At 40.5% G+C, this 212,509-nt stretch overlaps 8 protein-coding genes across 9 annotated transcripts; all 8 read left to right on the forward strand.

Annotated features, from left to right (window-relative positions):
- On the forward strand, positions 1 to 34,271 carry glis1a (GLIS family zinc finger 1a; the record flags this gene model as incomplete). Its single annotated transcript, XM_083888929.1, has 8 exons — positions 1 to 18; positions 7,982 to 8,143; positions 16,102 to 16,215; positions 21,096 to 21,222; positions 23,878 to 24,037; positions 31,860 to 31,993; positions 32,384 to 32,482; positions 33,970 to 34,271. Coding segments are annotated over 8 exons (957 nt in total), but the record flags the coding sequence as incomplete, so codon positions are not given.
- Positions 34,272 to 50,561: 16,290 nt separating this feature from the next.
- best4 (bestrophin 4) lies at positions 50,562 to 53,558 on the forward strand (the record flags this gene model as incomplete). The annotated part of the gene is made up of 9 exons (XM_083888930.1): positions 50,562 to 50,713; positions 50,811 to 50,911; positions 51,002 to 51,235; positions 51,410 to 51,564; positions 51,671 to 51,748; positions 52,649 to 52,801; positions 52,886 to 52,966; positions 53,042 to 53,196; positions 53,285 to 53,558. The coding sequence occupies 9 exons, from the start codon at positions 50,562 to 50,564 to the stop codon at positions 53,556 to 53,558; spliced, it is 1,383 nt and encodes a 460-aa protein (XP_083745056.1).
- A 1,054-nt stretch (positions 53,559 to 54,612) lies between these two features.
- On the forward strand, positions 54,613 to 62,440 carry hectd3 (HECT domain containing 3). 2 transcript variants are annotated; one of them, XM_083890203.1, is made up of 20 exons: positions 54,613 to 54,708; positions 55,026 to 55,475; positions 55,896 to 56,149; positions 56,420 to 56,555; positions 57,331 to 57,452; positions 57,566 to 57,679; positions 57,831 to 57,913; positions 58,039 to 58,204; positions 59,098 to 59,179; positions 59,470 to 59,652; positions 59,967 to 60,019; positions 60,128 to 60,296; positions 60,383 to 60,496; positions 60,612 to 60,701; positions 60,806 to 61,012; positions 61,176 to 61,305; positions 61,502 to 61,576; positions 61,676 to 61,757; positions 61,888 to 61,959; positions 62,255 to 62,440. In XM_083890203.1, the coding sequence occupies exons 2-20, from the start codon at positions 55,122 to 55,124 to the stop codon at positions 62,337 to 62,339; spliced, it is 2,571 nt and encodes an 856-aa protein (XP_083746329.1). In that variant the 5' UTR covers positions 54,613 to 54,708; positions 55,026 to 55,121; the 3' UTR covers positions 62,340 to 62,440. The 2 variants fall into 2 exon arrangements, with proteins under 2 accessions (XP_083746329.1, XP_083746330.1); XM_083890204.1 differs by having other exon boundaries at positions 54,632 to 54,690.
- An 808-nt stretch (positions 62,441 to 63,248) lies between these two features.
- On the forward strand, positions 63,249 to 66,241 carry LOC310926658 (small ribosomal subunit protein eS8). The gene is made up of 6 exons (XM_083888842.1): positions 63,249 to 63,303; positions 64,266 to 64,372; positions 64,624 to 64,723; positions 64,944 to 65,119; positions 65,526 to 65,655; positions 66,087 to 66,241. Exons 1-6 carry the CDS (start codon positions 63,300 to 63,302, stop codon positions 66,194 to 66,196), a joined length of 627 nt encoding a protein of 208 aa, XP_083744968.1. The 5' UTR covers positions 63,249 to 63,299; the 3' UTR covers positions 66,197 to 66,241.
- A 901-nt stretch (positions 66,242 to 67,142) lies between these two features.
- Positions 67,143 to 70,860, forward strand: LOC310926744 (small ribosomal subunit protein eS8-like; the record flags this gene model as incomplete). Its single annotated transcript, XM_083888931.1, has 7 exons — positions 67,143 to 67,148; positions 67,453 to 67,510; positions 68,974 to 69,080; positions 69,332 to 69,425; positions 69,646 to 69,821; positions 70,217 to 70,346; positions 70,724 to 70,860. The coding sequence occupies 7 exons, from the start codon at positions 67,143 to 67,145 to the stop codon at positions 70,858 to 70,860; spliced, it is 708 nt and encodes a 235-aa protein (XP_083745057.1).
- A 1,259-nt stretch (positions 70,861 to 72,119) lies between these two features.
- acadm (acyl-CoA dehydrogenase medium chain) lies at positions 72,120 to 78,973 on the forward strand. The gene is made up of 12 exons (XM_083889244.1): positions 72,120 to 72,188; positions 73,310 to 73,412; positions 73,714 to 73,811; positions 73,949 to 74,018; positions 74,527 to 74,627; positions 75,015 to 75,095; positions 75,377 to 75,507; positions 76,189 to 76,297; positions 77,062 to 77,202; positions 77,634 to 77,729; positions 77,809 to 78,057; positions 78,156 to 78,973. The coding sequence occupies exons 1-12, from the start codon at positions 72,174 to 72,176 to the stop codon at positions 78,225 to 78,227; spliced, it is 1,266 nt and encodes a 421-aa protein (XP_083745370.1). The 5' UTR covers positions 72,120 to 72,173; the 3' UTR covers positions 78,228 to 78,973.
- Positions 78,974 to 79,339: 366 nt separating this feature from the next.
- Positions 79,340 to 86,228, forward strand: rabggtb (Rab geranylgeranyltransferase subunit beta). Its single transcript, XM_083889398.1, has 9 exons — positions 79,340 to 79,385; positions 79,720 to 79,827; positions 81,126 to 81,323; positions 81,448 to 81,553; positions 81,780 to 81,832; positions 81,941 to 82,051; positions 82,178 to 82,303; positions 82,916 to 83,065; positions 83,474 to 86,228. The coding sequence occupies exons 1-9, from the start codon at positions 79,383 to 79,385 to the stop codon at positions 83,612 to 83,614; spliced, it is 996 nt and encodes a 331-aa protein (XP_083745524.1). The 5' UTR covers positions 79,340 to 79,382; the 3' UTR covers positions 83,615 to 86,228.
- Positions 86,229 to 96,799: 10,571 nt separating this feature from the next.
- On the forward strand, positions 96,800 to 183,144 carry st6galnac3 (ST6 (alpha-N-acetyl-neuraminyl-2,3-beta-galactosyl-1,3)-N-acetylgalactosaminide alpha-2,6-sialyltransferase 3; the record flags this gene model as incomplete). The annotated part of the gene is made up of 5 exons (XM_083889026.1): positions 96,800 to 96,817; positions 132,281 to 132,451; positions 142,613 to 143,022; positions 177,420 to 177,527; positions 182,955 to 183,144. The coding sequence occupies 5 exons, from the start codon at positions 96,800 to 96,802 to the stop codon at positions 183,142 to 183,144; spliced, it is 897 nt and encodes a 298-aa protein (XP_083745152.1).
- Positions 183,145 to 212,509: the final 29,365 nt, after the last annotated feature.

A 212,509-nucleotide genomic window follows, 5' to 3' on the forward strand; every position in this document is an offset into this window, starting at 1 on the left:
AAACCCAATAAATGCATGGTGAGTCAAGTTACTGCTGAATGGTCGATTGGGGGTCAGACAGTTTTCATTCTGAGTGTCTGAGTGTGAGCCGTGAATATCCACAAAGCCTTACCTGGATATTTATCCTAACCATAACCTCAGTCCTATCCTGGTCCCTAATCTTAACCTTAACCTCAATCTCTGGCTTTTATTTTACCCCTTCTCTGCTCTGAGCGTCTCCAGTGGGTTTGCATTGGAGTCAATTGAGAAGGATACCTTGTGCGTCTGATAGGCGACGCTAAGGGACGCAACAGAGCGCCGGTATATGACGCTCATCGGATGAAAACATCTTGTGGTAACTTAATTTTTGTACTACTAAACATTTACCAATTGGGCGTCACAAGGTCTACACGCCACTATTTAAAAGTTACGCACTACAGCTTTAAGCCTTCGTCTGCAGATGAGACGTAAAACACCAGACATTATCGACGACTCTCTTTTTTTTTTGCAAAGATGACTCAGCAGTAATGGTGGAAGGTGGAATCGTGCAGGAATCAAACCGACAAGCTCAGCAACTCTTGCTGCTATTTTGAGTCAAAACACATCTTGTGTCCAACTTTGTGTTTGCTTCTCTCGGGGTCATTTTGGGGATTAACTGGTTTGAAAAGGCATTAACTTGCTTACATTGTGTCTGGACTTCCCTCAGACTGCGCAGCCAGCGATCGACTGTCTGTCTTAGACAGAGATGATCAAACGGTTTCCGCAGCTCGCGACAGGTTTCCCTGACTCATGCGTGCTGGAGGAAAAAAATGTGGCAGCAGTGGGGAATGAATGGAAGATGTGTCTGTGTCTGTAACGCTGAGCCTGCGAGGATGAGCACATCACCCTGTGGTGATTCTGACAAATGCAATGAATTTATAGGCAGAAGATATTTTAGTCAGAAATAAACAGATTATTATAGATATATTCCTCTAAATAAAGACCTTTATCTGCAGGAATATAACAATGGTGGTTAATGACAAGACGGTCAGGGAACTACAGCAGCTCTCAGATTCCAGAAAATATGTTTTCTTTTTAACTTGTGAAGTGACGCTTACCCTTCGATGTCTGTTCAAGCTGCTGAAGAAACATGGCAGTGCAAGGTTTCCAGTATAGAATGGGTTAAATGCAGGAAAAGATTTCCCTATGGGATTAATAAAGTAAACGAGAACGAGAACAGCCCTTTCCCAAAATACAGGACATTTATGCTCCAGAATATTTGGGTCAGCAATTAAGACAGCTATTCTTGAAGCAGAAATGCTAAATATTCTATGTTTTAATATTCTAAAGTGCTATAATTTTATGTGACTCTAGATATAGGAATTTTTCTTTCATCGCGTTGGTCACAATGAGCAAAGTATCAATTTTTCTTTGGCCATAGTTCAATAATATAGTGTCATACTAAAATACCTAATACTCGTATAATCCTTATAGTGAAAGCTTCAAATTCTTGCCATATATACAGAAAAATATCATTGAAAACGATATTAAATCATCAAACATGTCGTAATGCAGATTTTATAGTGTTACAAGTGTACCTAATAAACTGGACACTGAGTGTACACACAAGCTGACTCCAAATTGTATTCGCACAGGGAAAAGTGAGCATTTCCTGTCGTGTGATTCAGGACAACTCATCTTGTCTTTGAAGGAGGATGAACCATAAAGTCAAAATGGTTACAAAAAAAAAACCAAGATGTGCATGAAAGATAAAGACAAAACCAGACCACATCAGACTGTAGTGCTTAGACAGACACTGTCCGACTGTTTCTGCATAAACAATCACAACTGTGGCCTATGAGTCCCAGCTCTGCCTCACCCTCCATCACTTGTCATGAGTCATTCTTTTGAAACACATCCCGTCCCTAAGCTGGAGCGACTCGGGGCCCTAATCCCCCAGCGGCTCTGCTGCTGTCAACCTGCGACTCCTATTAATAATTCATTCATAAATATCCACTCATGCGTCGTGAACATACGCTTCATATTTATGTGAATTACTTCATTAAAATGACATAATCTGTTGCCCTCCTGTAAACGCGTTCACATGGAGAGTTCACAGCAACAACAGATTAATAAGATTACATTTTAACCAACGCAAAATAAACAGTCATTAGTCACACTCGGGCTACGTGAATAACGTCATGTCATTTTCATAGAGCGCTCGGGCCAGCACATGTAAATGAGGTCATTGCTGGTGCTGCAATGGAAAATGAATATGTCACATGAATGTAGTCAGTGTTTGATAATTAATGTAACTCTACAGTATTTACCAGCTCGTCAAGTCAAGCCTTAGAATAGACAGGTGTTACTCAGGCTGTAAACACCAGTGTTTTTAAATCCTCATCATTCATAGATTATTATACTGAAATGACACTCATTTGCACATGCGTTTTCTTAAAGTAACACACTGCAGGATTTGCTCTCGGGGGCCCCCCACAGTTGGTAAATGGCATTGTCTTGGTACAACTATCGTAGAGAACGCTGAAGCAGGACAACCAGGTACAGTAGCTCACGTTATAGTATTTCATACAAATGTGATTACGTTGTTTTAGTTTACAATATATTGTGAGCAGCAGTTACACTACCGTTTGGGGGTCACCTATGCATATTTTTTTTAGTAATTACCATTAGAAGTCACACTTTATTCATCAAAAGAGTTGCAACATGAATAGAAAATATAGTCAAGACATTGACAAGATTAGAAATAATGATTTTTATTCGAAAATAATAATTTTGCCCTTTCGTCAAAGAACCAGCAAAACAGTTTTCAGCTGTGCTAACATCATTGCACAAGGGTTTTCAAGGGTTTTCTAATCATCCAATAGCCTTCTTACGCGATTAGCAAACACAATGTACCATTAGAGCACTGGAAATGGGCCTCTATACATCTACGAAACGACGAGGTGTCCATTCACCAATATGCAAGCACATATTTATTTTGTATTAGCATGCTACTACTTTGTGGCTAACTTGGCGAACCTGTTTCCAAAGGTAAGCTAGCGAGGCTGCGATTAGCATTAGCGTAGGCTAACATAATACAAACACTGTGCAACCTCATTAGGCACACAACGCAAATGGTTTCATTTTCGATTTGCATTAGCGTAGCTAGCTGTTGTGACTGTCAGCCACGCCAGTGCTGCAGTGTTTGTATTATGTTAGCCTTTACGTTATCATGCATTACCATAACTGAAACATCTTCTTCAGCTCCCACTATAGGAATACAAACTTATCCCAGCTTAAAAGGCCCAGTATTGTTTTTTTTAGTAAACTCTTCAGCGTTTTCCCACCGTTGAGATTTTTAAGTAAAAGATCTATTGTGTTATTGTTGTTATTGTTTGTTTTTTTCCCCCCTCTCTGACTCATTTTTATTTCTTAAGTGTTTTGGCGTCACATTTCATGCATGAATGACGTATGATGAAAAAAACAACACCACAGGACAGAGCAGCCACTGGCACTGGGAATGGTATTAATCATCTCTGGTACTAACCAGCTTATTTGAATGTGAAAGAGGCTTAAAATGACAGTTGGCAGCTGCTCCTGTGGCCCACTTTGTTTCACGAGAGTGAGAGTTGTGTCACAGCAAGATAACGCAAACTCATACAAACGTTCTTCATTTAAAAAACAAACAACTGAACTATTCCTTTATTGTCAATAAAGCGTTATGAGAAGCTTGAGCTGAGAGGCAAAGGCTGAGAAAAGTGCAGAGACACAGACGCAGAACACATTTTTGCACACGTATTAAAAAAATAGAGATTAACCCCAGCCTGATCCTTTAAATACGTGGAATGAAGAAACAACACCTAGAAATGAAATGATTGTCCATATGAGCACAGGGAAACGCTGCGGGGAAGACAATTGGAAGTGAAAATTTTCTAGAACAACAAACTGAATCTCGAGTTACAGGATGAACCATAGATTGGATCTTTGAATGTCAAATAGAGCAACGAGTAATGCACAGTTTCCTAGAGTTTATGACGATTAGTATTCATTTTCTCATGGTATATCACAGGAAAGGAAACATAAACAGTAACTGAATCCGTGCTGGAGTTTCTGCTCTGTCAGATAATTTAGAAATCTGTTTCTATTTAGGAACCATCTGCAAACGCTGGGGTATTTCCTTAGTTTGACTTATCCTGGTAACTGCTGCAGCGTTGTGGTGGATTGCATGACTGGATGTGCCTCTGTCTTTTTGTTAAACATGTCGTGACATTGACATAAAAGCTGCAAGATGTTGAAGTCAAATCTGAAATGCACATAAAAAGTCTTCATCCACAGTTTTCTTGTTCTTTTTTTTTTTAAAGTTTTGCCCTGAGCTTTTTTAGATTTTGCGCCACAACTTAATTAAACATCATGATGTAGTGTTGTTTTTTTTTAATGTGAAAAAAAAAGTAAATGAGGCGAATGACATTTACTGACATAATAAAACCCTGGGATGAATATGAGGATATTTTCCACATGTCCTTCCAGATGAGTTTAGAAGAGAATGAAAACAGACCAAAGACCTGTTTCTAAAACACCATTGTTCTTTTACGAAAGAAAAAATCAACTTTTAATAGATGTAAGGAGGAATAGTCCTGTCAATTCAATTTGTGTTCAAATCATGGATAAAAATAATGAAGTTACCGTTTACCTTTTACCTTTTTCCATCAGTCCTGCAGGAGAGCCAGAGCATGCATCGAGAAATATTTACATTTAAACTCTGACCTACGTGTCAGACTTGACAAAGCAGATAATTTGAAATCGTGGACATTTGAGATTGAAAGTGAAAGAGTATCTGAATATGAAGTTATAAAACATTGCTTTATGGTCTCTACAGTGCGTTTAGCCTGCTGACTCGTGCGTGGCTTCAGTCCAACAGAAACACTTTTAACGCACTGTGTGTGTGTGTGTGTGTGTGTGTGTTGCGGTTTGCTATGACCTGTTTATTGCTTGTAATTTATTCACATAAATTGTAAATTCTGATAAATGTCCTCCTTATAGACTAATTTCTTTTGCAGATGAAGATCTACCAAGCATGAACTGCAAAAAAAAAATGGCTATACAAAGCACACAGATACACATCATTTACATCCAGTGCATCGTTATTTGCATGTTGGAAGTGAGGTTTAGAGGTCACACAGCGTGCACAGTGTGGGGTCTGCACAAGTCCAGTTTGGCAAATTAAATCAGGATAACGCATGTTTCTGCACCAGGCTGTGTGTGGTTTGAAAGGATTGCACTCATGACCGGTCCCATACTGTTTAAGCCTTCATTTCAACTTGACTGCATGAACAGTACCATAACCTTAAGGGTGCTTTCACACCAGCCCTGCTTAATAGACCCCTTGTTCGTTTGTCATGAAAGTCCGGTTCGTTCGGGGAGGTGTGAACGTGCTTCAAGGGTTTTCTAATCATTCAATAGCCTTCTAACGCGATTAGAAAACACATATTCCATTAAAAACCAGACGTTTGCAGCTAGAATAGTCGTTTACCACATTAACAATGTATAGAGTGTATTTCTGATTAATTTAATGTTAAATATTCATTGAAAAAAAAGGGCTTTTCCTTCTAAAATAAGGCATTTCTAAGTGACCCCGAACCTTTGAAGTGTAGGTCTCGGCTCGCTTCAAGTGAACCGAATGCAGGAAGCGGACTACAGCACAGGGCATTGTGGGTAAACCCAACAAAAGGGAGGAGTTGCGCTCTGAAACTAGAGTCCAGGATTCGCAACCCAGCGAATTATGACTCCAAATGTCTGAAGAATCTTTATCAAATCTGGTTTGGAAACCCCCTGTAATATATTGTCAACCTATTAAATCAAATATTATGAATATATTAATAATAATATCAAAGCCTTGGTGGATTTCTATTATATTGTGGTCTTGCCAGTCTGTCAGGGAGATGCTTCCAACCCTTGAGCAAAGGTGAAACGGGTGCTTAAATATTATACTTATACATCATTATCATTTATTATGTACCCAATTCAAAGTGACAAAGTCATTTTAGTGCAGATCATCCCATAAAACATTTTCAAACAATAAAACCATTCAAGGTGAAATTAATTGTGGATTCTTCTTTTCGTCAACTTACTAATGTGACGTTCAGAGATTATCTTCCCCATAATAATGTAAGTTATAAGTATAAGTTAAAGTAAAATTACAAAGGATGCTGAAGACGAAGCTGCTGCCGTGCAGAAGTAAAAGAGGGTTGTTGTGAGGACAGCTGGTGTAACAGAGGACGAGAACGAGGCAGATGATCCACTGTGGCGACCCCTAAAGGGAGACGTTAAAGTAAAATTACACATTTTAAACACTATTTTTGCAAAAGCACGCACGAGAAACTACTCCATTACGGTAATGTGAGTAAATGTAAGCCTACATAAGCGCACATGACGGTCTTGATTATGCACACTTGAAAAACGTGTGAGCCACTGACTTTAGCTCGGGGTTTTGTTGGTCATACGCACAATCACTTTCCACTGCATTATGCCAACAATGCGCCTGACCACACCTCATTTAAAACCGACACATGCATATGTGTGTGTGTGTGTGTGTGTGAGGCTTTTTGACTTCAGAAAACACTCACTTAACTTGTCCAAGTGCTGAAGTCTCATTTTAGCTCTGTGTTTTCCACATTCTGTCTCCCATCACTTGGAAACAAACTGGGCAACACCAGCCTATATTCATGCGAGTCAGGATAGCTTGAAATGAAATGACCTTAGAATACATGGGACGACTCGTGTTTGTCTTTTGTCTTTTTTAATTTTGTCTCACTCGTTTGTCTCACACATCTTCTACCTGCTTTATCCTGAATCGCGCTCACATGTGGGGAGAACATGCAAACTTATTAGATCTATAGAAGCTAATATCAAAAATGAACACAGGAGGTTCAATTGAAATGCCAGTTTCTTGTCAAGAGTGCCGGTTGGACACCTTTGAAAAGCCATCACAATTTCTGAAATCCCAATAGGATGCACAATATTGGTTAAAGCCAAAATGTACAAGACCGTTCAAAAGTTTGGGCTCAACTATACAATTTTGTTGTGTTTTCTGTTAAAAATCGCACTTTTATTTATCTGGAGTTGCAAAATGAATAGAAAATATAGTCAACACATTGATAAGATTAGAAATAATGATTTTTATTAAAAATAATAACTTTGCTTTCGTCAAAGAACCAGCAAAACTGTTTTCAGCTGTGCTAACATCATTGCACAAGGGTTTTCAAGGGTTTTCTAATCATCCAATAGCCTTCTAACGCCATTTGTATACACAATGTACCATTAGAACACTGGAAATGGGCCTCTATAGACCTATGTACATATAATATACATAGTATACATATATATATATATTATATATTCATTGAAAAAAAGTGCTTTTCCTTCAAAAATAAGGACATTTCTAAGTGAGCCCAAACTTTTGAACGGTAGTGTATGTCAAAAATATAATTTTAGATTGTCTTGAGACTGTCAGTGAGAAATTGAAAATGATGATGATGCCTGGCTCATTACTTCCTGTTTAGGTCACGCAGGTAAAGGCAACTACAAATCAACGACATCTTTACCCGTATAAACGCTGCTCCTGACAGCAGCCCAAACTGTTTGACCTTATATTATATATATATAAGCATGTGAGAGTCATATAAAGTCATTTTAAAATGCATCATGCACATTTTTTCCATTTAGAACTGTTATTGAAGACAGTAGAGGAACATAGCCAATCTTTTATCATGCGAGTCTAAATTGAGTCTCTTATATTAGAGGCAGCTGTAGCTCAGGGGGCAGTTGAGGTAATTTTAGACAAGAGTGTGTGTGTGTGTGTGTGTGTGTGTGTGTGATAAATGATGGAAGTGCACCAAACGCTCGGAATCAGCATCCTGTGTGTTGTGGAAATACTAACGTGCTGTACAAGTCACCGGTCGATCTTCAGTATGAAGTTGTAGTGAACACTGTTTTATTTGTTTTTCTCTTTTTTTTTTTCCTTCAGTTCGAAGGCTGCTCTAAGGCATTCTCTCGTCTGGAAAACCTGAAAATCCACCTGAGGAGCCACACGGGAGAGAAACCGTACATCTGTCAGCATCCTGGCTGCCTCAAGGCCTTCAGCAACTCCAGCGACCGCGCCAAACACCAGCGTACGCACCTGGACACGGTCAGTGAACAACGTCGCACACGACAACTGCACCTCACAGGGTTCCTATACGGTCCTTACAGTCCTTGAAAGTTTGTGAAATCAGCAGGCACGAGTCATTTAAAGTGCTTGAAAGTGAAGATGATTTTTAGGTAAATGTCTCCCTTGTTTTTTACGACACCGCCGACTGTCTCCGACAGGATTTGGCAAGCACACTTCTCATTACCGTAACTCCTTGACCGTTTGTGATGATTCAAATTCAAATGGACTATCCGATCTGTCCAGGGGTTGTGACCCCACCTTTCGCCCTATTTCAGCTAAGCACCCCGCGTGACTTTCGTGTGGGGGATAAAGTGGTAGAAGATGGATGGATGAATACGGGAAAGCAGAGAAATAGAGCTTTGTACCCATATACACTACCGTTCAAAAGTTTGGGGTCCTTATTTTTGAAGGAAAAGCACTTTTTTCAGTGAATATAACATTAAATGAATCAGAAATACACTCTATACATTGTTAATGTGGTAAATGACTATTCTAGCTGCAAACGTCTGGTTTTTAATGGAATATGTACATAGGTGTATAGAGGCCCATTTCCAGTGTTCTAATGGTACATTGTGTTTGCTAATCTCGTTGGAAGGCTATTGGATGATTAGAAAACCCTTGAAAACCCTTGTGCAATGATGTTAGCACAGCTGAAAACAGTTTTGCTGGTTCTTTGACAAAAGGGCAAAATTATTATTTTGAATAAAAATCATTATTTCTAATCTTGTCAATGTCTTGACTTTACTTTCTATTCATTTTGCAACTCTTTTGATGAATAAAAGTGTGACTTTTAATGGAAAACACACAAACAAATTGTATCGGTGACCCCAAACTTTTCAACGGTAGTGTAATTGTCATTATGGTAGCCCCTCAGGACTTCTGTTGTGACGTCAGCTTCTCAGCACCGCGATTCCTAAACGGTTGAATAACTGCCAGATTGTGAAAGTGAAAGTTGGAAAAAGAAAGAAGTCAGAAGAGCTCACGCATTGGACATTTTTTGACAATTCTACAGCCATAAAATCAAAATAAATCCAGGCGGCCGTAAGAGGGTTAAATACATGACGGGAAAACTAGACAAAAGAGCAGGAACAGGAAGCAGGTAAAAGAGGAAAGTACCAAATAAAACAGGTACTGCCTCCACACATGATTAATCCTTCATACACGGTGAATCTCGACTGATCTTAATGTTCGTACAGGAGCACAAAATCCATCCCTCATACTATCATGGGAGTCCCAAGTAAATGTCTTTTTAAAAAATGAATAAGTAAATAAAATTGACGCGCAAATTTCAACATCTAATCACTGCAAATGACGAAAGTGGAATTCACCAGAGGATTCGGCGGAGCGGGGGCGAGCTTCCCGTTTCACTTTAGTCGTAAATTAAGGCTTTGACGGCACAATCAGTTATGCAATCCGACCACTGATGCAGCCTCTGAGAGAACAGAAATAAACTCTTAAACTCACCACTGCTCCCTCTTGTGCACCAGCTGTCAAATATCATGCCAGGACTTTGTGTGAAGCCACGTTCATGTCCCGTGATAGAAAGTAGATTTTATTTAAGTGCTGTTTTAACTACTTGTATTTCATGATATATCAAAGTACAATACTGCACATGTTCTCCTCCACATTCATTTTATATTCTTAATTACTAGAATAATAATTACTTATTATTAGAATTCAGACGTTTTTGTCTTCAGCCTGTCTTTATGATGTTCAAAGTGACTGCACTGTGTTCGAACTGCACCGTTTGTGCTTGCATTGATCCTATTTGACTTGATTTCCCTGCCAATGGGATGCAATTGTGTTATTATGTCCTGATTTATGGCCCAAAGGAAGGAACGGTGTTATTCTGTATCCAAAACAAGAAGCCAGTAGCTACACAGAAGAATGAGACAACAGCAACAAAATCCAAGTCAGTATTTGTTGGACTGACAAAGACACTGATGTTATCTCAGTCTAGATCATATGAAAGATCATGCATGGTGGGAAGATGAAGAAATAGAAAGATTACCTGCTTGTGCTCGTATACCGGGACACAGACAGTCGTCTTTGTTATGCACTCTACTTTAAAGTGTGTCGTCGGCAAGATTCACTTCAATAAACAGAAGAAAAAGTATGTTTTATTTGGTTATTATACTCGTTTTAAATGTAAAAGTAAAGTTGTCTTCAGTAAATCTCCTGGATTTGGGCTGACAACTTCCAGCGGGGCTACAATGAATGAATAAGATGCACACTTTCACTTTCATGTCATTGTTTTACAATAGTATATAACCTTCCATCAACCAAATATGAGTTTAAAAAGTGATGTAATAATGATAATTTATTTTTCCGCCCGTTCTACCTTTATATCTCACCACGTCTCTGTTGCTACACTCTTAGAAATAAAAGTGCTAAGTAGAACCAAAGAGTTCTTCGGCTTGTCCTCATAGGAGAACCCTTTTTGGCTTCAGGTAGAACATTTTCAAAAAGATTCCACCTGGAACCCTTTTGGAGGGTTCCACCAAGAACCCTTGAAAAACCCTTTATTCAGGATAGGGTTTTTCAGAAGCAAATGGTTCCAGGTAGAACCTCAGCCCTTGTAGAAGAACCCTTTTGGAACCCTTATTTCTAAGAGTGAATGATACGCAGGACTCCCAGTGAATCGGCCGACTTATTAAAAGTACCCATTTTCTTTTAATGAATGACTGCCAATAACACACAATCTGCACTAAAGTGGACTAATCTGTCATTTTTCAATAAATAATCAATCTTTTATCTTTTAAATACGGAAATCAAATCCTTAAACAAATGATTGAATGATTATTAACTAGATGTTGTTTAACATAAATCTTATTTTCTCAGTAATGTTCACTACCGTTCAAAAGTTTGGGCTCACTTAGAAATGTCCTTATTTTCTTTTTAAGGAAAATCACTTTTTTTCAATGAATATAACATTAAATGAATCATAAATACACTCTATACATTGTTAATGTGGTAAACGACTATTCTAGCTGCAAACGTCTGGTTTTAAATGGAATATTTACATAGGTGTATAGAGGTCCATTTCCAGTGTTAGAAGGCTATTGGATGATTAGAAAACCTTTTTTTCAAATTATTATTTGCAATAAAAATCATTGTTTCTAATCTTGTCAATGTCTTGACTATATTTTCTATTCATTTTGCAACTCTTTTGATGGATAAAAGTGTGACTTTTAATGGAAAACACAAATGTATAGGTGAGCCCAAACATTTGAACGGTAGTGTAACCGGATACTTTTCCTGCACATTAACAAACGTCTGCCTCTCCTCTAACTGTTAAACACACTGGACTGATCTCTATGGTGATGTAAAATATTTATTCCTGTTAATATTTGTTGTGTTGCGCTGCTCCTCTCCGTCTCGTTCACTCAAACGTTTCAGACGCTGAATAACGCATACCTGGATTTATTCTACCAGCCACAGTTATTTTTACTCCTGCTGACAAGTGATGAGGACTTAGCGGTAATCCCAAAAACCAGATCTCCTGTTACAGGGATGAGATGGAGAGCTGTGCATTGCACGGCCGTGTTATTACGACAAGAGAGGGGGAAAGTTATTTTCTCCTTTTTGTGGTTTCACGCTGGATAATGGCGGCTTTCGCAGTTGCGTCACAAATCGGGATTCAGACACATTTGGCGCCATCACGGAGGCCCGCGGAGGAGTCGTTTGAATGTAAATAATTCCTGAATATAGTGTATCAACCAGCCAGTTATATTGTGTTACTGAGGTTATGAAAAATTGCGCGTTGAAGGAGATTTGTTTTCTCGAATGAGGTCTGTCTTCTACTCGCAGCTCATTAAACTTGAAAACTGTGTTTTCTTTTTAGCATTTTAAACTACTGTTAACACCTACCTCACTGCAGTGTCGGCTACATATGTCATGCAGTTTGCATTTCACATGTGTGCACATGACAGCAGTGATTTGGTAGGAATGGCCAATTCAGCCAAAGTCAACAATGATAAGTACATGATGCTGAGTTATGAAACACACATTCTGTTTTCTTTTCTAGGCCTTTTACTGCTTTGTCACGCTTCTCTGAGCCCCCGGAGGATTCATGCGTTTCACTTTCTGTGCCATTCTGACACACAACGTCTCATTCTTACCGAGTGGAACGACCACTTCACCGTGGCATCGCTCTGAATTCAAGTCAAAGATAAGCAGGAGAGAGAGGGGCTCAGCGCTTCATTTAGAGATAATCTGTTTAGACTCGGGGAGCAGCCAGTTGGTCTCCCAGGGAATATTGTTCAGAAATTGTTTTTCGAAAGAACATGATATTTCACAACATTTGCCAGCATGTAAAGTTAGGCACTGTTGACGAGTGCTTGCTCTGATGCAAGAGCAGTGTCAGAGCAGCTTCAAGACTTTACTTTGAAATGTTTAAATTAAGACACACAGTAGAAGCAAAGGGGGAAAGGTGCAGGCAAAACACAATCTGACATTATTTTTAACGTCCGGGGACGTTTTTATTATTTATGGTTGCTTATGTAATGATTTTGTTTTAATAGTAGTACACAGGAGTACACATTCTGCAGTGTGAGGCAGCACTGATAAAGTTACTGATAATACAAACTGGACTATCTACCGATACTGTCATTTTAGGCCATTTTTGAACTACACTCTTAGAAATAAGGGTTCCAAAAGGGTCCTTCTACAAGGGCTGAGGTTCTACCATGGAACCATTTGCTTCATACACTCTTAGACATAAGCTAAGTAGAACCATATAAGGTTCTTCGGCTTGTCCTCATAGGAGAACCCTTTTTGGCTCCAGGTAGAACCTTTTTATAAAGGTTCCACCAAGAACCCTTTTAAAACCCTTTATTCAGGAAAGGGGTTTTAAAGGGTTCTCTGGATCAAAATGGTTCTTACTGGAACCATTAGTGTTACCAAGAACCCTTGAAAAACCCTTTCTTCGGGAAAGCCCTTGTAGAAGGACATTTTTGGAACCCTTATTTCTAAGAGTGTACATTCTGAGGGTCACATAAGGATCTGGAACCAACCCCAAGTGGCATTGGGGCAAGCAGCGTGTCACATTCAGGGTTTTTCCTCACTTGATGTGAGGATATAAGGGTTGAGCATTGACTTAGCTGAGACTACATTCACTTCCTGACTGATTCTTATCGGCAGCCACAAGTTGTTAGCGCTTAGCGTACTTAGAAAATCAGCTTTCGTTGTCATACTGACATGCAAATGTCCAGTGTTTGGGAACACATATTCACCATTAACTACACATATTCACCATTAACTAGGTGCTTACTAACATGCATATAAGTAGCATACTAGCCCTTTATTAGTAAATATTAAGCACGTATTAACACCTTATGCAGGAAAAATCTTAATTCATGTCGTAATAGAGGTAGAATAAGGTTATGTAGAATAAGGTGTTAATACGTGCTTAATGATTGCTAATAAAGGGCTAGTATGCAACTTATATGCATGTTAGTAAGCACCTAGTTAATGGTGAATATGTGTTCTTTAATCCAAAGTGTTATTGTTCTTCTGATACAGAGTTCAGACTCTCATTTGGAAACAGATCATTTTAATCTGAAAGACTACTATTACTACTAAATGTTCATTTTCAAATAGACATGTAGTAGTATGAGTTAAATATTGTGCACCAACTGTAGTATCCCTCAAATTTTTTCTTTTTGACCTATGACATGTTTAGTGCTGTTTTGAAACTCTTTGGATTCTGGAGCCAGCGACTTTAATGAGAAATTGATTAGTTGTTTCCAGATCATTAGTTTCAGAATTACTTTGGCAACACCTATTGAAACGTGCCTTGTTGCTACACGTTGGCTTTCCTTTTTGGTCATTCATGATGTTCAGATCCTGGTACGTAAACCTCCAAGATTTGAGTAAATACTGTACATGTGTTTTAATGAAAACTTTAATCCACTCCACCTGGCCGAATGCTTGGCAATGCAAAGGGGGGGAAATCTGTGAGGAATTATATTCATGGAAATGGCCTCGTTAACTCATCTAAACTCACAGCTTTGATAAAATTGTGAAATACAAGCAGCACAACCTCACTAACAGAAAACAGCTTTCCCTGTCACTGCTTCTTAAGTCTAATAGTTTTAAAGCATATACGCAGAATGTTTTTTTGCATGAAATATGTATTGCAAACATACGTCTCTTGCAGCGTCCCATGTTATGCAGCTTTTACTAGTCCTATTCTTGTTTTTATTATTTAAAATTTAAATAATTAAAATAATGCTGTTACTAATGAACGGGCTGATTTAAGGCTCTTAACTCTCCTCCCTCTCTCTCTCTCTTCCTCTCATTGAAGCCTGCAGACCAAAGGTAAATATACTTCACTCCTGGGTGAAGATCACGTTGACGTGATCCACATGTTCACATCTGTGCATCCTTTCACTGTTAGTGTTCTTGTCAGGCTAAACATCCACATTTACAACATTTACTGTAAATGTTTCTGCTTGTGATACACAGAGCTACTGCGGCGCGTATACACACTTGCACACCTGTAACACATCTGGTTGAGAATCACACAGTGTGTCTCCATTAACTTCATCACGTGTTCTACACTTAAGGGGTAGTTCAGGTTAGGTTTTTTGGAGTGGGGGACGTACATGGTGAGTTACAGCCCTTTAAAAGTGTTATAACCCCAATGAATATAACATTAAATGAATCAAAAATACACTCTATACATTGTTAATGTGGTAAACGACTATTCTAGCGGCAAACGTCTGGTTTTTAATGGAATATGTACATAGGCATTTACACTCTTAGAAATAAAAGTGCTAAGTAGAACCATATAAGGTTCTTCAGCTTGTCCTCATAGGAGAACCATTTTGGCTCCAGGTAGAACCTTTTTTATAAAGGTTATAGGTTATAAACCCTTTTGTAGGGTTCCACCAAGAACCCTTTATTCAGGAAAGGGGTTTTAAAGGGTTCTCTGGCTCAAAATGGTTCTTACTGGAACCATTAGTGTTACCAAGAACCCTTGAAAAACCCTTTCTTCAGGAAATGGTTCCAGGTAGAACCTCAGCCCTTGTAGAAGTACATTTTTGGAACCTCTTATTTCTAAGAGTGTAGAGGCCCATTTCCAGCAACCATCTCTCCAGTGTTCTAATGGTACATTGTGTTTGCTAATCTCGTTAGAAGGCTATTGGATGGTTAGAAAACCCTTAAAAACCCTTGTGCAATTATGTTAGCACAGCTGAAAACTCAAAAATCATTATTTCTAATCTTGTCAATGTCTTGACTTGCAACTCTTTTGATGAATAAAAGTGTGACTTTTCATGGAAAACACAAAACAATTGCATAGGCGACCCCAAACTTTTGAACGCTGGTGTACATTGAATTCTGGTTCTCCAAACTCCTCCAAACAGGATCCAGTTTGACATATTTACAATGCTTTAGAACCTCATGTTCTCCCCAGTCTAGAAAGCTTGAACTGTCCCTTTAACTCCCAAAAGTTGTGCAAATTCACATTTAAATTGAAACTAAAGCGACTGCACAGTATGAAGCATATGAAGGATTGGCGGTATTAGGTTGGTTTACACAAGAGTGTTCGACTTGAACCACTTTATAAACCGTAATTCTAAATCCTTTAAACAGATTATTGATGTCTTGTTTATTCCTGTGTTTATTTTTGTATTGATTTATGGCACATTTCCTCAAGCCCGTCGTTCTCCAGCAGCTGAGAATGTTTCTGGGAATGTCAGGGTTTTGGTTTCAGTCCCTCAGTATCGAGGGTGAAAAGGGAAACGCATTAAATCACAGACATAAGTAGTTAAAGGAGACGAGGCTGGTGGACGCTCTCAGGCGCCTCGCTGGTACCTGCAGCACAGCTGCTTCAAATACTGGACGGTAGATAGATAGACTGTGTAATAAGGGGGATAAGAAGCCAACACGGCTGTTTATTTTCATCTCCTCTCATTGTGCTCCATTCACAGAAGCCGTACGCCTGTCAGATCCCAGGCTGCACCAAGCGTTACACCGACCCCAGCTCGCTGCGGAAACACGTCAAAGCTCACTCTGCCAAAGGCCTTCAGGAGCGAGAGGTGAAGGTATGAGAGCACTTCATGTTTCTACACTACGTACTCGACATTGGGCACCAACAGCGTTCAAATTAGCAGCTATACTTACTACGAATACATCAAAATACGATGTTATGTGATAAACAACTGGAGGATGAAGAAAACAACAGCGAACAAGTAGTAAGATGAAATAAAAAAATATTGATCACTGTTCCAAGTTGTAAAAAGCAAGGTTTGTGACAAAATGACTGTGGCTTTGGCGAAATAAACATAATCCCACTGGTCAAAAAGCTGTTAAAATACTGGTTTAAACAGGGACTTAGAGTAATGGGGTATTAGAGCCACAAAAATCCTGTGTGTCTCTGAAACTAGATTAGCTCACAGTATATTAGATTACATGTGACGGACCAGCAGAAAGCAATAGAAGAAGAAAAGAAAAGAAATTGGTGTTTTAACTCAACTTTTTAAGCATTTGTAAGCTTTCACTAGACAGACGTACACTCTTAGAAATAAGGGTTCCAAAAGGGTCCTTCTACAAGGGCTGAGGTTCTACCTGGAACCATTTGCTTCTGAAAAAGCCTTTCCCGAAGAAAGGGTTTTTCAAGGGTTCATGGTAACACTAATGATCCCATTAAGAACCATTTTAATACAGAGAATCTTTAAAACCCCTTTCCTGAATAAAGGGTTTTAAAAGGGTTCTTGGTGGAAACCTCCAAAAGGGTTCTCCTATGAGGACAAGCTGATGAAAACCTTATATGGTTCTACTTAGCACTTTTATTTCTAAGAGTGTACACAGGTACACATCTTCATCTGAGTCAGGGATGTTGTGTTTTTAAGCTCCATAGGCAGCCAGGACACAATTATAAAAAGGTCAGAGCAAAATATGATCTTGAAGTCATTGTCCAAGCTACAACAGAGACATTAATGTTTGTTCTGATCCAAGTAATTTCTCTTCATACATCATATCACATGATAAGTGATGTTAAAAACATCGGTTCATCCTGTTTATAGATACAACCTACGGCTTATATAGATTAAAGAGTCATCGTTGTAGTTATTCCACAGCCACAGATATAGAACATCCTAAAACATTTCCATTAACATTAGATTTTGTGTGGAAATACAAAGATATTGTTAAAAAACACACAAAAAAACAACCCAAAACATGATATCTGTATTTTTTAAAAATGAATTGCAGAATATCCTGTGCTGATACCAAGACGACTCCCACTCCCAAAAATGTAATACATTAAAGAGTGAGAATAGGTACATATGAGAGCTGGTGAATTGTGTTAAAAAATGACATGTCAAAGTTGAAATAGACACTACTTGGCATAAACTTGTCATTAGGATGTGAGAATGTTGATAGAAAAATGGCACCATCCATATTTATATTGGTCCCCTAGAAAGCGTTGCTTTCCCGATGTTTTTCTCTTTCCCACTGGGATGGCGCTTTCATGGAAATATGACAACTCGATTTACGGCACAAAGGAACTGCGTTATTGCTCGTCCAAAACACTGAAGGGAATGACTTTCACTTGGTATTTGTAGTGATTTTCACAGCAGGTTTGCTTTTTATGACACAACACTGGCTCCGAAAGGAAAAGTCACTGTGTCCTTACTGATGCCTTGCTACTGCGGCGTTTTCACAACAGTGACCAGTCACTAGAGACACAAAAGTGATCTACTGTCTATTACATATGGTTCAGAATTTCCTGAAGAGGCAGCAATTAAAAAATAGTGTGGATCAATGTCAGATGAGACCATTTTTTCACTTTTAACCTTAACCCTTTAATTTACTTCCCTTTTAAGTCAGTTTTTGGAATGTCCACTTCCAAAAACTGCTTTAAAAACTTTCCAGTACACACAACGTCAGCCTTTTTCTTTTTACTGAGATAGACATATTATGCGAAATCAACATTTTAATCATTTTAATACTTATATTTGTGACTCTGGAAGCCCTATGAGTTGGCATGTGAAAGAAAAGATGACTCAGTCATGTTTTTGTGGTCTAAGTACAGGAGATAAATCATGCTGACTTCCGCACTCATTGCTACGTCACAATGAGACTTTCCTGGAATTGTTGTCTCGTGGAGCTCCGCTTTATCCCTAAAAAACGCAAGATTGCAGGCGAGGGCAATAGTATCCGTATCCACTGCACATTGCAGCACAGAGTTCTACACAAACTTCCAGCCTCAGAGGATTTACATTTTATATATGACTGCAATGTGCCGGCTAGAGTCTGCAAATGATGGCTTTTCCAAATGCTAACTGCTGTTATCAGCCGGTGCCTCAGTGACGCTGACGTAGTTTCCTGTGTCTCATTTGCATTTAAAGAGACAGGCACTCAAAAGCGAGCGTTCTGAACAGGGCTGTTTTGGGAAGGTGATTGATCCTTAAGGTATTTTGACCAAAGCATGTCACAGACATGTTCATTAGGACACCAGCGAACTAGGTTCACTTGGAGAAATAGGGTATAATATGTCTACTTTAATCTGTTAACATAGGGGCGGTTTTGAGAAACATGACAGACTACAGCAGCGACGCTCACACCGCACGTTCGCTGTGAAACAGTTTCTTAAGATTTTTATCGAAAAAGGGATTACACGCATAGACAAACATGCTTATGGTGTAGTATATTCAATGTCTGCCAATAAACCTTCCGAAATGTTACACACTGGACCTTTTCACAGAGGACGCAGCTCATGAAAAGATGGATGGAGCCATGTAGCAGCAGAGGGGGGGCGGGGGAGGAGGAGGAGGTGAAAGGATAGAGTAAGCATGTTTGTGATTCACTCAGATGAAATACTGTACAACAAAACAGGGCATTACACACGCTCCCTGGAAAATAGGGAGCCTATTGTTCAGCGTTATCTGGCCCTTGTTTGTTTTCTATGGACCATGAGTGATACTGGAGCATTGTGTGTACTCCCATGCCTTGTTTGGTTTAAACAGAACCACGTGTGCTTGTGAGTTGTGACACGGCTAACACGCCCTGCGCTGCTGCAGGGCCTGAATAGGACTTTTCAAATATTAAACATGCGCTTCATAAACTCCTTACGGTTATGCATTTCTTTGGGCTGATGTGTCACAGCTATTGAAGTTTGTATGCGCATAAACACTGGTTTGGATAAACATTTTTTGCTGATTATTCATAACTATTTTGTGGTTCTTGGGTGTCCTTCACAAGCTTCTTCTCAGTCCCGGAGCTTTTTTTCGATAAATTGTTTTGGAAAGTCCTGGGGGATGCTCTGTTAACGCCGGATAATAAAGTAAATTGTCTTTGTTTGAACATTTTGAAATAAGATTGCCTAACAAGATTTTGGGGTTTTGTACTTCAAGAAGCTGATTCACAGGACAAAACAAGAACCAGACATCTGGTGCAAGCGTCATCCCTCTTTTTTCCCCCTCTTTTTTTTTTTTAAAGGAACAGTAGAAAAACTCCCTGCAGGGAACTCGCTCTGTTTTCAATCGATCTACTGTATGCAATCAAAGCAGAGGGGAATACTCTAAAAATTAGCTCATGGAAGTTTGGCCAAGTGAAAAAAAAGACTGGAAAACATTGAGGCTTCAGCTTTAAAATAATTATTTTCAATTCAATTAAATTAAGAAAGCTTTATTTGTCCTCAGGGGGCAATTCAAGGGCACAGAGAGGAGTCATAAAAAAACAGTTAAGAAAAACAAAAGCATGAAGAATACAAGCAATTTAACATTTAAATACGCATATATACAATTTAAAGCTGCGGTGCCTGACTTCTAAAGGTTAACAAACGTCTGTTACGTTCAAACCATTGTCAAATGAAACACAAGGAAAACGCAAAACACAAAAATAGTCCATTCTCCTGTTCAGAAAACCCTGTCTTGAAGCAGCTGGAAACAACATTTCAGTACTGAACTTGCCCTGAATAGTACGTGTCACTACTTTGTTCAGAATCAGCTGTTTCCTCATGGATGACGGATCGTCTTACGTGATTTTCGTATTCCCGTAGCAGCCTCCGCATTAAAAACCGCTTTGTTCCTGACAGTGATTGGACAAATGTGGCACAAATGTCACTTCCACGGAGGCACAGCTTCTCTGGAAGTCAACGGAGCAGGGGGCGGGGCGCGGAGGCTGGGCTTCTGCATGACGATTGGACAAACTGTCTGAAAGGCGGAGCCAGTTTTTTATTGACAGCGTTGCAGAAGCGTACACAAAAGCGGAGACTTTTCTGCCTTGGTCCTGTGTGGATTTTGGGAGGGAAGTCTGCAGCTGGACAAATAGCTGGACGTTGTTGGACGTTGTGTGTTATTTGCTCGGCGATATAATTTATGTAATATATGTAATATATTACATAAATTCTGCAAACAGAATTTATGTAAGAATCTATGTATAAATAACTGAAATGAGCTTCACCTGTTTCAAAGACCAGTAACCAATATGAAACACTAGAATTACTCTTGTATTTGTAATGGTAAATTCAATTTATCTGGCTCAGAACTAGAACTGCCCATCTCCCTATACCTGCCCAGTACAGAATACCAGGTCCTTTGTGTATAGTGTATTGTATATTGTATACTGTGTCTAGCCTGAACTGACACCTTCCCTCAACATCCGCATGGAGTCGGCTCCCCGATACATCCAGTAGACAAAGAGGTGTGAACACACCGCCTTGAATGGCAGACTCTTTGTCTATTGGAGGAATGCAAAAGGGGAGTTGCTCGGGTATAAATGTGGAGGGCTCACTTTGCTCTGGGTCTTTCTCCAGCTAGGATCACTCCTGTGAAGATTGACCTTTTCCTTGCAACGAAAAAAAAAAAACTTGTCGGCCGACAGAAGTTCTCTATTCCATTCTTCACCAGCAGCAGAGAAATTTCCTCAACATATTCCACTGTATCTGTGACCTTGCATCTCTGTTCTGTATCTTTGACAGGTTCCAGTGCACACCATGCTAGAATCGGACGTTTTGAGTGACTGTCTGGCAAGGCAGCATCTGCACAACTCCGCCTCTTCCCACCGTGGAAGCAGCTCGACTTTACCAGGATTAGATGACTTCACAGGTACGCGTGGATGAAACGGTAGCAAAAAAAAGCAAGTCGCAATCTGCCCTTAGTCTCCGGCACCTCTGTGGAAAAGAGTGCTGAAATGAAAGCCAAAACACCTGGACGAGTTAAGCTGTTGCTTTAATTTTCTCCCATAGCCTCATTTTCTCCTTTTCCTTCTCCTCCCTCCTCTCCCATTCCTTCGATGATACCTCATCATGCCCATGTTTACCTTGTCCAATTACTGGGCACTGACTGCGGGCAAGCTGGCCCTCTCCCCGCTCGTCCTCCGGCTTCTCCAAACCCTTTTTCCAGCCAAGCTCTTTTTCTTCCCCTTTCAATGGCTGAACTGGTATCAAGAAACTGTCAGGTACATCGAGGCTCAGTTGGCAAACATCAGGAGAGAGTGTCCAAGAGAGCTGTCCGTGCCTATTACTTCAGACTACTTGCAGTTGCACCCAGTAGACTTTGAGGGAAAAGCCTCAAACGGCACACTGCGAGCTATGTTTATCCAGGGTGAAACAAGCATGTTAGTGTTTAATTTAGAAAATATCCCTGGAGGTCTTTGTCCTTATCAGAAATGACCGTCAGTTAAAACCTGAAACGATATGTGTGTACGTTACTTTATGTACGTTGGATGTAGGGTGACAATTGTCATCGTCAATTGCACTTAAACACTAAGTAAAAGCCAATAATTGTTGAAGGCCCTGCTGAGATGTTAAAACCTTAAAATAAATACAGCACAGTTGACTTAAGTCCCGAACACTCACCGCCGAAGGGTTTACTACACATAGTATATGGCGTAAAATTACTGAAATAAAAATACTTGTTTGTGGCACAGTTAGCCGTTAGTTCTGATGACTTTTTGAGTGAATCGTTGCTCAACAGCAAATATTGTAATATGTGCAATAATCATCTTAGTGTTCACAAACTCATCACTCAGCATTTGATTCTCAAATTCGTCGGTGAGAGAATTTGGCATGCGTACATCTCCACCCTGTGTCAGCTGAGATTGACACAGCAGCCCCCCACTCCCACAACCCTCATGTGGAAGATAAAGCAGTAGAAGATGGATGGACGGATGGATACTGGAAAGCAGAGAAATAGAGCTTTAGTGCCCATATACTTGTCATTATGGTAGCCCCTCAGGTCTTCCACGGGAACGTTATTGTGACGTCAGTTTCTCGGTACTGTGATTCCTAAACAGTTGAATAACTGCCAGATATTGAAAGTGATTCAGTTATCTTGGAAAAACTCTACAACAACTCTACAGCCATAAAATCTAAATAAATCCAGGTGGGTTAAACTAACAGTTTAAAGGTTAGCAGAAAAGTGCAGCAAATAAAAAGGAATAGAAATAAGAAAATAAAGGAAAACTGACTATATGGTGGCAAAAATATAAAGGAAAAAAATTAAGTTGGATTGGATTGGATCTATTATATAAAGGAAGGAAAAGTAGCACATTTATCCATTCTTATCATCTCCATCCTCCACATCAAGGGTCACTGTGGGCACTGGTGTCAATCCCAGCTGACAGGCGGGGGGTACACCCTGGACGCTCTCACCTGTGGTCAATTTAGAGCGTCCGATTTGCCTTATCCCCAAATCTGCATGTTTTTGGATAGTATAAAGAAGGACACTGTGATGTAAACTGACCTCTGAAAAAGCAGGTTTATGGTTACATTGAGACAGAAACCTTGAGAAAAATGTTATCAAAAAGTGTTGAGCGGCGAAGTATAAATCAGGATTTAAACCGTTTCCAAACATCATTCAAAACCCCACTGACATTTTGTACAATAGCAACTAAGATCCAAGATCCATACCCCCCGTGGTCTGGCACTGTCTCTGTCAGCGATATGTTCATAAATAAAAGTAGTACGGTGCTAAAGTACAGTACGTGAGCATAAATATAAGTCTTCGGAACAAACTGACATGTGCTGCAGTTGAAGGTCAGGTTGTGGTGGATGTATGTATTTTTCCCAAAAACCATCATGCATTTGACAATCTACAAGCCTTTGCATGTTATACAATATTGTTATTTTTTTTCCTGAGATAGACATATTATGCTAAATCAACTTTTTAATCATTTTAATACTTATATTTGGGATTCTGGAGGCCCTATGAGTAGGCGTAAGTGTGAAAAAAGATGACTCAGTCATGTTTTTGTGGTCCACCTCAGTCTAAGTACAGGAGATAAAACACGGCGATGTTGACTTTCGCACTCATTGCTACGTCACAATGAGACATTCCTGGAATTGTTGTCTCACGGAGCTCCACTTTGTGCCTAAAAAACGTGAGAGTGCAGGCGAGGGCAATAGTATCCGGATTAGTGGAATTCTGCGAAGTGTTCTATTCTTGGCTGCACAGTGCAGCACAGAGTTCTACACAAACTTCCAGCCTCAGAGGATTTACGTGTGCAGTGGATACATGTTATATATGATGGCAATGTGCCGTCTAGAGTCAACAAATGATGGCTTTTCCAAATGCTAACTGCTATTAGGAGCGTTCTGAACAGGGCTGTTTTGGCAGGGTGATTGAACTGCTATGGTGCTTCATCCTTAAGGTATTTTGACCAAAGCATGTCACAGACATGTTCATTAGGACACCAGGGAACTAGGTTCACTTGGATAAACAGGCTATAATATATCTCCTTTAAATATGTGTCTTTTTCAGGAGTTTACTCAAACAACAGCACGGTCCACAACAGCAGGGCCAACGCAGAGTTTCTTCCTCCATCCACGGACACCTGCTCCAGGTATCCAGGCCTCGAGGGAAACTTTGACGCCAACAGCCCGATATCTTCGTTAACAAGCCCAGGGAGCTTGAGAGAGGGGTGAGTACACTGAGGCCCAGTTTCATATTTCCCACATATGCATGTCCATGATGTAAATTTCATCATCCACGAGTTTCCGCGGAGGTCCACGCAGGTTTGCAATGTGATGAGGTGCACTGGCGCCGACACATGTACACCTCAGCACCAATGAATACAAGGAGAAATTCTACTAGAATAGAATGGGACATTGAATACGCATGTGTTTACTGAGGCCGTGTTCTCTCCGTGGACTTGGAACGCAAAAAAAAAGTATGACCCAGGCCAAAGCCCGGAGGAAGTTCTGCATCCAAAAAGTAAATTAAAAATGTATTATTCGTTCAAAGTTGATTAAGACTGGGAGAATCTTCATCTTTGAAGTGCAGCTATACACATTTTTTTTTCACTCCTGGCGACGTCTAAATTCCGTGCTCACGGGCAGCCCAACAGTAGTTTCTTTACAGAAGAGAGGTTTTCCGTGCGCACTTTCCCACATTTTAATTTATTTCCCACTGGTTTGGAGCTTCACAATGTGAAAAATTGCTTTTCAAATCACATGTTACAGCTGTTGAACAATAAATCTGGAAAACTAATTCAGATTTTTTCTTTTGTTTATTTTCTTAGTTTATATACGTATTGCTTTTTATTTCTTGGAAAGCAGATTCCTTTCATGATACTTAATGATCTGCCCAGAGGCAAACCCGTTTACCCCTTGTGGTATTTGGCAAGAATTTGACTTATCGGCTGCCGGGATTTCTGCTGCCAACCCAACACAAAGGAGCTGAATGGGATTTTGTTTGCCTTTGGCAGTTTTCATTGGGAGCTATTTTCTCCTAAAGATAAAAATAGTGGACAGTAACCACAGTTTTCTGCTCCTCTTGGCACATGAAATCTGTTTGTAAACCAATGCCTTTTTCAGGTGTTCACGTCAAAAACAAAAAGAACAGCACTGGTTAACACTCGTGTTTCAATTACCCAACGCTACACTTTAGTGAGCGAGTGAAGATTTCACTTTCACCTCTCCGTGTCTGGGAAATCACGCTGCCCGAAACGGGGCAGAGGGAAGGGAGATGTGAGCTTAAGCATTCTTGAATAAACCAGAGACATTATCACCAGAGATGGAGTTATGGCTTTGTGGTCGCGCTGATTGGGTAGTTGGAGGCCATAGAACTTATGTGTACTGTAAACTGAGACAAATTGTGTCTGCCAAGTATAAAAGTAGAAGTGAGACTAAAAAGATTGTGCAGAGAGCCTCCGGGGCAGCAGTTTGTGGACAATATGGCCTCAAATCATTGGTCGTTGAAGTCTTGCATATAAACAAAGTTTTTATAGACTCAACAGGAACAACAAAGGCAGCTCGTTTCTCCAATAAAGTCGAACTGATAAGGGCCAAAATCACATTTTTGTGGTCGAAAAATAAATCGTATAAAATCTTCACATATAATGCACATTATTTTCACATGTAATTCCACTGTTTCCAAAAGCCATTTTCAAAATGGGCTTTAGGTCCTGGCAGAGGGGATGAGACGTATGGGGTGTTTTTTTTCCCTCTAAGAACACAAACTAATGAAAGGATGAAGGTTCATCTAACCTCAGGAATAATTGCTGCAGAAACATTTGTTTTTGTGGTTTTCTCTGAAAATGCTGGGCAACATGGGCCCAAAATATTATCATTAAAGACATTTTCAATCAGTCGATATCAATAATTCATGAGATTATTTAAGCCAGGTTTTTGCACTCAAGTGAAGGTTGAAGAAATCCATATATATATATCAAACCCTTGTGATATTACTCTTAAAGAAAGTTAGATTACGCCATTATACTACCTTTATTTCAACCCTGACATATTTTATGTGCTCTGTCAGAAAATCACTTCAAGTTGTTTCGCTCTTTGGTTTGAATCTAGCATTTAAATATGTCATAGATATAAGTGATTTAAAATGTAATGTGTTTTAAAGAAATGCAAAGCAGACATCCATCTGCACTGAGATGATGAATGAAAATGTATAAATGAAAGTGTGCTGTGATGATGGGAAGATTTTTCTTCTTTTTAAAGAAATGTGTTATCTAAAAAGGCTTAAATCCAACAAGTCCATCCAAACATAATGTAGTTAGTGTCTTTAAGGACATTTATTGGACTAAAGCTAAGATACCGTGTCAGCAATAAAACTGGATTGTATTATAATCGTGTTGTGAAAAAAAAGTGGTATGGTTTTGAAAGTGTTGCACTTTTTATTTTGAAAAATAAATCATACAAATACTATTTTTTTTAATTAAAGGCAAAACCTTTACAAATGAAAATATGTAAACATATAATATATCAGTCAAAATGGGTCAAAGGTCACAAATGCTTTAACTATCTCACTTGCTCAGGGACCTTAATTAGCAACAATTCACCTGTCATCATTCATTCACCTGTCCTCACCTTTCACATGTCCTCATCATTTATTCACCTGTGTCCTCTTCATTCACATGTCCTCCTCATTCTTTCACCTGTCCTCATCATTTATTCACCTGTCCTCATCATTCATTCACCTGTCCTCATCATTCACCTGTGTCCTCGTCATTCATTCACCTGTATCCTCATTATTCACCTGTCCTCATCATTTATTTACCTGTCATCATTCATTTACCTGTCCTCATCATTCACCTGTCCTCTTCATTCATTCACCTGTCCTCATCATTCACCTGTCCTCTTCTTTCATTTACCTGTCCTCATCATTCATTCACCTGTCCTCTTCATTCATTCACCTGTCCTCATCTTTCACCTGTCCTCTTCATTCATTCACTTGTCCTCATCATTCACCTGTCCTCTTCATTCATTTACCTGTCCTCATCATTCATTCACCTGTCCTCATCATTCACCTGTCCTCATCATTCATTCACCTGTCCTCATCAGTCACCTGTCCTCTTCATTCATTCACCTGTCCTCATCATTCATTCACCTGTCCTCTTCATTCATTCACCTGTCCTCATCTTTCACCTGTCCTCTTCATTCATTCACTTGTCCTCATCATTCACCTGTCCTCTTCATTCATTTACCTGTCCTCATCATTCATTCACCTGTCCTCTTCATTCATTCACCTGTCCTCATCTTTCACCTGTCCTCTTCATTCATTCACTTGTCCTCATCATTCACCTGTCCTCTTCATTCATTTACCTGTCCTCATCATTCATTCACCTGTCCTCATCATTCACATGTCCTGTTCATTCATTCACCTGTCCTTATCATTCACCTGTCCTCTTTATTCATTTACCTGTCCTCATCATTCACCTGTCCTCTTCATTCATTCACCTGTCCTCATCATTCAGCTGTCCTCATCATTCATTCACCTGTCCTCATCAATTACTCACCTGTGTCCTCATCATTCACCTGTCCTCTTCACTCACCTGTTCTCATCATTCATTCACCTGTCAACCGGTGCATTCATTTATTTTTATTTTTTTAATTCAAGCCAACCTTTATTTTTTACTCAGTAACAGATGTGATTCAAAATGTAGCAAAGATCATCACTTCCAAAAAGAAAACATACTTAAGTAAAAGTAACATTCCCAATTTTAATGTGCACAAAAAAACCTCCTCAATTCCAGTAGCGTGAGTAAATGTAAATCATTACTTACCACCTCTGTTTAAAACCACGTTGAAGTACATGAAAAGAAGTGATAGAGTCTGTGTGTCTTTGTGAGACTCTTCCATCCCCTCAGAGCTTCCAGCCAGAGCCGCCACGGAATGATGCACAATCTGTCCATTGACGTCTCTTCACAGAGACTGAGGATGTCATCGAATCCCACTGGTGCCCACAGATCACCGCAGCCTGCCAAAGCCAATACCAGACGAGCACTTGTTTTTCCCTCAAACGACTTAGCGAGACGTTAAACATCTGAAAGTAAATTATCGTTGCTTCGCAGCGCAGTCGACTCCGAGCACTGACCTCATAGCCACACGCGTGTTTACTCTGGCTGCGATGAGCCATGTTGACTTCTTTTAATTATTTATTACTGGCGGGCTTCAGAGTCCCGTGCCGGCGCCTGTCCATCAGCGAGCGTTTTTTTGATGTGCGGTGTTTGTGTGTCTTGCGGTCCGCGAGCGAAGAGCTGGATCAGCTTCTCTGGAGGGACGTGTCCATCAGACACAGGCGCTCTAACCAGGATTACTCCCACAGAAACCCTATTATACAATTTAAAGGAAGGAGAAGTAATTAGGTTTTCTTTGCAGAAGCTCGGGCAGACACTGGATCCAAATAGCTGGTTTAACTGAAAGGTTTGACATTTTCTACACATTTTTGTTTTTACTGTAGCTCCGACATGAAATATAATGCACTCCAGCTTCTCGAAGAGCAATGAGAAAATAAGTGGTTTGAGGCCTAAGATGACGTTAACCCTTAGTGCTCACTAAAGGTTAACTCGTGGTAACTCTTTATATGCACATCCTGGGGGTGTGTGTTCTTCGGGCTTTAGAAAATGTGTTTTTTTCGTCGTCTTATGTGTTGTTGACTCAAAGTTATGATTAATTTTATATCGCATAATATGCAGGAGTAGCGATAATTGTGCAGGACTCACAAAATAAGAACAAGCCATACAAACTTTTTGAACTTGTTGGTCGTATAGTTGGTGAAGATTGCTGGAAGCTTGCCTAGGTTGTTTGGGAAAAAGACACTCTATATTGCACATTCTTATAGCCTCCTTAAAGCTCACATAGAGTGGTCCTGTTGCACATAAATGTTAGTTATGGAGGTCTACTTACATACATTAACTTGTTTTTATGGTCAAAAACCTCCTAGTTGCTGTAAACGAGCCGATAGAAATCCTCTTTTCTGACGGTGTTTCCCAGCTGTGAGATTTCTCAATTTCTCAACTCTCACACCCAGAAGACAGAGTGTGTTGTGATTGGCCAGTACCCGGAAGTGACATATTCAGCACACCCACTCTCAGAAGCGCAGCTCTGGAACAGTGGATGCACTGCTACTCATTATGAAAACATTGTTTTAACAATGTTTAAAAATAGCTTTTTCACGACTCCCCACCGCAGTCCCATTTATGACTTTGACCCGGAGTCCGACCCAGAGTCAGAAGACACTGTCGCTCGTGAAACACCTCCACAACGGACATTATTCTTCTTCTGCGGTTCAATGTACGCAACCGGATGTACCCGGACTAGTGCCCGGAGCAGGATGATCTGCTGTTCAGGAGAACCGCTGTTTACGTAACCGGACCGGGTTTTTTCAGAGATCTCGCTGAGCCCGAGATTACAATACAACACAGTGTTCTCAGCAGTGGCTGAACTGTTTGTTTAGAACTTTCAGGGCTTCTTAAACAAGGTAATGATGCAGATACACACTAAAAAACAGTGTTAATTGGAACTTCCAGTCTAGGTCCGCTTTAATGCTAAAATGCAGCCTAAATGCTCTGCGTTCTAAGGGTTAAATCCGTGTTACATACATTCAATCCTCTCAGATCCAGGACAGCTCTGGAACATGAATAGTCAGCAGCTGTTTTGCGTGCACAACCTGGCACTTCAGGTTAGCCTACTCATCCCTCTCATGTGATCCAGACCCGAGTATGTTGCTATTACAAAGCAGTTATGGATTAAGGCACTATAAAGTGCACATAAACACGAGATCTTAAATTCCCTATGCTGGATTCCTTTCATTCCTCCCTAGAAGGAGGGCAGCTGGATGTAGTTAGTCAGCAGGAGGAAGAAGAAAAAAAAACCCGAAGTGAGTGATGTGGGGCTTTAGCTGATAAAGTGTGATCACAGAGACAATTTCCTGAGGTTGTGCTGACAGCTGCTCGTGCGGGCACGGGCTCTTTGTGAAGCGTCTCACAATAGAAGTGACGGATCCAGACGCAGCAGGATCGCGCACACACCACGACTCAGACATCCCAACTATGTTGTTGCAGCATTGCAAGAATGTAAGCCGTATAACAGCTGGTTGTTTATATATAAGGTCAGCACTGCTGGTTCGGGGGGCCACCAGAGGGGGGGCAGTGGGGGGGGGGGATCCAGAGAAGTGTTGAATTCTCGGGCCTCGACGTCATCGCTGCACATTCATTTCAACAGTCGTACTATATCAAAGCCCACTTGTTTACATAATTCTATACAAAGCCTGGATTTTATTACAGTGGGAAGCCGCAGCCATCTGTAACTTATATCAGCTTGGGTTTCAAAAAAAAAAAAAGCCCTCTGATTAATTTAGGCTTTTATTGTATGTCTCCACTGAAAGCACAGAGTGTTAAATTAAACGTAATAGCATTTGACATGGGAAATGGGTAATAAAGAGACCCACAGATGACAAATGATAGATACGTAAAGAAATCTCCAATCGTTTTGCTTTTTTTGCTCGCTGGTCAGATGCATATGTAGAAAGATCTTGGGCCAGCAGCCATCAGTGTCTCTGACAAGGCTTGGCTTGTTTATGAAGCCCACTAAAAGTCTTCCAGCAGAAAAACCAAAGCCATTTGGCTCCCCGGGGACCAATATGCATCAGTACATCATCCAGGAGAACTCTCAGGCCATATGAAATGAGAGCGAGCTCTTTGATGAAGGAGGACAGAGGGGGCTTGAATACCATACTGGGGGTTTTTCAGCTGCATATCTCCTTGGAGAGAGATCTGACCGCCGTCCTTTCTTCTCGTCGACTTGGCTCCACTGACTCATTCATTTTCCATGTTGAGTCACAGTGTTTGTGCACAGTCAGCACATTCTTGCAGCGTAGCAATGGATACAGCCGCGCGCAGTCTGGCTTCATTAAACCACCCCACACACACTCCTCCACCTCCACCCCAAAGGTGGAAACGCTTACTCTACTCTATAAACTGCCCTGTTTGTACATGATCTGAAGTATTTACATCCTTGTGCGTGAGAACAGCTGCTGCCACACTAACGGCTAATAGTTATCTGCCTGAACTTAATGAGAAATAATCTGGGCAGGGGTGTTTCCACAGACTTTGGGGGTTCTGAAGCAAACCAATCCATTTGTACTGTATTAGTGTCTAGTTAGGTGGGGTTTCCAACCATGATGTCAATGCACTCTCATTGGCAATCATAAAAACATGTAATGGGTTCTAAAAATTGTTGCTGCTGTGTACTAATATAATTAGCCATGTTCCAAGACCCCCCTCTCAGCTCAGGGGCCCCAGGCGATTACGCGTCCTGTTGCAACGCCCCTGCGCTTGGGTTGGATTAGATCATAGGTTTGTGTAAAAGTTTAGTTTAGACCCTGCAGTCGTTTGATGAAATGAAACAATCTAATCTGTTCAAGCTTTGATTAAACCCAACGTTAAGACTGACTTACTGTAAAGCTACATTTTATTTATTTTTATAAGATTTTAAGATGTTTATAATCTGGTTTTTTTCTGTTGGCGAATAATCCCCATTTAAATAATAGTTTTGCCATTCACCCACTCATAAACCACATCTATATTCAGTGGTTATTCTACCACAGAGCTCCTGCAAAGTCAAGAGGACGAACTTGGCGCTAAGTGTCTTGCTCAGGGACACATCAGCATATAGATTAAGTTGAGCTTGTCCAACCTCCAACCTTCGGTTTGGAAGACGACCCGCACGACCGCTGAGCCACAGCTGCCCCTTTGACGAACCGATCTAATCCTAATCCACTAATCTAATGGAACCAATGGTGAACTACATTTCTTTGTGACAGAAACCTGAAACAATCCAGAAGAAGTTGACGCCAACTGGCTCAAAGTACAAAGCGAAGGCCGTCTTATAAAAATGCAGCTGGGCCGAGCCAGTCATTTGTCAGTCCTCGAGGAAATTTCATTTCATTTTCACAACTCAAGGACTCGAGTCGTGTTAATGTTTCTCCTGGTTTTGTGTCGCCAACAGGAACAGGCCGACATCGTCGTTCATGCCCGCTGACGTCAGCCCAGTGAGCTCTTCATCGGAGAGAGTAGACGTCCGGCTGCATGGTTACCAGAAAACCTACAGCCACCAACAGCAAGTGATGTCACAGCAACAAGGTACTGTCAGGATCAGTCTGTCTCACACAAATGACACTCCCACAAAACTTCACTCCGTGTGGAACGTATTTTGTCACAGAATACGTTTTATAACAAATATTAAGATGAGGAGGTTTGTGATGGTATGAGGTTTTTCCAGTGTCTTTTCACGAAGAGAACGCTGAGACACTTTGAGGGAAAACCACAATATTTTCCTCGCCTTAACCCCAGCCCTAAGTTGCTTACCACATTCATAACCAGGATTTTCTTTTCCTAATTTCTGCTTAAAGGAACATAAGAGGTTAAAACACTGTTACCTATGTTAGCACATGCAAAAAAAAGAAAGAACACAAGCAGGTTTTTGTGTTGTTCATGAGCACTCATCACATCTCTTATGTCCTCTTCTTTAAGGTTGTCTGTACGAAGAAGGGAAGGTGGTTCAACCAATCAGTGACGGAGGCTTTGAACCTGGCAGTTACTTTACAAACTTGTCCACCTCTCACTCCACAGGTACAAAAGCATCTGAAAAAACCCAAACTAAAACCTTTCTCTCATGTTATCGATGTTTTTTTTTCCTCCCCTGTACAACATCGTCCTTCCATCATCCCAGTGTACAAAGGTTGAAGAGTAAACAGGGTTTTACTGAAATTAGATGTTAGATTTTTAGAAAGGATGGATGGATTGGATGGATAACAAGTACATAGGTAGAGAGGGAAGTAATCAGATAGGTAGGTAAGTAGATAAGATATAATGAAGATAGGCAGCTAGTCAGGGAGGCGTGTAGGTCAGTTAGGTATGTAGGTTGGTAGTTATGGATCTTGGTAGTAAGGTTATCTGGTAGGTGGGTAGTCAGGTAAGTAAATGACTAACTAGGTATGTATCTAGATATGTTTATATATGTGTAGGTAGGACAGTAGGTATGTATGTTGGTAGGTAGGTGTGTAGGAAGGTCATCATGTAGGTAGGTAGGTCGGTCGGTAAATAGGTAGATGGGTACGTCAGTAGGTAGATATGTAGGTAAGTCATTAGGTAGGACAGTATAGATGTAGGTTGGTAGGTCAGTAGGTATGTATGTTGGTAGATAGGTGTATAGGTAGGTCATTATGTAGGTAGGTCAGTAAATATGAAGATAGATATGTCAGTAGGTCATTAGGTAGATATGTAGGTAAGTCATTTGGTAGGTCAGTATGTAGGTTGGTAGGTCAGTAGGTATGCATGTAGATAAAGAGGTTGGTAGTCAGGTATTTTGATCAGAAGGTAGTCAGGTAGATGGGTAGGTAGGTTGGGAGGCAGGTAAATAAGTGACTTTGGGATGTTTGCATTGTATCCACTGTATGTAAGGAGGTCAGGTGGGTAGATATATATGTAATCAGGAAGTTAGTTGGGTAAGTAGATATTGGAATATAGGCAGCTAGTCAGGGAGGCATTCAAGTCATTTAGGTATGTAGGTTGGCAGTTATGGATCTTGGTAGTAAGGTAGTCCAGTAGGTGGGTATGTAAGTAACTAACTAGGTAAGTATCAAGATATTGGTTTATTGGTAGGTCAGTAGGTATGTTTGTTGGTAGATAGATGTGTAGGTAGGTAAATATGTAGATAGATACGTCAGTAGGTACATAAGTAGGTAGGACAGTAGGTAGTTTAGTAGGTCAGTAGATATGCATGTAGGCAGAGAAGTTGGTCGTCAGGTAGGTGGGTAGGTAGGATGTGAGCCAGGTAAATAAGTAACTTTGGTATGTTTGTATTGCATCCACTGTCTGTAAGGAGATCAGGTAGGTAGGTATGTAATCAGGGAGGCAGTTATGGATCTTGGTAATAAGGTAGTCTGGGAGGTGGGTAGGCAGGTATGTAAGTAACTAACTAGGTATCTAAGTAGTAGATATGTGTAAGTATCTAGATATGTTTGTCGGTAGGTAGGTAGGTAGGTAGGTAACACTGCAGGCTCACTTTCCTTGACAGTAAAACAAAAACATCCAACTTTCTGTTTTCTTGTCCTCAGGGTTCGACATATTACAGGACCTGCAGGGCCAAGCGGGCGGAGGTTACTCCATGTCTCCCTGCCCTGACGATAGCTTTCTCTTCCAGGGAGGAGGCATCGACCGCTGCCTCAATCAGATCTACTCCATCTACCTGGACTCGTGATCACAGCACACAACCAGATGCAAAAAAAAACACAAATATTTTTGTTTTCCCCCAGAATCGTATTTGCTTTCCTGTTTTCCCAGAATGTTTTTTCTTGTTTTTCCAGGCACAGAGTGCAGCAAGTGTGACGGACAATCACATCTACAAAGTGCTGTGAACTCAAAGCTGTTGTTTATAACGGGAACTTTAATGGCACAAACAAACAAAAAAAGGACAAAAACATGAGACGCTGGGGGCAAAGTGGAAACCATAAATGGCCAAAGATGAAATCTGGTCAAATTATAGTTGTAAATAACTGGCTACAGAGATGACCGCAGCATTTGTGATCTGGGTAGAATGAGCAGTATGACTCATGTTTGATCTTTTTGGTGTTTTTTTTTTTTGTTTTTTTTTAAAAGAAGGTTCTCATTGATATTAAACTCAATAATTGAGTTTAATTTTGCCTCATTGTCAGCTGGGATTTTATAATACATTGGCTTCTATAATATTCTGGGCTCAACACACAGGGGTGTGAAGGTTGGTGGACAAAAAAAACCAAGTTTGATGTCATTCTGCTTCACACGTCCCTGTAATCTTTCTGACTTTTAGTCACATTTGTTCATATACAAATTGAAACCAAGAGAAAACTACTTTGTGCATCAGCTGCTAACAACTATGTGAAAGTGGTTTGCAGCGAGCCTCTTAACCCTAGAACACTATCGCTCTAAATCAAAACGCCATCACTAACGCCGGGTGATTTTTAACCGAGATAATAAATACACCCAATAAAAAGTACTTCAAAATATATCAAAACATGACAATACATGACAAATTTGAGTAGTTCTCTTTTATATTAAACTGTGTCATGTCTAACAAAATGAAAGAAAAGCATCATGAGGGGGACCGTATAAAAATGCTCCAGAATTACTGGAAAATTAGGAATTTGGGAACAAGAAATTTCTAAATATTTTTTTTACAATAATGAAGATGAAAACTTGATTTTCATGAAAATCACATAAATGTATTTGCTCGGGTGAAAACCACCCGGCAATGGTGTTCTAGAGTTAAATTGTCACAGGCTGAAAAGGTCAGGAACATTTCTGGCTGAACAATTCATCGAAATTTGATAAAAATGTGCCATATAGACGCAATGACCAAGACACATCATATTCTACAGACTGAAGAAAACCTCCTGGTCTCTCACAGATGTGCACAAATATCACATTTTAATGTCACTTAAATAAAAATGAGAATAATGATGGAAAAATGACCATTCCCTCTCGCAAATGCAGTCAAAAAATAGTCACAATTGGATGTTTATGTAATGCATGTTAGACAAGATGATTGATCCCACTATCAAATATCTGTCATTAAAGCTGCTTAAGACTGGACTTAAAGGGAAACTGTCCATAGGTCAGCAAATTACTATCAACTATAAAACTCAGTAAATGATAATCTTAACTGATACTTTTATTGCGGTCAGAAAATGACTGAGTTCCTCCGCTGCATTAAACCATCAATCAACTACTCCAGCTGCTGTTGGGTTTCCTTACAGCGACGTTGTTGAAGGTGGAAAGTGTCGCAGTGCTGCCCCCATGTGTCTACATGAATGTACATACTGCATATAGCACAATACAGGACACACACGGCCTGTGTAGTAGAGCGAGTCGGTGGATGAACTGCACTAAAAATGTACAGAGAGGTGCAGACAAACACACGTTATGGTCTGTAATGTAACAGCAATCAGCACAGAAGCATAATCCGTCTCCATGTTGCTGGTTTTTCCTTTTGTTATATTGCCTCTATGTTGCTTCTGCACATCTTTGCTGTGCGGCGTCTGTCAGTGTTAACACTTGTCGAGAGAGGTGTGCGTTGTTTACCACGAGTAAACAATAGTGCGTTGTTTACATTAGCTCCTCTGCACCCCCCCTCCCCCAGACTCTTAAGAAAAATGACCAAGCAGAAAATGTTTACACTGATTTTGTAGCATTTCAGAGACGTCTTATTATTGTCTTTGAACAGTGTATAGACTTTATAAAAAAAAAATGCACCTGTCTTTTATATCTAAATAAAAAAATGGTTTGTATTTGATTTTTGTTTGTTGGTTGCAGATGAGAAAAAAATGCCGCTTCATCTTTGTCTTATTATATGCTGTGTGTGTGACAAAGAAACCATTTAAACGTGTTTGGAATAATAATTAGGTTTGCATAAATCTACAATTTGTAAGGTAGGCACACATGTTAGGTATCTAGGTAGGTAGATAGGTTGGTATTAAGGTAGGTGGGTAGATATGTTTGCATATATGTATAGTAGGTAGATGGGTGATCATTAGGTAAATGGATAAGTAGTTATATTGTTTAGGCAGGTAGGTAAGTAGGTAGTCTGTTAGGAGGTTATTAGGGTAAATGAACCGCTTGTAAGGTCGGCACCTAGGTTGGTAGATAAGTATCTTGGTATTAAGGTAGTCGGGTAGGTAGATGGGTTGATAGTTAAGTATCTTGGTAGTTGGGTAGGTAGGTTGATAGTTAAGTATCTTGGTAGTTGGGTAGTCAGGTTGGTAGATAAGTATCTTGGTATTAAGGTAGTCGGGTAGGTAGTTTGGTAGATAAGTATCTTGGTATTAAGGTAGTCGGGTAGGTAGATAAGTATCTTGGTAGTAAGGTAGTCGGGTGGGTAGTTTGGTAGATACGTATCTTGGTAGTTGGGTAGGTAGATGGTTTGGTTGATAAGTATCTTGGTAGTAAGGTAGTTTGGTAGGTAGATAAGTTTCTCGGTAGTTTGGTAGGTAGATAAGTTTCTTGGTAGTAAGGTAGTCGGGTAGGTAGTTTGGTAGATAAGTATCTTGGTATTAAGGTAGTCGGGTAGGTAGTTTGTTAGATACGTATCTTGGTAGTTGGGTAGGTAGATGGTTTGGTAGATAAGTATCTTGGTAGTAAGGTAGTTTGGTAGATAAGTATCTTGGTAGATGGTTTGGTAGGTAAGTATTTTGGTATTAAGGTAGTCAGTAGGTAGGTAGTTTGGTAGTTAAGTATCGTGGTAGTGAGGTAGTTGAGAATTTGTTTGCATGTACGAACAGTTGTAGAAATGTCTTTCAAAAAAGGTGTGTGTGTATGTGTGTATTTCTTGGTGCTAGGCCTATTGCTACATAGTGCATATAAATATAGAAGCAATGAGTGGTTTTAGCCACCAGGGGGCCCTCTGTCATCACAACACAACAGCTCTATTTCAACTTTGGACTGAACTCAGGAAGCACAGTGTATGTGTGAGTGTGTGTGTGTGTGTGTGTGTGCGCACATGAGAGAGGTTTTCTGTCGCAGGTAAACTCACCTGAACGCCGTGAATGAACACACAGACACACTCTCTCTCTATCTCTTTCTCTCTCTCCACACACACACACACACACTTGCGCATACACACACTAAAACACTGAGTGGGGGCTGCATTTCCACATTCCGCTCAGAGGGAGACACTCCCACAGCTGCACAGATCCACAGGACGAGAGGTTGAATCGGTCCACTTTGATGGATGCAGAGGCAGAGGCAGAGGAGAGAGAGAGAGACGCAGTGTGTGACATCTGATCATCTGACCCTGAATCATCTGAACAATCATGGGTGAGAAAACACACTTTATTTTTTAACTTTACTCATTATCTGGACTCAGGTTAAGATCATGTTAATATCGCCCATAAAAATGCATGCATTTAATGATATGATATTTACTATAATGTCAAGAAATAATTGGTGAGTTGGAAACTTGTGCAGGTGTGTGGACAGATTTCAGGGTCATGGGTTCAAGACCCGACACACAAAATACACATTATCCCATTATTGGCAACAGCATCATTTTATTTAAGGCAATATGAATAAGACAAAAATAACTCATTATAGTACAAAGAAAATCATTGTTATAATGTTGTGGATGAATGTATTTCCCTGTTTGCATGACTCATTCTCATTACTTTAAACTGATAAACAAAGACTTTTATATTAAGCTGAAACAATAAATGAATAAATAATAGAATCACATTTTAATTTATTTTAAATTGCCAGAAACACACACTAAATGTCATGTCCTGTGTGTCGTCCGTGGTGGTGGTGGTGCCACAGCTGCTGTTCTGCCTCTGCATATTCACCTCATTTCTGATGGAAACATGTATGAACGGAGAATAGAGAGCCGTTATTTCAGAGGAAGCTCTGCAGTCAGGGAGGATGTAGCAACTCGCATTGCTCGCGAGTGAGATCATCCGTGTTCTCCAGATTTAAACCTTGCTCCTCTCTCTCAAACACACACACACAGAATGTACTCAATCCCAAATTTGGATTCAGGGCCTTCACACTCAAACTGTTTAGTTCTGAGCTTCTGTTTGAATTCCAAAATCCAAAGTTGAACTCATCGGTCAATATTTGACGTAAATGCTCGCTTGATAGAAATCTGCACACAAAAATCCTGATACAAGGCAGAACTCTGCAGCTGAGGGTGGACTCTAACCTTTACACTGTCTGTGTTATCAGACACACTTTCAGGTTAGTTTGACTCCTCTGGCTTTTACATGATCTTTAAACGCTGCTCATACAAACACAGTAAGTCATCTGCACTGAAGTCATACATGAAAAAGATGGACAGAGGACGTCACATCTGAGGACACACACACTAACAAAGTAATGCAGCAGTATCTTAAGGTATCATTGCAGCCCTGACTCTGATAGGCTGATTCATAGAGTTTCTCCAGAGGTTGACCTACTTATCTTTGAACAGATTTATTTAATCGATGAAGCAGTTTTGTGTTTAGAGACAGTGGACTAAATAAATTCTCTGTTTTGGAAAGTGAATGTGTATAGACAGACTGGGAATGTGGGGAAATAAGATGTTTGGATTTATAACAGAAACAAGCAAAACTGAGATTTAAAGCTACAATAATCTGAATTTTTCTATTACAATTTGATGTTGTCATTACTTATGTGTAAATTTGAGAAGCAAGGGCTCAGATTATGATATAAAAAGCTATTTTCTAAACTCATTAACAGCCTCAACACTCTTTACATTTTGTATATATCAGACTCTGTTGGGGTGGAGTATTTCTTTCCTTTGTCACACTTCCTGTGTTTGTTTGCTGCTGGTATTTAACGTCAAAACTGAACAACGTCAAACTACGACTAACAACTACGTTACCTGTGACTTTTACTTTTATAAATCGCTCTATTGACTCACAAAGACTGAGATTATGAACTGTTACCATAGACTCACTCACACAGGGTCCCTTGGTTGATTAGGATCAGACTGAATCTCGTTTACATTCTACAGCGACCAAATACACGATCAAAGCATTTCGCTTCTGTCTTGTGATGCCTGTGATTGTTGTGTGGTCAGTTATTATGTGTCCAGGTCAGATTATCTCCTCTCTCCTGTGTTTATCCTGTGTCTTGACCTCATGTGACCTGTGTGCGTACATTGTCTCCTCGTGTAATCTCATTTCGTTACTGTGTTACTGCCGTGTTATTTTATATTATGTTGTGTTGTGCCGTGCCATAAGCTGTGATGTTGCGCTGCGTTGTGTTATTTTGTGTTGTGTTGTGCTGGGTCGGCTCGGGTCGGGTTGTGCCGTGTGGTGTGGTGTGGTGTGGTGTGGTGTGTTATATTATGTTGTGTTGTGTTGTGCCGGGTCGGGTTGTGTTGTGTTGTGTTATATTATGTTGTATTATGTTGTGTTGTGTTGTGCTGGGTCGGGTTGTGTGGTGTTGTGTTGTGTTATGTTGTGTTGTGTTGTATTATGTTGTGTTGTGTTGCGTTGATTTGCGTTGTTTTGTGTTGGGTTGTACTATGTTGTGTTGTGTTGTGTTATTTTGTGTTGTGTTGGGTCGGCTCGGGTCGGGTTGTGTTGTGTTGTGTTGTGTGGTGTGTTATATTATGTTGTGTTGTGTTATTTTGTGTTGTGTTGTGTTATTTTGTGTTGTGTTGTGCCGGGTCGGGTTGTGTGGTGTTGTGTTGTGTTATGTTGTGTTGTGTTGTGTTATATTATGTTGTATTATGTTGTGTTTTTTTGTGTTGTGTTAGGCTGGGTCGGGTCGTGTCGGGTTGTGTGGTGTTGTGTTGTGTTATGTTGTGTTGCGTTATATTATATTGTATTATGTTGTGTTTTTTTGTGTTGTGTTAGGCCGGGTCGGGTCGGGTCAGGTCCGGTCGTGTCATGTCGGGTTGTGCCATGTTGTGTTGTGTTGTATTGTGTTGTGTTGTGTTATTTTGTGTCGTGTTGTGTTGTGTCTTTTCATGTCGTGCTGTGTCTAGTTGTAATGTTGCATATTGACATTTATATGTTCAATAATAAATAAATCTAAATGATATTATATTATATTATATTATATTATATTATATTATATTATATTATATTATTTTATATTATATTATATTATATCATATTATATTATATTATATTATATTATATTATATTGTGCAGCCCAGGTCAGTTTAGCTTCATCAGCAGGTGAAGTGAAGGTCCAGATGATCACATACAGACTGTGGTCCTCTTCACTGGTCCACTTAAGACCTGAGCCTGTTGTTGGGGAGTTGGTACATTCCTGTCTCCACACTGTGGAGCAGCTCTGCACTCTATTGTTGATGGTGATGGAGTCGACCAGTCACACACACTCTCTCTCTGTCTCTCAGCTCTTTACATAATGTCACTTGAAAAAGACAGGCCTTGTTTATGTCGACCACACGTGCGTTTAAGTTCAGGCAGCATCACCCAAGTACATAGCAGTTTACCAGCAGTGAGCAGTAATTTGGGCTTTTTATGTCTCCGAGAGAGGAGCTGAGCAAATGTCACGCTTTCTCAGCTACAGACACGCGTTAGAAATGAAACCCGACATTAAAGTAGTCACAGGGGGCTCATTTCTACTCTGTTAAATTATAGTGTGGAATTTATAAATTTCATATTATTTTGAAACCTCTTTTTTAGCCGCCGCACATGTGCTGTTTTTGTGTTTTGATGTTTTTCTGCCTTTTGCCTTTTGCCCTGTTTGTTCCTTTATTTACTTTTTTTCCCCACATTGAATTTGCCCTTTAACTCTGTGTTGTGATATATAAAATGAGGCCATGTTATTGTACTGTCAATTCATCCACTGTGTAGTAATACAAGTTACCAGTTACATTAAATACATATTACTTATTATAGTGTTTATGCTCATGTCTAATATAGAATGGCATCACTGCAGTGTTACAACAAATTAAAGTAATTAATTAGATTTTACTGATTGCAACAACTGTCTAATTACATGAGCGTCAGACATAATGTGTTTATTCCGAGTGCAGAAAAAGTGCTTAAATCTTTTGCCATATTATTTTAATCAATGTTAATGTTAATAGGTGCATTATGTAATAAATCTAAAGCAACTGGCCATAAAATCCTCCTAATATGTCACAGAGACTCAGGAATAATGTTCATATAACAAACTGAACTCACCAACAACAACAGTACAGACAAATTATTTGCATAAAAAAAATATATTTTGCAGACTGCAAATCATGTTTATGTTTTGAAATCATGTTTTGGCATGTGGCGCCACCTACCGCCGTCTACCAATCATTGCAGTCAGTAGAGTCTCAGCTGCCGAGCAACCACGGGTTGCCAGTTATGTCAGAAAACGAAACCTAAAAGACCTCGGTATTTTGAATTTGAATGTAGTAACAGTTTTTGGCCACATTCTTACATATGGCACCTTTAAATATCTCATACTTCATTTATCATATTTGTGTGCAGGTGTTTATTCATGACGTATACATTTACATTATTCTGGCGTGATTGCAGGTATGAATTGAGCTGTGGAGTCTAGTTTAATGCCAACAAATGCAACTTTTTGTGTCTTTGTGTGTCTATTCTTAAAGGGACAATGTTTTCTGGTCATTTTAACACACTGTATTAAGATGGACTTTAACTGGGACAGGTCCAGATGTGTAGTGTGTGTGGTTTAAGCAGACAAACCTGCTTGCTGAACTCCAGCTCTACCCTCCAGTGATGTTTGTGTAACTCCCCACCTGCCGCTTAACGGCTCAGCCTTCACTCGACAGTCACACAGCATCTGTTTTCTTCCCCCACACAGCCAAACATTGGACTCCTGATCCCCGGTGACCGAGTGTCACCATGCCAACTCCTGCTGTCCTCACGGCAACCGCGAGTCCTCGGAGAAGTCGTTAGGTTTACAGGCATATTTACATCTCTGTGACATAAAGCAGATCCCCTCTAGTGCTGAGGCTGAGCGACCGGGACGCAGGTGAGACCAAGCACGAGCGCAACACAAATAATAATCATGAACAGCACCTTCTAACTTTGTTTTCTTTCATAGAGATGATGGTTTTCCTAATTCTCACATTGCTACTGAAGACGGGACTGGTTTTTGGATGCGCGTGTCCCGCAGCCACCGTTTTGTCCCAGTTTCCCTCCGAGGTTCCTGTCGGCGTTTGCTGCCTGAACTTCTCTGGCTCTGCTCTCGGCCATGTGCGCTGGTCTGTGTTCAACAACGGGACAAACATAGAGACTCTGGATCTCTCATACTGCAACGTCAGTTCTGTTGACATGAGCGGGCAAAACAGGGCTTCTGCACTGAAGAGGGTTTACTTAGGTCATAATAGACTGTCGACACTGCCGAGGGACTTTCTGTCCGGCCAGCAAAGCCTGCTGGAGTTGGATCTGAGCAGGAACCAGCTTCAGGAGCTTCCTGAGGGTTTTCTCCAGGACTCTGATAGCATCCAGGAACTGTACCTTCAGGGAAACCAGCTGCGCTTCCTCCCTACATCCATTCTGCAGAAACCTAATCTGCACAGGCTGGAGGTGGAGGGGAACCCCTGGCACTGCTCATGTGCACTACTGCAAACCCTGGAGGAAGGCATGCATTCTAACAGGACCACAAAGCTGCAGGATCTGGTGGGGAACCTCACCTGCTTCTCCCCCAAGCAACTAGCCAGCAGGAATGTGTGGTCAGTGAGGCTCAGAGACGTCTGCCATCCCGCCGGCCTCACTGCGCTCTTCATCGTGCTCCCTCTCCTCATACTCGCTGCCTTGGTGCTGTGCTGGTGCTGCGGGAGGACCAGGAAGAAGAAAGACGCGCCCGTGTTCGGCCCCTCGAAGAAGAAGGCCCCCAGCTGCAACGGTCAGAAACATCACAGCAAGCATCCGCCCGGAGTTGCCGAGCCAAGCAAAGCAGGGAGCGGCGGCGGCGGCGAGGGCATCCTCAAAAACCAGCTGCTGTTACGGCCCGCGTCTGCCCTGCTGGGCAGCACCAGAGACATCTATGAAGAAGTGGAGATCAAGCTGGGCTCAGTGGATTCACTTCCGTGCTGTTCCAGCGCCGCAGACGGGAGGCCGGGCTCCCTGGAGCCTGACGGGGTCAACAAGACAGAGCTGGACACAGTGAGCGTGACAGAGGTGATGAAAGACTCGGCCGACAGGGAGAAGGCTTATCTGACCCAGTCCACAGAATACTACAGCCTGGTTCCAGGGATCGAGCTGGAAGACTCTGACCACGGAGAGTATGAGAATGTCAACCTGTCCTGACACTAAAGGAATAGTTGAACATTTTTGGAAGGATGCTCACTTTTTTTTTGTTTGTTTTTTTTTGCTGATGGTTTGATGTGAAGATCAGCACCACTCACTGTTTACATCCTTGTGCTAAAAGTCCTTGAAATCTACATTCTTAGAAATAAGGGTTCCAAAAGGGTTCTTCTACAAGGGCTGAGGTTCTACCTGGAACCATTTGCTTCTGAGAAACCCTTTCCCGAAGAAAGGGTTTTTCTAGGGTTCTAACACTAATGGTTCCAGTAAGAACCATTTTGATCCAGGGGACCCTTTAAAACCCCTTTCCTGAATAAAGGGTTCTTGGTGGAACCTTTATAAAAAGGTTTTATCTGAAGCCAAAAAGGGTTCTCCTATGAGGACAAGCTGAAGAACCTTATATGGTTCTACTTGGCACTTTTATTTCTAAGAGTGTAGAGAGGTCAATATTTTCTCAGGTGGAACTTGGTATTAAAAGTTTGAGAACCACTGCTGTGATACACTCTTAGCAATAAAAGTGCTAAGTAGAACTGGCTTGTCCTAATAGGAGAACCCTTTTTGGGTTCCACCAGGAACCCTTTTAAAACCCTTTATCCATGAAAGGGGTTTTAAAGGGTTCTCTGGATCAAAATGGTTCTTACTGGAACCATTACTGTTACCAAGAACCCTTGAAAATTTCAGAAGCAAATGGTTCCAGGTAGAACCTCAACCCTTGTAGAACGACCCTTTTGGAACCCTTATTTCTAAGAGTGTAGGTAACACCATTATCACCAACGTTTAAATACAGTGGTGTAAAATAGAGCAAAGTCAGCTACGGAGGCAGATTTATTCCAAAAAAACATAATTTGCTTTCTCCTCTTCCTCACGTACACTTCAAACACTGGTTTAGTGAAATTAGATTAAGATGGAGCGAGAGATAAGGCGACTTTAATTATTAGGATTATTATTTATATTTTATTTGTTATTTGTTGTTCTTATTTTCTACGCACTCAAAGTTCCGCAGCTCCACTCCTGGTGTGTACAGTTGAACAGTATTTCTGATTTTAGAACCACCAAAGGACGCTCATGTACCACTGATGGTACACGTACCACAGGTTAAGAACCATGGAATAGAGATCTTTAAAGTGGTGTTTCTCAAAAATGAAGATGCCGAGAGGCACTGAAGAGAAACAGTGTGTGTGTGTGTGTGTGTGTGTGTGTGTGTGTGTGTGTGTGTGTGTGTGTGTGTGTGTGTGTGTGTGTGTGTGTGTGTGTGTGTGTGTGTGTGTGTGTGTGTGTGTGTGTGTGTGTGTGTGTGTGTGTGTGTGTGGACACATCGTATCACAATGTAAGAGGAAGTGATTTAATCCACAGCTTTTCCTGTGGGACCTGAGGGACACAGCGACTTTTTGTTCCTCCCTGGAAAAACATAGCATATGTCATTTTAAATCAACACTGCACTCAGACTTAAATGTTTCTTCACCTCGTCCAAGTGTGCCTGTAATAATTCCTCTTTGACTTGTTTCCTTATTATTGCACTGCAACAGGAAGATCTGGATCAAACGCCACCTTTAAGCTGCACAACTAGAAATATCGGTGCCGTGACTAACGCTGTCACTATGGTGAGGCGTGAAATTCTAAGTGTAGGCGTGGAGTCTAAATGGATCTAATGCACAGTCTCAAACTGCTTGTGAATGTGTGCGCGGACAGAAAATAAATATAAATCATAAATCATCTGTGGCCCTGTGTGAGAAGAAGAGCAGGACGACGCAGACGTGTGATTGTTATCTTAGACAGAAGGTAAAGAGTCAGGCGTCTCACGGTCACACTCTTTTGCCTTTGAATGATAAATCGTCGGTGTTCGGTGAGACTGAGCAGCGAGGGTGCAGCGAGGGGCGGAGAGCTTCCTGGAATTTTTTTTAAAAAGACGGAGGTGTGTTTTCCAGATGGGTTTTCACATACTTTCCATTGAAGCTTGATATATATATATATATACAGTATATATCATTATCAAGTTTCACTGCGCATCAAATGTCAAAAGAGTTTTGGTCAATAAAAAATAAATAACTGGTGGGAATAATGGGAGAATTTTATCATTGTTGTTTTTTTTTTGTTTTTTTTTTCATTTTTAAACAATGCCTTGATACTGAGGTCATGTCTTGTCTGTGTTTTTGGGAGTTCAACTATCTCGGAGTTAGTGGTTTTTAACCCTTAGAACACAGAGAATTTAGGCCACATTACTATGTTAAAAACGTGTACAGAGGCTATAAGAATGTGCAATATAGTGTCTTATTTCCTATGATTTTTGTTTCCGTTTTCACCAACTACACTCTTAGAAATAAGGGTTCCAAAAGGGTCCTTCTACAAGGGCTGAGGTTCTACCTGGAACCATTTGCTTCTGAAAAACTCTTTCCCGAAGAAAGGGTTTTTCAAGGGTTCTTGGTAACACTAATGGTTCCATTAAGAACCATTTTGATCCAGAGAACCCTTTTAAACCCTTTTCCTGAATAAAGGATTTTAAAAGGGTTCTTGGTAGAACCTTAATGAAAAGGTTCTACCTGGAGCCAAAAGGGTTCTCCTATGAGGACAAGCTGAAGAACCTTATATGGTTCTACTTAGCACTTTTATTTCTAAGAGTGTACACACCTGAGCAAAAGGTACTCAAATTTAAAAAAAAAAAAAATCAGATTGAATTTGTGAAATTTGGAAAAAACGTCACATTTCAAATTTTGCTTGACTCGTTTTAATCAACAAAAATAGAAGAAAAACTGTTTGTTTTTTTAAAGAAAATATGTGATATAAAATGAATCTTGAATTTTGACTCAACAAACTGGAGTCAAAATTAGGAAACTGATAAAATGCCTTCTGTAAAGCCTAAAGATGTGACCTATAAACACACAACCCTAGTATGTCCATATAAGAGTTCTATGTTATTCCCACTGCAGTTTACCAAGAATTAACTTAAGGGTTAAACAAGCGTAAATGGACACTCTAAGTTGACCGTAGGCCTGAGTTTAATAGTGGATGGTTGTTTACTGGCGAACTGTCCAGGCTGTGACCCCCGCCTATATCGCCATATGTCAGTTGGCACACCCCGCCCCGTAACCCTCATGTGGAGGATAAAACGGTAGAAAATGGATGGATGAAAGAATGGATGAATATAGGAGAGCAGAGTTTGAAAAATAAAAACTTCAGATTTTTATATATATATCTATAAGGTAAAAGAAACACAACAATTCAGTTTGGGTGATATGTTTATGGATATTATTATTTAACTTCTGGCAATATTTTCCACTGTTCCACACTACTGTACACACTGGACCTGTAATATTTTGTGTTGAGGTGTAAACTTTGAGCGACAGTGTTTGACTACTGATTTGATTGTAAAAGTTAAATTAAGCATACTTGTATATTTCACACACTTTGTTCAAAGAAAACTGAGCGACTGTATGTCTCTATGTGCTGGCAGGTGAACTCGCTGATTTTCTTTTGTATGTATATTGTCGAAAAAACAAATAAAATCAAGATTTTGAGTTTCCAACGACCGACAGTCCTTGGTTCACTGCTCCAGGTCTTTCCATGTGATCTTCCTCAGTGGCCTCTCTGTTCTGTCTGCCCCGACAATGACCCAGGTCGGCCTCAGCCACCTGCAATCCTACTTTTCTTTTGAGCTCTGATTTCACTCACCGTGGGAAGTTGTAATTACTGCATTGGGTTACCGTAACGATCGGCTCACAAGAGCTGCTCTCACCGTCCTGTTCTCAGAGTGACTAACACACGCTTACCTGGAGCTGCAGGAAACGACTGGAATGAGCGGAGGCACTTGTTGGAGTTGCCATTTAGTTTAACCTGGGAGTGAATTTGATGGAGATCAAGATGACAGAGCTACCATTGTCCTAACGAGAAACAGAAGGTGGAATATTAGCGTTTGTGAAATATTGTATTAACGGTGCATTATGTAATAAATCTAAAGCAACTGGCCATAAAATCCTCCTAATATGTCACAGAGTCTCAGGAATAATGTTCATATAACAAACTGAACTCACCAACAACAACAGTACAGACAAAATATTTGCATTAGAAACAACATTTTGCAGACTGCAAATCATGTTTATGTTTTGAAATCATGTTTTGGCATGTGGCGCCACCTACCGCCGTCTACCAATCACTGCAGTCAGTAGAGTCTCAGCTGCCGAGCAACCACGGGTTGCCAGTTATGTCAGAAAACAAAACCTAAAAGACCTGAATTTGAATGTAGTAACCGTTTTTGGCCACATTCTTACATATGGCGCCTTTAAGTTATAAGAGGAAAAACATGTGTAGCACTAAAAGCTAATCTGCACCTTTATTATATCAGAAATGTACCACAGGGATCTATATTAGGCCCACTTTTATTTAATGTTTATATTAATAATCTAGGTTAGGATGTCTCGGATGTTGTATAAAGTTTATATGCTGATGACACTGTTATATTCTCTTGATTAATACCGCACTTACACGCTGGTCCAGCACCGATCTGATCTGCACCGTTATATAATGTTATATATACATATATTAATAAACCGGGTCAGGATGTGTACATTAATTATTGTTATATTCTGTTGATTAATCACATATCTTCAAAGACTTACATATATTGTTCTGAATGGGGGGGGGGGACTTATGTTCTTCTCAGCTTCTTCTGAGGTTTATTACAACATGTAAAGATCTGCTTCATCACTGTGACTTACTTTTATTTCTAAGAGTGTAATGCAAGGACGTTCTGATGACCCCTTTTGGAGGGTTCCACCAAGAACTCTTTTAAAACCCTTTATTTGGGAAAGGGGTTTAAAAGGGTTCTCTGGATCAAAATGGTTCTTACTGGAACCATTAGTGTTACCAAGAACCCTTGAAAAACCATTTCTTCAGGAAAAGGGTTTTTCAGATGCAAATGGTTCCAGGTAGAACCTCAGCCCTTGTAGAAGAACACTTTTGGAACCCTTATTTCTAAGAGTGTAGACTCAGATAGAAGGACGTAGAGGTTGAACTACACAACACTATGTTGTCTTTCACTGTATTTTTTTTAATTTCTAAAAACTATTACTACTACTTCTTTTGTTTCCTGTCAATAGAAGCACGCTTGGGCGTCTCTGTTTCAGCGATAAACTCAGACACTGAAGAATCCGGACTGAGGCTGAGAGCTATGCTGCACGTCGAAGCAGCACCATCTAGTGGCTGCAACGGTAAGCCGACATTTGCACGGTAACGCTGTTGCATAAATCTGTCATCAGTGATAAAAGGTAAAAGACGCATCAGCTGCGCTGAGAAGAGGGAAGTCCACCGTGATTGCTGATGATGCAGGACTGATGATAGCCTCGTAAATATGCAGTCGGGGCCGAGCAAACAGGGTTAAGACAATAAAACTGGGCCAGAAAAATCAGTCAGATTTACAGTGGACAGCTGTAACGATGTGAAAAACAAACACAGCAGCCAATGACAAAGGCAAAGAGACAGGTGTGAGGACGAGCCAATCTGACAATCTATACCTGCATCGCCGTGTGTGGACTCACGGTCAGTGATGGTCAGAAGAGCAAACACTGTAAATCCTCCGCTGAGAAATCAATCTGTGGTTTATTTGGCTTTCGAGACCGAAGTCCCATGTGATTGTTGGGGAGGTGGCTCTAATTTAGACTCTTCGATCCACTCCACAGAGGTAACATTGTGGAATTACACTACCGTTCAAAAGTTTGGGGTCACCTATACATTTTTGTGTGTGTTTTCCATTAAAAGTCACGCTTTTATTCATCAAAAGAGTTGCAAAATGAATAGAAAATATAGTCAAGACATTGACAAGATTAGAAATAATGATAATTTTGCCCTTCAAAACTGTTTTCAGCTGTGCTAACATACTCGCACAAGGGTTTTCTAATCATCCAAAAGCCTTCTAACGCGATTAGCAAACACAATGTACCATTAGAACACTGGAAATAGGCCTCTATACACCTATGTACATATTCCATTAAAAACCAGACGTTTGCAGCTAGAATAGTCGTTTACCACATTAACAATGTATAGAGTGTATTTATGATTCATTTAATGTTATATTCATTGAAAAAAAGTGTTTTTTCTTAAAAAATAAGGACATTTCTAAGTGAGCCTAAACCTTTGAATGGTAGTGTATGTATATATGTAGTACTTTGGGTCTTGCTAAGAGTCCATAGATCCATGGGGGAGTGCGGAGCTTCGTCTACTCTAAGGTTGTGAGGTTTTTTCGGTCCACCTTTAAATTTATTAAGCTATTTATTACCAACAGCTTTACCCGATCGTGTTCCTGTTGTCAGCATCTGTGCAACACATCGTAAAAAAGTACCAAAAACTCACCGATATCAAAAGAGAAAACAAGGCAATATCTCAAAGAGTTAAATTTTGATTTCATGGAAGCACGGGACAGATTTTAATCCATATACAACCTTTAAGTGCTGTTTATTATACAGAATATAGTAAATAATTACAAATGTTGGGGTTGGACATGAGCAAGAAGGGCTTAAAGGGACAAAAAGGTTGGGAACCACTGCAGTAGATTACAGAACAGATTTCTGTAAAGCAGTAAAACACACAGTACATGTTTTATACAGCAGTTGTTTCCACTCATTCCTCATTCCGTGACTGTAGGTGTGTGTCTCTTTAGGCTTCAGGTTCCCAGGTGATAAATTTGAAATGTTAAATTTATGGCAGCATGACAGGAAGATTTAAAATGAAAGCCAGAAGAAGAAGTTTTCTTCCCAGGACCGGACACTTCTAAAACACTGTACGACCAGGTGAGAGCACCTGCCTTCACAGGTAAGACACCTGAGTACATATATATATATATATATCATACTTTTTGAAACCTGAATGAAGCAAGATTTCAGTATTTGTTTTTGTTGTTTTGCAGGATTTTTCTTTTTTTGCTGTTACAAAGCAGAATAAACATGACAGTTTCTTACTCCCTGGAAGTGGCCAATGCGAGGTTCGGCGGCTTCTCCAAGCTCCTGTTCAGGTGGAAAGGAAGCATCTACAGGCTGCTCTATAAGGAGCTCCTTGTCTTCTGTGGGATTTATCTGTTTTTCAGCGTGTTCTACAGGCAAATACACTGCTTTCATCTTCCGCTTTTGTCGTCTGCTGCACTAAACGATCACATTCAGCTTCCACTGTGAAACATTTATATATGTGCTCTGCAGGTTCCTCCTGTCACCGAAGCAGCAGGATTTGTTTGAGCGAATCGCCCTTTACTGTGATCAGTTCACCAACAGCAACTTTATCCCGGTGACGTTTGTGCTGGGTAAGTCTGACAAATCAAAGGACACTGTGGGGTCATCTTATTTGAGTTTATTCATTCATTTATTTATTTGTTTGTTTTACTTGTTTTCAGGTTTCTACGTGAGCTTGGCCTTTAACCGTTGGTGGGGTCAGTACACCAGCTTCCCGCTGCCGGACAACCTGATGATGGTGGTGTCTGGAAACGTCCACGGAGCAGACGAGAGGGGTCGCCTGCTGCGACGAACCCTCATGAGATACGCCAACCTGTCGTCGGTTCTTATCCTGCGCTCCATCAGCACCAGAGTTCACAAGCGTTTTCCCACTTTGGAGCACATTGTGGAGGCCGGTGAGTCCAAGAGCGATGCTCGTTCACCTAATGTCTGATTTGATAAGTAAATTAAAGGCGCCATATGTAAGAATGTGGCCTAAAATGGTTTCTACATTCAAATTCAAAATACCGAGTTGAATAGCCTTGCTTTAGACTCTTGCTGATCTGACAGTGTGAACTGTTTTTCCGCAGGATTCATGACGACACATGAGCTGAAAACGTTTGAGTCGCTGCACTCGGATTTCAACAAGTACTGGATGCCTCTTACCTGGTTCTCCAACCTGGCGTCCAGAGCGAGACAGGAGGGACGAGTGAGGGACGATATTGCTCTGAGACTTCTGATGGACGTGAGTGACGGACAAACAGAACGAGCGCGCACTCAAGCGTCCTCTTGCAATAAACTGCAGGAATCATGTTTTATGTGCTGTCTGACTGTGTGAACTGTGTCTGCAGGAGCTTAATAATTACAGAGCCAAGTGCAGCCTCCTGTTCCACTATGACTGGATTAGCATTCCTCTGGTCTACACTCAGGTAGGAGTCAGCGGTACTGTACTTTGTATAGAGCTGCAGCAATGAATCAAATAGCCAGTAATTCCCTTTTTTGATTATTAATCAATTAATCTGAGATTACAGATCCTTGTAATGTCAATATTCTCAGGCTTATTTGCTCAGTAAATAAAATCTAGTTGAGATAATATTGTTTTATTGTTTTATTTTGGAGCTGTTATTTATAAATTGGGAATTCACATTACAAATTTTTTTGATGCAAGTCGTGAAATATTAAACAAAATGACACCAATCAAATTTTAAAAATTAACTTTTGTGGAGGTAAATGTACAAACCAGCCAACCAATCAATGAGTCAATTGCAACAGTCATCAGACTAATCCATACATTAAAGGTGCCATATGTAAGAATGTGGCCAAAAACAGTTACTACATTCAAATTCAAAATACCGAGGTCTTTTAAGGTTTCGTTTTCTGACGTAACTGGCAACCCGTGGTTGCTCGGCAGCTGAGACTCTACTGACTGCAATGATTGGTAGACGGCGGTAGGTGGCGCCACATGCCAAAACATGATTTCAAAACATAAACATGATTTGCAGTCTGCAAAATATTTTTTTTAATGCTAATATTTTGTCTGTACTGTTGTTGTTGGTGAGTTCAGTTTGTTATATGAACATTATTCCTGAGTCTCTGTGACATATTAGGAGGATTTTATGGCCAGTTGCTTTAGATTTATTACATAATGCACCTTTAAAATAATAATAATAATGATAATAATAATAATAATAATAATAATAATAATAATAATAAATGGTTCAAATTAGCTCATTCCACTTATTTATGGAGTTGTACTTTTTCCCTTTTCAATAAAATGAATACAGTAAAACTTCCTGAGGAAACTGACTGTCTCACTGTCTCATTTTCAGGTCGTCACTCTCGCCGTTTACTCGTTTTTCGGCTTCTGTGTGATCGGTCGACAGTTCCTGAACCCCGAGAAGGGCTACAAGGGTCAAAACCTGGACATGTATGTGCCTGTTTTCACCCTGCTGCAGTTCTTCTTCTACGCCGGCTGGCTCAAGGTAACACGAGCACATCCGCGCATCACAGAATTTTGATTCTGTAGTTACGACGTTGACTTCAATGTGCGTCTGATCGATGTGTAGGTGGGAGAACTGATCATCAACCCATTTGGAGAGGACGATGATGACTTTGAAACGAACCAGCTGATCGACCGAAACATTCAGGTTTGTTTGTTGTTGTTTTTCCCCTCAGTTAAGTGTTCACAGGCCTGGTTTTAATTCACCTTCTCTCTCCTGTAGGTGTCGATGCTGGCAGTGGACGACATGTACCAGAACCTGGCTCCAATTGTGAAAGACAAGCACTGGGCACAGAGATATTTCTCCATCCCTTACACTTTGTCGACAGCAGCAGAGACTCTCAAACCAGCATTTAAAGGCTCCACCTTTGACATGAGGTGAACTAATGAATAATAAAAAAAAAATAAGGAAAAGCGATATTACTGTAAATAAAAAAAGAGTTTACATTGTCTTCCGTATTCACAGGATGAGCGCTGAGGATCTTGAAGTCCACCAGCCCGTAGAGAGGCCTGTGAAGAAACAGTATTTATCTATTAATGGATCACAGGGTGAAGGTCTGGACGGTCTTCTGCAGAGGGGTAAAGGTGTGAGCCTCCCTTCACTGCTGGAGATCTCATCTTACCCAAATGAGAGAGAAGACGCCGATATTTCTCCTGAGGAAAACATCAGTGCCACCGACAACAAAGGACAAGAAATGACACTGATTCAAGTTCCAGTGGAAAATATCAAGGCACAATAAGCAGATTAAAAGTTGTTTGTTCTATTGTTTCCTTTCTTTCTTTCTTTCTTTCTTTCTTTCTTTCTTTCTTTCTTTCTTTCTTTCTTTTGCCATTCAGGAAATGAATCGCATTGTTGTTTTTTTCCATTTTTAGTTGACGGGAAAATTAAAAACAACCCTTTTCTTACAAAGACTCCTTTGTTTTTTATTATCAAATTAATGTGTGTGTGTGTGTGTGTGTGTGTGTGTGTGTGCGCGCGCGTGCGTGCGTGCGTGCGTGCGTGTGTGTGTAAATCTGTAACTTTGGTAGCAAGATATGCATGCACAAATTCCTAAATGTAGAAATGTAAGTAATGTTATGCAACATAATAAAAAGACTAAATGTAATTAAATAGAATATATTGGAGCTTTTATTATCATTATTATTATTGTTGTTATTATAATCATTATTATTATTGTTATTATTATCATTATTATTATTTCATGTTCACCAGGTGAATTGATTCTGCAAAAGCAATGCTCTGCCTGTTGGAAGCATGTTAATAACTTCTGCTGGTATGACTATTTCAACCATTGTTTTAGAAAGGGGACACAGCTGATTCTTACATATATATATGAAAAGGACCATTGTGTGGGATGTGGTGGCATCTTGGGGATTGAGGTTACATAGCACTACCATGTGAAAAACTCCTTCACCCACCCCATCCAAGTGTGCATAAGAAACTATGGTGGTCTGGTATAATATATATTTATACAGTAGAACTGATTTTCCTCCAAGTACCACCAGAGGATGCCAAAGAACTGTGGGTATAATCAATTTCTGACAGTAATTTCTGTAAAATGTTACAGACCAACTGTTAAGCTGCATGTTGAATTACAATTTCAATGTGGAAAAATATGTATGATGTAATATACCCAAATAAAAACAGGGATTCTAAAAGTCTGTCCTGTGCAACCCTGGTGTATGAGACAGGACGCCTGTTGTGTGTTTATATACAATAAGACATGATTCAATATGAGGCTTTTATTTTGAAAGACAAAAACGACGGAAGATCGAGAGGGTCAAACGTCATCTTCCGCGTTAGCAGATAGCCGCAGGGAAATCACACAGGGGAGAGTTTCATACTAAATAAAAAACCTGTCGAGACTAAAGGTCTGTAAACTCGAACTTGTGAGTATATATTTTTTACTCTTTCGCCTTTGACTAAATTAAACGTGTCTATTCGCTCATGTGTGTTTAAAACAGTTGGAACTGTTTTTATGGACCTAGTCATTTACATTCGCTACACTTAGCTTCCGCGCTAACGTTAGCTTACCTTGTTAATCATTTCACGCAGTGAACTTTGCTCGTTCATTTGAAGATTCGTCACCTTCTAGACTCGGGAACCCGAAGCCACCTATTGAATTAACTCGCATTGTTTGGTTGTTGTTTGTCGACGCCTCTGTTTACGTAGATATTTCGCTCTTGTCTGTGGTTTGTTTTGACAGGAGTGTCCAGGATAGTGGTATAATGTCAGCTGAGTGTACCTTCCTGCTGCTGAGCTGCTGACGGACATCATTATCATTATCATTATCATCATCATCATGTCCCCGTGTGACAACCCTCACCTGGTGCTCGGCAGGATCCGCTTCCTAAACAAATGCATCGAGAGTTTCAGGAAGAGCGAGCTGCTGCCAGAGTGCCTGTGCTACGTCCCCAAAGAGGTGTGCTACAAAATCTGCAAGGACTCCTCGTCCCCCGCATCTGCCTCATCCACAGCATCCGCTGGAGTATCCATCTCTGGGAAAACCCTCATTTCCATCTTTGAAAGCCCACACCAGGTCCCCCACAGCAAGAGGACATGCAAGTACAACATTGAACCAAAGAAAGGGACGTGCATCAGGACAACAGGGGAGGAGTACTGCAACAGCCAGGGCCTGTGGGTGAAAATCAGCAAGGTAAACCACTGCTTTGATACAACATCAGTTAAGGAAGTAGTCTCACTTTTCAGTACACGAAGGAACAGAAGCAATGTTAGGCTGTTATATCGTAATTAAGATCGACGCACTATAAAATAAGATAGGAAAGCATGAATCGGGACAATGTGATTTTTCTAAGGCAAGAAGAAACAGCTGAGCATGTTGTGATAGATTCTACATAGTAGTATAATAGAGAAATATTATTCATAATCTAAGGCTAATCAAAGTACAGACTTGTTTTATCCCCACAGGGGATTTTTTGAGTAAAAATTGAATACCTTAAATGCACTGTGTTCAAAGCAAAAGTGCAGGACTAGTATCTATTGTCAGATTTGGTGATTTTAACTGTGGTGGGGGAACACATCACATGTTGACATGTTCCTCCATGTTTGTTACCAGGAGCAGCTGGAGGAGTACCGTCCGGGTCAGGAGTTGGAGGAAGGCTGGATCCTGGTGTGTAAACACACGGAGGGTGGTGACAGGCTGGTGCCGGTCGAGTCGCCGAAGAACATCCTCATGCAGCAGCAGCTCCTTGGCTACGACCACAAACCCTGCAACCGCTGGGAGCAGGTGGTGGATGTGGAAAACTCGTTTTACATCGGTGCCAAACCTAAAATCGCTGAGTGTGATGACGCTGCCGTCCAGAAGCTAAGGTGAGCATGTTTTGTCTAAAGTCAAATTAGGCTGAATCCCAATTCCACCCGCTGCAACTGTGTTTGGGAACACGCCTCAATTGTTGATATAGCAGTGTCTCATTTCTTAGGGGAACGTTCTTACCCCTAGCACCCTCAACTCTGTATTGAGGGACAAGGAGAACTCCGACAATGGGGTAGGGGGAAGGAGTGGAATTGGGATTCAGCCCTAGACTAGTCATCTTTTTCCACAGCAGCACATTGTGATGTCATTCCCCTCAAATCATTAAGGTATGTTCCTCCCACCTGGACGTATGAATGTGACGAGGACCTGGTGCACTACTTCTATGACCACATTGGGAAAGAGGACGAGAACCTGGGGAGTGTGAAGCAATGCGTGACCAGCATCGATGTTTCTTCATGCTCGGTGAGTCACGTACATGGAGCAGGGTCTTCTGTTACTTAGGTTTTTCCTCCATGAAATAGTCTCTACTTTAGGAGTTGGACAGTGGATACTGTAAAACCTTCTCCAGAGTATACTGTATTTCTGAGACTAATTAAAATGTAATGGCTTCAGAGGGAGAGCCAAAATCAGTCAAATGGGCTCTTTGCGCGACATGAAAAGCACAGGTGTCACTGATCGCACTAACAATGGCTCCATTCACTTCATGGCAGTAAGGACAGTGTGACCAACATGCACCCTGAAACTGAGGAAGCTTACTGGAACTCAGCCATGACTGAATTGATGACATACATCTATGACTTTCCTGCTGTGACCTGTCAAAAAGTAACAATAAGTAACAAAGACAACAAATACCTACATGGTACTGTCCATTGCTTTATTGTGAGGACAGATCACCATATTTAATGTAATGTACAACAGAGCAGCCAATAGTCATCCTTTTTAGGAGGCACCCTCAGTATATGCAAATTGCACTGCAAATGTTTTTTTCCCCCTAATGACTCATGACAAAACGTATACAATGACTATTTTAAGTTACTGAGCTAGTGTACAGTACTGTCGTATTGTTGTTGCAACCCTACTGCAGACTAATCCTCAGACTAATGTGGAATTTAAAGGTATTAAAAAATTATTACACATTTGACAAAAATATCCTCATACAGCACTGGTACTTAAATGAAGATGTTTGTTCCTTTTGTATGAACATGGAATTACAAACTACACCTGTGTTTGTTGATAGGAGGATCCCAGTGGAGGAGTGAGCTGTCTGACAGACGGCGACATTGAAACCTACTGGGAGAGCGATGGCATGCAGGGACAACACTGGATCCGCCTCCACATGAAGAGAGGCACTGTGGTAAAGTAAGCACCCACTGAACCTGTGATTTTGTTGTTGATTTATTGTCCAGACTATCAAAAAAACCCATCTGGTCAATAACATGTTTATAACTTGTGTATATTCTTGTACTCTCTAGTAAGCTGTTATTGTCCGTGGACTCGACTGATGACAACTACATGCCCAAGAGAGTCACAGTGTATGGAGGAGAGGGAGACAACCTGAAGAAAATGAGTGATGTCTCCTTAGAGGAGTAAGTCTCAGCCAAATCATTTGGTCATATAGTTGTGTCAGTATTTAGTGATTTAAGCAGCTTTTTGTACTTTGTCAGTACTTCATCTTCATCCATTTAATATTTTATACAACTATAAATATGTCTCTGATGTATACATTATATTTTTTAGCAACTTGATAGGAGAAGTGTGTGTACTGGAGGACATGACATCCCACCTCCCTGTCATTGAAATCCGAATTGAGGAATGTAAAGGTAATGCTTTTTGCTTTTATTTATATCAATTTAAAAACATTCTTCCTGTAATTTTGAATCACTTCAGTACATTTTGTGTGGCTCTATGGCCGAATGTGACGTGGTGTTTTCTCACTGCGCTCCAGAGGAGGGAATTGACGTCCGGATCCGAGGCATGAAGATCAAGTCTTCGTGTGAAAGGGACCTCGGTCTGAACGCTGATATTTTCCAGTCCTCTAACCTGGTGCGCTACCCCCGTCTGCAGGGCACCCCATCTGATGTGCTCTACCGCAGGGCATTAGTCATCCAGAGGTAAGTCCGCACTCATTTCTTCTTCTTTCTCGATTGGGTCACTGAAGCAGCATGCTAGAGTTTTGTAGTGTAAATCTTTCAGTGAATTCTGGTCGAACCCAGGCTAAGCTCATCCACCCTATGGAGGACCGTTTTGTTTTGATAGATACCTAAAGCTCATATCCACAGGTGATGCTCAGACCAATTAATTACTCAGTTCCCCACTCAGTTCTTCACCACAACATTACTGGTGACTGTGTCAGGGTTTTATGAGCAGTAGAAATCACCTCTGAAACATTTAGTGGACGCTTCTTTTTATTTTCAGTCACAATCCTACCTGAATCACATCCTTTGTGCAACACTGGCGATCTAATCACAGCTACCCTGAAACACACAGAGATAGACGTGTGGAGGTGATATGCTTAACTAGCACTGTGTATGTTTACACTACCGTTCAAAAGTTTGGCGTCACCTATACAATTTTTTGTATTTTCCATTAAAAGTCACACTTCATCAACAGTTGCAAAATGAATAGAAAATATAGTCAAGGCATTGACAAGATTAGAAATAATGATTTTTATGCTAAATAATTCAGTTTTGAGCTGTGCTAACATAATTGCACAAGGATTTCAAGGGTTTTCTAATCATCCAATAGCCTTCTAACGTGATTAGCAAACACAATGTACCATTAGAACACTGGAAATGGGCCTCTATACGCCTATGTACATATTCCATTAAAAACCAGACGTTTGCAGCCAGAATAGTCGTCTATACATTAACAATGTGCATTTATAATTCATTTAACGCTCTTCGCTTTTAAATTTTACATTTGCAGTGATTCATTCTAAGCATTACCGGCATTTGTCAGGGTTTTAAATTTAAAATGATCGTCATTGTTCTGTCCCACTCTGCAGGTTCATCTGTCTTCTGGACAGTGCGCTCCCTCATGTGCTGCCAGCCTGGGACTACAGTCTGGGGACCTTCAACCACATCAAAGTGAGTCATCTTAGATCAAATGAAATACATTATAACTGGCCATTTGTGAAAAACAGAGTCTCCGTTAAGGTGGAATTATTTCCATCCTCCCACTGGAATAAGATTTTGTTCATTCCTAAGGAACAGAACTTCTCTTCTGTCAGTATCTGTCTGTTTTTTGTCAGAACAGAGACACTTAGTGAAACGGAAATATGTATTACTTTCCAACCCATTTTAGATGTTACATAACAAAGAAATGATATATTGGTGTATGAGCTTTCAAAACGTGTGTCTTGTCTGACATCCTCCAGGGCATAAAACAGTTCCTGCTGCTGTCCAAGTGTCGCGCAGCTCTCATCACTCAGTGCCTCAAGGACTCTGAGACCAGTAAACCAAATTTCATGCCCCGACTTTACATCAACAGACGTCTGGCCATGGAACACAGAGACAATCCGTCTCTGGACCTGGGCTCCAAGAACGCTGTGTTCAACCAGGTACTCTCTCAGTGTGAGACTGAAGTGTGAGGAGATGGAAACATGAAAACAGGTTTTTTTTTTTTTTAAATCAGCATCGCCTATGACTGATTGTCTTTGAGATACTATTTTTTTTGTTGTCGTACATCTTGTAATATATAATAATTGAATAATAACAACTGATGCACAAAATTGCTTAAGGGTCGACCTCTAGGTTTTAGCCTCTCTGTTGTGCAGTGCAATGGATCCTTTCATGGTTTTATTCAGTATCACTTGTGTGACTGTGTGATGAAACTGTCTCTGTTGCCTCATTATTTTTCATTGTTCTGTTGCAGGTGTATGAAGGCCTCAAGCCATCAGACAAATTGGAGAAGATGTTGGATTATAGGTTTGCTATTTTTTTAAGTCTCCCACCAGTTTTAAGTTGTTTCATATAAATATGAATATGTCCGGAAAAGAACACTAAGATCAACCGTTTCGCCTCTTTATTCCTCAGGTGGCCTGCTCGCTATGACCAGTGGTGGGAATGTAAGTTCATTGCAGAGGGAATCATCGACCAGGGAGGTGGATTTCGGGACAGCCTGGCAGACATGTCTGAGGAGCTTTGTCCCAGCTCAGCCGAGTGTCCCATGCCTCTGCCGTTCTTCTGCCGCACAGCCAATCAAGTAACCAATCACCGTCGCTGCCTTTGCACAGTCCTATTTTAAGTTGTATTTGGCTTCTTTGTCAAACTATTGCTGCTCTCTGTCAGGGGGCCTTAGAGGCGAGAGATTACTACGTCCCCAACCCATCCTGTAAAGAGTTAAACAAGTATGAGTGGATTGGTCAGCTGATGGGAGCTGCTCTCAGAGGAAAAGACTTCTTAGTGAGTAATTCTCTTCTGTTGCTCTTCTGTCTCTAGGTTGTTTACATTGGTACAAAGAAAGAATCACTGATGTGTACACTTGGTTATTGGATGTCGTCTTTGTATATACCTGCAGGTCTTGGCTCTGCCTGGGCTGGTGTGGAAGCAGCTCACCGGGGAAGCCATCAGCTGGAGTAAAGATTTCCCCGCTGTAGACTCAGTTCTGGTGAGTTTATTCTGCTTGATGTGATAATATATTTCTTATATCTTTCCAAGCAAACTCTGTCTTATTGACTTTTAATCACAAGGTAACGTTGAATTTTTGTTCAGGTAAACCTGCTGGAGGCCATGGAGAACATGGACAAGGAGACATTTGAGTTCAGGTTTGGGGAGGAGCTGGTGTACACCACACTGCTTAGCAATGGCCAGATGGTGGAGCTCATCCCTGGTGGCAGCAACGTTGCAGTTCGCTATGAGGATCGCAATGAGTTTGTCCGCCTGGTGCAGGAATCTCGGCTGGAGGAGAGCAAGAAGCAGGTCTGACTGACCGCATTTTGTTACACTTTGTCTTTCTATATGTCGCCACCTAAAGCTCCACTGCGTACTTTATTTTGCCCAACTTAGCTTATAGTTAAAAGAAAATCGTCTTAGTGCAGTTACTAAATCTTTGTGCACCATTTTCCTAATGTGTGTTTTCCAGATCGCAGCCATGCAGGCGGGGCTGCTGAAGGTGGTTCCTCAGGCGGTGCTGGACCTGCTCACTTGGCAGGAAGTTGAAAAGAAAGTGTGTGGAGACCCGGAGATTACTGTGGAAGCCTTGAAACGACTCAGTGAGTGTTCAGCATCAAGTTCTAGCCAAGCTCCTCCTGATCATGAGCTCTCATTTTCTGTTCTGGCAGAGGAGGTGTTGCTTTGTTTGTGGCTGCAATCGCTTTGCCTGTGTCAATTTAGAAGTTCTGGTTGGATTCTGTACTTCTCTTCAGTTCAATGCTCTCCATCATTGTTATGAATGTTTTTTCCCACCAGCACGAGTTGAAGACCTGGAGCAAAGTGATGTTAGAGTGCAGTACTTGTGGGAAGCGCTGACTAACTTCACCAATGGTAACTGTAATGTATTGCACACATCCACATCACTGAGGAGATAAAAGCCATGAACCAACACTCGTGGGAAGTTGTTATTGAATGCGATTTTGTTTTCAGAGGATCGCAGCAGGTTCCTGAGGTTTGTGACTGGTAGAAGTCGTCTTCCTGCACCTATCTACATCTTTCCTGGCAAATCGGGGTGAGCACAAATATATTCCCAAAACTTAAATACAGAATTATATTTCTAGCAAAACAACACATTCAATAACATACAGTGGAATGTGGTGTTGTTATTTTCTGTGTATTGAAATATCTTTGTCCATATTTAGCTCTGAAACGACAGATGCACTTCCACAGTCCTCCACATGTTCCAGCACGCTTTATTTACCCAGCTATCCAAGGTACGCTAACATTCTGTGCTTTATATACAGTATGTAGAAAAATGTTTTTATGTGTGTGTACATCAAAGGGATTCCATAATTGGGTATGAATCAAATGAGTAGTGCGCAACTTAATGATACTTAAAAAATATGATACATCTTAAGAAAGGAGACTTGTCTTGACTGTGTTTACAATGTACTGTATCCACTGCCACATTGCATGCATACATACATATATATATTTACATTTAAATTGCTTTATCTGGGAGTATTTACTAATATCTCACCATTTCCTCTTGTTTTTCCCCTCATGCAGTGCAAAGGTTTGTGAGGAGAAGCTGCGTTACGCTGCATACAACTGTGTGGCCATTGACACAGACATGAGCCCCTGGGAAGAATGATCTTTCTGCAAACAAACTACACACTTTACAAATCAGATGAATGGAGAGGGGAAAAAAAGGCTTGCCAGATTGATCACTATATCTACATGCCGATGCCAATTAACCAAGCTGTATATAATAAAGAACTTTATGGAAATATGAAGAGGTTGTTTGTTTTGTTTGTTTAATCACTTGTGTTTCTTGAATAAATTGTTCATATTTGTATTGCATATGTCATGAAAGAGAAAGGGTCATAGGAGAATACAAGCAACTGGATGATTTTCATTTAGTAGGGCTGTGTGGTGGTGCAGTGGCAACCATTGTTGCCTCACAGCAAGTACGTCAGCAGTGGGGTTCCTGGTTTGAATGAGGGTCTTTCTGTGTGGAGTTGTTATTGTATTGGACCTGAATAGCTTTCCCTTAAAGTGCACATATACAATACTCAAACCACAAAAACAATACAAAATAAATAGAGAAACAATGGCAGCAGTTGAGTGAAAAAAAAACATTGCATGCAAGCTATTGGACATAAATTAAAAAGTTTTCAGTAGATTTAATATATATGGTAGATAAAGTGACTGTATAAGATGACGTTTGAGGGCATAGATAGCTAGGTTACATACTTTTACATAGTTGAACTGCTTTTAAGCCATGGAAATAGAATAAGAAGCCCAAAAGTGTTCCTGATGAAAATCCACATTAAACCACTAAATATACTTAATTAACCGATTATTATAAGTGTAAATAATCTGTATAGACACAACACGATTAAATCTTAAATGTAACAATGTATAATTATTTAAATTCGTGTTAAATTTTATGAATTTCTTCTCATGTGATATTTACAGCGAAGCCATTCATTCGTCGTATCACTTTGTCCCCCCAAATCCCGTCGACAGGAAACTAACTTCTCGCGAGAGCACGTGGCTTCAAACCTACCCATGAGCCTCTACGATCTTTCTTTCTAGCCGGCGCCTGAGAATGGGTACGTGTTTTCAAGCTTGGGTCGGAGGGAGAATCCTTGACCATCTGACTATTTAACGAAGGATTAATCTAATAATGGTTGGCTATGTTGAAGTTAAATGTTGTTTAAGCAATTGTAGTTTCATATTTGCTAGCTATAGTCTGTTAATTGTGTTTTATTTAAGTATGTAGTGGATCTCTGTGGCAAGATGGCTGCTCGCACTGGTCGTATAGCTAGCGACGGACCTGGAAGTGTAACAGAAAAATATACCTACATTTGTGTTTGAAAACCTTTTCGCAGAATGAAGTGTGATCTGTTTGATGCGCCGAGTGTTGGGAATAATAGCTTTTTCCCGTATTTGGAATGTTTAGAGTGTGAAGCCGTCGGGGAACTTGGTAGTAGCATTTGCTAGCAGGCTGTTCCTGAGCATGACATGCTCTTGCAACGTGATAAATACTAAATGTCGTGCCTTTTTGTAAATAAGTTGTATCATAACTTTTTATAATACGTAATGGTTATTATGGTTATGTGAAGTTCCCATGGCCTTTGTTTGTATTATTAAATTTGGCTGTTGTCTTGCTAACTAGCTTGTCGTAGCACAACACGCGCTATAGTTTGGCAGCAATTTAATGCCACTGTCATTGACTACTTGTTAAATGCATTAGACCTAAGGTGTTTCAGCTGTTTAAGCTAAAATATCACCAGGTGGCTGAAGCTCCACGTGATACGTGAAGAGTATTTCGAAATGCTGCGAGTGTTCAATAATTGATGCCGTTGTTGGTATTTATGTAGTTGGTTGCAACAATATATTGTGGTTGAGAAAAAATAACGCTTGAGTGACATGATGAAATTCTTCTAGCGGAATCTGAATTGAAATTGCGGACAACCTACCTTGGAGAACTGATCACTCAAGCATTAATCTTTTTGTGGTGTACACGGACTGACTTGTCAGATGCTCTAACTTACTTCTATCATTCATCCAGGTATCTCAAGGGACAACTGGCATAAACGCCGCAAGACAGGCGGTAAACGCAAGCCCTACCACAAGAAGAGGAAGTATGAGCTCGGTCGCCCTCCTGCAAACACAAAGGTGAGTAAAAATCAAGCTGTTTGTCTTCAGAAATTAAATGTATTGTGGTGATGCGTGGGTGATGAAAACTCAACCTTAGGTGTGTCTTTTTTGGATCGTTTTGGTTCAAAGCTGTGGACTTACCAATGTTAGGACTTGTCATAGTTACACTGACACGCTTCAGTACTTGTTTATGGTGCTGTTTTTATTGTATTTTTCTCTGGTTCAGAATGACCGGCAGGCACTGATTGTAAACAATTCCCTGTTTGTAGATCGGAGCTCGTCGCATCCACACAGTGAGGGTCCGTGGTGGAAACAAGAAGTACCGTGCTCTGAGGCTCGATGTTGGCAACTTCTCATGGGGCTCTGAGTGTAAGTTTTATATCAGTGCCAGACTGAATTCACTAGTCTGTATGAGCTCTCCCTGTTACACATATTTCTGTGAGGATAATTTTGTCCAGTTCTGCTACTGAATGCAAGTGACGATAATCGTGACTCTGAGAAAGACCTGTGTCATGCAAAGCATTTTTTAAAAATATATTTGCCATATCAAGTTAACGGAACGCCTACAATCCAATGTTTTTGCTCACAGGCTGCACACGGAAGACCAGGATCATTGATGTGGTCTACAATGCCTCCAACAACGAGCTGGTCAGAACCAAGACCCTGGTGAAGAACTGCATTGTCCTTGTTGACAGTCTGCCCTACAGACAGTGGTATGAGGCTCACTACGCCACTCCCCTGGGACGCAAGAAGGGAGCCAAGCTGGTATGTGTGAAATAAATGCTATTGATTTAAGTGCCTTACTTTTATTTGGTGACACTTTCAGCATCACTTTGGTGGCGTTTGTCTAGCTTTTATCTCTGCTTCCAGCAATGCTGTAGTGTTAAGATGCCCATTTTGAAATAAAGCACCTGAGTGTAAATGTAGCCACTGTATGTGGCGAAAAGTGACTTCATTTCTGTCTTTCCATGAAGATACCTTTGTCCAGTTCTGCTACTGAATGAAAGTGACGATAATCGTGACTCTGAGAAAGACAGGGTGTTCACTCATGATGTACAATATTGTGTGATTAGTACTTGCATCCTTTAGTACTGACGGCTGGTTTTAATGTCACTTTAAAGTCACTTCTAGGTGTTTTATCTAACAGCCCTCATTTCCTCCACTGCTTTAGACTCCTGAGGAGGAAGAGGTCCTGAACAAGAAGAGATCAAAGAGGACCCAGAAGAAGTACGATGAGCGCAAGAAAATGGCCAAGATCAGCCCACTCCTGGAGGAGCAATTCCAGCAGGGAAAGCTGCTCGGTAAGTCCAATATCTACACCATTAAGTTGTTTTGAATGTTGGCTGTGGTGATTAATCCACTGTTTTGTCTGAGGGTCGTTTCTTAAGATATAGTTGACGAATATTTCTACTGATGGTAAATTAAATCAAACGAATATCATCCTGTGGGAATACCTTTAATTTGAGAAATGCCTATACTCGCTGTTCAATTGTGTCATTGGTGCCATTAAGAGGCTACTCGGCTGTGTACAAATCAGCACATAACTGGAAAGCATTTCAAACGAGACAAGGTGACAGCAGACTTGACAGCTGAATGTGATTTGACAAAATCTAACATCACTTGGAGTTTAGTTTCTGGGGAATAAAAAAAATCCTCAAACTTCCCTGTCCGTTTCCCGTTAAAGAGGTTTATCCACCTTCATCACTGACCCAATTTGTCTTCCTGCCCACAGCTTGCATCGCTTCCAGACCTGGTCAGTGTGGCAGGGCAGACGGTTACGTCCTGGAGGGCAAGGAGCTTGAGTTCTACCTGAGGAAGATCAAGGCAAAGAAAGGCAAATAGATGTACAGCTGTTTGATTCGTCAATAAATTCCTCCCACCACACAAGTGTTGTTGCTGCTTTTGTTTTTATAAACTTGTGGAAAATTGTATTTGATGAAGTCTGTTTTGTCTGAAGCCTTTGTTTGTGTTGCATGACAGCATGAGCACTTACAGGCGTTGATATGTGTACAGAGTATAAGCAGGAAGTCCAACAGAACATCTGCTTTGGGTGTAGTGTTACTGAGGCTACAACTTGTGATTAATCAGTTTTTCTTTCTCAATTTAATATTTAATGGGTCCACAAAATACTTCAATTTTTAACCTGGAAATTGTTATGTTTTGTCCAAACCATTAATCAGTTGCTTCTTTGTGTACAACAAAGGAACTGGAAAAATCCACATAAGATGCTGAAAATATTGAAAAGGCTAATTAATTATAGAGATTTTAAGTTGATTCTTGGGTATTGAAGCATTAATTTTACTGGATAAAGGCATTTAGGGACTGCACTCGATGCTACAGGAAAGTTAACCATGCAACCTCGCTAACTAAAAAGGTATTTCAATGGGTTAATGAGTGAAGTGCCTTAAGTATAATTGCAAAACCTTAGTATCTTTTTAAAAATATTTTGGAGTAATTTCCAAGCACATGCACAAACCTCGATATCGGACGTACCAAATGCCAATCAGGGACATTTGTATTTGGGCAATTATGATTTAGTCTGGAGAAAAGCAACCTTGCAAATAATAAAATTGATTCCGCTTCAACTGGCAGTGTGCTCCAGTTGGCCCAAATCGGTTTCTACCTGACAATCCCTTTTTGTCATGACAACTGTCATAGGTGCAGACACAGAAACAACCGTGCTAACCATGGTCCAACATAGTTTGAAATGGAGCTGTAGAAACCATTGCAGGTGCTAAATCCCAAGATATGTTTTACACATAAATCCCCATAATCTCACAATCATAGCATGACTGTAGGTCATTAATGAATTAACATTTGAAACCACAAATAAATTCTATAGATTAAAATCCTGCTTTTGCGTTGAACCGAAGTCTTCATGTACACAGCTCATTTACTTATCTACAAATTTCAAACTAGTACAGACAACACAACAAAGTCGAGTAAACCCGACAAACCCCCGCTGCGTCTTTAGTATTAAATAACTGAAGTAAAGTGGGACAAACGTCATTTGGCATCGCCTACGAACATCACGTGGTCAAATCCCGCTGCAGTGATTGGCCGAGGCGATGTTCATTTTGGATGCGGGGCAGATGTAGCGGTCATTGATTACGGGCTTTCGTAAACGACGTGTCAGAAACAATGCTGTTCAACAGGGTAAGTGACCTTATTTTTGTTGTAAACCTCCTCCATGATTATATTTGGTCTTTTGTCTTTTGTCCCCTGCGTTTACCTTCCTGAAACGACGTGACTATGTAGCATTCCTAGCTTCAGTAGTTAAAGTTGTCTGCAGCTAACGCCTGAAGATGGCTATGACTCGGATGATTGAGAACCTTCACAACCATAAAACTCTGTGTAACTATAATTAGCAGCACATATGCAACAAAACAAGTGACCACTACAACTGTAAAGATTAATAAAACATGTTGAAGCGTTAGGGAGAGAAGAGGAGCTTCTCGGACACCACCACCTTCCACTGTCGATTTGTTTGCAGCAACTTGTCAACATTTACACACACATTGAGAGGTTTTATAGTGAACAAACATGGCTATAACGAAAGAGCTTCTGAATATGAAAATAACTTATTCCGCGCGTGAAACACTGCTCAAACAAACACGGCCATGATCCGGAAGTAGTCTTTACGTACGTGTTTTCAAGCATGGGTCGGAGGGATAATCCTTGTCCATCTGATTATTTAACGAAGGATTAATCTAATAATGGTTGGCTATGTTGAAGTTAAATGTTGTTTAAGCAATTGTAGTTTCATATTTTCTAGCTATAGTCTGTTAATTGTGTTTTATTTAAGTATGTGGTGGATCTCTGTGGCAAGATGGCTGCTCGCACTGTTCGTATAGCTAGCGACGGACCTGGAAGTGTTGCAGAAAAAAATATACCTACATTTGTGTTTGAAAACGTCTTCCCAGAACGTAGTGGGATCTGTTCAATGCACCGAGTGTTGAGAACAATAGCTTTTTCCCGTATTTGGAATGTTAAGAGTGTGAAGCCGTCGGGGAACTTGGTATTAGCATTTGCTAGCAGGCTGTTCCTGAGCATGACATGCTCTTGCAAAGTGATAAATACTAAATGTCGTGCCTTATTGTAAATAAGTTGTATCATAACTTTATATAATACGTACTGGTTATTATGGTTATGTGAGGTTCCCGGTTAGAAACTTTTTTTGTGAAATTAGGACATTATTTTGTTCACTAGCTTGTTTAATCAAAACACGCGTTACAGTTTGGCAGCAACTTAATGCCACTATCATTGACTACTTTTTAAATGCATTACACTTAAGGTGTGTTTCAGCTATTTAAGTTAAAATATCACCAGGTGGTTGAAGCGCCACGTGGTACGTGACGTGTATTTCGAAATGCTGCGAGTATCCAACAATTGATGCCGTTGTTAGTATTTATGTAGTTAGAAAATAAAGCATCGGTTGGAAAATATATTGTGGTTGAGAAAAAAATGCTCGAGTGACATGATGAAATTCTTCTAGCGGAATCCGAATTGAAATTGCGGACAACCTACCTTGGAGAACTGATCACTCGAGCTTTAATCTTTTTGTGGTGTACACACACTGACTTGTCAGATGCTCTAACTTACTTCTATCATTCATCCAGGTATCTCAAGGGACAACTGGCATAAACGCCGCAAAACATGCGGTAAACGCAAGCCCTACCACAAGAAGAGGAAGTATGAGCTCGGTCGCCCTCCTGCAAACACAAAGGTGAATAAAAATCAAGCTGTTTGTCTTCAGAAATTAAATGTATTGCGGTGATGCGTGGGTGATGAAAACTTGACCTTAGGTGTGTCTTTTTTGGATCGTTTTGGTTCAAAGCTGTGGACTTACCAATGTTAGGACTTGTCATAGTTACACTGACACGCTTCAGTACTTGTTTATGGTGCTGTTTTTATTGTATTTTTCTCTGGTTCAGAATGACCGGCAGGCACTGATTGTAAACAATTCCCTGTTTGTAGATCGGAGCTCGTCGCATCCACACAGTGAGGGTCCGTGGTGGAAACAAGAAGTACCGTGCTCTGAGGCTCGATGTTGGCAACTTCTCATGGGGCTGTAAGTTTTTCATCAGTGCCAGACTGAATTCACTAGTCTGTATGAGCTCTCCCTGTTACACATCTTTCTGTGAGGATAATTTTGTCCAGTTCTGCTACTGAATGCAAGTGATGATAATCGTGACTCTGAGAAAGACCTGTGTCATGCTAAGCATTTTTAAAAAATATATGTGCTATATCAAGTTAACGGAACGCCTACAATCCAATGTTTTTGCTCACAGGCTGCACACGGAAGACCAGGATCATTGATGTGGTCTACAATGCCTCCAACAACGAGCTGGTCAGAACCAAGACCCTGGTGAAGAACTGCATTGTCCTTGTTGACAGTCTGCCCTACAGACAGTGGTATGAGGCTCACTATGCCACTCCCCTGGGACGCAAGAAGGGAGCCAAGCTGGTATGTGTGAAATAAATGCTATTGATTTAAGTGCCTTACTTTTATTTGGTGACACTTTCAGCATCACTTTAGTGGCATTTGTCAAGCTTTTATCTCTGCTTCCAGCAATGCTGTAGTGTTAAGATGCTGATTTTAAAATAAAGCACTCGAGTGTTAATGTAGCCACTGTATGTGGCGAAAAGTGACTTCATTTCTGTTTTTCCATGAAGATACCTTTGTCCAGTTCTGCTACTGAATGAAAGTGACGATAATCGTGACTCTGAGAAAGACAGGGTGTTCAGTCATGATGTACAATATTGTGTGACTAGTACTTGCATCCTTTAGTACTGACGGCTGGTTTTAAAGTCACTTCTAGGTGTTTTATCTAACAGCCCTCATTTCCTCCACTGCTTTAGACTCCTGGGGAGGAAGAGGTCCTGAACAAGAAGAGATCAAAGAGGACCCAGAAGAAGTACGATGAGCGCAAGAAAATGGCCAAGATCAGCCCACTCCTGGAGGAGCAATTCCAGCAGGGAAAGCTGCTCGGTAAGTCCAATATCTACACCATTAAGTTGTTTTGAATGTTGGCTGTGGTGATTAATCCAGTGTTTTGTCTAAAGATTGTTTAAGATATAGTTAAGTTAGCTAAGTAAATTAAATTAAATCAAACAAATATCATCCTGTGGGAATACATTTAATTTGAGAAATACCTATACTCACTGTTCAATTGTGTCATTAAGAGGCTTCTCGGCTGTGTACAAATCAGCACATAACTGGAAAAACATTTCAAACGAAAAATCTAACATCACTCGGTTTACTTTCTATGGAATTAAAAAAATAAATCCTCAAACTCCCCTGTCCTTTTCCCGTTAAAGAGGTTTATTCACCTTCATCACTGACCCAATTTGTCTTCCTGCCTGCAGCTTGCATCGCTTCCAGGCCTGGTCAGTGTGGCAGGGCAGAAGGTTACGTCCTGGAGGGCAAGGAGCTTGAGTTCTACCTGAGGAAGATCAAGGCCAAGAAAGGCAAATGGATGTACAGCTGTTTGATTCGTCAATAAATTCCTCCCACCACACAAGTGTTGTTGCTGCTTTTTGTGTTTTTATAAACTTGTGGAAAATTGTATTTGATGAAGTCCGTTTTGTCTGAAGCCTTCGTTTGTGTTGCATGACAGCATGAGCACTTACAGGTGTTTATAGGTGTACAGAGTATAAGCAGGAAGTCCAACAGAAAACATCTGCTCTGGGTTCTTGTAGTGTTATTAAGGCTGCAACATGTGATTGATCAGTATTTTATCTCAATTGGGTTATTATTAGGTCCACAACATGCTTACAAAATACTACAAATTTTTAACCTGGAAATTGTTTTGTCCAAACCATAAGTCAGTCTTGGTAACTTTTCTGTGTACAACAAAGGAACTGGAAAAATCCACATTTAAGCTAATCGATTATCAAAATTAATTTAGTTTCATCAGGAAAGATGGAAGTTGATTCTTGGGTCTTGAAGCATTAATTTTACTGGATAAAGGCATTTAGGAACTGCACTTGACGCTACAGGGAAGTTAACCATGCAACCTCAATAACTATTAAGATATTTAATATGTAAATGAGTAAAGTGCCTTAAGGATAATTGCAAAACCCATGATGTGTTGTTTAAAATATTTAAGTATTTTGGAGTAATTTCCAAGCACATGCACAAATGACGGTATCAGACGTACCAAATGCTAATCAAGGACATTTGTATCTAGGCAACTATGATTTAGTCTGGAGAAAAGCAACCTTGCAAATCATAAATAAGTGGATTCCGCTTAAACTGGCAGTGTGCACACCAGTTGGCCCAAATCGGTTTCTATCTGACAATCCCTTTTTGTCATGACACCTGTCATAGGTGCAGACACGGAAACAACCGTGGTAACCATGGTCCGACATAGTTTGAAATGGGGCTGTAGAAACCATTTCAGGTGCTAAATCCCAAGATATATATGTTTTACACATAATAAATCCTCATAATCTCACAATCATGGCATGACTGTGTAGGTTTGAAACCACAAATACATTAAAATCCTGCTTTTACGTTTTAAGTCTATATTTAGGTATGAACCGAAGTCTTCATGTACACAGCTCATTTACTTATCTACAAACTACAGACGAGTACATACAACACAACAAAGTCGAGTCAACCTGACAAAACCCCACTGCGTCTTAAGTATTAAATAACTGAAGTAAAGTGGGGCAAAAGTCATTTGGCACAAGCCTACGAACGTCACGTGATCAAATCCCGCTGCTGTGATTGGCCGAGGCGATGTTCATTTTGGATGTGGGGCAGACGTAGCGGTCATTGATTACGGGCTTTCGTAAACGACGCGTCAAAACAATGCTGTTCAACAAAGTAAGTGACCTTATTTTTGTTGTAAACCTCCACCATTATTATTTTTGGTTTATTAAATAAGAGACGAAACGCTGCTGCTCGCTGTCTTTTCCCCTCTGCTTTTACTTTAACATGACACTGTGTTCAGGCTACGTGACAAGCTATGTAGCATTCCTAGCTTCGGTAGTTAAAGTTGCCCGCATATAACGCCTGAAGATGGCTATGACTCGGATGATTGAGAACCTTCACAGCCATAAAACTCTGTGTGGCTATAACTAACAGCACATATGCAACAAAACAAGTGACCACTACAACTGTAAAGATTAATAAAACATGTTGAGGCGTTAGAGAGAGAAGAGGAGCTTCTCAGACACCACTGTCGATTTGTTTGCAGTAACAGCCTAAAGGTGTTGAGGAAGTGCAAAATAATGTCGTGTATGTGTGGATGTATTTCGCACATTTACACACACCCCTTGAGGGGTTTTATTGTAAACAAACATGGCTATAACGAAAGAGCTTCTGAATATAAAAATAAATTCTTCCGCGCGTGGATCACAGCTCAATCAAACACGACCATGAACCGGAAGTAATCTTTATTATGATGTTACACTTTTAGTCATGATTGTACAGTTTAAATAACGTTGACTTTTGACCAGACCGGAGTAGGTGTGTAAATGTACTGCTGTAAGACCTCTACTCAACGGTGTTCGATATAAACCAGGTCCGTCTGGTGAAATAAACAGTAAAAAGTCCTGTATCTTACAAAAAATGATGATACTGATCATTTACCCTTAATTATTGTTGCCAAGTGAAACGTTTTGCATTACGGTAGTTCTTTTTGTCTATACACACGTCACAATCTAATTTCACTGTGCCAGCGTGTGTGAAGTACATGTGAGGAAGAGGATGATGAGAGCAAATGATCTTATCAGGAATACATCGGTCTCCTTAGTTGACCTTGCTCTACACCCTACAACCCTACATCACTGCATTTTAACATTGTTGTAACTTCAAGAGCTCAATATGTTCAAATGTTATGGTTATATCTGAGAGGAAAGAGCAGTTGAGGTTTAACTAATTATTAACTCACTTTTTATGAGTTGTGCTGTGTTTAAGGTGAACTAACTCTCCACTCACCACAGGTGCTCAGAGCCAGTCTGCGGTCTGGGATCCGGCTGCAAAGCTCCGGTGCGGCCAATGCCGCAGCCTCCAGCAGCTCATTGCCAGGTTCCGGCTTCTCGTTTGGTTAGTATGCGGTTTGATTGTTATATCGCTGTGTATACTTGCTAAACATGTCCTAAAACATCACTCACTTTTCTTTTATATATATATATATTTCAAATACATTGTATGTTGCGTATGTATATTGTACATTGTTGTTTTTGCTGCTTTAAGGAATCATTCACAGACCATACAAGCTCTGAAAGTTTTATCAGTAAAGACAACTTACAAGTTATGATAGAAAGGTTAGGACTGTTAAGTGACAGCCTTTAGCATCTATATTGTTTGTTCTCATATTGGTTCTTTGCGCTGCTTCGACCCACAGAGCTAACGGATCAGCAGAAGGAGTTTCAGGAGCTGGCAAGGAGGTTTGCTCGTGAAGAGATCGTCCCTGTTGCAGCCGCTTATGACAAGAGTGGAGAAGTGAGTACAAATAAACTGTAAAGAGACCGTACTCATGCATGTACAAATGCATCACTTTCAATGTATTGTTCAATGTGTGTAGACTTAAATAAATAAGTAATTATGAATCTAAGTGTAGCGCCTGAATGTTTTTGCAGTATCCTGTCCCCGTCATCAAAAAAGCATGGGAGCTCGGTCTGATGAACAGTCACATCCCGCAGGATTATGGTATGTTGTTTTCTTGCTCAATGACCACCTTGAGCTTTTGCATAACACAAAGCTGGTTTCCCACTCACACGTTCAACTTCTTATGTATCCTTTGCATACCAGTTTAGTCTGTAGATGGTTTCCTAAACAAAGGTGTTGACTTGTCCTTTTAAAAATAAGCATTTTGGTTTGAAAAAACCCCCAAAAAACTTTATACCAGGGACTGAATTTATATAATAATAAATAATTCAATATTTTGATGTTGATGGATGGTAAAATGTTGGTTAGATTTGTGATGTAATAGGTCAACTGGAAAATACCTTATGCTAACAAGCAAAGGGGACATATTAGCACTTAAATTAGTGACTTGTTTAATCGATGTATTCCCTGTAAGAGTTTGTAAAGTGGGACGTGGACAGTAGCCGAATTAAATAGCATAATCAAGGTACAACTGTGGTTTGAATTAACTGTGCTTGCAGTGCACTGACTGTGAGTTCTTGTTTAATATTTTGTTTGTCTTCATGTTAAGGTGGAATGGGCTTGTCAATCTTTGACAGCTGCCTCATCACAGAAGAGCTGGCTTACGGCTGCACAGGAGTCCAGACTGCTATTGAAGCAAACTCTCTGGGAGTAAGTGTTATGTTATGTTATGTTTTAGTTTCAGTGAGTAGTATGCACTGTAAAAATGTAATCCAACATAATCTGACTGGATCTAATCCCTGAGCAACAGGGGGAGATATGTTAAGATGACTGTATGGTTGTGACTCATTTATACTTTACTTGAGACTTTGTAAATTGCTGCTATAACATTTTTTAATCTAGAATACAACAAGGTATGATGCCTTTCTAATAACTTACCGTTATAACTTAACTGGGACAGATGGGAGGATGAATTTCAACATTTTCATATGGAAATGACCAATTCAGATTTTAGTGGGAAGATGATACACTGATGCTGCTATAGTAATTTAGAAATATTAGACATTTTATTATGTTGCATGTCTTTCTTTCACACAGCAAATGCCTGTTATTATCGCTGGTAATGAAGATCAGAAGAAGAAGTACCTGGGCAGGTTGACTGAGGAGCCTCTCATGTGTGTAAGTGAACGATTATCCAGCTCTGCATGTTTTTTGTGCACACAGGACATTTAAAACATTTTGCTTAAAGAATTGCAAACATTTGCACAACAGGCTGCTCTGACAAGCTCGTCCCAAGTTACCTTGTGCAAGTTTGTTTTTAATACTCATGTAGGAACAAATAAAAGCCCTTATGTTGTAGTACAATGTCACTATTGTGTCATGACTCCAGTAAAAAGGTACAGGTCTGTCCGTTATCACATCAGACAGTATTGACCTGTGTGTGGTTTGTTTTTTGACAGGCATACTGTGTCACAGAGCCGGGGGCAGGCTCCGATGTGGCTGGCCTCAAGACGCGAGCTGTGAAGACGGGTGACGACTATGTTGTCAACGGGCAAAAGATGTGGATCACCAATGGTGGGAAAGCAAACTGGTATGTACTCACATACTGTTGTAATACGGTTGTCTTTATTTGTTTCCAGAGCCAATAGGTAGTGATTGAAATGGTTGAACATGCTAGTTTCTATGATGTCATTGCAAACTGAGTGCAAGTGTTCCATGCACTGCAGATTTGGCTTTTATAAGTCGCTCTACAAGACAACAGAGATATGATCACATGGTGCAGACCAGCTTTGATGGAGCTTTTATGTCACACAGGAAGATTTAACTGTTTAAGACACATAAACTCCCCTTATCTACTTGACATCTCTTTCACTATTATAATACAGCCTATGTGTGGTGTGAACAATGCAGAAATTGTAAATAATACAATAAAATATCCTAAAGCGGCTATTATTCTGGTTTTATTACTTTTCGACTTCTTTTAAGACAGCACACAGTCGGAACACTTCATTAACACCCTAAGGGGAATTGAATGCATTTCATATCATGTGTATGATCAAGTTTTTAAGTTGGGATCTAACCTCACTAACAGTGTGAAAGATACACAGGTGTATCTTTCACACATCACATCAGTGCCTTCTTGTGTTTCTGTGGTTCTGCCATGTTGTCTTTGAACAATTGTACTTGCACTGTGTTGTGCACATACTGTAATGAATGTGTTCCTTTTTTTTATTTTACCTTTTTTAAAGCGTCCTTTGTGTCACATCTACAGGTATTTCCTCCTGGCTCGCACTAACCCAGACCCAAAATGTCCAACCAGCAAGGCTTTTACTGGCTTCATTGTAGAAGCTGACACTCCAGGAATCCAAATTGGAAGGAAGGTGAGATGAGACATGTGATGAGTTTTTTTGTTAACATCAGGTTTTTCCACTGTAGTTAATTTTTGTTTTATAAGAGACATAAAGTAGTCCTTGTTGACTTGAAACCACTGCTCACGGGAAAATTAAACATTGCATGGGAGTGGGAGGGAAGCCCCAGGAAGTATTTTTTTTTGGCAGCTCTGTTTGTTTTTGTTTTGTTTGTGCCAGAGGCTCGATTGCCTTGTTCCTCATTGCTATTCGACCAGTCGCTGTAGGTTATAGCAGCGCAGCACACACACACACAGTGAGATAGTCCCGTTTTATTTTTTGACTCTGTCGGGAGATTTTCACAGACTGTCTTTGTTCACTGTCAAGATGAACAGGAATTTAAGAAGTTTTGCTTGTTTTTTTTTTTTTATTTCCTGACTAAACCTGCTGAAAACAAATATCACGGTTGTTCTCAGTGATACAAGTCTTTCTGTCTTTACACGGTCAGAGCTCACACGCATGCAAAGAGTGACGGTTAGAAGATCTTGTGTGTCATTTCCACACAACTGGAGGCCGGTTCTCTGGTCATAGCTTGACTGACGATGTTGCGAGCAAGAGAACTTTCAAAGCTGCGGTACGCTACAGTGTTTACACCACCAATTCACACGGCCCCGGTAGACTAGTGGAGCTGGGAATCAGACCCACAACCTACAAGTTGAAAGACGACTCTCGCCACCACTGAGACACCGCTGTGACACCGAGATTAGCGCGTCACTATGTGTGTTTTGTGCTTGTAGGAGATGAACATGGGGCAGAGATGCTCTGATACCAGAGGCATCACCTTCGAGGATATGAGGATACCGAAGGAGAACGTGCTGATAGGGGAGGGAGCCGGATTCAAAATTGCTATGGGTGCCTTCGACAACACGAGGCCACCAGTAAGTCTTATTGGTGTATAAATGCTGAGGACTATCTTCTTTAAATAATCTGAACTAGGCTTCAGAAATGTGGCCAATGATGGCAGACTAATCGCAGGGCAGCTCTGAGGAAAGCAGATTTTAGACTCCGGTTTTCTGTTCTACTGAGCACTTAGGCTGGTGGAATCATTGCTATTTCACCGTTGGCAACAACAGTTTACACTGCTAAAAACTAAAAAGTGTAGAACAATATGGATATGACGGAGGCATCGCCTGAAAAGCCCCTTGGTCATAAACACACTTGGCCACAAAGGCTACAGAAGCCAAATTATGTTTTTTTTTAAAGTTGTTATTATACACTTCTATAAACCTACTGTACCTGAGTAGTTAGACCTTTAATTTTGAGGATTTGTGTCTATCATGTTTACTAATTACCCCAAAAATCTGTGCAGGTGGCTGCAGGAGCAACAGGACTGGCACAGAGGGCACTGGACGAGGCCACCGGTTATGCACTGGAGAGGAAGACCTTTGGCAAAGTTATAGCTGAGGTTTGATTGCTTTAAAAGCTGAATTGTATCAAGACTGACTTGTTCTGGACAGAGTTAGAAGTCTCCTCTTGCTTGACAGCACCAGGCCGTGTCCTTCCTTCTGGCTGAGATGGCAATGAAGGTGGAGCTGGCCAGGATGGGCTACCAGCGATCAGCCTGGGAGGTGGACCAGGGCCGCAAAAACACCTACTACGCCTCCATCGCCAAGGCCTTCGCTGGAGACATCGCCAATCAGGTGGCCGCTGATGCTGTTCAGATCTTCGGAGGCAACGGGTTCAACAGCGAGTACCCAGTGGAGAAGCTGATGAGAGATGCCAAAATCTACCAGGTTGGTTATCATATAATCAGTGTCAGAAGGTGTTTTATTTCTAATTTCTTTACTCCGTTTTTTAATGTTGCTGTTATTGGTTTTTTTGTTTTTTTTAGATCTACGAGGGAACCGCTCAAATCCAAAGACTCATTATTGCCCGGGAACATATGGGAAGATTCAAGAAATGAAGTGTGCACTGACTTGTCCTCGTTCAAGTTTAGTTTGTTGTATTTTTTTTTTCATATACACTTGTGTTCCTGGAATCACAGTAGATGCCATCACTTAAACTCGCAATGCAGTGCAGAATGTTGTTTGCCTTAATATCTCATCCTGCCTTGCTGGCGTTTTATCAATTTGGACAGAATTGGTCAACAGCAGTTTACGTAACTCATTCAGTTCCTTCAATGGAGCCGTCATGATCCTCGTCAATCTATCAAGTCACAAAATACCACCTGATCATGATCCTGATTTACCACGTGTAAATACAGTATATTGCAGGGATCGTAAATAATTGCAGACAGAAACAAGCTCCATTACTTTAACTTGTTAATCCCAGAGCTTTACAACCAATTCTTATATTTATTTTACATCAGGCTGATTCAGTAATTACCATCTGTCATATTGAATGAACTGTAATATTGTTTGTTTCTGGTGGGAGGATTTGTTCTTGTTTGAAGGCCAGTAGCTGAAGTAAAAATCAAGTGAGCTTGGCTAATTGTGGGGAGAAGACTCAGCCTTCGTGTGTGTCTGTAGCAACACTAATACTTTAATATCCGTCTTATGCTCCATTCTGATTTGCAGTAAAAGCACCTGTAATGAAAGATGGTGATGATTATATGACAAGTTTTTCTGTCCCTGTTGATCTTCTGTGCCGCCCATTCAAAATATGATCTCTTTTTTTTAATGTTACACATTTGAAAATAAATTAATTCATTCTTTACGTCCACTGTCTGTTTATTTGTTTCCCTTTAGCATAACACGTCATTAACTTATGCAATGTAAATAAATATGCATTGGGTAGGAGTGCTTATTGGAAGTTAATCAGAGGTGATATTTGGATGGGAAACGAATAGAAAGTAAGTCAAAGAAAAACTGATTAAAAACCATTAAAATGCCTTTACATTGTCATGTTGAACCGTCTTAACAAACAAAATGCATATTCTCTGTTGTCTTTTCCCCACTAGATGGCGGTAACCCGCTGTCAAAACTCAATGAAGTAATCGTCGGTTCACCTTCCAGAACACCAGGTGGCGGTAATGTGCCTCGCACGCATTTTGTAACTGTCAAAACACAAGAGGAAGTACTTTGATCACGCCCTCGATGAACACAGTTGGATTTCCAAAATGGTAAATATCATGTTATCATTTTATTTCCTCAATAAATGTGTTTTACTGTATCAACAGCGCAAACGCAAAGTTAATTACTGTTTACCCTCTGTTTAAATGTGAGCATTTATCTGCGAAGACGGTTAGAAAAGTGGTTGAAAGTGTACCTGGCATGAGTGTTAGCATGTAGCTCGTCGTGTGTGCTGTGAGTAAACAGTAATTCATGACATTTACACACATGACGTGAGGACGTTCAGTGTCGGTGGTCCAACAGTCTGGGACTGGTGCTTTTCAATGACGACGTCATTTTGAGTTTGAGGCATGTTTTCATTGTTGTCATGTGTTTTCATGTCAGGGAACCCAAATGAAAGATGTCATCATCAAGCCCGAAGCTCCCAGCTCACTGATCCTGGACAAACACGCAGACTACATCGCTGCCTACGGCTCCAAAAAGAATGACTACGTAAGTGTGTGTGTTTGGGTTGTGATGGTTACCTCTTACAGACCTTTTCTGGCAAAACTCTAACCCTGTCAGGACCAGTGGTCCTCGTGAAGACCAAAATCCTTGTCCTGATGAGGCAGAACCTCATTTTTGAGGAACTGGTGAAGTTTAAGGCTAAGATTTGAATTACAGATGCATGATATTACCGGTATGACATCAGTATCGGCAGATATTGGCTTTAAATCATAGGATATCGACACACACCAAGATCTGCCACTAGTAGGCAAAATATTAAGTTACTTTCACTACAGAAGTGATTAAATTATATACTGTTGGACAAAGGGAAAGATGTATATATATCAGTATCGGTTATTGGCCCAACCACTTGGTAACATTCTTATTAAGCTGTCAAAATGAAAATGCAAATATTGTATGTCGATGTGGCTGCATATAAGGATTCATATGTGTGTTTTTGATTTGCGGAGTTGATTTTTGATTTTTGATTCATTAAATGTCTGAAAATGTCAATTGGTGTTTGTCAATTGGTGTTTGTCAATTGGTGTTTGACCCTTTAAGGTACGACTCAACCATTTATATTTGGTCGACCACACTTTAAGTCACTATATCTCATTGAAAAATGCATCAACTGAACATCAACACTGAACACTTGATGTGACTTGCTCTGAATGTTGTACTTTATGAATTCTGCAAACCAGGTTTATAATGAACAGACGTCTCAACCGTTTGGTAGAGGCCTGTATCTGAAAAAATATATATATATGTATATATATATATATATATATATATATATATATATATATATATATATATATATATATATATATATATATATATAAATATATATATATATATATTGATAGTCGTTATTGTTATCATAAGTAAAATATAATATAAAATAAAATAAAATAAAAAATGTTTCCTTTGCTTTTTCCTTGGTGCGTACCTTAAAAGGTTAAAATGACAAAGCTCTTATTTTGTCCATATTGGTTTATTACAGCATTCTCAAACTTTCGGTGGTGAAACACGAAAATCTTCACATTATGGATGAATTATTCTGTTAACCTTTACCTTCACAATTAATAATAAAAAAAATCTCTCTCGGCTGGTCATGTTAAAATTCAAAATGGCTCAACTTAAATTGTTTGTCATGCCTGATCCAATGTTGGGGTTCTTATCAAGGCATTCATTTTTTGTCTTTAAAGACTCTAATACACACTTCTGATATGTTCGATATACAACTTTAAAACCCAATCCATGAGTCACACCGTAAACTTGTCCTGTTTCCGCTGTTAATGTAGGAGTACACGCTGTCTGAGTTCCTGAGAATGAGTGGTATCTACTGGGGGCTGACGGTGATGGACCTGATGGACCAGCTGCCTCGCATGAACCGCGATGAGATCATCGACTTCATCAAAGCTTGTCAGCATGAATGCGGAGGCATGAGCGCCAGCATTGGACATGACCCCCACCTGCTCTACACACTCAGCGCTGTCCAGGTGACGTTAACGCAGTCAACATGAACTTGGAACATTAACTTTTTTTTTTTTGCACATCATCATTTTTCTTTCTAAAAGTAAAATTGGATTGAAATTCACTTTATATTTTCACTCGCTTCCATAGATCTTGTGCTTATATGACAGCGTGGACGCGATTGATGTGGACAAAGTGGTGGAGTACGTCAAAGGGCTGCAGCAGGAAGACGGCTCATTTGCGGGAGACAAGTGGGGTAAGTTTATTTGGATTTGTCATTAAAGGTATAATAAATAAATACATTACATTCTGTGCAGCGGAACATGCACACCACTGAGTTTATATCTCAGATTTATCATGAGCTTTTTATTCAACTATACTGTATTTTGTATTAATATATATTAAGAATTGCAAGTGCAATTGTCTTCTTCATCATATGATAGTATGTTTGTTACTCTAATTACTATTATTTGTGTTAACAGGTGAAATCGACACAAGATTTTCCTTCTGTGCTGTTGCTACTCTCTCTTTACTGGTATTTATGCATTTTTTTTTTTTTTTTTTTACAAATTAATCTATTACGTACATACAAGACGAGACTGTAACTGTCTTTCTTTTTCTTTCTTTCTTCTTTTCTTTTCAGGGCAAGCTAGACAAGATGAATGTTGACAAAGCTGTGGAGTTTGTCTTATCCTGTATGAACTTTGATGGGGGTTTTGGTTGCAGGCCTGGTTCAGAGTCTCATGCTGGTCAGGTGAGTCTTTAAAAAAAAATAAAAAATCAACAAGTTAAACCAAAAAAGCAAATGATTGATACTTCCATCATAGTTCCAGGCCTGTAGCTACGTGCCCCACTCAAATGTTTCCCCTCTTTGTGTCAGATTTACTGCTGCACTGGCTTCCTGTCGCTCACTGGACAGCTTCACCAGGTGAACGCCGACCTGCTGGGCTGGTGGCTCTGTGAGAGGCAGCTGTCCTCTGGAGGCCTGAATGGACGACCTGAGAAGGTTTGTGCTTGAAATGTGAACTTTTGTTTCTTAGCCGTCACCACCTGTGATGCTCTAGCATCAAGTTGGTGGTGGTCAGGTGAACAGCAGCTTCCTCTCCGGTGTCCTGCCATTGAAATGTAGCCGTGTCTCCTTCAGAGGACTCAGTCCTCTACGTGTTCTCTTTGCATAGTCAACGTGGCAGATAAAAGCATGTGGCCTTGAATTGAATTATGAGGGTCTATTTTTGAGTTCCTATTTTTCACATGTGACAAATGTGTAAAAATAGACAGAGGAAATATCTGTTGATAATAACGTTGATATTGTACCAGCAAGATGACATACAACTGCCATTTTTCATAGTAGTTTTAGTGTCTAGGCTGAATCTGTTTATATGAAAAACATAAATATATATTTTATTTTAATTGGAGAAAGTGCAGGCTGCAACTATCTAGGTTATAATTCTATCAGATGAAGTGCAGATTCTCTCTCTCTCTATCTCTATGTCCATCGAACAAAAATCACTTGAATTTTTAAACCTTTTCTGTCTGAGATAAATCAGAAACTAAAGGGGTCCTGGACAGTTCATACTGTTACTGCGACTTGTTGATGGATATTTCGTGTTCCTCTCAGCTTCCTGATGTATGCTACTCGTGGTGGGTGTTGGCATCACTAAAAATCATTGGCAGGATTGACTGGATCGACAAGGCCAAGCTGCGAAGGTTTATTCTGGCCTGCCAGGACGAGGAGACGGGAGGTTTTGCTGATAGACCAGGAGACATGGTGAGTCGAAAAACACCAATAAGATCTGGTTACTGTCGGGGGTAGAGAAAATGTCTCAAATCTGAGTATTACTTGAAGAATAGGAAACAAATTTTTTGTGGCATTTAAACAGTTTTTCATCATAGTAATAACTGCTGTCTTGACTGACCTGGTTTAAAGCTGTTGTGTGTACATTTTAAATGTCTTTTACATTCAAATCGTCATTCAAATAGTCTGATAAGACTTTATAAAAATGTGTCTGAGATATACTTCAGCTCCATACTTTTTAAATGTTGGCTCCTTTATGATGTTTTTCCATCCTGAAAATATGTGGGTTTTTTTTTACAGTGCGTCATAACCACGCATCACTGATGGATGGCAGTATTTTTTTTTATTTTGTATTTTAATCTCCTGTCCTTGTCCCCTCAGGTGGATCCTTTCCACACTCTGTTTGGAATCGCGGGTCTCTCCCTCCTCGGAGATGAACAGATCAAGCCAGTGAATCCGGTGCTGTGCATGCCTGAGGACGTTCTGCAGAGGATAGGAGTGCAGCCGGACGTCCTCAGCTAACACGCTTGACCACACCGTCCCAAACATCACAACACACTCATACGCACACACACACCGTCCTGCTGAACTCACCAACTACCTCCACTGGACATTAAGAGCACGGGGAGGAGCGTCACTCAGCGTAGTGTTAACGTTAGCTGAAGTCTACAGACACATTTCAGATGCAGGCGATGGATGGACTCTATTCATAAAGGATAATCGAGGTTAGACGCTGGTCACATGTAGTGTCTAAAACACATGGAATAACTGTTGGAGTGAGATTATTTTAAGATGCTTGCTGGTCATGCTCCTGTCGTTACTAAGTAACCAAAACGTATGAACCGAGAAGACGATGAAGCAGCAGCCGTTTACTCAGCCTCCCTGGTTTTACTCGGGCTACAACCATACTATCATGTTTTCATTTGAAAAAGGAGTTTCGGTTACACTGGGTTATACAATTCAGTTCATCTCTTAAAACTCTAGTGAAGTGAAAAAGAGCCTAAAATGGTATCACAATATGCCATCATGACGTAGAAATAATGATCCTTATGATGATATTTTGCAGAATTTCAAAATAAAAGTGGGCTAAATGATAAATAGTTCACAGAATAAATGTATTTATGATGCAAAATTAATCTCTTATTTAAAAATCACTTATTATAACTAGCTAGCTATTAAGTGGCGTGCCACATTAAATCATTAGCCCTCAGTGATGGATCCACTTTGAATCCATGAGTATAAACAGGAAGTGAATTCTCTCTGCTGTTGTTTGCTTAGTTGCAGAAAGAACTACTGACAAGAGAAAACAATGATGGGAAATTAGATGGGATTAGGGATTATTTCTGTTATGAGTGTTAAGACTCTGTTAAAAAATCAACCAGGCCTGAAGTTTTCAAACTGAATCATAGCCAGTAGCGTTTTTCAAACTTTCCTGTTTTCAGCACTCTAAAATGCCAGGGGAATGTGGATTCCAGGCATTTGTGCGTTTTCAAATGAAAACAGAATAAATGGCTGTAGCCTCAGTCTCCTAAAACACAAGGGCCTGCGGAGCCAAGTTCATGTCACATGACTTTGACAGTGCAAAAGTTAAGTTGATTTCATCTTGGTGCACTGTGGATGCACCCAGAACACATTTGTGAGCACGACTGTGCATTGTGAAATAAGATGCTACATGTGAGCAGCCTGTAGTTAAAGCCTCAACATCCTGTTGTCGAGTCACGTGTGATGGGTTTCGCTGCTAGAAAAAAAGTAATCACGGAAGAACATTCCTTAACTTGTCTTCAAGAAAAACAACTGGAAATGACACTTTTCAGCATCTCATCTCTTTATTTCTGTGTGAGCAAGTGGGGGAAGTTATTACAGCCATTGCCTCCTCCTCCTTCTATGCACTAGTGTTCTATTTTGTTATTTAGTTAGTGAATTAGTTTTATTTTATATTTATAATCTGCAGTCACACCAACACTGAGCACTCAGAATTTAGAGATTACCACACGGTTAATGCTTGAAATAAAGCCAGTTCAGCTCCTGCGCTGCATGAAACCAGCCGCTCAGACGGAGTGTTATCGTTTTGCCAAACCTTAAAGTGAGTAGACAGCCGTAGTTGGAACATCTGGCAGTGTTTTCCCCTCGCTCCGGTATATTTATTTTTGTCTTCTCTCAAGGCTCAGCTTCACTGCTTATTTAAATCCATGTTGCTCACTTCAGCTTTCTAATGCACCTGCTGACAGATTTGCCTCCGCCGTGTTTAAAATAGTAAAAATAATATCACCACGTCTTAATAAGTTCACACGAGGGCAGCACAGTGGTGTAGTGGTTTCGCTTTGCAGCAAGAAGGGTCAGAGTTTGACTCTCGGGTTTGGTCTTGTTGTGTGTAGCTTGCATGTTCTTCTTCAGAGTGTTGACATTGAGTGCTCAAGACCAAGCCATTATGACTGAATCTAGTTCAGTTGACCCAGTTCTGGGTTCTCTCTGGGTTCTCCAGTTTCCTTCCAAAGTCCAAAGACTTGGGGGATTAGGCAGATTGGACACTAAATTAACTGTGAGAGTGGATGGTTCTTTGTCTCTATGTTGTCACTGTGATGGACGTAAAAGTCCTTGTTTCCAACTCCAATGACAGGATGCTGTCCATGTCCGAGTCATCATTGCTTCATTCAGAGTCGAGTCCTGTGTCCTGGGAATCAGGACTCCAGACGGACCCGAGTCCTGGACTTTTTGTCGCACCTGACATTGCCAGATTATTATTTTTTAAGTTTTTTCTTCCAGAAAAGCAGATTGAGGTTTTAGTTAATTTGATTGTGTTGATGTGTGTGTGTTGGTCCTGTGATAAACTGGTAAACCTGTTCAGATTTAAAATGTCAGGTGGGATTGGCCTCATCTACCTCTGTGTGACCCTCATAGAGAGCGAGAGAGAGGGATTAGGGGATTGTGGAGTGAGGATGAAGGAGAACTGTGATAAAGAGGCTGAAGATGCGAGTAGGGCAGTTGGTTGGAGAATTTGTGATCAACAACTTGTGATGATGAACTTCCTACCAGAGGTAATTATTACTATTATTATTATTAGAAGAAGAAGAGTGAGGAATGGATTTAACTGGTGTGTTTATTCTGCAGGTCTGATGTCATCTTGCTGAACGCATGTTTATTTTTCCTGTTGTTCTAGACAGTAAATAAATGGCACATTAAAGCGTCACAACTTGTTCCTTCTTTTTCCAAAAACCTGGTCTTAGTGTAGTTGCATTTTTTTGTGCTAAATCTAAAACATGTCAAATTGTGTAAAAAAACAGATGAGCACAAATTAGCACCTACTAATCCACATGTGAGAGTCTTTCACCACTAGATGGCAGCCTTACCATTTTAAATCCACTGTATTCATTCAAAACAAAATACTAATATGAGTGGTACCGGGATGTGTTGACATGTCCAATGATAACAAACACCTGCTGATACAGGGTTCAGGGCGGAGGGTGGAGGGTGGAGGATGACGCCCCCTTTATTTCAAACACCTTTATTTCTGCTCTTTGAATTTTTAACTGTGCGATGCTGCGTGAACCTGCAGCAGCCTCGTGACTTCTTGTATTTATTTATGTATTTATGTAGTCAATGGGGGAGCAGTAATCTGTGTGGGCCCCTGCCGTTCGGGCACAGACGACCATAGCGGTTGTTAAGGGCGACTGGGAAACCCCACTGGCTCTCATTAGTGGAGGAAGAGAGAGAGAGAGAAGTTTGGAGGGAAGGAGAATGGGGAAAGTGTGGAAAAGAGATAAAGGCTGAGGCACAGAGAGAGAGAGAGAGAGAGAGAGAGAGAGGGAAGACAAATGGAAAGATCACAGCTTTCACCTCTCAGTCTGGTTTGTTTGCAAAGAAAAAGCCGCAATCTGTTTTTTTTTTGCTTCTTCCTCCCCCTCCTCTCACTTCTGTCTCCCTCTTGTTATCGCTCGGCACAAAATACCATGGATTAGTTGAGGCCACGGGTGCTACAGCCGAGTGCTGCTGAGCCACAGGCAGAGCAGACAATCACTTAATAAATATTTAATTTAACCACTGCAGTGCTGTGTGTGTGAGAGAGCGTGGAGATGATTCACAACTTTGTGAAACATTTCATCCAGTTTGTGGTTATTATCAGGGAAAGGTGTGAGTTTACAGCTCGACACTCTCTGACAGGAAACCCGGGGGAAAAGATTGTTTTACACAGAATCCATAATTTACCTCACGCTGTTCAGAGGTGGAGGTTTTTATTTGATTTCGTTTCATAAATCCATCACTTTGCCACAGTCTGTGTGCTGACAGGCGGCGTTGTTGCCAGTGCGGAAGGTTTTCGGGTCAGACTTGTGAACGCGTGAATGTCCTTCGTCTGACAAACCTGTTTCACACAAATATGGATTTTCAGGGATAGTCGGACATTTGAGGACACATTGTTTGTTTGCCGCTGTTGCTGTTGCGACCCCAAGGCCCCGTCTGTGCGAGATGGGGAAAGATGATTTCTTACAAAGCGCACACCTCTTATTTAGAGGTCATGGTTATAGTATTTCATCAACTAAAAATATGTGGCTATATCAGACGCAATATTTAAAAATCTCCACAAAAAAGGCACAAATTCATGCGATTATTATTATTCTGTGGATTTCTGGGTGGGTTAATATGCATAGAAACTGAAAAGTTGGCGTGGAGTTTCAGGTGTGGTGAAACTGTGGTATTGTCATAGTGCGAGAGGAAAATTTTACAAAACGTGGGTGGAAACTTGTTTTAGCAACAATACGAACAAAAAAGTCCATTGGGACCATGGCGTCAACTCAAAGCGAAGTCGGCCATTTTGAATTTGGCGTCCATTCCTGTCTGAGCGCGTTTATCATAAAAAACTCAAACTTGTTAAATTGTGCAGCCCTGGTAAAATTTTACCTCTGAAAGTTTGCCGAAAAAGCGTGGAAAATTGGCAGAGGGAGGGGCTAACACATTTTTTTCAAAAAATGTATGTTTCATGTACACAAACAAAAGTTGGTACACACATTAATCGTGCCAGGACGGTCCAAAAAGTCAATGACGACTTTGCCATAAGTCCTACAGGAAAGCTGCCATTTTGAAGAGAACAGCCCTATTTGGCGATTTTGACGATTTTGAAGAGGTAACACATAAATCTACACAGTTCTGTGTTTTATCTAAAGATGTGCGTTTTCCTTTGTCATCAGCTTGTTCTTAAATTTCACAAATGTCAACAAACTTTGACTTTATACATGTTATTTTAATTTTTATTGGTCAAATTGTTTTTTTAAGGCTCCAGATTAATTATATTTGGGTGGATGATTCATTAAGTAAATTTTAACAACATTTACCGACATGCACAACCTGATTCCAGCCTTTCTCTAACCCTAACCCAACCATTATCTAACTGTTGCACTGTAAACTACACCGTGAACCGAGTTATTTTCTTATTTAACAGTTCCATTTCCTGTCAAACAGACGGAACACAATGTCCATAAAAGCAGATTGAAGGCGACAATTAGATTTTCATCCTGGGGCCTGACACTTCATTTTTAGTCATAGTCCAACCTACAATGTGAATATAAATGAATCTTGTGTTTTTAAGATGAACCCTTACAAGCGCTAACAGAATGACACTGTACCCAAGGACACACGGTAATTAGTTTCCCTTTATGCCTCTTTTCAGTGGCAGCCGAGACAAAACTGTCATATCGTCTCAGAATGATTCATCCTGGAAGCGGAGAGAGGAACACGGGACCCGAGTTAATCCACTCATTCTGTAGCTGGAGGCGATTTTGATATGTGAGTATACGCACGGGTCACTGTGAGACGACATCACCACAGTGGCTTCACCACCTGACTCTAAACAGGTCGTTTAATAACTATCAAAAAGTTATTGTTGTACAACATTTCTTGGGACCATGACTTTAAGTTGCCCTACGTTTATTTTGTTGATTACTGACAGGCGACACGAGATCACCATTCTTTACACAGATTCAAGTGCAGTTTACTCGTTGCTTAAGGGGTCGGTGTAAAACATTGAGGCAGATTTATTGGCAGGAAGTGAATGTACGACCCAACTGTAAAACCTTTTCTTTAAGGATGTTGTGATCTTGCTCGCCACATTTGTGCATCAGCCCAAATCAAAATAAACAAACAGCCTGAGTGTTTTAAAGCAGGAGCTTTCTGCGCAAAAACAAATAAGAACAAACAATGATTACGATGCACGCTGTAGATGCAAAATTGAAAGTTTCAGAATGAAAAAAAAAACACTACATAATGGACAATGGTGAGACTGCCAGAGTAAATTTGGTTTAAAGGTGCCATATGTAAGAATGTGGCCAAAAACAGTTACTACATTCAAATTCAAAATACCGAGGTCTTTAAGATTTAGTTTTCTGAACTAACTGGCAACCCGTGGTCGCTCGCCAGCCGAGACCCTACTGACTGCAATGATTGGTAGACAGCGGTAGGTGGCGCCACATGCCAAAACATGATTTCAAAACATAAACATGATTTGCAGTCTGCAAAATATATTTTTTAATGCAAATATTTTGTCTGTACTGTTGTTGTTGGTGACTTCAGTTTGTTATATGAACATTATTCCTGAGTCTCTGTGACATATTAGGAGGATTTTATGGCCAGTTGCTTTAGATTTATTACATAATGCACCTTTAATACTACGGAGAAATATGAGGTATTTTTTCTGTAAAAACATTGTTTTTTTTGGGGGATATAAAGTAAATTGTATTATTTTTAGTTTTTTTAATCCGTAGAGCAAGACTTTTTTAATGTCTTTTTTTAGTTATTATTACTGTCTTTAGATGTTCCAGGCCTTTATTTCCAGTGCTTCATTGCATATTTTACACAGCACTGTGTATTTCCCTTCCTCAACCATGCAGGCTCTCTTTTTTTAACTCTTTCTTTCACCTGTAAAATAAAGGGTTAAAATTTCAAAAATATTAATAATATTTGATATGCATATTTCAGGCTGACGTAGCTTCAAAAGACTGACTCATTTAAAGTGGAGAAATATAAAAATATTAACATATAATAGACCGTTTTCTGCCACGAGGATCAAATTAGGGAGTTTTTTTTTAAAGGAACTCCTGAGGGTTAAAGACAACTGGCAAAAAGACATTTGAAATTAGACATTGAAAGCAAAATAACAAACATGAATTTAAAACAAGCATAATTACCGTGCTGAATCTTGTGTCAAAACTTAGCAGGAACCCCATTACCCTCTATTAATTGGCCCCATCCTGTAAGACAGTGTATTTGATTTCACATTATTGACAGATTTCCACTCATTCTCTGCTGTTTTATGTGTCAAAACGTGCTGTGAACAGCGACTTTGCTCCATCACCAGCAGCAGCAGCAGCAGCAGCAGCAGCAGCAGCAGTCGTCTTTTTCTTTGTGTCTGTGTCTGTCAGCAGAGGAAGAGAGTTTCAGCCTCTCACAAGCTTCTTCTTTCTTGCTTCCCTGAACTCGAGCCGAGGAACCAGACCAACGCTGACCGTTCTCAGAAAGTGAAACCAGAGCCCACTTTCACAGTATGGTGTGTCCAGTAGTTTGACACAAAGACTCTGAGAGAAGATATAAATATTACACTAGAGAATCTAACCTGAAAGAAACTTTTTCTTAAAGCACCTCTGCAGTCCTCGAGTCTACATCTTCACACTCACACCATTAGGTAAATAAAGCATACAGCAGTCTTAAAAATGCAATTAGGCTTTGACCTTTTTTTTTTTTTTTTTTTTACTCTCTGCCTACGTTTTGTTCTCACATACACGTTTAATTTCTGCAGGAACATTTTCTCCCGTGCTGTGTTCGGATCCGGTGCATCTCTCATCCCTGCAGGTAATTATTCACAAGCCCTTCAGCAGAGGCTCCACAAAGAGTGAAGTCATGTGATGCTTTGCGGTTTTCGTTCTCACGGCTGAATAGAGGTGCTCGCGATGAACGATGAGGAAACTAGCATTTACAGGAGACTTTTTATTCATTTTTAATGCTTATATTTGGGACTCTGGAGGCAAAGTTTGAAAAAAGATGCCTCAGTCATGTTTTTGTGGTCCTCCTCAGTCTGAGTACAGGAGATAAAACACACGATGTTGACTTCCGCACTCATTGCTACGTCATAATGAGACATTCCTGGAATTGTTGTCTCGTGGAGCTCCGCTTTGTCCCTAAAAAATGCTTGAGTGCAGGTGAGGGCAATAGTATCCTGAAGAGCGGATGGGTGAAGTGTTCTATTCTTGGCTCCACAGTGCAGCACAGAGTTCTACACAAACTGTCAGCCTCAGAGGATTTACATTTTATATATGACGACTGGTTAGAGTCGGCAAATGATGGCTTTTCCGAATGCTAAATGCTTTTAGCTGCCGTTAGCCTCGGCAACGCTGACGTAGTTTCCTGTGTCTCATTTGCATATTTAAAGAGACAGGTACTCGAAAAGCGAGCGTTCTGAACAGGGCTGTTTTGCCAGAGTGATTGAACTGCTGTGGTGCTTCATCCTTAAGGTATTTTGACCAAAGCATGTCACAGACATGTCTGGAGTTTGCAGGTTTGCTGAGTTTTCTCTGGGTTCTTCAGTTTCTTCCCACAGTCAAAGCACATTAACACAGGTGAATTGACCGTAGAAGTGAATGTGAGAGTGAGTGCTTGTTTGTCTCTGTGTGGCCCTGCGATGGATCGGCGACCTGTACCCTGCCTTTCGCCCTATGTCCACTGGGATTGGCACCAGCGCCCCCCCCCCCATCCCCCCCGACCCTCATGTGGAGGATGAAGCAGTAGTAGAGGAGCAAGAGTGAGGTTAATTGACTACTTTGACTCGACTAGGAGTGAATGTGAGAGTGAATGGTTGTTTGTCTCTGTATGTTGGTCCTGTGAGGATCGAGTGGTGACCTGTCCAAGGTGTGACCCTGCCTTTTGTTCCCATGTCAGCTGGGATGGACTCCAACAGATAAGGCGGTAGACAATGAATGATTGAATGAATGAATGAATAACTATAGAGCCATTTTATTCCAGTTGTTAGGAGAACATGTTATTGTACAGACTGAGACTAGTTGGCTCAAGGTTGGCTTCAAGATAAAAGCTATTGAGTTCACTCCTCACCACCAAGAAGCCAATCAGAGTGTTGTATAAACCAAAATATACATAAAAGATAAGCATGGAGTCGAGGGCATTCCCAAGTCTAATGAGTATGTAAAACATCATAAGACACAATGATTAAACGTGCAAAAGTATATTCGAATAATAATAATAATAATAATAATAATGCATTATGTTTGGAGGCGCCTTTCAAGACACTCAAGGTCGCAGAGACACTCAAGGTCGACACTCAAATGACCCTCAACTTTCACGCACCACACACTCCAGGACCTTGATGGTGTAATCCCCCAACAAAAAGGAGTAAAATAGCTCTCCTGTGCATATTCACATGATAAACCTGCCATGCTATATTGATGCTACCTCTCCAATCTGCAGGATGTTTGAATGTCCCGTTTGACAAATTGTTTCATACGTGCCCTAGAAAACAAGTATCCATCCATCCCTCAGGGTTGCGACTGGCCCCAATCTCAGCTGAAATAAGCATTAACAACATCAGTGGCCACTTTATTAGGTACAGGACATCTAATGAAGTGGTTGTTCTGCTCCTGTAGCTCATCTGCGTCAGTGTCTTCTTCATACTTTGGTTTTAATCAGTGGTTATTTGAGTTATTGTTGACATTTCATCACTTCGAACCAGTCTCATAATTTTCCTCTGACCTCTGGCATCAAAGCATTTTCACCAGGAGAACTGGAATATTTTTCTCTTTCTTTCCCCCCAGACCATTTTCTCTATAAACTACAGATGGATGCGTGTGTGAAAATCCCAGTAGATCTTGTTTGTTTTTGAAACACTCAGACCAGCCAACACTCAAAGCCACTTAAACCAACTGTCTTATCTTGAAGTTATACCCAATACCATGTATATACGATCACGGCAACTGGGCTGCATTGAATGCATGAACCCCAACCTGGGTTTAGGTTCATGCAGCTTTTCAGAGGATAACTCTTTATCGCCACTGAAACAGCGAGGGAGTATCATCCACAGTCTTTTAATCTTCCACAGGTAATTTCAGATGCTTGCTCTGCAGATGACCTTGATGTTCTCCCTCTGAATGGGCTGAGCCGTCTCCACAGAGAGTTTTAATCCGTGCTGTGGCACACTAGGAGTTTGAGGATTACTTCTTTTTTTTTTTTTTTTTTGAAAAGCTTTGGAAGAGGGGAGTCAAAGAAAGAGAGGGATGGAGAGAGAGAGATTTGGTGAAAGCCCCAAACAGAGGTATTGATTTGGTGAGAGGACCTGCTGCACACAAGGCAATAGTCTAAAGGAATATCTCCTGAAAAGGTTTAATCAGTGTGTCTCCGTGTGTGTTTGCATCAGTGCATTCATGCTTGTTAGGGTATCAGTAATTACAGATTCGTATTTCAAATGGTTTTTTTTTTTGCGCGTGCATAAGATTGCTTTCTTTCATTTGTGTGTGTGTTTTCCCTGAAAATGCCATGTCGTGGGTGAAAACAGAGGAGCAGATTACAGCTGAACCCAGATACACAATTACAACCTTGTGCATGGGCCAAGGCAGCACCTGAATACCGACACAGGACACAGGACACAGGACACAGGACACAGGACACAGGACACAGGACACAGGACACAGGACACAGGACAGTGTCATATGCTGCTTTGTTTTTCACTTTTTTGTTCGTTTTTTAAATAAATTTTTCCACATTATTAATGGTAACGCTGTACATTTCATTACAATAGCAACACAATACTAATATGTTTTTTTAATTTGGAGGTAGTATTACGGTGATATTGTCTTATTTCTAATTCAATGTATTGCATTTGTAATAAGATGCATATAATAGTGGGGAATTAAAGGTGAAGTTTGTAGTTTATAGTGACATCTAGAGGAGAGGCTGAAATTTACAACAAAGAACTGCTCCTCTGCTCACCCCCTCCCTTCCCTGAGCGCTACGGTATCCTCAGCCGGTCAAATGTTGTCCTTCTCCGTGGTGCGGGCGTACGGTCAGGTACTGGTGTTCCTTTATCCGCTGTAAAATACGCGTGGTCCTCCATTCTAAACGCGTAAAAATATCTGCTCAGGACTTCCGCTACAAGTAAAACAACACTTGATTTGTTCTCTCGGGTTTGTCCTTACAGGCTCCGGTAGAAACATGGCGTGTGACCATGTTATTTTACATGACTTTTTGAAACACTACGAAAATGAAATGAAAACTATTATACAGCGACTAGACAATGCAGGAGCACATAATATGTATAAAAGAGTGGATTTTGGGTCATATAAACCCATAAATACTACGCAGTGTCCCTTTAAGATGTTACAGACAGTAATGCCATGATTGGTAATGAGAACTGCTGCTGTTTTCAGTTTCAGTTTGATACTTTCACACGAAACTGTATGGAAATAAGAAAAGGTAATTATCGTATCATATATACGTATTATATCGTGATTACTATAGAAGTAATTATGGCGTTATACTATAATATTTCTTCCCTTTTACAGAATGATTACCACAATATTTTTTGGACAAATTTCTATTTGATTGTCACCGATTGTCCCACATTTAGCTCCTAGTTGATTTTTGCTCCTTGAGCTTCATCACCATCATTGTTGTACAGCACAAACACAATTACAATGAAATTACTGGCTAAAATTAAAATGGAAAAAAAATATGTAAAACATATGCCACGGGGAACAAATTAGGGATTTTTAAAATAAATCTGGCACTGCAAAAAAATAGCAGTGCTTCAAAATAAATGTTTCTGCTAATCATTGACTCGTCTCAAGGCCCAATAGTAAGTATAATCAAATTCCCCTTGAAATGTATTTTATGGAAGTTAGTGTAGTTTTTTTCAAAAAAAAAAAAGTGGAGTTGTGAGAACAAACTGGCATTTAAAGGGTTAAAATCTCAAAAATATTATTAATATTTAATATGCATATTTCAGGCTGAAGTAGGTTCAAAATATTGACTAATTTAAAGTGGAGAAAAATATTAAAATATAATATTTTTACAGCAGTTTTTGGCAAGGGATCGTTTTCTGCCACAAGGATCAAATTAGGGAGTTTTTTTTTTAAGGAACTCCTGAGGGATAAAGACAACTGGCAAAAAGACATTTGAAATGAGACATTGAAAGCAAAATAACAAACTTTAAACAAAAATTTAAAACAAACATAATTACCGTGCTGAATGGGAGCACCTGAGAATGGGAATCCATTGCCAAAAGTGAGCAGATTTAAAATAATAATAATAAAAACAAAGAAATAAGAAATGCTCAGGAGGAAAATGGTCTGTGTGAATTAGATGCACTGATGATTACAGCATGGAATCGTTGTTGTATTTGTTACTTTCCGCTGTGATTTTTGAGTAAACTTTAAGAAAAATCACATCTAAAGGTGAAGAAGAAGGCAACAAGGAAGAAAAGTAATTATTTTCAGGGGGAAAAAAAAGCAGCTTTTACAGTCTTGTTGTGGCTCTTCACACAACTGCAATAAAGAGGATAGAAAATGTGCCGTGTGGGATCTGTTCTATAGGAGTGTTGTGGGGAAACTATACGATGCACAGTAAAATATCATAAAGTACAACAAAGTCGTTAACGGCAGCGCGTCGTGAGTGTCTCTGTGTTCTCACTGTGACGATGGATCCTGTTTCCTGTGGGTGCTTTCATTTACGCCACGACCCAAAGACACACGAGGGGAGCTTTATTTAATTATTATCATGTTTTTCGAAAGAATAATTAGCCGAATGTATTTATTTATAGGGCTCATAGGCGATGACAACACTTCTGGAATCCTGGTGGTATTAATTATGATTTTTCTATTTCTTCTTCTCATATTAATAATAAATTCCAACAGGCAAAAGAAAGAAAGAGTTAAAAACATATATTTTAGACAGACTTTTAGCTTCAGGTGAATTGTGATGTTGTTTTTTTTTGCAGAATGCTAATGCAGACACAGAAAGGAGAAAGGTTAAAGCCAGGTTTATTGTGTTGGTGTTGTGGACAGCGTGCCACATGATGGACAACCGGGCCCATATATCTGGGCTCTGAAAGGCAAGTAGCATTTTATTTTATTTAGTAGCGTTGTTTATGTCATGTTTTCTGTTTGTGATTTTCTTATACTCAATCATTGAGGATCCCCAAACTGATCCATTACAGACTTCCATAGAAACATTAGGTATTAAATCTATTTTTCTATTTTTCATTATTGCCAATCCTTACTATACATAAGTTATGTTTTTGTATTTTCAGATTTTTATCCACATACATTTCAGATTTTGTGAGTGAATTGCCATTTTTTATTATTATTATTTTTTTAAGTCTGGAGGAAATCGACGGCGATCACGTGACAGCACAGGCAGGAGGCGGGACTGCGCGCGCGTGTTGACCAATCACTGCGCAGCGTCGCTCCTGGTCCCGGCAGCTGCGTGGAAGAAAAAAAAGAAAAAGAAAAAAAAGAGGCCAGAGAGAGAGTGAGAGAGGATAAGGAATAACGGTTCACTCCAATATTCAGGAAGAAGACCACACTTCATCCACGCGTCCTCCTCCTCCTCCTCACCGTGATCATGGAAGCGTGAGAACCCCGCGCTCAGACGCGGTGACGCCGGGCACATCTTGTGGGGTCTGACGGAAACAAACGGTCCACCATTGTTTGCGTAGGAATAAGGATGGCCTGGATGTGGAAGGTAAGTGTCTCTCTCTCTCTCTCTCTCTCTCTCTCTCTCTCTCTCTCTCTCTCTCTCCCTCTCTGGCACACACAGTCTTCATCAGTGTTAAAAACACTGAAGGTAAATAAATAAACAAAAGAAGAAGTATCTCCTGCTGTGTTCGTGTCTGCGCTCACTGCTGCGTTTGTGCTGATGATGTGAACAGGAAGCTCTGCTGTTTACACTGATGCTCAGTGAACAGGGAAGGAAATCAAACCTCTGTTGGGCTGTGAATGAGTGAGTGAGTGAATGTGTGAATGTGAAAACCAGGTTTCTCTCTCTCTCTTTTTCCCTCTGGGCCTGTGTTGTTTGTTGTGTTTGTGGAAAGATGCAGCAACAGCTGCAGGCCAACATCCTCCATGACATGTAACCGTTTAGGAACTTTTAAAAAATATATATATATATACTTCATATCACCTTTGTTGAAATTCATAAATGTTGACATACCGTAAGCAGCACCTGTGAGGGCAGCCTGGAGGCCAAGAGGTACGGTGGCCCTGAGGTGCAAAACACCACCATCCGCAAATGCAAATCAAAAAACACGAGCGCAAAACCAAAAAACACAAACGCAAATCACAAAACAAACAAACAAACGCAAGGGCCGGCGTTGAGCTCACTTTGTAGAGCTGCCGTCCCATTTTTGATTGCGTTTTTTGATTTGCGTTCCCGTTGTGAGGTATTGTTTTTGTGTTTTCTGCTTTTGTATTTCCGTTTTGAGTTTTGCATTTCTGTTTTCTGCTTTTGTGATTGCGTTTTTTGATTTGCGTTCCCGTTGCGAGTGAATGTTTTTGTGTTTTCTGCTCGCTGAGCCTCAACATGGGACGGCAGCTCTACAAAGTGAGCTAAACGCTGGCCCTTGCGTTTGTGTGTTGTGGTTTGTGTTTTTGGTTTTGCGTTTGTGTTTTGCACCTCAGGGCCACCGTCGAGAAGCTAGGAATTGGGCTCGTAACTGGAAGGTCACTGGTTCAATCCCAGATGTGTTCTTTATTTAAATGTAGCCACTCCTGTACTCCTCTCTCCACTTTTCCAACTCTGTTTCTGGAGAACTTTTGTAGCCTTCAGTTATCGTCAAAACTCAAAAGAAGTTGATTTTGTTCCATCCCTGTGGTCGACATCTGTACAGCTGATGCGGCTCCACAAAAGCAACAGTTCATACATTCAGGTTATTGTACACTTATGCACACATAATAGAGTAGAATCATTTTAGCTTTACATTTCTGCCAAATGAAAATAATATTTTCCCCTAAATGTGACTTACACACCAGAATCTTTTAAAACTAGTGTTGTTTATTCTAAATAACCCGTCGTCATTAACAAGAATTTGAATGTGTTTCTTTAACTTTTAAACGATCGAGTACTGAAGTATCCTACTCAAGTTAAAGTGTCGCTGTTTTGATAAAAGTTTACTGAAGTACAAGTAAAAGTACTGGTCTAAAAATCTACTCAAGTTAAAGTTATATATATATATATATAAAAAAGAAGCTTGTTTAAAGGTGCCATATGTAAGAATGTGGTCAAAAACGGTTACTACATTCAAATTCAAAATACCTTTTATGTTTCGTTTTCTGACGTAACTGGCAACCCGTGGTTGCTCGGCAGCTGAGACTCTACTGACTGCTATGATTGGTAGATGGCGGTAGGTGGCGCCACATGCCGAAACATGATCTAAAAACATAAACATGATTTGCAGTCTGCAAATTTTTTTTAATACAAATATTTTGTCTGTATTTTTGTTGTTGGGGAGTTCAGTTTGTTATATGAACATTATTCCTGAGTCTCTGTGACATATTAGGAGGATTTTATGGACAGTTGCTTTAGATTTATTACATAGTGCACCTTTAAAGTGTACTCAGAGGGGGAGTTTACAGCGGGATAATGGTTGTGAATAAATGGAGAATTCCTGCACTTTTGTTAGACAGATATTGCAATATATTGATCATCATGATATTATTTGTATCGTGGTAACATGTATCACAATGTTGACAGTGTTGTTTACCACAGGGTGCCTCCCACTGGCTGCTCTACCAAACGGCCGGCATTGGCAACAAGTTTCGACACTGCAAAACAACCGGACGTTTGATTCAAACTCACACGGTATGAATAAGAGAGATACAGTTGATAGTGAATGATCCATGTGCTCGTACAGTCTGATTGGCCAGTCTCCTGCTGACTGTCATGGCTGTGGAGACCTGGCAGTAAAGAATAGTTTAGGAGCTGTCATGCAGGCAGAGGGCCACAGTGTTAACTAAAGATGTTAATGATTCACTGTTAGTGGCTTAAAAAAATGACTTAACAGCATCAGTTTTCATTTGTTTTGGTGTCATTGTCTCTGGACCTCACATACTCCGCAGTTACAATTTATACCAGAGTGAAAGCAAAAGATAGTCAGTGATTTTACAGAGAAAATTAAGATTGATAAAAAATATTCAAAACTTACACTTACTTACACAAGGTAAGCACATAGTGCTTTACAGGCAAGGAAATACATTAGAAAGTAAAACAAAATCAATATCAAAAATACATTATTGAAATTAAGACAATTTAAAACACTGAGCAATTTAAAATGAAGCAGAAATCAATAAAACATTGGAGTGTAACTTAAAATCATGATTTAAAAATCGTTAAAGGTGCCATATGTAAGAATGTGGCCAAAAACGGTTACTACATTCAAATTCAAAATACCGAGGTCTTTTAGGTTTCTTTTTCTGACATAACTGGCAACCCGTGGTGGTAACTGGCACAGCTGAGACTCTACTGACTGCAGTGATTGGTAGACGGTGGTAGGTGGCGCCACATGCCAAAACATGATTTGCAGTCTGCAAAATATTTTTTTAATGCAACTATTTTGTCTGTACTGTTGTTGTTGGTGAGTTCAGTTTGTTATATGAACATTATTCCTGAGTCTCTGTGACATATTAGGAGGATTTTATGACCATTGCTTTAGATTTATTACATACTGCACCTTTAAACAGGCATATATGAACGTTAGAGTGGTTAAAATTGGCAATAGCAAAGCTGCAGTAAACAAACTAGAAAAGCACTCGGAGAGCACAGACCTCCACCAAGGCAGCGCAGTGCCTACAAAATAGCGATAAAATAGTGAAGGCGTCTACGGATCACGCCCAAAATTCAACCACTTGTTGGTCCCATTGCAGACATTTCCTGACAATTTCATCCAAATCTGTCTGTGACTTTTCGAGTTATGTTGCTAACAGACAAACAAACAAACAAACATATACCTCGTTGGCGGAGGTCAATAATGTTCTCAACCCTGTTGTAAACAGACGTATGGTTATGTCATTGTGCTGACTCTTATTGTGTGAGATAACAGAGATATGTGTCTGTTTTTCTGGCTTCAACGTGAAACTTCCTCACACATGAGAACTTTTTTAGTGTTATAGTTCCATAACCAGCTGTTATAGATTTGAAAAATTGACATTTTGTGAAGGATTTCAGTCACATTTGCAGAGACAAAGGCGATGCAGCCGTTCTGATCCACAGCAACAACATATGGAAACACTTTGCTATTATCTGCTGCTGTTGTTTCCCTCATAAATGAAAACGATGACGCTGAGGGCGTTTATTTACTCGGTAAAATGCCTTAAGACTGCACGGATGTAACGTGGAGTTTATTTATTACGTGTCAAGCTGTGGGAAATGTTATGAAGTCTTGGTTTCAATCTGCATCCATCAGACGTCAGTGAGGGCGTGGGGAATTTCTGCAATGAATCCACTGTTTTGTTTTGGAGGACGTGGTAGAGGAATGTGTCGCTCATGTCCCACTGCAACGCTGCAGATTTTGTACTTTGCCATAACAAACAAACATTTGCCTCAGTTGTGATGGATTTTATGGAAACAAAATGGCATTCACATGCACATGCATGGTAGAATTTAATTTTAGGCAACTGGCATGGTCAAAGCCTGCTTTACGTTGTTGTTGGCCGCCATCATCTGTGTTCTAGACATTCGTCAGGCCGCGGTTGCTAAAGGGGAGCGTATTTGTCGGCTGCTTTTGGGGAAATTGTCAATAAATGAGACATATTGTAACCTATTTCTCCAAGTGAACCTAGTTCCCTGGTGTCCTAACGAACATGTCTGTGACATGCTTTGGTCAAAATACCTTAAGGATGAAGCACCACAGCAGTTCAATCACTCTGCCAAAACAGCCCTGTTCAGAACGCTCGCTTTTGAGTGCCTGTCTCTTTAAATATGCAAATGAGACACAAGAAACTATATCAGCGTTACTGAGGCTACGGCAGCTAACAGCAGTTAGCATTTGGAAAAGCCGTCATTCGCCAGCTTTAGCCGGCACATTGCCGTCATATATGAAATGTATCCACCGGACCCTTAAATCCTCTGAGGCTGGAAGTTTGTGTAGAACTCTGTGCTGCACAGTGCAGCCAAGAATGGAACACTGAGCAGACTTCTACTCTTCCGGATCTTATTGCCCTCGTCTGCACTCTGCTGTTTTTTAGGGACAAAGCGGAGCTCCACGAGACAACAATTCCAGGAATGTCTCATTGTCAATGTCAACATTGCGTGTTTTATCTCCTGTACTTAGACTGAGGCGGACCACAAAAACATGACTGAGTCATCGCCTCCAGAGTCCCAAATATAGGTATTAAAATGATTAAAAAGTTGATTTTGCATAATATGTCCCCTTTAAATGAACGCAGAGTCCACTCTGTGGAGGAAACCTCACTTCTCTCCGATCAAATGTCCAATAATTGTCAATACAATGAACCGTTTGCCAGTTGAAGGAACTCTCTGATCTGAACTTTACTCACACTCTGCTGCTTTAGTTAATCATGTTTGTTAACTGGTGAAAAAAAAGGGAAGGAAGCCTGAGGAGAGATCTGACATCATCCGACATCCGTTTGTCAGCCTGTGATTAAACTAGAGTGAGTTCACGCGTGAATAACTGCACTGGAGCTGTTTTCTTCAATCGCCTCTCTTCTCACCAATGACAGAGCAAGGTCAGAGGAGCAAGTTTGTGCGACGGTTTCACACAAACAGAAACACAGAATTTCCCTATGATGCAGTCGCATGAGTTCACAGCTTTGGGGAATGCAGGGAGTGTCCCAGTTGGCGTGAGTTTCAGGCATAATTGGCACTTTTGAATCCTTCTGAATGGCCTTGGTCTCGTGTGATTGTGTTACAGCAGAAGGCAGGGTCATAACAAGTGTCCTGCCAGAGTCTGAGAGAACAAAACGGGATGCTGAATAAGACAGAGATTCAGGTTTATGTTCAGAGTGTTATCAAATCCATTCTCAGATTTCCCTTCTTTGTGCCACTTGTTTTCTCTTTCTTTTAAGGGGAAGACTCGGGAATCCATTGTTTGACAATTCTGACTTAAAGGTGCATTATGTAATAAATCTAAAGCAACTGACCATAAAATCCTCCTAATATGTCACAGAGACTCAGGAATAATGTTCATATAACAAACTGAACTCACCAACAACAACAGTACAGACAAAATATTTGCATTAAAAAAATTGTTTTGCAGACTGCAAATCATGTTTTGGCATGTGGCGCCACCTACCAATCATTGCAGTCAGTAGAGTCTCAGCTGCCGAGCAACCACGGGTTGCCAGTTACGTCAGAAAACGAAACCTAAAGACCTCGGTATTTTGAATTTGAATGTAATAACCGTTTTTGGCCACATTCTTACATATGGCACCTTTAAAGTTCCGCTGTACGAAACTTAACATGTGGCACGACACGTTCTATTTATGACTTGTCCTCCAGCTGATCAGTTTACCCTTCTGTGGGCCTGTCAGCTCGTATGTGGATTGCTGTGCTTTTTCTTTGTTATGGGAGTGGGTGGCTGGATTTGATGAAGTTGCTGAGAGTGACATTTTCTTCTGTCCAGACATCTCCATGTGATTCTCCATCAAAGACTACAGTACAAATACAGTTCAGCAGCAAAGGGAGTCTAGTAACCAAATAAAATGAGTTTAATCTGAGAGTAGAGACAAAATTACTTGTATGTTTTTTAAAAGTTGACGTTGAAGTTATTACAGAGCAGTTAGTGTACAGTAGATACACTACCGTTCAAAAGTTTAGGGTCACCTATACAATTTTTTTTGCGTTTTCCATTAAAAGTCACACTTTTATTGATCAAAAGAGTTTCAAAATGAATAGAAAATATAGTCAAGACATTGACAAGATTAGCAATAATGATTTTTATTCAAAGTAATAATTTTGCCCTTTTGTCAAAGAACCAGCAAAACTGTTTTCAGCTGTGCTAAAATAATTGCACAAGTGTTTTCAAGGGTTTTCTAATCATCCAATAGCCTTCTAACGCGATTAGCAAACACAATGTACCATTAGAATACTGGAAATGGGCCTCTATACACCTATGTACATATTCCATTAAAAACCAGACGTTTGTAGCTAGAATAGTTGTTTACCACATCAACAACAGTGTATTTCTGATTCATTTAATGTTATATTCATTGGAAGAAAAAGTGCGTTTCCTTAAAAAATAAGGAACTTTCTAAGTGACCCCAAACTTTTGAATGGTAGTGTATATGATATAAGACCTTGTTGGTGAAAACTGCTTCTGCTGTTGAAAACAAAGCTCAGAATATTCGTCTTTTGCTCCGCAGTTCCCATCACTTCTTTAAATCCTGTTGAGCCAGCAGGAGACCATTTATACATGTGGCTGCTTTATTATGGTAATGTAACCTACATCTGTTATACAACCGCACACACACACACACACACACACACACACACACACACACACACACACACACACACACACACACACACACACACACACACACACACACACACACACACACACACACACACACACACACACACACACACACTGCAGTGGGAGAGTTTAGCATATCCACAGTGGTAACTACGGGTGATAACCTCCCTCCAGATCTGGTGTTTAATCCACTCCGCAGTAGTTGTAGTAGTAAGTGGGCCAGCTGGCTGATCTTATCAACATCTGGGAGCACGGAGAGCTTTACTTGACCTCACTGGACGTGTTGTCACTCAGTCGTGTCATTCAGGTAGTCACTGAACCTTGATGCTTTAATCATCTCTGACTTCAGCCACATTTTGCCAGATGAACTTCACTTCTCGCCTCTTTAATCTCGTGTCCGTGTCCCTCTTCACCCTGATTTGGACAAAGCGACAAAGAAAAGTCGGCCAGGTTATAATGAGAGAGACAAAGTGGCAAGTGCCTCTGACATTGTAGCCCTTTATTAGTAAATATTAAGTACATATATTAAAAATGTTAATTCTGAAAAATCTGAATTAATGTGGTAATAGCGGTAGAATAAGATTATGTAGAATAAGGTGTTAATACGTGCTTAATGATTACTAATAAAGGGCTAGTACGCTACTTGTATATGTTAGTAAATACCTAGTTAATGGTGCATATGTGTTCCCTAATCCAAAGTGTTACCATTAATGTTTTAGATTAGGTTTTGCCTTCTTGTCTCAAACCACTGCATAGATACTGAAAAGCAGAAATACTTTTTGTTTTATGAAGTTTCAGACCAAATGACACAAGGCCTTATCCCTTACCTTAACCTGCACCAGTTAACTTAAAGCAAGTTCTGCCATATTAGGACCAGGTTTTGGGCTTCGTTACGACTACTGGTCCTGACAAGGTCAGTGTCAAAATAGGTTACAAATACAAGAACACACACGTACACGTTTACCAGGCTAACAGGGGACTGTCATTCTACATCATCCAACAGTGGACTGCTGTTTCTGTTCATTTTTAAATAAAAGAAATAGAATCTGAACTTTTTCTTTTAAGTTCTTTTATCATAGTAAGTAGTTTATAGTGCCATCTAGAGGAGAGGCTGAAATCTACAACAAAGAACTGCTCCTCTGCTCACCCCCTCCCTTCCCTGAGCGCTACGGTATCTGCAGCCGGTCAGATGTCTTCCTCGTTGTCTTTCTCCGTGTCAGCAGATGAGGTTCGTGAGGCGAGGGAGAGGGTTGAGCGGAGAGAGTGGAGGCGGGACTTCCGCTACAAGTAAAGCGACGATTGATTTGTTCTCTCACGTTTGTCCTTACAGGCTCCGGTAGAAACATGGCGATGCTAACAGCTGCTAACAGCGGCAATGCAACCGCTGCGCGCGACCATGTTATTTTACATGACTTTTGATTTTTAATGCACCTTTAAGTCAGAAAAAGTGGATTTTGGGTTATATAAACCCATAAATACTACGCAGTGTCCCTTTAAGCGATCTCGACCTATGAAAGAGGGAACCTCCTAATGTAACAGTGATATATAAATATTGCAGCCAACCTTTCACTTATTGAGTGACCGTTTACTGCCAAGCTTTTCAAAAACTTGACTTACATTTTTTTTTAATCAATTTAAAACTTTTCACAGTGATAAAAACACTTCTGTGGCTCATAAAACACACAGCGGTTGGTCTGTTAAACACTTCTCTGTGATAGCGCAACACACTCCCACATACACTTGTAGAAAGCAAGTTCTTCAGAGATTAAAAGGTCACATACTCTTTCAGGATTAAGTTGGACCGGTTGAACATCTCGCTCTCTACCCTTAGATAAAAACTTGAGTGACTGAGCGACTTCAGTCTGTGAGACGGAGACATCACAACGTTGTTCGTCAGATGGCTTCATCCGTCCTTGATGGCTGTTTGGCTGAAAGTGGGAGTTCTGGGTTCGTACTTGATCCAAGAACGGGGAGATTTGCCAACCCACTGCAGTGTGGAAATGACAAATACCGGAGGGACTAACTAATGCGTATGTATGAAGGAATGGCTGCTTACTCTGTATGAAATGGGATGTAGTCTCCTGGCTCCATTGAACCATCTGTCTTATATTTATGCGTGTTTTTCCTTATGGTAGCGTAGGGATTTGAAACTTCTCCAAGGTGGCATTTGTTGATTAATCAGCTGGTCATTTTGCGACTCGGAGAACTAAAGGAAAAGGCACAGTTTCTTCCATTTCATCGACATTTTTAGTGTTGTTTTTGTCAAAAGATAAATCACTTCACTATTATATATATTTATCTAGCAACGTTCAGGTATTATTTGCTTTACCGTTTGCACGTTACTCCATGAACATGTTAGAACTGATGTGGTTGTTTGACCTTTGGTGCATCATAAGGATAATTTTCACTGCTCTCTGTAATTGCAATCCCCCAAATTATTAGGCGATGAATAAGAAACTGATCAGTAGATTAGTCCAATCTAATCTTCTAAGATCAGCCAATTACTGGAGGTTCCATTCGCTCTCCTTTTACAAATATATTATTTGATCACTTGTGCCTGTGATACCGTCAAGCACAAGTTTCACAGAGAGAAGGTTGTATGATGACAAAATGCAACATTAAAAATATTACTACTCTCTTCAACTTTTAGAAACACACATGTCCTCATGTTTGTGTCAATTTCCCAACATGAAACACTTACATCGTCATAGAACTCTGAGCCAGTTGGATTCATTTGAGGCAGTTTCAGCTCTGGCTGGATCACATTTGGCAAAAGGCACAGAGTTTGATGCACTCCTGGCAAGACCTGACCGCTCATTGGCACAGAGGTGGACGAAAGTCCCAGAAGAGGCAGTGCAGGCAACAGAGGCCGTGTTTCATACAGAGTCAGCGTGAATTCCAATTCCTTGCTTAACCCTCAATCTCGAAAACGCGCGCTCCCTCTAGTGCAAGTGCTGTCCCGATTCTCAGAAAAATTAAGTTGAGGGGCAAGTTTAAGGGCCGTATCGCCCTCAATATTGAGATTTTCCGAGACCACCCTTGGGAGCAAGGGCTACCCAGAATGCATTGCGTGTTTTCACAAGACAAAGATGGCGCCGAAAGCAGCGAAACGAGTACGCTACAAATTAAGTATTTTGTTTGTTAATAGTATATTAACAAAGAAAAGTATATACAATATGCGGAAATGCAGTATACTGTGATAATATTGGCCAGCCAAGCTTGATTTTAGCTTCCTGTGCAGGAAAAGTATATATATTTTTAGTATCATAGATGTCCTAGATCACATTTTGCTTCCCGAACGTTATTTATGAAACCCAAAAATTCAAAAAAAAGAAAAAAACCAATACAGCAAAGGCCATGAAGAGAGAAGTGCAGACTCCCCTCAATCTCACGGCCATGTCACTTCTACACCGGTGTGTATTTCAGCAGCTTTCCCAGATAACGAGGTGGCAAGATCACGTCTGTTTGTAACCCCGAGTAACGGCTGAAATGTTATGCCGTCTGCCTTCAGCTCTCTGCAGAAACCCCCTGCGACTGCATTATTGTTGTTCAACTGAAAACTCAGACACTGCACCAGAGTAGCTTAAGAAAAAAAAAAAAAGACGCTAGGTGGTCATTTATTTACTACCTTGACAAGTTTGGGTTCATTTTCACCCCGTTGCAAAATTGCAGAAATTGGCCATCAGGTGTCGCTGACAAATGTCCCTGCTTTGATGCACTCTCTCCCCTTCGCTCCCCTTTATTGGAGCGTCAGCTCATGCTATCAAGGCAGTGATGTGCTCAGTGGGAGCCAGGTGTGGTCACAGTATTGGCCCCCTTTCCTGAGGGCTCTTGACCAAGCCGTCTAATAAAAGGTTTCAGTGCCTGCATTATTATCCCTGGTGGCAGCCTGGCAGTGCTTGGGGCGCCAGCACAGGGAGGCTGATTGCCTTTATGAACTGAAGAGGCTGAGAGACACAAATAGACCCTGGCAGTTAAGTGAGGGCATTAAATAAAGTGGAGTCAGGAAATATGATCCCCTACTTGCTTTTATGCTCGCCTGTGCCCCTGGAACGTTTTGTTGTTGTGGTCATTATATAAAAAAGGAAATGGGCAGCGGTTCAAAATGCCACCACACACTCAGTAATACACAATCTGATCAGTGAGCCTGCTGCTGCTGCTGATAATGATACTGATGATGATGAAGCTGATGCTGTTGTTAAAAGTCTTACGGATATGGGTTTTTGTAGTTGATGTGTTGATACAGATTCTGGTATCACTTTAGATTAGGGAACACATATTCACTGTTAACTAGGTGCTTATTAACATGCATATAAGTAGCGTACTAGCCCTTTATTCGTAAATATTGAGCACGTATTAACACCTAATGTAGGAAAATCTGAATTCATGTCGTAACAGAGGTAGAATAAGGTTATGTAGAAAAAGGTGTTAATACATGCTTAATGATGACTTCTAAAGGGCTAGTATGCCAGTTATATATATTAGGGTGAATTCCAATTCCTTGCTTAACCCTCAATCTCAGAAATGCGCGCTCCCTCTAGTGCAAGTGCTGTCCCGATTCTCAGAAAAATTGAGACACCCTTGGGAGCAAGGGCTACCCAGAATGCATTGCGTGTTTTCACATAACAAAGATGGCGCCGAAAGCAGCAAAACGAGTACGCTACAAATTAAGTATTTTCTGTGTTAATAGAGATATAAAAATGATGAAAACCATTGTATTATCTTAGTTTAGGCCCATATTATGGATTACTGACGTCATTGTTGCGTAACGTTTATTTTTATTTTACGATCTTTTGTCAATAGCCGGCCGGTGCGGACAAGCGATCGTTTGCTATGGTTTACTTTTCGATAAGTCGTGGTGTGTGGTAACTGTCAGCTGAATATGTCCGTGGTTGTGGTATTTGTATGAGTATCATCTTATAACTAACTGACAACATAATAACTTGACTGACAAACGGATCGTAATAAATAATCGTAACGTAAATGTGTTCTTCTTCTTCTTCTTTTTTGGAGTTGACAGACTGAACGCAGCTTTCACGTTATTCTGCCCCCTACAGTCTGAAGACGTATCTGTATTTAAGGGGTGTCCCATTTCTAAGTGAAAAAATAACCCTTAACACTTGGTTTTGAGGGCCAGTTAAGATTAAGGGTTGAGCTTGAGGGTTAAGATTGAGGGTTAAGATAGGAATTGGAATTGGCCCTTAATCTCAGAATTCATGCTGTTTTTATTTTTACTATATATTTTTACTATAATACTCTAACGACAGACGAGTGGACAAGTGGAAGAATGTGTGGACTAATGAGGAAATGGACTTCATCACGTTGCACCTTCTTATCCCTCTTTAGTCTTGACCCACACTTTATAATTTGTGCCACTTTGTTGTTGTTGCGAATGAACTCCCAGTATTTCCTTCAAAGCTCTCGATGGAAACAAATCATTTTCTTTTGCAGAATATCTGAAAATACTCTTTTTGACCCTGCTCTCACCTCTCAGACTTTCAGCCATGCACACATTTTATTCAATGCCACATTTCCTCAGTGTTTGGATGTTATCCACAGCATCACACACAGCTCCTGACAGATTAGACTCTGCAGTAGTCGTGCAGTATGAACTCCTGTGTGTGTGAACAGCGGCGCTGTTTCGTGGCCTTGGCTGCTTTTGTCGTCATGTTTTTCATAATGCTCATAATGATTCGAGCTCCTGGAGAACCTTCGCAAACAAACCTGAGAGATCAATGGAAAGCAAACAGTCATGCTGGCAAATCATTTCACTGTTTTTTTGTGTAACTGAAAATCACAGAGAGACCTCTGCTGCTTGGAAATTACTTTTCTTTGCCCTTGTAAAATAGAGGGATTGAGACTCGGGCTGAACATTCGTCCATCTTCTACCGCTTTAGTCATCGAAATCGCTGTACAAGTAATCGCTTACTGCTGTTTTCAAATCACTGGCGGTGTCATTTTTTTTTTAAACCAAAAAGTGTGTCAAAATATTATTTTAGATGAAGTGACCTGTGCACATCTTATTCTACAGACCATGAAGAACATCTTTCTTAAGCCCAATTTATACTCCGACTCCAGTCGGAGACGACGCAGAGACTCTGTGTCGACGCAGAGCCTGTCGAAGAGCCTCTGCGTCGTCTCCGACTGCACAAAATATTTTTTAAGTGTCCGTCACTCCGTCAAGGTACAACGGAGACAGCAAGAGCTGCGATTGGTCCTCAGGACAGGCCGAGATAACGCTGCTCTGTGCCGGCTCACTGTGCGCACCCAGCGTCCACAGACGCGGGGCTGATCCCCGCCGAGAACGTCGCTGCCAAACTATAAATACGTCATATCTTAACACACACGGCACATGTTTAGACTCTAAATGGCCAATTTCTCGCCTCAAATTATCTTAAAACTGCGTTCCGTGACACAGAAAAGTGAGAAACGGCCACTGTTTCAACAACAACAACAGTCTTTCTCTCTCCTTCTCTCTCGGACACCATTGCTCACTGTAGCCTGAAGCAGAACAACCTTGCGCAGCGACCCCTACTGATCGGGCGGGAAATTGCAGCGCGTATCCGTCACCATGACGCAGAAGTAGAAAGGCCCGAGTCGTCTCCGTGGTGACGCAGTCGGATAAAGCATACGCAGTCGGAGAAGTATAATGTGGCCTTTACTGTTCAAATTTCAAATTTAACATCAATCTGGTGTTCATGTACAACTGCAGTGTTGTTGGTTCTTTTCAATAAAACTGTTTGTTTTTCTTCATTTGAAATTGTTAATACACTTTTTTAATGTGCAGAAAAAATTTGAAAAAAGTATGGTTAAAATAAGCAAAAAAAAAAAGAAGTCTAGATGGACATTTTTGAGGCTTAGGTGTGGGTTAAATATGTTTTTTCCCAATGAAAATGACAATAAAGATGTCAAAATGACCGTTCTCTCTGATTCCACCAATCATATCGCTCGATGGATAGATATTCATATTTATTCACAGCTGTTCAGGCCTAATTGAGACACGTGTATAAGCTCTATGTGTCCATTTTCTGAACCAGCGTATCCTATTTCAGGGAGATGAGAGGTGACTTTATTATGCTTGGCCATGCTCGTTGCCACGTAACCTCCTCCTATCATTAGAATAGGTTTTTGGCTCAGACTCCTCAGACTCCTCGTTAATCATTCAGGAAAAGATAATTTTGCTTGAAAATGGACTGAAACAAATAATGAAGTATATTAAAAAAAATAAAGCCATCTAAAGGGGCACTCCATTAATTATGTAGGTCAAAGATGTGTTTTCGAAACAAACCTGGCAGGTACCGGTCCCTGCTTTAATGGAGCTCTACGCAGATTTTAATTTGGGCCCCCTCTCCCACCTCGGCGCCATTACGACGTATTGACTTTTGTTGATGCTCGATCATTAGCACACATATAATGTCAATTTAACGCAGCCATTATCAGTGTCATTATAGTCGCAGCTGTGTTGCTCTGTCATCGACAGCAGGAGTTGATTAAATTGGTCACAACATTAACCGAATATTGTGTTTTCAACACTTTTGACTGCACTTGACATAATATAAGATATGAACACATTTCGGGCTTTATGTGGGTCTTCTAGATGCCACGGGGGCCCCTTAACAGGCAGTTAGTTTGTTTACGCCTGGAGCGAGCTCTGAGTCCTGCTGATGTTATCAGGGTTTTCTCTTCTCTGTATGATATGTTTTGAATTGCCTCGTGACTGTGCTGCAAAAGCAGTTTTTTCCCTATGAGGACTAATAAATGTGTTTTCCTGTCTGGTGTGGGACACGGATACGTGGAGTCTAACAAAACATGCGGTAATGGAGTTGCATTCTGGGAAACGTTGAACCCAACATTTCAGGAGCTTGATGCAAGTGACGGCCTGATTTAGTCACGACACTTGTCGGCCTCTGCGGGTTAAACGCTGACCTTTTGTTTTTTTAGCCGTGCTCCTGATATGATGTGGCAGCCGCTCTGTTGGTGTGTCGTTTTTTGTAGATGGAAATATTCTTAAAGAAACCTTTATTACAGACATCGGTGGTTCACAGAGGATTCATTCTAATAACTCTTATAACTAATAACTCTGATCCTAACAATAATCGGCCTCTTAATCCTTTGTTGTTCTTCATGTCACATTCATGAATTTGTCATGATTACATTCCAGTAAGCCCCAGCTTTACTTTCTGTTTAGTGCTAATGACATTATTAGTTTAGCATTATCAATATCACTTAACTTTGTGGATTATTTGATGTATCTGTCAAAAGCTGGGGGAACCACTGCAAGATAGTCACTAGTGCTGACCGGGGGAGCGTACCTATGTTCCCCGTTTTTCCTTAACGGGTCCAATGTTGTGTTTTTATCCTCTTTCTGTGCCTAACCATACCCACACTTTGACAACCCTTCTCTGGGTTATATGGCCTCCCCATGTCATCCTGGCCCTAACCCTAACCCTCACTTCCTTCTCCATGCCTAACCCTACCCTTTGGATGGTCCGCTGTGGGGGAAAGCGGGGAACATAAGACCCGGGGAACATAGGGATGATCCCCTGACCGGTGCAGAGTCAGCACAGAGGGTAACAGACCCGATCTATCAAACATGTTCGAATATTTTCAGCCGTGTATTATGAAGATTTTATTTATCAGGTGATGGAACCTCTGGAGTTAGTGATGAGTTAAGTTCACAGATTTTTATTGAAGACATCTCAGATCTGAAGAGAACCGAGACAACGCCTTACGGGGCTGATACATAAAGTTAGTAAGTCTTGATATAGTGTATCCGGTCCAGATGCCTGGATCCCAGTCGCCTGGTTTGTGTCTTATGCTAAGTTATGGTTGTTAATATTGTACATCATGTCTGGTTATAATAATATGTGCATAATTTAGAGCTGCAACTAATCGATTAATGGTTCGGTCCATAAAATGTCAGAAAATGTTAAAAAACGTTGATCGGTGTTTGTCAAACCTGGAAATGACGATGTCCTCGAAAGTCTTGTATTTGTCCACAAACCAAAATGATTAAGTTTTTAATGATTTCTTTGTTATGTGGAGCAAAGAAACGAAGAAAATGAAGAACATTTAAGAAGCTGAAACAATCAGAAATCTTGTTTAAATCATGAAAAAAGCTTCAAACCAATTAATCGAATATGAAAATAGTTGACGATTAATTTAGTCATCGATTAATAATCAATTCATTCTTAACTGTAGCATAATTAAACTTAAAGTTGTCAGGATAATTTGGTAAAAGATGGATGTTGGAGCCAGCTCAGGAATCAAACAAGAGTTTATTTCTGTACAGAAAGAGCAATCACGAAGCAACTTGCAGATTAAGTCACCCCGCGAAGACTGCTGAATCAATGGAAAACCTCTCTAGTTAACCTGTGTGGTGGGTGTGACCCCCCCCCCACACAGACAGAGCAGAACAAAAGGTTTCCTCCCTCCCACGGGAAGAGAGGGAATCAGGTAGACCCCCCATAGGGAGAGAGGAAGATAGGGTGTTTACGACTCAAACCCCTGTGTGTAAAACAAAATAGCAAATGGTCCCTTGATCTTAGGTCACTACAGTTCATACTTTTACATTTATACGATATCAATACAAAATTTCCGTAACATATCCCTCCTGTTTATGCTGATTTTAAGCATAATTATAACATAAATTTTGTAGAGTGTGAGAGCGAAAACCCTTTCGAGCAGTTCAAAACATTCTATTTATCCATTATCCTTTCAGAAAGGGAAACTCTCTCACGGTTCCGCTGCCCCGGCAACCACACACAGGTACTCCATGTTACAAGAAAAAGTAATCATACACAAAATAAGCATCATTTAAAAATCAAACATTGTTTCCGTCAAAACAAAACATAAAACATCCTTTCTTAATCTAACAATCCCTTTGAACATAAACACAAAATTACAAACATTCACACATGTCATCCGGTAAATTTGAATGTTAAAACTTCAGTCTTGTTGTCTCCTGAAATGTCCAGACTACGTTGAATCAGTTTTCCTGTTACTGACGTTCAGGGCCCAGAGTCCATTTTCTGCTGTATGAGCTGTTGCTTTCATACAGTCAACATTTTCCCTGTATTTTTGCATCACTTTCAGACCAAATTCTGCTCTTGAGCTTGTTGTACACTTCCTTGTACTTGCTCAGTTGACACAATGCCATGCTCCTTCAGACTAAACTGCTGATGATGTCGTTATCATCACAGTTCAAGCTCCTCCTCTCATTGGCTCTTCCACTTCCTTTGCACCCCCCTTGGGTACACTGGTTCACAGCAGCCGCAGCCACTCAACTTCCTTGTCTCAAGCTGAGCTTCCACCATCTTTTCTGAAAGTAAAGCAAACCTATGGACTAGCCTATGGAGGGCAGTCATCTAATGTGGGTTATTTAATATTCAGTACATTGCAATCTTTAAAACAGTGAGTCCTTTCTGCAGCTGTGTTAGCATAAGTTACCTGTTAGCATTCCATGCAGTGTTAGTACTGTGATTTAAACATGCAGTTATCCAAACATAATCAGTTTAGTGTTTTGGTAGTACACTTTTCATAAAATTTTGTTAAATCACTGTTGCATTAATTGTATCAACCAAACCTTAACTTTAAAATTATCAACGGTAATGACAACCAACCACTCACTTCTATATTCACACCTCAATTTCCAACATTCAATATACATAATTCCCTGGCTAGGAGTTTAAACTTCCACTCTTTACCAAATTCCAAAAACATCTTTCTCAATTTGTTTTACCAACTGCTCTCTCTCTCTCTCTAGGTTATCCAATGGTGCTATTACAATCAAATGACAGACTATCAGTTATTACTTTATTTTTACTAATGACTACACGATTCATAACTAAATATTTCAACTCTCGATCTGGTAATGGAATTCTCAGTGGAGTATTAAACTACCACCAAAGATAACAAATGTATAATTTATCATATCTTCCATTACATTTATTTCATTTTTCCAAAAAATTTTAAATTTGAATTATATTATTTCAATATGTATTTCCATTATTGTTCTCCCCCCTTGCACAGATTTACTCTGTGCACATTATTACTAATTCTAAGTCCCCTTACTTTCGTTATTTTACCTTCACTTGTATCCTGAGCTTTGTAATCTTTATGATGTCCTTCATGAAGTCAGCATGTTCCTTAAAGACCTAAAAAAAAAATCTTAAGATTTATTTCTTCAAACGTTTAAATTAAATACCTAATTTTGTTCAAACCAGGCATTAGTTAATCTGCTAAAAATGTTTAAATTTCTATATCCAAATCTTTTTAGTAAATCTCCACATTTGAATTGTATGTGTAGCTTACTTACAGTGGCTTTAAATCTTGTTCTTTCTCCTTTTCAAAGGAGAAAGAACTTTTTTTTTGAGAGTGTGAAGTTTCACACCACTCAGGGGGAGTGAGCAAATGTCAGAGAAACATAATAGAGTAACATATGGATAACCACTCCTACTTCACAGAGAGTCTTCAAGTTTCATTTCTCACTAAGCCAGTGAAAAGTACACTGCTCCAAATCACAACAAAAACAACCATTCTCACTGCACATTGATTTCCCAATTGCCACTTACATCATTATACATCACTAAAATAACATTTACAAAAACTTACATCACCAACAATTGAAATACCGTTAATCTTTCCTTTGATTTTAACCTAATCAAAGTCAATCAAACCAATATGTCACCACCTTGAAGCAGAAAACCATTTCCAAATTAGCACATTTGACCTTGTACTGAATTTAAATATCAACATACTTCAGACAACCTTAAACTCTCCAAGACACTCCTCACATTATTTACAAAGACACATACACTCAAAGTTATTTCTGCAGAGTCAGTTTCCTATAAGTCAGTCAGATCTGTTAGTGGATTCACGGATTGAATCAGGTAGTCATCCACTATACCTATATCAAATGTATCTAATTGTTCTTTATAATATCCAAAATTATCAAAAGATATTTATTTGGTAAATTTGAGTTCACCCAAGGCTTTGAGAAGAAAAAGAGCGTCCCCGATTTCTCCTCTCTTGGCGATTCATTAGAAACAACATAGCGTCCTATGTCGTTCCTCATGACCCTTATTATCTCCTAGCCTAATTGTAGATTACTTTAATTATTATACATTTTTATTCTTAATTAATTATTATTTAAACCCTATTGTGACTGTATTGTATATTTCAGATGTTAGTTGGTTACCACAAGTCATTTTCACATCACATCAACAACATCCACCAACACACATCTCTTGTCTACAATGAGACAAAGCCATTTGCAAATCAAACAAAATCTTGTCACACCTTCAACTTAAAAATATTTCCATTTGTCCACTGGGCCTTTCAAAGCACTCTTGCACAGCTTGAATTCTCCCATTCATTCACTCACATGCTCTACATCAGAGGTGTCAAACTTATTTCCACTATAGGCCACATCAGCATACTGGTTGCCCTCATAGGGCCAGATGTAACTGTACGACAGAATAAATATAACTAAAAATGCAAATGCAACCTCAGAAAAAGACTTTGAAGCACATGTGATTCTTCAGCCACAATTTGACCATTTGTTGTTTTCCTTAAATTTACACGTACTCTACATAAACCACACTTATCAAGAGCTGTTAAGGACTGTCTTGATCAGGGACACTCCATCCTAGACAATCTTCCTCTCATTAACCATCTCATGCATCATATAAAACACAGGAACAAATTAAGCTGAGCTAACTCAGCCCCAGCCACACATCATCACCTCCATAGTAACAAGAAATATATAGTTCTTATAACTAAATACACAGTTCCTATTATTTATTTATTTAATTAATTAATGTGTTAATTTATTGTTACTGTTGTTTTTACTTTTTTTTATTTGTATGTATTTTATTCAACATTTTAATCATATCTCAACTTCAACTTTAACTTATTCTTTTCACTCTCACTACTTTCCACAGTATGTCCCAATCAACTTACTCTTCCTTGCTTCTCAAACAACTTCATCATTTTATAACAGTCTATTCAACATCCAAAAACCTCCAAAAGCACATGATTACCATGCACAATAAAACACTAAAAAACTTCCTCATCTTCTAGGTTCTGGTGTGTACGTGTGTGTGTAGGTGCATAACCTGTTTATTGTCAAGTCATTCTGATGAATCCTCAACTCGTCTGGGTCTCCTTTCTCCTTCCCCCCTCCAGCCTCCTTGACCTCTGCCTTTTTGAGCCTTACATTGTCGAGCCCAATGTCCAAATTTGCCACAATTGTAGCAGCTCTCATCTCCATCAATTCTCCATCCTCCTCATCCTCCTCCTCTTCCTCCTCCTCTCCTGCCTCCACGATTGATGTTGTCTCAGAAATACACATCAGAAAATGCATTAGCATACTTTTCCACTTTTCATACCACTTATCTGACCTTGTCGCTTTCGGACTTCCTGTGACACTTCCGGTATGTGCAGGAACAGAGGGAGGAGGTGCAGAGTGAGAAGGAGGGGGAGAGATTGGAGCAGAGGCCTGAGCTGGAGGTGGTGGTTGTTGAGTGCTGATGCACGGGGGATGGAGACCCAGAGGCGTATTTCTCCTGTTTATCTCAGTTGGAGTTAAAAACAGAATTAAATTTATAACATCCTGCATCTCTTCTTCCTGTCTTTTCTCAATTCCCTGAGACTTAGCCTCAATCTTTTCTACCAATTCTTTGCATTCTTCTACCAGTAGTTTTCCTCTAAAACCATACTTCTTTTCCCACTTATTTATATATTTCACATTATCTAACACTTTCTGGCTCATCTGTTTCACATCCCCTTTAAATTGAACCTCGTCAGGTTCACAACATTTGTAACTGTTACAGTTTCCCATTTTTATACTTTTTTATTTTTATTTAATTTTTTTTTTTAACCTGCTTTTTTTATTTTACCGGTTTTACCTACCATTCATCGAATGGGCGTGATATCACTTACAATGGGCTATCTTCTTCGGTTTTCAACTTCTTTTTCTTAACTTTGTTTTTTCTTATTCTCACACTAACTGTGGATAATCTTTTCAGCCAGGTGGTTTGTACGACACATTCGTTCCGAGCAACGCACCCTTGTAATATCCACAGAGGATATTTAAGACACTGAATAAGTCACCACTAGAGCTAAAACTAACGATTATTTTGGTAATCGATTAATCTGTCGATTATTTTCTCTATTAATCGATGAATCGTTTAGTTCATAAAATGTCAGATAAAAAATGTTGATCAATGTCTGTCAAACCTGAAAATGATGATGTTTCTCGAATGTCTTGTTTTGTCCACAAACCAAAATGATTCAGTTTTAAAAATTTCTTTGTTTATGTGGAGCAAAGAAGCAAAGAAAATATTCACATTTAAGAAGCTAAAACAATCAGAAATCTTGTTTCAATCATGAGTTGACGATTAATTTAATAATCGTTTCATCGATTAATCGTTTCAGCTCTAGTCACCACAAAGTTTTATTCTCGTTACCACAAAGTTTTATCTTCTTCTTTTATCTTCTTAACCTCATCCATTGTATAGAGTCCCTGACTCTTTCCTTCTCTTTTTATTTTGACGCAGTCGAGACTTCGGGATTAGTTTGACTATGCTGTCCTTCCAAATAACAGACCACCCGTTCTTGAAGCCAAACGAGAGTTTTTTTCAACCCCCACAAATTAAGTTTCCAATGATTTGGCTCTTCACGTATACATTCAATCTTGGTGCCAAACAAGGGTTTTTTTTCAAACCCCCCTGAAATTAAGTTTCCAATGATTTGGTCCTCATGAGATATTTCTAAATCTTGGTACCAGACGAGGGTTTTTTTTCAAACCCCCCTAAGACTAATTCTCCAATGATCTGGCCCTCACTATGTTTGATCTCGAAGCCAAATGAACCAGTATCTGTTTCACCCAATCCAAAATTAAATTTCCAAACGATTTGGCTCCTCACAATACATACACGACACGTGTCTTACCTTTTTAATTGTTTGACTCCCTGGCTGGTCCGTCACCCCTCTCTGGTTGGTCACCGTCACTGTCCCACTCTTCAGGGGACCTGGCCTCCCTGACCAAACGGAGCTTTAAGAGCCCCGAGGTGGAGGTCTTTTCTGGAGAAATGTTTCTTTTCTCCGCCTTGCAAGGTCTTCAGGTCCACCGTTGTGAAGAGAGGGACAGGTATCGGGGTCCCACGTTGGAGCGCCAAAATGTCAGGATAATTTGGTAAAAGATGGATGTTGGAGCCAGCTCAGGAATCAAACAAGAGTTTATTTCTGTACAGAAAGAGCAATCACGAAGCAACTTGCAGATTAAGTCACCCCGCGAAGACTGCTGAATCAATGGAAAACCTCTCTAGTTAACCTGTGTGGTGGGTGTGACCCCCCCCCCACACAGACAGAGCAGAACAAAAGGTTTCCTCCCTCCCACGGGAAGAGAGGGAATCAGGTAGACCCCCCATAGGGAGAGAGGAAGATAGGGTGTTTACGACTCAAACCCCTGTGTGTAAAACAAAATAGCAAATGGTCCCTTGATCTTAGGTCACTACAGTTCATACTTTTACATTTATACGATATCAATACAAAATTTCCGTAACAAAAGTTGGCTGAAGATTAGAATTTTCTCTCACAATGCAATGTGTGCTGATTACCGAGCCAACTGCGAACAGGACGAACTCGACAGGAAGTAGCGTGAATATCAAAATAACGTTGGCGATGTTTGTTTACCCTTTAAACTGTCGCTCTTGTAAGAGTTTGAATTCATGCGTTGTTGGTTTGACAAATCTTGTAGCCTGTGATCGCTCATCAGGCGCAGTCGTTAAACGCGTGATCCCCAGTTTTTCATTGTGCGGTTAGTGTGAACTCCAAAGTCTTTTCAAAAATCGCTAACGACTGTCAAAGTCGTGTCCTTCACTTTCGATCAATCGATTAATTGTTAAGTGTTTCTTCTTCTTTCTCCTCCTGAAAAGATCACACGATCATTTCAAAGTCGCCGTCTTTGACGGTAACACAGACGATCCTGCTTGCTTCAAACTGCTTTTGTAACTCAAAGGCATCCTCACCTGTCTGACGCACTGAGGGTAAAGTCTGCGCATATCTGCTGTCGCTCATCGACGGCCTTGACAAACAGCACGTTCAGGAAAATGGAAAAAGTGCGACGCTGTTGCTGCTGACGAAATGCCTCCCTTTGTCTTCCCGTCGGATCCTTTAAGACTTTAAGAGGAGTGTGCACCGGTGTTAACACAGTCGTGTGTAAACTGAAATGTCTTCTGTGTGAGGATCCGTGCTGTGTGTAATCACTATCAATGAGTCCATAGCTCTGTTATGGAGTTATGGACTGAAAACACTGAGTTTCAGGGGAAATATCACTTGCTAAAATGTCAGTAATCCAGCTTTGGCATTTTGGCAAATTGAAATGGATTTTCTGCGGTCAATGTTTTCCTCAGCAGTAAAACCTCCGCCCATCGTTCGTCCTTCATACACAAGGAAACATGGATGATACTTTTATATAGAAACACAGCGTTGGCCAGTCAAGCTGCAGCTTGACTGAATTAAGCCTTGAGTTTGTTTTTCTGGGAATGGAACATTTGAATTTAATGTGTAAAGAAATGTTTAAATGTACATTTGAGTACATATTTATCTGATTGCTTGTATTGAAAGATGGGTAGTAGAATAGAAAATTGAGGATGCGATGCATCGCGATTGCATCGGAATGAATATTAAAGGTGCATTATGTAATAAATCTAAAGCAATTGGCCATAAAATCCTCCTAATATGTCACAGAGACTCAGGAATAATATTCACATAACAAACTGAACTCACCAACAACAACAGTACAGACAAAATATTTGCATTAAAACAATATTTTGCAGACTGCAAATCATGTTTTGGCATGTGGCGCCACCTACCGCCATCTACGAATCATTGCAGTCAGTGGAGTCTCAGCTGCCGAGCAACCACGGGTTGCCAGTTACGTCAGAAAACGAAACCTAAAAGACCTCGGGTATTTTGAATTTGATTGTAGTAACCGTTTTTGGTCACATTCTTACATATGGCACCTTTAAGAGACACGGTGTTCCTTTGGATATTATTTATTATTACTTTAACGAGTCCTGTTGTTGTGATTGTTGTCTCCCCGCTCATCTGCAGCAGCCCGGCACTTACAAACTCAGATGTCACAATGTGATAAAACCTAATTTGTTCTCGTTCTGTTTCTGCAGAGTTAATTTCCTGAGGCAGGCTGAATGCCGCGCGACACTGTCGATATATATATACCAGCCGCTCGTATAAGATTTGTAATTGATCTGGGAAATATCCTGAGCTGAGGAAATGCAATTGGTATTGAGAAATCAAGTATAAACTTAATCCCCGCATGTGTAATGACAATGTCTGGCTCTGATTTTCTGACTCAGATTGTTGTTGTGCGACATAAATGCAGTCGTTTATTATATTATAACTAAAGCATCTGTTAAAAAAAACAACCCCACCTTAAACAGACGTTGAATAAAATGGTAATTCTCAACAAATCAAGAAATAATCCAGTTATAAAGTATGTTGTTTTTATTGCATCAAACCTTTTTTTTGTTGCTTATTTTAACCATAAAAAGGACCAGAAAATGTCCTGTGAGTAAGTTCTTTACAATTAACTGCATGTTTAAAAAGAGCATTAACAATTTAAAATGAAGAAAACAAAAAAAAACACTTTAGTTGCACATGAACACCAGATTTTGTGTGTTCAATTTGAAATCTGAACAGTATAACACACACATTTGATGTTGTTAACCAAAAAAAAACAGTTTTTTCTTCCCCAACTCTCTTCTCTCTCATCTTCCTGCAACAGCGTGGGTAAAATTACCGTTATAAAACACGAGTGCAACTTCTCAGCTTTCAGAAACCTTTGGAACTTCTCCGATATCACAAACCGCCGCGTCACTACGGCGTTGCAAACGTGCCGTCGGTGTTAAAGCGTTAAAATGATCACTATACATTAATAACACTTAAATGTTGACTCTGAGAACGGTGGGACTAGAACCACAATCAGTTGTTGTGCTTTCTTTGTAATCAGTAATAAGTCATATTTGTGGAAACGTAAAAGTAAGTTTCCTTATTCCCTGAAATGTACTTAAAAAACAAACAAACAGGTGCTTTAGTAACGTTGTCAGTGTATTTTTGCAGCAGTGAGGTTTTGTGGGTCACTTTATCTACATGAGAATTGTCAGATCGAACACTTGTTCTGAGAGCTGTGAGAGCTGAAGACCAGTCAGATGCAAAATCTCCATATGCTGCGTTTCTGCTCTTCCTTCGTCTTCTTTTTTTTTTTTTCCACTTTTTAACAAAATTCTTCACTTTTTCGAGTGAGCGATTCTCAGCCGAGCTTCGCCGAGCTGCGTCTGTGGACATATGCTGCTGTGTTGTTGTTGTTTTTCTTTTTTGTTTTTTTTTACCACTCACCCCATAAGGTTTGTTTCATCCTGGAGGGAAACGGTGAATAGTGACGAGTGTTTAATCCTTTTTCCCGACAGAGATGTTCAGATAATATTCAGTGATAAACTCACTACACTGTCTGGAAGATATAGGATTTAGGCTAATCCTTTCAAATTAAAAGCCTGGCTCATACAGACCCTTTCTTCCTGATGTGATAATTGAATAAGAAATCCATTGTTGTTATGCAAATGCTTTTGTGATGATTCATTAATGTTGTTGCACACAGTAGTTGCACAAACCTGTAAATACTGTATGTCAGAAATCTCCTGTGGCAGAAACATGACAACTATTTGGTTGTTATCATTAGTTTTTAGATGGTTTTGATCAATTTGTTGATCATTTCATTGATGTAGTGTCATACCAGAAGTCGACTCATACGGATTTTTTCTATGACTGATGCTAATTTAAAGAAATTAGGGCAGTGGGTGGCCATTTTTGTTCCCCCAGGTAATTCAAAAATAAAAGTAATATAACAAAGATGAATGACAAAAAAATGTCATGATTCAAGTAAACATTTATTGCACAGTACTTATGGTCTGGAAAAAAAACAAAACTTTTAGATATAAAATCATCTTTAATAACATTTCACACATTCTCACTTTGCAATGAAACAAAACACAGAAACTTGTGAAATGTTCACATCAATATATGCATTTTTAATCAATATTCAATCATTCTTTTGTATTTGTGTGTGTGAGTCAATGAATCAATGACTGCTTTAACTTCAGTGCTAACGCCACTGTGTTTCATGCCCACTTGAGTGGGTTTAGTCCAGACTATGACAATGTGTGGCTGTGATGTTGAAGACGCACTCAAAATGTGTATTAAAAATATGGATTGCAAGCAATCGCAGGGTTTCTGGTTCTGGTTTCTAAAACAGAGAAGAGGAATAAGTGTCTGTGTGATTTCAAGACAAATAAAAAAAGTAGACGGTTTGTTTGATTTCATTCACTTCTGTAAAGAGAGTGAATGCATGAGAGGTTTAGTCAGAGCAGCTGTTCACATGCATGGCTTGAGATGAGGGGGTGAACTTCATCTTCACTGGTCCCTCAGCTCTGTGAGGTGACTGCCCCCTCTGCTGGGCTCAGTGGGAATCAGCTGTCTTTAAACCTCCTGCTTTTGAGTCGTGAACGACGTCCAAACGCTGCCGCAGCGACGTTTAACTCGCGGGAAAAAGTGCAAAATGCACATAATTATGCCTTTTCTGGACATTCACTGTACCTGGCAGCTGCAGTTACTCGTCATTTTGCTGATTATCGTTCACAGAAAACAGACAACGAGCTGTTAAAACAGAAAAAACTCCTCATGATTGAAATTACTTTCAATTATATTGTAATTCTTTGTGTCTCTATGTGTGGATTAGCACGTCAGCTGGAATAAGGCACCAGCTCTCCCTGTGACCCTCATGTGGAGGATAACGTGAAAGAGAGAGTGAGTGAGTGATAACAATACTTCTGGAGTGTATATAGTATTTGAAAATAGGTCTGCAAGAAGCGCTGTGGGCTTGAGTGGCAAAGGATGAGATTCATGCGCTCGAGCATGCATCGGTTTATATGTTTCTTTTCACAGTTAATATGTGAAAGAGGACATCGATTGACTGAGTTGAAGTGTGTCCACCTCGACTCTGCCGGGTGTCCATACGACGTCCGCTCTCAGCACGTTAGTAGAAGGCTAGTTTGTCAGCATGTTGCACCATTCAGAGTTAAAATATTTAATTCTTCTCATCCTCAGTCCAACAAACTTACCGGCTTGGATTTCACTCTGTTTTTGTCACTGTTTTTTTTTTTTTTTCTTCTTCTTCGTATTATTTCTGGGTTAAAGCCTGGGCCTGTCGCTCATGCACAGAGCACTCAGGTCAGCTGGAGTCTGACTTTGGTCCGACTGAAGGTAAACATGCTGTAGTAATTTGACTCCCTGTGAAATTTGATTTAGTACCATTTCATGAGCACATCCCGCCTATTTTGTCCTCCCTGCACTGGCTCTCTCTCACTGTGTGCTACTCTCTGTGACTTTAAAGCTCTGAGTTGTGAGTTATGGAGGTCTACTTACATACATGAACTTGTTTTTATGGTCAAAAACCTCAGAATTGCCGATCAAAATCTCTCCTCACTGAAGCTCTCGTCAGCCGTGAAATGTGTTGTGGTTGGCCAGGTACCTGGAAGTGACGTAATTAGCACATCAGCTCTCAGAAGCGCAGCTCCCCCCTCTGGAACGGTGGATGCACTACTACTCATTATCTAAACATTGTTTTGAATGTTTTAAAAGTTAAAAAATGGCTTCGTCACGGCTCCCCGCCATAGTCGCTTTTACGCCTTCAAACGGACGTTCTTCTTCTTTTGTCATTTAATGTATGCAACCGGATGTGCCCGGGGCAGTAGGATCTGCTGTTCAGGAGACGGGATCAATTACATCACGATTCCAGGCTTTTTCAGAGCGCTTGCAGAGCCCGAGAATTCAATAAAACCCAGCGTTCTCAGCAGCTGCTGAACTGTTTGTTTCGAAACTTTAGGGCTTGATAAAGGAGGTAATGGAGCAGATTCACACCAAAAACAGCATTAATTAGAACTTTTAAATTCTTTTATTTGCCTTTGAACGCCTTCATAATCCCGTCCCTTCCTTGTCTTTGTGATGTGCTCCAGCCTCGTGTTCCCTCACGGTCACTGCAAGAGCTGCAGATCAGATCCTCTTAGTCTTAGTCGTCCCAAAAACAAGGCTGAAGCTTAGAGGAGACTGAGCTTTCTCTCTCTCTTTCAGCTCAGCTCAAGTTGTGGAATGAGATCAGGCCAAGCCCCACACATTTATACGGCTTTTAACCCAAAGCGAGATCTGTTTTGTGTGTGTTTTTTTTTTATTCTCAATGTGTCTTTTATTGTCTTCTATGTGTGACTATGGGATCCTTCCTGATTCAAAGAACAAACCGTGTGAAAACATCCCTTCATTTCCTTCGTGTGCAGTCGAGTCGAGGGAAGAATGAAAGGGGAGTTGAACCACATGGGGACCAACATGGTCAAGGTTACAGTCTGTGGGCATTACAGGCGTCTGAGGATTAGATAGTGACGTTGAAGGATTATATCTGGATTATAATTGGCTAGAGTGGACAGCAGAAACATCCTTCACACGGCTGATGATTCTCAAATACATTGACCATAACCCAGAGCCATTTCTTGCTATATGCAGACTATGCAGCTGCATAGGGCCCCACAGCTACCAGGGGGCCCCCAAACTGCAAGTTCAGACTCACATTTTATTACATTTTTGAGAATTAAAAGTACCTGTCTTTATTTGCATGTATTGGATGCATTCATTATGCATATATTTGCAAAGTATGTAAGTGTTTGTGGGATAATCAGAAAAAGTTAGGAATCTCTATCTCGAGTTTGAAAAAAATAGGGGCCCCCAAATAGTATCTCGCATAGGGCCCCCAAACAGCTAGAAACTGCCCTGCCATAAGCTTCTCAGAAGATTTCCTTGTTTCCGAACATTGAACTTTTACACATTCAAAGGATCCGAATACTTCCCGTCAATGGGAAAACAAAGGTGAACCCTCAACAGACGTGCGTAAATGAGCTCACGAATGAAATTATTCATGCAGTAATGAACCTAATATAAATGCAGCAACGTCGACAAATTGCATGAATTCTCTTTCATAGTTCTTGTGGTTCAGTCGCAGCTCCTCTGGGTGGAATTTAGAAGGGGTGAACTTGTGCGTGACCGTGTCACCAGCTGCAAACACTCAACACTTCCTTTTTCCTCTTTTCCGGTGAACAAAAAAGTTTTCCCCCTTTGCTTTTCTTTTGGAGACTCGGAGGACGTCTGAAGTGAGACCTTTGCGGGGAATGTGATGAGAATAAAGCGATGCGTCTGGAACAAACTCTCAGTCTCAAGAGTCGCTCTGTGTTAACGTCTGAGTCGTCCAAGAAAGGGCTAATGTTTGAAGAAAGAGGGGAAGGATGTGAGAGGGAGGGAGGCGGTAAATATTTTCTCAAATACCCTAATTGAAATTGAATTTTAACTGCTCAGTGAATCGTGGCAGCAAGAATCAGGTACCAGGCAGGTAGTGTTTTTGCATTGCAAATGTAATTTTCATTTTTTTTCCCTTCTTGCCCCAGAGACACTTGAAAATAGCTACCAGATATGATGTTTTTTCATGAGCCATTTTCCTCAGGTTGAGCGTTTCATTATTCCAATACCCACCGCGATTAGCTTTTTGGATTGAACTTCAGTGTGGCCCTGTCGTCACCGAGCTGGAACGGTAGCCTTTGTGTGTGGGGGAGGAAATGGTGTTTCTCTGCATGCCCAGACAAAGCACCGGTGGAGGTGAGAACTTTGATTGCACATCATAAACGGGGGGGGGGGGATAAACAACTAATTTGTTTGTTTGTGAGGTTTCATTCGTCACACAAATGAACAGAGTGCAACTCCCTGATTATGCTGTTATTTACAAGTTTATTGCCTATTTGCTGTACATTAAGTAGGAGATGTGCTGCAGAAAAGTAATCTTTAGTCAAATTTAAGGGTGTCTCTGTGGGTTTCAGAGCAGCAAAACATCAAATACCCTTACTAAACAGAATATACAGCTCTTTTACTTTGATAAGTATGGTGGGATACCACATTTTGAAGGAGACATATTATGCAAAATCAACTTTTGAATCATTTAAATACTTATATTTGGGACTCTGGAGGCCCTATGAGTAAGTGTGAAAACTCACTCTTGTTTTTGTGGTCCGCCTCAGTCTAAGTACAGGAGATGAAACGCGCAATGTTGACTTCCGCACTCATTGCTACGTCACATTGTGCACATTTCTGGAATTGTTGTCTCACGGAGCTCTGCTTTGTCCCTCAAAAACGTGAGAGTGCAGTATCCGGAAGAGAGGAAATCCATGAAGTGTTCTATTCTTGGCTGCACAGTGCAGCACAGAGTTCTGCACAAACTACCAGCCTCGGAGGATTTACATGTCAAGTGGATACCTTTTATAAATGACGGAAATGTGCCGGCTAGAGTCGGCAAATGATGTCTTTTCCAAATGCTAACTGCTGTCAGTTGCACTGACGTAGCTTCCTGTGTCTCATTTGCATTTAAAGAGACAGGCACTCAAAAGCAACCTTTCTGAAAAGGTTTATTCTAAGGCTATATGCGACGTTGACTTCCGCACTCATTGCTACGTCACAAAGAGACATTCGTGGAATTGTTGTCTCGCGAAGCTCCTCTTTGTCCCTAAAAATGCGAGACTGCAGGCGAGGGCAATAGTATCTGGAAGTGTTCTATTCTTGGCTGCAGAGTGCAGCACAGAGTTCTACACAACTTCCAGCCTCAGAGGATTTACATTTTATATATGATGGCAATGTGCCGGCTAGAGTCGGCAAACGATGGCTTATCCAAATGCTAACTGCTGTTAGCTGCCGGAGCCTCAGTGACGATGACGTAGTTTCCTGTGTCTCATTTGCATATTTAAAGAGACAGACACTCAAAAGCGAGCGTGATTGAACTGCTATGATGCTTCATCCTTAAGGTATTTTGACCAAAGCATGTGACAGACATGTTCATTAGGACACCAGGGAACTAGGTTCACTTGGAGAAATAGGGTATAGTATAATTACTACTATAATGTCCAATACTGACACTGATATCACAACCTTGAATATACTGACTTAGCTGTTATTTGTGCAACAGACTGCAACAACAACACCTTTTTCGAGCGGAAACTCACAGCCTCTCAATTGTGAATAACTTTGGATTTTTATTTGAAAGCAAGCTATTACCTCTGAGAAGAAGAGGTAACATGATATCACATTTCACTCACTTGAGTTTAACTACTCGGTTACATTCCAACACTGGCTACTGTGACAATTGTGGCCATGAATATAATTTCTCCTCATGTAATCTGGTCACACTGCAGCAGAGACCCGGGAAAAAATATGGGTCCCTTGTGTCCTGAGTCCCAATAATCCCACAGTCTGTCTGTGGACTGAGATCAATACTTGCTCAGAGTAGGTTTTTGCACCTTTTAAAAATAGCTCCTTAAAGATTTTCTTTTTTGTTTTGTTCTCTCTGTGCCCGTTAAATAAAACGTCCCGGGACTCTAACCATAAGTGGTGCTTAAGTTTATGGCCAGCGCTGTCTAATTTGATGGTCACAAACAAGGTCATTGCAGATGCATATGGAGTCATATATTCCTCACGCACAATGTTTTAACGTTGACTGACAGCTTTAATGCTGAAGCCTAACATCCACTTTGCTGCGTCTCTGCTGGTGTTAATGGCGATCATTTTCCCCACACCTCCGCTGTATTCTCTCCACGCCATCGGGCTTTTCAACATCACTGACCTCGTCAGACTCGGAATTAACATCCGTCCTCTGTGATCTGACCCCTGTTCACACTAAATGTGCACTGAACGCGTCTCCTGTGACCACCTGACATGGGATCTTAACCACTAGAAATGCGCAAAACCTAAATATCGCAATAAAAAAGTGGTAATGGAACCTAAATTCTGAAGAAACTTTAACTCTTAAGCTGTCATGAGGTGGTTTTTACAGATGTGTTGATATACACTACCGTTCAAAAGTTTGAGGTCACCTATTCAATGTTTTTGTGTGTTTTCCATTAAAAGTCACACATTTATTCATCAAAAGAGTTGCACAATGAATAGAAAATATAGTCCAGACATTGACAAGATTAGAAATAATGTTTTTATTCAAAATAATAATTTTGCCCTTTGGTCAAAGAACCAGCAAAACTGTTTTCAGCTGTGCTAACATCATTGCACAAGGGTTTTCTAATCATCCAATAGCCTTCTTAGCAATTAGCAAACACAATGTACCATTAGAACACTGGAAATGGGCCTCTATACACCTATGTACATATTCCATTAAAAACCAGACGTTTGCAGCTAGAATAGTCATTTACCACATTAACAATGTATAGCCCATGTGTCAAACTCAAGGCCCGGGGGCCAGATGTGGCCCGCCACGTCATTTTTGTGGCCCGCGAGTGATAAATTGGTCTTAAAAATCCGTGTTTAAATAGGTCTATGCTGCTTTAACATGTGTGTTGACCATAGACTACATTTCCCACAATGCATGGCGATTGCGTTACCAACAAAGTGACAGCACCACCACTAGATCGCAGTGTATCATTGTATATGCATCATGCGAATAGTGAAATTGAATAAGTAATAAAAACAGAAAGTTATTTAGCAATATGTTACGGAGTAATTACCTTTATTTTACATTATATTTAGTTACATTTATTCTGTATGACAGTTACATCTGGCCCTTTGAGGGTAACCATTATGCTGATGTGGCCCTCAGTGAAAATTAGTTTTACACAGATCTAATGTATAGAGTGTATTTTTGATTCATTTAATGTTATATTCATTGAAAAAAAGTGATTTTCCTTAAAAAATAAGGACATTTCTAAGTGACCCCAAACTTTTGAACTGTAGTATAAGTGTGTGAGCGACTGTCAGAATCAAAGCACTACTCGCGCAGCCGTAACATGAAATATGATTTTTAACAACTAGGAAAAGTGCACGAGGCGGATGCTGTGGTACGTGGCCCGGTGTGATCTCAGGGTGGACCGGCAGCGCTCGTTCAGACGCGTACTTAGAGCTGCCAACTCAGGACGGATGTTAACAGCAGGGCTGCACGGTGTCAAATCTGTCAAGTGCCTCGACAGGCCGACTTGTGATCACACTGAGTGATGGAAGAATGAAGCTGCAGTTGTGAGTCTGACGCTGGAGCATGTGGGGGTTCAGCGTCCCGTTACACCCACACAGAGAAACCCCCCCTCCACACCACCACCACCACCACCTCACTCCCGATTGCCTCCAGACTTTGACACATCATTTCCCCTGTGATTTGTGGTCAGACTGAGGTTGAAGGAGACAAGGAAATTCTCTGTCCTCATGAGAACAGATGGATGTTGCAGTGCTGCAGTCTGAGTCGAGGTTTTTCTTTCTTTCTTTCTTTTTACAGTCCTGCATCGCTTTATAAGGGATTGGTTTCTCGATGAGTCGCTATAACAGCACATTTGCAGAAAATTACTTGTCATTTGTTTTTTTTCTTCCCCCTCTAAAGTGGCATTGAAAAGACAGACTCTCCTGTCAGGGAAAGGGAGGAAGGAGAAAGGATATTTGTCATTTTTTTGAAGTATGAAGTGGCAACGGAAGATTTTCTCATTTGTCTCCTTTGCACGCGAGATCAAAGTCGAGTGATTAAAAGATGGCCCGTAATGTCATGAAATGGTGTGTGATGTAATTTGCACGCAATTGGTAAAATGAGATAGGCTTGTCAGGGCAGCAAATGGTCACTGTCTTTTCATCCACCCCCCCCCCTTCCCATGTTTGATCTTGTCTCTGTGCAGCCTCCAGCTGCTCCTGTGGGACGTTTGATGTTGCAGATCAGAGCTGGTGGTGGTGCAGGCACTTTGGCTGTGGGGGCTTCATCGAGACGCGGGGCTACATCCAATCTTCTTGCTATCAGATAGCTTCAAAGAATCTGCAAAATACCACCTTCTTAAAGAAAAAAATCCCAGAGTTTCCCGCTGGTGTTGTCTGTTAGATTAGCAGCGTGTTATTGAAGTTTCCTAAGGAAAAAAAAAAAAAAAAAAACTCACCGACTTCACTGAAATCTATCATCACCTCAGGCTGTGAGATGTCGTTGCACACCACAGATTTCATCTCTGTCTGACTCCGTTCTCTCTCTTCTCCGCATTGATCTCCAGCTCTGCCCTGCCAATAGCCTCTCCTCTGCGAGACCTTTGCTCGTCCTCCGTCTCTTATCCATTATTCATCGGTCTCAGCTCTTTCTGCCCGGGCTGTGATGCCTCTTACCTCCAAACAAACAGTTTTCTGTGTTGCAACATTTGAAATAATGACACACACACACACACACACACACGCGAGAGAAAGAAGCAGTTTATCATTAGGGCTGCGCGATATGTCAATATAATCTTTGCAAGAGTGACTGTAGATCGTTCCTCATGCTGGTTTTGTTTGGACACGGGCTTGGTTTACACAGAGATAGTGCTGGACGGTGATAAAACATCAGTAGATATTATAATTAGAGCTGCAACTAAGGGTTGTTTTCATAATCGATTCATCTGTTGATTATTGATTCTGTTTCAGGATTAATGAATTAATCATTTGTTGACGATGTTCTCGAACATTGTTTTGTCCACAAACCAAAATGATGAAGTTTTAATGATTTCTTTGTTTTGTGGAGCAAAGAAACAAAGAAAATATTCACATTTAAGAAGCTAAAACAATCAGGAATCTTATTTTAATCATGAAAAAAAGCTTAAAACCGATTAATCGATTACCAAAATAGTTGGCGATTAACTCAGTAATTGATTAATAATCGATTCATCGTTTCAGCTTCGAGTAGCAGAGAATGATTTTAGATGTTTAAAGGTGCCATATGTAAGAATGTGGCCAAAAATGGTTACTACACTCAAATTCAAAAAAATCTTTGAAAAATTATTTTAGGTTTCGTTTTCTGATGTAACTGGCAACCCGTGGTTGCTCGGCAGCTGAGACTCTACTGACTGCAATGATTGGTAGACAGCGGTAGGTGGCGCCACATGCCAAAAAATGATTTCAAAACATAAACACGATTTGCAGTCTGCAAAATATTTTTTTTTAATGCAAATATTTTGTCTGTACTGTTGTTGTTGGTGAGTTCAGTTTGTTATATGAACATTATTCCTGAGTCTCTGTGACATATTAGGAGGATTTTATGGCCAGTTGATTTAGATTTATTACATAATGCGCCTTTAAATTCTGTTCTCACCAAGAACACATTGTGATGGAAATACTGCTTTTAAGAACTGCATCTGTCTATGTTAGCAGCATTAATGTCATTTACTTTACTATCAGTTTATCATCAGGCATATCGCATGTTTTCCTTTGATTGAGCAGCCGTACTTATTAAATCGGTGCACACTCCTGGTTGTTATACAGTGCATTTGCACTGACACGTGATATTTGTTGTTTTTATTCAGTATGCCGTATAGCTTTTTATTGCACACTAAATTTGCTGCCATGCGGTCTCAGTATCAGTCAGCAGCAGCAGCAGCAGTCGTAGCTGCTGGCAGATCTATACTGATGCCGCTGTGTTTTCCTCTTCAACCAATTAAACCACTGACAATAAGGAAACACAGTAACGACATTTGCTTGAACGCTCTGCTTCATTTTACGACGTCCTCCTGCATTTGTCCGACTTGTCATCAGTGCACTCTCTCTCTCTCTCTCCTTCTCCACAGAGAAAGTCATTGATCGCCACCAGTCTGATCGGGGTGGTGTCGCTCTTCGTGGTCGTGGTGCATTATTCGGAGAAGCCCTATTTTCTCCTGCCGCCTGTTTTCGGTCAGACGTTCAGCAGCCACAAGGCCTTCAAGCCTCACCTGGGCTACGTCAGCATCCCCAAACAGCAGGTGAGGGACGTTAAGTCCATACACACACCCTGCACGTCAGCAAACGCATCCACAAACACAGGCCTACTGTACACGAGCAGATGTAGAGTACTGACTGAAAATATACAATGTGACCCAAAAGTGCTGTACATAAAAGTGAAATTACCCTTATTATATTAGCAAAACAACAAAATACTCCGCTTGATGTGTAAATAACAATTTACAAAAGGACGAGGACAATTCTGTTCAGTGAAATGAATTTTGTTCTTACAGATAAAAGAATCAAGGACACTAACAGTAGACAACAGTTAGACAACTTGTAGTTAAATGATGAAAATGCATTTTATTAAAGTGTTATGACGGCAAATATGATGACGCACTGTCCCGAAACATTCATTTTCGCTATCTTACTTTGTCAATTATATTCTTTTTATATCTACGATTTAACTATTCACCTTTTTAAACGTGTGATATATTACAGTGCAAGTCAAACACAGGTAACCTTTACTTTTATTTCTCGCTCATATTCTGTGAGGCTCCCTAACATTAAACTGAACTTAATTTATAAAGCACTTTACAATCAAAACAGGTTTTGTGGCAGGTTAGATGTGGGCTTTGTGTGCGGCAACATATACAGCATATATTATACATAGACTTTAGTGGAAAACAATGCTGTAATTATATTTAAAACAAACACAAGTTTAAATATTATATTTTATATAGTAATAACCCTTACCCTTGAACACTGAGTGTATCGAAGATGACACTACGCATTATCGTAATTACGCGACGTTTTTTTGGACAAATCGGACAAATTCTAGCGGTTTCTGAAAGCTGAGAAGTCAAATTCAACATGTGGTTATTACGGAAATGTCACTTGCGCCGCTGCAGGAAGCCCGGCAAAGAGAGAGGAGAGAGTTGGAAAATCGAAAAACTAGTGCTGGGCATGGCGACGCGTTTCGCACGACGACTGGAAAGACGTGCGTGATGTCATGTTTATGTGTAGTCCAGGCACCGTTTACCAGTTAGCTCCGTTAGCTCCTTTAGCTCCTTTAGCTCTATGTGTGTTGACGCCGTTAACCGCCGTTAACATAAAATAAAATAATTAAAATAAGTTGCATAAATAATAATAAGGAAAGGCTTAAGGCTTAGGTGTTAAAGGGTTAAAGTAGCACGACGTAGGATTTGTGCCGTCAAGTAGAATGTTGTATTTCTTTTTTTTTACGAAACTATAGTGCCAATGCCGATGATGCAGACCCGCTCAGGCTTCGACGGGGGTGACGTTCACCCTGTCGTAAGCTGGTGCACCATCAAAATAATCTTGGTGACAATATTTGAAGATTGAAATCCTACGTTGTGTCAGGGGAAATAATCAGTCTGTGTGACGGAGCCAGGTCCTCGTCCTCCCCCCCCCCAATAACCCACAGCCAGCGTTTCATGGTGGGAGGATGTGAGGTGTCTGCCAGTGCTGCACAGGGTGAGATGTTCCGAGATATAAATATATTGGTGTCAGTGAGAAAAGTGATTCTGAGCTTGTTTGCTCTGAAATACGCATGGAGAGAGAGAGAGAGACGGTGTACAAATGCCAGGATTTAAATGTTCTTGTTTAATTTTTAATGTGTTAATAAGTGGAACTTTAGAGGCGCTTACTGTATTCTAGCCTGGATGATGTTAGTGTGTGTGTGTGTGTGGTTTGAACATTTGAACCTCAGAATATAGAAGTTCAGAAGTGCCTGCTGAAACTCATTAAACATACCAACCGTGTACTTTGCCTGTTGTTTCATGTCGGCAGTGAGGCCATTGAGATTCTGATCAGGAGCAGTGATGTAAAATTGAAAACTGAAGAAGGGTAAGACGAAGGTCTTTGTCTTGTCTTTGCTAAAATGAAGAAATATATGAGCAGGCTGGTTTTTCTTATTATAGCTTATATTTTTTAGGATTTTAGGGATTTCAGGGAAGGTAAATGTGTGTATCGTCTGCATAGCAGTTTAACCTCTGACAGGGCACTCATGGAAATACTTGGAAATTAAACTCTAGAGTTCTTTTTTTTAATTTTTTTTATTTTCATGTAGAAAATCAAGGTCAAAGAAGGTACCATAATATGGTTTATTGCCCATCAGAAGTGAAAATAAAAATCCAAAAAGAGTATATAAAAATAAACAAGAGAAAACAAAATAAAGTGAAAGGAGCATTACTTATAGAACATTTTAGAACAGTGTTTCCCAAACCCCTGCTACGTAACTTTTGCCTTTTGGATCTGCCCTGAGGTTTTGAGCATCGCAGGCCTCTGCTGATTGGTCAGATTTCACGATGGCGCTTTCCGTGACGTAGCTGGATCGCAGCTTATCGACTCGGTGAAATCCATGTGTTTATGTTTCAGTTTGTCGGATGTCTGCAGAAGTTACCAAATATAGTTATTATATGCCTCGTAAAAGAGAGTTTGGATGATTTGGGATGAAGTGGGGAACATGGAGAGAAGACCTAGTCATGAACCTTGCAGAACCACATGTGACATATTACCAGGTGTGGAATTTGAGTTGCCAATGCAGGGTAAGATGTCGGTGTATGACACTGACATCCAAGAAAATTAATATAAAGCATTTAACAGCATCCACAGTAAGGATCATTTGTCATTTGTCACTTTTAAAGGTGAAGTAAGTAGTTTATAGTGACATCTAGAGGAGAGGCTGAAATTTACAACAAAGAACCGCTCCTCTGCTCAGCCCCTCCCTTCCCTGAGCGCTACGGTATCCGCAGCCGGTCAAATGTCGTCCTCGTCGTCTTTCTCCGTGTCAGCAGATGAGGTTCGTGAGGCGAGGGAGAGGGCGAGCTACCGCGGCCGTAGCAGACAAAGCGGAGAGAGAGGAGGCGGGACTTCCGCTACAAGTAAAGAGAAGCTTGATTTGTTCTCTCGCGTTTGTCCTTACAGGCTCCGGTAGAAACATGGCGTCTCGCTGCTAACAGTGGCTATGCAACCACGGCCCGCGACCATGTTATTTTACATGACTTTTTGAAACACAACGAAAATGAAACAAAAACTATTATACAGCGACTAGACAATGCAGGAGCACATAATATGTATAAAAAAAGGGGGATTTTGGGTTATAAATAATACAGAGTGTCCCTTTAAGAGAGTGGTCTATGGTCACTGACCTCAGGTTTTTTTTTTTATTCCAAAAACGGACAATATGTTATTAAAAATATCCTCTTTTTTTTTGGAAAGTCCAAGATAAATAAAAACTCTGACATGTTTTGAATCAGTCAAGACCAAAAGTTTCTCAAACATGGTGCTTGAAACGTATCGACTATCTTTTATTACACAACACCGCACATGTGTGATAGTGAAGTCATATTCAGAAGTTGCCCTGGAGTGTTTCCGTAAACGTATTACAGCAGGTCCTCTGTGATACATCTACAATTGGCTCATTGATGTCCCTTGCGTACAGTATTTCTTTGCAAATTCAACCATCCAGGTCCATGAACCTATTCTTCATCCTTCCTTCAAACCGCTCTGTGTTGCATATTCCCTGCGCAGTTTATGGAAATTGAAAAAAATCAAAGCAATTTAATTCCCACCACATTAAAATGTAAAAAAAAAAAAAGGTGGTGTACAGTATTTGTTGTTTTGGGAGGCAGCCAGCAAAAACATTGGTGGATCTTAAGTAGTCACACAGGAAAATCACACAGTTTTTTGCTTGCAGCAGTGCATGCAGAATTTCCAGCTGACAGGTAATGGTTTTCGTAGCGTACACGCTGAAATCGTGATGGATCCATTGGTGCTTCATGAGAAGTGGATACTCTATATTCTGCCCGGCTGAAATTGGCAGATTAATGGGAAACATCATCCTCTGCCTTTGGAGAGTTTCATCCACACAACATGGGCCCAGAGGCAATCACGTCTTACACCTTTTTCCTTCAGACAAGCCAGTGTAAATCACTCTTCTCTTGGCAATTTATGCAAATGGCGATACAGGACTGGCTTTTTTCTGCAGAATTAGGCCTCTTTGTGGCTTTCGTTATCCCACTAGTGAGTTTTCTATAGCAAATCGGAGGGCGGCTGCGATTGGACAGAACGTAAGCGTCAAAAGTGATTGTCACGCTCAGGAAATCTCTTAACAAAGGACGGACAGAATTGTGGAGCTCTGGGTCAAGATGATCCTATCGTGCCGTTGTGTTGTACGTGATTATGTCTGCAGTGAAATCCTTCCATGTGAGCTGTCAGGCTCTGCTAAGCACACGGCAACACCTGAGGTAGCGTTAGTATTTTTCTTTTTTTCCAGGAGAGCTAGGCATTCTTACCTGATCCACAGTGAGCCGTCATTTGAGGTGTTATTAACCTCTGGCAGAGCATGTACAATGCAGAAAAGCCTGAAAAGTCTGCTGCGTTTTCTTCTTTTGATGGAGTCCGTCTCCAGGTGTGATTAATGCCTCCTGCTCTCTGCTTTTCAGGAGAAATAGAAAATATGTCTCGTGGCCGTTTTTACATTCATGCCTCTGGTTCGTCACTCTGGAGACAGAAACTCGATATTTTCATTTAGACCTGAGAATGTAACAGACCCTTTGATATGTACGCGTTATTCAGCGTTTCAATTGCTGCATGATTTCAGTGCATAATCTTCTGGATTTGTGACTGGTGTGTGTGTGTACCAGCTCTATTGTTATTATCCTTATTATTATTAAAGGTGCATTATGTAATAAATCTAAAGCTAAGCTGGCCATAAAATCCTCCTAATATGTCACAGAGACTCAGGAATAATGTTCATATAACAAACTGAACTCACCAACAACAACAGTACAGACAAAATATTTGCATTAAAAAAATGAGCTCTCCGCCATTGCTCGCTGTAGCCGGAAGCACAACAAACTTGCGTAGCGACCCCTACTGATCGGGCGGGAAATTGCAGTGCGTATACCTGGCACCGCGACGGAGAACTATGAGGGCTCGAGGGGTCGCCGTGGTTACGCAGTGGTAGAAGTATAATGTGGCCTTAAAGCCGAGTCAAGGCTTCAGTGATATGTAAATCAGTCGCAAGGAAGCCTCAGTGGTGCCTCATCAAACGCTTTAAAATCCCAGTAGCTTCCAAACACAGACTCAACTGAGGTTCCAAATGATAAAAAAAATCTGAAGTATTCTACTTAACAACCTTACATTACATTAATCAGCTACATTATTACTAAAGCTTATTCTCATTCACTTAAATGTATTTTTCTTCTTTTTTTTTCTTTTGAAATTACATTTTTTTTCCACGTTTCCCCTTCTGTGGTTCAATGGTTCTGCCCAAAGGGAGCATTTGGAATGACTCGTTCTGCCCATGCAGACAGCTACAGCTAATCAATTCATTTCCTAAGCACTGGGATTTCTACGTCCTGGGGAGGCATCATAAAAACTGTGACTTTGATGCGATAATCATTGCTCATTGATTAATCATGTTCAGAGTTTTTTTTTTTTTTTGTTAGCGAACACTGAGGTGAAGTTCACATCCCATCGCTGTAATTTAATGAGGACCGTGACCGTTTCTTTTTTTGTAAATAACCCACTTTATTTTTAACACACTTGGGCATTAAAAACGGGAGGCTTTGCCGGAGCGATTTTGTACTTATCAGAGAGAGCCACATTTATTGGGATTATAAAAAACACTCTGTGTACGATTACAGCGAGTCACGCTGGAACGACTCCGTCGTGAATATGAAACTGAAATGTGAATCACACTTGAGTGGGGGCCATAACATTTTATTGATTTACAGAATGTAATATTCATGGGCTTTTGGACGGCAGCTAGATTCTAGTCCAACGAGATATACATACATACATATATGTGTGTATATATATATACAATTATTACACTGGTCAACAACAAATTTATTGTTTACGTTTTTTTTAGCTGATTTAGGATAATTCTGATGTCCTGAATCCAGAAATCACATTGGTTTTGCGCAATCCGCAAAGCTACATGTTTGTTTTTCAACGTTTTTGTTTACATGTACGGGTATTTCACAGTGCACGTCGTATGTTGCAAAATTCTTTTATATTTCTTGCCATAAACACATTCTGAAGATTTTGCATGTGCCAACTTATGACTGATTGTTCATTTTTTATATATTACAAGTGAATGAAATGGCTTCGACTAGAAGATGCAAAAATAAGCCTGACGTATTCTGCTACATCTGCGGTGAATACACCATTGTTTCTAACAGGATTCAAAATCAAATTAGCATGAAAAACCTGACCTGATTGAGAAACATGGATGTCATTTTTGGATTCAGCGGTGCAAAATGGAGTGCAAATTTTGTAACCCAGTGTTATTGTTATGTGAATTTTTAAATTTAATATTAAAGCATGTGATTTATTATTGATTAAGATGACAAATAACTTACTTACATACCTGAACAGAAAAAAAATAGTTTTAGTGCTTGAATGTTATGCTTGATTAATTTCTACTCAAATTTTGGCATAAAAGAGTGAACTCAGTTTCTTATTTTATATATAATATATATATATTTTATACATAAAAAAAAAATAATAATAATAATAATTTAAAATTTTGCCTAAAATAAAATGTTTTCTTCAGGTTGTCTAATAAATGTGTTAATCACTGTACACCTATTATATTTTAATTGGCACAGACTAATCTACTTATCACAAAAGCTTGACGACTGTGTCAATAATAATAAATATACTGCAGGACTTGTCTTGTATCACATCATTCCCAGCCTTGGCGATTTTTGCTAATGTGCCTTGTTTCAAACTGCAATTACAAGTTTAAAAACAACTAGTTAAAGTTCACTCCTCACTTTCATTCTCACACCAGCGACATTACAGTTACTCTCCATTTAACTAATGATCAAACGCGACCTCGCCGTGACACAAGACTTTCTTTTCTTTTTCCTAACGTGCTCGATGAAGCGAGTTCAATCTCGTCAAAGCGCTCTTCGATAAATCTCTCATTTGTTTCAGCACACAGCAAACCCCCCCCCCCCGACTGCAGTGGGATGTAATTAACATTAAGACAAATGACGTAACGTCCTCAGCTCTCTGCTCTGCATTGTTGTGTCTCTGCGGCTCTCGCTCTGAGGTTCCATATTCAATTAACCTAATCAATGTTAGTTCCTGGCACGGTGGCGTTCATCTCAGGAAATAAAAGGGAATTATATATAGCGCTGTGAAACATCAATGAATATTCTTTTATACCTTATTACCAAATGCATTTTATTCTATGTTCTGATCGCGCAAATTGGCTCGCCAGAACCTCACTTTAATATTATTGCACTCATATAAAGTATATTACAAAGTAAAACACCATAGGAAACACGAGGGGAAGTATCTTGGAAAACCACATTCAGGGGTTATTATTCAGTCTTAATTGAAGCGTAATTAAGTTAACTTACTGTGAATACTCCCATGATGGCTGCTGGTCTCAGTTCAGACGCAGTTATCAAATCAAAACTCACCGCAGTGAAAAAAGCTATTCTAGAGTTGGATTAATCCACCGGTTGCTAAGGAACGATCTGTGGTAAACAGCTGATTCTGAACAAACCAGTCGTATAGTTTTTAGTAATGAAATTAGAGCTGAAACAATTAATGGATTATTAATCGATTAGTAAATCAACTAGTTTGATAATCGGTTTAAAACAAGATTTCTGATGTCTAAAATGTCTTAAATTCTCCTAAAATCTCCTAAAGGGTCTTAAATACAATTCTACGTTACTTTTATTTAAAACATGCATAAACCTCAGTCTCGCTTTGAAATGTTTCTGTTTTTGAGGATGCGATAACACAACTACAACATGGAACTAAAGTGTAGGCCACCTGTGTTCCCCGGGGAGAAGTTATCGTGTGTGCTATGTGCGCGCGCCGTGGTGTGTTACAGCTTAGCATAGCTGCGGAGAAAACCTAATGAAAGCCCACAGCTAAGCCGAATTTCAACGATTTGTGACTCCAATTCTCCTTCATGTCTTTTGTACTTTTTTGCCAGTAAGGATTTGAAATGGGTCTTAAATTGTATTCATTATGGTCTTAAAAAAGTCTTAAAAAGTCTTAAATGTGACTTGTTGAAACCTGCAGAGACCCTGTTAAATGTGAATATTTTCTTTGTTTCTTTGCTCCACATAACAAAGAAATCATTAAAACTGAATCATTTTATTTTGTGGACAAAACAAGACATTGGAAAACATCGGGTTTTTTTTGTGTTTTTTTTGTTTTACATTTTCTGACCGATTCATCGAGAAAATAATCGACAGATTAATCGATTTGTGATAATTATCATTCCAAATGAAATGTAAATATAACAGCACACATTTGACCATTTATTTAATGACATTTCAGAGGAAGCAGAGCTTCTGGAATACTTGAATTCATCTTAGAATTAAAAGTAGAACAAGTTAAGATTTGTGTAATCCTTCTGAACACTGTGGTGATCTCCTTAATCACTCAGCTCTAAAGTTGTCTTAACTATAAAACACAAAAGTTGACCCAAACATTACGTCTTTACGTCATTGATCAATTCCCATATTAGCTGTGACTAGTTATTAATATCAATACTATCATAGATACTCACGTTGTGGACGTCTGAAGACAGTGTGTAATTCTGTAATTCTAATATCTTCCCACCAAAGGCCAGGCTCTTCTGTTTAAACCAATTTACTTTAAATTTTTTTATAATAAACTTGGCGACATGGACGACGACTAATACCAGTCACGTTCCCTCGTCTGGACTGACGCCTGTGGCTGCCGCTTGACTTGGAATATTTTTAGCACATAGATTATATCAAATAAGTCGTTTAAAGTGATGCTAACAGCGCTTATTCTTTAAAGAAACTGCTTTCTTTTTTTTGTCCGGATCCTTTTTCACACTTTGCTACCGACCAAAGGGGAACTGTCTTATTAACATACGTGTTACGTTTTTCAGAAGGCATCGCTTTGCAAAGAAATAGTTCCGTCCAAACAGCCTTGCATGGAACGTAATTCAGTTGCTATGCAACAGACTCATTTGGAGGCTGAATTCATCCTGCTGCTGCCCAGCAAATCCTTATCACAATCCTGTCAAACCAGCCTCAAAATCTCTTTTATCAAGCAATCAAACAGTTGCTAAAGTTTTTTTTTTTTTTGTGTGTGTCAGATTCCGGCTTGTGCCAGAACAGCCACTGGGACAAAACTTTGACTGACAACTACTCAGTCTGTAGTTTTAAAATGGACAAAGGAGGATAAATGTCTTATTGCGCTGACGAGATATGAGATGAACCAACTGGAGCTACTTTTATGCAGAGCGTTCAAAGAAAAAAATGATTTTGCTCTCATATATAGTTTAGATATAGTACCTGTATTAGTAATCATTAAAGGTGCCATATGTAAGAATGTGGCCAAAAACGGTTACTACATTCAAATTTAAAATACCGAGGTCTTTAAGGTTTCGTTTTCTGACGTAACTGGCAACCCGTGGTTGCTCGGCAGCTGAGACTCTACTACGATTGGTAGACGGCGGTAGGTGGCGCCACATGCCAAAACATGATTTCAAAACACAAACATGATTTGCAAGTCTGCAAAATATTTTTTTTAATGCAAATATTTTGTCTGTTCTGTTGTTGTTGGTGAGTTCAGTTTGTTATATGAACATTATTCCTGAGTCTCTGTGACATATTAGGAGGATTTTATGGTCCAGTTGCTTTAGAATTATTACATAATGCACCTTTAAGCACATATTGACACCTTATTCTACCTCTATTACGACTTGAATTAAGATTTTTCCTAAATAAGGTGTTAATACGTGCTTAATATTTACTAATAAAGGGCTAGTATGCGTCTTATATGCATGTTAGTAAGCACCTAGTTAATGGTGAATATGTGTTCCCTAATCTAAAGTGTTTAGTGCAACACCACCACTAAGGCCTGTGAAATCCATCCATCCATCTTCTACTGCTTTATACTCCACATGAGGGTCGAGGGGGGGGGAGCTGTGCCAATCTCAGCTGACATGGGGCAATAGATGGGGCCCCCCCCCCCTAGGACAGATCGGTAAATAACCATCCACACTCACTCTCACACCTCAATTTAGAGTGTCCAATTGACCAAATTGCCCATATTGCATGTTTCTGGACTGTGGGAGAAAACAGGCAAACTCGACCTGCAAAATGGTAACAATAATAATGATAATAATAATACTAATCACATGCCTCTCTGTCCTCTAGCCCCTGAAGCTGCACTGTGACCTCTGCAGCATCGTGTCCAGCTCTGGCCAGATGTTGGGCCAAGGCGCCGGCCCCGACATCGATCGCTCTCCCTGCATCTGGAGGATGAACAACGCGCCGACTCGGGGCTTCGAGCGCGACGTGGGCCACCGGACCACGCTGAGAGTCGTCTCCCACACCAGCGTCCCCCTGCTGCTGCAGAAAGCCCAGTACTTCTTTGGGCAGGGCAACGACACCATCTACGTTGTGTGGGGCCCGCTGAGAAACATGAGGAAGGATGGGAAGGGGATCGTGTACAACATGCTGCGTCAGGCTGTGGAGAACTACCCACACGCGCGCATCTACATCACCACAGAGGAAAGGATGAACCACTGCGACATGGTCTTCAAGAAGGAGACAGGCAAAGACAGGTGAGTGACGACTGTCTTCCTTTTGTTTTTGCCACAGCGTCATCTTCCTCACTCTTTATCACCAACAAATTCGACTCTCAGTCCTTCACCGTGCTCTCTGCTGTTCTCCGCTAGAATATCGACCTCATCATCGCTGATGGTCTGCCACGGCGCTCTGGGCTTTACTTGTCTCCCATCCTCGCTTTCATGAGGCGTTATCAAAGTAACTTACTTAACGCGCCCTTCTCGAGAGGCTCGACGCAGCACCGGAGACACTCTTTTAAAAAGAGGCTTTAATGTGGCGCCTTCAACATCGCGCTGCCTGGTTTATTGACATCAGCAAAATGCTGGTCTGGGGGAAAATCTGGCTAATGAGGTAGCATGTTTTCTGGCAGTCTCGCTAAAGACTCTTAGCAGCAGCTGGACTCGCAACTTCTCTAACAGCGCCTTGGCAAACTTGTGAAATGGGTTAAGCTGCAGATAAGGAAAAGATGGAGTCACTGATGATTGATTTTATGGGACCGTATCTATGTTCCCCAGGTCCTATGTTCCCTGCTTTGTATGAGACCGGGGAACAAAGGACCCTTTCTCTAAGAAAGGGTCCTATGTTCCCCGCTGTTCACCCAAAAGGACCCGGGGGGCCATAGGACCCTAACCCTTACCCTAACCCCAACCCGAACCCCAACCCCAACCCTTACCCTAACCCTAACCCTAACCCAAACCCTTTACCCTGGAGCTCCACACCCAGGCTTCCACAAAGTGGGGAACATAGGACCCTTTTAAAAAAAAAAAAGGTCTGATGCTCCCCGATCGGGGAACATAGGACCCGGGGAACATAGGTACGACCCCGATTTTATTGTAGTCTACCGCTAGGACTGTTTGTTGGGGATGTTTGGCCCATTATACTGTACAACAGCATCTTTCCTTCCTTGAGATAATGACAGGTTAATGGCGACGAAAGCCAGGCTTCAGTCCCTCCATTGTTTAGGTTGAACCTCATTTCCCAGGCGAACCTTCCACTCGTTTTTCTAAGTGCTTCACATGCCCGTCTCTCCCGCGTGTCCTCGACACCTCTTGTAACATCTTAAGGAGATTAGCATGTACGGTAATAGGTGCAACATCCATCCCGTTTCTGCTCCATTGTCTCGAGCTCATTCGGGATGACAGGGTTAACACTGAATTTCATGTAGAGCGTCTGTGTTCAGCTTGGCTCAGCTCATCCGAAACATCCAGGAAGCAGAGATAGAGACGACGCGGGATTAGGGAGGGATGCTCGGGGAGAAGAATCCTATTAAAGGACATAATTCTCTAAAGGCAGTGCTTCAGTCGTTGCTGATTAGTAACGGAGACCAAAGTTAGTGCGTAACAATGAACCACAGCTAATGAATATGAGCTGAGCGTTGAGAGGATTGTCTGTCTCTGCCGGTGTGTGACTGCATTTCTGTCTGAAACAGACTTTCACATTTGAAAGGCCTAAAAACAGTGTATTTTAAAGGGACACTGCGTAGTATTTATGGGTTTATATAACCCAAAATCCACTTTTTTATACATATTATGTGCTCCTGCATGTAAAATAACATGGTCACGGGCCGATGTTGCATTGCCACTGTTAGCAGCGAGACGCCATGTTTCTACCGGAGCCTGTAAGGACAAACCCGAGAGAACAAATCGAGCGCCGAGACGAGGCTGAGAGTGGATCTTTTTACGCGTTTAGAATGGAGGACCACACATATTTTACGGCGGATAAAGGAACACACACAGTACCTGACCGTACGCCTGCACCACGGAGAAAGACGACGAGGACGACATTTGACCGGCTGAGGATACTGTAGCGCTCAGGGAAGGGAGGGGGTGAACAGAGGAGCAGTTCGTTGTTGTAAATTTCAGCCTCTCCTCTAGATGTCACTATAAACTAATTTCTTCACCTTTAACCCTGTAAAGCCCAAACCATTAAATAATTGACAGAAAATTCAAATTCTTTGAAACTGGAGCCTTTATTGGTCCTTCTGAACGAACAAACAATTTTTTATTTTTTTTTTAAATATCAATTTCCATATAGGGGTTTAAATTTGTATCATATTTGATACAGTGGGTCACAAGGCTTGAAGATTCCTTTTTTTCTTGAACAAAAAATACATAAACAAATCCAACAAATCAAACAAAAACAATACAGCAATAGAACTGGCAGGGTGGAAGTCTGGAAGACATAACATTTTCAGTTATTTTTACAAATTTTTGTGGTTCACAACCTTTTTATTTGGAGTGATGGTCGGCTTGAAAACAGTTGTTCAGACAAAGATGCACTCTGCATTTCTCACAGTACACGTGGGCAAAGTGGCCTACGCAGCGCTTGTTTCTCTGATAATTTTATACGTCGGGTTTGTCAAGGAAAAAATTGTCACACTGCTCATGTGGGGCGCTCAAAGACGAATGTATCACATACGATACGTCTCTCAACAACACGACGCGACACACTTTCAAAACACTCGACGAGAGCTGCTCATTTTGCCTTGACCCTGTCATTGGTGTGTGTGTGTGTGTTCACCGCTCGCTGCTTGACAAACGGCGTACGAGACAATCACGAGGCAGTAAATCCAAAACCAAATCTGAAGGGTCGCTCGGGAGGCGCTCTATCAATTCAAGACGGTGTGAAAATGAAACTTAAGGAGACTCCGCCTTGAGGTGGAAGAGGGGTAAAGATGGTAGTTTGAAAATTCACGACTGTTCCTATACCATTTTGTTGTGTTTTCCAGTAAAAGTCACACTTTTATTCATCAAAAGAGTTGCAAAATGAATAGAAAATATGGTCAAGACATTGACAAGATTAGAAATAATGATTTTTATTCAAAATAATAATTTTGCCCTTTCGTCAAAGAACCAGCAAAACTGTTTTCAGCTGTGCTAACATCATTGCACAAGGGTTTTCAAGGGTTTTCTAATCATCCAATAGTCTTCTAACGCCATTAGCAAACACAATGTACCATTAGAACACTGGAAATGCACCAGACATTTGCAGCTAGAAAAGTCGTTTACCACAGCATGCTTCATGACCTTTTTTTTTTTTTTACATATTCAGTGAATAAACAAATCAAAATTGTCTTACAATTGGCATGTGGTGTGACATTAGGTCAGTTTCTATTCTTGCGTTGCAATGCAATATATTCCTTATGGAGCTGGAAGAAAATGAATGTAGTAAAAACAGCTCCGCTAACATAATATCAGAACCTCACAGAAAGTCTTTGGGGAGGAAACAATAACAACGTTCTCTTTGTCAAGGGTTCCTCTGAAGTCAGCGTGATTGAGGAAACATGGGAAATTCATTTCTGAAAGAGCAAAAAACAACAAGTCCCTTGTATGTCTACTGGAAAGAAATAATACTGTTTATTCAAATGCGTATGTGTAACCTGGAAAAATAAGTGGATCATCATTGTTTGTGTCTTTTCAGACGAGGAGAAAGATTTATCTTGATGCCCGAGGTCACTCTGACGTCCTGATTCAACTGTAGCCAGAGAATTTCTCGCTTTCCACGTCTGCGTCCTCTTGCTCTCTGATTTTTCAGCTTCTTAAATGGGAAATCTGAATCTCAATCATTCAAGGATGTCATTTGCCAAGTTTGGTAAAAATCAAAGATTTTCTGACATCTTACAGACCAAACATGTCCTGGATTAATCGAGAAAATAATCGACAGATTAATTGTTAACGCTCCAAATTAACGCTGTTTTTTAGTGTGTATCTGCGCCATTACCTTGTTTACGAAGCCCTGAAGTTTCGAAACAAACAGTTCAGCCATTGCTGAGAACGCTGTGTTTTATTGTAATCTCGGGCTCAGCGAGATCTCTGAAAAAACCCGGTACAGTTACGAAAACAACGGTTCTCCTGAACAGCATATCGTCCTGCTCCGGGCACTAGTCCGGGCACATCAGGTTGCGTACATTGAACCACAGAAGAAGAATAACGTCCGTTGTGGAGGTGTTTCACGAGCGACAGTGTCTTCTGACTCCGGGTCAAAGTCATAAAAGTGACTGCGGTGGGGAGTCGTGACGAAACTATTTTTAAACACTGTTAAAACGATATTTTGATAATGAGTAGCAGTGCATCCACCGCTCCAGAGGGGGGAGCTGCGCTTCTGAGAGCGTGTGTGCTAATTACGTCACTTCCGGGTATTGGCCAATCACAAGACAGTTGGGAAGGCTCTACGAAGACACACTCTGTCTTCTCGGGGCGAGATTTCTGTCTGAAACAGTGTGGCTGACCAGAGCTTCAATAAGGAGAGATTTCTATCGGCTCGTTTACAGCAACTAGGAGATTTTTGACCATAAAAACAAGTTAATGTATGTAAGTAGACCTCCATAACTAACATATATGTGCAACAGGACCACTCTATGTGACCTTTAATGAAAATATTGGTTAGTTGCAGCCCTACAATCATTCACTGTAGGAGAAAATAATCTCGTAAGTCAGTAGTAAGGAGAAAAAAAGTTCAGTCAATAGCAAAGCCAAGATAACGAGACAATGAAATGCCTGGTGTTGAGCCACAGATGTATTTGACAGCAGCTTAAAGTCGTGTAATTGCACACTGCACCTGGAAGTTGCACGGGGCTGAACCTCTTCGTTATCAGCGCTACCTCCTGAGCTGCAGTTGTTGGCTGTCGGACGACATCGGCGCGGCCCTGTTAGCGGCGGTAGATAACAGACCGTACAATGACACGGGACTTAAATCACGTTGTCACTTTACAGCACTGCCACCGGGGCCTGCGTGACCAGGGTCTCTGCTTCCCAGCCAACTGCTCCTGCAGAGTTTGTGTTTGTGTGGTGGTGAACAAAACAGAAGGGTGACCCCACACACTCCCCCACTTCCCTCCCACTCCGTCCGTCGAATCGGGGATTATTTTTCTGCTGTAACCTTTAGAAAATTCAGTTGAACCGTGAAGGTTAATGTTGCACTTTTTTATTTGTAGAACAGTCTGCTCGGCAAGCTGCGATATCACGGTTACGCCATCTCGTCATGCCGACGGAAGAGTGTCACGCTTACACTTACATTCATTCATTCATTGCCTGTCCTCTTCTTTATCCTCCGCATGAGGGTCGTGGGGAGCTGGAGCCAATCCCAGCTGACACTGACACACATTCTTACACATACATCCACCATATTCCACACTCTGTTGCCAGAAATGTCCTATATATATATATATATATATATATATATATATGTATATGTCATTTGATGCAAATACAGCACAGCACATAGACAATCACTGCACTTTAACGTCAGTCAGAGGACACCATATGTGTCCTCCTCCTCATGATCGAGCATGAGACCCAAACTCATCAAGGGACGCACCACATACGGATGTACTGTATATCACCAGGAGGTGATAACTCATTCGCTTTGCAATATTCCGAGGAAAATCATTGTGCTTTGTGTCCAGATCGCCGCCAGAATGGAATAATTTCCTCCTACTTTTTGGCGGTAAAAGCCCATACCTCCACCACAATCTAAAACCATCTAATCTACATTGATTATTATTTTTTATAATTGAGTTTTTATCTGGGCCACACGGTTGGCGTAGTGGTTTGCGCTCTTGCCTTTGCAGCAAGAAGACCCAGGTGTTCGAGCTCCAGTTGGAACAAGGGCCTTTCTGCAATGGATTGCATGTTCTCCCCGTGTGTGTGGGTTTTCTCCGGGTTCTCCGGCTTCCTCCCACAGTCCAAACACATGCAGATTTGGGGATTAGGCAAATTGGTCACTCTCAATTGATCGTAGGTGTGAGAGTGAATGGTTGTTTGTCTCTATATGTGTCCCTGTGATGGACTGACGAACTGTCCAGGGCGTGACTCCGCCTATAGCCCCATGTCCGCTGAGATAGGCACAGCACCCCCCTCGACCCTCCGGTGGAGGATAAAGCGGTAGATAATGTATGGATGGAGTTTTTATCCACCTCTCTGACGTCTCTGTTCATGTTCGGCTTCATTAAAAAACGAGGCTCCCTCAAGGGATTGCCGAGTTTTTTAATAAAGGTTAAATAAATAAAAAGCAGCATAATTAAATTCCGTCTACCTTCATAGCCAAGTCAAACACGTGGATCCAACCCCTTAATCTGATTTGGCCCAAAATGCAATTGGCTCGACCAAATCCTTCCAAAACATTTCGTGAAAAATCTGTTGAGTGGTTTTTCCCTTTATCCTGCAAACAAACCAGCAAAGGTAATGTGTTTTACCTCCTTGGCAGCGGGATGTTAACCCAGAGCAGCGACGTAAACAACAAACACACAAAATTACAGCTGATGGCTAGATGTTGCCAGTTGATGGAACCAAAAAAAATACATTTCTCATCTATAATTTATCATTAGGGGGATGAGTTAGTCTAATCATAGCTGGACTATGTGGCAGATGCTCCGCTCTCTGGGGGCCTCAAAGTATTATTTTAATCTCTTTCTATTAGAGTGGATGTCACTGCTATGTAATCATGCTCCATAATCTCCGGGTCGTCCACTTTGTGTGACTGCACGTGCCGCTGCTATTCAGCGTGAACTCACAAAATAATTGTTAGTTTAAAGCGAAAAAGCCATTTAGTTCAGGAGCGTCTGCATGTAGCGTCTAATCGCAGTCTTACATAACGCTCGGTGTTTGCGAGGCGGATCAAATGTCAGACCATGTCCAACATGAAGCACCAATCACTGAACGATGTCGCTGAAACCCGTGTCACGGTGCGATCGAGCGGAGGCGCCGGCTTCAATGTAAAATGTGTCCGTTACCTGTGTGTGCGCCGTCTTGTTTACCGGGCGCGAAGCGTGTGACTGTGTCTGTAATTGCTTTGTGTATTGGATGTCGACAGAAGACGAATCTGCAGATCGCAGACTCGCTGCTGTCGGCTCATGTGGGAGACGGAAGCGGCGTTTTTTTTTTTTGCTGCGGGGTTGCCACAAAATTTTCATTTCATGCTTTTCGTGACACGCTGTTAAAGGAGAAAAATGGATGCTTTGTGTCTCTCTCCACGCGGAGTCGCTTTACGTACACGCATACAATAGCGTCACTAATCAGCACTGAGCACGTCGCTCTCTGTCCGAAACCAGCGTGCAATGACTTCATGTTTGTGTGCTGAAAACTGAAAACACACGGTGGCTGCTCGACAGGTCAGCAAAAACGTCGTCGGGGTCCGCCAGCAGCTGAGGAAGTAATCAGAACATTTGTTTTCTTTGTTCTCGTGACCCCAGTTCAACAACTAAATGATGTGTTTGTCAGAGGCAGAGAGGCTGAAGGCAAACCTCTGTCTTCTTTAAAGTATAATTGCATTTAAAGCCTAATGATGTAATGATTCTCTGAGGACGGCCGTTGGAAGTACAGATAATCGTATTCCCTGTCTCTGTTTGAGAGCGGCTGGTCACAGGCTTCATGTAGGGATGTGATTATTATGCTAAAATCTCACAATACTATAAGACCACGATATTGTGCTCGTAATACCTGCTGAAATCTACCCTTCCATGGCGAACGGGCCGCAATCTTGACTCCTCGAGAGTGTAACTGTAGCTCAGTGGTCACCAACGCGGCGAATAAGGTACACGGCTCTAAAAATAGCAGCGACAAACGTGATGTAGTGCAGCTGTGTGTGGATTCAGCCAGAGTCGGTGGACATGATGCTCTCTGTGAATAGAAAACAGCACAGAAGACCTGGCTTTGTCAATGACAGCAGAGAACCCACCGACCATATATACGCCTCTGTGCTCGTAGGACACGCGTCGTCCGACGAGGTCTGCAATTGTTTTAATAGACAGCTAAGATTTCTCCTGGCTGAGAAAGACAGGTGTGTACGCTACCGTTCAAAAGTTTGGGCTCACCTATACAATTGTTTGTTTTTTTCCATTAAAAGTCACACTTTTATTCATCAAAAGAGTTGCAAAAGGAATAGAAAATATAGTCAAGGCATTGACAAGATTAGAAATAATGATTTTTATTCAAAATAATAATTTTGCCCTTTGGTCAGAGAACCAGCAAAACTGTTTCCAGCTGTGCTAACATCATTGCACAAGGGGTTTCAAGGGTTTTCTAATCATCCAATAGCCTTCTAACGCGATTAGCAAACACAATGTACCATTAGAACACTGGAAATGGGCCTCATTTACCACATTAACAATGTATTTCTGATTCATTTAATGTTATATTCATTGAAAAAAAGTGATTTTCCTTCAAAAATAAGGACATTTCTAAGTGACCCCATACTTTTGAACGGTATTAACGGGATAAAACGCACAGAAATGTCCTCATAATTCTGAATTGTTGTTAAGAAGTGGGGACAGTTTGTCCGATTCCAGACATTTACAGACTTGTAAAGGCAAGTATGGTTTGGGTAAGTCTTCAGAAAATTACAGCATATATTAAAGCAAGGTTTTAGTTTGTGGATATGCATGCATGAGAGAGAGAGAGAGAGCTGTGTGTTGTGTTTTGGCATGAAGGTGAGAGCATCAGAGTGCGTGAAATGTGGAGCGCTGTGGTCAGGCATGAGAGTTTCACCTCTGTAAATTTTTACCACTTGGCTGTCCTCCTCCTCCTTCTCCTGCTCCTCCTGCTCCTCCTCTCAGTCTCACTCCCGCTTCTTTTCCCTGGTCGGTGTTTGACATTTTAACTGCGGCAGGTTCTGAATGCCAAGTCTCCTGACAGTGCAGATAAGTTGCTCCCTCTCGGTATATACATGTCTCCTCGATCTGCTAACACCTTCTGACTTAAAGAAGATTTTTTTTCTGTTTATGGAGAAAAAAAAAGAAAAAGAAAAAAAAAAGAATTGCTTCTTTTCGCTCGCTGTGCTGCAGTATCACAGTCAAATAATCTGCAAAGTAGGCTACATTTAAAAATGCACATCAGTGCTGAGCCAGAATAAGATGGATCTTCTATCAGTGTCCTAAGACAGGAGGATGAGTGCAGCATCAGCAGTAATGCATCCTGTCAGTGATGTTCTGGTAAATGTTCAGCTCTAAATTGGATGTGAAGCAGTCGCTTCAGATTATAGTCATATAACGCTGTGTGGAAAGGGAAGCAATCACCTCTTGGCAGCGATATTAAAATCTGCTTCTAAAATTGTCAAGTCCTCATCTCCCCAAATAGAGCGACGTGCGTTTGAGTTTCTCAGCCGGCGACAAACAATAATTCAGCTGTTTGCTTTGCCTGACAAACACCAGCTTTTGGATTCTTTTCAATCAGCCAATGCACCGCGGCGCTGCTTCACAGTTTGTTTGACTTTTAGATGCATTGACACACTAATCATTCTAACACCAAGAGACCCGACTGAGGAGGTTGTTTTTTTGGTACTTGGAAAGTGGGGTTTATTTATACAGCACTACAGCATAACACAAGTTACCACACAGCATTTTTCATATACAGCAGCTCTCGACTTTTCAGGGACATCTCGAAGTTTCAGGGCCATCTCAACGTTTCAGGGGCATCTCCAAGTTTCAGGGGCATCTCCAAGTTTCAGGGACATCTCGACGTTTCAGGGACATCTCGACGTTTCAGGGACATCTCCAAGTTTCAGGGGCATCTCAACATTTCAGGGGCATCTCCAAGTTTCAGGGGCATCTCCAAGTTTCAGGGACATCTCGACGTTTCAGGGACATCTCGACGTTTCAGGGACATCTCGACGTTTCAGGGACATCTCCAAGTTTCAGGGGCATCTCAACGTTTCAGGGGCATCTCCAAGTTTCAGGGGCATCTCAACGTTTCAGGGACATCTCCACCTTTCAGGGACCTCTCGACGTTTCTGGGACATCTCCACGTTTCAGGGACATCTCCACCTTTCAGGGACATCTCGACGTTTCAGGGACATCTCGACGTTTCAGGGACATCTCGACGTTTCAGGGACATCTCCAAGTTTCAGGGGCATCTCAACGTTTCAGGGGCATCTCCAAGTTTCAGGGGCATCTCAACGTTTCAGGGACATCTCCACCTTTCAGGGACCTCTCGACGTTTCTGGGACATCTCCACGTTTCAGGGACATCTCCACCTTTCAGGGACATCTCAACGTTTCAGGGACATCTGCAAGTTTCAGGGGCATCTCCACCTTTCAGGGACATCTCGACGTTTCTGGGACATCTCCATGTTTCAGGGACATCTCCACCTTTCAGGGACATCTCAACGTTTCAGGGACATCTGCAAGTTTCAGGGGCATCTCCACCTTTCAGGGACATCTCAACGTTTCAGGGACATCTCCACCTTTCTGGGACATCTCCACGTTTCAGGGACATCTCCACCTTTCAGGGACATCTCAACGTTTCAGGGACATCTGCAAGTTTCAGGGGCATCTCCACCTTTCAGGGACATCTCAACGTTTCAGGGACATCTCCACCTTTCAGGGACATCTCAACGTTTCAGGGACATCTCCACCTTTCAGGGACATCTCGACGTTTCTGGGACATCTCAACGTTTCAGGGACATCTCCACCTTTCAGGGACATCTCAACGTTTCAGGGACATCTCCAAGTTTCAGGGGCATCTCAACGTTTCTGGGACATCTCGAGGTTTCAAGAACATTGCCATGTTTCAGGGACATCGCCACGTTTCAGGGACATCTGCAACGTTTCAGGGACATCTCCACCTTTCAGGGACATCTCGACGTTTCTGGGACATCTCAACGTTTCAGGGACATCTCCACGTTTCAGGGACATCTCAACGTTTCAGGGGCATCTCGAGGTTTCAGGGACATCTCCACCTTTCAGGGACATCTCGACGTTTCTGGGACATCTCCACGTTTCAGGGACATCTCCACCTTTCAGGGACATCTCAACGTTTCTGGGACATCTCAACGTTTCAGGGACATCTCCACCTTTCAGGGACATCTCAACGTTTCAGGGACATCTCCAAGTTTCAGGGGCATCTCAACGTTTCTGGGACATCTCGAGGTTTCAAGAACATTGCCATGTTTCAGGGACATCGCCACGTTTCAGGGACATCTGCAACGTTTCAGGGACATCTCCACCTTTCAGGGACATCTCGACGTTTCTGGGACATCTCAACGTTTCAGGGACATCTCCACGTTTCAGGGACATCTCAACGTTTCAGGGGCATCTCGAGGTTTCAGGGACATCTCCACCTTTCAGGGACATCTCGACGTTTCTGGGACATCTCCACGTTTCAGGGACATCTCCACCTTTCAGGGACATCTCAACGTTTCAGGGACATCTGCAAGTTTCAGGGGCATCTCCACCTTTCAGGGACATCTCAACGTTTCAGGGACATCTCCACCTTTCAGGGACATCTCAACGTTTCAGGGACATCTCCACCTTTCAGGGACATCTCGACGTTTCTGGGACATCTCAACGTTTCAGGGACATCTCCACCTTTCAGGGACATCTCCACCTTTCAGGGACATCTCAACGTTTCAGGGACATCTCCAAGTTTCAGGGACATCTCAACGTTTCTGGGACATCTCGAGGTTTCAAGAACATTGCCATGTTTCAGGGACATCGCCACGTTTCAGGGACATCTGCAACGTTTCAGGGACATCTCCACCTTTCAGGGACATCTCGACGTTTCTGGGACATCTCAACGTTTCAGGGACATCTCCACGTTTCAGGGACATCTCAACGTTTCAGGGGCATCTCGAGGTTTCAGGAATATCCCAACGTTTCAGGAACAATTCAACGTTTCATGGACATCTCGACGTTTCAGGGACATCTCGACGTTTAGGGGACATCTCAACGTTTCAGGGACATCTCCACGTTCCAGGAACAATTTGACGTTTCAGGAACATCTCAAAGTTTCAAGGGCATCTCTACGTTTCAGGAACATCTCAAAGTTTCAGGGACATATCAAGGTTTCAGGGACATCTCCACGTTTCTAGGACATCTCAACGTTTCAGGGACATCGCCACGTTTCAGGGGCATCTCCACATTTCAGGAACAGCTCAGTGTACACCCAGCCTACCAAGTAAATATACTCTTCTCAGTCGAAACGCAAACCTGGCCCAGGGCTTACTGTTCCAACCCGAACTATATCATAATGGAAACAGGCCATTACATCAGCAGCAGATCTTTTCACAAGCTTTTGCTGTCGGCTACTTTATTAAGAGTTTGCAGTTCCTTCATGAGGCTCAGCTGTAGCTTGTAATGGGTCTTTATTTGGGTCAGACTCGTAGTGACATTTATTTTATATATTACCCATGATTCATATAATTGTTTCCAAATCAGATAAACGTTGCTGGAACAATGACACTCGTCAATTTTTGTACAGATGAGGATACTTAACGGTACCTTAACGGAGCCTTTTCAGGTGAAATTTTCTCCTTCTTTCAGAGGTATCTGCAGCCTCACAGCAGGAGTCTGTTCTTCCTTCTTCTTTATCTCTATACCACAGTGAACCTTTTTTATAAAAGTGATGTACCGTGAAGCTCTTTCATCTAGGGAAATAAAAGTATTGGATTGGGGCTCGGTATGGGCAGATACTTAATTATTAAAAGATTGGATCAGGATCAGGGGTCAAAAAAAAGCTGATTGGGGCATTCCTCTTCAAAGGTCACTTCTTCACTTGCCTTGTGAATGTGTTATCTCGAGAATGCCTTGAGAGAATCCTTTCAAATTTGGCACAAATGTTAACAAATGGACTCACAGATGAACTTTTTAGAATCGGGTGGTCAAATGTCAAGGTATGTACTCAAGCAAAGTTCACGGTCATGACACATGTTTTCGAACAACCTCTCAAGTCAAAAACGTTAGATATGAGTCTAGAAAAAAGCTATTACCAGTTCATTTGTACAGACGTCACCCATGGATGCACACAAAGAACTATCAATTAGATAGCGAGGAAAACTTTTCCTAAAGACAAGTTTCAGGAAAGAATTTATGGACTTTGATGTCCTCTGAAAGTGTCACAGTGAAAATGTAATTTTGCATCATGTCTGCGTGTTCAGATTTGAATTATGAATAAATCACGAGGAGTTCACGTGCGGAGACGGGGCACGTGAATGGATAAGGAGATTTGGCATTGTGTAAATGTGTCAAATTACCGACTGTATGATGTGTTAAAGGAAGAATAATCGCTCCATTATTCCACCTGTCACACCTTTCAGATTTCAGATTTGTATGCGGCATCACTTCCCGTCTTCATAATGTGGTGTGATGAACATGAAAATGTAAAATCATGGCAGCGTGTGCTGTAAGCCTTGAGTTGTTGGAACGAGAAGGTTTTTGCATATTAAGGTCGTAACACATTTCTTTGTGAGGCGCCGTAAATCGTCTTTATGGTAAGAGAAGAGGAGAGACCTGGTGTGGTGAAAGAACAGCCCGAGCAGTCGCGGAGAGCTTAATAGTACGATGGTTATTGGAGAAGAGGCTGCTCCAAACTATGCATTGCGGCAAGTGAGATTAATTGATTATTGAGCTTTAAAATCAATTATAATCAGTAGTTCTGTGTGTAATTCTGAATCGTAAGTCTCTGTTTTGATCTCTCTCTCTGGAGAAATCTCTTCACTTTGCCCTTATCTTCTCTGCTAAACCTTGTTTTTTTGCTCTCCTAGTCTTGGCCAGGCATCCAATTAAAATCTAATATTGTAGAGTTTTTTGACCTTTACCTTTTACACCGTTTTTCTACTCCTTCTGTTTTTGTAAAAAAAAAGAAAAAAAAGAAAAGAATGTATCCTGGAATCATAAAATAATGGCTTATTCATCCACCAAACCTTTTTAGACTGGTCCTCACCTCCTCTAGCCTTTAAGCCTGTGTTATTCTGCGTTTTTTTCCCCCAAATAAATCTACTGTGTTCATAAATGGTTTGTAGCTCTTGGTTTGTAAGGCATGTGACTGTCAGAAAAGAAACGCAAGAGGCAGATAAAGTAAACGTTTGCATTAAAAAAAACCAGGACACAAACATTCAAGTCGTACAAAGCACAAAAGGTCGCCAGAGGCGAGATCTTAAAACACTGGCAAGGTCAAAAAACATGATCAGGTTCAGAACAGGGAAGCAAATAATCGTTGTACATGACATAAAAACGGTAAAGGGATATGGACCGGTATATGTGCTGCCTTCAAATGTGATTGTCATGGTTGTGACACGGGAAGTTATATGCATGCATGGCACCCTGAACTGCGAAGCAACTGCTGTATAACAGTGACAGCATACCATGACAGGAAGCTATGCAAATGTAAACATTTTCTGTGGCCGATTCTGTGTCGTATTTTGAAAGTCAGAGCTTTCTGGACATTCTGAGGCACGAGGTGATGAACATTGCTGCCTTCAAATGGGACAAATTCATTTGTACTAATGGCATGGAATGAATACAGATAATATAAAAGAAAATAGTATTTAGGGGAATTTTCTTCCTGGAGCTGGGGACACACGGCCCTGATGGGGGAGCTGTCGATGATCCTCCATAACCCTTGTCTTGGCATCGTTTGCAGCGCTGACCTTTTTTGGAGTCGCCATGCCAACAGTTTTACGGCCATTTCGATAAGAGCGGTCACTGTGATTGGCTGTTAACTTCCAAAAGAGACACAATAATACACAATAAAAGCATGCAAACAGTTTTTCAGTATTTAATTAAAACATTTTGATACAAATACAACTACGACATGGTCGTCTGCGACAAGTATCTGTGTGATGTGACTAACAAAGACAAACAAAGACTACTTGCACCACTGTGGAAAAAGTCTTCTGTTTCCCCTCTTCAATGATCGGTTGTGTGTATTCGTCCACTGGTAAGGAAAATAGTTTCCTCTCAGTTGCTGTGTGAATGCTGTTGTGGAAATGCTCTGCTGCTGGTGAAGAATGAAATAGAGACTTCTGCCGGTGGACAAGGTTTTATTTTCTTTGCAAAGAGAAGGTCAATCTGCATACGAGTGGTCGTAGCTGAAGAATGACCCAGAGCATAGTCAGACCTAAACATTTATACCTGGGGAAAATCCCTTTCAGATCTGTTTGTCTGGGAAGGGGTCTGCCTCTCCAGGCTGTGTGCACAGAGGCATCCTGCTGATGTTGTAGTTAGGTGCAAGTTGAGTCTAGACATCCTAATTTGAATACACAAAAGGACCTGGTATCTTATGTTAGGAAAGGGGTGTTTGGCAGCTGTAGTTCTGAGACAAAGAAATGAAATGTGCCGTTACAGTGCAACTTTTTACCCTGACGTGCCAAACGAGGCAGCAGTCATTGGTTCTCGACCAGCCGTTGGAACCGTGTATCCTCGGCCTCAGGCCTTTGTCATACTTTCCGTGTTCCAAATCATGTGGAGAGCCACTTTGCATGTGCTTACATGTTCCATTCGTACTAAATAAGAGTCCACATCAGTTAGGCGTTCCATGCATGCATACTCAATCTCACATTCCACTCTTGCATTGATTTCTCACCAGAGGTTCGCCCTCATTTGTATGCACTTGTATTCCTTGAGTGCTGAGTCGTAAGTGTGCGTACCAGCGGACCTCTTCTTAGTTCTCCTCTCTTCTTCAGTGTCGGCTGTGTCCAGGTATTGGTTTTCTTTTTCTTATCTTTCAGGAAAGTGTCTGAGCACCAGCTCGTCATCTGTACGAACTCGCTGCACTTTCGTGTGCAAAGGTCTCCAGTCGTCATTCAGTGAATGTTTTTCCAAAGCTTTTCACAACAAGAGAAAATTATCAGGTGCTAATGATACACAGTGCTGGCACACGGCGTTAGCTTTTGATAAGTAAAACGACTAACCCAGGTGGGAACGCGCTGTTCTGTGCTCGGTGTTTGTTTCGGAGGATTAGCGCCTCGGCTATAGGCACTAAAATGCAAACAGCAAACACCCTCGGTGTGTGTGTGTGTGGTACACTGTGATTCGCTGCTCGACTCGCTAATCTGGCTTTGTCTTCCAAAATGAGAGACGAGGTTATATAATCAGTTTGAAATATCTGCCCCGGTTGTTTCAGACGAAAAAGGGGAGGAATAACACTCGCTTTGAAGTGTTGAGACAGACAGAATGATCTGTGGGTGGTAACTGTGTGAAACTACTATCAGCTCAGGCAGACTGACTTTGACTTTGACTAAATGGAAACATTTTATCTCCTGTGGTAAAAAAATATGAACATAATATTTTGTTATATATGTCAGTGGCTTAGGATCCTTCCATCAAAGCTATAAGCACCTGTCTATTTTAGGGACTAAGCGAGGACTTAATTATGATTTATTATCTCGGCTATAGGCTGTGCAGCACTGTAATGAATCCAGCCTAATACTGACTTCCTCTGATTTATGAATAATAACAAGGGTTTAATGAAATCCAAGAGCGAAGGAAGCATTCATTTTTTCCCCCCAGGACACAGAAGAAGAAATGTTAGTTGTAAAACAAACAGTTCAAACAAATTCACCTCCAAAAAACCACTAAACAGAATTAAGATGTAAGTGCGGCTTCTTCCGCTCAGACGCTCTTTGCATCTGACTCACTGGGGTGCTGTGAAATTAATGGGAGAAAACTGCCGGGGTGGTGGAGGTGGAGGTGGTGGTGGATGTGGTTGCGTATAAAAGCATCAGCTCTGAGAGAATTATTAAAGTGCCAGTTGCCAGGCGGAGATGAGATCAGTGGAAACCCCTCGCCGCGAGGGCAGCAGAATGTGTAGGAGAGGGGAAAGATCAGTGTGTGTGTGTGTGTGTGTGTGTGTGTGTGTTGGGGTGGGGGGGGGGTTGGGCGCTGATTCAAAATATGTTTTATATTGGCTTTTGCTATTTGGACCATCTGGTTGGTCATTTGGGTGTTAGAATTCATCAGAGGGAGGGGAAATGTGTCAGTCTGGATCAGGCTGATGACACAGAGAGTCTTCAGGGAAGCACAAGACAGACTCCAGTCCCTGATTTTAGCTTTGTATGAAACTATACTCAGCCTTTCTGCTCGTATTATTCTTAATACCATATTATTTACAGTGGCAATAAAGGGTTCTTTAAAACTTGAGATAACATTTGCAGCGTTTATGACAGCTCTAATCTGATTCAATATGCCGTGTTTACTGAAAAGTACAGCATGACAGTATAAATATATATATATATATAAGAGCTGCAACTTACGATTATTTTTAGAATCGCGAAATCTGTAATTATTTAAAAGTTATATAAAAGTTTCGTTTGACTTTTTTTTAAGATGGACCTTTAAGGTGGACCTAAAGAGATACTACTAAACCGAGTGTTCTGAACAGTGTTGTTTTGGCAGGGTGATTGCACTGCTGTGCTTCATCCTTAATGTATTTTGACACATGTCACAGACATGTTCATTAGGACACCAGGGAACTAGGTTAGCTTGTAGAAATAGGGTAAATATATCTCCTTTAACAGAATCTGAACTGAGGCTAAGACTCAAAGCAATAGCCTGATAGTTTTCCCTCCTGCAGCAATAACGTTAATGTGATTTAGAGTATTTTACAATGTTCTGCTCAAAACAAAGTCATCATTTGTGTTTTCATTGTATCATGATTCCTCCGTTCTCGTAAACCCACCGTGGCCTGGATTATTCAGCAGATACTTCACTTTGCAAAATTGCTGCGTGCATTATGCGAGTGCAGCGTCATGGCTGTTGGCCGTTTGCTGGGACATCTGCCTCCACACAGAGAGTTAGAGGCGCCCTCTGCCCTCTGTCCTCTCTCTGCACTCGTATATCGGCATCTGCTTTAGGGGAGACAACAAGGCCATTAAGTCGGGCGAGAGAGAGGGGAAAGCAGAGAGTCAGGACTGAAAGTAAGTCTGGTCGAGAGAGAGGGAAGAGGAACAGAGATTGAGTTTGAACATGCAGTAGTGGGGGAGAGGGGGAGAGAGAAAGGGTCACTGGAGCCAGAGATATTTTGAAAATAGCAAAGAATATTGAACCGTAAATAACAAAATTCCCTTGAGGATTAAAATCCAATATCATCAGGCCCTGAAGGTCTTCCAACACAAATGACTATTCCCCAAGAAAAGAATGCATTATACATCAGAAAACAAAGTAGAAAGAAAATGCAATGGGACAAACAAACCCTTAAGATATATATATATATATATAAAATCAAACAGAGGAAAACTTAAGGAGTCTCAAAACAACGGCGCCACAACTTTGAGACGTACTTTTGAAGAAAAAAAATAATGATCATAATATCATCAGCCCCCCCAAAGAAAACCTAATTATGCACCTTTTAATAGAACAGTAAAACGTAGACGCATTGATATATAAATACAGAAGCTTTGTCTGTATAATGATCCACTCAGCTCTTATTGTCTTCTCAGTGACGTCTTTGTCCGTCAGTCTCAGTCAGATTGAATGAGTGTATTATATATGTATATATATATATATATATATATATATATATATATATATATATATATATATATATATATATATATATATATATATATATATATATATATATAATACACTCATTCAATCTGACTGAGACTGACGGACAAAGACGTCACTGAGATTTACCACTTATATATATATATATATATATATATATATATATATATATATATATATATATATATATATATATATATATGTATAAGTGATTGGGAGATTGTTTGAACGTGCTGATCTTGACCGTGAACGTGTGAATATTGACTGTATTCGACGTGATTATTCTATGTTCTAACAGAGCGTTTGAATTCATTCATTTCCGGCATCCTTTTACTCTGGAATAGTGTTCCATTGAAAAGTGCGTGAGTCAGAGCAGACCTTTGATTCTAAACAAAAGACAACACATCGTGAACCTCTGGGCCTCTGATTTACCTTGGACAAACCTTGGAGACTGATTGATATTTTGCTAAAAGCATTTTTTTTTTTAAATTTTGAATTTCCATGTTAAATGAGGAGACTTTAATGGATCCGTGACCCTGTTGGAAAATGTAATTCTTCCGTGATGAACTGCTTAGCTGAAGGATCAGGAAAGATGGAACAGTCCAAATAATTTTTGTACCCACTGTCTGAATGGAGTGTTTTTATTTCATTAGAATGGAATAAAATAGACTGGAATCGGGACTGGATTTATAAACAGTGGTATGTACCAAAGTGTCCTGCTTTGCGATAAAAAGCACTCGACTGTGTTGATTTTCCTTTCTGGCCAACACGTGCAGTCTTAGTGATTTATTTCACCGTAAGTGCCATAAGGCGGAGAGCAGACTGAATGTTTCTCGTCATTTCTGGACATTTTTTACAACATTTTCACTTGTGTAAAGTAATGGTTTTGGAAGCATTAGCAACATTTGTTTCCTCTGTATTCATCAGCTTTCAGGAAATGTGCTCACATGATGGGTGAATGTTCATACACAGTGAAGGTGAAGCCTCTTCACATTTAGAAATGAAAGAGGCCGTTCTCACAGTTATCCGTATACGTCTCCCTCCCTTTGTCTGTCTTGTAAAAAAAAAGCTCTGCCTCCTTGTTTTTCTTTGTGTGCTGGAACTGTGAATTTCTGCCATTTCTCTGTGACTCGCTCGCTGACTCCTGATTATCTTCTCTGTAATAGAAAATGTTATATGCAAAGCTTCTGGAATGTTCTCTGTGTTTTTCCACCGCTTGCAGAAAAGGTTTTTTTATGAGAGCCACTCACTTTCTGCAAATGTCAAGAGTGCAGCGCCTCTACGAAAGGTTCCTCCTCTCACCTTCCTCCTCCTTATAAGTATTCGGTGTGTACTCCCTTTTTTTTTTTTTTTTTTTTAAATCTGCCTGCACTAACTACTGTGTGTTTGTCCACAAAAGACTTTCATTCTGTATGGTGAACGTTGTTTTTCAGAATTCTTAGGCTTATTGTGTCTCTGCACAGCCGTGTGATGTACATGTGGCAGGAAATGGTTTACAGACCTAAAGAGAAATGTGGTTATCACTTATTAAAGTACGTTCATTTGAACTGAAGTTAGAAAGTTATAGTAAAGTTTGTCTACTTCTTGTGTTGTCCCAGAGCCGCCTCTACACTCTTAGAAATAAGGGTTCCAAAAGGGTCCTTCTACAAGGGCTGAGGTTCTACCTGGAACCATTTGCTTCTGAAAAACCCTTTCCTGAATAAAGGGTTTTTCAAGGGTTCTTGATAACACTAATGGTTCCAGTAAGAACCATTTTGATCCAGAGAACCCTTTAAAACCCCTTTCCTGAATAAAGGGTTTTAAAAGGGTTCTTGGTGGAACCCTCCATAAGGGTTCCAGGTGGAACCTTAATAAAACGAAAGAGGCAGATGAGGTAGAGACAGAAGAAAGAGACCAGGAGCAGATGTACAACAACTGTGTCAAGTTAAACGTTTATACAGGACAGTTAGAGTCAGTGATGAACGTTTATAGAACTTCAATGTAATTTATGCAGAAGCCTAACGTTCCCTAAACGTTCTCCTGTAGTTGCCGAGTGGAGACAGAACGTCACCACCACACTGTAAATATAACCCATTCTGATCGCTCGGTTAGACATGATTGTACAGTAGTTCACATACAACATAAGAGAGTTGGTTGGTTATTGACAAACAGATTCACCGGCCAATTATTCCATCGATCGCTCCGATGCAGTAAAGTCGGTTAAATCTGAAGACGGATGCGAGGAGAGTTTGTCGTGTTGAGTCGGAGTTAAAAGAGCGAAAAGGAATACAATTAGAGCAGCTCAGAGGAATGAACAGCATTTATTCAAATAAATCGTAACGCTTGTCAATAGCACACGGGTGTCGTCGTATTAGTTTGTAGTACCTTTACTGATAAAACAAAAAGCAAATTGAACTACGTTTGAAGAAATGACAGAAATAGTCTTGTTTTAGGTGGAAGGGTTCACCTCAGAATTAAGAAAACACCTCAGTCATCTTGTGCACAGCAGCTGCTCTGCTCGTTTGAATCATTGGAATAAATTACCGTGCTTTTCTGTACCAAGAACAAAGATCTTTAAAAAACAAAAAAAGATCACCGATTTGTCCCTGCATGAGCGAATGTAATGGCATTGTTTTTTGTTTTTTTGTGTTCTATTGTTGTATGAAGTAAATAAACAAGAGTTCCCCGCCAGCAGCAGGAAATCACTTCTCACACATTAAAGTGAGGCACGGTGGCAATAAAGGAAGTCTTATTCTGAGTTTCGTGCTCATGATGTTGCAATTAAAAGTGAAGCTTCTCTTCTTCTTTAAAAAATATTGTTGTTTTTTTGTGGGGCAATAATAAATAAAACTCTGCGGGAAAGACTCGGTCAGGTGAGTGTGTGTCCCTGAAACAACACACAAACTAACACAACGTATATACTGTATAATAACTTCAATTATGGATTATGAAAATAATAACTAGTTGCAGCTCTACTTCAGATTATTATAATTCCTTTTTTTGTAGTTTAATGTGGGTTTTACTTGCCAATAACACACCAGAAACTTTACAGTAGTGGGTAAACAACATAACAACAATCCTATAATGAAATAACAACAAAGACTTAAAAGCAGATTCAAGATGTTTGTTTGCCATCAGTGCACAGACAGACAGTTCAGCAGTTGTATACACACCAATCATTATCAGCTGATGAAGTTGACTGTGACTATTTCAACACACGTCAGCGCCTCATTAGTATTAACCGGTTGTCATGCATCTTCTCACCTGGCGAATCAAAGTCCAATATTCTCTCTGAATTCTGCTCTCAGATCCGGAGAGAAATAAGTGTCACCTCAGCTGCTACAGGTGCCGCGTTTGCCAGATGGTGTCTGACTTTGTTTCTTTCTTTGTTTTGCTGCTGCTCGAGGAAGAGACACTGATTAGAGCTGAACCAAAACACCAAAGTCAGGGGTTAAGAAAATAGCTAGAAATGAAGAGTTTTTTTTTTTTTTAAATATACTTTACATATACACATGGTGATGATCCATAGTGTTAGGCACTGGTTTGAGCTATTAAATGCTAAAAGAAATTTTGGACCAATTTTTTTTTCAAAAAATTGTCACATTTTGGACGACATAGTATAGTATGACGTACTACATAGTATAGTATGTCGTTTTTGTCAAATTTTGGACAAATTTTTTTTTTCAAAAAATTGTCATATTATGGACGACATAGTATAGTAGGACGTACTACATAGTATAGTATGACGTTTTTGTCAAGTTTTGCACCAGAAAAAAATGTTTTCAAAAAATGGTCAGATTTTGGACGACATAGTATAGTAGGACGTACTACATAGTATAGTATGACGTTTTTGTCAAGTTTTGCACCAGAAAAAAATGTTTTCAAAAAATGGTCAGATTTTGGACGACATAGTATAGTATGTCGTTTTTGTCAAATTTTGGACAAATTTTTTCTTTCAAAAAATGGTCATATTATGGACGACATAGTATAGTATGACGTTTTTGTCAAGTTTTGCACCAGAATTTTTTTTTTTCAAAAAATGGTCAGATTTTGGACGACATAGTATAGTATGTCGTTTTTGTCAAATATTGGACCAATTTTGTTTTTCAAAAAATGGTCACATTATGGAAGACAGTATAGTATGACGTAGTACATAGTATAGTATGACGTTTTTGTCAAGTTTTGGACCCAAAAAAGTTTTTCAAATTTTTTTTTAGATTTTTGACGACATAGTAAAGTATAGTATTAATATATATTTTTTGGGCCTTTTTGCCTTTAATGATAGTATATTGGAGAGAGACAGGAGGCAGAGTGATAGAATGACACCAGGAAAGATTGCTTGGTGTAGGATTCGAACCAGGGTCACCTGCAGCAAGGACTATAGTCTCAATATATGGGGCAGGTGCTCTACCAACTAAGCCACCACTGCCAAATGGTCACATTATGGACGACATAGTATAGTAGGACGTACTACATAGTATAGTATGACGTTTTTGTCAAGTTTTGGACCAGAAAAAAATGTTTTCAAAAAATGGTCAGATTTTGGACGACATAGTATAGTATGTCGTTTTGGTGAAAATTTTGGACCAATTTTTTTTTTCAAAAAATGGTCACATTATGGAAGACAGTATAGTATGACATACTACATAGTATAGTATGACATACTACATAGTATAGTATGACGTTTTTGTCAAGTTCTGGACCCAAAAAAGTTTTTCAAAAAATCTTTTAGATTTTGGACGACATAGTAAAGTATAGTATTAATATATATTTTTTGGGCCTTTTTGCCTTTAATGATAGTATATTGGAGAGAGACAGGGGGCAGAGTGATAGAATGACACCAGGAAAGACTGCTTGCTGTAGGATTCGAACCAGGGTCACCTGCAGCAAGGACTACAGTCTCAGTATATGGGGCAGGTGCTCTACCAACTAAGCCACCGCTGCCAAATGGTCACATTATGGACGACATAGTATAGTATGACGTACTACATAGTACAGTATGACGTTTTTTCAAGTTTTGGACCAGAAATATATGTTTTCAAAAAATGGTCAGATTTTGGACGACATAGTATAGTATGTGGTTTTTGTCAAATTTTGGACCAATTTTTTTTTTCAAAAAATGGTCACATTATGGACGACATAGTATAGTATGACGTACTACATAGTATAGTATGACGTTTTTGTCAAGTTTTGGACCAGAAATTTTTTTTTTTTTAAAAATGGTCAGATTTTGGACGACATAGTATAGTATGTAGTTTTCGTCAAATTTTGGACCTATTTTTTTTTTCAAAAAATGGTCACATTATGGACGACATAGTATAGTATGACGTACTACATAGTATAGTATGACGTTTTTATCAAGTTTTGGACCAGAAAAAAATGTTTTCAAAAAATGATCAGATTTTGGACGACATAGTATAGTATGTCGTTTTTGTCAAATTTTGGACCAATTTCTTTGTTTCAAGAAATGGTCACATTTTGGACGACATAGTATAGTATGACGTTTTTGTCAAGTTTTGGACCAAAAAAAGTTTTTCAAAAATATTGTTAGATTTTGGACGACATAGTATATAGTATGTGGTTTTTGTCAAATTTTGGACCAATTTCTTTTTTCAAAAAATGGTCACATTATGGACAACATAGTATAGTATGACGTACTACATAGTATAGTATGACGTTTTTTCAAGTTTTGGACCAGAAAAAAATGTTTTCAAAAAATGGTCAGATTTTGGACGACATAGTATAGTATGTCGTTTTTGTCAAATTTTGGACCAATTTTTTTTTCAAAAAATGGTCACATTATGGACAACATAGTATAGTAGGACGTACTACATAGTATAGTATGACGTTTTTGTCAAGTTTTGGACCAGAAAAAAATGTTTTCAAAAAATGGTCAGATTTTGGACGACATAGTATAGTATGTCGTTTTGGTGAAAATTTTGGACCAATTTTTTTTTTCAAAAAATGGTCACATTATGGAAGACAGTATAGTATGTATGACAGTATAGTATAGACCAATTTCTTTTTTTCAAGAAATGGTCACACTTTGGACGACATAGTATAGTATGACGTACTACATAGTATATTATGACGTTTTTGTCAAGTTTTGGACCAAAAAAAGTTTTTCAAAAATATTGTTAGATTTTGGACGACATAGTATAGTATTAATATATTTTTTTGGGGCCTTTTTGCCTTTAATAATAGTATAGTGGACAGAGACAGGAAACAGGAGGCAGAGAGATGGGGAATGACACAGAAGACCGCTTGGTGAGGGATTCGTACCAGGGTCACCTGCAGTGAGGACTACAGTCTCAGCATATGGGGCAGGTGCTCTACCAACTGAGCCACCGCTGCCAAATAGTAACATTTGGACGACAAAGTATAGTTTGACGTTTTTGTCAAGTTTTGCACCAGAAAAAATGTTTTTCAAAAAATGGTCACATTTTGGACGACATAGTATAGTATGACGTACTACAAAGTATAGTATGACGTTTTTGTCAAGTTTTGGACTAGAAAAAAATGTTTTTTAAAAAATGGTCAGATTTTGGACGACAAGGTATAGTATGTCGTTTTTGTCAAATTTTGGACCAATTTTTTTTTCAAAAAATGGTCACATTATGGACAACATAGTATAGTATGACGTACTACATAGTATAGTATGACGTTTTTGTCAAGTTTTGGACCAGAAATTTTTTTTTTCAAAAAATGGTCAGATTTTGGACGACATAGTATAGTATGTCGTTTTTGTCAAATTTTGGACCAATTTTTTTTTCAAAAAATGGTCACATTATGGACGACATAGTATAGTAGGACGTTTTTGTCAAGTTTTGGACCAGAAAAAAATGTTTTCAAAAAATGGTCAGATTTTGGACGACATAGTACAGTATGTCGTTTTTGTCAAATTTTGGACCAATTTCTTTTTTTCAAGAAATGGTCACATTTTGGACGACATAGTATAGTATGACGTACTACATAGTATATTATGACGTTTTTGTCAAGTTTTGGACCAAAAATAGTTTTTCAAAAATATTGTTAGATTTTGGACGACATAGTATAGTATTAATATATTTTTTTGGGGCCTTTTTGCCTTTAATAATAGTATAGTGGACAGAGACAGGAAACAGAGAGATGGGGAATGACACAGAAGACCGCTTGGTGTGGGATTCCAACCAGGGTCACCTGCAGTGAGGAATACAGTCTCAGCATATGGGGCAGGTGCTCTACCAACTGAGCCACCGCTGCCAAATAGTAACATTTGGACGACATAGTATATTTTGACGTTTTTGTCAAGTTTTGGACAAGAAAAAATGTTTTTCAAAAAATGGTCAGATTTTGGACGACATAGTATAGTATGACGTACTACATAGTAAATGTAAATGTAAATCTACTTTATTTATACAGCCCTTTACAACAATCCTTTCGGTGATCCAAAGTGCTTTACAAGAAATAAATAAATAAAGAGGAAACACATAAAAGTAATTAAAAGTAGTATAGTATGTCGTTTTTGTCAAATTTTGTACCAAATTTTTTTTTCAAAAAAATGCTCACATTTTGGACGAAATAGTATAGTATGACGTACTACATAGTATAGTATGACGTACTACATAGTATAGTATTGCCTTTTTGTCAATATTTGGACCAAATTTCTTTTTCAAAAAATGGTCCCATTTTTCAAAAACAATTTCCGATTTTGGATGACATAGTATGTCGTCCAAAAATGGTCAATAACTTCATAGTATAGTATGTCGTCCAAAATTGGTCAGAATTAGTCAAAAACGTCATAGTGTAGTATGTCGTCCGAAAATGGTCAAAATTGGGCAAAAACGTCATAGTATAGTATGTTGTCCAAAAATGGTCAAAAATGTCATCGTATAGTATGTCGTCCAAAATTGTCAAAAAAGTCGTAGTATATTATGTCGTCCAAAAATGGTCAAAATTGGTCAAAAACATCATAGTATAGTATGTTGTCCAAAATGTGACTATTTTTCGAAAAAAAAAAATTTTGGTCCAAAATTTGTCAAAGACATCATACTATACTAGGTCATCCAAAATGTGACAATTTTACTGAAAAAAATGTTATGGTCCAAAATTTGACAAAAATATCATACTATACTAGGTCATCCGAAATTTGACACTCTGATGCACTTCTAGGCTGTATATTTTGAACTTGAACTGAACATATAAAAAGAGTCAGCCCGAACTCCTGAGGCAGAGCAGAAAAACTCCATTTTCATTGGTAAAACCATGATTTTAAAAGGAAACAGCATCATGCTTGCGGCCTAAAATGAACGTCACATGCATATCTCATGCACACGTGAGCAGCTGACCTGCCGTGAATCCCAAGCGTCAATGGAACGGATTTGGTGATAGCGGGGAGACTTTGGCTGATCCTGGGCATCTCTCCACTGCTCCTTAGCCACTGGTGCTCGGCAGGTGAAGCACAACAACAAGCTCCAGACTCAGGGGATTATTTACTTAGACCCTCTCAGAGTGTCTGACTTCATTTCTTCAACACCCTTCATTTCCCGGGCCCCGGTAGCACTGCAGCATCCTAACATGTCAGACCCAATCACTCCTGCCTCACTTGTCTCAGGTTTGAGTTGGAGGCAGCAAGAAAGGGGGATTTAACAAGCTTTTTTTCTATTCATTTTGCACATTATATATATATATATATATGTAGCTCTTTGTGCTCAAACACAATTTATTATGCTTCATTTTTGCAGAAAGCAGTGACAGTGGGGACTAAAAAGGCTTGTTGAAAAGCCAGTGCAGGCAAGACCTCATGACACCTTTTGCTTGCTGTGTCTCTGAGTAAAAGCCTGTGTTTTTCTGCTTTTCACTAAACAAGCAAATTAAATTCTCTTTGTCCTCGGGCTGTGGATGTTATTTGCCGTCTGCCAGAGCGGCTTCACACTGTGCCTTATCTCTCCTTTGAAATGGCCTCGTAATAACAACATCCTTCCCACAAATGTGTCCCGTTGTAATTGTCACAGGTAAACACAGGGTTTGTTCTATAGTAGTCCTTGACTCCGACTCCCGGAGCAGTCGCGCTCGCTCCTTTGAAATGTTATCAGGTCAGCGACGTCGCCGCCCATTTTCTTTTTTATTTATATGTATTCGAACAAGCGCTGTGTTTTGCTGCGGGAGGTTCGGCTCTCTGCCGCAGATGTGGTGCATTTTGTGTGAACGTCTGAATGTGAGCCTGTGTGTGTGTGTCAGGCTGTGTTTCTGTTAGAGTGGCAAATGGCTAATGAATAATGCAAGGTAATAGTGATGTGTTGACAGCTCTGACAGCTGAGAGCTGCCGAGCTGCGAATCAGTGATAATGTGCCATTTCCCGTCTGTGCTCCTCCACTCCCTTATTACAACAAATTGTATTTTTTTTTTAATTTCACTCTCCTCCCACCGCCACCACACTGTCTGTGTTACAAACTCACACATACTGGGGTGTGTGTGAGTTTGCTGAGCTATTCAAAGTCAAATTAGTACTGTGGGGGCCTTAAACACACATTTTTTGCTAATTATTTGTCTGAAACTCCACAGGTAAGAGTTTAGTTTGCTGATTGGTTTCTTAATTACTTCCACTTTGTTTCTATCATTTGCACTCGGTTTGGCATCGGGCGGTCACATTTCAGCGCGTGGAGCGCGTCCAGCCGGATTTCACTTCAAAACAAAACTTAAAATGCACAGATCTGTGCCACAGGTATACAGTATATATATATATGGACATCCTGGGGTGTGTGTTTATAGGTCACATTCTCAGGCTTTATGTTTTGTTGAGTCAAAGTTATGAATCATTTTACCCTTTTACATTTTTAGTAGTGATATAACGTAGCAATAATTGTGCAGAAGTAAAAAAAAATTGACCGTTTTTCGTTAAATTTTTGTTCATAAAAACGAGCCAAGTGAACTTTGGACTGTGACGTATTTCCAGATGTCAGTACTTTTGCTCAGGTGTGTTTATATAGTTGCTGAAAAAAAGGATATAAGACACTTTATATTGCACATGCTTATAGCCTCTGTATATACTGTACGTTTTTACATAGTTAAATTGACGGCGTGATGAATTGTTAACTTGCCTTTGAAAGTAGTTACAATAATAGTCTAAATCTCTAATATTTACTATGACGTGTGCTGCTCACCTCTTGGTCACCCTTGGAAAAGAGATTTCAATGGGTTCCGTTTGGCAAAATAAAGGTTTTCCATTAAAATTCACTCTTTTATTCATCAAAAGAGTTGCAAAATGAATACAAAATATAGTCAAGACATTGACAAGAATAGAAATAATGATTTTTATTCCAAATAATAATTTGAAAAAAAAAAAGGGTTTTCAAGGGTTTTCTAATCATCCAATAGCCTTCTAACGCTATTAGCAAACACAATGTACCATTAGAACACTGGAAATGGTGTCCAGACATTATCCAGACATTTGTAGCTAGAATAGTCATTTACCACATTAACAATGTATAGAGTGTATTTCTGATTCATTTAATTTTCTAGGTGAGCCCAAACTTTTGAACGGTAGTGTATATTTACACAATGAGGACACGCGTGCAGACGACGCCACAGTTCCCGTTCCGCCTCTGGTTCCATGTGGAACCTTGGTTGCTCTCTGTAAAGCGGCCTGCTCTCACATCAGTCCAGCCAAACTTACTGCACTACTTCATTAAACGGCAGCTAACCCACAACGTGAGTGTGCCGGAGTAAACTTGACGGTTGCAGCATGGCAGATTGCCTCGCTGAGCCTCTGAGAGCTTTCCATCTGTTAATGCAGGTAATTGTGTTTGTCCATGTACCAACTGCTGATGACGAGCAGACTTAGAGTCTTCATGTCCTTCAGCATTATGGTCCTGCTTCTCCTTCTCATTTTCATAATGGTTTGCACTTCACGTGGTCCAAACCATATTCTTTAATCTCTCCTTTGGTCTTGACCCGGTACTAAATAATATTAAAATTTTTTGGGGAATATTTTAACCGCAAAAGGGCCACTAAGTGCTTTTTTCCAGAGTAATTTTCAATATCTGGCAGTGATTTACAGTTTACTGCATGTTAAAATAGTCTAAAGGGCCAGTCTGTAACAATTCGGAGGGATTATTGAATATACTGGAAGCGACTGAGATATAAGCAGAGTTTTTAACGTCCTTTTTGGTATGTGAAGGCCACCATAGTTCCCTTTGGGGAAAAGTAGAGGGAGAGCTGAGGACTATTACATGTTGCTAATGTTTACATACTGGACCTTTAACAATACAACAGTACAAAACATATTTAAAATAACATCTGTTTGACGGCTTTGTCTCAATGTGGACCAGATGATATGGAGAAGATGTGTTGCCGTGCTATTGGATACACTAGACCAGCTGACGAACAGCTAATCTCTTAATGCATGAGAGGAGAACAAATAATAAAACGTGCTAATAAGGTAAAAAAAAGCTGAAAGAGAGTTTTCCTGAACTGACTTTATATACGAGTGCTTCATCTCTGGCTCTTTCCGCTGCAGAAATGCTCCAGTGAAGTCACATCGTAGCCACTAACTGTGTTTTTCTACCATTTGCTGTGAGATTATTGTCCAGTTCAACTGATTTACTAGTTGGCTGATTAAAAAAAAACATGAATGTAGAAGCTTATCGGCCTTTATTATTTGCCAGTGTTCACTGAAATTGAAACCCCTGGGCACGCATTCTCGATTAATTTCTGACTTATCAGAGAAGAAGCCCAGTGAGTCGGCTCTAATTAGGATATAAAAAGATGAATTAAGTTTGTTATTTGCCATATAAGTAACTATATATCCGAGATGGCTTCGTGGCTTAATCCCTAATATTTGTATCTGTAGTTTTAAGGAAACAAAAAAACTCTTCACAGATGATTGTGTTGACAGATTGATGATCTCCAAAGTCTTGGCTGCAGGCGACAAAATACACCTCCTACAGAAACTCAGCCGTCTTCAGAATGGACGTCAAGGACAAGACACGATCACTTGAGTGTTTCTATAAGAATGCAGAGCAGAACAGCAAATAGCAGTGGTTAGGAAGGTTGGCGACGCAGGGGTTAGAGGCAGACACAAAGTTTTCTGGTTCATTCGCCCGTAAACAGCTCGGACCAAGTGTCCTTGAACAAAGTGCTGTGTCATTGTTTACCAGCAGCACGGCTTAAGAATGTGGAGGCTACAGTATGTAAATGTTCTCTCCTATATTAAAAAGTCAACCCCCGTTCATTTAATGATGAATGTCTTTGCATAACATTTTGCTGCAACTAGAATGTACAGTAATCGAGGAGGTCAGTGTGTGTGTGTGTGTGTGTGTGTGTGTGTGTGTTTGGTAAAGTTTACTTTTTCTGAACCCAGTGAATGTGATGTTTGGACAAAGGTCGTTTTGTGCTAAAATGCTTTTTAGCTTGATGATGTCTTGTGTAGGTGGGAACTGAAACAGGGAAAGTTTGAAATGAAAGCACCACATGTCAATGATGTGTTTTTATTAGCCTTGCTTTGTTGCCGTTCAAGGTTCGAGACAACGCTGAGATTCAAGAGACGATTGACTGAATAGAAGAAGAAAGAACTCTTCAAATCTTAACTTTTTTTTGAGAATGAAGACATTTTACTTTTATCACAGTTTTTAAGATAGGTGGCTTTATTCGTTTCGTTCTTTAAGACATACCAAGTCTCAAGTGTTGTCTGAATTAGAGTGTGCGTGCTGAGCGCTGTCCATGGTGCTGACCCCGAAGCAGCCACTAGTGCAGGAGCTGTCCATGGTGCTGATCCTGAAGCAGCCACTAATGAAGGAGCTGTCCAATGGTGCTGATCCTGAAGCAGCCACTAATGCAGGAGCTGTCCATGGTGCTGATCCTGAAGCAGCCACCAATGCAGGAGTTGTCCATGGTTCAACACAGTGATGCCCAGTATTTTGTCATAGACACTATAGAGTAGTAAATGATGCAGGTTTTTTCTTTTATTTGCTGTCTCATTTTGGTCATGTATCATGGAGAAGTACACTCTATGTAGCATATTCATATTTTCAGATTATTCTGCTGCTTTTTCTAAGGCCATTGCTGATCTGTGGAAGTCAACGTATCTAAGAACTGATATGCAATGCACATTTTTTTGTTTTATCTCCTACTTTATCTGATCAAATAAACAGTTTACAAATGTTACACAGGGGTCCAATGAGTGCCACGTCTGGTCTGCTGTTCAGATGGAGTGGGCGATATGAGCTTATATCACAAATTCCATCTTGTAATCATAATATGATTATGATATAAACGAAAATCATGACAATATGACACAACATTTCTCAACATAAGTGTTTGTTTTGATTAGGAACTGCATATAGTTTACAATAAAATACACATTTATGATGCAAATTGAATCTATAAATAGCAAAAACTGACAGAATTGTCATCACAGCTTGATATTATGTGGCGGGCTGTGAGTTTGAGAGCTCTCCAGTCTGCACTTGTATATTTAAATCAAAATAATGTATAAACTAAATATTAAATTGGTGAAACAGGAAAGTTTTAGCAGCATTTATGAAGTTTGCCAGAACAGAACGTGTAAACGTACATGAGTAAGTAATAATTATAATCTTCCCAGTTAATCAACTTAATTAGACGGAGGATTAATCACTCTGCATCTATTTAATTCTTTACATAAACCAAATAATTTTGTAGAAATAATTCCTAAAGATCTAAAATCAACCTTTACATTTTCTTGTTACTCATTATGTTATTTTCCACATTTTTTTAATTTACCTGTTTAACGATCAACGGGTGTTTATTTATCCATGAATTATGTTCGTGCATAATCAGTTTGATTGAATTATCGATATTTTAGAGTTGCACCTAAACCGCTCCAGAATTACAGATTCATATCATGGATTAATTGTGTGAATTGAATAAAGTGCAGCTCGTCGTATCGTCGGTCGATCAAAACGAACCATCCCTCACGGGCATCGGCGGCAAATCGTTAAATTATCTGCAGGTCAATAATGAAAGTAATTGATCGCCGCGTCCTTACCCCCTGATTAATGTGGAGTTGTTTTGAAATTCCTCTTGTTGTGGCCCAGTTAAGGATGAATTAATAGAACACAGATTGTTTCATAAGCGTTTCTACGACACCTCTGTGGTTCTTCATAATCTCTACATCGATCTCTCGCTCTTTCATTTACACCAGGTCTGAGGCTCTTTACAGTATATTTTTATGAGTGTGAGGTGTGGGGGCCCTCCGGGAGTGTGTGTGTGTGTGTATGTGTGTGTGTGTGTGTGTGTGTGTGTGGGGGGGGGGGGCGTGTACTTTATGACCCACTTCAGACACGACTAACCCCCCTGCATCTCAGCTGTGTGTGTGTGAAAATGATCAAAGTGTGTAGTTCTCCTCTTTGATTGGTCACATAACTCATACACCCCTTCACTCTGATACCGATGAAAGGATTATGCATGTTGTTATTGATTGGTCGACCGGTTTCAACTGCATTATTCACAGAGGATAAAATGTATACTGGCGTACACTTGTTGTGCTTTATTTTATCAAGGGTCAGCTCCAGGGCTGCAACTTACTTCTTTTTTTTCCCCTCTCTCTTATCATATAATATGTTAATTATTATGTAATCCGTCAGTTTTTAGGTTTAGTCTTTTTTGCATGTTCTCGCCGCGTGTGCGTGGGTTTCCTCCCACAATCCGGAAACACGCATATTTGGGGAGATTAGGCATAATTTGACACTCTAAAACAGGGGTGTCAAACTCAAATACAGAGTGGGCCAAAATTTCAAACTGAACAAAGCCGCGGGCCAAGGTTGAACAAATTAACCTTTTAATAGGGACCCAAACAAGTTTTGCATTGAATATTGAACAAGCAAGGCTTATATAACTTTATAGTGACATGCAAAATCGAGTTTCAAATAATAATAATTAAAAAATATCAATGGCATATCAAATAAAATTTAAATAAAAATTGAATGCACCTTAAATGCAGGATAAGCGGTAGATAATGGATGGATAAAAATGTAATGCCTCTTTTCTATTTGCAGCCTTCTGAGGTAGATATCAAAATAAACTTTTTCCACAGGCTAATAATAAATTTGAAAATAAAATAACAATAATGAATGAATCAAACATTCAAGCCTTGAAGTAGCAAGAGAAAGTGCATAAATAAAACGTTAATTATTGCTCAGTTTGCTACACTGATTTGCTTTAACACTGAATATGGAACAAGCAACGCTTATATAACTTAAAAGTGCAAAATCAACTTTCAAAAAACAGACGAAAAAACATCAATGGCATATTAAATAAAATTTAAATAGAAAATTGAATGCCTCTTTTTTATTTTCGTCATCTTCATTGAGGAGAAAAGTTGCTCACATAGGTAAGTGTATAATAATACCGGCGGGCCAGCTCTAATGTTAATTTGATATTGCCTCAAGGGCCAAATGAAATTACACGGCGGGCCAAATTTGGCCCGCGGGCCAGAGTTTGACACCCATGCTCTAAATGTTTCAAGAAAACTTAATCATTTTGCTTGAAACAAGTAATTTTCCCCCAATATTGGTTATATTTACCTGCATCTTTTTTGCAGTGATGGAAACAACGACGTCCTCCTCCTCCCAAAAAACCCTAAAGTTGTTCAGCAAAAAAAAAAAAAAAAAGTTGACACAAAGGAGTGGGAAGAAGTCTGAACTTATCAAATCCCTATTTATATATTACATGTTTACCCTGCTTCCTCAATAATTAGTGCTAATACTACTAATAATAGTTCTAATAATTTTAATAAACAACTTGCATGATTATATAGAAAAGGACAAAATGCCCAAAAAACAAAAACGCAGAGGAAAAACTTATTTAAACTCAACATAAATGAATAAATAAATGGATAAATAAATACTAATAAAAGCTTTACTTATAAGATGGAACGTTTCAGAAAGAATTTAGATTTTTTTTAAATGTGCATTAATGTATTAGACACAATAGTAAACTGTTCTGTAAAATTAGGCAAAAGAATGGATCTTAAGAGTATGGAAGACACGTCGCGTTGAATCATTTACATAAACATTCTCCATCCCTGTTGTCCTGCAGGAACATCTGTTAGTGCATCATTTCTCTTTCCTCGGATCAGCTGTCCACCACAGTGAATCCACTCTTTATGTGCTGTGTGCTAATATTACAATATTTACGGGGGTTTTAACATGACATTAAAGACGTGTGTTTGCTTTCGCAGGATCCAGTCCGGCTCTTACCTCAGCACCGGCTGGTTCACCCTCATCCTGGCCATGGACATGTGCAAAGAGATCCACATCTACGGCATGATAAATGACACCTACTGCAAGTAAGACACCCATCCACCCTGTAGGAAAAATCTTCATAATAGAGGTATAATAAGGTTATGTAGAATAAGGTGTTAATACGTGCTTAATGATTACTAATAAAGAGCTAGTATGCTACTTACATATGAATATGTGTTTCCTAATCTTAAATATTACCAAAAACATTAACAACTCGATTCCTCTTGGCAGCTGCAGCCAATCACAGTCTTCCTGCCCACTTTGAATACATTTCCATATCCTCCGTTTGAATTTAATGGCTGAATTTCTATGCTGAAATCCATATTGGGTTTTTTTTTTTTTTCCCCTCGCGCTGTGAATACCATTACAGTTTCTAGCCTGGAATATCCAGCAGACTGCAGAGTCTACAGCACCGTGGGTGGCCGCCGTGCCGCAACACCCACTTCCTCCCCGAGTTGTATTTGTAAATCAGCCTGTCGTCTTCTTTCTGACTCCTGTGTGACTGATTGCTGTCTGGCCGAGAGGCCACGGGAGGGATGACAAACATGATGCCGTGGCTCTGGGCACAACTGCTCAGTCACTCATCTCAGACTTGATGGACTCCTCCTCCTCCTCCTCCTCCTCCTCCTCCACCTCCTCCTCCTCCTCCTCCTCCTCTTTCTTTTCTCTCCTTCTCTACCTCTGGCTCAACCTGTACTCTCTCGACGCACGGTGAAAATCCTGCTTTCTAATCCCCTCCGTCTTCCCCCCCGTGCGCAGCAGGAGTTGAAATAAAAACAGCTTCAGATACATGGCGGGAAAGAAAAGAGTGATAAATCGTGCAGTGCAGAGGATTTTATAATTCACTGAGGCAGTTAAGAGCCCGTCATTCTCCTTTGCTACCTCTTACTTCTGTCCTTCCTGCGCGAGACAAGGAATATTGTGCTTTTTGTGGGTTTTTGAAACGGACAACTTAGTGTCACACAAAGCCACGTTGACAGCCCATCGCTCCGGCACAAACGGGAGGAAGGGATTGTTTGCGGGATGATGTTTGAAGCTTCCGTCCGAATTGACCTCAGCAGTCGTCGTGGTAATGGGGCATCAACAGGTGGAGCTGCAAAGGAGAGAGGAGAGTGGAATTGAATTGATTCGGTCGTGCCGGTGCAACAGAGGAGTGAAGGTGGGGAGTGGAGCAGTGATTGGGATGTGCTGTACTCTGTGCTGGCAGACAGCCACAGTCACCCTCACTGTGTGTGGACTTACTGGCTCTTTCTCTTTTGACTGTGTTCACTCTCCCGGTGGAAATGTTACACAAGTCATCCTCTCATAAAGCTGTCGCTGGATATTAGAAGCCAAGCGCTGAATACACATGTGATGCTCCACTTTTTGATGGGAAGAACGGTGACTAATGGTGATACACAAAGTTTCAGAAGTGAATGCCACTCCTTAAATATTTGTGCTGCTATCTTGACCAGAACTCCCTGGAAGAAGAGGTCTTGTATCTTAGTGGGACATTCCTGGCTAAATAATGGATATATAAAATATAAAGTCCAAAGACATGGAGATTCAGATTTGCTTAAAGGGGACATATTATGCAATATCAACTTTTTAATCATTTTAATACTTATATTTGGGACTCTGGAGGCCCTATGAGTAGGCAAAGTGTGAAAAAAGATTGCTACAGTCTAAGTCCAGGAGATAAAACATGCAATGTTGACTTCCGCACTCATTGCTACATCACAATGAGACATTCCTGGAATTGTTGTCTCTCGCGGAGCTCCGCTTTGTCTCTAAACGCGAGAGTGCAAAGTGAGGGCAATAGTATCTGGAAGAGGGGAAGTCCATGAAGTGTTCTACACAAATTTCCAGCCTGAGAGGATTTACATTTTATATATGATGGCAATGTGCCGGCTAGAGTCGGCAAATGATGGCTTTTCCAAATGCTAACTGCTGTTAGCTGCCGGAGCCTCAGTGACGCTGACGTAGTTTCCTGTGTCTCATTTGCATTTAAAGAGACAGGCACTCAAAAGACATGTTCATTAGGACACCAGGGAACTAGGTTCACTTGTAGAAATAGGGTATAATATGTCTCCTTTAATTGGAGCTGAATATGAGTGCTGGACTGTTGGACTGGTGGCGTATTTTGCCCAATGTCAGCTTGGTCTGGCTCGCAGCCTTTAAAGGATAAGCAGTATCGGTGATGGATGGATAAAGGACTACATATTGAATACTTTTTGTTGCCAACTGCAGGCAAAAAAAAAAAATAAAATCCTGCTGAGTTTGCTGCAAGTATCTGATCACTGTCCTGATACATCTTCACTTTAATAGTTCCTTCATCATCTACCGCTTTATCCTCCACATGAGGGTCATTGAGATAAAACAACCATCCACTCTCACTCACACACCTACAGTCAATTTAGAGTGCCCGATTGACTAAATCTGCATGTTTTTGGACTGTGGGAGGAAACCAGAGGACCCTGGAGAAAACCTACACACACACATGGAGAGAACATGCAGACTCCACACAGAAGAGGCTGAAAAGGAAAGAGTGCTCAGTTTAATAGTTACATAATCTAAAAATTGTTTTTGTACTTTTGATTTTCTTCAGAAATCAAATGCAGCAAAAAAACATTTCCCTGAACCTGATGTGGATATTTAATTTCTCCCACTTGAGCATGAACCAGAAGCTTGACTCGCGTTGACACAGAAGAGAAAAAAAAAAATATCTGAGCTGTCTCTCAGTATAAGAGATAGTTTCTAGTTTTAACAAGATGTTTTTTTTTTTTATTTTATACTTGAAAGTCGGCTCTTTTCTTCGGGGAGGGATGAGTGTGAAAGTGTAGAGGCTCTGTTTGCTCTGAGGTTCACAGCCGAACCAGAAACTCAGGGCGATGCCGACTATTATGATGGTAAATTTCAAGTCATTCCGAGATACTTTTTTGTTTTTGAGACTAAAGTCAGCTCACTGTCAAAGTGCATCAGGGCAAATTGATCATTTCCTGATTTTCAAAAATTAATTAAAATTATTCCTTAAGAGGTTTGCAAATATTTTCAACTGATCCTTGTTCAGAGCGATGCCGACTATTATGATGGTAAATTTCAAGTCATTCTGAGATACTTTTTATTTTTTTGAAGAAAGTCAGCTCACTGTCAAAGTGCATCAGGGAAAATGGATCATTTCCTGAATTTCAAAAATTCATGAAAATTATTCCTTAAGAGGTTTGCAGATATTTTCAATGCATCCTTGTCCAGGGCGATGCCGACTATTATGATGGTAAATTTCAAGTCATTCCGAGATACTTTTTGTTTTCGAGAAGAAAGTCAGCTCACTGTCAAAGTGCATCAGGGCAAATGGATCATTTCCTGATTTTCAAAAATTCATTAAAATTATTCCTTAAAAGGTTTGCTCATATTTTCAACGCTTCTTTGTTTAGGGCGATGCCGACTATTATGATGGTAAATTTCAAGTCATTCCGAGACACTTTTTGTTTTGGAGAAGAAAGTCAGCTCACTGTCAAAGTGCATCAGGGAAAATGGATCATTTCCTGATTTTCAAAAATTCATTAAAATGATTCCTTAAGAGGTTTGCAAACGGAGTATAATTGTACACCGTATACGTAGAAGTATATATCAGCTCATATTTAGTGAGGCAACAGTCGCTATGTTGACTGTATATTGGAGTCGCACACGCACACACATGCGATACAGTTGAACAGTGACATAAAGCACAACAAAGTGGCCACTAAAGACATAAAGTGAAATGTCCTGTCGTTAAAAATGGAATTGCACAGATGCTGCTCTTTAATCCTGCCTCACTGAGAGATCCTTTTTTAAAAAAAAAAAAAAAATTCAGCAGAAGCAGAGACTTCACTTTTTCTATTCCACACGTTCTTACCTTACTTTGCCTTAATCCCATTTCACCCCTCGCGCCTCTGTAGCTCTTCCTCTCAAGTGAGGGCGTCGCGTGTGTCCTGACTGTCGCTGAGGTCGAGCGGTATAGGCTGAAGAACGACGAACCGAATGAGGATTTATTCGGCAAGCGGAATCCAAAGAAAACACAGAACACTACACTCCATCGTACATACCATAAACTGGTCCACCAGTTGATGGCGACATGTTACGTTCTTAAAGAGGGTCCCGTTTGGTGGTAGACGTTAACCGCTAGCCCTCGTAACTCAGTTCTAACGGCTGAGGGGAACAGGCGAGTGGCATCAGGTCGGAACTGCTAATAATGTTGCACTGTTACTTTGTCCATGACCTGAAAGAATCTTCTTAAGTCGCTTTAGAACCTCTTAAGATGTCGGCTGTCAGTCACACTGGTGTTCGCTCATATGTGCCATGTTCTATCATATATTTTCCTCATTTTCCTCACATTTTTCCATAAACAGAGTTCCATTTTTTAATTCTTTTTAGTCACTTTTTAGTTCACTTTTTTTTTTTCCATGCTTAGATTTGTGTTTCATGAATTTGTTTTTTACCGTCTGCTTTTAATGCCGTGCGTCTGTTACGCTTTTATTTTGTTTTGCAATTTGGTCAACTGTGGGTTGTTGTAAAGGGCTATAGAAATAAAGCACATTACATTTTTGTAACCAGTGGAGCGTCTATTCGTTGTAGTGCTTAGGGATGCACAATATTATCAGTATCAGGCAGATATTGGCACCTGAATCTGCTGATATGACTACAACAGTTGGCTAAATAGGCGGCTACCTCCTTAACTTCTATGCTGGCGCTCTCTATAAATATATATTTTGACGTTTATTTGTTTTATTCAATGAAGAACATTCATCTCTACACCTGCTGTGACATGAGTGGGAAAAATATTATGTTAATTTCACATGTATATATATCGGTATCAGTTATCGGCCCAAGCACTCCTGATATATCGGATATCAGCAAGAATGTTGCTACTTTACCTTTTCTTTTTATATTTGGCTTAGGCCCAGGTTTAGGGTTAAAAAGGAGAAATGGGATTGGGCCATTTTCCCAACTGTCACAGATGTTTCGCTTTAAAGGTCCCATATTATGCAAAATCAACTTTTCAATCATGTTAATACTAATATTTGGGACTTTTTGTGGTCCTCCTCAGTCTAAGTACAGGAGATAAAACAAGCAATGTTGACTTCCGCAACCACTGGGACGTCACAATGCGCAAAATTCCTGGAATTGTTGTCTCGCCGAGCTCCGCTTTGTCCGTAAAAACACGCGAGAGTGCTGGCGACGGCAACGGCATCCGAAAACCGGAAGTCGGAAAAAAGTTCTATCTTGGCTCCACAGTGCAGCACAGAGTTCTACACAAACTTCCAGCCTCAGAGGATTTAGCTGTCCAGTGGATACATGTTATATATGACAGCAATGTGCCGGCTAGAGTCTGCAAATGATCACTTTTCCCAAATGCTAACTGATGTTAGCTCCCAGTAGCCTCTGTGGTCATTTCCTGTCCCTTAAGTTTCGTTTTAATTAACCTTTCATCTGTGTCCTTTATCCCCATCCAGGACAGAGGGCTACAGAAAGGTCCCGTACCACTACTACGAGGCCGGCAGCCGGGACGAGTGTGCGGAGTACACGCTCCACGAGAGCGCCCCCTACGGCGGACATCGCTTCATCACGGAGAAGTCTGTGTTTGCCAAGTGGGCCAAGACTCACGCCATCAAGTTCTTTAACCCGTCGTGGCAGCTGTCGTGACCCTGGCTGCGCACATCGTCGTCAGAGACGGAGACGCTGAACGTCCACACTGACGGGAAGCTCGTTCCCTAATGTGGTCAAATATCAACTTTCTCTCCATATCCACGCAAAAAATTCAGACTCATTGAATCTGACGGATTTCCTTTAAGGTTTGATCAACCACACAGACTGCAAAAAAAACACAGCACGCGCACACACACGCACTGCTCTTTACTGACTAATCAATCCTTTTGCTGCTCTGTGAGTTCAGCAAAGGTTTGCTCCAAGACTGACTTTGAATAAAATAAACAACGTGAAGAAGAAGAAGCAGAAAACCATCCGTCAAATTGCTGTGGCCTCAGCAGCTCAGATGGCCGCAGGGCACTCTACACTACAAAGGCTAAATGGACTTTTTTTTTTCTTCTCATGGTTGTATTTGAAGAGGAGCTGCCATCGGCGTCCGATGAGCTTCGCCCGCTCCCGTCTCCTCCTCATGACCGTCTTCTCTGTCAGGCTGTAATTAATCCGTAACGAGCATAAATCAGCCGCTCATCTCCGACTGAGGGAGTATTGAGAGCAGATTGTCTGTCATTTTCAATTTCCCTCTGCCTGGTTTAAAAGACGCTTGAACAAAACAAGGTCATTTCAAAAAAAAAAAAAAAAAGACCTACAACATGTACATAATATATCCGCTTTTTATAGTTACGTTTGTTTGTTATACCGTGTGTTTAATCACACGACGCCAAGATGTCACCACTTTTTTTATACAGAACACTACGGGAAAATGGAGTTTTAGGGGATGTGTCTTTGCTCGACGAGCAGATGTTTTGCGTCGTTTATTCTGCACAGATAAGATCCTGAGGCTCTCGCGAGCGCCGTGCCATTGTCAACAACAGCAGCAGCAGCAGCAGCAGCAGCACAGAGCATATAGAGCAATGTGCAATTAGAATCCCCCGTCCTTATGGAAGGAGTGAAGTCATTTGTGACCCCACTGAGGGAGAGATTTATGTTTGCAGCGAAACCATTTGAAGTTAATTGTATTTTATTATCATTCCGTGCCTGCAATATACTCCGCAGTTTGTTGTTGTTGTTGTTGTTGTGCGGAGACGGAGGGGAGACGCTCGCTGGCGCACTCCGTCTCAATCATCTTCCCGTTCAGCTTTGTGTGCCTCTTTGTGCGCCGTGTCACTTTGTGAAACACATGCACACACACCCACCCCCCCCCCCCCCACACACACACACACGTTTGTCTTTGGACACAGCGTGCACGTCGTCCGCTTCAGCCATTTTACATTTGGATGCGTCTGTTCCAGGACAGTGAGGGATAATTAGAGAACTACTGAGGTGTGGAGGTATAGCCCCCCCCTCTTCTCTCACTCTCTCTCTCTCTGTTTCTCTAGAACTGTGATTAGTGTCCTGGTCAGAGACGCAGCTTAAAGAGGCGACTGGGAGGATTCACAGACTTCTAATTTAGGCGATTTGATGCACAGACTCCCTGATGACTGTAATATACTGCAGCTGAGCTTTACAATTAGGGCCGGGTGAATGTCTTTGCATTCCTGCATGTGCGTAATGTATATATACATATATATACATATATATGTATATATACATATGTAGGCAGAGTGCCACAGACTCTTTTCCTGACAGGTAAAAACGAAAGATTATCTTAGTAAAGTCAACTGTACGGTGGCCCTGAGGTGCAAAACACAAACGCAAAAGCAAGAAAACACAAAAACATTAACTCAAAACGGAAACACAAAAGCAGAAAAGACGAAAGACATTCACTTAAAACTGAAATCGAAAAACACAAGACATACCTCTTCTGTTTTGAGTTAATGTATTTGTTTTCTGTTTTTGCGCTTGTGTTTTTTGTTTTGCGCTTGTGTTTTGCACCTCGGGGCCACCGTACTGTGACATTAAACTGAACAAATAACTTCTGTCCAGCCCAGTTTTTACTCTTGGACTCAGTTCCTGTTTGTCTGCTGCGTAATATTTGTACAATCACTGCTTTTCCCAGAGCAACTTCACTGACGCCGACTTACATAGAATGTCCTACGACTAAGAACTCGGTAACCCCTGTGCGCCGCCCGCCGTCACCTTGTCACTCGATGTAAATTTGGACGACAAGAGCGTCAGCGAAATCCCTCCCGGTGTCACTCGACACAGATTACAGACGACCGCAACACGTTCCGTGGGGTCACAGGTCCCAGATTTCCCGGGGGACATACAGAACGGATTTTAAGTCCACAACACTGTGAGGAGCTTTTCATCCACGTTTTTTTTTTTCATACGCTCCGAGTCTCAGGACGAGGTCTGAAACGATTCTTCTTCTCCAGCGTGGACGTTACATTTCCACTCGGTTAACGCGGCAGCTTCACACCAGTCGCTTTCACCTCTTTGTACGCCAGCGTTTGCACTTTCTTGCTGGGAAAATGAACGTGTTTGATTCTTAGAGATATTGTGCGCATCATTCAAAAGAGCGACGAGAGGTTGTAATAATACGGTAACAGGAAAGCGGCGTTATTCTAACGTCGTCTTATTTCTTATGTCAATTCCAGCTAATGAGAATTAATGTAGTGTGATACCTTGAAACATGAAGTCTGGGCGTCAAAATGGCTCATTTTGTGCCAATTACCGTGTTATTAAGTCGAGAATGATCTTTACTCTGTGTGAGTCAGTGTTTAGTGTCAAGGTAACTCTTCACTACATCCACTGTTTAGTTTTACTCACTTTTACGATTTCAATTCACAGTTTAAAAATGAACTCAAAACTGAAACACCAGCCACAGTCTTTGTCCCTTTTTTTTTTCCTCCTTTTTTGTTGTTGTTTAAATACATTTTTGTTGTTGTTGTTGCTGATAATGATGCAGTGGTTGGTTTTTCTCCTGCAGGTCACGTTTTTTTGCCAACATATTCAGACGGTGCACTCTGTTATTTTCGAACCAACAACAAGCGCTCCATTGTTCTCGGCTCAGTGCGAACAAGAGAAAATCTTGGATGTGTAGCACTGAAAATGACGGTGAAGACGCCCACTTATACGCTCTTATGAATCATTTATGGCTCCTCAGGAGGCAACGAGACACATTTCACTTCGTTATTGCCAGGAGTAAAAAACAAAAAAAGAGTAGAATACTGCTTCATATGTGCATTCACAAACCTTTGGGATTTATTATTTTACAAAAAAACCCACGTCATTAATTATTCAGTCATTATTCCATCAATGGGCGAACAATGAATTGTTTATGTTTTTGTTTGCATTAGTTTTACGACTTCAGTTGATCATTAAATGGACAGATATCATGATTTCACATTTCAAGTTTGCTTAAAATAAATATTATTTTCCTTTTTACCCATTTGAACGTCTTTGTGAGGACATTTTGGCTGATCCACACAACTTTATCAGGCTTTTTGAAGGTAAAGATCTTGGTTGTACACTCTTAGAAATAAGGGTTCCAAAAGGGCTCTTCTACCGGGAACCGTTTGCTTCTTAAAAAGGGTTCTTGGTGGATCCCTCCAAAAGGGTTCCAGGTGGAACCTTTATAAAAAGGTTCTACCTGGAGCCAAAAATGGTTCTCCTATGGGGACAAGCCGAAGAACCTCTATTACTTCTACTTAGCACTTTTATTTCTAAGAGTGTAGGGTTAAAATTGGTTTAAGTTAAGGAAAGTTTAAGCTTAGGGTAAGGGGTCTATGGCTGTCCACACAAAGAATATAACATATAACAAAACGTGTAAATGTGTTCCTTATGTTGTGGGGACCTAAATCTGTTTACACAGTCACATTATGGGGACTTGTCTTCCTTATGGGGACACACATCAAGGCCAGTCATAATTATGGTTAAGGCTAGAGGAAGTCTCCAGGAAAATGAATGTAAGTCAATGCAATTGTCCACTGAAGATTTCAGATGTGGATTTCATTCTCAAACGTTGCTTTTTGTTCTCTGATTTTAGATTTCTGAAGAACTCCACAGACAAACTTCTTCAGGTCACTCCGTCTCACTTGACTCTTTCTCTCATTGTTTTGAAGCAGTTTTGTCAAATGCCTCAAGTGCTTTTTTTTCCCCCACATTGAGCACATTGTTTAAATTCTATTTTCTTCTTCCCTGTTATTATTATTATTATTATCATTATTATTACTTGTGTGTTATAAAGCACTTTCCTTTATCATTTTCAGGTCAAGTGTCCTTGTGGAGTGTGTAACTATGGCTGTGTTTGAGTTACACAGAATGTAATATAACACTGAGTTTGTTATGAAATGTAAGAAAGGGTTTTTTCTTTTTCTCCACAGCATGTATGATTGCAGGCTATTGAAATGTAAATCTTTCTGTAAAACAAAGCGTCTTGATTACATGTACTATCCTGTCATTTGCTGTCTCGCTAAAACTATATATTGTGAGTGTCCTCTTTTTTTTTTTTTTCACTGTGGGAATTAAACAAAAAACCTGAACGTGGCTTTTGTGTGATTGCTGGTCGAGAAAAGCAGTAGCATCAGCGCACGAGAAACACTGGTTAAATGTGCTAATATGATACAAACAGAGCCGGAGCTGAGCTGTCATCTGAAAACTGATGTCTCGTGGGGTTGCAGCAGAGGTGTGCTGAGTTCACACACACTTCTGGCAAGTTTTGCTTTTTACGTAAACCCCGGCACGAACACACACACACACACACACACACACTTTTAATAATAACACCTACAACCATGGGTTTTTGTGCTGCGGTGATGAATAAAGTACATGATGGAAACTTAACTCCAATTTTAGTTCTATACTGAATGCATTTCTGGTAAATAGTCTGAGACGTACATTTAAAATGAAAAGTGCTTGGAGAGCACTCACCTCTGCCAACACCTCAAAGAAAAACACCCTGTCTTTCGATGTGTTAGAAAACTCAAAAATAAGTCGCCTTTTGCTAAATGGATTGGTTTTTTTTTTAATCATAGAAGGTAGTTGTTCTCTTCACTGTTCCCAGAAATAATGTGCAAAATATAGGGTTCTTTAAAATGTAGGGGAGGACAGAACAAAGACTGATCATTCGTTATTCACCACTGATGTTATACAAATAGAAGTACAACAATCATGATGTGCTTTTTCAAATTTTAAAAATCATCTCCCGATGACTCGTATTTGACATTTTCATCACTTTCACAGGAAATAAAACTTGTGGACCTTTATGTACAATTTAATTCTTAACTCTTGAACACGACCGAGACACATTTTTGTGTTTTTGGCTTTGAATTTCGAGAATATTTTTCATGCATATCGTTAAAGATCTAAGGTTGTGCATTTTTTTTTGTCTTTTTTGAGTCTATTTTCAACAACGATTTACTAAAATACTCACACTCACACACCTACGCACAAGAAATGCGCTTTAAATGGGTTTAAAAACTTAAAAACTTTAAGAATTCATTAATGTTTGATATTTATGATGAGGACTGATTTGAGTTTAGAAAATGAAAGAGAAAAATGTACGGCTTAATTTCTTATGAGCACGTTTTGGTGCTCTATGTGGGTTAACGTGAGTATTTTACGAAATATGACATTGCAAAAAACTGCTCTTTCACATATACCAGGCTGCAATAATCCAATCAAAAAGAATCCAGTTTGCATGAAGTAAATTGAAAATAATGAAGCGAGAACTTGGCAATTTAAGGGTTAAAAATTTAAAATATCATCAATTATTGATATGTATGGAAAGGATTGATGTTGTAATAATAGCACATTTAGGTGCTCTAGGTGTGTTTACGTAACTTTTTGAAGGTGCTTTTGCACATTTTATAAATGCTAAATTTGTATTTATATATTGCTATAGTCTTGATGAGAACTCAAAGCTGCTGCACACTACAGTTTTGACATTCACCCATTCACACATCTTTCATATCCACTGTCAGGAGCAGCGTGGGGTTCATCGACGTGTAGACGAGCAGAGCCGGGAATCAAACCGCTGAGCCTATACCGTCGCATATTATCAGATCAGATTCCCTTTTCTTTTCATCCAAGTTCAAAACACTGACGCTAAATCACTGACTTTGTTCGAGTCGAAAACCTGATTCCATTTGACTGACAAAAAAACAAACACGTTCTTCAGAGCAATTACTTTCCTTTGAGTCACTTTCAGATCAAGTATATCGAGGGAAACTTAGTCGTATGTGAGCATAAAACCAAGGTAAACTTTACCACACACTTTTGTTACACAAGGCTGCAAATTAAAAAGATGGGAGTGTGAAATAAAGACACATTTTCACTGGCAAAAAAAAGCAATGGATACAATAAGCATCCACCCCCGGGTCACAAATGACTCTGCAGCAGACGAGGATTTTTATAGTTTCCAGCTACGATTGGCAGTAATGTAACCTGGGAAAATGCACTAAATTCATACGTCATGTACTTCTTTATTTTTGGCTGTCTCGTTGCAGACAGAGACACCTTTTCCAGAGTTTTTTTTTTGTTTTTTTTTAAAATATGACTCACACTCTTCAATATGGACGTGTAAACACTATAATATTGTCAGTGCTATATATGGAAGTTTAATTATAACGAGACAATCTCCTGTATTAGATGTCAATGCGTTCTTTAAAAAACTGTGTTAAAGTATACACTACACAAAAGTTTGGGCTCACCTATACAATTTGTTTTGTGTTTTCCATTAAAAAGTCACACATTTATTCATCAAAAGAGTTGCAAAATGAGTAGAAAATATAGTCAAGACATTGACAAGATTAGAAATAATGATTTTTAGAACCAGCAAAACTGTTTTCAGCTGTGCTAACATCATTGCACAAGGGTTTTCAAGGGTTTTCTAATCATCCAATAGCCTTCTAACGCCATTAGCAAACACAATGTACCACACAATGGGCCTTTATACACCTATGTACATATTCCATTAAAAAACAGACGTTTGCAGCTAGAATAGCCGTTTACCACATGAACAATGTATAGAGTGAATTCATTTAATGTTATATTCACTGAAAAAAGTGCTTTCCATTCAAAAAATAAGGTAATTTCTATCTGACCCAAAACTTCTGAACAGCAGTATAAGTGATGTTCACGTTGAAGCTGCTGATGACTAATATTAGCTGTATTCAGCTCATTATCGATGTTGTGGCTGGACTGTAATTTACGTGGCACATCATTTTCAATCGAAAAATAGCATCATGCAGTTCTTTGTATTTAAGCGGGGGAGAGAATACGTCTGGATATTAATGTCACCTCTCCTCTGGTTTTATTTTAATGAACTGACATTTAGCTGAGGTGACCGACACGCGGAAACAAAAGGCTTCATCACTGCAGGCGCCGACAGCGGAGGCACATCAGTGTAAACATGAACCCAACGGCTCCAACGCTGAACACTGTGCCAATTATGCCTTCAAAGATAAACAAACAAAGGTGCCGAGCTGACCACATCAAATCAGCACACTCTTCTGTCTCTTTTATGAAAGCCGGAGACACAACAGTGTCATCGCTGATGTATTAACTAATAACTAAACAGCCACGAGCGCAGCTCCTAAGTCCATTCATCTCTCAGAAGTGCTGGGTGGAGCACCGTGTCTGAGGAATGGAAGAAATGAGCTCACAACAACAACAACAACAACAACAACAACAACAACAACAACAACAACAACAACAACAACAACAACAACAACAACAACATGAGCCATAGGAAACAGTGGAGTCAACGAATAATGACTCCTTTTTAACATAAAAATGATCTGTCATTTTCACTTAAAACTGTTGTGTGTAACCTTTCAATACAAACAAGTGTCTGTTGAGATAAAAGCCTCTCAGCTCCACAGTATTTCTCAGTGCAGACGTGTTTACGTCTCGTGTTCCCACAGTTCATTCATCTGATGTCAAAACTGTTACTTCTGCCGGGCGGCTGGACCACGTTAGTGATTTCAGCTCAGCTGAGCGAGGTCAATGAGACGACCGGAAACCTTTTCACTTCAGTGTTTTCAAATTAGGTTTTTCTGACCCCCCCCCCCCCGGAACATGTTTGCAATCTGCTCTCCCGGGCCAGATGGTGTTAAAATAAGTATCAGTGATCATAGTTAGGGGGCGCTTAATGGTGGTGATTGTAAAATAACAACAGGGCACCACCAGCAACCTGTTCACCTGCTGGTGAGAAGCTGGCCTACGATAGCTAGCGCCTGGCTCTGTGAACGCTTCAACACCGAGCGTATCGCTGACAACGCGTTTGAGCAAGTGCACTTTGTATTACCAGGTTAGGGTTAGGGTTTTTGGTCACTGAGACAAAAACTCAAACAAATGTTAAAGGAGACATATTTTGCAAAATCAAATTTTGAATCATTTTAATATTTATATATGGGACTCTGGAGGCCCTGCTCATGTTTTTGTGGTCCGCCTCAGTCTAAGTACAGGAGATAAAACACGCGATTTCCGCACTCATTGCTACATAACATTGTGCAAATTCCTGGAATGGTTGTCTCGCGGAGCTCTGCTATTTCCCTTAAAAACGCGAGAGTGCAGGCGAGGGCAATATAATAGTATCCTGAAGAGCGGAAATCAGCAAAGTGTTCTATTGTTGGCTGCACAGTGCAGCACAGAGTTCTACACAAACTTCTAGCCTCAGAGGATTTACATTTTATATATGACGGCAATGTGCCGGCTAGATTCGGCAAATCATGGCTTTTCCAAATGCTAACTGCTGTTAGCTGCACTGACGTATTTTCCTGTGTCTATTTGAATTTAAAGAGACAGGCACTCAAAAGCGACCTTTCTGAAAAGGTTTATTCGAAGGCTATATAAACTGATGTATTCTTAGTATTGTTATTAGCAATAATACACTACAATAAAATATTCATTTTATGCCAATCCACCCTCTGGACTTTTAATATTCCCCTCACTTTTGTTTTGGGCTCAGTGCGGGTGATGAAGCCTGTACAAACATCAGTTTGTCTCACATGATGTCTGTACCTTAGCTTGAATAAAGGATTCAAACTAACAAAATCCCCCTTCGTCTGACATTTCATTCAGTTCGCGTCCGTCTCCGCTCCTGAATAAAAACGTCTATATAACGTCTCCCGTGTTTCTTCTACCAGAAAAGTCGCTCTAATGACTGTTACGCTGTTTACTGACAGATGCAGCCAATTAGCCAGGTGTATGTTATGGATACATTAAGTCAAAGCACATCGTAACATATCACCTTCCCCCAAGCGATGAGCTCCAGCTGTGTATGAGGGCTCAGATGCTGTTAGTGTTTTGTCTGTTTGTTTGTGCCTTTGAATATTTTCAATCCACTAATTTGCACGGTCCATAGCTGCGGACAAAGTAAGCGCAAACTACTTTTATTTTCATTTTCTTACTCCACACTCATGTTTATTGGTGTATTTCAGTGGTTCCAAAGTGGCAGATCGGAGACCGCCTCCAGCACGTTACACTTTCAAAATGATCTGTAACATTTAACGATTTATTTAATTCCATGCAGGTTTGTTAAATGTTCTTTAACAATACATCTCCACAGATGCTCTGGTGCCTCATTAATGACTCGCGTGGAGCAGACATCGCTTTGATCGCCATGTTTTTTTAGTTTTTTTTTTTTTTTTTTACAGCAAACCTCCCCGAAGAAATATGAGTGCTTTGGTAATTGCTTCATGTTTATATTGATTACATCCTCCTCCTCTGGTAGTCACTCATCCTCCCATCTTCCCTTTCTCGGGAACATATTGAGCCTGTCTGGAATCACAGGCGTTTCGAAGGGAGGAGGAAGTTGTACAAGCAGACACTAAATGTCAACAATTTTCACATTATCTCAGGCAACAGGAAAACATTCAGCTGTGACTAATTGCAGCTGTAGATCTGGCAAAATAAATCCGCGCAACTGTCACAAACAGACGCGGGATATTCGTTCTGAAACAGCGTTTGGAAATTTACACAATAAAACAACCGTCTAACTTCCTGCCAGTGTTCGGCCTAATCTGGCCAAGTTTGCAACTCAGGACAGTACTTGATCTAAAATTCTATTGTGACACACATTTTTGCTTTGTTGATTTGAAAAAAAAGAAAAAAGGATTAATTGTTGAGCTCTAATTTATACAGTAGAGCTCCAGACTCAGTTTGTTTACGCTGCCATGTTGGCAGGAAAAGTTTTTAAGCCCTCAGAGTTCACTTTATATTATGCAAAATCAACTTTTTAATCATTTTAATACTTATATTTGGCACTCTGGAGGCCCTATGAGTAGGCAAAGTGTGAAAAAAGATGACTCAGTCATGTTTTTGTGGTCCACCTCAGTCTAAGTACAGGAGATAAAATACGCGATGTTGACTTCCGCACTCATTGCTACGTCACAATGAGACATTCCTGGAATTGTTGTCTCACCGAGCTCCACTTTGTCCCTAAAAATGCGAGAGTGCAGGCGAGGGCAATAGTATCCGGAAGAGCGGAAGTCTGCGAAGTGTTCTATTCTTGTCTGCACAGTGCAGCACAGAGTTCTACACAAACTTCCAGCCTCAGAGGATTTATATTTTATATATGACGGCAATGTGCCGGCACGAGTCAGCAAATGACGGCTTTTCCAAATGCTAACTGCTGTTAGCTGCCGGAGCCTCAGTGACGCTGACGTAGTTTCCTGTGTCTCATTTGCATTTAAAAAGACAGACACTCAAAAGCGAGTGTTCTGAACAGGGCTGTTTTGGCAGAGTGATTGAACTGCTGTGGTGCTTCATCCTTAAGGTATTTTGACCAAAGAATGTCACAGACATGTTCGTTAGGACACCAGGGGACTAGGTCCACTTGTAGAAATAGCCTATAATATGAGTACTTTAAATCCACACAGGTCAAGCAAGGTATCACAACACTTGAATGTGCGTGTCTGACTCTTATGTCCCCACAGGGCTTTTAATGAGTGTGGAAGCTGGAGTGGACATTATTCCACACCTGCAGTATTCTGACATCTAAAAAATGTCTTGACAAACATTCCCTCTTCCTATTTGCGTAGAAAACTGCGTTAAATCAACAAAAAAATACTAAAGTTAAATAGCGTTGGATTCTGTACCTGATTAGAAGTGATTGCTACACAGAGCAGCATCTGTCGCCTGTGGATTCCCATCACTCCATCTCGAGTGTGCTTTACAAAAATGCTCTTGCATTAATTGTTTTCTCATCCCCAGCTGCCTGACATATTGCCTGGTATATATTTGTTGCCGCTTCTGTACATTTATGGACTTGAACAGCCAGCACGGCACTTGATTCGCATGATGTGATTGCATGACGTCAGCCGCCAGAGCCACTAAAGCAGTCTCTGTCCCTTTCACGTTCACATGTTAACTGCGAAGATGATAAAAAAGATATAAACACGTAACATGAAGAGCAGCACTTTGCACTGTGAACACTGGAATAAGAGAGGGTTAAACAGAAAAGGTAAGTGTTTTGCATCAGTTTGAGTGGGGATTGTAATATATATGACCAAAAGCTAAATAATACCTCATTCATTGTCTCCTCCTCCTCCTCCTCCTCCTCCTCCCACCCTTTCACCAGCCGTGATGTATTCCAAGTTCATGTCATCCTACACTTTGTTTGCGTCTGCAGATAATTGAATTGCTCTAAAAGGTCTTATCTCCGGGAAAGCCTCCCCTTTTCTCATCTCAATCAATCACCCCCCCCCCCACCCCCCCGCCGCTCTGATGGCTGTTTTTATTCCTCCAAATACATTAGCTGCAGGTTTTCTTTATTCATTTCCAGGGCATTTCCAGTTTCACGCCGATGATGAAACAGCGTGTGGGTGACAGCAGAGCGGACAGTGATTGACTGCTCTGTCAGACGCACTCACGCAAAGTGTCAGTCGATTTCAAGGTGCACACGAGGATCAAGGTGAGTGCTCGGTGAAAGTTTCCTGGAAGAATGCACTTTTTCTTTCCTTTTCGTTTCATTACACGACTGTTACAGTTACACCCGGGGGGCGCACAGGGAGTACAACCACTGTCCTCGTCACCACCGAACCCATTTACTCAAGGAATGGACTTAATACAGAAGTTACGCTTCCTGAATGCGGCTGTGAACTGATCTTTAAAGCACTTTTTTTCTGCTGTTTCCCCCACTCTAACCCTTAAACCAGGTCTTAACCCTTCAACACTGAGCGTATCGCAAATGACGCGATTGTGCAAGCGCACTTTGCACTACCGTAATTACGCGACGGTTTTGCGATGTTGGAAAAATTCCAACGGTTTCGGAAAGCTGAGACGTTGCACGTCAAAACCAAAGTGTGGTTATTACGGTAGTTTCACTCGTACTGTTGTAGGAATCTGGCCTATCGGCATCTTTGTCACCAGCGAGGAGAGAGTTGTGAAAACGCATGTACATAGTTTCCTCTTCTTTATTTTTGCCTGCTTTTGCACAAATAATCTGGTGTTCATGTACAACTACAGTGTTTTTCTTCATTTTAAATTGCTAAGACACTATTTAATATGCAATAAATAACTGCCAGATATTGAAAGTTATTCTGGAAAACTGGGCAACAGGACATTTTATGGACCTTTTATGGATAAAATGAGCAACAACAACAACAAAAAAGTCCAGGCGGAAATTTTGAGGCTTAGGTGCTAAAGGGTTTAGTCTGAAAAAGCCCTTTAAACTTCTCTGGACGAGCTATAATAATAATGTCCAACACACTGAGTCAACACGGTCCTCAAAAATGAGGGTCTGCCTCATCAGGACCAGGTTTTGGTCTCCATGAGAACTACTGGTCCTGACACGGCCAGTGTTTATGCCAAAAAAGAGAGGTCCTGACGAGGTAACAGACAAATACAAGTACACAAACTGGGAGACACACGATCGAACATGGGGGACAACATGGAGCTCAGTCTCTTCCCCGAGGACATTTCAGGTAATTGTATAAGGACTCAGGGAAATGATGCAGCTGATTACTGGTGATGAATTAATTAACACTAATTATTGACAACAGGGTTAAAAGGATTCAGCCGTCAAGCTGAACGAGGATTGTAACTTGAAACTATAGCTCCACTCTGAGTCTCTTTAACAAGAACCCAGCTCTGATTCTGTCTTTAATTTAAGTTTGAATTTCGAGATAATTTATCATACTGTAATTCCACTGGCTCTGCTCCAGTTCCACAAACCAGTATTGGTGACATGTAGACCAGATCCACCTGGCTGTGGTCTAACACATCTGCCTCCATTCATCTAATAGATGATTTTTTTTCCCCCCTCCCCTACAGGCACTTAGAGGAAATCTCCGCGGTGCATTTGCAGCCATGCCACGCCGGCGAGGACATGAAAGATTTCACTGACTGCGCTCGGCGGCTCTGCGAAATGTTGGAATCCATTGACAGTTTGATGAATCCTCGGCCTGCTGGAAATGTGTTACCAACCACACAGCAGCGTTCGAGGCCTGGGGGGGTAAGGTGAAATTGCAGCGCTGCCACTAACCAAACATCGCACGGGAAACGGTAATCATCTCTGCATTACAAACGTTTGTTAGGCAGTCGGCTTCTCCGTCCGATCCTCGGAGGCAGCATTGATTCTATCACTGCAGAGACAAAGGAGCTTTCAAAAGCCTTCTGGAAATTAGATCTGTCCAAACCAATCATGCAACAGTGCTTCGTCAAAAGAAACTTGAGCAGAGCGATGAAAGGGGATTCGTGGTTCTTCACCAGCGGGGGCAGCCTCTCCGTCTCATTGCTACCTGCTTCCAAATCACGGAAGGAACAAAACACCGTGATACAATTTTAATGAGTGAAAATGAACAGGACTGTTTTTGTTTTGTGTTTGACAATAAGAAGTTAAAGCAATATTCCGGCCCAAATTACATCGATTCTTTGTCTGCCTGTCGGTGCGGATTTGGCTTCACTGCATCCGCATAGAAAAAAAAAAAAGATTTGACAGCTGCTTTTAATGGAATTACTTTTGAAAACAGTGTGTTCTTTGGATCAGTCGCAGAACAGAGACACTGTTCCAAGAAAGTAATATTGAAAATCAAAATGAAACATTAAATTTTGTGATATTGTACCCCAGTCAAAATAAAGATAAAAAAGGGGGGTTGGTAATTAACTAATGGAGGTGTAAAAATGAAGCTGGAGTTTTCCCTCCTTTTATTAAATGTAGGGGAAATGTGACCGAGGTTCATTTATTTTAAATGTATCTTGGCTCCAGTTAGGGAGACTTTGTTTTTTTTTTGGAATAACTGTGGCAAATATGGTGAAAGGAGGGGGGAAGCCAGAATTGGATGCAGTGAGTGTTTTATTGTCAAACAGCAGCTGAGTGAATTAAAGGATGGAGGGACTGGTCTCCATGGACGGTGTGTGAGATCTGGAGAAGAGCGAAGGGGAACTGGAGGGCAAGCGGAGTGACGTGTTGTGTCGGAGACTGCGGCAAAGGAGACGCTTTCGTGATCGGCTTTGCGTAGCAGTAAAACAGCGGTGCCTAATAAAGGGACCAGAGAGTGTGTCTTGTTTTGTATTTGCACGTTTTTATGCTCATTTGTTTGAATTGTTTTATTTGCGCGCACACTCACTTTCCGGGCAGCGTTATTAACTCTCTGTCTGTTGCCCCATTTATTGTCAGACGTTGCCGTAATGTGCGGTGTTATCGCCTTTAAGTGTTGAGGGGGGAGGGGGGGGGGGGGGGGTTAATAAAATGTGGACACGCCATCGTTCTTCATCACAAGCTCCTTTGCCCTCTAACAGGGAAGAACGATCATTGCCAAGAAATATTCTCCAACCACTTGTAATGTCTCCTAAGCAACAGAGATCAAAGGCTCTATCCAAGCGAGGCTGGTTTCATCACTCACTGCCAAAGCCTTCTGCCATTTACAGGGAGGAATTAGTCAAGAGAAGAGCTGCTCCATTAACCGAGGAGAAATTAGAGGGGTTTTCTAGTCGATGAAATGAATGGGAACGCTTTTGTTTGAGAAACACTGAATTATATACTTAAGTACTATATACATTACATGTGGACGATCTTTTTCTCTCCAAATGGCTCCAGACTCTCTCTGTTTTGCAGTCCTTCACTCTTGACCTCTGATAGCTCCCTCGTCGCCAAGGAAACCTTCCCTAGCATCTGGCCCACTTTCTCTTGTCCCCCTCCTCCTCCTCCTCCTCCTCCTCCTCCTCCACAAACTCAACCATGTTGAGGCAGATGAGTGTTGCCTCCCTCTGGGCCAGAATGATGAGATGGTGCATTTACATTAGCCCGGTGAAGCAGGAGCAGTGGGCACGCTGCCAGCGCCGGAGCATAGAGCATGCAGCCAGAGCATCTGGTGAGTTTGAGCTAACACAGTGGCAGCGAGCGGTCGCTGCCTTTCAGACAGACGCACTGGCGACGAAGCACTGGCAGAGGGGCAGACACGCTGGCATGCAGTCAGATCATAAAGTCAGATAAACAATCATATTCAGGAAGTTAATTAGCCATTACTCGTTCAGCCAAACCATTTATCAGCCAAAGAGGGGGAGACAGACTCCTGGCGTGCACCTCAGTCACTCAGTTAAAACCAGCGAGTGAAATTAGGGAGGAGAAGAAACTGCTTCGTTTTACGATTTTGGATTTCAAACTCTTGGCTCGGGGCAGCGAGGAGACCAGGTTGTCCTGTTCACGGGGAAATTAGAGTAAAGTAATTCAGTGCAGAAATTACTTTGGACACAAAGTGCAATCTGCCTCCCAAACACTGACCACTGAGGGGAGATTTTCTGTGGATTTCAGCAACATGACTTCCAATAAAGTTTAAACTGGACGGCGCAGACAACTGGACGTCAGAGCAGCATATGTGAATTTTTCCATTAGCAGGTAAAGAGAATGAGTAAGTTAAAGCTCACATAGAGTGGTCCTGTTGCACATATATGTCAGTTATGGAGGTCTACTTACATACATAAACTTGTTTTTATGGTCAAAAACCTCCTAGTTGCTGTAAACGAGCCGATAGAAATCTCTCTTTTCTGAAGCTCTCCTCAGCCGCGATATTTCAGACTGAAATCTCACACCCAAAAGACAGAGTGTGTTGTGATTGGCCGGAGCAGGAGGATCTGCTGTTCAGGAGAACCGCTGTTTACGTAACCGGACCAGGTTTATTCAGAGATCTCGCTGAGCCCGAGATTACAATAAAACACAGCGTTCTCAGCAGTGGCTGAACTGTTTGTTTTAGAAACTTCAGGGCTTCGTAAACAAGGTAATGACGGAGGTACGCACTAAAAAAACAGCGTTAATTGGAACTTACGTTCTAGGTCCGCTATAAGAAAAGGAAAGTTGCGCTACACACGAGACATGATGTAACAGAGAGTAGGAATAAGGGGGATCTGTAGGTGAAGTGGGTTAAAAAATGGTGTGCAGTGTAGCTGAAACAAGCAATAAAAGTAGCACCAATAAGCATTTATTCCACCCTACAATGCAGCCCATGCAGCAAAATGCAGCAGAACTGTCCCACAACCAAACAGGGAAAAAATAGACTGGTTATTGTAAAGTACTGGCTCTCAGCCTTTTTCATCTCTGATATCCATAAATGGAGCATGTGCCCATGCAAATGTGATCACAATAGTAGTGTCAACACGGACAATGTCAGTATAAAAAAAGAGAGAAAAAAAAATCAGCCTTTAAACAAGAACACAACTCAACAGGAAAATCAATAACATCCATTTTGAATTCTGCTGGTAAGGCGGTTTCTAACCAGAGAAAGGCATCTGTCCAAAATTAAAGCTGCAGTGAATCAGTTTAAATTAGAAATGAATGTCTGTTACATGCGAGCAATTGCCAAATCAATTTACACAATGCTGATTAAGCTTATCAGCTCCCCACTGTACTCTGTATTTCTCAGCAGCGGTGTTCTGTCCTCATTTGGTGAATTTCCTGCACTGTGTACAGGGAAGTGATCCAGTTTATGTCACAACTGATGAAGGCGAGGAGACACAACACAACAGCAGCATAGTGCTGGAGTAAAGTGAGGCGGCTGCAACTTGTGAGGACGGCTAAGAGCTCCGTGAAGTGCCCATGATAAGGTTCAAAAGTGGATTGTCCTGGCATTGATGATCAATAATTCCACAATAACCTTTCAGCACAATGTAAAGGAGAACAACACTCAAGCACCGCCTCTGTTTACAGCTTTTCCACTACACGGTCCCAGCACGACTCGCCTCGGTACCTGGTACCTGCTCTGGCGAGGTTCCAAGCGAGCTGAGCTGATACTATATGTGACGTCGTCAGACTGCTGTGGACTGACTTAAATGGGACATATTATACAATATATCAACTTTTTAATCATTCTAATACTTATATTTGGTACTCTGGATGCCCTATGAGTAGGCAAAGTGTGAAAAAAGATGACTCCCTAAAAACCGCAAGAGTGCAGGCGAGGGCAATATTCTCCGGAAGAGCGGAAGTCACCAAAGTGTTCTATTCTTGTCTGCACAGTGCAGCACAGAGTTCTACACAAACTTCCAGCCTCAGAGGATTTATGTGTCCAGTGGATACATTTTATATATGACAGCAATGTGCCGGCTAGAGTCGGCAAATGATGGCTTTTCCAAATGCTAACTGCTGTTAGCTGCTGGAGCCTCAGCGACACTGACATAGTTTCCTGTGTCTCATTTAAAGAGCAAGGCACTCAAAAGCGAGCGTTCTGAAACAGGCCTGTTTTGGCAGAGTGATTGAACTGCTATGGCGGTGCTTCATTGTTTTCATTGGTATTTTGACCTAAGCAAGCAGGAGTCTGGTGTATTTAGCGACAGCACTGCTGAAAGCCTGTGATCGCAAGCACAACCTCTGTCGCTGTATTTCAGCTCAGTGACTGTGTCAGACGGAGTCTGTGCTCCGGTCATGCAGACAGTACTGAACAAATATTTTTAATGATCTGATCCTAATGATTCAGTACATCATACATACACACACCGTGTCGTGCCGTGCCGAGGCGAAGCGGGATCATGTCATGGAAAATAAATGTGTGGCTCCTTTAGAGACATAAGACATAGCATTTCTTATCCAAACATCAGAAAAAGGATAAAGTAGTCGTTAAATTGAGTTGTGTGTAATAGGAATGATGTAGGAACATACTGTGTATAGAAATATATACATATAGAAAATAACATGTAAGTGCTGAAGAAACAGCTCCAGCTCATACGTTTATTAAAGAAACCCTGAGAACCTGGATCATATTATGATTCTGGTAAAAATATATATATTTTTTAAAAGTATAGTGGCCTAAGGTAAGAGCCCTGAGGAACACATTTTCTTGTCCTCAGTCAGAGCAAAATGTACCACCAGACAATGTTGTTTATAACCGATCTGTACCTGAAGAACATGGCTCCAAACAAAACTTCCCTGAGGGAACGTTGAAGATAAAAGAAGAAGACAAGCAATTCAATTCTCTCTCTTGTCTTCAGGTTGGGAGGCATTTATACGTAATGGCATATAAACCACCTTTGTGCACCTTTGGGGGGGGGGGGGGGACGACACACTGATGCATCACCACTGAGCTGCCATCCTATCTGGTGATGTGCGTATTTGTCTCACCTCCAGCAGAGAAACACAGCAGATCTAGAGCTCCACAAAGCGTTGGGTCTCTCTCGCCTGTTCCTGTGGCCCAGTCACCCCTGAAACTAGATTCCCTCTTCCATCATGCCTGAGGGAACAATTTAATTAAAGGCCAGCACACCCATCACCATATTCTTGACGTGTCCACAGTCAACAAATATGGAAAGCAAATAAATCCCTGAGTGGACAAAGCCTGGGCATTTGCTACACTAAATGTAAATACACACCAACAGATTGTGCTGTAATGACTTTAATTTACTGGTTAAAGAGGCAGGATTTAATCTCGTTTAAAGCTTTTCAGTGGTTTTCATAGAGAACAGCCCTGCTGATTGACATTAGGTCATTTATTATTTCTGACCTGCAGTCTGACCTGAATGGGCTTAATTTTTCCCATCCAATATTGGCATAAAATCCATCCAGTTCCATCCTAATGACTCATTAACTTTTAATCAGTTCCCCATATTCATGAAGGAATGACAGGGGGGGGGGGGGTGACTGTTTCAGTTTCAACATGTTGCTATAGACACTGTGCCTAACAATAACAGAGTGATAGATTTTTTTTGCTTATTAACAATAGGTCCATGGTTCCCAAACTGTGGTACATGAGCTTACGTGTAGTACCTGTTCTACTGCATATAGCAGTGAATATGATCAGGAGTGTGTGCGAACATTAAACTAATAACAAAATCATTTATAAATAAATTAAATAATCATCATTATCATCTCGCTCCATCTTCATCTCATCTCACGTTACCAGTGTGTGAGATATATGTGAGGAAGAGGAGGATGATGAGAGAAAGAAAGACATTATCTGTGAGCTCAATCAGTGGTGTGAAAATGAATTGATGCACTTCCTGTTTTATGCTATGCCATAGCTATTATATATTATCTTACTTGTTTGTGTTGCTCAACTACTGGTGTCAACTCACAAGTAAAATGTAGCTTTTTGTCTCCATTCTTTTTGAAGGTCATTTTCACTATGTAGGAGCAAATTTTCTCCCTAATATTTAGCCCCTTTTCCACTATACAGTACCGCCTCGCCTCGCCTCGCCTCGCCTCGCCTCGATTCTACACGGTTTGGTTGGTTTCCCATTACAATAAAGTACCTCCTCAATGTGGGCGTTTTACACACGACACACACACACTGACCAGTGACTTGTAAAGCAGTTGTTTTCAGTGTAACAGAATCATTCGAATCAGTTCATTAAAAAGACTTGTTCAGTACTTCCGGTATGACCGGAGCACAGAACTGAAATACAGCGGCAGTGTTTGAGATGCTCTCGCTAAATACACCAGACTCCTCTATTAAATATTAAATATTACGCGTAATAGCGCCTCAGCTCGCTTGGAACCTCGCCAGAGCAGGTACTAAAAAAAGTATCTGGTACCCGGTATTATGCTAGTGGAAATGCAATTTAACAATGCCGTGCCGAGGCGAGGTGAATAGACCTGGTGAACACACAGCAATAGTATCGGCTCAGCTCGTTCATCGCCAGAGCATAAAAGTAAGCAGGTACTATTGTTAATGGAAAAGCAAAATAACCGTGTCTACAGAGCTGAAGTGAGTCGAGTCGAGTTGGTGGAAACACGCCATTTGGTGCAGGCTGTAGGGTAAAACAATGAGATTCCAGAGCTTTTGATCAATAAATTATATACGGTATATTTGAAGTATAAAAAAAATGAAGAATACTGAATTTTGTAGCCTCATGTTTATAGATAATTTAATTCCTTTAAAGTTACCATTAATATGAACTACACAAATGGAATAAATGGAAATGAGTGGTTGCCCAGAAGGTTGAAATCTACTTATGCAGATCCAGACAATAAAACAGTTTGCAAAAATGTTTAGACAGCATATATAAAGTATACATGATTTATGAGAAGCGGGTTAATGCATAATGCAAAGTGACTGTTGTTAAAATGCTTCCTTCATGTTCAAGTCCTCTGGTGACTCATGCATATTTTGTAAGTAAAAAAAGAAAAAATCCACTGCCACTTCTGTGTAATACAGTTTGATAATTAAACTACCTTGTGATTTCATCTCCCGTCTCTTGTATGTGCTGTTGCTCATTCACCCCAAACAGGGACAGCCAGCGAGTCTGCATTCAAACAAGCCTTTCATCATTTGTCACTGGGCCCAAGGGTAATGAACAGGGTGAATTAGATGTACTCTCTAATTATGGAGAGGACAAAAAGCCAGTCAGATTCCCTTGTCAAGGTCTCCCTCCTGCAGCACCGCAGGGAGCAGCTTTCACTCATAAATCAGCGGTGGGATACAGATCTGCGGCAGATTAGAGAGAACATAAAGGGGAGAAATATAGGCCCGCGTGGACACGAGACAATCAACCATGTAACGGCCTACGACAGGCAATAAGTAGGGGGCCTGGGCCCTCCTGTGTGTTAAGCCGCCGTCCTTGGAATGGTCGAGTCAGCCCTGACACTGAGGCTCCATGCATTTGAAAATGCCATTTTCAGCTGCTTCCAGCACAATGTTTCAGCTCTGTACCATAAGAACTCAGCATTCATACATGGACCATATATGAGACGTTGACATATTCTTATATACGCAACACAAACTCCCACTCTGAATCCTTGAGATTCACCGTTTCTCCGGGCAATGAGTGTTTACCTGCTATGTGGAGGATAAAAGCTGTCAATCACACAGGTCTCCACTCGTATGTGTCCTGTTCCTCTTAGACGGGAACATCCATCCATCTTCTACAGCTTTATCTTCCACGTGAGGGTCTCACTGGTGCCAATCCCAGCTGACATGGCTGTACCGGACACATGGAGACAAACAAAGACTGACATCCAATTTGCCTAATCCTCAAATCTGCATGTTTTTGGGACTGTCGGAGTTTCTTAATGTCACCAAACAAGTGGCAGAGAAGTTTTAAAAATGAAATAATTTAGCACAATTTCTGCATGTCAATGTAGACCAATTGTACCCTATTTCTCCAAGATAACCTTGTTCCCTGGTGTCCTAATGAACATGTCTGTGACATGCTTTGGTCAAAATACTTTAAGGATGAAGCACCACAGCAGTTCAATCACTCTGCCAAAACAGCCCTGTTCAGAACGCTCCATTTTGAGTGCCTGTCTCTTTAAATATGCAAATGAGACACAGGAAACTACGTCGGCGTCGCTGAGGCTAACAGCAGCTAACAGCAGCTAGCATTTGGAAAAGCCATCATTTGCCAACTCTAGCCGGCACATTGCCTTCATATATAACATGTATCCACTGGACACGTAAATCCTCTGAGGCTGGAAGTTTGTGTAGAACTCTGTGCTGCACTGTGCAGCCAAGAATAGAACACTTCGCAGACTTCCGCTCTTCCGGATACTATTGCCCTCGCCTGCACTCTCGTGTTTTTTAGGGTGGAGATCCGCGAGACAACAATTCCAGTTATGTCTCACTGTGACGTAGCAATGAGTGCGGAAGTCAACATCGCGTGTTTTATCTCCTGGACTTAGACTGAGGAGGACCACGAAAACATCTCAAAAAACAGTCATCTTTTTTCACACTTTGCCTACTCATAGGGCCTCCAGAGTCCCAAATATAAAGTAATAATAAGATTAAAATGTTGATTTTGCATAATATGTCTCCTCCAACATGCTCCTGCTGCTGCTGCTGACATGTTAGGTTTTCTGCACGGTAAATACGTTTTAAACGTGCACGGCTGCTCGTGCCCCAGTTGTCATGGTAAGATAACACGGAGATAAGACACCCACCCACGCACGCTGTGATCCAGTATCAGCCCCTTTATGAATTCCTCACACTGAAACTTACTATTAAGAACACCATGAGTAAGAGTTCACTGAAGATTGTGAGATTTTCTGTGCATCAGGTCTCTGGTGTGCGTTTGACAGAAGCAGCAGCAAAAGAGACATCGTCCTGGCAGAATTACAGGCTCAGACTTTTAAAAGGGCATAGAGGAGGAGGAGGAGGGCACGGGAGGGAACAGGGTTTCAAAAAGCTCCAGCTCCGTGTCTTTCTCTCTAACACTTCCCACAAACTCACACGGACAGTTTGATCATTTGTGTTGTCATCTATAATGCATTAACAGCAGCATAACAGTCACGCCGGGGTTATTTTAGCAGGTCGGCGACAACAACGTGAAACAATCCTTTCATTTGAAAAACCTTTTTGAAGTCTGAAATTGCACAGTATATCACGTTAGTCGTTAAAATAAGAGGGTGTATCAGTTTTCTAGTTTCAGTTTTTTTTTGTTTTTTTTTCCTGTCCTTGCTTCTTCACTTTGAGGTTATCGTGCAGGAAGTCGCTAACAATTTAGTCATTTCTCCATCCAAATAAATAATAACCTTGAGCCGTAAAAAAAACCTATTTGACCCACAGAATGAAAATAAACATCACGTATAAAGATACTATACATAAAAGAAAGATAGTTTGTTGCATTTATGAAATTTAAGAATTAAAACATTGCTGATTTACGTGTTAACAAAGAGAAAACACCAACCTCTAACACGAGAACTACTGTATGTACACTCACTTCAGGTAAAACCTTTTCATAAAGGTTCCACCAAGAACCCTTTCAAAACCCTTTATTCAGGAAAGGGGTTTTAAAGGGTTCTCTGGATCAAAATGGTTCCTATTGGAACCATTAGTGTTACCAAGAACCCTTGAAAAACCCCTTCTTCGGCAAAGGGGTTTTCAGAAGCAAATGGTTCCAGGTAGAACCTCAGCCCTTGTAGAAGAACCCTTTTGGAACCCTTATTTCTAAGAGTGTAGAGCTATTGGAGGCACAATGGGATCCATTGGGATCCATTGTTTGGTAATAATTACTACAATGCATTTTGAAATAAATCCATTTGAAGAAGTTCATGCTTGAGAAAAACTGTTGACATAATTATTAGAGCTGAAACAATTAATTGATTGTTAATCGATTACTTACATTACACTCAATTAATACATTTTTCATGATTAAAACAAGATTTCTGATTGTTTCAGCTTCTTAAATGTGAATATTTTCAAGCAAAATGCTTGATTTTGCTTTGTGGACAAAACAAGACATTGGAGAACATCGTCATTTCCAGGTTTGACAAACACTGATCAACATTTTTTAACATTTTATGGAGAAAATTAATCGAGAAAATAATCAACAGATTAATCGATTATGAAAATAATCGTTTGTTGCAGCTCTAAATAATGATGTGGATCCAAACATAGACAAGACTCTTTTGGGAGGTCTGACAAAAAATAATGACTATAAAAGAAAAATAAACATTTCACGTTTCAAAGCTACATGGAGCCACCGCAGAGGCTCGAGAACCACGGGTTACATAGGTGATGCTGTCATATGTGCAGATATGACAATTTAAAGCTGGGGTAGGAAAGGCATAAGGATGAGTCATCTGCAGTCTCACCATTAGATATCACACAGTCAGTCACACTGAGAAAGTAATCCTGCGTTCTACAGCTTTAATGCAAACAACATAAACTGGTTCAAAACGCTCCAGCCGTGCTAATGCACATTTTCAGACAAAGCAGAACCCTCTCACTGTCCTTCACTAAGTGCACAGGTCAGAGACCGCCTTTATTTGAAATTACTTTCCAGATATACTACTGCTGCTTCTGCTACTGCTGCTGCTGCTGCTGCTGCTGTTGTTGTTATTGTTGTTGCTAAGCCTCCCAATCTCATGCTGTAATCGCATATTATTCCCCACTGACTCTCATGGCAACAGTGATGTGGATTATTGCTTCTGGGTAGTCTCTGTCTCTCTCTCTCTCTCTCTCTGTCTCTCTCTCTCTCTCTCTCTCTCTCTCTCTCTCTCTCTCTCTCTCCCAGCAGGACTCTTTTTTTTTTCCATAAGCAGATTATACACACAATCACTGGAAAATGGGGCTGAAACATGCAACCCGCTTCACTTCAGATTGTGATGCATTGTTACTTGTCCCTGAACTCTCCATTGTGCTGTGAACTGAAGATGTCATTCAACAAACACATTATTTATTTATTTATTTTAAGAATGACAAAGAAAAGGCCAAAACAAACAATAATCTATAAGGGCATATTTTGGAGATTACATATTTGCAGGACTTGTTGGGTCGATTTATTAGCCACATACGTCTGACTCGGTGTCCGTAGGTGGTGCTGTATCTCTCTATAAGCTACTATTTATTGAATCGGTTGACCTTGGATGGAGCGGTTCTGTCTGTTTCATATCTGCTGTCAATCAGTCCAAAAGAGGGTCTTTCCATTCTATCAGTCGGATTAGACCATTTTAAAGTTTAGTGCAAATATTTTTTCCGTGTACATACAGTTATTGTAATTTCTACAACACTACAGCACAGTTTAAAATTGGGGAAATATGGAGACTGTAAATGAATGACCGGGAAAACAGAATGTTGATGTGATTTGAGAGCCTGAAGCCGTCTGGTTGGACCAACTGTGTCATGAGCAGGCGATTGTTTATTTTAGACTATCCATCTATCCATCCATTTTCTACCACTTTATCCTCCACATGCTGGTGCCAATCCCAACTGACATGAGGTGAAAGGCAGGGAACACCCTGGACAGATCATCAGTCCATCACAGGGACACATAGAGACAAACAACCCAACCACTCTCACACTCACACACCTATAGTGAAATCTAGAGTGTCCAATTTGCCTAATCCCCAAATCTGCATGGCTTTGGACTGTTCGATAATCGCTTTGAAGCTTTTTTCATGATTAAAACAAGATTTCTAATTGTTTTAGCTTCTTAAAGGTGAATATTTTCTTTGTTTCTTTGCTCCAAATTAACAAAGAAATCATTACAAACTGAATCATTTTGGTTTGTGGAAGAAACAAAACATTCGAGAACATCGTCATTTCCAGGTTTGACAAACACTGATCGCTATGGACCAAACGATTATAGGGATAGTTCGGAATGTTGGACATAAGACCTATTTTCCAACTCAGCCGGTGTGATGGAGACGTCTGGAGACGTTTTCAAGAAATTTCATTCAGTTCTTCTAGTTGCAGAGTTCGCTGGTGCTATGGCTAGCGCAAGTCAATGGTACACGCTAGCATGGCATTAGAAACACTCATACCGACTCCACAGTGCACCCGAGGCAAATCAATTGTACATATCTGTGTTGATAGAATAATATTTGAAACAAAACTTTGCATGAATTTTTGAGGGACTACTTTCTCAGCAGCAGCGGAATCAGCCGCTGCCATAGCCTAACAGGAAGTATAACTGATTTGCCTCGGGTGCACTGTGAAGTCGGTATGAGTGTTTCTAATGCCATGCTAACTTGTACCATTGACTTGCGCTAGCCCACTAGCACCAGCGAACTCAGCAACTAGAAGAACTGAATGAAATTTCTTGAAAACGTCTCCAGACGTCTCCATCATAGAGTTGGAAAATAGGTCTTATGTCCAAAATTCCGAACTATCCCTTTAATCGAGAAAATAATCGTTAGTTGCAGCTCCACTTTAATGTTCTTTTAAAGACCTGAAACGTAGTAACACTGCAGTTATTGAGACCAAGCATCTGCTGTCCCCGCAATCCTGGTCATTGCCCTCAGAAACAAATGAATCCTTAAACAAAATCTGATAGGGGAAACATCTAAAATAAAAAGAGACTTTAATTGCAGTTCTGTGATGGGATGAAAATCCCAGTCTCTCGCATAAAAGTCTAACGTGCTGCGCTCCCATTCAACAACCTGAAACACTGAACACCAATTGTTGCGCTGGCTTTTAAAAGCGTTGCCAATTGGTGCAGAACTGTCTAATTTCAGCGTGATTTGAAGCGATCGTGTTGGTAAAAAAAAACAAGCCCCAGACGCTGCTGAAACTGTTTACGCCTGTTTAAGTGCAGTGTCCAGTAAAATTACTAAAGGAAATTACTATCTGTAAAAAAAAAAAAAAAAAAAAATCATGTCTTCAGCAGCATCAACTGAGCCCGAGGCTGCAGCGCAGATAACGTTTGAAAGTAATGACAGAGAGACTGACAAGTTATTGCTTTTCTGGTCTTTTCACAGTGGATGATGTGAAAAACTTAATCAAAGCTTTATCCTTTAACTGAGGCAATTTGAAGTTAATTCTACTCTGTTATCAGTGTTCGACATGTATTTCCCCCCCCCCTTGAATTTCATGTCACTGAAATTTCAAGGTCCTCTTTCTTCCTTTCTTTATCTACAGTGTTTGGTTGTTTTTCCATTTTTATTTCTTGTGCACACGCTAGGAAAAAACAAACCAAGAAATGTTTCTTTCACATCTTTTTTCCCTCGATTTCTGTCCAGATAAATGTGAAACTTGCTTTTACATCGTTTTTTAAATGCAGTAGCAATATTCCATACGTCTGTCTGTGAGTCACAATTCTCTTTCTCCACAGTGCAGAGTTTAAACTAAATCCGCAGGAAACAACATCTACAACCTGTATTCTTACTGGTGGACTGTTCTACGTTTTACAGCCCTGGTTTGTACATGTGTCACTAATCACACTTCAATCTGGGGGCAAATGCATAACAAACACCTTCGACCTGTTAACAATTTAAGTTGAATTAGGTCAGAAAGTACAGTTTGCAAATAATGTGGTATAGGGCACAAACACGTTCGTAACCCCAGGGCTCTATAGCGCCCCCAGAAGTCGGGTCATAGACAAACGAAAGTGGTCGGATTAGAAATTTGGTGAGTTTGTCTTGGTTTACTCCAAAGTTTCTTGAGGAATCTCTGGGAATGTTTTGACGCAGGAGAAAGTGGCCAAAATTGTGTTAAATGCTAATTTTTTGTTTTTTTTCTATCCTGTCTAAGTCGCACATAGTTGTTCCGATTTTAACCAAACTTGGTACACTTGTTGCTCTCATGATTCCAAACAAATTTCCAATGTACCTCCATTAGCTCCGCCCACCCAGAAGTCGGCCATTTTGGAAAAACAAAAATGCCCAGTCTACTCATTTAAATGAACGCATCCTAGCATGTTTGAGCTAGCGCGTCAAACTCGGTCCATATTTTCTAGTTTTATTGTTGTATTTGGCATCATATTTATTTGTGAGCACTGTCTCTCTCTGCTCTGAGGCATCAATTCCACAAGTTGTTGTGAATGTTGCCGCTGGTGTGATTTTATCTATCTTTTCTTGTTTTTTACTTTATTAGTTGTACCTTTAAGGAACTTTCTTTGAAAATCAACAACTTCTTTTCAACTGACATACCAGTTCGTGCAAAATCACACAATGACTTATGGTAACCTAATCATTTAGGCAAAATACGCCTATAAAATAGCCTGCAACAAGAGTTAACAACTGTATTGTGTTCTAAATTAAAAATATAAGACAGTTGTCCCTTCCCTAACACACTCTCAGAGACTTTGGGTTGCCAGGAACCAATCCCTCATGGAGCAACAGACAAAATACCCATTTTCCACAACATAAACACAGGCAGGAATTTTACATTAAACTTTAAATTGTGAATATACTGTCTGTTCCATTGCTGGAACTGGAGCCAGTATTTTTCGATTTAACATCTCTTGTAATCTCCAAGAACAAATCAGGCTTATTTTAATAGGACTTAATAAAATAAACATTTAAGTATTGTTAAAATAGAGAACTGACCAAAAAAAAAAAGTGGTGTAGGTCCATTTCATTTTATGTTCCACTCGGCTGTTTTGTCCCAGTGTCAACACAAAACAGTCATGTTGTGTTTATGGCCTCAATTCTGCAGGGTTTTTTTTTGTTTTTTTTCAGTTTGGTAGTTTTCTCTCTGCACTGACACCGCTTTGAAATGTGCTGTGTATATAAAGTGTATTAATATTAATGGTAAACTGCAGTTGCTACAGCTTGAAAACATAAAACATCGCTTTCACGGCTCCACACAGAGATTTAAGAGCCCGCAAAATGTGGAAACTGTTGTGGGGTAAATGTTTGTTGTTTTACTCCATCAACTCATTACTGTGAATCTATCGCTCCTGCATCTTCGGCCATAAAGGCAAAACTTAATAAGAGAAATGTCACAGTTTTATGTAACGCACAAACACAGGAGGCTACATGCAACGAGAAAAAAAACACGTTTTAGAAATAAATCAGAAGATCTGCAGCGTCTTACATCGAAAATCCTTAATTTTGTTCCGTATTAAGCTGACGCTAATGAGGCTTGAGCTATCAACGAAACATTAAAGGCTTTAAAACCTTCTCTACCATTTTAAAATTACATTAAAATGTTGTAATTAAAAATATATTAGCATTTTATAGCTCTGGGTTTTGGGTTGAGTATCAGTATCAGTACTGCAAGAAAGCGAGTAGCACTCTTCACTTAAGTGTTTGGGACAATGTGAGATTAAAAACAAGATATCTTAATCTGGCCACAATAGAGAGGATGTGGATTAAACGCAGTTGAAGTGTTAAATAGTTAAACAGTAGTCACGTGACTCACTCGAGTCTGACTTGACTTTTGGAAAATGTACATTGACCGGTTAATAACCCTTTAACACCGAGTTTATCGCAGACGACAACAAACCTGGCAACCGAGCGACACCGACACTTGGGCGTTTGACGGCGTCAACGTTAACGCACGCCGCGTTTCCATGACGACATGACCGGAAAAAGACACCCGTGCCGTCGTGTTTGCGTGATTCCGGATTGTTATAATGAGTCTCTAAAGTAACGCTAAACTTTAAAAACAGAAGCGCACATACGCAGTAACACAGGTACGCTGTTTATTTGTAGACCGCTCCAGTTCGAGTGTAGGCGCGCTAACCGGCGATAAACGAGCTAATGCAGCTAACGGAGCTAACTGGTAAACAGTGCCAAATGCCTGTATTCTTCACATTTTAGGCTTTGTGGGTTTATTTATCCTAATTGTATTAATTGTATTGATATATATTCAGTTGTATGGGACCGTGAAGCAGTTCTTCCAGTGTATGTGTACAGATAAAACTCTAGCAGTTCAACATCATCATT

This window comes from Microchirus variegatus (genome assembly GCF_963457635.1).
Source record: "Microchirus variegatus genome assembly, chromosome: 5".
Taxonomy (NCBI): Eukaryota; Metazoa; Chordata; class Actinopteri; order Pleuronectiformes; family Soleidae; genus Microchirus; species Microchirus variegatus.

What these genes read in the sequence shown, in the direction of transcription:
- hectd3 (XM_083890203.1), top strand. Translation starts at nt 55,122, where the DNA reads ATGTCCCCGTGTGACAACCCTCACCTGGTGCTCGGCAGGATCCGCTTC. An exon ending in GCTGCCGTCCAGAAGCTAAG is followed by an intron (nt 56,150 to 56,419) that starts GTGAGCATGTTT and finishes CAAATCATTAAG; the next exon opens with GTATGTTCCTCCCACCTGGA. An exon ending in AGAACGCTGTGTTCAACCAG is followed by an intron (nt 59,653 to 59,966) that starts GTACTCTCTCAG and finishes GTTCTGTTGCAG; the next exon opens with GTGTATGAAGGCCTCAAGCC.
- rabggtb (XM_083889398.1), top strand. An exon ending in GCTCCAAAAAGAATGACTAC is followed by an intron (nt 79,828 to 81,125) that starts GTAAGTGTGTGT and finishes CTGTTAATGTAG; the next exon opens with GAGTACACGCTGTCTGAGTT. An exon ending in ACACACTCAGCGCTGTCCAG is followed by an intron (nt 81,324 to 81,447) that starts GTGACGTTAACG and finishes TCGCTTCCATAG; the next exon opens with ATCTTGTGCTTATATGACAG.
- LOC310926658 (XM_083888842.1), top strand. An exon ending in GCCCTCCTGCAAACACAAAG is followed by an intron (nt 64,373 to 64,623) that starts GTGAGTAAAAAT and finishes CCCTGTTTGTAG; the next exon opens with ATCGGAGCTCGTCGCATCCA. An exon ending in CTTCTCATGGGGCTCTGAGT is followed by an intron (nt 64,724 to 64,943) that starts GTAAGTTTTATA and finishes TTTTGCTCACAG; the next exon opens with GCTGCACACGGAAGACCAGG.
- acadm (XM_083889244.1), top strand. An exon ending in CTTATGACAAGAGTGGAGAA is followed by an intron (nt 73,812 to 73,948) that starts GTGAGTACAAAT and finishes ATGTTTTTGCAG; the next exon opens with TATCCTGTCCCCGTCATCAA. An exon ending in GAGATGCCAAAATCTACCAG is followed by an intron (nt 78,058 to 78,155) that starts GTTGGTTATCAT and finishes TGTTTTTTTTAG; the next exon opens with ATCTACGAGGGAACCGCTCA.